General features: G+C 42.2%; 2 protein-coding genes and 1 pseudogene across 3 annotated transcripts; 1 reads left to right on the forward strand and 2 right to left on the reverse strand.

Annotated features, from left to right (window-relative positions):
* Positions 1-22077: 22077 nt before the first annotated feature.
* On the reverse strand, positions 22078-23726 carry LOC117064492 (annotated as a pseudogene).
* Positions 23727-37158: 13432 nt separating this feature from the next.
* On the forward strand, positions 37159-104425 carry IL31RA (interleukin 31 receptor A). The gene is made up of 15 exons (XM_033179593.1): positions 37159-37170; positions 44123-44200; positions 53467-53584; positions 56903-57084; positions 67686-67837; positions 75013-75178; positions 81082-81161; positions 84669-84885; positions 88418-88600; positions 89670-89771; positions 90575-90721; positions 92098-92238; positions 95057-95150; positions 96425-96506; positions 98215-104425. The coding sequence occupies exons 2-15, from the start codon at positions 44143-44145 to the stop codon at positions 98698-98700; spliced, it is 2208 nt and encodes a 735-aa protein (XP_033035484.1). The 5' UTR covers positions 37159-37170; positions 44123-44142; the 3' UTR covers positions 98701-104425.
* Positions 104426-118470: 14045 nt separating this feature from the next.
* On the reverse strand, positions 118471-178224 carry IL6ST (interleukin 6 signal transducer). Of its 2 annotated transcripts, XM_033179594.1 has the most exons (17): positions 177977-178224; positions 166751-166838; positions 159331-159409; positions 152118-152423; positions 150821-150941; positions 146790-146956; positions 146018-146172; positions 143130-143289; positions 139597-139679; positions 138410-138620; positions 137177-137359; positions 134643-134744; positions 134323-134469; positions 133849-133989; positions 129585-129681; positions 124433-124514; positions 118472-123613 (listed from the first exon to the last, which is right to left on the reverse strand). In XM_033179594.1, the coding sequence occupies exons 3-17, from the start codon at positions 159392-159394 to the stop codon at positions 122876-122878; spliced, it is 2757 nt and encodes a 918-aa protein (XP_033035485.1). In that variant the 5' UTR covers positions 159395-159409; positions 166751-166838; positions 177977-178224; the 3' UTR covers positions 118472-122875. The 2 variants fall into 2 exon arrangements, with proteins under 2 accessions (XP_033035486.1, XP_033035485.1); XM_033179595.1 differs by lacking the exons at positions 146018-146172; positions 146790-146956; positions 150821-150941; ... (2 more) ...; positions 166751-166838; positions 177977-178224 and adding an exon at positions 142352-142397 and having other exon boundaries at positions 118471-123613; positions 143130-143189.
* Positions 178225-285764: the final 107540 nt, after the last annotated feature.

A 285764-nucleotide genomic window follows, 5' to 3' on the forward strand; every position in this document is an offset into this window, starting at 1 on the left:
AATGGCGTGATTGTGGCTCACTGCAACCTCCGCCTCCCGGGTTCAATCAATTCTCCTGCCTCAGCCTCTCCTGAGTAGCTGGGATTACAGACACGCACCACTGTGCCCAGCTAATTTTTAGTAGAGACAGGTTTCACTATGCTGGCCAGCCTGGTCTCGAACTCCTGACCTCGTGATCTGCCCGCCTCAGCCTCTCAAAGTGCTGGGATTACAGGCATGAGCCACTGCGCCCAGCCCAAGGTTCTTAATAAATTGTTAAATGAATGAACCCAAATATTTAAGACCCAGTGAGGTGTAGGTACTGGGGCAACAAAAATGATTGGTATTGTTACCGTTCACCTAAACAATCCAAAGTGACATGTCCCTGATGTATATCTTGTTATAGGAATTTAGTTAATAAATGAGGCATCACATATGAAAAAGGAAGGCATATCAACAGATAGTGTGTTAGGATAACTGGGTAGATGCCTACCTCATGCCATATTCAAAATTAACTTCATGTGAATTATAAAATATTAAAACTAATAGTTAAATATTAACCCTTTAAAGGGTTGACTTTAAGCTAAGGAACAGAAATCAAAAAGGAAACAGATTTGTTCACTCAAGGAAGGATTAGTTGCCTACATAAAAAATAGTGAAAAGTAGACAAGGAAAAATACTACTGTGACCACAGTGGTTATCAATGTTCTGTATATGTGGATATACTAATAGAAGAATGCAAAGAACATAGAAACTCAAAAAGAGAAGTTCAGTTAATAAAAATACAGGACATATTTCACTTTTATTCTGTTATCTCACTTCTGGGAAAGGCTAAATGAATGAAGGTGTTTGGATTGTTATTTGTAATATCTGTGTGTCTTAATTTTCTAGTTTCATTTAGGAAGAGTATAGGCCAGTCTTGTCTCATTTTTTTCATTGCTTTTTTTTTTTTTTAACAGATTGCTCCTTCTGAACTGATTCCTTTTCAGCTTTTGCTTGATTTGTCAGATTACCATAGTAGTGTTACTGAATCAAATACAAAAAAGAAAAGGAAATGTATCATACATCTATCACCATTACAGATGAACTGTAAATGTCCCTAAGTTTAATTACTCTCCTCATTTGTAGGTATAGGTTTGAATCATCTCTTTAAAAGTTATCAAAGTAACATGCATAAATTAGAAAATAAAATGCCATAGAAGCATTTATAATAGAAAGCAATATTCTTGTGCCCCTCCCCTTCCAAATTGCCATTCCACATCCAACAGTCAACTATTAACCATTTCTGTTCACTGCCATCATATACAGGTTGAGTATCCCTTATCTGAAATGCTTGGGACCAGCAGTATTTCAGATGTCAGATTTTTTTTTGATTTTGGAATATTTGCATAATATATAATGAGAGATCTTGGAGATGGGCCCCAAGCCTAAAAATGAAATTCATTTGTTTCATTATACCTCATGTACAACTTGAAGATAATTTTTGATATTTTAAGTAATTTTGTGTATGAAACAAAGTTTGTGTACCTTGAGCCATCCCAAAACTAAGGTGTCACTATCTCTGTCACCCATGTGGACAATCTGTGGCATCACATTTGGTGCTCAAGGTTTCAGGTTTAGGAGCATTTGGGATTTTGAATTTTTGGATTAGGGATGCTCAACCTGTATTTTTATCTCACCAACTTCAGACATCTATTGACTTTGATACATAAAGATTTAACCCAAATCTCTGACTCGCCTTAGAAGTATACTTTGTGAGATGATTTTAAAGGCACCTTTTCCTTTCCTCTAATTATTTGTATGTCATAACATCTGTAAACTGCACATTCACATATCCCAAGTTAACATTTGCATTTTCTGTTACCATAAAGTCTCCCTTATATCCACAGATTCTAAAATTGAAAATCTAAAGCCAGAGTTTATATAAATACTGGATGGGCCAATTAACAGTCTTGATTGCCTCACCTTTACTATCTTCCTAATTTTATGACTTCTGTGTCTGCAGAGAGAATGGGAAGTGTCAGGGTCAAATGAAAACTGCTCAAAGCCATTCCACATACCAGTTTGCTTTGAATTTGGATCACACACTTTTTGAGCAATTTGTTTACCCTGTTTGTAGTGTTTTTTTGTTTTGCTGGGAGACAAATCATGCCTTTTTCCTATTACCTTCCCAGGTTCAATGTTAATTTTCTTAAAAGATTCCAAAAGATATCAGTCGTCTTCAATTTTATGATGAATGGGACTTTTAATTTTGTGTGGTACTCAGGGTGCTTTGAAAATTGTCTTTCTTTTTTTCTTGATCTCTAGGAGTGTTTTTTGTATTTGATATTTTTTTTCCCCCAAGTTAGAAATCTCTGTTCTCTGTTTTTGGAGTTTCTATTAGATTCTAGAACTGCTGAATTCTCTGTTGTATCTTTCCTGTTTTTTTTCATCTTTTGTATTCTAGTATATGTTTTTTACTTTCAACCCTTTTATTAGCAATTGTTTTTAATTCTCCAGAGCTCGCCCGGTCTATATATGTTTAAATGTTGCTTAATAATAATGAATTTCTGCTTCACTAGTACTTTTTAAATTCCTGGAATTTTACCTAAGAAATCATGTCTTATGTTGATTGTTTGTTTTTCTGCTGCTTGGTGTCAGAAATCTTAAGCCTTAATCATTTTATGTGTTGTATGTACACATGCTCCTCAATTTACAATGGAGTTACATCCCGATAAACCCACTGTAAGTCGAAGATATCAGTAAGCCAAAAATCCATTAAATACACCTAAACCTGCTGAACATCATAGCTTAGCCTGCCTTAAACGTGCTGACAACACTTACATTAGCCTAAAGTTGGGCAAATTCATCTATACAAAGTCTATTTCACAGATGTGTCGAATATCTCATTTATTGAATACTGTACTGAAAGTGAAAAACTCATTGTATGTGGGCACTCACCATTAACTTACCCAGCTGAAAGCACACTGGGCTGAAGAATGTTTGAAACATCTAAAATTGCTGGATGACAGGGATGCCATGGTGACAGCGCAATCAATTTCTCTTCTGGTGAGGCTCAAGAATAAGTACTTGGGCATCCACACAGAACGCAGTAGAGTTTGGGTGGTTTACCCTCGCAGTCTTGTGGCTGGCTAAAAGCTGTGTCTGGCTGCTGCTGCCCAGCATCACAGTCTCCATCTACCACATACCACTAGCCTGGGAAAACAGCAAAATTCACAGTATGCATATCGCTTGTACACCATCATAAAGTCAAAAAATCATGTAAGTTTAACCACTGTAAAGGTCCTTTTGGTATATTTAATGCAACTCAAGATCAGCTTTCATCAGATTCTGCAAGTTCTTCCATTTTTGTACTTTTCCCCTCAGCCCTTAGAATCTACTGCCCTTTTTCTAATTATTTCAAGGTGTACTCTCAAGAGAAGGCAGAGGTTGAGACGTCACTGATAAGGCTTTTTTTTTTTTTTTTGAGACGGAGTCTGGCTCTGTCGCCCAGGCTGGCGTGCGGTGGCCGGATCTCAGCTCACTGCAAGCTCCGCCTCCCAGGTTCACGCCATTCTCCTGCCTCCGCCTCCCAAGTAGCTGGGACTACAGGCGCCCGCCTCGTCGCCCGGCTAGTTTTTTGTATTCTTTAGTAGAGACGGGGTTTCACCGTATTAGCCAGGATGGTCTCAATCTCCTGACCTTGTGATCCGCCCGTCTCGGCCTCCCAAAGTGCTGGGATTACAGGCTTGAGCCACCGCGCCCGGCATTCTTTGCATTTTAATAGGAGTGAAAGACTGTGGCCTTAGCTAAAAGGAAGCTCAAAATGTGGAATCGCAAACACCAGCTACATATGTGAGAGTTTGGGAATAATGTTGATGTAGTGGGGAAGGAACGTCAGGGGGTACCTGATTTCACACAGGATGGATAACCTACTTACTCCACCAGTCCCCTGGATCTTGGGGGTGGAGTAGATATGTCTTTTCTGATTTCATTGTTTGCACTGAGAACATTTTCCCCTGTTTATTTAATAGAGACAGGGTCTTGGTGTGTTGGCCAGGCTGATCTCGAACTCCTGGCCTCCAAAAGTGCTGGATCACAGGTACATGCCACAGTGCCTGGCCTTGATAACATTTTTATTATATAGGACAGCAGCAGTGCTTAGTTTTCTCCTCGCACCTTCCCCATAGCTTCACACTTGTTTGTGCTGGTTTACGTAGTTCTCTCTCATTAGTGTCCTAACTTGGGAGCAGTCATTTTTTCATTTTGTTTGGTGTGGCCTTCATCAATTTTTTTTTTTAGTGTATTGAAAATAGGGTGGTATTTCGTTTTCTAAAGCATTTTCTGAAAACTTCGACTTGCCAGTATGTGCTTATGCTCACTGTTGGATTTAGATTCCCCGTTCCACACCGAAGCGCGAACCTAGTACCTCCAGCATGAAACAATCCAAAAGGGAGTCGCCTATGTCCTGGGGCCCTGGCCGGGAGAACGCCGCAGGGCGGGTGGGCTGGTGGCTGGCTGTGTGCGGAGAGCCGCGGCGAAGCTGCTTCCGCCCGCGCGTCCCGAGCTCACGGAGGCGGGCTCCCACGGGCGGCCCTGACCTGGGGGTCCTGACTGTCTCCCAGCCAGCGGCGGGAGGCTTCCCAGGGGCGGAGCAAGAGGTTGGCTGGGTAGGATGGGGGACTGAGCTGAGAGTCATGGAGCGGTTCCTGCACCGGGAGCCCGGGCTGGCCACACCCAGGTGAGTGGCACGGTGGGGCGCGGTGCAGCTGCGCTGGCCCCGCGGATTTTCCTCGGGCTTTCACTTTAGAATAGCAGTTCTGATATCTTTGGATCACATAAATTATAGAACCAGGTTTTACATAAAATTGCAGGGGCTTTAACCTTTGACCTCCTTGAAATCCATTAACAGACCCACTCAAAGGAGCCGAGAACTGCACATTGACCCCTGCTCTAGAGACAGATGGTGCCGTGAGGGATTCCATGTCAGAAGGGGACAGGGGAACAGGGGTTGGCGTGTGGAGACACTGACGCTGGACATTGAAGTGAGAAAATGAGATTTGTCCCAGTTCTTAGATCTTTACCTAAGTGATCCGTTAATTGTTTTGCTGTAATTTGGGGGATGTTTATCAAATCATCAAAGTAGGTCATCTGGAATATATTTTTTTTTTTGTCTCCATCAGAGTTTTCTGGATGTAGAGTCTCATATTTCTGTGGGATTCTTTTTTCAGAAACAAAAATCTTTTCCCTCTCCTTCTGAACATAGGAACTTACTATCCCACCATCTTGGATATTTTAACTTGGTTTTAATTTTAGTTTTGGGATGAGGTTTACCATGTGGGAGATTGAAGAATTCTCAACAGAAATCAAAGCACTTTAAAATATTTTTAAAAATTATGGATAGCAGGAGAAGCTTCTATATAGCAAGGTAAGGTTACTCCAACTATTTAATTAGTTGGAGTAGCTTTAACATTGGCTGTATTTGCCGACTTGTGTGGTACCTAGCGTATCAATGACCTGCTTTAGGCTTTGATTTGCTTATGTGTAAAAGGAAGACAGTAACTAGATTTTTTTTCCCCCACATCTCCATCTGATGAAGTCACACAGTCCATACAGTTACATGAAGTATTTTTAAGAGGCAGCCCTCTATCGGTATCGTATTAAGAGGTTCGGTATCATAGCTGAATGCTGGTGCACTTGGATTTTAATGCTCAGGTCTTATTCTGGTATTACATTAACTGCTTTGTCGATTTTAGAGAGTTGATTCTTGAGAAGTCAGTGATCACTTTGCCAACTCTAGTGGTTGAATCTCTATTATGATACAATTTGCCCTTGGGATATCATACAGCAAGAGTGATACTTGTTAATCGACCATCTTGGCATCTTATTATATACCTCCTCTAGCAATTGTTTCATCAGTCTTAGAGTGTTCCATCACTGGAGATTTATTCATGATAATCCACTGATGCCAATCAGCTAAGAATACTTCCCAGTGTGTTCATGCCAGTTAAATGTTGCAGTTACAAGTTCTGGCAATTTCATCTTAACATGTTTGTTCTTCAGCTGAGGTATTTTATTGGGCTAGTAGTCATCTGGGTAGGTGGAAAGCTTGGTTCCAATAATTATTTCAATTTTATAAACAGAATTACTGTTGCTATGATGCCACAAAGAAAACACTATCATTTGGAGTAGAATTTAGAAGGTATACGTGCCAAAATAAGTTCAGTTTATCATAGTGTGGATACTATAAATAAAATATATACTGAGAATAATGCTATCACTTACTTAAATAGTAACAAACCTGTAGTTTTCTCATCTGTGTATGTAATTCACTAGGAAAATGAACTCTACTCTGGTGAAATGACTCAAATTAACCAAAGTTTGAATCCCATTACTAATTGTGTGATCTTAGGAAAGTTAATTTTTTAAATTTGAAATAAAATTTACCTACAATAAAATGCCCAGATCTTAAGTGTACAGCTTGAATGTTTACCTATGTGTGCTCCTTGTAACCATCACTTAAATCAAGATGTGAAACATTTCTATCACCCTGGACAGTTTCCTCTTGCCCCTTTACAGTCAACTTCCTGGCCCAGAACACTATTTTGATTTTTATCACCATGAATTGGGTTTGCCTGTTTTTGAATGTCATTTACATGGAATCATAGAGTATCTGTCTTTTATATGTGGCTTCTTTTGTTCAATATAATAACCGTGAGATTCAGCCATGTTGTTTCGTGTAATAGTTTTCTTTTTATTGTGTCATTTGAATAGCTACAAATTATTTTTGTAGTCTCCTATTGACAGGCATTTGGATTGTTTCCAGATTTTGAACAAAGCTCCTACAAATATTTTACGACAAGTCTTTTGGTCAACACAAGGACTCATTTTTCTGGGCATATACTTAGGATTGGAATTGCTGGAACGTAGGGTATAACTTTTTGTTAGAAACAGCCAAAGAGTTTTCCAGAATGGTTGTACCATTTACTATAGCCACCAGCATTATAAGAGTGTTCTGTTTGCTCCACATCCTCACCATCACTAGGTGTTACTGCTGTTTTTAATTCTATCCATTTACTGTGGTTTTAATTTATATTTCCCTGATGATTAGTGATGTTGGGCATCTTTTCATATACTCATTGGCAGTTTCCTTCTTTCTTCACCTGTTTACATGTCTGTCCAGTCACATAAAAGGGGAGGAGAAAAGGTGGTGAAGTGGTGTTGTTTGTCTGGGGTAATGCCTGAGATTTGTTGTCTCACGTCAAGAAAATCAAAGATGCAGCCACACAAGGAGTGGATTTAGGAGCAGAAGTTTAATAAGCAAAAGAGAAAAGAGAATAGCTCTCTCTTTTGCAGAGAGAGAGGGGGATGCCAGAGTGGGTCTTCTGGTCCCATGGTGAAGTGAACAGGATTTTACAATCTGGCTTGAGGAGGCAGTGTCTGATTTACATAGGGCCCAAAGATTGGTTGAACCAGGTGTGACATTTATATAGTAATTGAAGAAGCTGGCCACCCCACTCTAATCTTTTATTATACAAACAGATTTTCTACCTGGCTGGTGCCATGTTGTCTGCTCCTTACTGTACATATGGCTGACAAAGAAAAGGGAAGATGGAGCCGCCATGTTGAACATGCCTAGCCTCTGGGTAGCCTTTTCCTATTGTCACAGCTGCCAGCTTTCACCCATGCAAACTTCCAGCTTGCTTCTCTTTGTCTGCAGCTCAATTTTACAGGCTGCTTTTTGTTAGAAAAGAAATGATTTGGGGGCTGCTTTTTATTAAAAGGGAAACCTGATCAAGGACTTCTTTACCCTCACTGTCTGCCTAAATAATTTTTTTAACTCCTATATCGTTGGGATCAAAGAATGGGGTACTGTCTTGCTGTTCAGTGGTGATACCAAAGAGTTGTGAAAATAGTTTATCCTTAGGCTAAATTACGGTCCTTTGGGTTGCTCATTATGTCTTTAGGGTGACACTTGCTGCTGTTACAACCCCAAAACTTCAGTGGCTTAACAAAATAGAAGTATGTTTCTTGCTCACCTGACTGTCCAAAAAGGGTATTCCTGGTAGATAGGTGTCGTTCCCAGTAGTTACTTAAGAATCCAGGTTCCTTCCATCCTGTGGCTCTGCAGTCTGGTATGGCTCCCAAGATCTTTATGCTTCTCTTGGTCAAGCCAAAGAAAGGGAAAGAGTTGGGGAGGAGAGAGACAAGGTGGACTTGTGGAACATTTTTATGGGTCAGGCAAAGAAATAAGCATATACATCTCAGATTCCACTGTTAAAAACTTAGTCACATGTAACTGTAAGAGAGACTGGGAAATGTAGCCTTATCTGCTCAGAAAGCTGGGAATCAGCTAGCAGTTTTTGCCAAAACTGATGAAATGGGTTGTTGTCCAGGATGGTCAATGGATTTCTGTAGTAAATTGAGTAAATAGTAAATTGAGACTTCTTGATCTTCACATTTCAAGGAATCTGTGTAAACTGCTAGAAGTTCTTAAATAAGACACCTTCCCATTCTCCGCTTTCTGCAGCATGAAGGAGAGTGACCATGGAAATAAAGATAATGATAACTGAAATCCATTCTGTGATGGTACAGAATGCTTGGCTGAAAGCTCTTCTCCATTCATGATGATTTTTAAAATCTAGTATCTGATATTTATAAAATAAATGCAATTTGGAATAATATATTTCATCTTTCATAAATAATCCAGAACTTAGGATTTTAAAACTTTAAAAAAGTGATTAAGTAGTTTTAGTGACTTATTAGAAAATGACTTCTAAAACAGTCCATGGGGAAAAGCAAAGCTGTTTCTTTCACACCTTTTTTTCCACTGGGCTACTAATATACTCCTATATTTGAGTTGCCAAGTCATTATACTGTTCTTTTGTATTAAAATCCTCTACCAATGAGAAATTACTGTAAACCATTTAAACCTTGGGTCAGCAATCTTTCTAGCTCTTAAGAGTTCAGTACACATCATTGCTAGAGGAAGGAGAGGAAGAAGAAGGTAAAAGGGGAACAGAAAGAAAATGATCATGAGTTGAGGTACAGTAGAGCTTCTCCAATTCTTATGTCTTGTAATAAAGTGGCCTTGTGTTGTCTAAGCTTTTCTTGGGCAAATTGTAAAATATGTGAGCCATATATGTAGTCGATATATCCCAAATACTGTCATTTCAACATGTAGTCAATTGAGGTATTTTACATTTATGTACTAAATCTTTGAAATCTAGTACATATTTTGCCTACACTTACATCTCAATTTGGATGCTAAGTTATCATTGGAGTGTATGAAATGTGTAGTTATAGAGTAGATTCACACACCCAAGTTGTCCAGACATACTTGAAAGTTTTCCAACAGCTGAATCAAGTCTCAGTTTTTAAATTTAAATTTAGATTAAGAAGCATTAAATAAAATTCAATTTCTTATTGCACTAGCCATGTTTCAAGTGCTTAATAGCCACATGGGGCTAGTGGCTACCACACTGACACTACAAATCTAGAGTCTAGATTGAGTTTAGACTGTAAGCTCTGGGAAGGCAGGGACTTCTACCTGGCATTGAGAAAGTGCTCAAAAAATGTTTGTGGATTGAAAATATTTACGTAGTTTTAAAATGTCTAAAATAGAATTGAAAGTGGTGCTTAATAAATAAGCTAATTTAATTGAATAGCTGGAGGGAAGCCAGACTTCCAAAGCTAAACTTTTATTTCAAAAACGTATTCCTAATAAGCATGCAAAGTACAGATACTTAGATCAGAATGGCTATACGTTTTTTTGGAGAATGCCTCTTTCTAGCCCCAGTGGCTGGCAATTCTGGTCAAATTGCATGTTAATTGCCACATAACGGTTAGCTAACCAATCGTGGAGGAAAATTTTAAGCTGTCGTTTCTGTAATCCATTGGTTTGCATTTGGGCATTATAAACTAAACATGAATGTAGTCAAAACAATTAAGGTTGAAATTTTGAAAATAATTATGTCCCATTCCATATTCCATGTCACTCTGCAGAGGAAACAATTTTATTGTCATAGGGCCATGCACATCTAATTTTGAAAATATAACCTGCAAAATATCCTAAGTGTGAAAAAATCACTCTATTCTTTGAGAATGGGATTCTTCTGCCCTAAAGGCCAGATGTCTTTTGTACTACCCAGATTTTACTAGTTCAATGCTTTACTCAAGTCGACCTTCTTTCACAAAGCTTTCCTTGATTACAATAGTTCACATTGATCCCTCCCTTCCCTGAATTTCTTTCTCATGGTAAGAACCAAATATTTTGTCATCCAAATACTATGTATCTACAATGCTGTGAATTGTTTCCCATTTGAGTATTGAATTTCATCACATCTAGCACATCCAACTCAGTGATTGATAAGTGGCAGTTGCCCAACCTTTGCTTGAGTACACAGAAAACAAGAACACCATGGAAATCCTGGGTAATAAACATAAGAACCTCTGACTGTTCCATGCTTTGTGCTCATATTGCTTTACTGCATTCTCTTGTCTTGAGTAGTGTCAGGAGCGTGGCTCAACTGGAGAGAGAGTGCTGAACTGCCAGGTGTTGTTGGAATACTGGATTAAAGGACAAGGCCGGGCGCGGTGGCTCAAGCCTGTAATCCCAGCACTTTGGGAGGCCAAGACGGGTGGATCACGAGGTCAGGAGATCGAGACCATCCTGGCTAACACGGTGAAACCCCGTCTCTACTAAAAAATACAAAAAACTAGCCGGGCGAGGTGGCGGGCGCCTATAGTCCCAGCTACTCGGGAGGCCGAGGCAGGAGAATGGCGTGAACCCGGGAGGCGGAGCTTGCAGTGAGCTGAGATCCGGCCACTGCACTCCAGCCTGGGCAGTCCAGCTTTTCATCAGTTATTGCAATAGTATGAACAAGAGTCTAAACCAGAGAAAGCACCTGCTGCATTCCATTCCTCTCACAGTCCCCATGGAATGGCCCACTAGTTGAAAGTCAAGTAGACCAGCACAGAGAGAGGAGTCATCTCACTGTCTGAGAGCTCCAAACAAAAGGCTTGGGCAGTTTTATAGGCCCAAGGCCTAGCAGGAGGCAGAGGGAAGGGTTAGGAGTGCAAAAGTACTAAGCACTGAGTCAGCGGGGAGCAAATGGTCTTTGAGTTTTCCCGATAAGGATACCTCTAAATGGAGGCAGCTGAGCCAGGAATGCAGCTACATGTAAGGTCATGGTGGGCCAGGGAACTGTAATGACTTCCAGAGACTGCAGTGCACTGGCAGTGCCACAAAGTCTGATGTGGAGAGAGCAACTTTCACCCGTGAGGCCTGTCAGATAAAGTGTTTGTAATTGCCTATGATCAGGCCTGAAAAATCACACAGGTTTTTTTTTTTTTTTTTTTTTGCCAGGAACTAGACTCCTCAAGTAGGAAATCACTTTTACTGTCAAGGCCCAAAACTACTCTCACCTATTCTAGGAGGCACATTTTCTCATATTTTAACACCTCTGAAAGCAGGATGCATTTTACAATTGATGTCCTACAATTGTAGTGTCAGGTAACAGTTTATGATCTAGTTCTATGAAAAGCTTCTTTTGACACTTGTGTAAAGTCAAGAAAGCACCAGCATCAAAAAGTCTTACAGAATACTGATAAGATACAGTATTCTTTTACATCATAAGCAGTGTTTACATCACATCTAGAGTTTAGCAGTTTATGCCTTTGGCATCTCCATTTTAGGCCTTCCTAACATGTTCCAGTGAGCTTCCCAAGACTATGTAAATTCTTTCTCTGCCAGCTGAGAAGAATACAGTTTCTTTTCTATTTTTCTTTGACCAAAGGCCCTTGTTCTGTAAAGGTCAACATAGTCTAAAAAAAAACCTATCAGATCATATATCCTTTTTTTCCCTTACTGATGCTTACCTTTTCCAGGGATTGTTGGAATCTTAAATCATGCCAAGCCTTTCTGGGAATGGCTTGAAAAATTTCGAGAAATAAGTGACATGACTAAAAATGAAATTTCACTCATTTGGCTAGCTGATGGGTCTAAAGTGGAAGGAGTTGGGAAGACACTTCACACATGCAATGGGTCATTTCACTTGACTTTGTTGGGACTGCTGTGAACTGTCATAAACTCTGCCAGGGCAGAACAAATGAATTAAACTGTGGAATGTTCTGTGGACTTCAGCATCCAATTGGAACCATTTTCCCCAAATCCAACTGTTAAACCTGTCTAGGATTAAGGACTGGGGATGAGAGTCTGATGACATTCCAGTGGTGAACATCTGCACTGTTATTTGTCTTTAATGCAATTTGGGAACCAAATTCAAATGGTAGATAGGACTAGAGAACCAAAGGATCCTCAGGGACCACGTAAAACATGTGGCAAGCAAAAGCCCTTTTATAGAAAAAAGAATTGGAGACAAAATTTTGGGATAGTGGTCCTGCCAACTCTGTCTGCCAATGACTGAACAAAAGGCTCAGGCACTGGACTCCCTGAAATGGACTCTACCTTCCTTCTTTTGTGTGACCCTGCTTTACCTTTTCCATGGATTTCTCCCTTCTAACACTCTCCTTAGCCTTGAGTTATTCTGATGTACCCCCTGCTCAAGAACAACTGGCTAGACATTAGATATAGACAGCGTGTTTAGATAGATGTATAGTAACACCTTCTGTTCATTTTCTGCCTTCCTGAAATTTTAGTTACCCATCGCTGCATAATAAATTACCCCAAAGCTAAGTGGCAGAAAACTACATGTATTATCTCACCCTTTCTGTGCATTAGGAGCCTGGGCATGACTTAGCTGGGTGCTCTGGTTCTGGATCTCTCACAGGATACAATCAAGGTGTCGGCTAGGATGCAACCATCTCAGGGCTTAACTGGGAAAGGATCTGCTTCCAAGCTCACTTGGGGTTGTTGGCAAGGTTCAGTTCCTTTGGGTTGTTGGACTAAAGGTCTCAGTTTCTTATGAGCTGTTGACCAAGGGCTGCCCTGAGTTCCTTACCATAAGTGCCTCTCCCTAGTGCAGTTTACAGCAAGATAGCTGACTTCAGCAGAGCAGGCAAGTGAGAGGGCTGGAGGAAGGGTGAGAAAGACAGAAGTTCCAGTCTCCTAACCTGATCTCAGAAGTGACATTCCATTACTTTTGCTGTACTCTGTTAGAAATGACTCACTCACTAGTTTCAAACTACACTCAAGAGAGCATTATATGAGAGTGCGAACTGGGAGAACATTTTAGAAGCTGTCTACCACAGAATGCAAATTATTGTGTGAGTGATGTACCATTTAGAACAAGGGTATAGGTGTGAATCCTATTCCACATGTCTTGAATGTAATAATGTCACAGTGTTAAAAATTCAACTTGAATCTGACAGTCCCCATCCTACTGGAATAGCTGGAAGTTTGATCGCAGTCATTAGTGGGGAACCCCTCACCTTGTCACACACATTCATGCTTGTGCTGAGGTTCCAGGGTCATGAGCACCACCAAAGCCTTGGGACTCCTCAGTTATCAATTACATGTCCACACTGCTTACTTCTAAGTTAGTTGTGGTGCTCTCAGCCTCCACAGGCAGTGCTTTTGGGGTCAGTAGCCTTGCTGCTGCTGTACCGTCCTGGGGCAGGGAGTCTTTGTCAAGGCTGAGAGCTCCTGTTCCCAAGACCTGGCCACCCTCAGTGTACCCTGTAGTCACCCTCTTTGGAGCATGACTACTGAGAGGAACACAGGCCACCAAACTATATGTGTACATGATCTGGCTTTTGTTGTTAGTGTGGAAGTGACATATATTCTCTTGCAGTTTTCTACATTCTAAGCCAAAGTCTGAATTCAACGTTCTATAACCTAGAATAAGCAAGACATTTTCCACAAATACAACTATAAGTAATCTTCAAGGTAAAGGCTATATTACAAAAGCAGAACACAAAACGTCCTCATTGTAGTTAATGTAGAGTCTTATAAAATTGTTTCTCACAAAACAGCAACAACAACAATACACACACACACACACATAATGATAACAAAATGAAGAGTACACATAATCTTCCAAGAAAGAAAGCTTCATCCCAACTTGGTTAATGGGATGTTTATATTCTTAGTGTCTTCAGGATACCTTCTGTGTGCATACATATCTTTTTTTTTTTTTTAGTTTATCCATATAGCAAGATGTAAGGGCCATCTGTGTCAACTGTCTTTTGATTTTTTCAAAATTCTTTGATAAATTGCAATGTAAGTCCTGTGCTCTCTGGCTTTAGCTCTGCTTGGCCAAGGCTGATTTGCATTCATGGACTATAATAAGCACACCAATAATAGTGCAGGCTGTGTTTGGATCCGGTGGTTCCGTACCACCTAGACCTTGATTTATTTTTTTTTTTATTTATTTTTTTATTTTATTTTTTTTTTTTTGTTGAGGCGGAGTCTCGCTCTGTCGCCCGGACTGGAGTGCAGTGGCCAGATCTCAGCTCACTGCAAGCTCCGCCTCCCGGGTTTACGCCATTCTCCTGCCTCAGCCTCCCGAGTAGCTGGGACTACAGGCGCCCGCCACCTCGCCCGGCTAGTTTTTGTATTTTTAGTAGAGACGGGGTTTCACCGTGTTAGCCAGGATGGTCTCGATCTCCTGACCTCGTGATCCGCCCGTCTCGGCCTCCCAAAGTGCTGGGATTACAGGCGACCTTGATTTATTTTTATCTGCTCCTTTGGACTCTTAGGATAAATACAGAGTGCATGTATGTTTCAAATCAGCTCTCATGTTCCACCTTATGACAGGCTTTACTTTGTAACAAATTAAGTCACTCTTCCCTTTTGCCTTACATATTCTGCAGACTTCCAAGGAATGAATGCCGGGCGCGGTGGCTCAAGCCTGTAATCCCAGCACTTTGGGAGGCCGAGACGGGCGGATCACAAGGTCAGGAGATCGAGACCATCCTGGCTAATATGGTGAAACCCCGTCTCTACTAAAAAGTACAAAAAAACTAGCCAGGCGAGGTGGCGGGCGCCTGTGGTCCCAGCTACTCGGGAGGCCGAGGCAGGAGAATGGCGTGAACCCGGGAGGCGGAGCTTGCAGTGAGCCGAGATCCGGCCACTACACTCCAGCCTGGGCGACAGAGCGAGACTCCGTCTCAAAAAAAAAAAAAAGAAAAGATTGCAGTTACCTGGGGCCGGGCGCGGTGGCTCACGCCTGTAATCCCAGCACTTTGGGAGGCGGAGGTGGGCGGATCACGAGGTCAGGAGATCGAGACCATTCTGGCTAACATGGTGAAACCCTGTCTCTACTAAAAATACAAAAAATTAGCCGAGCGTAGTGGCAGGCGCCTGTAGTCCCAGCTACTCAGAAGGCAGAGGCAGGAGAATGGCATGAACCCGGGAGGCAGAGCTTGCAGTGAGCCCAGATTGCGCCACTGCCCTCCAGCCTGGGTGACAGAGTGAGACTCTGTCTAAAAAGAAAAAAAAAAATATTGCAGTTACCAGTGTGGGATTGATATGGTTTGGTTTGGCTCTGTGTGTGTCCCCACCCAAATCTCATCTCGAATTGTAATCCCCACATATTGCAGGAGGGGCCTGGCGGGAGATGATTGGAACCCGGGGAGGGGGGGAGGGGGGGGCGGGCAGATTTCTCCCCTGCTGTTCTCGTGATAGTGAGTGAGTTCTCATGAGAGCTGATGGTTTTAAAGTGTGGCACTTCCCCTCCTCCCTCTAGCATGCTCTCTTCTGCTGCCATATAACATGTGCCTTGCTTCTCCTTCGCCTTCCACAATAATTATAAGTTTCCTGAGGCCTCCCCAGCCATGTGGAACTGTGAGTCAATTCTTTTCTTTGTAAATTACCCACTCTCAGGTTGTATCTTGTAGCAATGTGAAAACAGACCAATACAGAGATGTATCCCTTGTCCCAGCTTTGGGGCAGATCCGTGTCAGAGGCAGTGGTTAGTCTCAGGGACAAAACCCCTTTCTGGTAAGAGTTTTGATTTTTATAAACCTTGGCTTTCATTCTGTCATCCTTTCCTAAAAAGGTAGGTAGGTGGCTTCTGCGCTCTGTGATGTTCAGGGAAATGGATGCTTTGATTCTCATGTGGTGATATAGTTTGGATATTTGTCCCTGCCCAAATCTCATTTTGAAATTTAAACTCCAGTGTTGGAGGTGGAGGCAGGGCCTGGTAGGAGGTGTTTGGGTCATGGGGGTGGATCCCTCATGGCTTTGTGCTGTCTTCCTAATAGTGAGTTATCATGAGACCTGGTTGCTTAAGTGTGTGGCACTGCCCCCTCACTATCCGTCTCTCTTGCTCCTCCTTCACCATGTGATGTGCCTGCTTTCCCTTTGTCTTCTGCCATGATTGGGAGCCTCCTGAGGGCTACCCAGAAGCAGATGCTGCTATACTTCCTGTACAGCCTGCAGAACCGTAAGCCAATCAAACCTCTTTTCTTTACCCAGCCTCGGGCCTTTCTTTATAGTAATGCAAGAATGGACTAACACATGTGACAAAGCCTGACACTGCCCTGAGGCAGCCCTACTGGCAGAACTCTCATCACAGTTACCAAGCCTTTTCAAATACTTAGCTCAGTGCCCACTGAGGAGATTACCTGCAGCACATCAGTACCATTGTAAGCATGATTCATTCCATGTTCATTCAGTGAGGGAGTGTCACAAGAAGATGAATATCAAGAACTATTTGAAGAAAGAGGAAGAGAATGGTGAGTTCTTCTTCTAGGGTACCATTTGGAAAATGGCTATGCCCAGTGAATTATCCTTTGCAAATAGCATTTTGATGCTGTTGTTCCTTTCTTTGAGGTTCCTAATGGTTCCTAATTTTCATCTGATTTATGAGACCCAGTTATCCAGCACATGAGCTATGGAAGGGCCTTTCCAGCATAGCTCACAATAAGCTTACTGCTCTAGCTTGGCAAAAACACTCCTCTGCTCCTCAAACATTCCTTCTCCACTGTGCTCTGGGGTGTAGCACCTGTCAGTCCTTTACTCAGAATGCTTTCACTCTGTGGAGCCACATGTTTTTCCTCTTCTGAAATTCTGTTCGAGGCCCATCATTCTAGGAAGGCTTCCCTACTGGCTCACTTAGATTTGATGGTGAGTATGTATCACATTCTGCTAAGACTGTGAGCCTTTCATGAGAAGGGACTGTGTGGCACTAGTATGTTAATATGTGGGTGCCCAATAAATGGTAGCTGGCTGGTTATGCCAGGATCCCCTTGGTGCTTATGCTACATTCCACTCACCGCTGTGGGCTTAGCTTCCATCCTTTGTGCCAGGAAAGAAAGCCATGGGAGAGATAGGATGTGACCAGAGGTGAAAGCCTAGGAATCACAGAAAATATGTCTGACAGTAGAGACAAAGTAATGCAAACTGCAATGATGAATTTTAGTTATGGTTGCCATGTGTATTTGGGAAAGGAATTAGATGATTCTGATTAGCACCCCTCATTAAGAACCAGACCTGGCTGGGCGCGGTGGCTCATGCCTGTAATCCCAGCACTTTGGGAGGCTGAGGCGCGCGGATCACGAGGTCAGGAGATCAAGACTCATCCTGGCTAACACGGTAAAACCCCATCTCTACTAAAAATACAAAAAAATTAACTGGGCATGGTGGCGGGCACCTGTAGTCCCAGGTAGTCCCAGCTACTCGGGAGGCTGAGGCAGGAGAATGGCATGAACCTGGGAGGCAGAGCTTGCAGTGAGCTGAGATCGTACCACTGCACTCCAGCCTGGGCAACATAGCGAGACTCCATCTCAAAAAAAAAAAAAAGAAAGAAACAGACCTGTGGACAGGACTGGCTATATACGTATATACGTTGTGGAGCTTAGTGCAGAGTGAAAATATGGGGCTTGGGCTCAGAAAGTTAAGAATTTCAAGACAGCAATAGTGAGGCATTAAACCAAATTCAGGGACCTTCTCATTGTAAGGCCCCAAGTGACACAACTGTGCAGCTTTCGTGTCTTGTCTATAAAAGATTAACAAATAAGAGACAAAAGTTGAATGTGACTCACCGAAAATAAAGATTTATTTAAAATCAAAACCAAAAAAGCCTATTACATTCCCAATACAAATTACAGAGTCATGTTAGACTAAATCTTCTTGGTCTCATGGGATACACAGAGAACTGACTCTATCTTCAATAAGTCAGAGATTTTCAGCTAGAGAAAGTCACCTACTATGTGCTATCTCTGAGAGTGCGAGTGAGTCAGATTTTTATGTTGATAAGAAGAGTGGCCCAGGCGTGGTGGCTCACGCTTATAATCCCAGCACTTTGGGAGGCCGAGGCAGGGGGATCCAACGTGGAGAAAACCCATCTCTATGAAAAATACAAAATTAGCCGGGCATGGTGGCATGTGCCTGTATTCCCAGCTACTCGGGAGGCCGAGGCAGGGGAATCGCTTGACCATGAAGGCAGTGGTTGCAGTGGGCTGAGATCGCGCCATTGCACTCCAGCCTGGGCAACAAGAGTGAAACTCCGTCTCAAAAAAAAAAAAAAAAAAAAGTGAATTTTTTATGTTGAGAAACATGGCTCTAGAAGAGATACAAATTTGGATATGAAAGATTGTTGTGAGATTTGCAAGAGACAGTGATTGGTCTGTCTATACCTTCATTCAACAAATAGTCATGGCCTAATATATTGCCAAATGCCAAGCTGCATGGCCACCTTCCTCTTGTATTGTGGAAATTGCCTGTGCTTGCTTTACTTTGAGGCTTTTGGGATGTTTATCAATGCCTGTGAATGGGAAGGGGCAGGAGCAGGATTGGGCAGAGGGAGAACTCTGAATTTCTGCATTTCTTTTTTATTTGTTTGTTCTTCTTGTAGAGACAGGGTCTCACTCTTTTGCCCAGACTGGAGTGCAGTGGCACAATCATAGCCTCAAACCCCTGGTCTCAAGTGATCCTTCCTCCTCAGCCTACTGAGTAGCTGGGGCTACAGATACATGCCACCAGTACCAGCTAATTTTTGGTTTTGTTTTGTTTGAGACGGAGTCTCACTCTGTCACCCAGACTGGAGTGCAGTGGTGTGATCTTCGCTCACTGCTACCTCCACCTCCCAGGTTCGAGCAATTCTTGTGCCTGAGCCTCCTGAGTAGCTGGGATTACAGGTGTGTGCCACCATGCCCAGCTAATTTTTGTATTTTTAGTAGAGATGGGTTTTCACCACGTTAACCAAGCTGGTCTCGAACTCCTGACTTCAAGTGATCTGCCTGCCTCGGCCTCCCAAAGTTCTGGGATTACAGGTGTGAGCCACTGCACCTGGCCCTATTTTTTATTTATTTTTTTAATTTTTTTGGTAGAGATGGGGGGGTCTCACCATGCTGCCAGGGTGATCTGAAACTCTTGGCACTAAGCAATACTCTCAACTTAGCCTCCCAAAGTGCTGGGATTAAAGGCATGAGTCACCACGTCTGGCCAGAATCTGCATTTCTACACAAGTTTCCAGTTAATGCCATTGTGACTGATCACGGCCACAGTTTGAATAGCAAAGTTCTGTAGCAAACTGACTGGTTTTCAGCTGATAATACAACAATTAAGGAAGAAATGAACAACTGCTGACTGTATCTATGGATTCTTCATGGTTTCTTTTTTAATTATAATGATGTGGAAAAACTATTTGTGAGCTACAAATAGTTTTTATGTGATGAATTATGTGATGAAAATGCAAATAACACTTTCTCTTCATGGTCTTAAAGAAATGTTTTTGAAGATAAATGAGGTGAATGCTCGAAAGGCGGTAGAGTTTCCAGAAAGCATGGTACTGCTTTAGTGCTTGGCATGAATATGTAGTGGAGTCCACATGTGAGTATTTCCTTGGAAAGTTGTTACGTGATTCTATTATATTTCAGAAAATGAGACTTCAGAAACTGCATTTTAAAGTTTCTTTTTCACATCACTGTTCTTAGGGACATGAACTTGTATGCACAGAGGTTTGGGCATTTTATTGCAGCTTTCCCTGTTGAGTTAGTGTAACCATAACCATATTCTGTGATTAGCTTATTAAGCTCCCAAGCCCTGGGAATGGGATTGTTCCTTCTTGAAGGTATAGAGTTGGAGGTGAGCAATGCAAAAGGCATAACTATACAGTCTAGAGGTTTATTTTTTGAAAACAAACCAGAATTTAGTAATCTGAAAGAGTGTTATCCATCAGGGTGTCTGCTTATAAGACCACAAATGTATTTCAGGGATATTGCAGTTGCTCAACATTCAGTAATCCCATCTGCCCTTTTGGATATCCACGTCAACTGGCCTTTCTCAGCCAGGGCTCTGTGCAAGAATTAAGCCTGATTCCCTAAAGGTATCCATTGTATATAGTACATATTGTATGTGATAGGAATTAACTTCTCTTCTGTGCATTTACATTGGTAGTAATTATGTTCCATTCTTTGTAAAATAGAATAGTCACTCAAATTCTTTTCTGTGTTTTGTGGTTCAGATGAGGAACCTGGATGGAAAGGCTGCCAGTGATTCTTATCATTTTCATAGAGCTATAATTATTAATTGGCAGATTGCTGTGTAATTAGTTCCTGCTATAATTATTAATTACAATAATTTAATAATTATTAAATTGAAGGAAGAGGGAGGGAGTCAGAAGTTTAAAGAAATAGTAACATATTTGCAAACTCCATTTGAGGTGGGCCAGGAAAACAGTCTTTGACTTAACACCAAAAAGGAGCATAGTACAGCCAAAGATTTTCAGAGGCGGAGTAGGGGAGGAGAGAGGCAGAGGCAAGTCTGGAGTAAAGATCTCAAGCAGCGCTGTCCAGTCAAAATACAATGTGAGGCCGAGAGTGGTGACTCACGCCTGTAATCCCAGCACTTTGGGAGGCTGAGGCTGGTGGATCATGTGAGGTCAGGAGTTCAAGATCAGTCTGGCCAACATGGTGAAACCCTGTCTCTACTAAAAATACAAAAATTAGCCAGGGGTGGTGGTGCATACCTGTAATCCCAGCTACTCGGGAGGCTGAGGCAGGAAAATCGCTTGAACCTAGGAGGTGGAGTTTGCAGTGAGCCAAGATCACACCACTACACTCCAGCTAGGGTAACAGAGCAAGACTCCATATCAAAAAAAAAAAAAAAAAAAAAAATGTGAGCCTCATTAAAAAAAAAAAGATAAAATTAACTATAATAATATATATATATCATTTAACCCAAAGTGTTATTTTTAAATTATGATCAATATAATTATTTTTAATGAGAATTTTACATTCTTTTTTTGTATTCCTCTTCAAAACCTTGTATGTATTGGATTTCCAGCACGTCTCAGATTGGAATTGTCACACTTCAGTTGCTCAGTAGTCACCTATAGCTAGCGCTACTGCATTGGACAGCACACCTCTAGATGCCATATCACTTACAAAGATTATGTACTTTATAATTAAATAGTAAAGTTGTATTTTCCGAAATGTCATAAAATATAAATATGCTAAAAGTAAGAATAAGTCATTTGTAGATTTTCTTTTTTTTCCTCTCTCTCTCTTCCATCTTTCCTTGTCCCTCCATTCCTTCTGTCTAAGCCTTGGGGCACTCTAACATAGAGAGGTCAGGGAGAACAGGAGGCCTAGGTAAAGGGACCAAAAAAATACCAGTGAGGCAGGAGGAGAACCAGAAGAGTGTGGTGCTCCAGAAGCCACGGTATCCTGGAACCAGCTTATATCAGCTCATGAGGGCTGATTGGTAAATTTTCTGAAATGTAGTGAACAGCTTGAAGTATGTCATTAATAAAAATTATATAACTTAATTAAATAAATTTTACTTTTAAAAAGTAGTACTCAAAACTCATTTCTTCTTAATTTTTTTAAAAGAGGATTTATTTGACAAATTTTACTTAACACAATATACGTAAAAGGAAATCACAATACAATGAAATTAAATCAAGGCCTCAGAATTTCATACAAACATCAAGACCAAAATCCTAAAGTATTGGTATTGCGTCTCAAATTTTTCCCATTAATTAAAAAAAAAAAATCCTAAATTTATATGCCTTACAGGTTATTAAATAAAACTAGAATCAACAAAGATGCCAAAATGTTTCACTTTAATTGTAGACATACACACACACACACACAAAACCACTTCTTTCAGCATGCATCTACACAGTGTACAATGTAGCAAAGGGCAACAGTGAACATAATTCAACTCCTTTGACCTCAATACGCTTTCTGCTTAAGAACATCCTATAATATAACTAACTTGAGCAAAGCTGGAACTTGTTTAACAGTTATAGTTTACTCAACTTCACTGTTACATCCTAGATGAGTATTGTATTAAAAAATACTGAGCCTTAAGTCTTCGTAACAATACTGATTTCCACTTAAGAGAGTAAGCATAAATCATAAGCTTGTATTGCAGAAACTGTTAAACTGAAGTTTTGGGTTTTTCTTTAAAAAAAATTGAGCAAGAGTCAGTGATCATATTCCCCATCCACCACTCATAATGGACATGGTAGACATCCCTCCCATTCCATTCATGCCTATAGATGCACGGCTTCCATTACTGTAGTAGCTGCTGTTCATTGCTCCTTGGCTGCCTATGCAATGTCTGATTGAAAATCACATAAGTTTTCCTGTAAAACTTGGTCATATCCACTCATGCTGCTGTGGCCACCATAGCCACCTCCATAACCACCTCTCAGCTGCTGGCTGGCTGGGCCACCATAACTGGACTGGATTGACAAGCCCATGCCCCCCATCATTTGGCTACCCTAAGCACTACTGCTGGCTCCTGCTGTAGAATTCAAGAAGGGTTCTACATAGCTGTGTCGCATATTTGCTTTGTCTTTTGACAAAGCTGCCACAGCATATTCATGAGTTGCAAACTCAACATCTGCTTCACCAGTTACTGTGCCATCAGGACCAGTTTCAATGTGTACCCTCACAGGATTGAACAGTGAAAAAAAATTACAGATGTCATTCTCAGTAGCTCTGTAAGGTAATCCACACATGTGTACACTATGTCCTGTTGTGCTCTGGAAAGTAGAGCCACCATCCCCATATTTGTGATCAGACATTCCTGAAAAACAATAATTGAGGTCTCTTCCAAATCTATCTGACCCAAATCCATAGCCATAGCCATTATAATTGTCATAGGCTCCATATCCTTCACTATAGGCACCATGCCTCATCTTCTCAAAGCCAGCTCCTCTGCCAATGCTGTTAAACCCTCTGCCAGACCCAGGTCTGTCATGGGACCTGGCCTCTGCATGGCCATAAGCTTTTATGGTGGATTGTAGTGAGTTCTAACTTCAGCCCTGCTGCTCTTAAAGATTTCAATATACCTGTGCCCTATTATTTCCTTGTGTTTCTTTAGAGAGCCTTTTCAGTTATTTCCTGTGAAGCAGACTGCACGAAGGCCTCCCCCTACTCCTCCCCTGGAGTCCACCGGCAGTGTTAACCCATTTGGCACGATTTCCAACCCTGAGAAGAACTGAACAATTTCTTCCTTGCTACATTCAAAGGCAAGTCCTCTAAGCTGTACAAAGCCATCATTGGCCATGTCAGGACTATTTGGACCAGTATGCTTCAACACCCAATCCATTTCAACGTTGTTTGACTTGAATGCTTCAACAAAACTGTGTCCCATAGTTTCTCTGTCTTTTTTTCAGGGCCAATTTGACTTCGTCTTCTGATTCAAGTTCAACAAAAGCCTTGCCACCCAGCCTGCCTTCTCTGGTGTAGATGAAATGAATACCTTGAGCCTCATTTTGGATTTTGCAGTCAGAAAAAAAAAAAAAAAAAACGCTGCACTTCATCGGCTGAGCAAGACCAGGGCAGGCCATGGACCTTCACCATAAATCCCTCTCTACCTTCAGTGCGCAACATCATTGTCTCTTACATGGTCTAGTGTCAAAACAGACCAGACACTCGACTTTGGCAGGGCTAAAAAGAAATGGCCCACTTCTTAATTATTTTAGTAGACTTTGCTAATATCTATGCTCCTGAGATTATGGCTGTTGCATCTGTGTGGTGGAAATACTACATAATGGTGTGTACTACTGTTCATCTCTTTCCAACTCAGCAGTCACACTGGTAGACTGAAATTGGCCATAGTGGGAGTACTTACATCACAGAAATCAGCAAAGGCAACAAATCGGAGCTTTTGAAAATTTTTCTGGAGAACCTGTTGTTAAACATTTACCAGCACACTACTGCCTGGAAGCCAAGAGAAGATAGAGTGTCAAGGGGAGAGGAGTCAGTTGTGTCAAATGCTGCTAAGATGAAGTTAGTAACATAAGATTTGGGGATTGAACATTGGATTAAGCTCCATGGATTTCACAGGGACTAAAAAAGACAAAATCACCACCTTTGTGGAACTTACATTCTGATAATTGACTTGGAAATTTAATAGCAAATAGAACAGACAAAAAAAAAGTCCTGCCTTCATGGATTGGGGTATAGTAGGCATTTTGAAGGACCTGCTGTTCTTGGAATAGTAAATTTCATTCTCCCCACCTTCTAGGCTTTCTATGTTCTCTGTGTTTAGACTGCCCTTTGCTGTCTTATTCCGCTGGTGTACATCTGTCTACTCATTTCTTTAGGATTCAGCTCAAATGTAGATTCCTTTGGGCAGCTGTCTCTGAACTTTGCAGGCAAAATTAAATGCTTGCCCTGAACATTCCTGTGTTTTTCTTATGCCTGTATTTTTCTCACAGCTGTAGTGATGGCCCATTTCTACATCTTTCCTTGATGAGCCCACTGACTGATAATGGCTGGGATCTTCATCTTTGTATCTCAGGGCCTGCCACCATCCTTGGCACATAGTTGATGCTATGTCTCTCTACATCTTTAGAGACTGAAGGAATCAATTAATTATCTGGGATTAAGATATTGAGACCTGATCCAAGGCAGAGGGACCACAAGACCTACTCCATGGGGAGATGTAAATGGTTTTCAGTAGAACTGTGCTTGTTTCTGTCTCTGGACCATTTGATACTCTCTCTTTATCATTCTCTCTCCTGATTTGAAGATCTAATCTGGGGCTTGAAACAATCAATGTACTATATTATAAAATAAAACTTGCTTGTTTTTCTATTCAGAGACCTTTTATTGCTAAAATTTTCCACTTGTTACCTTTTCTTTCTCAATCAGTTTACACTTTGACTTTATTCATTTGTTTAGCAATTTCCATTTTATTTTCACCTCCTCATGGTTTCTTAAAACTAAGTTACTTCTTAGCATCATGGTTATATCAGGGATCATTTGGTTGCAAGGAACAAAAACATGTTCAATCTACTTTAATAAGCAGCATTTTACTGCATTGATATAATAGGCAATGTCATGGGCATCCATAGGCAGGGACTTGATACAATAGGGTCTCATATGTTCCACATGAGCACCTGTACTGAACTGTCAGTCATCACATGGACTCTCACCCTTGCTTCTCTCTCTCTTCTCTCTTCTCTTAGCCATCTTTCTTTTCTTGCATGTCTAAAACAGGGCTGCCAGAATCCATCACCTGATAGCTCCACTCAGCTGACTTTGTTTCACATTCCCAGGTGATAGGATCTGGTGAGTTAGCCAGGTCTGTGGACCACATGTAACCTGGGATCCTATCTCGATGAAAGGGTGTATTCTTCATTTCCTAGGGATGTTGTAGCAAATTACCACAAACTTGGTGGCTAAAAGCAACAGAAATTTATTCTCTCACAGTTCTGGAGAACAAAAGTTCAAAATCAAGATGTCAGCAGGGTTCTTTCTGGAGTCTCTGAGAGAGAATCTGTTCCATGTTTTTCTTCACAAAAAAATTTTTAAAAAGAGATGGTCTTGCTATGTTGCCCAAGTTGGTGTTGAACTCCTGGCCTCAAGCAATCCTCCCACATCAGCCTCCTAAAATGCTGGGATTACAGGCATGAGCCACTGCCCCGACCTTATTTCATACCTCTCCTTCTCCTAGCTTGTGGTGGCTCCAGCAGTCCTTGGTGCTTCTTGATTTGTAGACACAATATGCCAATCTCTACTTAGTCATGTGGCTTTTTTCTTGTGCCTCTCTGTGTCTGTCTCTTCTGTTTCTTACAAGGACACTGGTTATTAGATTAAGGGCCACACTAATCCAGAATGATCACATTTCGAGATCTTAATTACCTTAATTACATCAGCAAAGACTCAATTCCAAGTAAGGTCATATTAGGGTACCAGGTAGACATATCTTCTGTGGGCCACTATTGGACCCACTATGGGAGGTGTATGGGAGTATATGGGAGGTATAGTCAAAGGCTACCAGCATGGCTTTGAGGCCCCATTGCAGGTGCCAGTAAATGCCTAGTTGTTCCACACCTCTACCAGGAATACTTGTCACTATATCATTTTGAACATTTACTTTCAATTAATATAGTCTGCTGAAATGTCCCTTTCTCTAAGTAACTTTCAGGGACTCACATCACTTAGGGTGGAATTAATGACTTCCCTTTCCCATTTCCCATAGCATTTTATACACACCTCTGACAGCACTTGCCATTTTCATTTATAGCACTTTGTTTACATGTCCGTTTTCCCACTTAAGTTGTGGACTTTTCCTGGGTGGGGCCTGTTCCTTACTCAGTTTTGCTTCCACAGTGTCAAGCACAGGATCCAACTTTGAGTTATGTTTGTGGAATTGCCTTGAAAGTCTGGGCTTCATGGATTGAATCTCTCCCCTTCCAGCCTTAGTGTTACTTGATTCAATTGTGTTAATTGTCCATTCCAGCCAGTTTCGTCTGCAATTGTACCCTGTTGTGTTCTCTGTTACATGCTCAGCTCTGCCCCACCTTGCTGCTGCCACAACCTTTGTTAGCCCTCATCAGCATATTTCTGCAGCCCAGCTTCTTTAGGCCCTGCGTTCTCAAGTTGTCCCCACCACCTGTTCTGTTCAGGTTAATCTTCCCTTTAGCATGCATGTGCCCACACATGGAGATCCACTTTACATGTTTATCTTAGCCATGGTTGGTGCAGTTAGGATTCCCAAATTACATTATCAGTACCAAATTAGATTTGAAAAAGGAGAGGGAGCATTTATTTCTTCAGCAATCTTGTCACAGTGTTTCCTGTGGTCCCAGAAATCATGGTGGAAAGAAAATTGGGATTTCAGAAAACATTGCTTGATTCTGCAGGAAGTGAACAACGTTTTCTAATGATTTCCAGAAAGAGAAACATATCATATTTTTCTGGAGTGCTTTAGAAGGAAGTAGTGCAGTCAGTGGTGGGAAATATGTCCTCCACTCCCTGTTAAGTTCTCTGTGGCAGATCTTACATATTGCCGGTGAGTTCCTGCTCTTATTTAAAGAATGAAGATAATGATATTCTGCAGCTATGAGTTTTGAGTTCAACTATGTAGTTGCTGATTTTCTGCCTACTGGGTTTGTCCACTTCCAATACAGGGGTGTCAGTATCTTCAGCTATCATAGTGGATTCTTCTATTTCCCATTGTAGTTCTGTCAGTTTTTGCCTCATGTGTTTTGATGCTCTGTTGTTAGATGCATACAAATTAAGGACTGTTATGTCTTCTTGGAGAATTGGCCCCTTTACCATTATATAATGTCCCTCTTTATCCCTGATAACTTTTCTTGCTCTGGAGTCTGCTTTTTCTGAAATTAAGGCAGCTATTTCAACTTTCTTTTGATTAGTGTTAGCATGATATCTCTTTCTCTATCCATTTATATTTAATCTATATGTGTCTTTGTATTTAAAGTGGGTTTCTTTTATTTCCTTTTGTTTGTGTGTGTGAAATGCAATCTTTCTTCTGCAGCTTTCTTTATTGAAGTGTTTGGTATATATTGGTGCTAGCATGGCCATTGCTAATTCATGATTTTTTTTTTTTTTTTTTTACTTTATTTATTTGTAATTTCAACTTTTAGTTTAGAATCATGGGGTACATCTGCAAGTTTGTTACACGGTATATTGTGTAATGCTGAGGAGCCAGAGGGGGAAATAAACCACCTTTCCTATAAAGGCACAAATAAAATAATTACATCCAATGTCTCCTCAGAAATCATATAAGGAAGAAGAAAGTAGAATGAAATATTTAAAGTGTTAAGAGAAAAACAACCCCACCAACCTAGAATTGTTTATCCTATGAAATTATCCTTCAAAGTGAAGGAGGAATAAAAACTCAAACAAAAATTGAGATAATTTGTTGCCGGTAGACCTGCCTTGCAAGAAATGTTAAAAGTTCTTCCAAGAGAGATAAATAATATGAGTCAGAAACTCAGATCTACATAAGGAAAGGAAGAGATCACAGAAGAAATAAGTGAAGGTAAAAGAAACACTTCTATTTTTCTTATTGTGAGTTGACCTAACAGTTTGTTCAAAGTAATAATAATTATAACAATGTATCTGATTAATATTGTTTATGTGTAAGTGAAAAACAGTAGTTTTATTTTTCATTTTCTACAGTTTTAATGATATACCTAGGTGTAGTTTTTCTGGAATTTATCCCACTTGGTGTTCTCTGAGTTTGTTGGATCCTTGATTTGTTGTCTGATGTTAATTTGGGAAAATCTCTGTTTTTACTGCTTTAAATATTGTTTCTGTTCTTTTTTCTTTCTTCCCTTTCTGGTATTCCCATTATGAGTATGTTACACCTTTTGCAGTTGTCCTGCAATTCTTAGATACTGTTGTTTGTTTATTTTTAGTTTTTTTTCTCTTTGCTTTTCCACTTTGCAAGTTTCCATTGTCACATCCTCAAGCTCAGAAATTATTTCTTCAGCTATGTCTAGTCTACCTATGACCCTAATAAAGGCAGTCTTCATTTTTGTTATAGTGTTTTTAACCTCTAGCATCTCTTTTTTATGCTTACTTAGAATTTCCATTCTGTGCTTATGATATCCATCTGTTCTTGCAAATTGTTTACTTTTTCCACTCACCCTTAGCATATTAATCATAGTTATTTTATATTTATAGTCTGATAATTCCAACATCCCTACCATATCAGGGTCTGTTTGTGATGCTTGCTTTGTCTCTTTAAACTGTTTTTTTGCCTTTTAGTATGCCTTATAACATTTTGTTGAAAGGTGAACATGATATACTAGGTAAAAGGAACTGGGGTAAACAGACCTTTAGTGAGGTAATGGTAAGATGTGAAGGGAGAGGAAGTGTTTGATAGCCCTATGATTAGGTCTCAGTCTTTTAGTGAGCCTGTGCCTCTGGACTGTGAACTTCACAAATGATCCTCAGTTTTTCTTTTTTTCTCTACTGCCTTAGGTGGTACAGGATGGCAAGAGGGGGCTATAGTGTAGTATTTTCTTTCCCATTAGGTTAGCCTCTTGTAAAATAGTTTCTCTTGAGGGCAGGTGATATGGTTTGGCTGTGTCCCCACCCAAAATCTCATCTTGAATTATAATCCCTGTAATCCCCACGTGTCAAGGGCAGGGCCAGGTAGAGGTAATTGGAACACGGGGGCTATTTCCCTCATGCTGTTCTCATGATAATGAGTGAGTCACATGGGATCTGACGGTTTTTTAAGTGTCTGGCATTTCTCCTGCTTGCACCCATTCCCTCCTGTTGCCCTGTGAAGAAGGTGCCTACTTCTCCTTTGCCTTCTGCCATGATTGTAAGTTTCCTGAGACCTCCTGAGCCATGTGGAATTTATAAAGGAAACCTCTTTCCGTTATAAATTACCCAGTCTTGGGTATTTCTTCATAGCAGTGTGAGAACGGACTAATACAGCAGGCCTTGTTAAGAAGAACAAAATGTTCTAGTGTATTACAAAATGGTTACTCCCCTCTGTCCCTCTGCTACCAGCTATTTTTCTCTAATCTTTGCTATGAGAGCTTGGTGGTTCTCATACAAGCTCCTGGAGGTAAAACTCACAAAGTGTGAGGGCCTCTTTATGACTTGGGCTCCCTGAAGTTTTTGACTCTTATACTTGTCCACACTGAACCTTGAGTGATTTAACAATGATAGTTCAGGTTTTCCTACCCTGGTACTGGTTCCTGTGGAAATGGGTTTGTGTTTTGGTGAGCTGTGATTCTCTGTATATCCACCTGTCTGTCTCTCCAATTTTGGGGACAGTGGTTTGTCTAGTGACCTCACTTCTCTGATGGATCTAAGAAGAATTGTTGATTTTCAGTTTGTTTAACTTTTTACTTGTTGTTAGGACAGAGTTACGCTGTTTAAGCTCCTTACATGGGGAACCAGAACCTGGAAGTCCCAGCTGTAAATATTGAAGGCATAATGATTTCTTAACTTTTATATTCTGATTCCTATTGTTTGGTTCTCTGCCTCTCCAAGATAGGAATTGACCCCATAGTATTTCTGTACATTTTAACTGGGAACGTTAAGACCTGGATAAATTCTAATCTTGGCTCTGCTGCTAATGATTTACCTTGAGCAAATCAGAGACTGAGTTTTCTCATCTATAAAAGTGAAGGGTGCGGACTCATTTCTAAGTCTCCTTCTAGCTTTAAAATTCTGAGGTGGGCAGATCACAAGGTCAGGAGTTCGAGACCAGCCTGGCCAACATGTCTCTAGTAGAAACAACATCTCTACTAAAAATACAAAAATTAGCCAGGTGTGGCATCATGCACCTGTAATCCCAGATACTTGGGAGGCTGAAATAGGAGAATCGCTTGAACTCGGGCAGAATTCAGTGAGCCGAGATCGTGCCGCTGCACTCCACCCTTGGTGACAGAGCAAGACTCCATCTTGGAAAAAAAAATCTATATTTTATGATGTTACAAAATATTCTCTGATTTTGAACACTAGTACCAGTACTCGGGGTAACCTGTGTGCTCAAGCAGGTGACCTATTATACTTTCTGGAATTTAAAAATAAACTTTTTATTTTGGAATAAATTTAGATTTATAGAAAAGTTGTTGGCTGGACATGCTGGCTCACACCTGTAATCCCAGCACTTTGGGAGGCTGAGGCAGGTGGATCACGAGGTCAGGAGTTTGAGACCAGCCTGGCCAACATAGTGAAATCCCATCTCTACTAAAAATACAGAAATTAGCTGGGCATGGTGGTGTGCACCTGTAATCCCAGCTACTCGGGAGGCTGAGGCAGGAGAATCACTTGAACCTGGGAGGCAGAGGTTGTGGGGAGCGAGATCGCGCCACTGCATTCCAGCCTAAGCAACAGAAACAACAACAACGACAACAAAGAAAAATTGCAAAGATAGGGTTGGGCACAGTGGCTCACACCTGTAATCCCAGCACTTTTGGAGGCCAAAAGGTGGGTGGATTACTTGAAGACCAGCCTGGCCACCATGGTGAAACTCTGTCTCTACTAAAAATACAAAAATTAGCTGCGTATGGTGGTGCATGCCTGTAATCCCAGCTACTCTGGAGGCTGAGACAGGAGAATTGCTTGAACCCAGGAGGCGGAAGTTGCAGTGAGCCAAGATTGCACCACTACACTCCAGCCTGGGTGACAGAGTGAGACTCTGACCCCTCACCCCAAAAAAAAGGTTACAAAGATAATACAGAGAGTTCCTGAATACCCCTTACTGTTTTCCCCATGGCAACATTTTATATTATTATGGTACATTTGTCAAAACTAAAAAGCAGATCATGAATGGTACATTACTATTAGCCAAACTCTAGACTTATATTTGGATTTCACCAGTTTCCACTAATGTCCTTTTTCTGTTCCAGGATCCAATGCAAGCTGCCATATTACACTGAGTCGTCATATCTTCCCAGTCTCCTCTGGTCTGTGACAGTTTCTCAGTCTTTCCTTGGTTTTCATGCCCTTGACGGTTTTGAAGAGTGTTGACTAGATATCCTGTAAAATGTCCTCAAACTTGGGTTTTTCTGATGTTTTCTTCATTGCTAGACTGGGCTTGTGGGTTTTTGGAAATAAACCACAAAGATGAAATACCTTTCTTGTCACATCGTATCCCAGGTTTCTCCACTGTAAAATACTATTTTTGTCTTTCCCAGCTCTGTTCTTTGGAAGTGAGTCATTAAGTCTAGCATACCCTGAAGGTGGGAGAAGAAAGGGAGTTAAGCTTCATTCACTTCTTAAAGAGAGCAGCATCTACAGATCACTTAGAATTTGTCTGTAAGGAAAATTAGTCTCTTCTTCCACATTTATTTATTCAATCATTTGTTAATATTAATATGAAGTAATGTATATTTATTTTATACTTTGGATTATAATCCAGTATACGTTGTTTACTTTTTTGCTTAAATTGTTCTGGCTTTGACTGGAAGTTCTTTCAGATTGGTTCCTGTGTCCCTTTGACATGCTCTATCCTTTTGCTTTTTCAACATTTCCTTACTTTCTGGTACTACAAGATACTCCAGGCACATTTTGTATTTTCCTTTTTCAAGTCCTAAAATCAACCATTTCTCCAAAAAGCTCTGAGTTTTAAAACAAATTACAATTTATCTGTTTTGGTTTTTATAAGCATTGCCATGATGACCATCCTTGATGATATATCTCTGGAAAACTCCATGATTATGTCTTTTAGATAAATGTCTAAAAGTGGAATTCCTGGATCAAAGGCATCTAAAATGCTTTTACTATGTTTTCCACTAACAAGGCATGAGATGGGGGGCTGCCTCAGGGGCTGCACCTCAAAGCCCACTTCAAATGGGAAACACTATCCATCCATCAACCAATTTATCTGTCTTAGAACTCTCTATGACTTTCTTATTTTCAAAACAAACAAGGAATAAAGAAAGAACAAAATGAAACAAACAAAAGACCTCATCTAGACTCCCTCACCACACAACAAATCACCACATTGCTCCTCATGGGAGGAAATGGTTGAGGTGTCAGACGGAGAATGACATCTGTTTCCCTTCATGGGGAGAGCACTTGTTAATTCACCTATTAATTCACTTTTAAAATATAATTTTACATTTTATCAAAGTAATACGTGTACATAGTTTAAACATTCAAGTGGCACTCCAAGACTTAAAATGAGTAACAGCAATACAGTGCTACATCCCTTCCCATTGCCAAACTTTCTTCACAGAAAAAATCACTTTCAATTCTTTTAGCTTTTTTTTTTCTGGGGTTTATTTCCATATCTATAAAGAACATGCTTATACTGCAATTTAAAATGTTTTTCAATTTTAGACATTATCTATTGACTTCTTACTTACTATGGAAGATAAAGACTGAAGTCTCTTACCAATCCTATACACAAACACACATACATGTGCATCCTTTCCTAACCCCATCCTTTCAATATAGTTATAACTTTTGTTAAATCCATTAATGTTTTCGTTGTTGTGATTCTGTAGTTATTCATAGCTGAGCCACATATTGGACTTTAAATATATTTTCTTATATAACATTGTCTTTTTCCTGGAATTAATAATTATGCCATTGTTTGGTTTCCTTAATTTACTGAGCCTATTACTCATCCTTCTCCAAACTTTCCAAGAGCGCTGCAAAACTTTTCAAGTTTCAAGTTTCAACATCTGTCACATCCATTGGGTCCTCTCCATGTATTTTTTCATTGGAAATATCCCTCCTTGAGCCTGGCGCCTGCCCCTCACTTGGGCTAGATGCTCTCCAAGCCTGCTGCATTCTTGTCATCTTGGGATCTCCCTTGGCCACCATTCTTGGAGTTCTCTCTCTTACATTTGAAATTTCCTGTTTTCGGGAGCCCATTTTTCCTTTTTGTTTTGGCTTATGCTCTTGTTTTGGTAGTCACTTTTTTCACTAACATCTCAAAAACATGGGAGATAAACATGTTGGAAAATGCAAAGTTCCAAGAACTTTATTTTACCTTTCTTTCTGATGGATTATTTAGATGGGTAGAGCATCCTACGTGAGAAATAATTTTCCATTAGAGTTATAAAGGAATTGATCCATTGCTTTCTAGCTTCTGATTTTGTTATTAAGTCTAAAGCCATTCTCATCCTTGATCCTTTATATATGACTTACTTTTTTTCCTATCTGGAAACATTTTTTTCTGTTTATTCTTGATATTCTGAAACTTCACTGTTTTGTACTTCAGTGTAGATTTATTTTCATTTATTATGCTGTTTACAGTGGGCCCTTTCAATGTGGAAACAAATGCTCCTCAATTCTTGGGAATTTTATTGTATCACTTCTCTCATTATTTCTCCCCCTCCGTTCCTCTGTTCTGTGTTTCTGGACTACTAGTAGTCAGATGTTGGCTATTCTTCATCTCTTTGTCTTTTCTTCTATCTTCTGGAAGATTTCCTCAACTTTATTTTCTAGCCTTTAGACTTCAGCTCTCATATTTTGAATCTCCAAGAGTTCTTGTTCTCTAATTAGGCCTTTATCATAGTATCCTATTTATGTTTTGTGGATACAACATTTTTTCTTATTTTCTATGACGGTTTAAGTAATAGTTTCTTTAAAAAAAAATATTCTGCTTTCTGCATTGCCTTTCTTTCAGGTTTTTTCCCCCCATCTGCTGTTGGGATGGGAGAAATTTAATGAATTTGGCTTTGTGGGGTTAGGATTAGGTAGTCTGTTTCTTTATCAGATTTTCAACCAATCTTACGATTTTTGTTTCAGAGGTACAGTCAATTCTCATTATTCCTGGCAATTATGTTCAATAAAGTTGCCGCAAACACTGAATTTGAAAATACTGCCCGGCGTGGTGGTTCACGCCTGTAATCCCAGCACTTTGGGAGGCCGAGGTGGGTGGATCACCTGAGGTCGGGAGTTCAAGACCAGCCTGACCAACATGGAGAAACCCCATCTCTACTAAAAATACAAAATCAGCCGGGCGTTGTGGCGCATGCCTGTAATCCCAGCTACTAGGGAGGCTGGCCTGAGGCAGGAGAATCACTTGAACCCAGGAGGTGGAGGTTGCGGTGAGCCGAGATGGTGCCACTGCACTCCAGCCTAAGCAACAAGAGCAAAACTCCATCTTAGGAAAAAAAAGAAAGAAAGAAAGAAAGAAAGAAAATACTGAATTATTCTCTGTAGGGGAAATATAGAGTTAGGTGCCTGTGAGCCTCTGGTCACAACATTTTTGTCAACTAATCAATACATAACCTTGTTTTGTGTGTGTTTCTGTTTAAAGACACCTTATTTAATATACATTGTTGATTCATCAACATTGAACTCATGGCCAATAACAGTACTATGCCTCATGCCTGAATAGACCTTATTTAACACACGTATTTTCTCCATGAGGTACAGCCTTCTTGTGCTTAGGAACACCAGACAGCACTCCAGCACTCTGCTTGGGAGGCATTTGAAACAGCAAAGTCACTCGTAAAAGGCAAAAAATTACAAAAAAGAAAATAATAATAATAACCAGCATGGCACTAAATAGACCATGAGAAGACTTGTGCATGCAGTATGAAAATTGAGACAGGAAGGCAGAGCATCAGCTTGTTCCACCTCAGCTAGGAATGTGCATCAGACAACTCAAGTTTTTCACCACGGCATGTGTCTGTGAATGACTGCAAAACATTGTGAGTATTGATTTGGGAGTTACAAATAATTCCTAGCAAGTAAGTGAATTCACAAATAAGGAAGTTGTGAGTAATGAGGTAATGAGGGTTGATTGTACCTACTTAGTGTTTCCAATTCCTGAGCCGTATGAGATTCCATGGCATAATTATGTTTGCTTCTTGTTGGCAACCTTATTAGGCATTTTTAGGTTTCTGGTTTCTCATCTTTACCAGTTCAGTTATGGCTTGATTCATTTTTCATTTTCCAAAGATTTGTTGACATCTCTTATTTGCTGTTGTCTCTTCCCATTTGTTTTGTCTTGCGGTTCTATATCTTTGCTATATTTTTTGTGGAGTTTCCTGAGAGAGTGGAGACAAATGTATATGCTCAATTGGTCATGTCTTAACCAGAATTCTATTTAATACACAACACCTTTAGTGAGGTGTTATGCATGTAATAGGTGTTTACTAGGTATTGGTTGAATAAATTAAAGAAATGCTTGCTATTTTTATGCTAGCATTTAGCTTTTCTATAGAGTATGTTATAATAGAATTTTATTTTATTTTATTTATTTATTTTTTGAGATAGAGTTTCGCTCTTGTTGCCCAGGTTGAAGTGCAATGGCGTGATCTTGGCTCACTGCAACCTCTGCCTCCTGGGTTCAAGCGATTCTCCTGCCTCAGCCTCCCAAGTAGCTGGGATTACAGATGCCTTATACCACACCCAGCTAATTTTTTTGTATTTTTAGTAGAGATGGGGTTTTGTTATGTTGGCCAGGCTGGTGTCGAAGTCTTGACATCAGGTGATCCACCTGCCTCAGCCTCCTAAAGTGCTGGGATTACAGGTGTGAGCCACTACGCTTGGCCAGAATTTTAAATATCTCATAATTATAATCTGCTAAGTAAAAGACTAGCTCTCTTTCTCCCCCTTGTTCCTCCTGCTTAGTGGAACATTGCCTAAGGAAGATGCGGAATGGGTTAAGAATTAAAATGTGGGGCTGGAAACCATAGCTTGTTTTAAAGCTTAGTTTTCTTTCCTTTTGCATCATAATCTCTTCCCTAGTCTATTTATTTCTTTGTGGTTTTGTCAGTCTGTTACAAAAGGTTGCAAAATTGTGGTACTAGAAGGGATCCTAGAAATAATCTAATTTAAACCTTTGATTGCTAGGAAACTGAGAGTCAGGCTACCTTGGTTCAAGTCCTGGCTCCACCACCCATTTAGGACAAGTTGCTTATTGTTTTGACCTCAGTTTCCTTGCCTGTAAAGTGGGAATAAAAATACTCCTGATGTTATAGGATTGTTGTGAAGATTAAAAGAGATAATTAATGTGAAGTTGTTAGTACTATGACTGACACACAGTAAGAGCTCTACAAATTATTAATTATGATGATTATTACTAGTGGTTAAGCTTGAGCTCCTCTTTCTCAGTTCAGTGTGTTTTCCTTTAGACATAAATAAGAATTTGTAAGCCTCTTTTTTGAATCAGCTACCATTATTTTCTTTCCTTCATCTCCTTCATTGTCTAAAGACAGTTATATGATTGCGTATCTCTCATTTCAAGCTAAAGATGCTCTCAGCGTTTCAGCTATTACCACATTTGTAAGGACTTCCTGAAGAGAAAATTTAAAAGTTAGTTACTTCTTTTAGCTATTTCTGGTCCTTCAGATGATACTTTTTTTTTTTCTGTAAAGTTGAGTGTTTTTGTTTTTGCTTTTGTTTTTAGTTAACAATAATGCAATCCATTTCCCAGCATAAGTGGGTAAGTGCCACTCTGACTTGGGCTGGGCTTAAAAGCACAAGAAAAGCTCCCAGACAGAGTGGAAACACGCCCACATCTTAGTATGGATAAATTAAAGTCCAGATTGTTCTTCCTGTCCTGACTTGTGCTGTGGGAGTTGGAGTTGCCTTTGATGCAAATCCTCTGAGCCAGCAGAACATCTGCGGAACATCTCCTGATTTGTGAAGGTGAGTGCCAACGCATTTAGAGAGTGATCGTTTGAATCATCTTTTTCTACTCTGTAGAAGTCTTTTTCTGTTTTTTTCAGTGAAATTATGGGTTGGACCCATCACATGAACTTCTCCTTGAACTGGTTGTTGATAGTTAAGGGAATCTAATCTTTTGGCAGGTGATATTTTAAAATGCTGAGATCAGAATGGAGAATCATGAGTGTTGGAGGTGAAGGATTGGGGAAAATATCTGAAATAATGGATTTATCTTTCAGGAAACTCTAGGCTAGAGAAAATTAGACCTAGAGGATTCAGAGGAAAACCCTTGCGTGTACTGGTATTTCATGGCAGGAGAGCTGAGAGAGAGTAAATCACTAATAGCTACCACATGATTTTAGTGGAAAGAGTTCAGGTTTGGAATAAGACGTTCGTGAGTTTGAATCTCATTTGTGCTGCTTACAAACTATTATTTTGGGACCATTTACATGATATCTCTTGGCCTCAGATTCCATATCCGTAATCTAGAGATGAGCAATACAAATCCTACAGGGATTTTTAGAAGTACAGGATGTAATTTGTATAGTGTAATTAGTACTTTGCAGGCTCTCACTGTCCCATCATCCGTCTCAAAAAAAAAAAGAAAAAAAAAATAGTGCTTTTGCCAGTCTCACTGCTAGCTGTCTCAGAATGTTCTTTAAATGAAGGCAGCCTACAACCCAAATAGGTTTATAGACTTTGAACCTGGAGGTAGTCATCTGAGAGCTCATAATCTCATCTTGGGCAATGTATATATAATTAATATCCTCATCCAAAAAGTAAGGATGTCATTATTTTATTAGGCTGAAATTGCCAATATTTAACTGTTTTTGACTTAATAAAAATAGCAATTTCATTTGGTTTAACCTAAAACATAATATAGAAATAAAATTTAAAATATACAGGCCGGGCGCAGTGGCTCACACCTGTAATCCCAACACTTTAGGAGGCCAAGGCAGGTGGATCACCTGAGGTCAGAAGTTTGAGACCAGCCTGGCCAACATGGCAAAACTCTGTCTCTACTAAAAATACAAAAATTACCTGGGCGTGTTGGCGGATGCCTGTAGTCCCAGCTACTCGGGAGGCTGAGGCAGGAGAATTGCTTGAACCCGGGAGGCAGAGGTTTCAGTGAGCCAAGATCGCACCACTGCACTCCAGTCTGGGTGACAGAGTGAGACTCTGTCTCCAGAAAAAAAAAAAAAAAAAGAAAGAAATAAAATATAAAATATGCAACTATAAATAGAAAATATAAAAATATGTCTCATTTACCTGAAGGGTGACAAGAATATAAGGAGATAATATACATGAAAGTGCTTGTAAATCTAAGGCCATTATTATTGTGACTATTATCATTACTGCAAGCTCCAAATAAATATTTAAAAGAGACTAGAACAGGGTACCCTTCTACTTGATCAGTGAAAGTAAAACTATAAACCAAGTCCTGTGGGTCTTGAGGAATTCTGAGGCACCGAGGGAGGCTGGACAGCGCATTGCTTGGCTACCTCCCTCTCAGTGTTATGAGTCTACAGGTGCTTGAACTTATGGCCATAGTGCTGGCCCTACAAGTTACTCCCTCTTCTTTGCCATTTTTTATTTTTTTATTTGAGACAGAGTCTCCCTCTGCTGCCCAGGCTGGAGTGCAGTGGTATGATCATAGCTCATTGCAGCTTCAAACTCCTGGGCTCAAGTGATTGTCCCACCTCAAACTCCCGAGTAGCTTGGACTACAGGTGCACCATGACACTCAGATAATTTTTTTTAAAAATGTTTTTAGAGACAGAATCTTGCTATATTGCTCAGACTAGTCTTGAACTCCTGGTTTGCCATTCTTTAAAAACCCAGTTCTGGCCAGGCGCGGTGGCTCAAGCCTGTAATCCCAGCACTTTGGGAGGCCGAGACGGGCGGATCACGAGGCTGGGAGATCGAGACCATCCTGGCTAACATGGTGAAACCCCGTCTCTACTAAAAAAATACAAAAAACTAGCCGGGCGCGGTGGCAGGCGCCTGTAGTCCCAGCAACTCGGGAGGCTGAGACGGGAGAATGGCATAAACCCGGGAGGCGGAGCTTGCAGTGAGCTGAGATCCGGCCACTGCACTCCAGCCTGGGCGACAGAGCAAGACTCCGTCTCAAAAAAAAAAGAAAAAAAAAAACAAACACCCAGTTCTATACTGCAGGAGACAGTGTTTGGCACAAAATGTGAATCAACAAATAATAGTTGAGTGAATGTATGAATGAATGAACCAAAGGAAGGCAAGCCCTAGGAAAATCACGTAGTGGTACATTCTTGTACAAGTGAAATGAGATGAAGCTCAGCATCCAGGACACAGCCTTGAATGGGAACTGAATGGCCAAAGAGCACCCTGTGAGGTATCCATTTGATGAGGGATTGCGAGGGAGTAAAACAGCCACACTCTATTTCCTTTGCTTTGGTCCTGTGAGACAGGATGTGGGGAGGCAGGGATAATTTAACATGCTGAAATGTGTAGCGATTCCCAGCGGAGACAGTAGCTCCCGTCTTTGCTTTCTTTTCGTGGTGTTCCCAGCCACTGCTGGTAGCCAGTAATAAGTGGTTGGATTTGTTTGCAGTCATTCGTCTCCAAACAGTAGCTGCTACTAGGTTTATATCTTTTTTGTTGTTGTTTTGTATTGTTTGTTTGTTTGTTTTCAGATAGAGTCTTGGTCTGTAACCCAGGCTGGAATGCAGTGGCACAACCTTGGCTCACTGTAACCTCTGCCTCCTGAGTTCAAGCAATTCTCCTGCTGTAGCCTCCTGAGTAGCCTGGGATTGCAAGTGTGGGTTACCTTGCTCAGCTAATTTTTGTATTTTTCATTCAGATGGGGTTTTGCCATACTGGCCAGGCTGATCTCAAACTCCTGACCTCAAGTGATCTGCCTGCCTTGGCCTCCCAAAGTGCTGGGATTACAGGGGTGAACCACCACGCCTGGCCAACATCTTTAAACATTGGACACCACTAGTTACTTAAGTGGCATCACTGTATATTTTAAGAGTCCTTTAGTTCAGTATGGCATATTTGTAGTGTTGTTGGAAGATTTTAGAGCTCTGCTAAATGCTGTACTCAAATGAGGTCCCACAAATGTGAGACTGTTTCTAGGAAGTGACCCCTTTTTGAAGACCAGTTATTCAAAACTGCTGCATTTCAAAGTTAGGGCTGATGACCCAGGGATGCAGGAAATTGTTGATGGTTCTCCTCAAGAGCACAGCAGAATCTTTGAGAATTTCTTATGGTCCAGATTTGGGGAGGCTGATTCACCTCATTTAAGTCTTCAAGAGACTGATACATTGAAACCAATAAGAAATTGTCTTTCTAATGCCTGGAAGACTCATATTCTTTGTTCAGAGCCTCCTTCCGTTAAATTAGTAATCAGAGAGGGCATCAGAGAATCAGAGCAGTTAGAAAGAGGGATTCGGGGTTTTGAAGTATCTTTCATCAGGTTTGTGGTGAGGTCTTGTGGCTGCCCTGTCAGAGTCTTTTGCTCCAGTGACAGGAAATTTCATAATTTCCTTTCATAGATAGTACTGGATAAAAACTGCCAGCTTCTGTCTTTTTTAACCATCAGTGTTTTACATTCTAAGCTGACCTCTCCTTTCTGTCCTCAAAGTCTTCTGTTTAGGATACAATTAGTTGAGTAGATTCCTGCAACTTAATGACAATGAAGGTTTTCCAAATCCAACTCTTTGAGACTGCACACAGGTTTCTTTGGCTGGAGTCCTGAATGAACTCAAGCTTATCAACTGCACATCTACCCACCACAGATAACTAGAATCACCTTGAAATCTCAACTGGACTTATTTCTTTCTCTTTTTTTCTTTTTCTTTTTTTTTTTTTTTTGAGACGGAGTCTCGCTCTGCCACCGAGGCTGGAGTGCAGTGGCCGGATCTCGGCTCACTGCAAGCTCCGCCTCCCGGGTTTATGCCATTCTCCTGCCTCAGCCTCCCGAGTAGCTGGGACTACAGGCGCCGCCACTGCGCCCGGCTAGTTTTTTGTATTTTTTTAGTAGAGACGGGGTTTCACCATGTTAGCCAGGATGGTCTCGATCTCCTGACCTCGTGATCCGCCCATCTCGGCCTCCCAAAGTGCTGGGATTACAGGCTTGAGCCACCGCGCCCGGCCCCAACTGGACATATTTCTAAGCCCCTGGGAGGCATCTCACCTTTTTGCATTTTTTTTTTGAGACAGGGTCTCACTTTGTTGCCCAGGCTGGAGTACAGTGATGAGATCACAGTTCACTGCTGCCTCGACCTCCCAGGCTCAAGCCATCCTCCCATCTTAGCCTCCCAAATAACTGAGGCTACAGGCACATGCCACCATGCCCGGCTAATTTTATTGCTTGTTTTGTAGATATGGGGTTTCACCATGTTGCTCAGGCTGGTCTTGAACTCCTGACCTCAACTGATCCACCCACCTCAGCCTCCTAAAGTCCTGGAATTACAGGTTGTGAGCCACTGCACCCAGCATTTGTTCACTTTTTTTTTTTTTTTTTTTGAGATGGAGTCTCGCTCTGTCGCCCAGGCTGGAGTGCAGTGGCCGGATCTCAGCTCACTGCAAGCTCCGCCTCCTGGGTTTATGCCGTTCTCCTGCCTTAGCCTCCCGAGTAGCTGGGACTACAGGCGCCCGCCACCGTGCCCAGCTAGATTTTTGTATTTTTTAGTAGAGACGGGGTTTCACCATGTTAGCCAAGATGGTCTCGATCTCCTGACTTTGTGATCTGCCCGTCTCGGCCTCCTAAAGTGCTGGGATTACAGGCTTGAGCCACTGCGCCTGGTCTTTGTTCACATTTTTTACCATCAAGCAGTCCTTTTTGTGGTGGTTCTCTAGTGTGAGAGGAGAAAGTGGGAAAGGCTGTGGAGGACAAGCAAGCATTAGAATGAGAGATTTCATCCTAATGGCAAGGCTTGTTGACTTCCCACAGTCATTAGCTCATTTCTGTTTTTAGATGCTCTTTGCACTCATTGCACTATTGTAACTACAGCACTTACTATATGATATGTGAGACTACTGTCTAGGCTTCTGTCTCTGCAAGTGGACCAGTGGTTCTCAACCCATTTCTGTTCAAACCTACTGCAGAAATATGACATGAAAGTCCTCAGTAACAGCAGCTCACTCTGAAATTGGTAGTTTCCAAAAATATCATTGCCATCCTCTCCATCCTTTTCCCCCTTCCCTTTGTTAAAAATCACTGAACTCGAATATAAGCTTTTTGAGGTCAGAGATGTGCTCTTCCTTGATTCCAGGCGCCTAACACATGGCTGGGACAGTGCTGAAAGCATAGAAGAATGCCTGAGGTCACCAGTTTGTTTGTGAGAGGGCCAGGACCACAACTCAGGCAGTCTCAATTTCTAGAATGCTACACTCTTCAACTACTGTAACTTTTCCAGTTTTGTCTCTGGGATGATTTAGTACTGTTGATTTTTTTCTAAGGTTTTTTTTTAATTTCACAAATAATAGCTGAGTATTTTTATTGTAAAGGAGTCAAGCAATAATTACCATTAACTTAAAAATATTTTAATATTTTATCCAACATTTAATATTGATAGGATTTGAAATGCAAAACTACTTGCCAGAATAACAGTTTTAGTTTAGCATCCATCATTATTCATTGATTCACTTCTTAAGACTGCCAGCATCTTGGCTTTCATAGTCTTCCTTTTTAATGTGCCTTTAGGACTTGTAAATAATGTGAGCTAGAACTAAAGGCATGTCTTCTGCCTAACAGATGGAGAAAATTAAGACTACATCCTGAATAATTAGACACAAAAAAGAATGTTCTTAGTGTTATAGTTAAAGACACATTTTTTTCTTCATTGAAAAATTAAAATGTTTCCCTCTGAGTTATATACCCATTTAAATCAAAATGGCTATCTCTTGAGAGGAAAACTACCGCTACTGAGTGATACCAGCACTTGCTGCTGTGTGACCAGTCTTTTATTATTTCATCATGGTGTTTTTATTATTGTGGATCCAAGTTCTCACTCTGCTTTATTATCTTAGGCATTTCCAATTCGCTAAGGATTTCAGTTGGTTCATATGTAAGAAAACATTATCTCTCTAATTTTCTCCAGAAATCCTGGATGCACATTTTTCTAAGGTAACTTATTTTGTAAAGAACCTTTTTCTTTTTTTTTCTATAATGGTTTCGCAGATGAAAATCATTTATTTCTTCCTGAAATGAATTACTGGTTTTACATTTGCTTTATTCTTAAGACTATCCCACCATCTCATCTTAGATGAGAGGAAGGCTTCAAAGAGGAAGAAGAGAGGTTCCAGTCTTAAGAAGGTCCCTGTAGGTAAGAAAGTTGTCAGGTAAATTGCTGACCACCATTCTTGCGGTAGATGCTGTAGAACACATGATATAGTGGAGCGTGGGGCACAAAGGAGGGACTGACTGGCAACTCCGTGTGGGAATTCAGAGAGGGCGTCTTAGGGAAGGAGAGCCTTGAAATGAGTCTGGAAAGATGATTACTTTGTCAGAAATAAGGGGAAAGGAGCACCGTGGGCATGCACAGAGCATGGAGATGTGAGATAGCATGGTGCTTGAGGAAACTGTGAGTTGTTCCATTTGGCTGGAGGGCCTAGGCACTGAGGCAGGGGCCAGAGGATGGCCTCAGAGCTGCACAGACTCATTTTTTTCTGGAGCATATTCTTGGTAGTTGGCATAGTTTTCATAAGACATGGTGGAGTGGACTATGGACAAAGGAAAACATGTTGTAATCGCAAATCTTTAAAATATTGACTGGGGTTGATGGAGTAATTATGAAGGATCTAGGTGATGACAGTCAACAAAATAAAATAAAATAGGATCCTTCCTCCCTCCAAAATCCCCCGAATCTATTTGCCACTGGAAATAGACCTTTTGAAAAGAGATATGAAGCAAACCAACTCTTGACTGATGTCATTTTCTGTTCTCTCCCTAGCCTTCGTGGTTAACCTGGGGATGATGTGGACCTGGGCACTGTGGATGTTCCCTTTACTCTGCAAATTCAGCCTGTCAGGTAGGTTGGCCTGGGCCCTTTTACGGATCATGTGATTATTATTGCCTTCTTTGGACAAGAGTTGTTAACTTTAAAATGACGCTGGACTATGGACATCGTCCATAGAAAAAGGGGATAGAAAAGGGGACTTGTGAACACCCTGAATTTGTATGTGTGTCTGTGTGTGCACACAGGCATGGAGTTTCACATATACTCATGCATTTGCAAATGTGGCAAGATGGCTTACCGTATTTTCAAAGGGAGATATGACCCCTAAAGTGCTGACATCTACTGTTTTAGAATAGAGTAGTCTCCCCTTATCTGTGGGGGAATATGTTCCAAGATCCTCAGTGGATGCCTGAAACTGTGGGTAGTACCAAACCCTATATATACTATATTTTTTGCTTCACATACATACCTCTGATGAAGTTTAGGCATGTTTGGGCATGAAGAGATTAAAACACTAACTAATAATAAAATAGAGCCATTATAATAATTTAGTATAATAAAAGTTAGGTGAGGTCGGGCACAGTGGCTCACATCTGTAATCCCAGCAGTTTGGCAGGCTGAGGCGGGCGGATTATTTGAGGTCAGGGGTTCGAGAGCAGCCTGGCCAACATGGTAAAACCCCATCTCTACTAAAAATACAAAAATTAACCAAGTGTGGTGGCTCATGCTTGTAATCCCAGCTACTTGGGAGGCTGAGGTGGGAAGATCACTTGAACCTGGGAGGCGGAGGTTGCAGTGAGCCGAGATCATGCCACTGCACTCCAGCCTGGGCCAGAGCAAGACCCTGTCTCAAAAAAAAAGAAAAGTTATGTGAATGTGGTCTCCCTCTCTCTAAATATCTCATTGTACTGTACTCACCCATTTTCAGACGGCGTTGATCACTAGTAACTGAAACCACAGAAAGTAAACCCACAGTAAGAGGGAACTACTATGATAAGAAGTGCTTAGCTCCATAGTTTTTGTGTTGTTGCTATGGCTTCATATAACACACATATATAAATACAAAAATAATCAGTTTTCATACTATTTGCCATAAATTCCAAGGATATAAAGGGAAATAATGAAACAACATATTTCTGTAGTGTTCTAACTCAAGACTACAGACCTAATATCGATACAATAGCTTGTAGATCTAAGATCCATTAGTTTGATTATATCTTACGTTTAAAAAAAACATTCAGAGGGCCGGGCGCGGTGGCTCAAGCCTGTAATCCCAGCACTTTGGGAGGCCGAGACGGAGGCCGAGACGGGCGGATCACGAGGTCAGGAGATCGAGACCATCCTGGCTAACACGGTGAAACCCCCGTCTCTACTAAAAAATGCAAAAAAACTAGCTGGGCGAGGTGGTGGGTGCCTGTAGTCCCAGCTACTCGGGAGGCTGAGGCAGGAGAATGGCGTAAACCCGGGAGGCGGAGCTTGGCAGTGAGCAGAGATCCGGCCACTGCACTCCAGCCTGGGCGACAGAGCGAGACTCCGTCTCAAAAAAAAAAAAAAAAAAAAAAAAAAAACCATTCAGAGCAGACACTGGTCTGGTAGTAGGAAGGTGGGGAAGGCGTCATGTAGCATATTCATGTGCTTGGGCTGCCATAACAAAATACCTCAGACTGGGTGGCTTAAGCAACAGAAATTTATTTTCTCGCGGTTCTGGAGGCTGGAAGTCCAGTGTCAAGGCGGCAGCTGGGCTGGTTTGCAGGTGGCCATCCTTTTGCTGCCTCTTTACATGGTCATCCCTCTGTGCCCACACAACCCTGGTGTCTCTCCTCCTCCTAGGGATGCCAGTCAGATTGGATTAGGGCCCATTGTAATCATCCCATTTTAACTCAGTTACATCTTTAAGTGCTCTATCTCCAAATACAGTCACATTTTGAGGTACTGGGGGTTAGGGCTTCATTATATGATTTTGGAGAGACATAATTTAGCCCATAATATGTACTAATTGGAGTCACCAAGAGGGCAGTCACGACCCAGAGATAATGAGAATGCCGGCCGGGCGTGGTGGCTCAAGCCTGTAATCCCAGCACTTTGGGAGGCCGAGACGGGCGGATCATGAGGTCAGGAGATCGAGACCATCCTGGCTAACACGGTGAAACCCTGTCTCTACTAAAAAAAATACAAAAAACTAGCCGGGCGAGGTGGCGGGCGCCTGTAGTCCCAGCTACTCTGGAGGCTGAGGCAGGAGAATGGCGTGAACCCGGGAGGCGGAGCTTGCAGTGAGCTGAGATCCGGCCACTGCACTCCAGCCTGGGTGACAGGGCGAGACTCCGTCTCAAAAAAAAAAAAAAAAAATGAGAATGCCTTCAGATTTCTGTCCTGGCATGGCCTGCCTTAGCCCCCTGGGGTTACACCTGTGGCACTCAGGAGCTTGATAATCAGGGGACCCAAAGCCCCAGGCTGCAGACTGTGTTAGGAACTGGGCCACACAGCAGGAAATGAGCTGCTGATGAGCCAGAGTTACTGCCTGAGCTCTGCCTCCTGTCAAATCAGCAGCTGCATGAGATTCTCATGGGAGCACAAACCCTATTGTGAACTATGCATGGGAGGGATCTATTGATAGATTGCATGCTCCTTATGAGAATCTAATGCCTGATGATCTGAGGTGGAACAGTTTCATCCCGAAACCATCCGTCCCCCAGGTCCATGGAAAAATTATCTTCCACAAAACTGGTCCCTGGTGCCAAAATGTAGGGGACTGTTGTGATAGAAAATAGATGATACAGGCAGACAGGACTATTGCTTTCCCTCTCATCAGCAATTACTCCCAGTTATCCAATCTAAACTTCTAATTACAGACACTGTGGCTCCTATCAAGTCACCCTTTCCCTCAACTTGTCTTTTTCTGTCTTCTATCTCTGTTTTCCACTCTTCTTATGTTGCACATATACCAGCTCCTACAGAACTGGCTCCAGTATCCACCATTGTTTTCATCTAGAATATCCTTCCCTTGGTCCTGCTTAGCTTTGCTTTTCTTCTAGGTCAAGATATTTTTCAAAACACTGACTTTGCAACAGCACCAAAGTGATATGAGTATAGAGGGAAAGAGGGAGATGGAGAACATCTTTATAATTTTGGAAAACATTCTTCTTGTATACGGGAAATTCTCTGATAAGCAAAAACATTCTCCCAATTTTTCTTAGAGGAAAGTGATGAATGTTTTTCCCCTTGTTTCTAGAAATAGGGGGATATTGCTATGGTTTGTATTTTGAGGGTGTAGGGAAAGATAGATGGGAGTGACCAGCGTCTGAGATGGAGTCTCGCTCTGTCACCCTGGCTGGAGTGCAGTCGCACAATCTCAGCTCACTGCAATCTCTGCCTCCTGGGTTCAAGCGACTGTCCTGCTTCAGCCTTCTGAGTAGATAGGATTACAGGTGTGTGCCACCATGCCTGGCTAATTTTTGTACTTTTAGTAGAGACGGGGTTTCACCATGTTGGCCAGGCTGGTCTCCAACTCCTAACCTTATGATCTGCCCATGTTGGCCTCCCAAAGTGTTGGGATTACAGGCATGAGCCACTATGCCCAGCCTGAATGATTTCTTTCTATTCCAGGATCCAATTTAGGGTACTATATTGCACTAAATTGTCATTTCTCCTTGGTCTCTGCTGGTCTATGACAAATTCTTAGTCTTTCCGTACTATTCATGACCGTGGCAGTCTTAAGGAATACTGACAAGTATTTCCGAGTTTAGGGGGGAAAATACAACAGAGGTGAAGTGTTCTTCATTGTGCATCACAGTTTTACCCATGTTTGTGACAATCTTCTGATGGAGAATTGAATAAGACTTAAAATAGGCATACTGATTGCCAACAATGAGGTAGGCAGGACAACAGATGTGTAGGCTCTGCCAGCCAAGGCAGTTCTAGTACATAGAGCCAAGGTTGTTCAGCTATGTGGAATCACTCTAGATAACTGAAACTGGAAATGGTAAAGAAAAGCAGGAAAGTAGAAGTGAAGTCTAACATTGTTGATTTGGTTCAGTTTTTATTCCAGTTCCCCTCAACCCCCTAATCTGTGACAAAATGAATCTAAAATCCTCATATGCAGAATTAAAATGTCATGAGGACACAAAACTAGGGAAAACTACTGTTAAGTTCCTCCTGCAAGTCTGATAATACTGGAGACAGCAGGCTATTTAGATATTAGACAGGGAGAGTTGTTTATTCTGTAATAATAAACAAGCCTAAAATATTAGTATTTAAAACAGCAAACTACATGTCCATCACAGGTAAGTAGGGACCCAGGCTGGTGGGGCTCTGCTGTCCTCACACACACCATATCAGCATGCGTTTTCAAGGTGTGCAGTGACAGGAGGAGGAGAGAGAAGAGAGTCATGCACCAGCACTTGGACACTTCCTCTCACATGACAAAGGCCAAGGCAAATCCCATGGCCACCTTATGGAGGAGCACTGGAAATATTGGTGAGCATTCATTTTATCTACCACAAATCTCTTCCATAACACCAATGTCAAGAGAGCCTTTGTAAGACTATTGCTGTCTCTCACTATATGCCACCCAGTAAGGGAAAAACAAATGTAGTCTCATAAAAACAGCCTGGGTTGAGTGGAAAATCATTTTGGGAGCCACTTACTCTTCTCCTGATGGCTCCAAAAATCATTGACACCTGGTGACACTTTTAATGGTTCTGAAAAACAGATATTTGACTCTCTTTTTGGCTGATGGCTTCTAATATATGTTAACCAAAGCTTTTGAAGAAGCTTGGGAGAGGTATTTAAGGAAGAACAGGAAAGAGCAGGATTCACTTAGGTTTGACTGGGGTGTATTTAGATCCATGACGATCTATTCCTACACTGATATCTTCGTGGCTGGCTTTGGATTCAACCAACACAAGGGACAGCAAGAATGAAAAGGAAATAAAATAAAATATGACCACAGGAGGCCGTAATGAGAATAGTATAAGACTAAGACTCTTCTGAGGAAACGGGGAAAGGCTTCTTGTTTCCTTGTTCTCTGGCCGAGAATCAACTTTGAAATCCTCCTGAGAGTTAGTGTGACGAGTATGAGTGAAATGGGGGTGGGGCAGGCTACCTCTGTGTGAATATGTGTAAGAAACTTGGCCAGGGACTAAGGATAGACCCACACGTATACACACAGACAGACATACACCACACATACCGCACATATACATCACACACACCACACTACACACACCACACATACCACACATATACATCACACACACCACGCACACACCATAAACTTACTACACACAGTACACTACACACACTATAAACACATTACACGCATTACACACGCCACACATATGTCACACATACCACACAAACATGTCACACCACACACATCATAAACATACCACACACACCACACATATGTCACATATATCACACAAACATGTCACACTCACCACACACACATCATTTACATACCATATACACCACACACACACCAACACACACACTCCAGCAGACACACACTATACACACATTATAAACACATCACACACACTACACACATACCGCACGTACACCACACATACCCTGCACACACTACACACCACATACACATCCACACTATACACATACCACACACTACACACTCACACCATTCACACTTATACTATGCACACATACTACACATACCACACACACATCACACACATTATACACATCACATACACACCACACACTACACACCCCCCCATACACACACATGCATTGTGCACGCCCTGCCCTTATCTCTGAGCCATGGAGACAGGGAGTGAGTGGGACAGTGTGTGAGTTATTCCTCCTGGGTGTTGCGAGCTAACCCTTGGTTCACCTCTTGTAGGACTTTGCACTTCCTCCTGACAGTTGGGAGGCATGGGGTCTGTTAACATTCTGCTTGTTGACCCCAAAAATCCCCAGGGAGTGTTCCAAGCTGCATGGTCTTTTTGAGAAATGTGTTAATGGTGTAGCTTTCAATCTCTATGTAACATGCAGTATTATTTGATTCAGGTCCAGTTAACTTTGGTCCTTTTAAGCATTTGGATCTGGAGATCACTGGCTTTGTCATGGTTTTTAGCGTGCAAGTAGCAAAGATAGAAAGCCTTTAAACTGCTTGTTGGATGGGTGCTGTGGGTGCCGGGCTCATGTGCAGGACTAGGAGGAAGGCAGCTTCTCTGGAGAGAGCTAGAAATGTTGACACAACAGGAAGCCATTTAGTTCTCCCTCACCCTCATTTGTCATTCTCAGTGGCTCCTTTACCCATGTAAACAATGCTCAGTTCATAGACCAAATACATGAATGTATATACAAACACACACATTTACAGCCCTTTTAAAATCCCAAACCTAAACAAAACAATGAATGCCACCCATTCTGGAACCCTTTTACACCACCTTCTTGTTATAGGGTAATACCTCTGACAGAGTTGAAATATATATAATATTATTCACATATGCAGAGAAATGGAACATCTGTATTTTCTATGATCAAACAAATCAATTTCTAAAGTCCCCTTACCACTGGAAAGTCAGGCAAGGGTGAGAAAGAGGAGGGTGTGGGTAGCACTTAAATTTGTTAACATTGTGTCATTTCTTCTGGTTTAAGATGTCTTTGGCTAACTCAGTCTCTTTGGGGTTCCTGCCTTGCTCTCTGCTCCTCCTTAAGATGGTGTCTGAATATATGAGCAAGGCTTATGTGACTGCAGTCTTGGGTGCATGGGAAGAAGTCCTTGTGTTGCCCTCTGTCTTTCCTGAACTGTCTGGTGTGGTCTGATCCCCCTCTGCCATCTGCCATGGGACAGCTGGCTTTGGCTGTGCTTTGAGCCATAGCTTATGCTCCAGTTGTTTGCCCATGGTCCTGAAGTTCCTCTGTGGATGGAAGCTGCTTCATCCTCATCCCAGGCCTGGTCCAGTCTCACAGCTGTATCCTCGCCCCCCACTCTGAGGGCACAGGGAAATTTCTGGATCCCTGTGTGCTACATTCACCTGTATGGAGTTCACGTGAAGAGTTGCACCAGGCCACCCTCTGCCAGCACGTTGTTAGGACTTCCATGCCACCGTCGAGTTGGTGCATAGTGGAACATGAGGCTTCCCCTAGACTAGTGGTTCCTAGCCTTTTTGGCACCAGGGACCAGTTTCATGGAAAACAATTTTTCCATGGACGGGGGTGGGGTTGGGAGTCAGGGAATGGTTTTGGGATGAAACTTCTACCTCATATCATCAGGCATTCGTTAGATTCTCATAAGGAGCGAGCAACCTAGATCCCTCGCATGCATAGTTCACAGTAGGGTTCAGCTCCTGTAAGAATCTAATGCTGCTGCTGTTCTGAGGTGGGGGTGGGGGTCGGGGCGGGGAGCTTAGGTGGGTAATGCTCGCTCAACTGCTGTTCACCTCCTGCTGTGTGGCCCAGTTCCTAACAGGCCAAGGGCCCATACTTTGCCCAGCAGTTGAGGAATCCTACTAGACTACAGCCTGGCAATCTTCCCCAGGCTTGCTGTACCTGGTGAAATAGGCTACCAGCTAGATGACCTTGGTGCATGGAACCCATCCGCTTGTTTGTACCGCTCTATCAAGAACACTGACATCAGAATTCTTTCCTTTACCTTCCTTTCATTCCTTGCCCATCCCTGCCCCCGTATTTACTTGTTAGAAGTGATCAGCTTTTTCCTACTTCTTGTCTGGTAGAGACTTCCTTCCTAGGAAGCACTAGAGCTTCCTTTGATATGTAATTTAAGAAGTTGCCCTCCTCTCTCAAAAATGCCTGCTTCTTAAGACTATGATCTTGCCAAACGCTCAACAAAGAATTGAGTATAAGCCTCAGAGCTGAACATGGTCCTTAGTCTAAAATTGCTCTTAGTTCTTAGTTGTGCATGTGTGTTTGTGTGTATGTGTGTGTGTGTTTATGATCAACTCCCTGGTCATCTAGTGAAGTCTATGGGCTGATTCTCAAAATAATGTTTGTAAATGCACAAATAAAATAAATAGCATTACAAAGATACCAAAATATACTGAAATGAAATCATCAAAATATTAAAGAAACAAATTTGTGATCTGGTAATATGTGGTCTTCTTTATTAACACATTAAATAAGAAGACCTAATAATTGCCTTAATTTAGGTCTAATATTAATAATTACCTTAATTCAGAAATAGTGATAATTTTTTCAAATTGTATTAGTCCATTTTCACGCTGCTGATAAAGACATACCTGAAACTAGGAAGAAAAAGAGGTTTAATTAGACTTACAGTTCCACATGGCTGGGGAGGCCTCAGAATCATGGCAGGAGGCAAAAGGCACTTCTTATATGGCAGCAGCAAGAGAAAATGAGAAAGAAGTAAAAGCGTAAACCCCTGATAAACCCATCAGATCTCATGAGACTTATTCACTATAATGAGAATAGCACAGGAAAAACCAGCTTCCTTTATTCAATTACCTTCCCCTGGGTCCTCCCACAACACATGGGAATTCTAGGAGATACAATTCGAGTTGAGATTTGGGGACACAACCAAACCATATAAATATTTTAAGATACCTGCAGCAACCAAAATATGATATGAAAATATTTGTGATTTATAATGGTGACAAAGTCACAGGCAATGATGCTATTACTGTGGTTTGCTGATTACATTTATGATGGAAGGAAATTCTAAATTTCAACAGTAGGTTAGTGAAATTTAAAAATGTAAATTTTCCCCATTTAAGTTCATGGACCCTTGAATTCTACCCATGAACCCTTAAAGGTCTAGGTGCCTGTTCTAGATGGTAGTATCTGGTTTCCCTATGAAAGTGTGGATGCTATGGAGTGGGGAGCTCTCAGGAGCAAGATTTCTAAGATATGAAGATACAGTTGAAGGTATTTCATAAATTTCTCTACTGTACAGTCTTCTGGAAAAGAAAATTGTTGATACACATGGTTGAAGTGTGGCATGGACGTATTCTTCCTTATGCCCACATCATCTGTTACCCATGAGTTATCCAGAGTGATTCTACCATTTGATGCTTTACTGGGTATATCACAAATACTTTGTATGTATTTCTTGGTGTTTTAAAAATGCTTGCTTCTCCAATGTTACTTTTAAGTAAGAATATAAAAAAGGATTTCTTAAAAAAGTGGAAATCTAGCTCTTCAAAGGGAATAATTAAAGAGATGAAGTTAGATTCTTTCCATTGAAACTAATTGGAAGAACCCGTTATACCTAGCCACTAACCAAAAAAATCTAGCTTTTGATCAGCATATTTTTCATTAAAAATGTTCAATGCTGGCAATATTTATTGTATACTGAAATTTTTATGTCTGTGTGTGTGTGTTTTTAATTTATTTAGCTCTGCCAGCTAAGCCTGAGAACATTTCCTGTGTCTACTACTATAGGAAAAATTTAACCTGCACTTGGAGTCCAGGAAAGGAAACCAGTTATATCCAGTACACAGCTAAGAGAACTTAGTAAGTACAGAAGCTTGTGTTTTATCGGTTGGGGCATGGGGGAGGCAGAGGCTTCTGATTCATTCATGATTCACATCCCAGATGAAGCAAAAAGTTTCCTCAGTGACAGCTTCTGGGTGATCTCTGTGTGCATCCAGTGGCTTGTGGACAGGATCTGGAGCTGCAGAGGGAGGGGTGGCATAGCCAGTGGTGACCTCCTCCTGGATTCTGCATTGGCTAGATCAGTCACAGTGGAAAAATCTGTTTATTTACTACACCCAACTATACCCTGCCTCTTCCCGGAATGTGTTATAAAACTGTTCATTCTTTCTGGTTCCAGATATAGTAAGTAGGGTTGTAAACCCAGAACTAAGAGGCAATTGACCATGGTCTGCCACTAATTTGCTGTGTGACCTCTGTGAAACAGTGTTCCACAGGACAATGATTCCCCAATTTTTTTTTCTACTACCTCAAGCATCCCTCTTTATTCCAATTCTGTAGAATGAAAATTTTATAATTTTTAATTATAATTCTAGCCAAAAGTTAGATGTTTTAAGTAAATATTTGCAGGTTAAAAAATTTTTTTTTCTTTTTTTGAGACAATCTCACTCTGTCACCCAGGCTAGAGTGCGGTGGCGTGATCTCAGCTCACTGCAACCTCCATCTCCCAGGTTCAAGTGATTCTCCTGCCTCAGCCTCCCAAGTAGCTGGAATTACGGGTGCACACCACCATACCTGGCTAACATTTGTATTTTTAGTAGAGACGGGGTTTCACCACGTTGGCCAGGCTTGTCTCGAACTCCTGACTTCAAGTGATCTGCCCACCTCAGCCCCCAAAAGTGCTGGGATTACAGGCATGAGCCACCGTGCCTGTCCTTTTTAACAAAACTTTTTAACATAGCTCATTACTTCCTTCTTGTGAATAATGAATAAGGGGGCCCATGTTGGGAAGCATTGTAAGATGATCTTTAGTCTGTGATTCCAAATTCTTTGTTTTTAAGCAAAATCTCATGTTGCAAGGGAAGTCCACTTTATGTTTTCAGTGGAAAAAATGAAAAAAAAAACAAGCAGTATTCTCTGCAGCACTGATATAGCTATGAGCACCTATGTCAGAGAGATGCTTTAAAATAGGAGTCAGCAAACTTCTCCTGTAAAGGGCCAGATGGTAAATATAGTAATATTCAGAAGGAGATCGGTCTCTGTCAGAACTTTTCAACACTACTGCTATAGCACTCATACAGCTATAGGCAATATATAAACCAATAGGCATGGCTGCTTTCCTATAAAACTTTATCCATGGACACTGAAATATGAGTTTTATGTAATTTTCACATGCCCCAAAGTATTTTTCTTCGTTTTATTTATTTTTCAACCATTAACAACATGTAAATAGTCTTAAGCCTACAGGCTGTGCAAGAGCAAGAGATGGGCTATATTTGACCTACAGGCTGTCATTTGCTCATCCCTGTTTTAGAAAATAAGAATGATAGAGGCCTAATAACCCATGATCCAAATGACTTTTCTTCCAGATTTGTCAGTTCTAGTCCCAGTGTTGAATATCAATTGCTAGTAGAATGAGAATCTGGGCACCTTTATAGGTTTACTCCTATTTTTCTGTCTTGTAGAAACATTTCCCCTTTTCCTCCATCTTTCCCTTTGGGTTATCATTATTATCACCAGTTGGACATGGAGAAATAGAAAACGCCTGGGCGTCCCCAGGCCTATACACAGCTCCCCTTGATGGTCTCAGGCCAGCTAGGCTCTCCAGAACTCCTAGACTGCTTGCATTTTTGTGAGTTTATCACCAAGAGGATCTCTTCCAAGCAAAGTGGAAGGGTTTCCCTGTGGATGGCCTACCTGGGAGCACTTTTCAGTGGGTCATGGAATGAGCCAAAAACCTTCTGATGTCCAGAAACAATAGGAAATATTTTTTCCTGGGGAAAAAAGGAGGAGTTGGGGATGCCTTCATAGAGATAGTGATTTTTGAACTGAGGCCCAAAGGAGGTCTAGAGGTGTGAAAAAGGAGAGAAAGGTCATTTCTCAAAGGTCACAGCATGAATAAATGCAGAAACATTCAACTACAATAACAGTAGTAACAGCTCACATGTATTGACTCTGTGCTGGACATTTTAAAAGTACCTTATGTGTATTAGCTCATAACCCTATGCTATAGATATATTACTGTCTTCATTTTACAGATGAGAAAACTAAGGCACAGAGAGGTTAAATAACTTGCCCAAGTCACACAGTTAATAGGGGCAAAGCCATGATTCAAACCTGGTCTGATTCTAGCACCTGTGCTTATAACCATGACACATTGCCCTGGAGGCCATTTTTGTGCTGTAAAATAACCATCAACCACTCTTGAGGTCCTTTCTAGTTTCAAAATTCCATGATTCTATGTGACTATGTCTTCCTGTATGTATTCTATGTGTATATGTCTTCCTGCACACCAGCAAACACTGGTACCTTGCAAGGTGGGCCTTCTTTTCTGTTCTCAACCTGCTTTATCTCCTCCACAATCCCCAGAACCATGTGGACTATAGCTAGAACCACCCATCTGATTCCCACTAATATGTGTATTTGTTTTCATTAAGTTACAGCTTGATAGTATATATCTAATCTATCATCAATCTATCTGTTTTAAAGATTTTTCTGAAAACAATATATACTAATGTTCAAAAATTCAACCCGAAAAATTATAAAGAATGTAAAAAGTTATCCAGAATCCCACCGCCAAAGGTAACAACTTGAACATTTTGATGATCTCTCTAGATATCTCTACAAATAGTTATGTAAATATCTTTATGTTTATGTAACTGTGATCATTCTATACATGATATGCATCCTACTTTTTTTCACCAGCAGTAGATGCATCTTTCCATATCAATAAATATAGTATGTTAAAAACCATCATTTTAAACTCTATTTATGTATCTACTGTAATGTATTTAACAAATCCTTATATATATAAATATATTTTTACATACATATGTAAAAGAATAAATTTTTAAGGCTAGAATCTGGCTTTTTCAGGAACCTACTCATGATTTCTTGCCAATAGGACATACACTGCAACTGTAGCTTTTCATGACTTACAGGGATCCAAAGAGGTTTTCATGGCTCCTAAAGCATCTCAGGTGGCAGAAAGCAGGTAACCTTTACCTTTCCTTGGAGGTGAGGAAGGAAGTTGGAAAGAGGATAACCAAATATCCTGGACTATACAGTTCTCAAGAGAAACCCAGAGAAAAACTAACAAATACTGCTTAATACATTAAATATGGCTATATTTTCAAACCATTGTACTAAACTCATGTTGAATAACTTTTTCCTTCAAAGCACTTTTGGAAAAAAACATGATAATTGTACAACCAATAGTTCTACAAGTGAAAATCGTGCTTCGTGCTCTTTTTTCCTTCCAAGAATAACGATCCCAGATAATTATACCATTGAGGTGGAAGCTAAAAATGGAGATGGTGTAATTAAATCTGATATGACATATTGGAGATTAGAGGACATAGGTAAGTGTTATTTGATATTCTTATATACTCTTTATTAAATGTTTACCTCCTTCTTCTTTGTTAAAGAGGTATCTGTGAACTTAAAAGTAGGCTCATCGAGTTCAAGGATATAATACGTGTTGCGGGTATACAGAAAATTCATCTTCTAATTAAAGAAGAAAGGAAGTGGGGGAGGAGGGAGGGAGGAAAGGAAGGAAGGGAGGGAGAGATTCACCAAATGAGAAAAGAGGAATGAGAAACAAGAGCTATTTTGTGGGCCACTGGTTTCCTCTTGTAGTTTGTAATTGCATTCAAAGAAAGAAAAAGGTCTCTCCCCACCACCCCACCCTGCCAATGTCATTGCTCATAAAGGAAAAGAGCATAAAATTATTAGTTTTTTAAATGCCTCACTACTTCTGACTTTAAAAAAATATTTTCCAAAGACTCATTTTCACCACTTTTAAAATTATAACTGTATTGAGATATAATTCATGTCATGTAAATTTCACCTTTTTAAAGTGTATAGTTCAGTGGTTTTTATTGTATTCATAAAGTTGTACAAATGTCAACACTAATTCCAGAACATTTTTATTGCCCTCAAAAGAAAATTCATACCCATTAGCAGTCAGTCCCCAATCTTTTGTTTTCTCTTTCCTTCATTCCCTGGCAACCACGAATCTATTTTCTGCCTGTATGGATTTGCCTATACATTTTATAAAAATATAATGATAAAATATGTGGTCTTTTGTATCTAATTTCTTTCACTTAGCATAATGTTTTCAAGGTTCATCAATGTTGCAACATGTATTAGTGCTTTATTTCTTTTTATAGCTAAATAATATTCCACTGGATGGATATACCACATTTTGTTTACCTGTACATCAGTTTATGGACATTTGGCTTGTTGTTACCTTTTGATTATTATGAATAATGTTGCTATGAATATTTGTGTACAGTTTTTTGTGTGGACATGTTTCAATTATCTTAGATATATACCTAGTGAAATTGCTGAGTCACATGGTAACTCAGTGTTCAACTTTTGATAGAACTGCTAAACTTTATCAAAGTGGCTGTACCATTTAACATTCCCACTGGCAATTCATAAAGGTTATGATTTCTGCATACCCTCACCAACACTTGTTATTGTCCATCTTTTTATAATTATAGCCATCCTAGTAGGTGTGAAGTGATACCTTGTTATGGTTCTGATTTGTATTTATCCAGTGTCCAATGATGTTGAACATTTTTCATGTGTTTATTGGCCATTTGTATATATTCTCTGGAGAAATGTTTATTCAAATCCTTTGCCTACTTATAATTGAGTTGTCTTTATTGTTGAATTTTAATAATTCTTTATATATTCTTGGCACAAGTTCCTTATCAGATATGTGATTTGCAAATATTTCTTCCCTGTTTGTGGGTTTTCTTTTACTTTTTACATGGTTAAGGTAGAAAAATATTTATATGAAGTCAAAAATGTATATTTTTTTCTTTGATTATTTGTACTTTAGGTGTCATATCTAAGAAACCATTGCCTAACCTGAGATCAGAAAGATGTACTGCTGTAGTTTTTTTCTAAGAGTTTTGAAGTCTTAGTTCCTACATTTGAATTGTTGATCCATTTTGAGTTAATTTTTGTATATGGTGTTAAATAGGGGTCTAACATTATTCTTTTGCATGTGGATATCCAGTTATCCCAGAACCATTTGTTGAAAAGATGACTTCTGCCCCCACACACCCCCCACCATGTTGTTGAATTGTCTTGGCACCCTTGTAAAAATCAATTCATTCACCATAAATGTAAGGTATTTTTCAGGGTTCTCAATTTTATTCCATTGAACTATATTTTTGTCATTAGGCCGATAGCATACTGTCTTGATTACTGTAGCCTTATGATAAATTTTGAAATTGGGAAAGTGGGTCCTCCAACTGTGTTCTTTTTCAAGATTATTTTAGCTGTTGGGTCCCTTGCATTTCCATACAAATTTTAGTATTAGCCTGTCAATTTCTGCAGAGAAGGCAGCTGCAATTTCAATACGGATACTGTAATCTTCAGAATATACAATCTTCCAATCCATGAACATGGGATATCTTTCCATTTATTTAGGCTGCCTTCAGTTTCTTTCATTAATTTATTACAGTTTTCAGTGTAGAAGTCGTACACTTCTTTGGTTCACTTTATTCCAAAGTATTGTGTTCTTTTAAATGCTATTGTAAATGGAATTGCTTTCTTAATTTATTTTCAGATTGTTCATTGTTAGTGTATATAAATACAATTGATTTTTGTATATTGATTTGGTAATTGGATGTTGAACTTGTTTATTGGTTCTAAAAGGTTTTTCAGGTGGATTCCTTAGGATTGTCTGTATACAAGATAATGTCATCTGCAAACATAATTTTATTTTTTCCTTTGAGATCTGGATACATTTTATTTTTCTTGGCTAGTTGCTTTGTCTAGAACTTTTAGTATAGCATTGAATAAAAGTGTTGAAAGCAGACATCCTTTTCTTGTTCCTGATCTTAGGGGGAAAGCATCTAGTCTTTCATCATATAAGTTTGATGTTAGCTATGGGTTTTGTAGATACCCATTGCATTGAGAAAATTTCCATTCATAGTTTGTTGAGTGTTTCCTTATCGTGAATAGGTGTGGGATCTTGTCACATGCCTTTTCTTTATCTGGTGGGATGGTCATTTGGTTTTGTCTTTTATTAAAATGGTGTCTTACATTGAATGATTTTCATAAGTTAAACAAACCTTGTATTTCTGTAATAAGTACCACTTGGTTGTGGTGTATAATTCTTTTTATATGTTGCTGAATTTGGATTCCTAGTTTTTTGTTGAGGATTTTTGCTTCTATATTCAACATGGATATGGTGTGTAACTTTCTTGTGATATCTTTGTTTTTGGTATCAGGGTAATATTGGCCTCATAGAATAAGCTGGTAAGTATTTCCTCATCTTCTATTTTTTGGAAAAGTCTGTGAAAGACTAGTGTTAATTATTTTCAAATCTGTCATAGATTTCCTCAGTGAAGCCATTTATGCCTGGGCTTTCTTTGTGGGTAGTTTTTGACTTGGTTTCTTTATAAAACTTTTTTTAAGAACTCCCTTTGGAAGACACTCTACACTGTAAACATTGTTGTTAATTCACAGTGATGGGCCTGGAAAGGGACAAGATTATTTACTTTTTCTCAAAAACCTTCATTATTATTATTATTTTTACTTTCTTAAAATAAGTGTATTATTACTTAAGCAATTAGAATATTAAAAAACAAATTCAGTTACAAAGAAAACGCAAAACAAAACAAACTTTCTAGTCCCTCTTTCAACCAGATTTAGTATCTATTTAAATATTCTGTAATTGGTACTGCTTAAAACTTTGAGGAGGAATTTTGGCCTAAATTGATACAATACTGGAATTATAAAATTAACCTCTGAAGAAACTCTGTTTTTATAATATGTTTCTAGGACCTGGCAAAGTGTTGCTAAGTACTAAGATTTTTTTTTTTTTTTTGGAATCCTTTAAAAAAAATATAATATCAGAATAATAAGCATAATAATTTTATAATTTTTAGGTTAATACAAAAGTAATTGTGGTTTTTGCCATTACTTTCACTAGAACTTTTCTAATTTAAATTCAAGTGGATAGAACTATGACAGTGCTTTTAAGAGCAATTAAAAATATTTTGGGCCGGGTGTGGTGGCTCATGCCTGTAATCCCAGCACTTTAGGAGGCCAAGGTGGGCAAATCATGAGGTCAAGAGATTGAGACCATCCTGGCCAACATGGTGAAAGGCCATCTATACTAAAAATACAAAAATTAGCTGGGCGTGGTGGTGCGCACCTGTAGTCCCAGCTACTCAGGAGGCTGAGGTAGGAGAATCGCTTGAACTCAGGAGGCAGAGGTTGCAGTGAGCCAAGATCACGCCACTGCACTCCAGCCTGGTGACAGAGTGAGATTCCATCTTTATATATATCTATATCTATATCTATATATCTATATATATCTCTATATTTTGATTTCTAATTGAAATATGTCCCCCCTACCCCCAGTTTACAGTGGTAATTTGCTTAAACCTTTTTTCACAGATAATGCCAGGGTTACTTTGGTCCAGTCTCTGACACAAATTATTATAATTAGTGGTACCTAAATGAATAAACTTTTGCTATGTTTGATATGCATCAGTTTTTGACTTAAAATCTATTCTGTCTGATTTTAGTATGCCCACCCTGCTCTCTTTTGGTTACTATTTGCGTGGGACATCTTTTTTCATCCCTTCACTTTCAATCTATTTGTATTTTCATATCTAAAGTTAGTCTTTGTAGATAGCATATAGTTAGATCTTTTTTTTTACATTTAAAAAATTTATCTTATTTTTTATAGAAACTTGCTATGTTACCCAGGCTAGTCTTGAACCCCTGGCCTCAAGTGAACCCTCTGCTTTGGCCTCCCAAAATGTTGGGATTACCAACATGAGCCTTTGTGCCCAGACAGTTGGATTTTTAAAAAAAATTATTTGCTAATCTGTGTATTTGGGCTAGAGAGTTTAACCTATTTACATTTAAAGTAATTGTTGATAAGGAAGGACTTACTTTTGACATTTAAAAAGTTTTTTTTATATTTTATAGTTTTTTTATCCCTCATTTTTTTCATTATTGTTTTCTTTTGTGTTTAGTTGATTTTTTATGGTGACATGTTTTGACTTCCTTTTGAGGATTTTCTATAGATACTTTCTTTGAGAGTACCATGGGGACTACAAATAGCATCTAAAGTTATAACAATCTAATTTGAAATGATATTAACTTAACTTCAATTGTATATAGAACTCTACTGCTACACAGCTGCATCCCCCACCTCCACTTTATGTCATTGATGTCACAAATTATATCTGTATCCATTGTATACCATAAAGCTGTAATTGTTTTTTATGCATTAATCTTTTAAATTATTTGGAAAATTAAAAGAGGAATTATAAACCATAATTACAATAATGCTAGCTTTTATATTTGCTCACATATTTATACTAGAGATCTTTATATCTTCATCTGATTCCAAGTCAATGTCTAGTGTCCTTTCATTTCAACCTGAAAGACTCCTTTTAGCATTCCTTATAGGGCAGGCCTATTGGTAATGAACTCTCTCAACTTTTATTTATCTTGGAATGTCTTAATTTCTCCCTCATTTTTGAAGAACAGTTTTGCCAGGTATATAATTCTCATTTGACCATTCTTTTTCTCTTTCAGCACTTTAAATGTATTAGCCCACTGCCTTCTGGGCTCTAAGGTTTTTGCTGAGGAATCAGTTGATAATATTATTGAAGATCCAGTGCATGTAATGAGTTGTATCTCTCTTGCTGCTTCCAAGAGACTGACTTTCTCTTTCTGGGGTTTGGTTGTAATGTGTCTTAGTGTGGGTCTCTTTGGGTTTATCCTACTTAGTATTCACTGGGATTCTTGGATTTGTAGATTTGTGTATTTCATTGAATCTGGGGATTTTTAGCTAGTATTTCTTCAAATAATCTTTCCACCACTTCCTCTCTCTCTTCTCTTTCAGAAACTCCCAAAATGTGTTTATTGGTTGGCTTGATCCTGTTCCACAGGTCCCTTAGACTCTGTTTATTTTTCCCTATTCTTTTTTCTTTCTGTTCCTGAGACTCAATACTTTCAGTTGTTCTATCTTCACCTTTACTGATTGTTTCTTATGCCTGCTTAAATTTACTGCTGAATCCCTGTAGTGAATTTATATTTCAGGTATTGTGATTTTCAACTTCAGAGTTTTTGTTTGCTTCTTTTAAAAAAAAATTTCTATATCTTTGTTGATATTCTCATTTTGTTCATGTATCATTTTCCTGATTTCCTTTAGTTCTTTGTCCGTGTTTAACTTTAGCTCTTTGAACATATTTAAGATGTTCATTTTAGGGTCTTGGTCTAGAAATTCTGATTGCTGGGCTTTCTCAAGGACAGTTTCTGTGGATTTATTTTGTTTACTTAAACGGGCCATGTTTTCCTGTTTCTTTGTATGCCTTGCAATTTTTGTTGTTGTTGTTAAAAATTGGGCATTGGAAAAAACAGCTACCTCTCCAAGTCTTTGCAGACTGACTCTGTTCTGGGGCTGTTCTTCATAGATTTGTTGAGCTTACTCTGAACCTAGGGATTAGCCCAAGGTGAAAACTTAAAGTCTTCTCAGTTCTTTTCTGAGTATACGTCTTGCCTAGGTCTGGATGGTGCTTTCTCAGTTACACTATGTATACACACAGCTACTTTTTTTCTTTGTTTTTTGAGACAGGGTCTGGCTCTGTTGCCCAGGCTGGAGTTCAGTGATGTCATCATAGCTCATTGCAACCTCTCCTTCCTGGTCTCAAGCCATTCTCCCACCTCAGCCTCCCAAGTAACTGGGACTAAGGTACACACCACACCCAGCTAATTTTTATACTTTTTTATAGATTTCACCGTGTTGCCCAGGCCAGTTTCAAACTCCTGAGCTCAAGCGATCTGCTTGCCTCGGCCTTTCAAAGTGTTGGGATTACAGGTGTGAGATGCTGTGCCCGGCCATAGCTGCTTTTGAATGTCTTAATTTCCCAAAGAGTCTTACCCAGTTTCTTCTTATGATTTTATATAATTTATTGTGTGTCTCCTTACATAATCTCTTGCCCCAGGCTTCCATGAATCTGTAGTCTCCCTGTAGCTTTTATGAGCACTGCCTGGCTCTTTTCCTGCCTAAGATTAAAGTTAGGCAAAACAGAGACCAGTCGTTTAGTCTGCCTTACAACAGGCTGGAATGTAAATAAGTATTCTCTATTCTCTCCAGTTGGTAGAAGGGAAATAAGAGCAGAGATGCCACCTTCTCCAAACCAAGACCACTGATGTTTCAGGCAGAGGGTGGGGCAAGGGCAAGTAAGACAGCCACCAAACTATTTTCCTGCCACTTTGAAGGTGACTTTGTCTTGATTTGGTGTTTATTATGGTTATAAACCTTGGGTTGATTTCCAGAGCTCCTACAAGTTTAGTTCAGCCAGTTTCTGTCCTTTTTTTTTTTTTTTTGAGGCAGAGTCTTGCTCTATCTCCCAGGCTGGAGTGCAGTGGCACAATCTCGGCTCACTGCAACCTCTGCTTCCCAGGTTCAAGTGATTCTCCTGCCTCAGCCTCCCAGGCAGCTGGGACTACAGGCACGCACCACTTTACCCGGCTAATTTTTGTATTTTTAATAGAGACAGGGTTTCACCATGTTGGCCAGGATGGTCTTTTTCTCCTGACATTGTGATCCACCCGCCTTGGCCTCCCAAAGTGCTGGGATTACAGGCATGAGCCACCACTCCCGGCCCTCTCTTTTTTTTTTTTTTTTTAATCTTTTCATGGGAGAATAAGAACATAGAGCTACCTAGTCTGCCATTTTGCTGATGTCACTTGATATAAATCAGTTCTTAATGAGATATTCTGAGAGCCATTTTTATTCAGAGGAGTAACTAATACTTTCTATCTTCTTGGTGACAGAGTATTAGAGTTAAGTGGAACTACACTAGGTATTTGTGTTTATTCTGACTGGAGGTAGTTTAGTGTAATGAGTAAGGGCAGGAACTTTGGTGTGGATACAAATGAGTTTTAGATTGGCTTCTTATTAGAAAGTTATTTTCCCTTTTCCAATACCAGTTTTATCTTCTGTAGAATGGATATAATAAATGTTAGGTGGTTGAAAGGATTCAACAAAATGATTCACCTAAAAAAATACTTATCAAGTGCTCAATATGTATCAGTAATTTTATGGAAATATTTAATATGTTTATTGTATACAGCTCTACTTACTAGTGGCCACACGGATTGATGATCACCCTTTAGTCCAGGCATCAGTACAAATTATTTTTTGAGTAGCTACCAAGAGCTTTCTGAATATTTTTACCCAGTTAATGTTTTAAAGTCCATGTCTCTAAGTAGGGATTTTGCTTTCCAAAACTCTTCAAGAATTACAAAGACCCCATTCTCCATGATGTGATTATTTTACATTGCATAAAACAGCTCATATGCTCCATAAATATATACACCAACTATGTACTCACAAAAATTAAAAATTTTAAAAATTAAAAAAACAGTATTACAAAGACTAAAAAGATAATACTATTCAATTCTAGCTAACAAGAGTGTGGTGAATGGGTATTCATACAATGTTGATGGAAACTGAAATTAGTATAACCTTTCTGGTAAGCAAAATGACACTGTGTGACAGCAGCCCTAAAAACAGTCATGCCCTTTTACCCAGTCAGCCAATGCTAAGGGGTCTAAGGAAACCATCAGAGATGTAAAGGGAAATTCAACTATCATCCATTTACTCATTCGCTTAACAAATATTTGATACCTGCTAAATGTCAGGTGTTAATTCTAGACTCTGTGATCAAGTCCAGCCTTTGTCCTTAAGAAGTTTTAAATGAAAAATTAGAAACACTATTGTTAGTGGTGGAAGTTATCTGAGTGACCTGCAGCAAATCCAAATGAGTCTGCAGTAACCTCAGTTCTTGCCTCCTCAGAAGAAAGAATTCAACTGAGGGGCATAGGACAGAAGAAGAAACCGATGCATGTTTTACAGCAGGAGTAGAAGTTTATTAAAAAGCTTTAGAGGCCGGGTGTGGTGGCTCACACCTGTAATCCCAGCACTTTGGGAGGCCAAGACGGGCGGATCGTGAGGTCAAGAGATCGAGACCGTCCTGGCTGACATGGTAAAACCTTGTCCCTATTGAAAATACAAAAAAGTAGCCAGTCATGGTGGCAGGCGCCTGTAGTCCCAGCTACTTGGGAGACTGAGGGAAGAGAATGATGTGAACCTGGGAAGTGGAGCTTCTAGGGAGCCAAGATCGCGCCACTGCACTCCAGCCTGGGTGACAGAGCGAGACTCCATCTCAAAAAGAAAGAAAAAAAGAAAAAAAAGAAAAAAGTTTTAGAGCAGGAATGGAAAGAAGGTAAACAACACTTGGAAGAGGGCCAAGTGGGCGTTTTGGAGGTCAAGTGCCCCATCTGAACTTAGACTTAGGGTTTTCTACGCTGGCCTACTTCTGGCATCTTGTGTCCCATTTCCCTTGATTCTTCCCTTACGGTGTGATCTGCCCACTTGCACGTTGGCCAGCTAGCACTTAGGAAGTGAGCATGCGCAGTGTCGTACGCATGCTGGAGTCGTGCGCATGCTCACCTGAGGCATTCTTCCCTTTTCCAATGGAATGTCCCCAGAAGCTCATATACCAGTTAAACTCTGCCATTTTGCCTCTTAATGCCCATGCTTGAGCCCACTCGCCCAATTCCTGAGTTTTTGTTTCTTTGTTTTTTTGAGACGGAGTCTTGCTGTGTTGCCCAGGCTGGAGTGCTGTGGTGCAATCTCAGCTCACTGCAACCTCCACCTACTGGGTTCAAGTGATTTTCCTGCCTCAGCCTCCTGTAGCTGGGATTACAGGCACCTGCCACCACGCCTGGCTAATTTTTGTATTCTTAGTAGAGATGGGATTTCACTGTATTGGCCAGATTGATCTTGAACCCTGACCTCTTGATCCGCCTGCCTCAGCCTCCCACATTGCTGGGATTGTGAGCCACTGTGTCCAGCCCAATTCTTGAGATCTTATTTTGGAGCTGCCAATCACTAGTTATAGATGTTTTTATTTATTGGGAAACTGCCTTTCCCTGTTGCTGGCTGCAGCCAATTATTAGGTTTGCAAGGCAGCGTGACAACCGCCTGAGCATCACCTGATGGTCACCTGACTTTCCTGGTGGTGTGTAGGGGGTGCCCTCTCCTGTCCTGCTCATGCCTGATTAGCTACCTACTGTAATACTATGAATGTGCAATAATAGAACATAAGTCAAAAAATTATGTTAATCCATAAAGTAGAATATTATGAACCTTAAAAATCATGTTTTGAAGATTTATTAATAGAAGGTGATACATGCTGATTGCATATTTTAAAAAAACGAAAGCTTTATTTAGCATAATATCAATTTTGTTTAAAAGATAATGCAAATAATTATACAGAAAACAGCTGAAAGGAAATATACCAAAATGGTAATAAGGGTTATCTCTGGTTGATGGGATAACGGATGATTTTTAGTTTTTCTTTGTATTTTCTACACTTAAAAAAAGTTGTATAATGAGCATATGCTACTTTTATAACTAGAAAAATGCATATTTTCAAAGAGAGAAATTTGGGACTAGAGTGTTTGCAATGTGGGAGGAAAATGAGAGTTATTTGATAGTGTTTATAGTGGGTATTCCATCATCCTGGAGGTCAAGGAAGGAGAGGCCTAGGGGAGGTGAAAGTAAATAAGAGAGACAGCCTATTTTCTGGTTCTGTGGTCTCTTTTTACCTCCTTTCTGCTTGGCATAGCATATGACCCAATCAATAAGAGGCTGATTTGCTGAAAAATCACAGGAATGCATCCTTTTTTCACTGGGTGTTCCTTTTTCAGAGGTGTTGGGGTTGGGGGGGCTGACATTCCTTTTGTACTGCCTTGCAAATGCCATCTTCGTTCATATAGCAGACCACAATGCACTATCATTTCCTTTCTAAGGTTTTTTCTTTTTTCAATTTTGGATGGATGCTATTAGCAAATTCTTATCTTTTTGCAAATACAAGAGTTGTATGATTTTTATTTTCAGCGAAAACTGAACCACCTGAGATTTTCAGTGTGAAACCAGTTTTGGGCATCAAACGAATGATTCAGATTGAATGGATAAAGCCTGAGTTGGCGCCTGTTTCATCTGATTTAAAATATGCACTTCGATTCAGGACAGTCAATAGTACCAGCTGGGTAAGTTATGCCGTTATAATAATGTTCCTATTAGAGGCCCAGAGGAAAACAATCATTGACAACTATTCTTGACCTGGAATCATTATTTCACTTTTTACATTGAAAATAGAAGAGAGACACTAGGAAGTACTTCTCTTCCTAGTGTTCCATTTTTCCTTCTGGACCTTTTAGTTTGGAAGAGTGTTCTACAATAGGCATTTTTGCCTTCTGAGTGCAGGGACACAATAAAGAGTGAGAAATTTACTTTTGCATTATATCCAAGTTTGTGTCTGGCTGTGGGGCTACCAGAGAGTCTATGGTTTGGCCATTTTATTTTTTATTTTTCTGACCCTTTATAAAATCATGAGGTATAACATACATTTGGAAAGGTGAACAAAACATAAATATTGCATTTAACAAATTACTAAGTCAGTGCTCATATAGAAACCACTGCAGTCAAGAATAGAACATCTCCAGGATGCCAGAGCCCACTGCTTGCCCTTTGCTTATGACCTCCGTGAGAGCTAACTATTGCCCTGATTTTTGTGGTAATCTTCTTTGCTTTCATTTTTTACCATTTAAGCCTGCATCACTGAAGAACATAGTTTAAAAGACTATGCCCTCTTTCCTTGAGCCCTCCTCCTTCATCCTGAAGGAGCGCCCAGTAGAAATAGAGGAGCATATAAAGGGAATCCATACATTTTGTGTTTTCTAATGTTTGGCTTCTATCTCTCAATATTGTGCTTTTAAGACTTATTCATGCTATATAATATTGTAGTTTATTAATCTTCATTGCTGTGTAGTATCCCATGGTCTGAACATGATGGAATGGTGACTTTAATTTGCATTGACCTGAATTTTAATGAAGTTACACACCTTTTCATATGTTTATCGGCCCTTTGGATTCCTTCTTCTGGAAGTGCTGATTTAAGCCTTTTGCATGTTTTCTCTATTGGCTGGTCTGCCTGATTTTTCAACTGATTTGTAGGCATTCCTTATATATTCTGTTTATGAGTCTTATTTGTTACGTGTATGGCACACATCTTTCACTATGTGGCACGATGTTTCACTCTCTTAATGGTGACTTTTGAGGAACAGTCACTTAATTTTAATATGGTTAAATTTTATCTGTCTTTATCTTTATGCTTCATGCCTTTTGTGTCTTAGGAAATGTTTTCTTACCTCAAAGTCCGGAAAATATTCTGCAGTTTCCATCAGTGCAGCCTGAAATTGTATCACCTTTTTGTAATCATCTCATATTTATTGCCTTTTTATAAATTTTAGACAGGGTCGCACTCCGTTACCCAGGCTGGAGTGCAGTGGTGTGATCGCAGCTCATTGCAGCCTTGAACTCTTGGACTCAGATGATCCTCCTGCCTCAGCCTCTCGAGTAGCTGAAACTACAGGCATGTGCCACCATGCCTGGCTGATTTTTAATTTGTTTTTGTAGTGTTGCCCAAGTTGGTCTCGAGCTCTTGGTCTTAAGTGATCCTCCTCCCTCAGCCTCCCAAAGTACTGAGATTACAGGTGTGAGCCGTCATGAGCAACCACATTGTTGACTTCTAATCAACTATTGGCTAATTAAACCTTTAAGACTTTTTACCTCCTGAAGACTTGCTAGTAAAACATACCTCTACTATCTTATCGTTTGTTGATTTTTAACCTAAGTTCAGGTGTTTTATTTATTCTTATTGAATTTCTTCATGTTGGTCTTATCTATCATTCCAGCCTATTTAGAATCCTGTTTGGTCCAAAACTTATGGATTAACTTTTTAACTTTTCAGTATCTCCAGATTTGATAACACTTCCTTCTATGCCTTTATCTAATTATTAATAAAAATGGTGACTACATCAGAGCCCTGTGGTAAACCAGTAGAAACCATCCAGAGGATCAACCCCTCCTTTGGATATGGTCATTTATTTAGGGTTCTATGAATATACCTAATGACCACTATTGTCATTCAGGCTACTTTTTTTTATCTTGTCCAGGAGGCTATCATGCGACCCTTTCCCTTGTGGAAACCCACAGACACCCTGTTTACTGCAGCACCGTCTCCTTGTCTGGAACTCTTTCAGTAAAGCATTATTTGTCCTATTGATGCAGAATTTTTGCTCCTTAGATCAGCTAAATCTGCGTTCTTGTGTCACGGAGAAATATTAGGCACGCGGACACATTGAAGGGTGAGGAGAGAGGAATTTATTGGGCGAAAAGGAAACGAGAAAAAAACTCTCAGCAAAGCGAGATGGGCTCCTACTAACAGGCTACCATCTCACAGATTGAATACCAGGCCACCACACAGGAGCTGAAGCGTCCAGGCTCCTTCCCCCTGCACAAGGTGTGAACTTCCCGTGGCTCCACCCCATTCTCCCAGTGCACAGACGGATTCCCCAGTCCGTTGTGGGCATGCGCGGACAAGACCCTGGGCAGGTTTCCCCATCTGCACAAAAGCATCTGATGTAAACACTTGTGGGGCGGGTCGGAGATTCTCTGGGAACCCCCCCTTATCTGCCTTCTGCCTCTATCACTGTGTTCAGAGAGATGGTAGTGGCCACTTCTCCCCCCAGCTTCCTTTCTAAGCCAGCTCTGGAACCATTCTCTTTGAACCTGCCTAGTGGAACATTAGATTCAATAATCATAGTTTGGGGAACCCCTAAGCGGGGCAGTCCCTGGTACAGCACAAGCTCCTCTTCATACCACATGTCATGGTCTCCGTGAACCTGAGAAACTTCTGGGATAATCTACTGGCTGTAAACCCTTAATTCCTTCTATTTGATGAGCTCAGAGTCACTACAGCTGCTGGGATAGGATTCAACAAGAAAAATAAACCAGGACTAGAGTCCCTCTGGAAAATTACTATACCACATACAACACTAAGTGAGGGCAACAAGTATAAACTACCCAACCCTTGGCAGCCTGTACCCTGTCTCTTTGACAAACTCACCTACATCTGTACTCTTCTACATCTGCTTCCTTCCTTCCAGTCCCCAAGGTAAAATGTCTGCCTCCTGTTTTCCTGGAGGATGCAGGAAGGAAGGTGGAAGTCTGTATTACTCTTTCTCTCTCCTTAGATTTCTTTCTTTCTTTCTTTCTTTCTTTCTTTCTTTCTTTCTTTCTTTCTTTCTTTCTTTCTTTTTTTTTTTTTTTTTTGGAGATGGAGTTTCACTCTTGTTGCCCAGGCTGGAGTGAATGGTGGAATGGCACAATCTTGGCTCACTGCATCCTCCACCTCCGGGGTTCAAGTGATTCTCCTGCCTCAGCCTCCCGAGTAGCTGGAATTACAGGCTTGCGCCACCACACCTGGTTAATTTTTTGTATTTTGAATAGAGATGGGGTTTCACCATGTTGGTCAGGCTGGTCTCAAACTCCTGACCTCAGGTGATCCACCTGCCTCGGCCTCCCAAAGTGTTGGGATTATGGGTGTAAGCCACCATGCCTGGCCTTCTCCTTAGCTTTCAAATACATGCAGTTATCCTCAGTTGTAATCCCAGCTAAACCCAGCTCAGCTCTTCCCAACTTTCTATCAAAGATTTCCATTGTTGATGGAAAAGGGTCCAAATTGTTAACCCTGTGAGACCTGGCTTCTACCGACCCCTTCGCGCTCTCTCTCTTGCCTCTCTGGTCATTCTGAATTGCTTGTTTCCCTTGCATCATGTTCTCTCACTCTTTCTGTGCCTCTTCCTAGAACACCCTCTGCTTTTGCACCTCTTCTCCTACCCCAATTTCTTCACCTTTCAGAACTCAGGCCTGACATATTTCCTTCTGAGGACCTGGGACTGGTCCCTCCTCTGCATGCTTCTGTCATTGCACTTAACAACAATGCATTTCAACTTTCTCTTCCAGTTAGACTGTAAGTTCTTCAAATGCAGGAATCTTTGCTTTTGCCTCTTTTCCATTTGCCTGGTACATGCCTGTGCTCAATAAATATTTGTTTAAGTGTAGCCATGTAAAACTAATGCTAAAATTCCAACATGTCCATATAACAAGACCCATATTTGTATGATATGTGAGTAACAAAGAGCTTCCTTATACTCCAAATTATTGAATCCTTGCAAATATCCTGTAATTGAGGCCTTGCTATCCCCATTTTTGCAGATTAGGAAATTAAGATGTTGAAAACTTAAATGATCTATTCAAGATCACAGGGCTTGTCAGTTGCAAACCTAAGCTCAGGTTTTCTGTCTCCCAGGTTTGCCATCCATGTGACCATACCTCAGCACCCTCCAGATTCTTTTGTGGCCCTAGTTTAAAGGGTTTGCACCTTTATATAATAAAGCCATGTGAGTCTCTTAGAAAAGGATCTCAAAACTGTTTTAAGAATTTGATGTATGGACTGGGTGCAGTGGCTCACACCTGTAATCCCAGCACTTTGGGAGGCCGAGGCAGGTGGATAAATTGAGGTCAGGAGTTAGGGACCAGCCTGGCCAACATGGTGAAACCCTGTCTGTACAAAAAATACAAAAAAAATTAGCCAGATGTGGCTGGGCGCGGTGGCTCACGCCTGTAATCCCAACACTTTGGGAGGCCGAGGCCGGCGGATCACAAGATCAGGAGATCGAGACTATCCTGGCCAACACAGTGAAACCCTGTCTCTACTAAAAATACAAAAAATTAGCCGGGCATAGTGGCAGGCGCCTGTAGGCCCAGCTGCTCGGAAGGCTGAGGCAGGAGAATGGCAGGAACCCAGGAGGCGGAGCTTGCAGTGAGCCGAGATCACTGCACGCCAGCCTGGGTGACACAGCGAGACCCTGTCTCAAAAAAAAAAAAAAAAATTAGCTGGGCATGGTTGTGCGGACCTGTAGCCCTACTGGGGAGGCTGAGGCAGGAGAATCGCTTGAACCCAGGAGGCAGAGGTTGCAGTGAGCCAAGATTGTGCCACTGCACTCCAGCCTGGGCAAAAGAGTGAGAAACACACACACACACACACACACACAGAATTTGATTTAGGTTTTGTATCAGAACTTCTGACTCATCTATTAAGACAAACACTTTGGGTGAGTTAGGATTTGGCACAAAGCATAGATTGTTAACAATGAACCTGATGAAGCTAATTAGTATTTTGGTAGGGGTTCCATTGCCTGTGCAGAGTTGGGGAAGTTTTAGATCTAAGCCTGTATACAAAGGATCAGTTGATCCTGGACCCTGTCAGGGCCAGAGGATCTTGGCTGGACAAAATAACAAAGTAAAGGAGCCTTACAGGCACCTTGTTTAAAAGACTGAGCAGTGGTTTCATCTCCTCTGAGGCTCAGGCTGGGAGGAAGAGGCTTCTGTGGCTACATTAGGCAGAACTTTCTGAGCATGAACGTGATAAGAACCACCACACAGGCTGAGCATGTGCTAAGGATACAAAAAAGCAGGAGGAAAAATTGAAAGATTAAAAAGAATATTATGTATTTTTTAAAGTGTGGAAAGTAAAATAGAGCTTTATTAGACTTCCTTACACTTGCTGTATGGATTAGTATTTTTATTTTAAATCACATATGGAGGGCACCATGTGGTTGGGCCTTTCCTGGCAGTCGTAATCCTTTTCTAACTGGATCTCTAACTAACAACAGGTTGTCCCAAGTTATGCTCTCCACAACCCTAGTCTGCCGTCACAGCATCTCCAGGGCCTATTTGAAGAGGATGCTCAGGGAACCTGGGATTTAGCCCCCAAAGTGTCATTGCCTTTTCTTGTTCCACCCCCATCTCACCAGACTGGGAGTTCCAAAGACCATCTGCAGCTGGACAGAGTTCCAAAGTCCATCTGCAGTTGTCAGCTTTCTGCCATAGACACATATCCTCCTTCTGCCCAATTTCCTTAAAGCACAGGAGCTGCAATTAGGTACTAATTTTCACAGCTGGGACATAGATGTAAGTAGTATCAGGACTTCCTTCTCTTGCAGGATCCCATGGGACTATGCTGTGTGCATAGTAGTTAAATAGACATGTCTATTAGTGCAGTTTATTTTATTTATTTATTTATTTTGAGACGGAGTCTCTTTCTGTAGCCCAGGCTGGGGTGCGGTGGCTTGATCTCGGCTCACTCCAAGCTCCACCTCCCAGGTTCATACCATTCTTCTGCCTCAGCCTCCCGAGTAGCTGGGATTACAAGTGCCCACCACCACACCCGGCTATTTTTTTTTTTTTTTTTGTATTTTTAGTAGAGACGGGGTTTCACCATGTTAGCCAGGATGGTCTCAATCTCCTGACCTCGTGATCCGCCCACCTCAGCCTCCCAAAGTGCTGGGATTACAGGTGTGAGCCACTACACCCGGTCAGTGCAGTTTATTTTTTATTAATCAGCTCAAAATAAGCTATATACACCTTTAGGTTTTGGGTTTTATAACTTTAGGTTTATAAAGCTTATATTGAGCTACATGTTTATATTGAACTAAAGGTTTATGTTGCAGCAACAATGATTGTGCTCAGAAAAGGAATAGCTAAATGTTTAGTTTCTCTTGGAGAGCTGAGTCCCAGAAATTGTATAAAGCAACACCTTCACTTTACCAATGAGAAGCTGACATCTAGAGAAAAGAACTGATTTATTTACCTCTTCCCTCCCCAAGAGAGTATCAAAATTAATTTATACATTCAGGCTGTTGAGACTTTCAGCAGCTTGACTGGTCACCCAAAGACCAATGCTTTGAAGTGAAAGATTTGGGTAAAATGAAAAAGCCTAGGAGTGAAGAAATCTATGTTCTGGTCCTATTCTGCAGATCTTCTAACTTTCATTTAAATGGTTATTTAACTTTCCTGGGTCTCGAGCATGGCGTGAGGATTGCATTTGATGCAGCTAAGGTCTCTATTCCTGCAGTTCCATGAAGCAGTATCTCTAGGTGTTGGAGTCACCTCCTAGGCTCAGGTTGCCCTGGATCTTGAGGCTTGCATCTTCTAGAACAGCAAGCAGCAGAGCTCTGCTCATTCAGACAGGCCAGAGGTAGGAATCTCTGCCCCATAAGCTTAGATACAGGAAATGGGGAGGGAGGTTCACGGAGATGTTCATATCTATGTAGGTACCAATTGTTCCCAGGCACATATGAAAATCTGTTAATGAAAATGATGTATTTTAAAATTTGATTTAGAGTGTTACTAGTTCTAAAAATGTAAGAGTAAAGAGTAGTAGTTCTAAAAATGTAAAAGATGGGTAGTGAAGAGGAACATGGGAGGATAACATGTGTAGTCTCCATTTCAGTTTAGAACTGTCTCTGTCTTGTAGATGGAAGTCAACTTCGCTAAGAACCGTAAAGATACAAACCAAACCTACAACCTTATGGGGCTGCAGGCTTTTACAGAATATGTCGTAGCTCTGCGATGTGCGGTCAAGGAGTCAAAGTTCTGGAGTGACTGGAGCCAAGAAAAAATGGGAATGACTGAGGAAGAAGGCAAGCTACTCCCTGCGATTCCCTTCCTGTCTGCTCTGGCGTAGGGCTGCTTTGGGCTAGACTTGGTGGGGTTTGTCAAGTGTCCTGGTTGGGAATCATGGAATCTCATGACCCCAGGGGCCCCCTGTACCCTCCAAGAGTGAGCGTGCACAACTTTGTGCCCCAAAGGCAAAGGGTCACATTTTAATACTCATGAGATTCTTGTACTATACATGAAAGGGTATCATATCATTTGTTTTGTTTTGTTTTTGAGATGGAGTCTCACTCTGTCACCCAGGATGGAGTGCAGTGGTGTGATCTCGGCTCACTGCCACCACCACCTCCCGGGTTCAAGAAATTCTTGTGCCTCAGACTCCCAAGTAGCTGGGATTATAGGGGCCCACCACCACGACCCGCTAATTTTTGTATTTTTTGTAGAGATGGAGTATCACCATGTTGGCCAGGCTAGTCTTGAACTCCTGACCTCAGGTGATCCACCCAGCTTGGCCTCCCAAAGTGCTGGGATTACAGGCGTGAGCCACTGTGCCCCGCCAGTATCATATAATTTGAAGGTATCCTGTGATAAATTAAAGATATATATTGTGAACCCTGGAGCTACTACTCAAAATAAAGGTGTAACTAATTCAATTTTTTAAAAAATCACATCTTTAATGACAGTGAGGAAAGGAAAGAGGCGTGGATTGCAGGTTGATCAAGCGCTTACTAAGTGTCAGTATGGTCATTAAGAGCAACGCTTCCCATCAGTGGGCTTGGCTTAAATCCCAAGCCAGGTATCTTTGGGCAAGATACCTAATCTCTCAGTCCATTCTCAGAAGTTTCCTCACATTTGTTCCCCTTTTCTATATTGAAATATAATATGTAAGTTAAGTTTATAGTAGTACCTATTTTTTTAGCATTATTTTAAAGATTAAATGAAATAATGTGTTTAGCCCATAGTAGATATTCACTAACTGCTAGATTTCCTATTCTTATTATTTATCCTACTATTATTATTTTTCATCCTCCTAAAAGCACAATAAAATATGTAGAGTCATTCCCATTTTGGAAATGAGGAAACTGAGTTTCAGAGACGCTAATAAATGGCTCAGGGTCACTCAGCATGTGTTACTTTTCTCAAGAGTCTTGCCCAGAGTCTGACCCTCAGTGGGTGATCAATAAATGTGTGATGAATGTATCAGTTTTCTATTGCTGCTATAACAATACAAATTTAGTGGCTTAATGCAACACAAATGTATTCTTTCATAGCTCTGGAAGTCAGATGTCCAAAATCAGCTTCACTGGGCTAAAGTAAAGATGTCAGCAGGATTGTTTCCTTCTGAGACTCTGAGTGGAGAATCTGTTTCCTTGCCTTTTCCAGTTTCTAGTGACTGCCTGTATTCTTTGGCTTGTGGTCCTTCCTCCATCTATAAAACTTATCCCCCCATGATCACATCACCTTTCCCCGCTCTTGTGTGTCAAACCTCTCTGCCTCCCTCTTATAAGGACTTTTGTGATCACAGTTAGGACCCACCTGGCTAATCCAAGGTAATGTCCCCATCTCAAGATCCTTAACTTAATCACATCTGCAAAGTGCCTTTTACCATATAAGGAAACATTTACAGGTTCCAGGGATTTGGACGAGATGTTTTGGGGCCATTTTTCAGCCTAACACAGTAAATGAATGATTAATTGGATACATACCTAGTGATGGCCACACTTCTTCTTCTGAATTATGGACAAGCAATTTTAAAATGCCCACCCTTCTAACCTTCCTCTGAGGGTTTAACCTTATTTATTTATAAGGGATGTGAGTTTTAGAATATGAATTCCCCCATTGCCATGATTTCAGGCCTCATGATTTCAGGTGGTTTGGGGATACCCATATTGTAATAGAAAATGAGATTTCAGTCTCATACCCAAGTTGCAGACTAGTCTCAGATAACATCTGGGGTCAACTTCTGTGCTACCTCATCCACACAATAATGATTTATTCCTTTGGATCCTGGTTGAGTTTCCAGTATTAACACTAGTATTAACAGATGTCTGGTGCATTCACCCCTATGGTCAGATGTCTGGAACCAATTTGATGCCTTCTGAATGTTGTGTTCCCCACCAGAGATGTTCATGCAGTATCATTCAGCAAATAGTTCTCTTCCTTTGCCTCACTTTTCAGCAGGCAAGCTGATGATTAAGTGCTCCCTTGGGTGCCGTTGTGTTTTACCTAGCTCTTCCCCTGCCATGGCTGTCACTCTTCTTTCTAGTGACCTCCTGGTGCCATCGTGGCTTAGAGTCTCAAGCTCCTCACAGACCAGCCAGTCCCTTGTGTCAGTTTTCTCAGCTTGTTTTGCTGCCAAAAACAAGATTTACTATTTCATCTGATTTATTACTTCACCTAACTTGATTTAATTAGCAAACACCAGATGCTGGTGTTACCTATGCCTTTTGCTAATTAAACCAAATCAACACTTATTTATGCAAGTCACCACTAGAGAACTTTTGCTTTTGTCCTTCTTCCTTTTTTCAGGATCCCAGAAGAAACTGATTAAAATGCACCCCCCAACCCCCAGCAAATCCTCCTTTATTGTTTTCAAATTTATAAAGCACATGTTTTTCTATTTCAATGAAATGCCACTTGTTTAATGCATACCACTTCAAACCTTTCTAATTGTTAGAAAACATGTATTCTAAGTTGAATGTGAAGCACTGCCTATTTTCTTTTGGATTTCAATATATTGATTATTAAAGTTATTTACCTATATTTAGGCAATCTACTCACTACATGATACAGATATAATTTGATTCAAATCCTGGCTTTATTTCTTAAAAACTTGTGATATTGAATACCTGCTTAATTTCTCTATGCTTCAGAAATGACAGGACTGTGGGCATTAAATGAGAAAATTCACAGAAACTGACACTTGCTAAGAGTTAGCTTTTATTATTGTTGTTCTTCAGGAGGGGTACCTGTATATGTCTAACTGGTGGTCGCTGTGGGGATACCCATATTGTAATAGAAATAGTATAGCATCAGTTGTTGCTGTATTAATCCAGAGAATTGATGCCTTCGAATACATAGATATTTTGGTTGATTTGGAAAATTTTAATTTTGTTATTTTTTTTTCAGAGTCCTTACTTTTCCCCCTCTGATTAAACTGAAAATCCATTATCAATTTATGGTTAATGGAAAGCTGGCTATAATAACCATAGAAGACTTACATGCTAGTGAGGCAGTGGTTTCACTAACAGCTGCATCTGTGGGAAGTCTATACTGAGAAGACTGTTTCTCTTTGGACCATATTTGCAGGAAATAGTGACCTCAATGAAAGAAGAAAATATCCATTTAAACTCATTTATCATTACCATCTATGAAAACAAATGACTGCCTATGGGATTTTTTTTTTTTTTTTTTTTTGAGATAGCGTCTCACTGTGTCACCCAGTCTGAAATGTAGTGGTGAGATCTCAGCTCACTGCAGCCTCCACCTCCCAGGCTCAAGTGATCCTCCCACCTCAACTTCCCGAGTAGCTGGGACTGCAGGCATGTGCCACCATGCCCGGCTAGCCTATGGGCTAAATCCAAGAAGAATTTCACTCATATTTCTAGTCAAGTGCCTGGAATGATTATTTAATAAGCAGTTTAGTTTTGCCTGTATCTGTCCTTGAGATGAATATTTAGGACTGGGTAATAATGAACACCTTGTCTTTAGATTTTTTTTTTTCTTACTCTCAATATTACTGGCCCTGAGTCTGACTCTCCACGTGATTGGAACAGAGAGATTCTGCATGTGAGAGATGGAGTGAATGTCCCTCTAATCTTGTGCGTTTCCTTGGAAGGTCTAATGACTTTGTAGCCCTGTACAAAGGCTGTCTTCTGTGAGGAACTTGGCCACTGCTTACATCTCACTGAAACCAGCCTGTTGCTTCCTGTCTGAGAAACTTGAGTACTGGCTGTTCTGTCTTCTGATTCAATAAAAGCTTTTGAGAAATCAGAAAACTCTTGGCAGAACTTTTGAGACAACACGTCAGCGGGATTTAGATGAAGTAATATGTAAAGTCAACACATTTCAATCTCCTTATAAACAATTCTAATAGAATTGCATTTAATACATCTCATTGGGAGATCCTGGGTCTAACAGCTAGACTGTGTTAACTAGACTTTAGCTTCTGTAAGAGTAGTTGTAGAAATGTGACTCTCCCTTGAAGGCAAAACAAGTCATTAACTCAATTGTACTTGGTACATTTTCCTCATTATAAGATTGTCTTTAGTTGGAGTTCAGTAATTTTACTTTTTTTTTTTTTTTTTAATTTTTTGAGACATGGGTCCCTCTGTTGCCCAGGCTGGAGTACGATGGTACGATCTCGGCTCACTGCAATCTCCGCTTCCCGGGTTCAAGCGATTCTCCTGCCTCAGCCTCCCGAGTAGCTTGGATTACAGGCACATACCACCACACCCGGCTAATTTTTTATATTTTTTGGTAGAGACAGGGTTTCACCATTGGCCAGGCTGGTCTCAAACTCCTGACCTCAAGTGATCCACCTGCCTCGGCCTCCCAAAGTGGTGGGATTACAGGCATGAGCCACTGCACCCAGCCAGTAATTTTACTTTAAGATATCCAATCACCTACAATTTAAAAGATCCCTGAAGACAATCTCTTACTTCTAAAAAATAGTTTAGATCTTGGTCTGAGTGGTAGACTCATTCTTTGTGGACTTAATTACATTATCTGCAGCCATGTGACTTCCTCAAGAAAAAATTCAGAGTGCAACTACTGCAGCTTTGACTAGGGACATTTACTCTTTTCTCCAAATCGTGGGCCACTAGCCTTCTTGACATTTGTTTAGAACTCTCTGCTTTCCTCTCATGGCTAAGGTGGGTGGGTCACTCTTTAATCAGTAGCTCAGTATTTTGATATCTCAGGTGCATGTCAGGGCGTTCAACTATAAATTGCCAGTGAGCCATCTCTTGACAAAACTTGCTTGAGACAGGATATTTGAGATATACAGTCCAGAAATCAAGTGAAATGTAAATTCCTTGTTTTTTGTAAGTTTCATCCCTGTATGATTAGATCATCAGAAGCCTGTACACTTGGACTGTTGTCTCAGACTGTTGTTTACTGGAAAAAGGCATGTGTCAGGATTTATGCCCTAGCTATTTATGGAAAACAACTATGAAAAATGAGCATATATGATATTTCTGTGCTTTTGCTCTATTGGGATTGCAGATATTGGCTTTTACGTTACTCTGTGTCCTTTTTGAAAAGATCCACGTGATAAATTCCATTTATGATTTCAGTGTTCGTAGCCAGAAAATAGTTTCCCTTCATACGAATTTCTAGGTTTCCTTTTTATTGGGCCACAAGAAATAGGCACCTCAATGTGATTCTTTTTTATTTTGGAAAAACCAGCATTAAATTTAGAGCTCAAGGAGGGACCTAGTGAAGCTTATTTTCTTGTTCCTTTGTCATTTAATTTTTTCTTACATTTTATAACATCTTAAGTATGTAGTTTTATTTTTTTGGAAGCAGACTTGGTATAAACTATATATACATGTATCTCCTTGTGAGTTATCTGTGTCATTCCCAGCTTTAATATATACGTTATGTCTAGAGGACATGAGATAGTCACATTTCATCTAGATTTGGGTGACAAATTATGTTACAGTGGGGCCTATTATGCTTTTCCTTTATCTTACGTTAAGTCATCAGACTCAAGAGCAGTTTTATTTTTTATCTTTGGTTGATTCCAGTTCCTTGACCACAAAATGAAGACATCTTTGGTCATTGCAAGGCTGCCATCCCTCCACTCCTCACCTTATTCCTACTGGCTCCCTCGAGCAAATTCTTCCCAACTGCCCAGCTGACCTTCCCTGTCTCCTTTGCAACTCCCTTCTCTCTGGGTTGAGTACCTCATTCTTGTTCCTTACAGCTCCATGTGGCCTGGAACTGTGGAGAGTCCTGAAACCAACTGAGGTGGATGGAAGAAGGCCAGTGCGGTTGTTATGGAAGGTGACCTCCCTCTGGGTTATTTTTCTCTCTCTTTCTTCCCCTTTCCTCTCTTCCCTCCTGTCTCTCCCTTCCCTCCCTTCTTTCCCTTCCTTCCCTTCCTTCCCCCTTCCCTTCCCTCCTCTCCCCTCCCCTCCCTTTCCCTCCCTCCCCTTCCCTCCCTCCCCCTCTTGCCTTCCCCTTCCCCCTCCCCTTCCCTTCTTTCCCTTCTGTTCCCTTCCCTTCCTTTCTCTCTCTCTCTCTCTCTCTTTCCCTCCCTCCCCCCACTCCCCTGCCTTTCTTTCTTTCTTTTTGACAGAGTCTTGCTCAATCACCCAGGCTGGAGTACATAGTGAAATCATAACTCACTGTAGCCTTTAACTCCTGGGCTCAAGTTATCCTCCCACTTCACCTTCCCAAGTAGCTAGGTAGGTGTGCCAGTACACCCAGCTAATTTAAATATATATATACATACATATATATACACATACATATATATGTGTGTCTATATATAGTAGAGGCTGGGTCTTGCTATGTTGCCCAGGCTGGTCTCGAACTCCTGGGCTCGAAAGATCCTCCCACCTTAGCCTCCCAAAGCATTGGGATTATAAGCATGAGCCACCATGCCCAGCCTGTTTCTTTATCCTATTTAAAAGCCCTTGGTCTCTTACCCTTCCAAAAACTGTGATTCTTGAAATTTTACCTCCAGAATTTCCTTCCCTAGAGGGCTTTATGATACCCCAAATCTCACATTGGTTGGCCAGCTCAAAAAAGCCCTATAGGTCATCTTGCAGATGGCCCAAACATGACAGACCCTGGCCCCCGTCCTCTTTGGTCTGAAACATTAATGTTTGGGGAAGGTAGAAAGTGAAAGTGCAGGAGACACCATGGCCTTCTGGAAGACACTATCACTGACAAGCCTCTGCTGACTAGTCTCTGGAACCCCCCTTCCGACCCAACTGTTTAAGAAGAGCTCTGATCAGGGCCAGCTTGCTGGTGTGTCCTCTAGTCATTGGCAACATATATGGCACACGTGTGTTGAAACAGTGGGGCACAAAAACAGAAGAGGGACCACATGGTCCTTTCTAGGATGGAGGCCTGGGAGTGAGGAACAGAAGTCAGGTGGGGAATGCAGAGAAGAAGAAGAGGAAAGAGGACCTGAGAGAAGAAAGTGAGAGAAGGAGTAGAAAATGGGGGGACAAGGCAATAAACAGGAAAGGAAAAGGGCAGATGGAGAAAAAAAAGAGTGAAAAGGTGGGGAAGAAGAAGGAGGAGAGGAGGGAGATGCCAGAATTCCTTCGTGTGCCTCCAGAATTCCCAGGAAATGCTCACGATGTTAGCTCACATTTGCTGAAGTCCAGGCAAGTTCAAAATCCTGTTGAAAATGGAGCAAGTGTCCTGCTTTGCCAGATGACATTCCAATTACCTCAGGGTTGGAGGCTCCCGCACCATCGCCTACTCCCTCCACACTTGCAGGCTTTGGGACTCCCTGGGTTGCCAAGGCTCCACCGCCACTTGGGACAACAGCCAGAGATGCTGGGGAATCCTAGAGAATCAATCCCAGATGCTGTACTGTCTTTCTCAGCCATCAAGAATGAAAACAAGTGATTTTGGCAACACGTTTTTAGGGGAGGAAAGCCAACAACCGCACATGCCCACATGTGGTCTTAGCTACATAGCAGTGGCGAAGGGCCAAGTAGGGCAGCTTGTGAAGTAGAGAAGATGGGTTTCAGTGCCCGCCTCCTCCCCACCACTTGGTGGGTCTGGTCTTTTTTTTCCCCCCTCCCACCTTCAAGAGGAAAGAACTCGCTAAGAATTTGAGTTGCGGCCGGGCGCGGTGGCTCAAGCCTGTAATCCCAGCACTTTGGGAGGCCGAGACGGGCGGATCACGAGGTCAGAAGATCAAGACCATCCTGGCTAACATGGTGAAACCCCGTCTCTACTAAAAATACAAAAAAACTAGCCGGGCGACGTGGCGGGCGCCTGTAGTCCCAGCTACTCGGGAGGCTGAGGCAGGAGAATGGCGTGAACCCGGGAGGCGGAGCTTGCAGTGAGCTGAGATCCGGCCACTGCACTCCAGCCTGGGCGGCAGAGCGAGACTCCGTCTCAAAAAAAAAAAAAAAAAAAAAAAAAAAAAAAAAAAGAATTTGAGTTGGTTAAAAAAGAATGTACTAAAGTGCTCTAAAATTAAATAATAGTGATAGTTGCATGACTGAACATACTATTAATAAAAGCCATTGAACTCACATTGAAACAGTGAATTTTATGCAATGTGAATTGTATCTCAATTTTTATTATTATTTATAAAAGAATATGTTATTTAAAAAAGAATTGGGGCTATAATGTCACACACCTGTAATCCCAGCACTTTGAGAGGCCATGGCAAGAGGATCAAGTGATCAGGAGGATCAAGGTCAGGAGTTCGAGACCAGCTTGGACAACATGGCAAAATCCTGTTTCTACTAAAAGTACAAAAATTAGTCGGGCATGGTGGTGCATGCGTGTAATCCCAGCTACTTGGGAGGCTGAGGCAGGAGGATCGCTGGAATCCAAGAGGCGGAGGTTGCAGTGAGCCAAGATCAGGCCACTGCACTCCAGCCTGGGCAACAGAGCAAGACCCTGTCTCAAAATAAATAAATAAATAAAATAAAATAAAAAAGAAAATGGTTCGTCTTTAGAAATAAAAGGCTCCTGGTCATTAGGAAGATTCTAGCTGACCTTTTATGCCAAGGCAAGTGTGAAGGAAATTCATGAACTGGGAAGGCACTGGGACAAAGTGCCTGCTAAAGTCCCACTTGTAAGTCCTGGACTTACATTCAGGCATTCTGCTCCATCTATGTGTGTAATCAGTAACAGAAAGGGAAGCCCTATAAATTCTGGGAAATACTCACCATGCTGTCTTCTAGGCAAATACTGGTGAGTGGGCCCAAGTTCAAGGCAGAAAATAAGAGTTTAGCTTAAAGTCCTCAGGATTCCACCTTAAACTTCTCGCCAAGCGTTTGGGACTGGTAGGGCAGCCCTCTTAGCTAGGACGCCTGGCTGGGGTGCCTGGTCCAGGGAAGCTGGCTCGCTTCTCAGAGGGAGAGGCATGGAAATAAAAGACTAGGGCATAGGGTGCTCTCCAACCCTTGGATACTCCAGGCAAGAGATGACTCAGGGCCAGACCAGACTTGGGATGGGCTCAGAGGGAATGTGTCAGCTTTTTAGCCCTTACTCCTCTACACGAGTAGGATGGAGGGAAAGAAACAGGCAGAAGGAAATAAGGGTGGCTTGTTTACATTGTCTTGGGCATTCTTCTAGTTTAGCCTCATGGAATTAGTCGAAATTTAGTAAATCCCCTCTTCTGGCACTTGAAGGGTTAATATCACAGCCAAGGATGTGTTATTTATCCCTGGAGAGTAATTACCTCATTGTAGTTTAGTATCTAATAGTTAGCCTTACTCCCCACCCTCACCCCCACCGCTTCTCAGTATCTCAATGCCTTTCTTTTTCTTTGTTATTGGCAATAAATTTTGTTTTCTTTGGGTTCAGAAGGCAAGAGGAGCCCCAGTCCTAGAGAAAACACTTGGCTACAACATATGGTACTTTCCAGAAAATAACACTAACCTCACAGAGACAGTGAACACCACTAACCAGCAGCTTGAACTGCATCTGGGAGGCGAGAGCTATTGGGTGTCTATGATTTCTTATAATTCTCTTGGGAAGTCTCCAGCGACCACCCTGAGGATTCCAGCTATTCAGGAAAAGTGTAAGTAGAGCATCAGCTTCTTCCTTAGGTGCCTGGTCCCATCGACTGGCCAAGGAGCAGTCCCTGTGCTCTCAAGGGTGGCTGTTTCTCTTGAGTCAAAACGAAAATGGAGTGGGGCCTTTTATGTGGTGGTGAAGCAATGAGAATTTGCTGGTAATTAATGAACCACTTGAAGTCATGTTCCTTTGGACAAAGCCTGTGTTAAAAATCAGAAACCTTATAAATTACAGAATAGAAAGCCATCCGCCTAGAAGTTCTGTGTGCAGCTTTGATTTGTTCTGGTCTGGGTGAATGTAAGCTGGGTCGAGTCCTGTGAAACTGTCCTATTTGTCACATCTGTCCTCTGTGACCGAAGCTGCTCTTGAACTCTTCTCCCCACACATGGGGACTCACCACATCCCCATCGCTGGTTTAATGCTTGCTGTCCTGTTTTCTTCCTTTTCCCCAGCCATTTGTCACTGTGGAAAAATTCTGGTGTTTATACTTGCCAATACATTGTTCATTACACTTTTGGTTGAGTAGTTTTTGACATATTACTGCTCCCAGGCAAACTCATATTTATCCTGTTTTGGAATAAAAAAACTTTCATTCAAAGAATTGCAAACAATAGATTTCCTCTTTTCTCTCATTTTTCTCTTTCAAACTTAGTGCTATCCCTTATTCTATAAATTATTTATTTTACGACCTTTTTCTTCCTCAATAGGATGTAAGTGTCGTGAGGGCAGGGATTTTTTGTCGATTTTTCCTTTCTTTTTTTTTTGAGAAGGAGTCTTGCTTTGTCACCAGGCTGGAGTGCAGTGGCTGGATCTCAGCTCACTGCAAGCTCCGCCTCCCGGGTTTACGCCATTCTCCTGCCTCAGCCTCCCGAGTAGCTGGGACCACAGGCGCCCGCCACCTCGCCCAGCTAGTTTTTTTTTTTGTATTTTTTAGTAGAGACGGGGTTTCACCGTGTTAGCCAGGATGGTCTCGATCTCCTGACCTCGTGATCCGCCCGTCTCGGCCTCCCAAAGTGCTGGGATTACAGGCTTGAGCCACCGCGCCCGGCCTCCTTTCTTTTTTTTTTAACCTAATTCCCAACACTTAAAATAGCATAGAGCTATTTTAATCCTGGCTTCTTCAGGCCAGGATTTGTGGGCAAGTCATTTTTTTAAAAAACACGCCTCCAGGGAGATGAGAAAAGGAAGCTGCGGAAGCAGGCCAGGACGCGGCAGAGGCTGAGATGAAGGTGGGCTTTCAGGGCTGCCAAAACAAAGCACTGCAGACCGGGGGGCTTCAAACAACAGAACTTTATTGTCTCATGGTCCTGGAGGCCAGAAGTCCCAAATCAAGGTGGTGGCTGGCCATGCTCCCTAAAGTCTCTAGGAGAGAATCCTTTCTTACCCCTTCCAGCTTGTAGTGGCCCCAGGTATTCATCAGCTTGTGGTAGCTCCAGTAACTCCCATAAATCCAATCTCTGCTTCAGTCTTCACATGGCTAGCTTCTTGTGTGTCTCTGTTTCCATGCCCAGATTCCTCTTTTCTTATAAAGGGCCCACTGTCTTAACTAATTACATCTGCAGTGGCCTATTTCCAAATATGGTCACATTCTGTGGCACTGGGGATATACTTTGGGGGGATACAATTCAACCCATACAGGTACAATCTGAGATAAAAGCCCCAGGGAGGGGGGTTCCCACTGGATCTTGCAGGGGACTCTAGAGTGTAAATGACATCTCATAGTCATCCCAGTCAAGCAAAACACACGCACACAGTAAGAAGGAAGCTGAGTGGGTCTGGGTGGAGCACCAACACTGGCTGCTAGAAGAATCTAGTTACATCTCCAAGGCTCCAGCAGGGACTTTCAGCCAGGACTGGCTGGGGACGCTTCCAGGTGGTGAGCAGGGGAAGGCTGGAAGGAGAAACTCAGAGCCCTAGGGTTAGGTGGGGTCGATCTCCAGGCTCTGTGCTTCTCGCCCCGGCCTCTGCTCCTTCTGTGGCTTCACATTTCCTCCATGCCTCAGTTGTCCTTCTCAGAGTTACCTTTTCAGGTTGACAAATTACCTGGCCTTGCTGCTAGGACTAGCCCCTGGAGTGTCTCATAAGGCCCCTGTTTGGGAAAAGGATCCGTCTACTGTGGCTTACAAGAACAAGACTCCTAAATATACACACAGCCTGCTGGGGTTTGTTGCCAAGGAACAGCAGGATGCAGGACCCCCGGTCCCCACCCCAGATTCCTACATGTGGCCTAGGCTTCCAGCTTCAAAAGGCTTTTGGGTTTTTTTTTTTGCAGGACACTTTTGTGCCCACATCCAGGATCATCTCTGGCATTCACTGAAACACTCTTCCCAGCTGGGCACAGTGGCTCACGCCTGTAATCCCAGCACTTTGGGAGACTGACTGAGTTGGGCAGATCACTTGAGGTCAGGAGTTTGAGACCAGCCTGGCCAACATGGTGAAACCCCATCTCTACTAAAAATACAAAAATTAGCCGGGTGTGTTAGCATGCACCTATAGTCCCAGCTACTCGGGAGGCTGAGGCACAAGAATCACTTGAACCCAGGAGGTGGAGGTTGCAGTGAGCCAAGATCACACCACTGCACTCCAACCTGGGTGACAGGGCGAGACTCTGCCTCAAAAAAAAAAAAAAAAAAAGAAAAGCAAAGAAAAAAAGAAAGAAAGAAAAAGAAACACCCTTCCCATGGATTCCAGTTTTGCAGGCTGAGGAGTGCTACGCTGGTGAGGATTGGGTGAGGGGAGAGCATGCCCTGGAATTTCTGAGCCCCGCCCAGTTTGTACCTTCCACCTTCTGCCTCGCTGCACCTCCAATAGTTCTCTTCTCTTCTGTGTGTTCGAACATTTTCAATAAGATCTCTCTCTGATTCTGATTAAGTTCCAGATATTGGATTGGAAGCCACACACTCAACTTTTTTATTAAATAAATCCTTGTGACCTGTTTCCAGATTATTTTAGCCAGTCCCGCAGAAAATGTTGCCATTTATGTATTGATCCATACTAGGTAATTTGGACGGCAGTGTCTTTGTCTTTCTGGTACAAATGCAATACTTGCTGCCTTGAGGATAGGAATTCATATCCAGTTTGTGTAGAGCCAGACTATATAGTGAAAGCGTGAAGCCATCTCCCTGGTATGATTTTAGGGTCTCCATCTCCCAGCCTCCCAGCCACACAATTCCCAGAGGCTGAAATTCTACCTTTGGAGATTCTCTGTCTCAGGTTTCCTTTCCGTTTGACTTGCAGAGACACCTGTGGAAGGTAAGTCTTTTTAGCCATCAACTCTCTAGTGAGATCCTTTTTTGCAAACAGGTTAATTTGGGGTAGGTAAAGGAAGATTAAGAAGCCACACACTCCTCAAAGGTGTTGTGTAAGGAAAAAGGATGCAATAAGAGGAGGGAAAAGAGCCCCATCCGGGGAGGCTGCCACGGAGATCCTGAACTTTGGCCTTGTTTTACAGTTGAGGCAATGAGGATGCCAATGTGGTTGTTGCATTTGGGGAATGACTTGGGTAGCTATGAAGCAGTCCTTTTCTCTCCTTTCAGCATTTCGGTGCATTGAGGTCATGCAGGCCTGCCTTGCTGAGGACCAGCTAGTGGTGAAGTGGCAAAGCTCTGCCCTAGATGTGAACACTTGGATGATTGAATGGTTTCCGGACACGGACTCAGAGCACCCCACTCTTTCCTGGGAATCTGTGTCTCAGGCCACGAACTGGACAATCCAGCAAGGTAGCCAGGGCGGAACCCACAGGTTCCCTCAGTGCAGGGTTTAGTTTCATTTTCTTCCAGTTTTAAATCTTTAACTTTGACTTCAAAGCTGTTAGTGTGGTTAATAGTATTTGACAAGCTTGTGCAAGCTTAATGAAGTGACAGGCTTCTTGGTATTTCCAACGCGAGGCTGGCACAGAAAGCTGTGGGTGACAAGCAGACCAGGTATCTGACCGGTCTCCAGGTGGAAAACACCATCTTAACACCCACCATCAGAGAGCCCTTCCCGGACAGCTGGGTTATCCCATGGGTAACTCCAGAGTGTGGATCCCAGCTGGCCTACCTAGGATACTTCCTTCAGTTCTGGTTGCCTGTTTAAGAGTTAGGCCACCTTCCCAGGTGATTGTTACAGGAATAGCCTTCTTTTCGGGAAAGTCCCTGCCCTATGTAAGATACATGAGTGAGGCTTTACTCTTTATTTTTAATTTTGTTTGAGTTTTTATTTTCTAGAGACAGGGTCTTGCTTGGTTGCCAAGGATGGAGTGCAGTGGCACGATCATAGCTCACTGTAACCTCAAACTCCTGGGCTCAAGTGATCCTCCTGCCTCAGCCTCCCTAATGAGGCTTTACCCTTTTAATCCTGTCACTACAATCATTTCTTAATGCTTCAAACATCCAGATTAAGAATAATACACACGCAGGGATGCAGGCAAGTAGAGGAGATAGAATTCGAAGTGTTTGAGATCCACAGGGTGATGATATGTTGTTCTACGACTTAATTAGGCAGCGTGTTCAGCTATCCTGTGGATCTCTCTGCTGCAACAGTATTTGGTCAGAACAGACCTGGGGATTCCGTGCCTCCAAAAAAGGAAAAGCTAAAAAGTTAAATTTAAAAATAAGAATTAATTAGAAAACCTGAGAAAAGCAATAGATATTAGAGACCATTCAACCTAACCTGTTTATTTTCTAGAGGTGGAAACTGTAGAGAAATTGAATATCTTCTGTAAGTGTTTGGCCATAACTCAGTCTAGTATTCCTTCTACTCTGCCATGCTCTGCACTTACGCTTTTTTTTTCTTTCTTTTTTACAGATAAATTAAAACCTTTCTGGTGCTATAACATCTCTGTGTATCCAATGTTGCATGACAAAGTTGGCGAGCCATATTCCATCCAGGCTTATGCCAAAGAAGGCAGTATGTATGGACAAGGCCCTGTGGGGAAAAGGAAGCAGTGGGACCTGTCCAACATGTGAATAAGGCTGCAAGTGCCTGTAGCTCACTCCCAGCCATCTTAGGGCTCATTTGTGCTTCATCTTGTAGTGAGCTCTGTATGTTATGAACTTGCTGAATTCTGAAGCTAGGGTAGACATTAGAGATCATTGAGTCCAATCCCTTCATTTCACAAATGGAAAATTAAAGCTCAGAGAGGTGAAATAACTTGCCCAAAGTCACAAATAAACAGTGCAAATAGAGCTGCTACCAGCAATAACACTGAATTAAGACCACATCAGGGAGCCTACAGAGTTCATCCTAAGCTAGGGATGTTAAAAAATTATTTTTCATTGTGTAGCAATAGGCAAGGGCTTTACTGGTGAATTGCTCAAGCTTTTATCTTTTTGGAAGTTCATGTCTTCTAGATTCAACATTGGAAAATATCTTCTGCCACTCAGAGGTAGCCTATGGAGCCATATTCTTCAACTATTTGATAATAACTACACTTTACAGATATGAATGAAAAAGCTGGGTACCAAATTGGAGTGAGCCATCTATAAGAAAGGACTTTTTCAAGTGGTCTTGATGCCACTTCTCTTCTTGTTTAAGAGAGATGGCTCTAGAAAATAATTTTCCCAAACAAGCTGATTCATCAATTCCCTACTCAACCCTTGCCCCTCGCCTCCCGCACTGTGGTCTGGTCTGAGTACTGGCCAGAGCCTTTGTAGGGGAACGATCTCCTGGAGTGTGGTCAGTGATTATCATTTATCCCCCGTCCCTTCCAGTTCCATCAGAAGGTCCGGAGACCAAGGTGGAGAACATTGGTGTGAAGACGGTCACGATCACATGGAAAGAGATTCCCAAGAGTGAGAGAAAGGGTATCATCTGCAACTACACCATCTTTTACCAAGCTGAAGGCGGAAAGGGATTCTGTAAGCGCACCCGTAGCCAAGTGGGAAAAAACCCCAAGCCCCAGATAAATGCTATGGATAAATCTGTTGTAGGCATGGCTCCCCCATCTCATTGTGACCTGCAACCTGGCATGAGTCACTTAGCTTCTTTAAGTCTCTCTGAAAATGGGGCCAAGAGTACCCGCCTTTTGGGGTTTTGGGGGTTAAAAGAGAGTGAAGTGACAGTACCTGAGAGGAGAGTCCTGTGGGGATGGAAGGAGTTGATACAATTTGTCCTGGTTGGGCCCTGAATTGACCTCCCGAGAGCTCCCCGACCATCATTCCCAGGAATGGCGTGCCTGGCTTAAAAAGTGAGGAGGAACAGACCCTGTCACCATGACTTCTACTGCCCCTGCGAAATCATGCTTTTCTTCTTCAGTCCACTGTATCTCCTGACATCTTAAATACTGGGCAAGGCTTGGATTCTTGCTGAGGCTAAATAATTTTTTCTTATGGTAAAATACATGTAAAATATTTTTCCAGTTTAAACATTTGAAAGCGTACAATTTAGTGGCTACTGTGAATAGGGCTGCTATGAACAGATGTCTGCTATGAACATATGCTGCTATGTACAAATATCTGTTTGAGTTTGTGCTTTTCGTTCTTTTGGGCATATACCAGAAGCTGAATTGCTGGATCATACGGTAACTCTAGTTTAACTTATTGAGGAGCCACCAAACTGTTTTCCACAGTGACTACTCCACACTACACGTTTCTTACTGGCAATGTATGAGGGTTTTCATTTCCCTACATCCTTGTCAATACGTGTTATTTTTCATTTAAAAAAATTATTATGGCTGTCCTGGTAGGTATGTAGTGGTTATCTCGTTGACTTGCATTTGCCTGCTGGCTAATAATGTTGGGCATTTTGTCATGTAGTCTTTGCCTATTTGTATGTCTTTCTTTTTTTTTTTTTGAGATGGAGTTTTGCTCTTGTTGCACAGACTGGAGTGCAATGGCACGATCTTGACTCACCGCAACCTCCGCCTCCCAGGTTCAAGCAATTCTCCTGCCTCAGCCTCCCAAGTAGCTGGGATTGCAGGCATGCACCACCACATCCAGCTAATTTTGTATTTTTAGTGGAGACGGGGTTTCCCCATGTTGGTCAGGCTGGTGTCGAACTCCCGACCTCGGGTGATCTGCCCGCTCCGGCCTCCCAAAGTGCTGGGATCACAGGCGTGAGCCACTGTGCCCAGCCAGCCCATTTGTATATCTTCTTTGGAGAAGTGTCTTTTTAATCTTTTTTCTTATGTTTAAATTGGGTTGTCTTTTAAATTGGGCTCTTATTTTGGTGCTACTGGGACACAATTTTCAGTCTGGTTTGACTGTGGTGTTTGATCTCTGTATTTTTGCTTTAGCCAAGACAGTCAACTCCAGCATCTTGCAGTATGGCCTGGAGTCCCTGAAACGAAAGACCTCTTACACAGTTCAGGTCATGGCCAGCACCCGTGCTGGGGGAACCAACGGGACCATCATAAATTTCAAGACATTGTCATTCAGTGAGTATCTCCTTCAAGCCTTAAGTACCTCTCCCTCACGTTTACCTTATATCAGAGAGAAATGACATCTGCCAAAGGCTGGAGGAAGTCAAATGAAAGGGCAGTGCCTAGGTGAAAAGAGCCACCCTGCTCTCTGGCTCACCAACCTTCCTGGAAAGCATATAGGTGAGGGGATGGGAGGGAGAGAGCAAGCGAGTTGAGAGCTGAATTTGGAAATGCTGGTCATTTTGGTCATTCCTCTTGGGCAGCCACAAATCATCTGGAGGAGGAGGTATCAAATTAATGCCAACTTCAGTCTTAGCACCAAACCAGCTCCCGTCTCAAGGCTGTCTCCCCGTTCACAGTCACCAGTTTCTGCATGTCATAGGTTACAGTATGTATCAGTCTGTTTTCATGCTGCTGATAAAAACATACCGAGACTGGGTAATTAATAAAGAAAAAGAGGTTTAATGGACTCATGGTTCCACGTGGCTGGGGAAGCCTCACAATCATGGTGGAAGGCGAAATGTACATCTTACATGGTGGCAGACAAGAGAGAATAAGGACCAAGTGAAAGTGGTTTCCCCCTATAAAGCCATCAGATCTCATGAGATTTATTCAGTATCATGAGAACAGTATGGAGGAAATTGCCCCCATGATTCAGTTATCTCCCACTGGGTCCCTCCCACAACATGTGGGAATTGTGGGAGCTATAATTCAAGATGAGATTTGGGTGGGGACACAGCCAAACCGTTTCACTGTACAACAGGGCCTTCAAGGGAAAACCTTGGTTAACACAGGACCACTGACCCATAGGAAGGGGCTTAACCTCATCATTTGTGGAGGCTTTTTTTGAGCAAAAAGGCATATGATATATTTAACTTACCTGCTTTTACTTTAAAAAAATAGCAAGAAAAATTTACTAGAGACAACAAATAATGTAAAATAAAATGTAGCTTCATATGATGGCTGGTTAAGGGAGATATTTGAGAGGGAGGCAGATGGAATGAGGAGGGGCATGAAGCAGAAAATAGGAAGGAGAATGGGAGAAACAGAAATATGTTAATTTTCCTAAGTCCTTGAGTGACAGAGATTTGATTTTTAAGTACGTACTAAAACTGTCTTAAAGAATGAACAACTTTTTAGATCAAAAGTGAAGGGACACTGCCAAGTTTTTGCAATAACTGAGGCAAGCTAAAAATTGCTTGAAATATTCTCGAAAGCCTCTTATGCATCACATTCTTCAAGAACAAAATTGCTTTATGACTCTGGAAAATGTGAGTATGACATTTTTTTTTACAGAGAAAACATATTCTGTTTTGATAGACTAACATTGCCTTCTAGGAACTCTTTTTGATATGCTGTTTAAAATGTTTTAAAGCTATATTGAAGTTCTGCAACACTGGGCACAAATTTCCTCAGCTCGAGGAGTTTTCACCAAGGGTTAAATGAAAGCAAGATCCAGCCCTGGAACCTAGAAGTTTCCTACTCTGGTCTATAGATTATAAATCACCCTGCTTCCGTTTTTGATAATCTATAATCCATTTTCCACACAGCAGCCAGAGTTTCAAACCCTGAATTCTCTGCTTAAAAGCCCCCAGTGACTTTTATTATATTTTAAAGAAAATCCAAACTCCTTCCTATAACTTTCAAGGTCTTTCATCATCTGTCCCTTACTGACCTCATTTTTCCTACTGCTTTCTGCCTCGATTTATCTTCCTTACCTTGTTCCTGCTTCAAAGCTTTTGCATCCACTGTTTCTTCTGCCTGGAATGCTTTTCTCCATGGTTTTACATGGCTGGATCCTTCTCACTATTAAGATCAGCTTGAATTTTACTCCTTCCTTGGACACCTTAGCTAAAGTTGCTGTCTGGATGCAGTGGCTCATGCCTTAACTCCAGCACTTTGGGAGGCCAAGGCAGGAGGATCACTCAAGGCCAGGAGTTCAAGACCAGCCTGGCCAACACGGTGAAACCCAGTCTCTATCTAAAATACAAAAATTAGCCGGGCTTGATGGCAGGCGCCTGTAATCCAAGCTACCAGGGAGGCTGGGGCAGGAGAATCGATTGAACCCAGGAGGCGGAGGTTGCAGTGAGCCAAGATGTACCACTGCACTCCAGCCTGGGTGACACAGTGAGACTCCTTCTAAAAAAAAAAAAAAAAAAAAAAAAAAACTAAAAATTAGCTGGGCATGATTGATGGCTTGCACCTGCAAGTCCTAGGTACTTCGGAGGCTGAGGCAGGAGGTTGCTTGAGTCCAGGAGTTTGAGGCTACAGTGAGCTATGATCATGCCAGTGCACTCCAGCCTGGGCGACAGAGCAAGACCCATCTCAAAAAATATATATAGAAATTAAAAAGTAAGTGCTCAATAAATATTCCCTGAATGAATGCTGTTGGAATGAATGCTGCCAGGAGAAGACGCCTAGATGGGGAGCCACAAAATTCTGTGTTTTGTTTTTGTTTTTGTTTTTGAGATGAAGTTTAGCCCTGTCGCCCAGGCTAGAGTGCAGTGGCACAATCTCGGCTCACTGCAACCTCCACCTCCCAGGTTCAAGCGATTCTCCTGCCTCAGCCTCCTTAGTAGCTGGGATTACAGGTGCATGCCACCACACCCAGCTAATTTTTGTATCTTTAGTACAGACGAGGTTTCACCATGTTGACCAGGCTGGTCTCAAACTCCTGACCTGGGGGTTTTTTAGTGGAAAGAAATGGAATTTAATTGAAAGAAAACTAATAAGAAATTGTGTTGCTGAAGCTACTACAAGAAAAAGTTAATCATTGATTTTTGTAAAGGAGGTGAGGAACTCACTACTGACTTTTGTTCTTTCTTTTTCAAAGGTGTTTTTGAGATTATCCTTATAACTTCTCTGATTGGTGGAGGCCTTCTTATTCTCATTATCCTGACGGTGGCATATGGTCTCAAAAAACCCAAGTGAGTCTGCAGACAACAGTGGGTGCCTTAAAAATCAGGGACAAAAAGGGGTTGAAGTCATCATAGGTGTTTCATAGGAGAGGGCACTCTACCATTAAGGGGTGTTCATTCATTTATTAACTTGATGCATATTTATGGAGGTTATTAAAGGCCATGCTCAGTGGCTCATCAGAATTCTTACCAAGCAAAAGCACTTTCGTTTCCCAGAGCTCCATGCCCAGGTCTAGGCCTTTTTGAGGCCAGGAGAGTGCCAGCTGCCCCACAGACTCTGTCTGCTCCATTTGCCATCTGAGACTGGAGTTGGAGAGCAGGCCCTTTCTCTCAGTGTCTAGCGGGGCCCCTGGCTGCAGCAGGAGGCCTTCTTGCAAGCTTCTGTCTCAGGCAGAACAGGGAGCAGTGTCTCCATGGTGTTGGAGTGCTGGCCAGTCGTCTGCAGGTGCAAGCTTGTTGCTTGCTTGCAGTGCAGTGAGGGTCTGGGTGCAGGGGCCTTTGCCCTGCTTGCCCTGGCCACTGTGGGGAAGAAAGCACGTCTTCAGGGTCTTACACTTTCTCTCTGCAGTGAGCTTTATGGCACCCTAATGGTCCTTCCCTGGTTGAACTGGCTCTCCGAATTAGACAGCTGTGAGTCATCTCTGTCAAGCAGCTGCACTTAGTTAAGCTAATATCAACCTCAGTTACCAACTGTAGGTGGTAACCAAGCCACCAGCATAGATTCTTGTACATTATACACTTAGGTAATCATTTTGATCTTAGCATGCATCAGAATCAGGCCTCATCCCCAGAGTTTCTGATTCAGTGGTTCTAGGGTAAAGCCCCCAAATTTGCATTTCTAACAAGTTCCCAGGTGATGCTGATGCTGCTGCTTGGGACCACACTTCGAGAACCATTGCAGGAAAGTGTAGGTAGCTTATAAGATTTGTAAAACCTTATAAACTTGTCCTTCCCAGAGGATAAGCTTCAAAGGAATGACTCTGTGATGGTGCAATTTACAGCATTGGGACAGGTATGGAGATGCCCGGATGGGAGAGCGGGGAAGATAAGCTTTGTATGGGGAGTCTCCTTTGATCACATCCCACAGAGAACTTGCAATGTCACTCCCCAGCACACACCGCAAAACAACTCCACTTTCCCAGATTCTATCAGGCAGACATGCCCCCTTATTTAGGAGGGAAACTTACAATTCCCTTTAGCACAGCCTCACTCTTTTGACTCAGCCATATGGTGCTAATGCTTCTTGGATTCACCTCCCATCTTAAAATCTTCTCTCTCATTAGCAAATTGACTCACCTGTGTTGGCCCAGTGTTCCCAACCCTGCTGAAAGTAGTATAGCCACATGGCGTGGAGATGATTTCAAGGTAAACTCTTCTGTTTTTATTAAGGAAATTATCGTCGTGGGAGGTAGACAAGGTGGATGGAGATGGGGAAGAGTCCTAGGCTGAGCTTTTTTCGAGGTACACATCAAGAGAACTCGAGTTGAAAAGTCTCAGGGAATGGCAGGCAGGGCAGATGGAATCAGCCTTCCTGGAACGACTTTGACCTCATGCTTTGACAAGAGGAAAGGGCTTCACCAGGCTCATGAGGACCCAGTGTGTTCCCAGGTAGAACTGGTCCCATAAAGGATGCTGCAGAATAAAGACACTGGCCCTATCCTTCCTGACCCGATGGGCTAGAGAGAGAGGAGGCCTGGCTATAGGATTTGAAACCATTTACAAAGCAGCCAAGAGCACATTAATCTAAAGACTGCCTAAATATCACCAAGGAATGTTGATGGGCATGGCAGTCTGAGGCTACCTCATGTTGTTTTTCTCAGGTTGGGGACATCAGAGTCAGGCTTTGGCTTTATTTAACTGGCACTGGGGTTTTCTAGTGAGTATTCCTTAACTAGAAACCCTCCATTTTCATAAATTTTTAAGTGGAAAACTGTTAGGGAAATTTTAAGGTTTAATTTCTTGCTTACGTAGAAACAAGCCCAATCAAATATAACCTTTAAATCCTTACTACTGAAAGGCTGTTTCCAGTTTTTCCTTGATGCACAAATTTTAAATATTAGTTCTTGTTCCAACTCAGAAGTCTTTTTTGAGCATGGGCATTTTGTTATAATGGGCTGTCTTTCTATTTCTTCCTCTTATCAGTCCGGTATACTGGACTTATACCATTTGCTTTCCTGCTTATTTAATGTCATTTAGAGAGTAAATGGATTCATAGGCAGTGCTCTCTGATAACTAACGTGCTTTTTGAATAATCTGCAGGTTGGGCCTCTAGAGTCAGCACTTACTAATCACTCACTACATGCCAGGCACTGGGCTAGGCCCTAGGGATACAAATGACAGAGTCACTGTCCCTGCCATGAGGCCACCTCTGATATTCTGGAGAGGTTGAACAAGTCTGTCTCCATGATGTGGTTTTTCCATCCCTAAGAGTTCTAATTTTGGTGCTTCCATCTTAACTGGGGTTTTGTGAGCATGGGATTATGTGGAAAATAGCCTTGCACACTCTAGCAGAATAAATTGTTTGAATTGGCCGGGTGCGGCGGCTCATGTCTATAATCCCAGCACTTTGGGAGGCCAAGGCAGCAGATAGCTTGAGCTCAGGAGTTCAAGACCAGCCTGAGCAACACGACGAAACCCCATCTCTGCAAAAAATTAAAAAATTAGCCAGGTGTGGTGGTGTGCATCTGTAGCCCCAGCAACTCAGAAGGCTGATGGGGGAGAATTACCCAAGGCTGGGAAGTTGAGGCTGCAGTGAGTGGTGATCATGCTACTGCACTCCAGCCTGGGCAACAGGAGTGAGACCCTATCTCAAATAAAAAAAAATTATATACATATATATAAATATATTTAAAACATTGTTTGAATTCAGGGCACTGTTTCTCAGGAAATGTGCCACTCCTTCCAAGTTCTGTGGAAGGGCATATGGAGAGGGTTGGCCACCACTTCTGGGCCTGGGAGGAAGGTGGGGGCTGTTCCGGAGGTGGGCATTTGCTGTCCCAAGCCTAACAAGTTTTTGGCTATGTTATGTGTGACTTCTAAATGACTACTTGGGATGTCCCTTTTTCTTTTCTAGGATAAGCTAAACCTGAAGGAGTCTGATGACTCTGTGAACACAGAAGACAGGATCTTAAAACCATGTTCCACCCCCAGTGACAAGTTGGTTATTGACAAGTTGGTGGTGAACTTTGGGAATGTTCTGCAAGAAATGTTCACAGATGAAGCCAGAATGGGTCAGGAAGACAATTTAGGAGGGGAAAAGAATGAGTACGTGACCCACCCCTTCAGGCCTGACTGTCCCCTGGGGAAAAGTTTTGAGGAGCTCCCAGTTTCACCTGAGATTCCTCCCAGAAAATCCCAATACCTACGTTCGAGGATGCCAGAAGGGACCTGCCCGGAAGCCGAAGAGCGGCTTCTCATTTCTGGTCGAAGTCTAGAAAGTCTAGCACCAGACCATGTGTGGGAGGCAGCGGCCCCAAATCCGTATTTGAAAAATTCAGTGACAACCAGGGAATTTCTTGTGTCTCAAAAACGTCCAGAGCACACCAAAGGAGAAGTCTAAATGCGACCGAAGCATGAGACCCTCAGGGCCTCAGTGTGGATGGCCCTTGCCAGAGAAGATGTCAAGACTCAGCATGCAGCACTTGCTTGGCCCCGCCACATCCCGCCTGGGTTAAAGTCTCCCCTGCCCTTGAGCTGCCAGTTGAACTTGGTCGGCACAGGTGTGACCTTGTGCTAGGAAGAAGGGATGGTGATAAGCCCAAGTTTTGGAAAGGAACAGCAATCTCTTTTCTCTTGCTCAGATACCAAGCTCTCACAGAAGCTGTGCCTCCTGACAGATTGGCTTTGGAGGAAGGGCCCAGGTTCTGAGCCCAAAGGACCCCCAAGGTGGACATACCTGGCCTCCTAGGAATTGGGTCATGGTGCCAGCCTTTGCTGGGGCTACGCCTCAGAGTTCCAGAAGGCCTTTCCCTGCTGCCAGAGGACAGTTGTTTTGTTGGCTCTTGGGTGGTTTGGGCTCTGGGCTTCCCCTACGAGGTAGCCCTAAAGCCTTCCTCTCTCCCCACAGTTGGGGCTGGAGGTGGAGTGGACCTTCCTAAGGGGGTGCCTGAGGCTCCTCACATCCTCTTAGATCTCAAGTGTCTGTAGCAACACCACACCTGAGAATCCTCACCCCCAATTTACAGTGCATTGACTACTAAAAAATCAAGGAATGGGGAGGGCCCTGGGGAATGCACGCTGCCGGGCACAGCTCTGTCCAGTCTCCAGGGACCACTTCCCAGCTGCCGCTGCCCTTCTATTCAGCACCCAGCCTGGGAGCAGAAAGGCATCTGACATTGCAGTGGTTGTCAGTATGAGGGGACGCTGGCCCCTCATACTGGCTCAGAGCCCAGGAATGCTTACTGAACATATCCTTAAAAGGCCTCTTCCCAGAAGCAGCAGGGCAGGGCCTGGGAATATGCAATGCTTAGCAACTTTGCAACCCCAACAGGAGGACTTCTTCTCCTTTACTCTAGCTAAGCACAGAGCTTGTGACTATTAGTGGAGCCTTTCACGAAAGTGTGGATTGCTGGCTTCAGCACTGAGATGCTACTGGGCTCCTCCTGTAACTACAGTGACAGAGTCAGCTGTGACTCCCTTGACCTTTGTGGGAGGTCACTAGGAGCCTGGTGAGATCAGGGCAGGCGAGACAATGAGTGAGTGGTCCAAGGTGCAGTGAACCCATCACTTGCCAGACAGGAAGGCTGATGGTATTTTTTCTAGGCGAGTGTGAGGAATCAGTACTAGGATTGCAGGCGTCAACTTTGCAAGCCACCCACTCAGGTGTGCAAAACATCACTTTGCTTTCCTAAAACTAATTGCTAGCCTGAGACCTGAAACTTCAAAGTAACCTCAGCCCAGTGTGATGATTTTGGACTTGCCTTGGGTTTGTGACTCAGTCACATTTGGGGTTTTGCCCTCCCCTGTCCTGCCTGGGACTGGCTCTGAGTGCCGAGGATATTCAATGGTGCAGCATCTGTCGGGCAGTCGGTCACTCAGTGGAGTCCTCTGGGTCATGTATTTGTCCGGCTGCGGTTTTGACTCTGGCCTTGTGTATTTACTATGGTCCCTCCGGTCCCTGTTGGGTCACCTGCCATTCACCTTAGCCAATTGCTGCCTCATTGCTGTGGGTACAGGAAGGTGTGACTGCTCTCTCAAAGCTCCGTCCTCATTAACATCTCCAGCGGCTGCAGCCATCCCCCAACCACCCCACCCAGGACTCGGTACTCCTGGTTTACAGAACACTGACTTCTGGCACAGCAAGGAATGAGGGAGGCCCTAGGCAGAGCACTGGGGAACAGGACTCTAGGGCAATGCCCCGACCTTTTGTCCTGCACTCAGGTCCAGGTGTAGGAAGGGACCAAACAAAAGGGATGCATCCTATTCTCACGCTGCGCCTGATGCCTGCTCTCCCTGCTCTCCATCCCTTCTGCGGTGTGGGCTCTTCTGTGAGCCCACTGTCCCCAGGTGGGGAGCCTTTGGCAACCCCACCTCCGGATTCGTGAACGTATGGGGAGATTCTAGCCTTGCCTCCTGTCTTGGTCCGAGGATGGGGGAGGGCACAGGTACTCCCACAGCTGTTCTTTCAACCCTCCTGCCCACCCGTAGTTGGGGGAATTTTCTCAAATTCTGTGGGAGGTGGGTGAGAAGAGAGCCTGGAATTAGTTTTCACAAACTTGTCTGTCTCACACCTGGATGTAGATGAAGCTTTTGAACCTAAAATCTAAGAATTTGATAGGAGAGAAAATGGATCCCCAGTGGCTCCTGTGAGTGGATTCCAGAGATGAGTACGTTGCCCTCTGGCCTCTGCTCCTTCATCATCAAAGCCGGAAGCGTCTCCTGCTGGACAATTTGCAAATCCCCACCCAGGCTTTCCTGTTTCGTTTCTTCTTTCCTTTCTCTCCTCTTGCCCCTATCTTCTGCTTTGTTTTCCCCACTGCCAGAGCTTCTCATCTTTCAACACTTCCTATTTTTTTTCTTGTTTCTTTTCATTCCTTTCTCCCCTTCCATCAGCCTCCTGTGATCATTTTCCATGGTTTTATTACCTTTGAGGGGTGGGAAGATGGTGTCTCTGTTTCTCTCTAGATGGGAGGAGCGGTTTCTGTGAGTCCCCAAAATGCACTGGTGGGCCACACACTTAGCTCTCTTGAGCAGGTTCACAGGATGCGGGCCTCAGAGTTCAGAGTGCTGGTTTCTTCCTCTCCTGGATCGAGTCACCAGTTGTCCCAGCTCTGGGCACCCAGGACTGCCTCTGTGACTGGAGAAGGCCATCTGTGTTTTTCCCTGTTTACTGTCAGAGACATTGTGAGGACACAAACAGGAAGACTTGTGTTTTAGCAAGGGCATTAAAAATGGATAAAATTCCTGTTAACCAGTTTTCTGAGTCCCTGGGATCCACGCAGACAGCTAGGTTAGTGGCCTTTCTTTAACAGTAAGAGCAGAAAATTTTTAAAGAATGACAGAGAAGCCAATCTGTGGCTTAAATAAAAAGACCACAAGTTCCTTCTGGAGTCTTGGGAGGCAGCGGTGTGAAAACAGCATGCAAGGGTCTGGAGGAGGCAGGAGATGGGGAGAGATGAAAAAGGAGAGGCCCCCGGCATGGATCCCTCTGGCCACTCTGCTGATGCTCCGTGTGCCAGGAAAGCCTGTGCTGGCCAGTCCACCCCAGTCTCATTCTGTCCCCATTTCCCGCATGCCCCTAGTTACTCCTGCTGCAGCAGGCACCCTGCCGCCCAGGGCAGTGGCCCGCAGGCCAAATCCAGGCCCTGTTTTTGTAGGTTCATGAACTAAAAGCCACAATGACCTGTTTAGATGGTTGAAAACAGAAAGAATAACATTTTGTGACAAGAGGAGTCCATGAAATTCACATTTTAGTGTTGACAAAGTATAATGGGAACACAGCCATGCCCATCGTTGACTTATTCCCTGTGGCGGCTTGCCCCTACAAAGGCAGAGTTTAGTTTCAACAGAGTTTTTCCCACAAAGCCGAAAACATTTATCCTTTGCAGAAAAAATTTGTGGACAATTTTTTGTGGGGTACAGTGGACGCCTACCGTAACCCAGAGACGTGAAACTCAGACTGCCACTGTGTTTCAACTTTGAATTAGCTGCAGATGAAAAAGAAATCAGGATATGTCATTCTGAATTTCCGACCAAATAGGGACTGCCTTCTTTGAAGGGCCCACACACACTTACTGGTTTCCCACCAGCCCTCCTAAATTCCTGTCCCCTTCCCATAGCTAAGGTTGAGAGTTGGTGGCTTACACCAGTGGTTTTTCAACGGGAGTGATTTTGACCCCCAGCCTCCAAACCTCAGGCATTTGGTGATACCTGGAGATAGTTTTGATTGTCACTACTGGGAAGGTGCTACTGGCATCTAGTGGGTAGAGGCCGGCAATGCTGGAAATCATCTTACAATGCGCAGACCAGCCCTCACGACAAAGAATTATCTGGCAGAAATGTCAGCAGAGGCTGAGAAGTCCTGGCCTGAACTACCTTCTGCCTTCTAGATCCACACACAGCATTCGCATGGGTGAGACTCACCTCTAGGTGTCCCCTCTTTTTTCTAATTTAAAATTTGTTTTAAATTCAACTTTACAACAGTAATCCCAAGAGTTTTAAAGAGCAATTATTTGTCATGCTTAATTAACTCCCGACGTGATCTGTGTGCACCTGTACACATTTTCAGCTAATTGCAAATCATACTGAATACATTATGTTCTCCCTTTACTTTCAGTTATTTCATATATAAAAATTCATGCATGAGCAAAGCATTTTGAACGTCCACGAAGAACCCCATGGCATGCCGGCATGGTGTGGTTTGCTAAGGCATCCCTTGGCCGATAGGATTCGTTTAAAGTCCTCCTAGTATAGAGTGCAATGCAATACACATTTATCTTTTCTCACCTTTGTCCTGTCTCTTTGGGGCTGTTTTTTCAAAAGTGGAATTGCTGGGTCAGAATTTTATGGTTGTCACATTTTGCATGACTGTGTCGCATCAAAGGTTATACTGATTTACGGTATCACCAGACATGTCTGACGGATCCGTTGTCCTTTTCCACTGAGAATCAGCTGTCTACCACTCTGAACTTGATTTTGTCAATTTATCGGGAATAGTTAATGAAACTTTATAGTTATTTGTGTTCCTTTAATCCTTGTGAAGCTAAACTTTTCCCATTTTTGTTTTATTGTTGCCATGTCCCGGAGTTGACATTACAGAATGTTCTCTGCCTCCATGCTCCTGGGGGCATTGAGAGACCAGCTGAGTTGCTAGAAATAAGAGGGACTCAATAGGCCCTTAGCACAGAGGGTGGACTTTGCCACTTGGTTGACTTTTTAAATACTTGTTTTTGTAGGGCATTTGAAAAAGAAATTTCACACTGGTGTATTTTGTTAATTGTTTTTATGTAAATGTTGATTATTGACAAGCCTACCTGTAATCAAAATATGTAGTGTGGTCAGTGTCTTGCACTCTTATTAGGCATTAAGATGATTTCACAGCATCTTAATACTTAACACTGAAGAGTGGAGTATGACTGAGGATAACAGCAGTCCTCATTCCCTCTGGACACTGGAGTCAGTGAGGAGAGAGTTTGCTCTGAAGCACAAACAGCTACAGTCTATGCTCGAAGAGTCCCTCGGCCACACTAGCCCTTGACATAGAGCTCTATGCAGGGCTGTCCTGCCCAAGACGCTTGCTGTGTGCTGATGAGAAGGGCTGGGGAGAGGCGAGGGCCAGGGGAGGGGCAGAACTCCACAAGAGGGCAAAACCTGCTGTCAGCAACGCTCTTGTGGCTGTTCAGGGGAAGTGAGATACATGTACTATGCGTTTCATTTTTAGGAATAGAATTCTCTCTTCCTGCCCAACTTCAATATAAGTGTGGACTAAAATGCCAGAAAGGTGTCCTGTGGTCTGCACTTGAAAGTAGAAATAAAAATATGCAAACTAGAAAGGACATGCAGAGTTTTCCAACTGGGAAGACTGAGTCTGTGGCCCCAAGAGAACCATCTCTGAAGACTGGGTATGTGGTCTTTTCCACACATGGACCACCTACGGATGCAATCTGTGATGCATGTGCATGAGAAGTCTGTTATAAAGTAGAATATGAAAACATAGTTATGCTAATAGGAACAGCTTTTAAAATGCTTTTGTATTTGGGCCTTCCATACAAAAAAGCCATAATACCATTTTCATGTAATGCTATACTTCTATACTATTTTCATGTAATGCTACACTTCTATATTAAAGTTTTACCTACTCAGACAGGTGCAGTGGCTCACGCCTTTAATCCCAGCACTTTGGGAGGCCGAGGTGGGTGGATCAGGAGGTCAGGAGTTTGAGACTAGCCTGGGCAACATGGTAAAACCCTGTCTCTACAAAAAATACAAAAATTAGCCAGGCGTGGTGGTGGCGGGCGCCTGTAATCTCAGCTACTCGGGAGGCTGAGGCAGGAGAATCACTTGAACCCGGGAGGCAGAGATTGCAGTGAGCCAAGATCATGCCCACTGCACTCCAGCCTGGACAACAGAGCAAGACCCTGTCTTAAAGTTTTACCTACTCAGCTATGTAAACTGAGACTCCACAATGTAAATACGTGAGAGATCAGGGGAGCCTGGTGGCTATGGGAAAGGGCTCCAGGTGACCAGGACTCGGCAGCTCATTACACTCTTTGCTGCAGGAAATGACTCCTGCCTGCATTTCCTGTGGAGGATCCGGGGCCCACACCTGGGCTCTCGTTGTCTTCCTATTCCAGACTCCTTCCCACTCCTGGAGCTCCTCCAGGTCTCAGCTCTCTGCTCTGAGACTACACCACCTGTGGAGCTCCCTGACTTGTTCCTGTTCAGGCTTCCAGGAAACCTCAGAGTGGCAGGTGCCTGCTGTTTTCTCTGTCTCCTGCCCACCCCACCATGGCCTCTCCTGTACTTTCAATTTCTTTTTCTCTAGCCATTCCCTCCCTTCAGCTTCTAAACACACTTGGGTCACTTCCATTAAAGAAAGAAAGAGCCCCCTGGATCTTCCTCTCCCTCTGGCTTCCCACAGACTCTTGTCACAGTGCAGGCTGTGGTTTAAAGGGAACGGGGTCCACAGCCCGTCTGGCAGCTTCTCCAGGCAGCTGAACTTGTTTCTGTTTTTTTGGTAGTGAGACAATTGCACTGCTAGAACATTCTAGAGGTGTAGAAAGCAGGGAGTCACTCTGAACCCATTCTGGTTAGGAGGACTGCCCGATTAAAAAAAAAAATGTAGAAAGCAAGCCCTTGAGAGCAAACAATTTTGGAACAAGGAATTAGGACACCAGAACAGACTGGTAAGTATCCAAATATATGCCAGACATCCATCATGGTTCTAGGAGAAGCCCTGGGGCAGGGTGATATTCACATGCAGTGGCCCCTGTTCATCACTAAACTTACGAAGAACCATTTACTGGCATTTAGTGCCAGGTACTGTGCTCAGGGCATGGCACACAGTACCCAGTAAGCCTCACAACTGCATTGTGAGTAGGTAGCTCTGGCCAGTGGCAAATGAGAAGGCTGAGCTCAGAGAGGCTAAATGACTTGGCGGAGGTTCTCTGAGGCTGTACACGGGAAGTAGGGGGGTTGGAGCCCAGACCTTTGACTTTCCTTGTGCTTTTCTACTTCGGGTGAGTAAGATGACCAAGGGATTGGGGAGATCAAGAGGAGTGGAGACTCCAAGGGGTACAGGGCCTACAAGGATCTCTTTTTGGTGAGACATGTAGACCATTCCCCTCTCCCCTGGGTGCCTGAAGAGCTCTTGATACTGGTTTTAGAGCTAGTGAGGTCTAAGAGAAATGCTGATGGCAGGTGGGGGGGGGGTTGGGATGGGGCACCATGTCCATATTCACAGCCCCGGTGACAAGAAGACAGAAGCCCTTAGGGACCCTGAGCTTCAGAAGGGTTTACAATGGCTCCAGAAGCAAGAAGTTCCATGAGAGTGTAGAATCTGTAAGCACCCCGAGGACCTGGGCAGGGCAAAAGCAGGTCTGCTGAAAGAGTGGATGTCCCATGACTATTGGAACAAGGTACCACGTGGGTGCCTCCTCCCAATCCTTGGGGCAAAGCGAGACTCGTCTCAAAAATAAAAATGAGTTATTGGCTTATAAGTGTGGACTCACTTTCAAAGAGTCCACAGACTTAGGTAAGGATTTGTGTCCTCTTGCCGCTCTAACACATTTCCATAAGCTCAATGCCTTAAACAATAGGAATTGATGATTTCACAGTTGTGCAGGTTGGAAGTCGCACTGGGCTACAGTCCAGGTGTTGGCAGGGCTGTGTTCCTCTCTGGAGGCCATAGGGAAGAGTCTTCCTTGCCTCCTCCAGCTCCTAGGCGATGCCTTTATTCCTTGGCTTGCGACTCCTTCCTCCGTCTGCGGAGCCAGCAGTGTTGTGTCTCTCAGTTCTGCAGTCACACTTGCTCTGCTTGCAGGGCCTGGGCCACACAGCATGAAGGCCCCAACTAAAGCCTCCCTCTCTGTGTGGGGACTTTCTCCTGAGATGCCAGGTTTGTCCTCTTAGGAGTTCCTGGCCCATAGAAGACTGTGGCCACATAGTCTTACGTGAGATCAGAACCCAATGGGAGCTTGATGGGAACTGAGCCCAGAAACCCATCAAAATCTCATCTTATTGTTGTCAAAGCTATAGAGCCAAAGGATCTAGGGCCTAGAAAACCTGGCCCTAGATCCATGGCCCAGGGGGCTCACTAACTGCCCCTAGAATTAGACATCCCAGGTCCCTGGCCCAGCTGGATTCCCACAGGCCTTGCTCTGCAGGGACAGGATCCTGAGAGAACAGGAGGGGCAGGCTCTGGGGGTAGAACCAGGGGCTGCCTTGGCTGACTGGGCCAGTGGAGGCCTTGGCCCATCAGAACCTCAAGAGCCGGCCCCTGGAAGGGTGAATAAGGGAAAGTCCAATAATAGTAAGGTCCAAATGAACTTTCATCTGAATTCAGAATTCTTAAGGATTAGCAAGTGCTGCAGTTTGTGCAGTGCTCAGGGGTCCATGAAGGTGTACCCCAGTTAGTGAAAAGCCTAGGGTGCTGGTTTAGTCAAAACCACGACTGCATATGTGCACCTCACACATCTCCCAGGGGCTTGATTTCAAATGTTCCTTCACAGGAAACAAGCCACAGGACACAAAACACTTCCCGTTGGCCTTTTGAAAGAATAATATGTATTTACTTAGAAACAAAATGGCAGTTTTCCCTATGAGTCAGCAAATGCTAAGGATCTGGATGTCAAATACCTCCCAAGTGTTTTATCAGCCAGACTTTGTTGTCCTTCAGGAAAAACTATGAGTTCCAGGAAAAATGACAGGCATGCAGGATGCCGATTTCCCTTCTGATGGTAAGAGAGCAGCCTCCTAAACTGACGATTTCATGACATCTCAGGGGCTGGTTCCAGAGAACACCTTACTTTAACCAAAGGGAGAATGCGCTGTCCAAAGGCATCTTCTCTTGAACCCAAAGCAATGTTTTCCCATCATATATCAGAATTGTCACTCTTTTCTAGATCCTTATCCCCTCAGTACCCCTTCCCCACCAAAAATATAAAACAAGAAATTTTTTTAAAAGTCTTTTTTTTCTTAGAATCATGGTCTGACTTTGTTGCCCAGGTCAGAGTGCAGTGGTGGGATCATGGCTCACTGTAGCCTCCATCTACTGGGCTCGAGGAATCCTCCCACTTCAGCCTCCCACATAGCTGGGATTATGCCACTACACCCAGCTGATTGTTTTGGTTTTTTTGTAGAGATGGGGTTTTGCTTTGTTACTCAGACCAGACTGGTCTTGAACTCCTGGCCTCAAGCAATCCTGCTGCCTCAGCCTCCCAAAGTGCTGAAATTACAGGCATGAGCCACTGCGCCCGGCACAAAATCTTCCAAAAAAGAAAACAAAATGAAAACCCCAGGAGTCCTGAATATCATCCTTCAAATCCTCCTGACCTCCTTGTTTGGGAGAGCCCTGAGTGAAGGAGCTCAGGGCGGTACCCCTGAGGCCTGCACTCCAGCCTGGGTGACTGAGCATGGGTGACCCGTCACTGTGCTGCTGACAGCAGAGTGGACTTGCAGGGCTTCCAGATGGGCACCTTCCCTGTGAGAGCATCTTAATGCCTTAGGCTGAGTCCCTTGTCAGAGTCAGGGCTTAGCTAACTTAACAGGTGAGAAGCTAACTTAACTCACGGCATGTTTACAAGTGTGATAACATTTATAAATTCTAAAATAACAAAGCTAATTGTCTTAGTCTCTTCTCACACTTCTAATAAAGACATACTCGAGACTGGGTAATTAATAAAGGAAAGAGGTTTACTGGACTCACAGTTCCACGCGGCTGGGGAAGCTTTGCAATCATGGTGGAAGGCAAAAGGCATGTCTTACATGGCAGCAGGCAGGAAGAGAAGGATAACCAAGTGAAGGGGGAAAGCCTGTATAAAACCATCAGATCAACCAGAGGCCGTGGCTCCCGCCTGTAATCCCAGCACTTTGGGAGGCTGAGGTGGCAGATCACCTGAGATCAGGAGTTCGAGACCAGCCTGACCAACACGGAGAAACCCTGTCTCTGCTAAAAATACAAAATGAGCCGGGCATGGTGGTGCATGCCTGTAATCCCAGCTACTTAGGAGACTGAGGCAGGAGAATCACTTCAACCTGGGAGGCGGAGGTTGCAGTGAGCTGAGATCGTGCCATTGCACTCCAGCCTGGGTAAAGAGTGAAACTCCATCACAAAAAACACAAAACAAAACAAAACAAAAAAAAACACCACCATCAGATCTGGTGAGACTTACTCATTACCACGAGAACAGTACGGGGAAGCTGCCCCCATGATTCAGTTATCTCCCACCTGGTCTCTCCCACAACACGTGGGAATTATGAGAGTACAATTCAAGACGAGGTTTGGGTGGGGACACAGCCAAACCATATCCCTGGCCTGGGAGGCTGCCTCTCTGTTGCCAGCTGGATAGAATATCTCTGGCTGAGTGTTGCAATGCAAATGCCCTGCTAGCATCTAATTGGAGACCATTGCGGAGGCCACTCAGGGAACTGCTACTTACTTGGAAGCAGGGTGGTCCCAGGTGGAGGGCATGGGGTTGGGGTCAACTTGGCCTGTGGGTGGAGCGGCAGGAAGGCACCTGCAGGCTGACAGGACCCAGCCATGGTTTCCCCTCGTCCATATTTCTTGATAGAGCTGGTCCCAGACTGGGTGGTAAGTGTGACGCATTGACAGGTAATCCTGATGGGCCCTTCTGGGGTTTGCTAAAATGAGGTCTGGTGAGTGAATCTGATGCTTTGGGTGGTTCTGTGTCCAACCATCACCTGGACCCTCCTGTGAACACCTTCCCACTGTCACCGCAGGTATTGGGCCACGCCCAAAGTGTCCCAATTCTGAATGCTGTATTTGTACAGGGATGAGGTTAGGAATGGAATCTCAAGTTAAGTCCCCCAAAAGCAAATCCTGAGACAAACATCCAGGTGTAACTAATTCATCCAGGGCACATTCCCAAGAGAAACTGGTGAGCGAGTGAGGGAGGCTTGAGAGGAGGGGAAGACGCCAGGGCAGGGTGGGATTTCAGGCAGAGCTCTGCAGGGCAGCGCCAGTCTCATTCCCAGACGATGCTGGAGGTAAGTGACTCAGTCCTCGGCGTGTGTCCTCCCCAGGCAAGGGGCCTGGGCTGTCACACTCCTAAGCTCCTCAGTCATTAGTAACAGCCATCCTCACAGGGTATGAAACCTCCAGGCACCTTTGACTGTGTGCTTGGAGGCCAGGAGTCAGGCTCAGGTAGCCTGAGGGAAGCTGTGGAAAGATAGCTGCCGGTGCCCGCAGTGGGAAGCAAAGCCCAGGGAAGCTGGTGGAGATGGGGGCGGATCCTGTTGCCAGATTTGGCAATACAAAATGCAGAGCACGTATTTACATAACACGCACCAGGTACTATCCTATGTGTTTTTCAAAGACTATCTTGTTTAATCCCAGCCTGGCCAGCTCTGGAGTGGGTGCTCCCCTATTTTTTTTTTTTTTTTTTGAGACAGAGTTTTGCTCTTGTTGCCCAGGCAGGAGTGCAATGGCACAATCTCGGCTCACCGCAACCTCCACCTCCCGGGTTCAAGTGATTCTCCTGCTTCAGCCTCCTGAGTAGCTGGGATTACAGGCGTGCACCACCACGCCTAACTCATTTTGTATTTTTAGTAGGGACAGTGTTTCTCCGTGTTGGTCAGGCTGGTCTCGAACTCCCAATCTCAGGTGATCCACCACCTCAGCCTCCCAAAGTGCTGGGAGTACAGGCATGAGCCACTGCGCCCAGCCCAGTGCTCCCCTATTTTGAAGGTAGAATGTAGTTGTTTGAAGCAGGAGCACTGGGGTCAGACCAAATTTTAAGCCCCAGCTTTGCTCCCTGCTCCTCTGTTGCCTTCCACGAGTTCCTTAGCCTCTCTAAGCCTCAGTTGCTTTATCTGTAAAATGGGTGAAATAGTATCACCACAACAATTGGGGCAGTGAAATGAAGCAATGATTCTACCACTTCTTTCTACCACTGTCTGCTGCACATGGTGCTTGGCACGTAGTGAGCGTGGGGAGAGTAACAGCGGTGCTTGTTGTCATCACCACAGATGAGGTAACTGAGGTGAGAAAAGCCCATGCTGTTTCTAAAGGGTGGCTTTGCATTGGTTTTCATTTCCATGTGGGGCCAGGGGAGGGGCGGACTCTGGGGAGGTATGAACCCAGCTGTGAGTGTCTAGGGCAAGAGTACCCTATTTTCCAGTCCCCTCTCAGGGTCACCTTCCTGATACTCTCCACAAACAAGAAGGGGTCTGCCCAGGCCGGAGGACCCCAGAACCTCACAGCAGGCCTGAGGGAGGCTAGGCGGTGGTGCTGGAATAAAGGAGGAGGCATGGAGGAGAAGCTGGGCAGGGGATTGTCTAGAATTGTCCAAAAAGAGGAAATGAGCTATTTCTCAGCTATTTGCCTTTAGTGCTTATCTGGAGACGCCATTGTTAGGGTCCCAGGCCAGTCCCACAATCTAGAAACCCTCCCTGCCCACCTCTGGTAGACACAGCCAGAGTCGTGGCATGGACACCGCATGAGCCTCTGCAAGCAGCACACAGGCCTCCTCAGGAGGGGAGGCGCCACTGTTTTCTGGAGCCTCAGGCCTCCCTCACCCTCTGCAGGATGCTTCTCCTTGGACATGGTGTCCCCGGGCTTGGGAGCAGCTACCCTTCCTTCGCCTCCCTGGCTCGTTGCCCCTCTCTTTCCCTGGAGCCTTCAGCTAACCAGTCGCCTCGTCTGGCAGCGCTGCTCCTGAGCTGGCTTAGATTTCCTATTTTCCTCCTGGCCTCAGCCCCCTTCAGACTTCACGCCAGTGAGAAAAGTGCTCCTGAGTAGTGTCCTGTCCCAGGCTTACCCTCTCTAGTCCATTCCTCAAGTAGGTGCCACAATAATCTCAAAGACAAGAAATGTGAGAACTGGAATAGTCCCCATCTCACGGGATGAATGACAGAAAGCCCAGCTCCCCAGCTGACGACATCGTCACAAAGCAGGGCCTGGACTGGAGCGAGTCTAGGGCTCACAAGAGAAGGAGGTGCTCACTCTCAGGGTCGGCCAAGGGCACTGAGTGCCTCCCATGACTGTGTGCCCTGGGTACCTCTCTTGTCTCACCCACTGTGTTTCTTACTCTTCTCTGCTACGGGAGGCCCTTTGACATCACCAGATTGTGACCTTTCGTTTCTCATGGAATCAGGAGAAAATCTGACACCTGCAGAATTATCTGCACAAAGAAAGCCTCCTGGTTTGGAAATGGGACTGGCTTACGTTCACCCATGACTCTATTGGAGAAGACAGAAACCTGTTTGATGTTGCCTTAAATGTAGTAAAAAGGTTGTGGTTGGACTGGCACAGTGGCTCATAACTGTAATCCCAGCACTTTGGGAGGCCAAGGCAGGAGCGTCATTTGAGGCCAGGATGTTGAGGCTAGCCTGGGCAACATAGCAAGACCCTGTCTCTACAAAGTTTTTTTAAAAAATGAGCCAGGTCTGGTGGCCCACGTCTGCAGTGCCAGTTGCCCGTGGGGCTGAGGCAGGAGGATTGCTTCAGCCCACGAATTCGAGGTTGCAGTTACATAAGAGTGTATCACTGCACTCCAGCCTGGGCCATAGCTTGAGTCTGTGTCTCAAAGAAAAGGTGGTGATTAGACGTCTCTTTTGAACCTGCCTCAATTAAGGTCAGAGGTCTATGATTAGGTGCCAGCTTGGGCATTCATTTCTGTCCTGGGAGCAGGGCTGTAAGATGACCTCCCCACGAGCACTTGAGCATGGGTTGTAGATAAACCCATCTGTGTCCCTGCTGGAGCTGATGGAGATACGAGGACTGAGGGATCCTCCTTACTTAAAGTCACATCTTTGGCAAAGGGCTGGAAGAGGGCAGGGAATATCCGGATGTTGCTCAGAGGCCAACCAAAATTCTTGTGGCCAGGCCTGAAATATAAGTCTCATTGTAACAACAGGAATTATAGTTTAGTCTGACCCAGAGAACTGAGGCAACATTAATTGAAAATAGTTTGTGCACACTGCTGGCTTTCCTGGTCACCAGCTCATGCCTGCATGACAAAATTCTACAGAAGAGGGCATCCCGGACGAGCACAGCTTTTTGCCTGAACATAAAATGTTTTCTGAAAAATCTTTCTCCCAAAAAGAAGGAGTCCTTTAGTAAAGTGCTTACAAAGTTTCTCACATCACAGTTTCTCTCTTCTTGTTTATTTATTTATTATTTTTTTGAGACAGATTCTTGCTCTGTCACCAAGGTTGGAGTGCAGTGGCATGATCTCGGCTCACTGCAACCTCCACCTCCTGGGTTCAAGTGATTCTCCTGCCTCAGGCTCCCGAGTAGCTGGGATTACAGGCACGCACCACCAAGCCCTCAAGCAGTCCCCTAATTCAATCAGCCGAGCTAATTATTGTACTTTTAGTAGAGACGGGGTGTCACCAGGTTGGCCAGGCTGGTCTCAAATTCCTGACCTCAAGTCATCCACCTGCTGCGGCCTCCGAAAATGCTGGGATTACAGGCGTGAGCCTCTGTACCTGGCCTCTCTTCATTATTTAAACACAAAAGTTCTGTTTGTGAAAGACCCATTCACCAAAATGACATCATCCAATGTTAATTTTTAATTTCGAGAGGCTCATGGAGATCACCAGAAGGAACTGGCATAAAAGGAGACGAAGTCAGAGAACAGGGATTTAGTCATTATTCCTGGGATATGATCTCAATATTAACTAGGTTAGATTTCAGTATAAAGTTTTTTAAAGACCATTTTAAAAAGCAAAATGGTAAGAGTTTACATTATTGGGATGGGGGGAAAGTCTCTTAAGATAAAAGTGGATACTTAAGGCTTGAATACTGTTTTCCATGACAGCATCGTCTGCTGTCTCTCACACAACTAGATGGAAATGTTAGGAAAGAGCTCCCAAAACCTGTGCCGATGATTCACAAAGGGGATCTGGTAATGATGAGGAAGGACCTCAGTGTCCAACTGCAGGTGAAGAGTTGCATGGAACTATCATGAGGTACGAGTGAAAAAAATCAATTTTATATTTCTGCATTATTCCACATCATCTTACTTAAAATATGGATCATAGGCAGACATCTATTTAATCAACATCTGTAAGGCTTACACAGTTAAGTTGTCCAAAAACTTTTCTTAGGATCTTCTCATTGAGGACTGGGGGGATTGTTTTGTATTTGGGGCTGCCTGGTGTTTGGCCAGGGGTTAGTCATAGTCTGCTTTGTGTGGCCCGAGCCTACTTGCACTTTCTGATGTGTTCTTAAGGCGGAGCCTGATCCTGGTTCACTCCATCTTCCTCGCTAGACAGTAACTTCCCAAAGGGCAGTGCTGTCCGTTTATAACCCACAAACCCAGCCTTTTCTCCTGTGCTGTTGGAAAGTTTACTGGCCCCTCTTCTCTGGACCTCATTTTCCTTGTCCAGGATGAGGAGTTTGGACAAAATGATTAGTAAGGATCCATCCAACTTTAATTTCCTCTAAATTTTTGCTTTTGGATTGAGTACGCATTTTGCTTCAAATGAAAACTCTTGCCGAGGCATGGTGGCTCACAGCTATAATCATGGCACTTTGGAAGGTCAAGGATGGAAGACGGCTTAAAGCCAGGCATTTGAGACCAGCCTGGGCAACACAGTGAGCCCCTGTGTCTACAAAAAAAAAAAAAAAAAAAAAAAATTAGCCAGGCATGGCAGTGCTGCTTGTAGTCTGAGCTACTTGCAGGCTGAGGTAGGAGGACCGCTTGAGCCTGGGCAGCAGAGCAAGACTCTCTCTCTTGGTGGGGGTGGGGGAAGCTCTTGCCTATAGCCAGGGTGGGATGGGAATCAGGAAATGATCCCAGGTTGGAGGTGCAAAGGAGGCAGATTCCTGACTGCCCATGGCACTGTGCAACTCTGGATTAGATGAAACCTGAGACATATTTTAAACATTTTTTTAAATTAAAAATAACCTGTTTATTCACCCACTTACCTCTTCATATAAGCAAGCTCTGCCAAACACCAGCACTATGCTGGGCCAGGAGAGGACTGAGCTGGGGCCCTCTCTCCAGAGGCCCAGCAGTAGGTGTCAGGGTATAGAAGGCCCTTAATTCAGGGGGAAGGAGAGAGGAGAATGGAAGATTTCCCTGAAGAAGGTATCTATTTAAGTTGATTTTTGGTGAACCGGTAAGAATTTCCCAGCTTAACAGGGACTGGAGACTGGAGAACATTCTATGAGAGGAAATCATGTGCATGGGCTAGAAGAAACTCAGTATGTTCTGGAAACTATAAAGTGTGGAGCTAGGGGGTTGGAAAGGTCTAGCGAGGCCCCAAAAGGACAGAAAGCAAGCATGGGGAATGAGGTTAGCACAGCAGGGCAGCAGCAGGCAGCCCCCCTGGGAGTGGCAGGAGATGGAGTGGAGTGGCTGGCGGCATTGGGAAGGTGAGGCAGGCTGGGACAGGTGCTTGTGCTAGGCAGCAGGCCCGGGGAAGTCTGCCGACAGAACCACCTGGGCCTGAACCGTGGACTGAGCACCCAGGAAAGGCCCCTGCCAGAGATCCTCCTGTCGCTATTGCCATGGGCTAGATTCCACCATTAGAGGAGTCTTTCTTTGGCCAAAAGAATGAGACTCTAGGGGTCATGTGAGGGTGCATTCTCAGGAAAGTGGGACACATTGACATCTTTGGCAGGTGTTGCTCTATAGGGTCAGAGCAAATGTATGTGCTAGTAGGGGTGGGGAGCTGGCCGAGGAGTAAACCTTGAGGGCATAAGGAGAAACACTGCTCTGGGCTCCCTTAGGACACCTCAAGGTAGGCAGTTGCAGGGGGCTGCTTGAGGGCATGAAGTGCCTCATATTCACAAACAAGAGTGGTGGGGAGGGAGACGACAAGGGGAAGAGAACCTCAGAGGAGTTTGAAGGGCCTGGGAAGCAGGTGTGCATTCTCCACAAGTTAGCCAGGGCATGACATCATCAAGGATTTTGCTTAAGTGGTTGGGTACAATTGGCGTACACATCAAAGAATGCGGACTTTGGATCAGGTTGGAGTTGGAACTCCACTGTTTGTCAACCACATGACCCTGGGCAAGTTATTCAACCTCTTGGAGCCTGCGTTTGTAAATGGTGCAGGTATTTACCTCATAAGTTTCTAGGATTTCGTAACCCACAGTAAACACTTCATAGATGGCATGTATTTGCTCACCTTTGGACACCCTGCTCCGGCATGTGGCCCCCAGCAGGTGATCAGAAAGGTCTTCTGGTTCATTTGAAGAGGAGCGGTCCTGCACCCCCAGCAACAATGTCTAGTCTCGATTCTGACCATGGCAGTTAAGAGTTTCTTGGGGGTCCTTTCCTAGGCACTGATGCTGGCTGGGTAGCCCTGGTGTTCGTATGTCTAGATTGAACAACTGGCAAAATCCACACTGACTTTGACCTGAAGAGTGGCTGACTTTTCATACTCGGAATGCTTATGCAGAATTATGGTTTCTACTGCCAGAATCGCAGTGCCTTTTTATTTAAATATTCCCCTTCATGCCATGCATTTAAAAGCATTATCCGTCTCATAGAAGCTTATAGAGCCTATTTCCTAGAATTTTCTTTTTTTTTTTTGAGACGGAGTCTCGCTCTGCCGCCCAGGCTGGAGTGCAGTGGCCGGATCTCAGCTCACGGCAAGGTCCACCTCCCGGGTTCCCGCCATTCTCCTGCCTCAGCCTCCTGAGTAGCTGGGACTACAGGCGCCCGCCACCTCGCCCGGCTAGTTTTTTTGTATTTTTTAGTAGAGACGGGGTTTCACCGTGTTCGCCAGGATGGTCTCGATCTCCTGACCTCGTGATCCGCCCGTCTCGGCCTCCCAAAGTGCTGGGATTACAGGCGTGAGCCACCGCGCCCGGCCTTTCCTAGAATTTTCTATGAATTCATTTAAAAGCTATCATCAGTCAACAGGCTACTTCTGGCTACAGGCAAGACTGCAAGGAAAACCCTTTCCTACAGGGACAGGCCCCAGATGTATACTTAATAGTTGTGTCTTGGACCTGTTACTAAGTGAAGAGTGTTCTAGGAAAGTAGGCCTGGACTGAGGTATTAGATTTCTAGTCAACAGGCCAGTCTCATTCTGTTCAAACCAGCACTCTGGGGGAGAAACCACTTGTGGGCACTGAATTACTCTGGCTAGCCTGTCTTAGGACCATCCACAGCCAGGGCTAATGAGACAGCTGAAGAGAGAGAAATACTTTACCTGAGGGTTTTTTTTTTTTTTTTTTGGCTTTTATTTTTGTGTGTGTGGATTACCACCATGTATCTCACCATGTTATCCCAGAAATACTCCAATTTCATACAGAAAGCACAGATGTTTAAATAAGAAGCCATTTAAGTGAGGGGATAACTCTCACTAAAAAAACTCAAAAATAAGAAATGACAAGTCTAGATAAACTTTTTTGACATGTAAAATGACGTAACCATAGTCACAGGGAATACAAGAATCAGGTTTGAATGTCCACAGGTTTCTAAAACTAAGCTCTGGCTTCATATCTGTCGAAAATCTTTAGCGGTTGGGGAAAATGGCTGTATTTAAAAATAAATGAATTTTGAGTTGAAAGGTAGATTTTCCTCCCTCGATGGAGACAGAACTTTTAAGCTATGGAGAACCCAAGCAGCCTTTCCATGATCTAAGTTGTCCAAGAGCCAACCCCAATCAGCAGCAACAGGACTCCAGCTGTTCACCCTGATTCCGAGTTGGCTGAGCTTCATGCTGCTTTCACACATTCTTTTTTCTACCTCAGTTCCTCTTTGCTCGTATTCTGTTCACTCCATTAACTTGCCCAAGCACTGGACTTAAGTATGGTAATGCCTATACATAGTTGTAATATGTTTCATATTTTGAAAGTGTAGAAGTATTAATTTAAAAAGAAAAAACTTAAATGGAAAGTTAAGCAATCCTAAACAAGGAAACTGTTTCACTGCCTTTGGGCTAGGGAAAGAGGATGCTCTCAAGGAATTACATATCTTTTCCAAAGCAGGATGGACTGTATCCATCATACAAATTAGGATAAGATGAGCCACCACACCTTAAAGAAATCAGGCTTGAGCCTACACAAGCCATAACCAAATAGAAGATTTTAAACAAAGGAGCACATAGCCCAAAGCTGACATGTTATTTCTATAAACTGGTATATATGTGAAGGACTTAGTGTTGGCTGGCTTGTGGGTTTTTGATTCACTGTATTTTCTTAGATAAAAGCACAATGTGAAGGCACATTAATAGTTGAGATTTTCTTTTCCTTCCAAGTGGACTTACTGACTGATTCGTTTCATATAATAGTTAGTAACCTCAAGAAGTAGCAGGAGGATGCCATGTATCAATCTCCTTCAAGTCTCACTGCAGCAAGGATGGAGACTCCAGCAGTGTGGGGTAGGCACAGACGGCCACAAGATGGCGCAGCACCTCCATATTTGGGCTCTTGACAACCAAGTGTTTTTTTTTTTTTTTTTAAAGTCCACTAGGAGGTAGGATGCTGCGATTTCAGACCTCAGTTATTAAACAGTAAATCTGGAAAACCAGTGGATAAATCTGCCATCTCCATTCTATGTTATTAAGGTCAAGATAGTGTACTGGTTTTCTTTTAAATCACATTCCATTATGTCAAACATTTAAAATGTCACAAAACCCACATGAAGCACCTTATATACGCTAAGATGGTTATTTACCTAACACCATTAATGATAAATGTTGTTACAAATATGCATAGTCAGATGATAGTAACCACATACAGAAAAAAAATTTGAACAAGAATTTATTTCTTAAAATTTACTTAAGGGATTAGAGCTGATATATAATAGAACATTTAATATAACATTTGGAGTTATGGCAACATAAAAATAGCTGTGGTTACAATTAGCACATGCAATTCACTGCAAAGGTAAAAATACATGCTATACTCTAGACAAGCCTTCCAAATGCAGTTAAGAGTAGACAGGATAAAACAGCAAGTGAACATGAAAGGACTGCACTTAGAATAAAGTGGGACATAGCTAGGATATTAAAGAGACATATCTAATGCTAATCACTGCATTGTCCTACTAGCAAATTGCACATTTATTTTTAGAGTATATTCAATACACATATACATTGAGACTAGAGAATTTTCAAATATCTACATTTGAAATCCCTTTGTTTCTAACACATCACATTATGGTATTAATGTAACAGCACTTAAAACCTGTAGTTATCATTCAAAACTTGTGTTTAAGAGATAAAAGAATATCATTCAGACAAAGCTCGTGTTCAAGAGATAAAAAAAAATCTATCACTATCGGTCTTAAATGCATCTTATCACGATCCATCAACTTTAATGAAATGGGTAATGAAGTTAAACTAATCAGTTTGTTCAAACTATTGACTGAGAAAAAGCCCTTAAAAATTTAGGAACAAATGAATAACAGAAGAGCTCACCCTGAGCTGCCACCTTTTAATTTTTAATATAATGTATATGAGTATCATGCTAACGTACATACTAGTATCATGTATGATCGAAAAATAGGTTAATGCAAACAATAATATGCTTGGCTTTGTAAAGTTTTGTTTTGACTTACATCTATCTGAATTCTGTTTATTGAGTCTGAAAAGGAACTGCTGCCAAGGACCAGTCCAAAGATTAGGCTGTAAGCCTGCTAGTTCATACCTTCTTTGGAATCGATGACAATGCCCAATTTTAGGCTAACCCTAAAACATGTGCCATTTTATGACTCCATATTCTTTTAATTTACAGAAAAGTACAAACTTTTTAGGAAGTAATCTTACCACAGCAATATAATCTAACAATGTCTATAATAGAAAGCTATCCCAGTAAATTTTTTTTGAACAATTGAACTTTTATCTTATGTAGCTTATAACTTTGATATTTTATTCATCTCAACAAAATAAAACTTTATTGAAACAAAAGAGTATGGTTTAGGAATATGCTCTTAACAACTGAGCAAAATTAGAATGATGTGGACTATAACAGAATGAAGGAAGATCTCTCTGCTTGATGTACTTGGTCAATGTTAGTAAACAGAAACATTTTAGGGAATTCTATGATTATTCTACTTCTACATTTACATGTCATGGTTTTAACTAGTTAAATGGGTAGAAAAAAGACATCTTTAATAATTGATTTCTATTTCTCAAACTAGATGCTCTACTTTAAATATGAGCTTTGATAAATGTTTTGTAACATTTTTAAGTTGTAACATTTGTAATTATACTCCACTAACTTCACAGTAAGAGCTAGGGACACTGGATGACTTCATGTGGTAAAATCCCTTATCAAGGAACAAGGCTGAAATTAAATGAACAATTAGGTAGAGAAGAGAGATGAACACAGAACATGTGAATGAAATTCGCTTTTTTTCCTTGCTGCTGTTCCCGAGTGCTGACTGATCCATTATAAAAAAGGATAGGATTAAAATTTTAGGTCTTAATGATACAAAGTGTGAAGTTTTATAGTTTTCTAATAATTATTCAGTATTATCCCTTTCAGAGATGAGGGTAGGATACCACAGACATCAGTAACTGACAAGTTATAATATCAACACATGTAACATTTGGGTCCTTTTTCTATAACCCTGAAGGGAGCAACTGCAGTTGCAGAAGCAGTGAGTGAACTAGTTTTGTCCAGACAAGGTTCTCTGATGTGCTAGTATTACTTTAAACACCACTTTTAGACTCTAAAGATTTAAAGTGATAAAGTCACTAACCTTATTAGACTAGTTTTTACATAAATAACCAGATTTGTTTCTTTGCCTACCTAAAGTACAATTTACATGCATCAACACACAGATCACTCTAAGACATGCTTGGGAAAGTAATTTTGAATGTAAAACAAGTTTTATAATTTATTTTCTCCTTAGGGCAGAAGATGTACATTACATATTAGTGCTCAAATGTATGTTCATTTCCAGAATGCATTTTTGGACAGTAATCATATACTCATTTAATATGTATAAAGTGTTCTTGGGGATGGGGGTATTCACTCACTATACCATGTTTTATACAGGCTTCAACATGTACATTTGTTTGTATCATGGCCTTCAATGATCCTCCATTCTCATTCCCATAGATCAAGAATTCACATTGTATAACTGACCCTGAAATGTACAAACCTCACACTAAAACATTCTTCATGACACTATTTGTTATGAGAAAAGTTGCAGCTTAACATTACAGTCATGTGACTTATTTTGAGAAAATGGAAAATGTAATAGGTATAATAAATTTCCTGACACATATAGCAAGACAAATCCAGCCCAGCCTTTGATGACCAACTTAAACGCTGGCAATGTCATTATCTTGTGTAAATTTGGGTCTATCCCTACCTTTACTTCTCTGTGCCTGATTTTCCCATCTACTTTGAATTAGTGATTATATTAATCTAATTTTGCCTCAAGTGGGAAACTGAATATATCAGAATAAAGCATTTTTCTTCATAAAGATGATCATATAATATGTGAAAGAACTTTGAAAGGATCAGGTGTTATATAAATGCAAGAATATAAAAGATAAACAGGAAGTCTAATGTGAATAATATTCTGAGAGTAAAAAGTGTGATTATATTTCAATTGTAAATGTATACCAAGTTTTCTTAGCTTTCTATTCTCCAATAACCTCTAGAAACTTCCAGCATGCCTGGTTTCTGTAACTTAAATATGGCATTAAAAACCTGTTTCCTTTGAATTCACTTGATAGCAGTAGTCAATCACTAATAATGCTTGCTAATTTCCTCTTACTTTCTTAAGAAAGCCCCTATATTTAGCCTCTGTCTCCATATTACCAAGTGGTGGTTAGGGGACAGCTTAAGTACTCTAGTGGCTTTAGCACTAAACTTGAGGCCTGGGTCACTTCTCCCTTGAAGAAAAAGGGTTTTAAAAATTCCTAAATCACAATGTAGAACTAAGTTCCACCCTACCTCAGAATTGCAGATATGAAAATACCATCTCTTTATTGTCTCTACAATAAGGATATTTGCTAAGATCAAGATGTACATTTTTTGGGGTTCCGTTTTGTTTTGGTAAATATTGCCCAAGTCATCTTAGTTTGCTTCAAATATTCACTAAAAATAAAAAATTTTAAATCTCTACCTACTTAAAAATTTTTAAAAGTACTCTAAACAAATTTAAGCTGAAGATATATACTCTGTATAAAGTGCTTCATCTACTCAATTCTCTGAAGTCTTAAGGTCAATGATATGTGTGTATATATGTGTGTGTGTGTGTATATATATATAAACATTAGCAATTTAAGCCTTTAAAAATGCCAATTTTTTAGATGCTTTATGGTTTTTTCCCCCCTTTACTACCACTTTCTTTTTTCCCGTTTATTACTACAATTTAAGCCTTTAAAAATGGCAATTTTTCCGATGCTTGAGATAGTTTGGGGGATCCCCAGCTCTTATCATGGCACTCTGTTGAGTTTGTGAAATAGATCTTCAAAGAGGTTGTCAATAATATGCAAATTTTTGAAAACTAGTGAGATTACTAATTATTGATGAATAAAAAATGAGTACTTTTAATCTGCCAAGTTAAAGCTCTAGAATTCCTTTTCTCCAGTAATAACTGGCAGCATCACTACCAATGGAAGGGACCTAAGGAATATTGTGTACATTGATATACACGAGGCTGCTCATTTTTTTGTCAGATTACAAAAGCTGGGCTCATATAGTTATGGCCTATGGATCTCTCTTTATTTTAGCGGAAGTAGATGGTCTACACACCTTGCTCCTCTAATCTTTTGTATTAACTGTCCCTAAGCCACTTTGATGACTAATCAAAATCAGTATGGCTGTGCTCACTAAGCATATCACTGCTTATTATTTAAATGCCTTCTGTTTTTTATGTAGCAAAACAAAAAGTTTTATAAATTTCAGATAAGCTTTCTATTTTTCTTCAGTGCAAACATCCTTAAACAGCACAAAATCATTCAGCTAGTCTGAGGATGAAGTCAGTTTATGTAGTGCTTAAAGAAGAATCCCAGGTATTCTGGAATGGAAATAGCTCGTGTGAAATTTCAGTTCATTTTTGTCCTTAAGGGCAAATGATCATCTTCAGAGAGTGAAGACTTTTTGAAATCTGAATTCACAGATAAAATACTTTTAGCTTTACTTTATAGGTACTGCTGAAGTTGCAGCAGGAACTACTAGTCCTTCACTGAGGCATGTAGCCGCCTTGCCGTACAGTCTGTGGTAAGTAACTTTTAGGCATTCCTTCATCAATCGCAGCCTCCATCCCGATTGTTTCAAATCTTTCTACTTGTCCCTCAGTACCTGGACCAAAAGCATCTGCTGCAGAAACTTCCTGAAACATTTTCATTTCCCCAGATCCACAGGATTGTGAAATATGATCTGAAATCTGTTGTTTAATTCTAACAAAATCTTCCTCATTGACTGATGAAACTTGCTTTGACCTTTCAAAATGTGAAATATCGGGACTGGATTCATGCTGACTGCAGTTCTGTTTGAAGTACTGTTGCCTGGGCAAAATGTCATCACTGCCATCTACATGATCTACTAACTGTAGATCTTCTGGCCGCTCCTCTGAATCTAACAAGGGCTGGGTAGACTCGGATCTTGAGAAGACTTGCACGGATGGAACTTGGTGTCTGTAGCCACTGTGCACCACAGTAGAATACTGGACAGTGCTCGAAGTATTTTGTGAAGATTCATTTTCATCACTGCTAGAAATGCTTGGCCTAGAAGATGACATGCATGAAGAACCCCCAATACCACTGCTGTGTCCTTCAGTATTAATTTTTTCCTTTTTGAACAGGTCCAATGATTTCAGATCTTCTGGAAAAGGTTTTTTGTCATTTGCTTCTATTTCCACAACACTTACATCAGTGAAATTGCCATCTGAATACATTTGATCTTTTGAATTAAAGTTGTGCTAAGGAAGAGAGAAAATTGTATATGGCAAGTATTAAAGTCACCGAGTTAATGCAACTCTGAAACTTCCCAGTAACTCTCAGTGGTACAGAAATAACCTGCATTATGTCACTAAGTCACTGCCAACTACCCAAAATGCAGATACTGTAAAATGAGTCTAAGTAGTCTAAATCAATATTGTTGGTGTTACATTTTGATAAGCTAATGGTCTATAAATAGTATTTAATATTTCATGCCTAGACTAGGCAGCCTACGATTAACCGGACAGAAAACTAGAAAACATTAAGGAAAATCAAATCTGAATGACGGAGATTTTGTAGAATATAAAAATACATAATACATTTTACTCTGTTAATATAAAATTTAAGGACTACTGGAGGATAATAAATACAAACGAGTTCCCCTTTGGGGCATATTTAAAATTCAGAGTTTAGAGTAGGTTCCCAGAGATCATTTCTTCAGTGCTAAAATGATAGTCTGTTGAACTTGGTCTTAATACTCAATCCAAAATGCTTGCCTTGAGGTAGTTACCATCACATAGCAGTTTCAGCACCTCAAGTTTTCAGTTTGCAAGTTCAACCAAACATCTGTAATGTTTACTAAACAATTTAAAATATCAGAACAAATACGCTATGATGGTGATAAACCCCTAAAATGTGTCATACATATTAAATTCTGATTAAAATTTTCATTTATGTACCATTTTATTTTCATTTACTTTTTGATTCAGCTTGAATATCTTTTGGTACATCTGTAGATACTCAATATACCTACTAACATGTCTGTATATTATAAGCAACTCAGAAGCATTTTCTCTTACCCTTGGAGGAGTGTGAGGTGACCACTGGGCAATATGACTCTTTGAAGGATCTGGAACATTAGGCCAGATGTGTTTTTTAATTCTGAAGAGAAAAGAAAAATGGCCTATGTAAAACCACACATAATAAACAATGAACAGTCCCTATTTCTAAACATGTTTATCAAAGACTTACAAACCAAACCAATCACCTAAATGAACAAAAAATACCTACTCTACCCCACACAAAATTTTTCTTATAATCAATAGAAAAATATTGTTGAAAATACATAAGGATTATAATGTATTCATAATGAATTAACAAGGCTAAATATAATCAGTGTTCAATTTTTTTTTTAACTCTCAAAATTCTGCAATTAAAACCACTTAAAATCTTTATCCAGGCCACACGTTGTGGTATTCCAATTAAAAGAATTCAGATAACAAATTAATGTTCACACTGATACCAAATTATTTTTAATAAGAAAAGGCTAACAATATTTAAAATTCATTTAGGATATCCATATAATCAAAAACCTACTGAAATATGTCTTCCTTACAGTTAATACAGTTCCTAGCTCAAAGTTAGAGGTTCATAAGTGCACAGGAAATGAGTCATCTTGAGAATAAGTTCAAATATAAAAATCAAATTTAAAAAAGTGACTACTGAGAATGGTGCTTCAAAGAGTGAGAGCATACCAGACTGACTCTCCTGTAGGAAATACCTATAACATTTGGAAGTAATATAAAAAGCAGTAAAGCTGACAACCTAGACAAAGCCATGAATGAATCCTCGAAAGACACAAATTACTAAACCACATTGAAGAAAAAGAAAGCTATGACATATTTATAAAGAAATTGAATTTTTAATTAGAAACCTTCCCATAAAACTCTGGGCAAAAGGAAACAATATTAACATTATACAAACTCTTCCAGAAAATAGAGGAGGTAACATGTTTCCATTCATTTTATGAGGCTAGTATTATCCTGATTTTAAAACCAGACAAGGCACAAAGACAGACTAACTTCACTCAAGAACACAGACACGAAGAGTATTAAACTGAATACAGCAAAATCCAAGGAATGCAAGGATGATACATGAAAATCAATAAAATTCACCATATTCATGGAAGGAAGGAAAAAAACCGTATCATCTCAACAGATTCAGAAAAAGCACTTGACCAAATTGTGACACCCATTCATGATAAAAATTGCTAGCAAAGCAAAACAGAAATAAGAACTTACCCCTGGAAGTAGTAGTAAAGGGGGAAAAAACCCCACAAAGCAGCCGGGCATGGTGGCTCACACCTGTAATTCCAGCACTTTGGGAGGCTGAGGCGGGTGGATTACCTGAGGTCAGGAGTTTGAGATCAGCCTGGCCAACATGGTGACACCCCGTCTCTACTAAAATAAAAATATAAAAAAAATTAGCCAGGCATGGTGGTGCATGCCATGTAATCCCAGCTACTCACAGGCTGAGGCAGGAGAATCGCTTGAACTCAGAAGGTGGAGGTTGCAGTGAGCCAAGATTGCACCACTGCACCCCAGCCTGGGCAACAACAGTAGCAGTCAGTCTCAAAAAAAAAAAAAAAAAACCCACAAAGCAAAAACTTCAACCTACAGCTAACAACATCACATGTGATGGTGAAAGACTAAATACTTTCACCTCTAAAATTAGGAACGATGCAATGCTCTTACATGGTCTAGATATATGTACTAGAGGTCTTAGCCAGTGCATTAAGACAAAGAACTAAAAGCATAAAGATTAGAACAACTGTAATTACTCCCAAGAAGCACAAATGTGTATGCAGAAAATCCTAAAGAATCCAAAAAGCTACTAGTAAATTAATTTATTAAAGTCTCAATATATATGATGAATATATTTTAAAAAATCAATTGCATTTCTATATACTAAGAATTAGAAAATATTTTTAAATATTCCATTTATAATAACAAAAAATACTTTTGTCATGAATTCAAAAAAAGTTACGTAAGGCCTGTCTACTGAAAACTACAAAACACTGCAAAAGTAAATTAAACAAAACCCAAATACATAAAGAAATAAACCAGGTTCACAGATTGAAAGACTCAATAGCGTTAAGATTGCAGTTCTCTCCTATAGATTCAATAAAATCTGATCTATAGATTCAACAAAATCCCAATCAAAACTATAGTTTTAAAAAAAGTTGACAAGCTGAATTAAAATGTATATGAAAAAGCAAAGAATCTAGCCAAAATAACTTCTTTAAAAAAAGAACATACTGGAAGAACTCTACCTATTTTCAAAATTTACTATAGAGCTATACTAATCAAGACAATGTGGTACTGGCATAAGAACGGACATATATACATTTATGAAACAGAACTGAGAGTATGGAAATAGATACAGACTTATAAGGACAATTGCTTTTGGCAAAGGCACCAAAGCAATTCAATGGGGAAGAGACAGTCTTTTCAAAATAAATGACAATGGAATTAGATATCCGTAGGAACAAAATGAACCTTGACCCTGACCTCCCACCATGCACAAAAATAACCTGAAATGGATCATAGACTAAGAGATGAAACTACTGAACTTGTGGAAGAAAACATGAGAAAATATTTTGATACTGGGTTTGGCAGAGACTTCTCAAACAGGACACAAAACTCAGGAACCACAGAAAAAAACTGATAAAACGAACTTCATCAAAATAAAACATTTATGCTTTTTTTTTTTTTTTTTTTTTCCAGATGGAGTCTCGCTCTGTCACCCAGGTTGGAGTGCAGTGACGTGATCTTGGCTCACTGCAACCTATGCCTCCTGGGTTTAAGCAATTCTCCTGCCTCAGCCTCCCGAGTAGCTGGGACTACTGGCGCGTGCCACCATGCCCGGCTAAGGTTTTGTATTTTTAGCAGAGATGGGGTTTCACTGAGTTGGCCAGGATGGCCTTGATCTGACCTTGAGCCGCCAGCCTTGGCCTCCCAACGTGCTGGGATTACAGGTGTAAAACTTCTGCTTTTCTAAAGCCACAGCTAAGACAAAAAGGCGGCCAGGTGTGGTGGCTCATGCCTGTAATCCCAGCACTTTGGGAGGCCAAGGCAGGCGGATCACAAGGTCAGGAGATCGAGACCATTCTGGCTAACATGGTGAAACCCCGTCTCTACTAAAAATACAAAAAATTAGCCAGGCGTGGTGGCCGGCGCCTGCAGTCCCAGCTACCAGGGAGGCTGAGGAAGGAGAATGGCGGAGCTTGCGGTGAGCTGAGATCACGCCACTGCACTCCAGTCTGGGTGACAGGGCGAGACTCTGTCTCAAAAAAAAAAAAAAAAAGACAAAAAAGCAAAGCACAGACTGGACAAAGTCTGCAAAACGTGTTTAACAATGCTGTAATCAGAACATATAAAGCGCTCTTATAGCTCAATTGTAAACAAAATCACCAAATTTGAAAATGGGTAAAATAGCTGGGCGCGGTGGCTCAAGCCTGTAGTCCCAGCACTTTGGGAGGCCGAGACGGGAGGATCACGAGGTCAGGAGATCGAGACCATCCTGGCTAACACGGTGAAACCCCGTCTCTACTAAAAAAAATACAAAAAACTAGCCGGGCGAGGTGGCGGGCGCCTGTAGTCCCAGCTACTCGGGAGGCTGAGGCAGGAGAGTGGCGTGAACCCGGGAGGCAGAGCTTGCAGTGAGCTGAGATCCGGCCACTGCACTCCAGCCTTGGCGACAGAGCGAGACTCCGTCTCAAAAAAAAAAAAAAAAGAAAGAAAGAAAGAAAATGGGTAAAATATTTCAATAGACACATCACAAAAGAAAATATGTAAGTGACACATGAAAAGATCCATTACTAGTCATCAGAAAAATTAAAATTAAAATGATATAGTATTACACACTCACTAAAATGAAAGAAGTGTGACAGCACTGTGTTGGTGATAATATGGAACACTGTTGGCGGCAATCCAAGATGGTATTGCCACTGTGAAAAAGTTTGGCAGTTTCTTATAAAGTTGAACATATACTTACCATATGACCCAGCACTCTCACTCCTATTTATTTGTTCAAGATAAAGGAAAACACGCTCACGCAGTTTTGTATGTGAATATTCATAGCAACATTATTCATAATAGCTAAAAATTAGAAACAACCTAAACTTCCATAACAGATGAGTCTAAAAGTTTTGATGTATCCATACTACAGAATACTAGTCAGCAATAAAAAGGAAAAAGGTAGGCTAGGTGCGGTAACTCAAGCCTGTAATTCCAGCACTTTGGGAAGCTGAGGTGGGTGAATCACTTGAGGTCAGGAGTTCGAGACTAGCCTGGCCAACATGGTGAAACTCCATCTCAACTGTAAACATAAAAATTAGCTGGGCATAGGGGCAAATGCCTAGAATCCCAGTTACTCAAGGGCTGAGGCAGGAGAATCACTTGAACTCAGGAGGCGGAGGCTGCAGTGAGCCAAGATCATGCCATTGTACTCCAGCATGGGCAACAGAGTGAGACTCCATCTCAAAAAAAAAAAAAAAGAGAGAGAAGTATATGCAACAACATGGATGAATCTCAAAAATATTACGTGAAAGACATACACAAAAGACTACATGCTATTGATTCTATTTATATAAAATTCTTGGCCATGGCTCACGCCTGTAATCCCAGCACTTTGGGAGGCAGATATGGGTGGATCACTTGAAGTTAGGCGTTCGAGACCAGCCTGGCCAACATGGTGATACCCCATCTTTACTAAAAATACAAAAAATTAGCCGGGTGTGGTGGTGGGCGCTTGTAATCCCAGCTACTTGGGAGGCTGAGGCCGGAGTCTGAACCAGGGAGGCAGAGGTTGCAGTGAGCTGAGATTGTACCGTTGTACTCTATCTATCCTGGGCAACAAGAGTGAAACTCTGTCTCAAAATAGATAAATAAATAAAAATTCTAGAAAAGGCAAAACTACAGTTACAGAAAAGCAGATCAATTGACCGCCTGGGGTTGGGTTGAGGAGAGGACAGATTACAAAGGAGAACAAGGAAGCTTTATAAAAGTGATGAAAATGTTCTATATTGTGATTGTGGTGGTAGTTATACATCTGTATGTAACTACAAAAATTCATCAAACTGTACACTTAAAATGGATAAATTTTATTGCATGTAAATTACAGCTCAATAGAGCTGGGAGAAAATGCAAAAATATGAATAAGGGTACTTACAGGTCTCGCTTATTAAAGCAGAACAGCACTCCCAGAAGAGTTGTCAATAGGAACGCTAAGCAAACAGGCACGACTATGGCTTCAATTTCTCCTTGAGCTTTAAAAAAAAAAAAGAGGTGTGATGGGAAATAATTGTTGACACATGCACTAAGGAGATATAATACAACTTCCCAACCAGACTTGCTGTTGGAAAGATAAAACACAATCCTAATTATTTTTCAAGGTCTCTTCATACTTGATGTTTTTTACCCTCTTCTCTCTTTGGTAAATCACATCCCAACCATTTATGTCTTACACAGTAACCTGGCCGCATAGCATAAAATGTATGTTGGTTGGGGGATAAAAATGATCAGTGTATTGGGTAATCTACTGGGTAAGTTAGAGCTTTCAAACATAACCATTTGTAACATCTATGATCTGCATTCAGTAGAATCTTAGTAAAAGTTTCTCTCTCAATTCTAATACTGTATAACAGAGAAATTATGTCAGAACAAATATAAATACTGGGTAAAATGGAAAAGCTATAAAAACATAATTGAACTACACATTTAACCTTCTAAAAAATAAAAATGCACTCTCAGAATTTTTAAGAGTTATTTACCATTTTTCAAAAAGATGACATATCTGATACAGGGCTAAGAATTTTAGGAGCTGCTCAATGGGCATGAGGAGTGGCATAAGTAGGAATAAACTAAAAAGTAAACATACCACACAAATCCTCACCTGCATTTAAAAGAGGACTTATTCATCAAATTAATCACTAATTGGGATAATATTGGAGACTTTTTAAATGACTTTCCTGATGGTTGTTTCTGATTAATTTTGAATTTTAATTAGTCTTTTACAGGAAAAATGTATGAAAGTAATATTGCAGTCATATACTACTCAATTTTATCCTTCCACCACACATATCCCTTTATTAGTAACTACTATCCTATGAAGCTCAGTAGAAATCAAGAAATCAGATAAATGCTTGAGAATAAACTATGGGTTGGCAAATACTAACTCTTAAATGCTAAAGATTATATATATGGGTGTATGTATATATATTTATGTGTGTATATATATTGATACGTGTATGTATGTTTGTGTATATATATATAAAATGCCAAATCTAATTTAGGCAGAAACTTTTCTTTATTAAACATCTGCTTTTATGTTTTCAAGCCTGTGCCTTTGCTCATGCTGCTAAGATGCCACCTTCTTCCTATTTGTCCACATATTAACTCGAGACTCAAGTATTTTCTTCTCCATAAAACCTTCTTTGAAGGTAAAATTATCCATTACTGGTATATTTACATTCCTACTCTATTTACTGTCTACATAGTCCACAGGTTCTCCTTTTTCTGATTTACTTATGCAAAATTTCTTCAACTAAGCTATAAGTTCCTCATTGGCAAGACTCATGCCATGTGAAGAAGCAAGCCATAATGGATCCATAAGACTATACATAGAGAATTGAAAAAAGTAGGTTATAAAGTAATACTAAGTATAATTTAATTTTTGGAAAAAATATATACAGAGAAGGGACTAAAGGATATACAAATATGTTATTTTGGGGTAAGGGACTAGGACTAATTTTTCTTTCTCTCTACATTTTACTGTACAGTCTAAATTCCCTATAATGAACACTGTTAAAATAAAAAAAGGCCGAACATGGTGGTTCATGCCTGTAATCTGGCACTCTGGGAGGCTAAGGCAGGAGGACTGAGGTCAGGAGTTCAAAGCTAGCCTGGGCAATATAATGAGATTTCATCTCTACCAAAAAAATTTTTTAAACTAGCCAGGTGTGGTGGTGCCTACCAGCAGTCTTAGCTACTTGGGAGGCTGAGGCAGGAGGATCGCTTGAATGCAGGAATTTGAGGTTACAGTGAGCTATGACTGTACCACTGTACTCCAGCCTGGGAGACAGAGCAAGACTCTGTCTCAAAAACAAACAAAATATATATATATGGGTTTTTATGTGTGTGTGTATACACATATACATATATACAGAGCTCTGTAGAGATGGCTGGTCTCCACAGAAATACGTAAAATATACATTTTTAAGTTTATTTTTTAATTTTTCTCAAGATTATGGTATAAAGTTTTATTTTAAATAACATATCTATTAACATGCTACCATATGGGACCAACCTTATCCCAGAAACTATATTCATTACTGGCCCTAACAGCAAAGCTCAGGATCTTCTTTTATCATTTATTTTATGTAGTCACTCATTCATTTATTCTCTCATTCAGCAAGCATTCAACCAACAAAGCACATGGAACTTACTACTTACTCAGTAGGTTTGCACTTGGGGGTGGGGGTTACAATTATGGTAAAATAACGTAATTTTCTATAATGATTCAAAATATAGTGGGAACAAGAAAGAATGTTGGTTAAGTTTGCTTTAGGGAAGATACAGAACAGCCAGATGATGAGGTGAAGACCTCACTGAGGGCAACGCACTAAGAAAAGTTAGCACAAGGAGCTTGCAGTTGAAGTAAATGATGATGAAAGAGTACACACAATCAATAGGACTTGACACTCTGCTTATGTGAGAGAAAAATACATTTATTGTAATCACATCTAAATTTCTGGCTTTGGCTAGGAGTTGGATAGTTGTGGCATAGAACGAGGGAGGGGAAATGTATTTGGGAAGGAAAGAGAGGATGGCTAAAGACATGGACAGAGTTTGAATAGGCAAGTAAGAAAACAGGGTCACGTGCGGTGGCTCACGCCTGTAATCCCAGCACTTTGGGAGGCCAAGGCAGGTGGATCACCTGAGGTCAGGAGGTCGAGACCATCCTAGCCAACATGGTGAAAACCCATCTCTACAAAAATACAAAAAATTAGCCAGGCGTGGTGGTTACTAACCCCAGGTACTTGGGAGGCTGAGGCAGGAGAATCACTTGAACCTGGGAGGTGGAGGTTGAAGTGAGCTGGGATTGCGCCATTGCACTGCAGCCTAGGCGACAAGAGCAAAACTCTGTCTCGAAAAACAAAAACAGAAAATAGGGTCAAGAACAGAGCTCTGAGGAAAACAAACCATTTAAAAGTTAAAAGTAGATGCCAGCCACAGTAGCTCACGCCTGTAATCCCAGCACTTTGGGAGGCCGAGGCAGGCACAACACAAGGTCAGGAGATTGAGACCATCCTGGCTAACACGGTGAAACCCCATCTCTACTAAAATAATACAAAAAATTAGCCAGGCGTGGTGGCACGTGCCTGTAGTCCCAGCTACTTGGGAGGCTGAGGTAGAAGAATCACTTGAACCTGGGAGGTGGAGGTTGCAGTGAGCCAAGAGTGCACCACTGCACTCCAGCCTGGGTGACAGAGCGAGACTCTGTCTCAAAAAAAAAAGAAGAGCAAAAAAGGAGAATGAGAAGAAAACAACAGAGAAAAAGGAGACTCAGGAGACTGCACTAGTAGAAAAAGTATGGTTAGAAAACCCAAGGGAGGAGGGAGTTTCAAGGATGGAAGGCCAACAGAGTCAAATGCTGAAAAGAATAGAAAGGCTGGAGGCAGTGGCTTATGTCTGTAATCCCAGCACTTTAGGAGGCCAAGGCAGAAGGATCACTTGAGCCCAGGAGTTCGAGACCAGCCATCTCTATAAAAAAAACTAGCTGGATGTGGTGGCGCTGGTCCCAGCTACTTGAGAAACTGAGGTAGGACGATCACTTGAGCCCAGGAAGTCAAGGCTGCAGTGTGCCATGTTCATGCCACTGCACTCCACTGTAGCTTGGGCGACCGAATAAGACCCTGCCTCCAAAAAAAAATAGAAAAAAGATGAAAACTAAAAAGCATGCAGTAGATATGATGATCAAGAGGTCTTCTGAGTGACACCAGAGAGGTTTCAGTGCAGGGGTGGGGCTGGACCCCTAATTTCAGTATGTTAAAGACTGAGTGGGAGGTATGGAAGTAAAGGTTATAAAGTGGACTAGTCCTTCAAGTAATCTGTCTATAAAAGAAAGAAATGAGGATAGAGAAGGAAAGAACACACCAAAACCAGTGAAAAAAATGAACCGCGTTCCACTTGGAAAGATACATGAATTCTTTTGGGATTTTCAGTATAGTTGAATACAGTCAGAAGAAGTTAATAAAATACCAAAAAGGTGAGGAATTAACACTTTCTATAAAGAAACAACCAACCAAAGCCACATAATATAAAAATCATGATGACTCCAAAGACATACTTTTTAACACAATTTTAGCACATAAACTAAGTTCATTTCTAATCTAAGTTTGAGAAAGAAAAAACCAAACTTCATTATTTCTTACCAAACTTTGGGGTAGTAAAAGTGAATTCTGGACCATCCTTCCCACCTTCATCTGTGTATGCTGCCATTCGTACCATGTACAATGTGTCACTAGTCAAAGAGGACAATGTATATTCTGTGTGGGAAGAATCCACATTCACAGCTGGAAGAAATAAAGAACTGTGCTTCATTCAACTATTCAATGCTTTTGCTTATCTGGCCTATATTCCGTATTGTGAAATTATTAAAAAAGAAGCGAAGCATTTTTGTCAGAAAACAACGTTTATAATGTTCTGACATAATTTTATGTTCTAAAGCACAATGGAGTACCTTTTAAATAAATCCATGAAAACAACCATAAGGCAAATTCTCAGGTGTCTCCTGAGGCCAATATACTACAATAAGATGTATAACATAAGAAGAACAGGCTTAAATTAGTACTTAAAAGCTTAAGGAAAAAATAACTGATTCTTTATAACTGATACAGTTTTATTACCAGTTTCATTTCCAATGATGGTTCTATAAAATATAGTATAATTTCTGATAAATCCATTCTGAACATCAACAGGAAGTTGGTCCCACTCTAAGACAGCTTCGTTTTTCCCTACTTTTTTTGTCCGAACAGTAGGTCCTTTGGAAGGTGCTGTAAGAAAGTAAACACATTTGCTAACTGAAAATCATTTAGAATCTAGTAAAATTTCCTTGTCATTAAATTATTTGAACATATGAGATACATCTTTATTCAAAAGTGATAAAATGTGTTTGTTAATACAAAGCCCTAAACTTTTTTTTTCAAAGAAGTGAGTTTGGACTTACGAGCTTGTTTAAGGTATGCCTTTATGGATTCAGGGCTTCCTGGTCCGTCAGCATATACTGGAGTAACTGTTATCAAATAGCACTTGCTCTCTGCTAAGTTCCCTAAAGCAAGAACAGCAGATTAAGCATGTTTTTCCATAATGAAAAAGTCAAGTTAAAACCACAATTTATTTTACATTGTAATTTCATGACCACTTAATTTTCTTTTACAACTGCAGTTTTCTAAGTACGCATTGCCTTTTGTGTACTGGATTCAAGCTTAATCAGGTAAAACTGTCTGTAAAAGTATTGCCAATGCAGTGAATAAAAAAATATATTGTTAAGAATAATGATGGTATTTATATCTATAATTTGTAAAACAATGATCTCAGATTACTCTGGATCTTATAGAGTCTGACAATTTTTGTATGGCTTACCTACAAGAGAACAGCCTAAGGAGCAAGATGACTAAACTAGTAAGACCTAGGGGAAAGCACTAATGGCCCTAGTTTATCGGGTGAGTTGGGAAAAGGGGTATCTTAAAAAACTTCCTCGGCTGGGCACCGTGGATCACTTGAGGTCAGGAGTTTGAGACCAGCCAACATAGTGAAACCCCGCCTTTACTGAAAATACAAAAATTAGCTGGACATGGTGGTGGGCGCCTGTAGTCCCAGCTGCTCGGGAGGCTGTGGCAGGAGAATCACTTGAACCCAGGAGACGGAGGTTGCAATGAGCCAAGATCGTGCCACTGCACTCCAGGCTGGGTGGCAGAGTGACTCTGTCTCAAAAAAAAAAAACAAAACAAAAACAAACTTCCTTTATTTTTATCTTTTTTAGCATGCACCACTAAAATTTTTCTTTTTTATACAGTATATTATCTGTACATATTAGAAAATGTTTTACTGAAATTTATACCTTCAAAAAGAATGTATATTCCTTAACTATTACTCATGAAGTTACTTGCTCCTTTATCTTCTTAAACAGAGTGATTTTACCTTTTCTTGATGACTCAGTATTACCAAAAAATGAACAATTTCTATATTCTACTCTAACGTGATATTTTTAGAGTTATTGAGCAATATACGACTACCTACCCAAACTTAATGTCTCCACAGCGTATGCTAGCTTCTATTTTTTTTGAGATGGAGTTTCATTCTTGTTGTTCAGGCTGGAGTGCAATGGCACGATCCTGGCTCACTGCAATCTCTGCCTCCCGGGTTCAAGGGATTCTCCTGCCTCAGCCTCCCAAATAACTGGGATTACAGGCATATGCCACCATGCCCAGCTGATTTTGTTTTAGTAGAGACAGGGTTTATCCACGTTGGTCAGGCTGGTCTCGAACTCCTGACCTCAGGTGATCTGCCCGCCTCAGCCTCCCAAAGTGCTGGGATTACAGGTGTGAGCCTCCGCATCGGCTGCTTCTTTAAAAAGTTTCCATTGGCTCTGAGCAGTGGCTCATGCCTGTAATACCAGCACTTTGGGAGGTTCATGTGAGAGAAATGCTTGAGGCCAGATGTTGGAGATCAGCCTTTGCAACACAGTGAGATTCCCTCTCTACAAAAAAATAAAATAATTAGCTGAGTGTGGTGGCATGTGCCTGTAGTCCCAGATACTCCAGAGGATGAGGCAGAAGGATCACTTCAGCCTGGGAGTTGAAGGCTGCAGTGAGCCATGATCATGCCACCATACTCCAGCCTAGGCAACAGAGTGAGACCCTGTATTTATTATTTTTTAAAACGTTTCTATAGTTATTTCCAGCCTGTTTCCTCCCTAAGTTCTACCATGTTTTTAATTTGATAAAGTCAGTAAACTAGAAAACCAAGCTTATTAAAACTGTATACTAATAATAGGTAAGTCCAAACAGCCTGTGTTATGACTAAAGTTCAAAAACTTTATGGCAGGAATCTCTCTGCTTAGGGCTTTTCTCTAACTAACCATATTATTCACAGCTGAATTCTAATTATTAATTATCCTTCTTTATCAACAAAAGAACATAAACTGAATATTTTCTCTTCAACGTTGTATCACTTTATAACCACTTAAGCACCACCGTAACACACAGACTGGAGCGCTATGATTCATTACTTCTGTCCTTTGTTACTACTTCCAATTGAAAGACATAAGGAAATCTGAGTTCTAGTTCTGCTTCCCCTATCTGATGGCTCTAAGACATTAAACAAGTCATCCAGATGCTCTAGGAAACTATTTTCTCATCTGAAGAATGAGGGTGTTCGGTACAGAGAACATACAACTAATGAACAGCAAAGTTTGGACTCTTATATTTCTCTATACTCTGTAGTTTTAGGAGTTTCCCCTTGACAATAAAATCATATTGGGGTACAAAAAGAAGAAAGTATTCACCCCACTCTGTTCATAAAGAGACTGTAATTCACAGAGGTTAAGTATGACTTGCTGAAAGTCACACATGTAGTAAGTAGTGAGGCTATGATAAACTGAAAGTCTTTTCAATGGACCACAACACTATAAGCAAAAGAAAAAGCTGCCTAAAGAGTTAGAAAAAGGATATCAACTTAAATGTTTCTAGCCAGGTATACCTCTTAAATGGGTGCGATGCACAGTACCATCTTCCTGTTGCCAGTCTGCGATACAGGGCGCTTTATCTGATAACACACACCACTCAAGTATATATTTCTTTACAGATTCCCTTGGAGTAGTCCATTCTACCCAAAGCATGTTATCTTTGGGGAATGCTTTAAGATCCATTACAGGGTGAGTAGCTTTAAAACAAAGTTTGAATATTTAAATAATAAGTATTCACAAATTTGAAATTTCCATATTTTACAGTCATTTCCAAAACATGTGATTTATCAATTTTTGTAGCATATAACATATATTTCCTTGCATAAAAGCACTTTATTATAACTTACAGGTAAAGTAGTCAATTAATTTTTAAACTTAAATTTTGCTTCCCCGCTGGGCATTGTGGCTCATTCCTGTAATTCTAATACTTTGGGAGGCCGAAGCGGGCAGATCACTTGATGTCAGGAGTTCGAAACCAGCCTGGCCAACATGGTGAAACCCCGTCTCTACTAAAAATACAAAATTAGCCAGGCATTGTGGAGCGTGCCTTTAATTCCAGCTACTTGGGAGGCTGGTGCACAAGAATCACTTGAAGCCAGGAGGCAGAGGCCGAGATTGTGCCATTGCACTCCAGCCTAGGCAAAAGGGCAAGACTCTGTCTCAAAAAGAAAAAAAAATTTTGCTTTCCCTAAATTCTTCAAATGTTTTGTAAGTTTTTAATTGCAATTTTTCTTCTTTGAAAGCTACAAATAAAGCTACAGATAAACATATTTCAGTCGTATGTATACAAAGTTCTCAAAATCTTGAAATAATATTTTAAAAACCAGGTAAGTAACCAGAATATGCTTAAATGAATGAAGTAGCTTACTGTGAAGTTTAAGTGAGCATGTAGTGATGGAAATGTTTTTTCCATCCTGATGAAATTTGTCTGCTGACTGGTTCCTAAAAATGCAATCATTGGCTGGGTGTGGTGGCTTATGCCTGTAATCCCAGCACTTTGGGAGGCCAGGGGAGATCGCTTGAGCTCAGGAGTTTGACACCAGCCTGAGCAACCCGGCAAAACCCGGTCTCTAAAAAAAGAATATAATCATTATTTATAAAATTTTAAAAATTAAAAAATAAAACAGTGATTATCCCTGATACTGAGGAGACAGTCTTAGATAACTTGTGTTTTTTATGGGACCCCTGTCCATACCTAACCACCACTTTTCCATCCAAGAGTCAGGCTCCATCTCATAGATACAAACCTTGAAAGTCACAGGCAGGGATAGTTACAACAGCTCCATCTGATTTGCCAACAAGATTTCTTGCTGTCAGGGTTGCTACATAACGATCATTTGTGAGATTTACTGTCAGTTTTGTGTCATTAACTGTGTAATTTTGTAAATGTGATTTCCATCTTGTGAGAGTCACTTCATAATCCAAGATTTTTCCATTGGCTTCAAAAGGAGGCAATGTCTGTAATAAAACAGTTTATTTTTAAAAACAATTTCCTAAATCTTGAATAAAAATCAGTTTTTCTTCATATTCACAAATCATGCCATTATGTCAAATCTCTAAATATTTAACTGCAAAGGATTCACAATCTCATTTTAAATTTGGTTCTAAAATAAAACTAGTACATACTAAATGAAAAGTGAAAGCATGACCTCAACTAAAAGAGGGTAAGTAGCATCATTCTGTTAGCTTTTGGTTCTTTATGGAATTCTGCACTGTGGCTACGTAGGCCTAAATTATTTATTTTATGCTTGAGTATTTTTCTACCTTCTTTTTTAGTGTGATCTACTCATGCACTTATCAGCATACATTTTAATTATCACAAACTTTTATTATTTTCTGAGGTACTCCGGAAAATTCCAAAGTACAAAACAACATCCTTCTTCTTATAGAACTTACACTTTCACAGAACTGTAATTAAATACCTGTAAGGTATTATTTGTAGTTCTTGAACCTGACTTCTACATAATATATATAAAGTATTACCTTTCTATTTAGTAAAAATAGTAATCAAATGCTTTGCTATTAAGATGAATAAAAATTTATTTAAAAGACCTCCACTCATAATACCATACAAAATACATTTATAAGGGCCGGGTGTGGTGGCTCACCACCTGTAATCCCAGCACTTTGGGAGGCCCACGCAGGCAGAACATGAGGTCAAGAAATCAAGACCATCCTGGCCACCATGGTGAAACCCCATCTCTGCTAAAAACACGAAAATTAGCTGGGTGTGGTGGCGCGCCCCTGTAGTCCCAGCTACTTGGGAGGCTGAGGCAGGAGAATCACTTGAACCCGGGAGGCGGAGGTTGAAGTAAGCCAAGATCACGCCACTACACTCCCGCCTGGCAACAGAGTGAGACTCTGTCTCAAAAAGAAAAAAGAAAAAAAAAAAAGATTTACAAGAGATAAAGGACTATAAATGTGATTTTTTTACCTTCCACATGAGTTGTACAGTTCTATAGCCTTGAGCATGGGATGGATCTATTTTATACCAGAAACTTGGTGCTTTAGATGGTCCTAAAGAAAAGACATAAACTTCTTAAAATAAAAAGGTTTTAACAGTAAAATAAGATTCTGCAAATTATTTTTACTTTGTTCTTAGTACTCTTGCCCTTCAACTGCATGGTGTCTCTAACTCTTTATACCAGCATTTTCCCATCCCAGCATAACACACTTGGCTCTTCCTTCAGTCAGGGTGATAGCCCAATGATTCCAGTTATACTAGAACTCTTTTCTAACCTCAAAATTGTAAAGGTAAAAATGTATCCTGAGCAACAACTAAATAGGCATCACTCTTTCTTATAACTTCATGCTCTTTATTCTGTTTGTATACTGCACTGTATTCTTGTGTATTTATCTGCTTGAATCTCCTGTACCAGCAGCCTTTTCCCAGCCTTCCTGGGTCTGCCTGTCCTCACTTCTGTTTTGTCATCTGTAATTGCCTCTTCATGATCAACATATCATTGCTTAGATTTTATTCAACTCCTCTCTTATTCTATTAAATACCAGGTCTTCTGATTATAAAAATTTTGAAAAATTAGTTTATATGATTCTTAAAGAAAAAATGAACTTTTTGAAACAAAGTTTTTAACAGTGAAAAATAAAAATGAAATAAATATAAGTTGATACTACTTATTGCTGAAAATCAAACTGGAAAATCTATTTAAACACATTGCTTACCCCTAAATATTCATAGGAATAATAAAACAAATTAAGATAAATGTACTAAAATAAGTTTATTACTTTATGTAAGGATGATTGAGAGTGATGGGATGTAATAAAAACAAATGCACAGTATTGTTATGATAATCACTAACCATCTGAAAAAGCACTCCATAAAACAGTGTTTTTTTCCAGAGACAGTGTCTGACTCTGTTGCCCAGGCTGGAGTGTAGTGGATGACTGTAGTGCACTATAACCTTCAGCTCCTAGGCTCAGGTGATCCTCCTACCTCAGCATCCCAAGTAGCTGGGGTGTGGCCACCATACCCAGCCAAAACATAAATTGTTAAATACCAGTAATTAAATTTGTTTTTTTTTTTTTTTTAAGATTTTTTTTTTTTTTTTTTTTTTTGAGACGGAGTCTCGCTCTGTCGCCAAGGCTGGAGTGCAGTGGCCGGATCTCAGCTCACTGCAAGCTCCCCCTCCTGGGTTTACGCCATTCTCCTGCCTCAGCCTCCCGAGTAGCTGGGACTACAGGCGCCTGCCACCTCGCCTGGCTAGTTTTTTGTATTTTTTAGTAGAGACGGGGTTTCACCGTGTTAGCCAGGATGGTCTCGATCTCCTGACCTCGTGATTCGCCCGTCTTGGCCTCCCAAAGTGCTGGGATTACAGGCTTGAGCCACCGCGCCCGGCCATTAAATTTGGTTTTAAAAATACCTGCAGTATTTATTTTTTAAAACTTTTATAGTAGCCATTAAATGTAGTGTAGTATATAATTTTCAGCAATAAGTAATATCAACTGACGTTTCATTTTTACTTATCATTGTTAAGCTTTTTATTGCAAAAAGTTTGTCTTTAAAAAAATCAATGGTGTTAACTGGTTTCTCAAAATTTTTATAAATATAATAGCAAGATATGGTAGTCAGTAGAATAAGAAAGGAGTTGAATAAAATCTAAGCAGTGAGGCTGGGTATAGCGGCTCGTGCTTGCAATCTCAGCACTTTGGGAGGCCGAGGCATGTGGTTCACTTCAGCTCAGTAGTTAAAGACCAGCCTGGGCACCAAGGCAAAACCTTGTCTCCACAAAAAAATACAAAAATTTGCTGGGCATGGTGGCCCGTGCCTGTTGTCCCAGCTACGTTGGGGGCTAAGGCAGGAGGATCGCTTGAGCCTTGGAGGTTGAGGCTGCAGTGAGCTGTGTTCATGCCACTGCACTCCAGCCTGGGCAACAGAGTAAGGCACTATTTCCAAAAAACAACAAAAAAATCTAAGTACTGACATGTTAATCATGAAGAGGCAATTACAGACAACAAAACAGAAAGGATAGGACGGGCAGACCAGGAAGGTTGGGAAAAAGGCTGCTGGTACAGAAGTTCAAATACATAAATTCACATGAGTACAGTGCAGCACCCAAACAGAATAAAGAACATGAAATTATTTAAAAAAAAAAAAATGAGCTGGAAACATTTCCTAACATAAAGAGAACCCAGATATTTCATTCACTCATTGATCTGACGAAGATTATGTACACTTGTCCATTAAAAATGCACACAGGCACTAACCACAATATTATAAGTATTTCATGAACTCCTCCCCTTGTATCTCATTTTAAGGATTCCTGGTCAAGACAAAGCAATCTGGCTGAGGACTCCCAAAGCAGCAATAGCAAAATTGCTTTCTTTCTCAGCATTTATGAGTTAGAGAAAATTCTTAGGGGAGAAGGGTACTTTTCTGCCTTTGACATTCTCAAGTCACATGACCTAAACCTCTAGAAGAGCTGGAAGTAAAGGGATATAGGTGGTAGGGGATTTTTTCAGCCACAGCTACTGCCACTGATAACTAAGAGATGAGTCTGTGATAGGAAGGTCTCAAAATGAAAAATGTATGCCACAGGATTATTTCTTGAACTTAGTAACATCAGCTGCTTTGCAGTGAAGATCTTACTTTAGACTGTACCCTCTTTTTGTGCCTTTTTTATTCTATACCATATATATTACCTATAGGAGAAAAAAGGAAAATAAAAACTAACCAACCAAAATTCCAAGATCAACCGCTTCCCAGGGCCTTATCAAATGCTATTAGAAAAAAAATGAATAAAAGGTATAATACAAATATCTTTTTGATAGTGAGGATCTAAGGTATAGTTTGCTAGACTGTGTGATTTTAATGATTCAGGATGTGATTCTCTAGTTAGGAGTATCTCTGGAGAAGTCTCCTTGAGTAAAATGTTCTAGACTTATCAACAGTTAAGCCAACGGTTTTCTGATTATCTAAGTCACCATTCCATGATGACTTTTTTTTTTTGAGACGGAGTCTCGTTCTGTCGTCACCCAGGCTGAAGTGCAGTGGCGCGATCTTGGCTCACTGCAACCTCCGCCTCCCAGGTTCAAGCGATTCTCCTGCCTCAGCCTCCCGAGTAGCTGGGACTATAGGCGCCCGCCACCATGCATGGCTAATTTTTGTATTTTTAATAGAGAAGGGTTTCACCATATTGGCCAGGCTGGTCTCGAACTCCTGACCTTATGATCCGCCCACCCCAGCCTCCCAAAGTATAGGGATTACAGGCATGAGCCAATTAAATTACCTGGCCTCCATGATAATTTAATTAGGTATCAAATAGACTTATACTATCAATGATCCATATTAAATTTTACATCTTAATGTCCTTAAAAATGAAAACATAAAATACTGCAGTTTGAATAAAATGATCACAAACCAAGAAGCAATGAGGCTATATTATTAAAACCAGAACCAATTCACAGATGGAATTCCAATAGCTTTACTTCTTCATATACTTATTTACTTACTATCTTCATAGGTGATCCCATTTGCTTCTTCACTCCAGTCACTCCAGTATCCCTTACCATCTTCCTTCATACAGCGAATCCTAAACACATATTCTGTAAAAGGTTTAAGGTCTTGGACAGTGAATGAAGATCGGGTGGATGCTGTATCTTCAGGGGGAATCTGAAAAAAAGCAAATCAACCAACAGAAAACCTCAATTAGTAAGGTCTTCTAAGTTGTGTTAAAATTTAGAAACTTTTTTTTTCTGCGGCACAGCCTTGCTCTGTTGCCCAGGTTGGAGTGCAGTGGTGCAATATTGGCTCGCCACAACCTCTACCTCCCAGGTTCACGCGATTCTCCTACCTCTGCCTCTGAGTAGCTGGGACTGCAGGTGCCCACCACCACTCCCAGCTAAGTTTTGTATTTTTTAGTATCAATGAGGTTTCACCATGTTGGCCAGGCTGGTCTGGAATTCCTGACCTCAAGCAATCCACCTGCCTTGGCCTCCCAAAGTGCTGGGATTATAGACGTGAGTCACTGCGCCCAGCCTAGAAACTATTTTTATTTATTTATTTTTGAGACAGAGTCTCCCTCTGTGGCCCAGGCAGGAGTGCAATGGCGTGATCTCGGCTCACTGCAACCTCCGCCTCCCAGGTTCAAGTGCTTCTACTGCCTCAGCCTCCTGAAGCTATTTTATTGAAACAAGACTAATACATTAAACTCAACCTCTGGAGAGAAAGAAGTGTAAGTTAAAAAGCAGTCCAAATCAGTAAAGTTATTAGGTTTGAGGAGTATGGAAACATCTATTATCTTTCCTTTTTTCCCTTTATTTCTTCCATAGGGCCTATAGCTTAGGATTTCTGCAGGAAACAGATGGCACACTCCATTTAGAATAATTCAAGGAGGGCTTCATAAAGGGACTACGTACAGAGTATATGGATCCTTAGAGAGTGCAGTTAGTACTGTGGGGCTTAGAGCTGTTTCTACCTCTAGGCCCAAAGGGATGAGGAGAAGTACCAGAACCTGAAAGAAGGTCAGCTAGAGAGGGCTGTCTTGACAGGCAGTGACCTTCAGTTGAAAGACAGCCAGCCGGGTGCAGTGGCTCACACCTGTAATCCCAGCACTTTGGGAGACTGAGGTGGGTGGATCACCTGAGGTCAGGAGTTCGAGAACAACCTGGCCAACATGGTGATACCCCATCTCTACTAAAGATACAAAAATTAGCTGGACATGGAGGTTACAGTGAACCAGGATCACGCCATTGCACTCTAGCCTGGGTGACAAGAGTGAAATTCCATCTCAAAAAAAAAAAAAAGAAAGAAAGAAAAAAAGACAGCCAGTTCCCAGGAAGAAGCGGGGAAAATCAACATGCCAATTTCACTGTTCTTCTATCTGTCTTCTCTCCTGCCTAGTCCCTTCCTTCCATTAACCAGTCATAAGGAAGCTACAAAGAATGGGAACCCACAGATGAAATCTATACAGGTCAGCATGACACAACAAAGAGAAGGGTACAGTATAGATGTGGATGGGCAAAAGGAAGATATCCAGCCCAAACAAGAAAAACAAAAGTTTTCCTGGCTTTTAAACTTGGCTTTCAGATAAAAAGAGGAGATTAAATATAGATAAATAACTGGTCACATCACTCTAATAATTTGATATTGGATACAAAATAAATGTCAGTCTTTTTTGTAGCACTGAATTAAGATTCTGTGCTTAATATCACATTTTGAAGAACTTCAGGTATGCATATTCTCTGTACAACATGAAGCATTAATCCAATTTTGTTTTATTGCTTTTTCTGATTGTATTCTCAGCCCTTTAGATAAGTGGGGTAAGGAGACAAGTAGTAAAGTCATCAGCCCAATTCCCTTACAAGTTCACTGTGACCAGAGCAACAAAAGCAAAGACATACTGTTTGTGATAAATGGAATCAAAACAGAGAAGAGTATGGATAGCTGAATGCTATGGTGATAGCCTTTTTAAAAGCTCCAAGTATTTCTTTCGCCGGCATCATCATCTTTGGGTATACTATCCTTTTCAGTCCTACAAGTTCCCTACCAATCCCTTCCTCTACCTCAGTGGTTAACAAACTTTCTATAAAAAGGTAGATAAAATATTTACTAATATTTTAGGCTTGCAGGCCAGATAGTCTCTTTTTAACTACTCAACAATTCCATTGTAGAATAAAAATAGAGACAGTATGTAAAGAAATGAGTGTGGCTGTGTTCCAATAAAACTTTATTTACAAAAACAAGTCACAGGCTGATTTTGGTGAACTACGGCACACCAATCCCTACACTAGCTACCTTATCCTTATAATCTCTTTATTTTTGCTCCTCCACTTAATTTGCTTATTACTTGTATTCTTTGTATCTCACATCAAAAATGCCATTTCTAGGCTGGTAGTGGTAGCTCACATCTGTAATCCCAGCACTTTGGGAAGCCAAGGTAGGATAAACGCTTAAGGCTAGCAGTTTGAGACCATCCTGGGCAACATGGTGAGACTCCATCTCCACAAAAAAATAATATTTTTAAAAAGCCAGGTATGGTGGTGCACACCTGTAGTCAGACTAAGGCAGGAGGATCACTTAAGCTTAAGTTTGAAATTGCAGTGAGCCAGCGGCCTGGGCAAATGGACACCTTATCTCTAAAAGAAAAAAAAAAAAAAGCCATTTCCTATCACCCTATATCATTTTCATGTTTTACTTAAAGGTTACTGTATTTAGCAAAGCTGTATTTTCTATCTGGATACCTTCCTGATTCCCCTTGTTTGAAATAAAGACCCAGAAGAGGTGTCAAGGAAAATATTTCACATAACCAGAAACTTAAAGACATTTAGAAAATGATTGAACCTTTTTAAGATTAGAGGGCTGAAAGGACTATTTGAACAAACAGTAACTTTCAATTTACCTGGCTCCAAGTTGAGGCATCTTTGGTCCTATATTGAATGTTATATTTTAGTCTTATAACACTCTTAATACTTGGGTTGGTCCATGTCAATTTTAAGATACTAGACAGTTCCTCTGAGTTGATCACTGATAAATTATGTGGCGGATTGGGCTTCACTGAAAAATAAAATAAATCCTAAGGTTTACTATGCTTTACAATTTCATATAGAAACTCAATATACTCTTTATATTGTCCTTCCTTTATTTTACAATATTCATTTATCCTTACCAAATGAACTAAATTCTCTGAAAATTATGCTATGCTATATACCTCATAATGGAAACAAAAAAGACTTCCAAGGAATCTTTAGTTTTCCTTGTTAGTTTATTACATTTGTTAATCTCTTCAGGTTCATATGTCAAAAGACAAATACTTATGATATCAAATTTTTAAAAAAGAGAATAAAACTGGAACATACATACTGTAATTACAATGGTGTAAGATGTTTGAGAACAGAAAATATTCAAAGTGAAAACAGCTGTTAAGTATGGTTGGATTATGGATATTTTTCTTTTTCCCAATTCTATTTGATATTATTGATAAAATTACTTCATAAAAATCACTAAGATAAATAAATGCTTGTTTCTACATTAATCAAAATCTAAAATCTACATTAAAATCTAAAATTTAAAATCTAAAAACTACATTAAAATCTAAAAAAATCTAAATATAAAAACTAATTTATAAACTACTACAGTGTCAAATAAACTCTCAAATTCAAGCTTATAACTACCTTTATATACAGGATCAAAATTGATATGATCTGACGTAACCTTCCCAAGGGCATTCTCTGCTTCTACCCAGACTTCAATGTTGACAAAATACACAGTAGAATAATCAACAGTGCATGAGGTGGGGGTGTCACGTTTTGCTTTGCAATCAGCAAACTTGTGTGTTGCCCTAAATACAAAAAATTGAAGAATCAGTCATTAAAAACACATCTGAAAAAATCAGAGTGAAAAAAATTACTTGCAAAGAATTTGATGAAAGACTTAGATTGTTGTAGCAAACTTTGCAATAAATTGTTGATCACTAACAAAATTTCTTAAAAATTAACCTTTCTTTAAAATTGACTTTGATCTATATCTTAAGACATAAAATTATTTTCAAATTTGTAGTCTAAAAATATTGTGCTTTAAAATTTTATGCTCCATCCCCACTGATTCCTCTCCAAAAATTATCTATTTCCTTGTGATCCCAGTGCTGTTTTTTCTTTTTCCTAAAACAGAACCTTTACTGTACCAGAAATTTCTTTAAGCACAATATGCTAGGTGACAGGAGGTTAGGGGTAAGAATTTCTATCACCCCTGAGCCTTTAGTCTGAGAGCTAAAATCTCTTAGCCTCTTTCTAGTCAAACTTAGGCAACTACTTTCTGATTTCTATCACTATGGAAAGTTCCAAGAAATATTACTATATTTATTTTTAATTATATAAATTATTCCTCAATTAAAAATATTTATATATAACACTGTTTTTAAAAATAGAAGGATAAACCAAACCCCAAACTGAACCAAAACAAAACGGTCAGCCTCTAAGGAGAAGGAGGAAATAAGGCAGAGGATTCAGGAATAGAATATAGACTTTTCTGAACATGTCTTAATACTATTAATAGATTTGACTTTTTGGATTGTTTTATATAATTATTAAGAAAAATTCCTAAAAATCAAAAGCCAAAAGAAACATAAGAACTTGTGTACTGAGGATGTAGTATAACCACACAGAAAGGAACTATTCAAGTAACATTAAAACACAGTAATTTGACTACTACACATCCTTCATAGAGAAAAACAGTCTTAAAATCATTCTTAGTAATCATTTTGTTGGTGCTAATACTGGTGTTATTATTCTACAGCTGCTGTATTAACCATAGGATAAAACAAATTAATAATTATGTTAGTGTTGTTGTGAACTATGTTTTTCAGTTCATAAGAAAGAAGATGTAGATGTCAGGTGAATGTAATTATGTAAAAACCTATAGTCCTAATTTTAAACTGAAAATATTAGTATGAATTCGTATTTTTAAAAGCTGTATTGTATCTCAAACCACAAAGCATGTCCCAACTCTTTTGACTGAAAAAATCTAAACACTATGACAAACCAGTAGTGATGAATTCCTGTAGCACCCAGATTGTAGTCTATAAATATTATTTCACACTAAATGAAACCAGAGAGTTTTGGGAAAAGGTTGATTCCAGGTCTGGGTGAGGAAATACATAAGATGAGCCTGTAAAAAAGCATGTTGTATCAGAGAGCTATTAAAGGCTAAGAAAGTTGTGTTAAGTGGTGGTGGGTGCCTATAAATCCAGCCACTCAGGAGGCAGTGAGCCAAGATCACGCCACTTCACTACAGCCTGGTCAAAACAGCAAAACTCTTGTCTCAGAAAAAAAAAAAAAAAAGATGAATGAGCCAATTTGAATCAAGTGCCACTGATCAAAGATGGGACAATCCATAATGAATTAAAACACAACAAGTATGTTTAAATATAAATTCATAATGAGAAAGAAAACCCTCATTATCTACCTTTGGAGGATACTAGGTAATCAACTAATTATAAAACTGGTAATTAAGGAAAAATATTAAACCTATCTTGCTTCTCTTATCTGAACTGTACTTGAGGGTAAACCACAGCTGATAAAGGCAAGTTTTTCTTTACGTATTTCAGCTAAAACAAACAAAACACAGAATACCACAGTTTTGTAATTTACATACAAATTATAATCAGGATGACTGCTCAAAGCTGTAAGGGAAATACTAGTGGGAAAACAATATGGTTAAATTTTGGAAACATTCTGTTGAGTTATAAAACTTTTCACAGAAGAGTATATACTACATAATCTCATTTATATGAAACATTCTGTAGCAGGAAAAAATAATCTATGGTAAAGAATATCAGACAGGTAGTTGCTCATGGGGTGGGGCAGTTGCTGAGACTGGCTGGGAAGGAGCAGGAGGGAACTTTCTGGGTGTGTTAGTAATGTTCTATGTCTTGATACTGATTTGAGTTACACAGGTGTCTGTACTTGTTAAAACTCACTGAATGATACACTAAGATCTGTGTTTTCACTATATGTAAACTTTATCTGAAAACTATACTGAACTCTAGTTCATGTAAATACTGAAGTGATTAAGAATGAGGTATATTAATGACTGTAACTCACTATGAAATACTGAAGTGATTAAGGGTGAGGTATGTTAATGACTGCAACTCACTATGAAATACATAAAAAAGATCGATTGAGAGACAGAAGGATGCATAGATAAACAGGTGATAAAGCAAATACAGTAAAATGTTAATTGTAGAATCTAGGTGATGGGTATGCAAGAGTGTTCACTGTAAAATTCTTTCAGTTTTTCTGTTTGGAAAAAACAAATGGGAAACTTAGTAAAATAAAGGAATAAGGCTGACAACACCCAAAACCACTGCTCAATCTTAATATCAGAAAAAAGAAAAACAGTGAAACATTATCTGGTCGTTCCTGATAGAAGTACACATCACTCCTACAAAATATTTTTTTTGGGGGGGGAAAAAATCAAACCCAAATCTGATGAAATTTGTATATCTAACAGCAATTTTTTGAAAAGAAAAAGACAGAGGGGTCAGGCGTGGTGGCCACGTCTGTAATCCGAACACTTTGGGAGGCGGAGGCGGGCAGATCACGAGGTCAGAAGTTCGAGACCAGCCTGAACAACATGGTGAAACCTGTTTCCATTAAAAACACACACACACACACACACACAAATTAGCTGGGCATAGTGGCACACGCCTGTAATCCCAGCTACTCAGGAGGCTGAGGCAGGAGAATTGCTTGAACCTGGGAAGCTGAGGTTGCACTGAGTGGAGATCATGCCACTATACTCCAGCCTGGGTGACCAGCAAGACTCCATTTCAAAAAAAAAAAAAAAAGACAAGGGAATATGTTAAACAACGTACAGTGTATAACAGTTTAACAACTGAATTGTAAGGAAAAAGAATAGAACCTATAGTTCAAGAGACACATGACATAAATTCACATATACACATATTTATGAAACAATGGGGGAAATCAACACTAACTGAAAATGTAATATTTTATATCTGAGTGTAACAATGGTATGTTGTTATGCTTCTTTTAGAGATGTGTACTGAAGTATTTTCAGATGAAATGATATGATGTCTGTGATTCTCTCTTCAAGACAATATGGGCAAAGAGTACCTTTGAAATAAGACTGGTCATGAGCTGACCAGTGTTGAAGCTGAATGATGGGTACGTATGGGTATTTATTATACTATTCTTTCTACTTTATTTATTTATTTGTATATTTAGAGATGGAGTCTCACTCTGTTACCCAAGCTGGACTGTAGCGGCATGATCTCGGCTCAGTGCAACCTCCACCTCCTGGATTCAAGTGATTCTCCTGCCTCAACCTCTGAGTCACTGGGATTACAGGCACCTGCCACCATGCCTGGCTAATTTTTGTATTTTTGGTAGAGATGGGGTTTTGCCCTGTTGGCCAGGCTGGTCTTGAACTCCTGACCTCAAGTGATCTGCCTGCCTCAGCCTCCCAAAGTGCTGGGATTACAGGTGTGAGCCACCACGTCTTGGGGATTACAGATGTGAGCCACTGCGCCTGGCCTCTTCTTTTGTATTTATTTGAAATGTTACAAAATAAAAAATTAAATGTTTTAAAATAGCATTTAATGTTATTACTTGGTAAAATAAAAATTCCAGCAAAAATGACTAACTTAATAAATCTAACATGAAACAAATTTAAAATAACATACCATTCAGATTTTAAAGTGAAGTTTGTCTCCAAGTGTGTTTCCCTTCCACAACTCCACTCACACTTCATTTTCTTTCCCTCATTCACAATGCAGCTCAAATTTTTAGGTTTTTCTGGAGGCACTAAAAGGGATTAATTAGCATCTTTCAGAAAGCTTTGTATCCACAAATATTATGCAATTTATATACTACCCAAGGCATTTGCGATCTAGATTAGATGAAAAACTCAAACCCAAGCAAAAAGTATGGCACAATGAAAAGTAGATGAAAATTTCTTTTCTATCCCAACTCTTACACTTCTTTTTAGGTAGTAATACATATACATCCATCCTAACTGTCATCAACTGGTTTGCTTCACATTAATTTTCGACGTAAAATCAACTTTCATTTATAACTGGAAAAAACATCAACTGATTTCTCCATTAAGTGTATTTTTAAAAGTAATATTTACATATGTTTGTAAGAGGCAATTAAGTAGAAGTCAAAATGATTCATTTGTGTTTCTCTTCTTATTGCTTTCCCAAACTCTGGAAGAAAAGCAAATGCCAAAACAGTAAAGTCTGGGTGATCCACAAATTAGATAACCCACTTTTGGATCATAGTAAGTTAATTTTGTTTACTTTGTTACTCCAAGGCCAGGCACAGTGGCTCACGCCTGTAACCTCAGCATTTTGGGAGTCTGAGGCAGGTGGATCACCTCAGGTCAGGAGTTTGAGACCAGCCTGGCCAACATGGCGAAACCCCATCTCTACTAAAAATATGAAAAATTAGCCAGGCGTGGTGGCTTATGCCTGTAGTCCCAGCTACTTGGGAGGCTGAGGCAGGAGGATTGCTTGAACCTGGGAGGTGGAGGTTGCAGTGAGCTGAGATCACACCACTGCACTCCAGCCTGGGTGACAGAGCGAGACTCTGTCACCAAAAAAAAAAAAAAAAGAAAAAAAGAAAAAAAAAGGATTTACTCCAGTATTTGTTCACTTTCTTCAGGTAGCTGCTTTACATGTGCGTTTTCTCAGCAATTAAGGGATACTGAAAATTACTATCATTATGTCAATTCAACAATACTTTCTTGTGGTGGGGGGGGTCTCATGTCAAGTATTTCTCTAGTTAACTGAAACCGCTTGACTTTCAGGAAAGACAGGAGACTTGTAGTTCCTACTTCTAAGCTTATTTTTAAAAAACCAAACATGTCCAAGTCACTAAGTCCACAATTACTACATTTTATAAAGATGAAAGGACAACATTAAAGATGCAGTTCAATAGTCATGACAAAGTCTGAAATAAGACAAAAACAAAACTTACAGCCTGAAATTATTGTGATTCCATAAACATTCTGTTCAAGCTGTCCGAATGTAAGGATGTTGCAAGTGAGCTGAATATTTAATGAAGATATATCTGTAAAGGTGACACTGGATGCTGTTCTGTTTATGATAGTATATTGCTCCTTAGGAATAGTAAAATGGTTTGTTTTCCAGACAATGTAGTTAGCATTTACATGAAAATAATCCATACATTTTTCCTTTAGCACACAAACTGCAGTGAAATTAGAATGAAGTTGTACAACTGGAGATTCAGGACTGATATAACCACATGGATCTAGAAGTTCACCTAAAAGGGAACAATAGAAAATATATAAACGGACTGAATTTTTCTGGTACAAAAAGATATCCAGCTGGTAGCACTCAATGTAGAGTCCCTCAACCTTCACTAAAATATCCCTAAAGACACAGAAAAAGACAATGTACAACTGAAAATTAATGTGATTAGAAATTAATGCCTGAGTTTGTAAAGAAATATACAAATTATAAGGATAATGGAGCTGAATTAAGAAAAACCCATTCATGCTTTATAGTCCATGGTATAAACTATTTCTTTAAGAAACACAGACTGCCTGCAGCATGATTCATACTTGCCCCACAACCTATCCTGTCCCTCCATTTAGACCCCAGGTCTAAACTAAACTCTCCAGAAAACAGGCAGTGGTAGTCTCCTCCACAGTCCTGAATGCTATTGTGGAGTACAGTTGGGGTCACAGACAGACAGTATACATTGCCCACACATCAAAACTCAGATAACAAAGGAAACAGCAAGGGACCAATACAAAACAGGAAGAATAGAACAAGATGGCCAAATAGTTTAGTTTTAAGAATAAATGCATGGGCCCGGGTGTGGTGGTTTACGTCTATAATCTCAGCACTTTTGGGAGGCCGAGGCAAGAGGATCGCTTGAGTTCAGGAGTTTGAAACCAGCCTGGGCAACATAGGGAGACGACATCTGTACTAAAAATTAAAAAAATTAGCCTAGTATGGTGGTGCACACCTATAGCCCCAGCTATTCGGGAGGATGAAGTGGGATGATGGTGTGAGCCCAAGGGGTCAAGGTTGTAGTGAGCCACTGCACTCCACCCTGGACAACGGAGTGAAAATAAATGCATGGGATAAGATCCCCTATTTAAAAACAAAGAATCAGCTTGACTAACATGGCAAAATGCCATCTCTACTAAAAATACAAAAATTAGCCGAGTGTCGGGGTGGGCACCTGTAATCCCAGCTGCTTGGGAGGCTGAGGCATGAGAATCACCTGAACCTGGGAAGTGGAGGTTGCAGTGAGCTGACATCACGCCACTGCACTCCAGCCTGGGAGACAGAGTGAGACTCAGTCTCAAAAAACAAAACAAAACAAAACACAAAGAATCAGATCAGGTTAAAAAAAAAAATTAAACACAACTATACACTTCACCTATCACCTACTCCACATTGATGACATCTCAATCCCTATCTGTAAGCACTAAACCCCCATGCCCATTAGACATATAACTTCAACAGCCCATTAGACATATATCTATCTGCGATATCCCATAGCTATTTTTAAATGAGCATGTCCAAAACTATATGTATCATAATCTTTTCAAACTTACTATTTTTTATTCTTATTTCTCTGCCTCTGCTAACACTACCACTCCCATCTAGACATCTAGGCCAGATACTATGTAGTCATCTTCCAACATCTCTCATCAGCCTCCTCTAACCTCCAACTTAACAATATTGCACTTTGTTGGTTCTGTATGCTTAATAAGCATCCAACCTCTTCTTTCCAATGCTACTTTGACTGCTGAAGCACAGGGCACTATATTATATCAGTCTGACCTCCTTCCAGTTTATCTTACATACTACTGTCATGGTTACTATTCTAAAATAATTATGACATTTTTCTACTTTAAATTATTTAGTGCCTACCTATTATCAAGACAAAAGTCCCAACTATTTGACATGGTTTCATTCTTTTTCTCTAGCTTCAATGTCCACAATTTTAAGGTAGCTTTCCTCAATGAATCCTATTTGCTGTAGGGTTCCTGGGTAGTTACCCATGAAGTTTTTTTGAGGTTAAAAATTACTAGCCTGGGCAACACAGCAAAACCCCACCTCTACAAAAAAAAATACAAGTATTAGCCAGGCATGGTGCACATGCCTGTAGTCCCAGCTACTTGGGGGTGAGGGTCAGGTGCTGAGGCAGGAGGACTGCTTGAGCCCAGGAGGTCAAGGCTGCAGTGAGCCCAGGAAAAATTAAAAACCGTTTTTGCAGTCAAAATTGTATCCCCAAATGGAATCCCAGGACCTCTCATAAAGCTTGTAAAATGCAGAGCTGGAATGTGTATTTCTTTGTTTCAAACTTATAATGTGGCCTGTTTATATCATCTTGCTGTTATTTATACATGTCTACTGTAAATCTTAGTGCATATATTACTCTCAATTTCCAATAGTATGGTCCTTCATCTAGTGGAGAATCTCTACTAAGTTACTCTGTGATACTGGGTCAGAACTTACAACTCCCTAGACATCACTTTATTCTTTGGCAAAATCACTTGTTAAACTTTCTTTAAAGTAATTATAGGGACGTTAAATATGAAATATACTCGAGTACTAAAAACATAAGATATCTCAATATGATTAATTTTTACACATAGAATAAGAGAAATATTAAAAATGGGCAAATGGGTTGGGCACAGTGACTCACACCTGTAATCCCAGCACTTTGGGAGGCCGAGGCAGGTGGATCATGAGGTCAGGAGATCAAGGCCATTGCGGCTAACACGGTGAAACCCCGTCTCTACTGAAAATACAAAAAATTAGCCAGGCGTGGTGGTGGGCACCTGTAGTCCCAGCTACTCGGAAGGCTGAGGCAGGAGAATGGCATGAACCCAGGAGGCGGAGCTTGCAGTGAGCCAAGATCACACCACTGCACTCCAGCCTGAGTGACAGAGTGAGACTCCACCTCAAAAAAAGGGGGGGGGGGGGGCAAATGTTCCGTTTTTCAAAGTGAGACACAGCTTCACTAAAACCATCCCATGCCAAATTAATCCCATTTCATAGGGCTAACAGTCTGAGATTAAATTGTAAAAAGAAAGTATTTCAATTAAGAAAGGTATCTGATAAAGTTATTTTGAATGTTTATAGGGCAAGATGAAAAAATGTGAATTAGAATACACTATAACTGAGTCGGACACAGTGGCTCACATCTGTAATCCCAGCACTTTGGGAGGCCGAGGTGGACGGATCACCTGAGGTCAGGAGTTCTAGACCAGCCTGATCAACATGGTGAAACCCTGTCTCTACTAAAAATACAAAAATTACCCGGGTGTGGTGACCCGCACCTGTAATCCTAGCTACTCAGGGGGCTGAGGCAGGAGAATTGCTTGAACCTGAGGGGCGGAGGTTGCAGTGAGCTGAGATTGCGCCACTGTACTCCAGCCTGGGTGACAAATCGAGATTCCATTTCAAAAAAAAAGAAAAAAGAAAAAAAGAAAAACAAAGGAAAAAGAATATACTGTAACTGATATTACAATGAATATTAAGATATTACTATTTTGCTACTTTTATAGGTTCATACTCATATTTATATTTGATTACCCATATATAAAAATATTGACTAAGAAAAAAGTCAATCAGAGGGTGGTCTTAAGTAGAATATGCTGAAGTGCATGCCCTCAATTCTTGGAGAAGACTGTATTTTAAGAATGGCCACACCTACATATTTATCCCATCCCACATATTCTTCTTACGATGTCACGCACACTCTTTTCATGAAGAGGTGGGGACTGCATTTCCCCAACCACAACAGATCTGTATGGGTGCCTTGTGTCCACTCTAGCCAATGGAGTGTGCTATGAGACTTCAGAGGCTAGATCATTAAAAGAATACAGACTTTAATTAGCTTTCTTTCTCTCTCCTGGGATATCTGCCCTTAGAACCCAGTCACACATTGTAAGAAAGCCAAGGCCATAAAAAGAGGCCACGTATGGTGTTTTGGACAATAGCCCCAGCCTGCAGATACCATCAACAACAGACGTATAAGCGAAGGAGTCTGCAGATGACTACAGCTCCCAGTTTGAATACTGCAGCTGAGGCCCCAGACATTGTACAACAAAGACGAATAAGTCTGATTGTGCCTGCCTATCTATAGTCCTATCCTATACAAACCATGAGAGATATTATTATCATTTTAAGCCTTGAAGATTTGGAGTATTTGTGAGGGACCAACAGGTAACTAATGCAGTCCTGTTATTTTCAACATTTTAATCCACAACTTGGGAAAAGATAGACACACGTGCTTTTCAAATTAGCAGAGGACAGGACTACAAACAACTGCTAACACTTCAGATGAAAATGCTGGGATTCAAAACTATGTTGAAAGAGTAGAGTAACAGGCTAAAACTGATAAAATGAAATTAGCAATCGAGGAAATATACCCTATTTAGGTAATAAGAAACATACATAGGGTGAGGGAGAACTAGTTTAAGAGTAACTCATGTAAAAACCACCTGAGAATTTTCACTGATCACTAGCTTAACATGAAACAAGGGTATATCTCAGCTACCACACAGTTACATAACTTTATAAAAATGATGTTCACATCAAAGTAAGTATGAAAGCCACTGGTTTTGGTATATTACATTTATTTTTTTCCATAAAGAACCTTTTATTCAAAGACAACAATAACCTTTATAATAAATATGCAGTAACTATCATTTTTATAATGCTTATTGTAGGCCAAACACTGTCCACGTTTCCTCTATATTAACTTATTTTTGGTTGCTTTTGAGACAGGGTCTCACTCTGCCACCCAGACTGGAGTGCAGTGGCACAATCTCCACACACTGCAACCTCTGCCTCCTGGGTTCAAGTGACTCTCCCACCTCAGCCTCCCAAGTAGCTGAGACTTTCAGGCATATGCTACCAAGCCCGGATTTTTTTTTTTTTTTTTAGACAGGGTTTCACTGCCACCCAGACTGGAGTGCAGTGGTGATCTTGACTCGCGGCAACCTCCACCTCCCAGGCTCAGGTGATTCTCCTGCTTCAGCCTCCTGAGCAGCTGGGATTACAGGTGTGTGCCACTACTACCTGGCTAATTTTTGTATTTTTAGTAGATACGGGGTTTCACCGTGTTGGCAAGGCTAGTCTCGAACTCCTAACCTCAAATGATCCACCCAACTCGGCCTCCCAAAGTGCTTGGATTACTGGCATGAGCTACCATGCCTGGCCTCTATATTAACTTCTTGAACCCTCACTAATAATCCTAGGAGGTAGTGACCATTATTATCACCATTTCATAGATCAGGAAATTGAGGCACAGAAAATAACTGACCAAGGTCCTATAGCTAGTAAGGGGGAGAGCTGGAATAGTATTATTTATATACACACACACACACACATACACGTACAGATAAGTATTTTTTACGAGACAGGGTCTTGCTCTGTTACCCAGGATAGAGTGCAATGGCATGATCATGGCTCACTGTGACCTCGAGGTCCAGGGCTCATGATTCTCCTGGCTCGGCCTCCTGAGTAGTTGGGACAAGAGGCGTGACATGGTTTGAATCAGTGCCTCCACCCAAATCTCATGTCGTATCATAATCCCCAGTGTTGGAGGTAGGGCCTGGTGGAGAGGCGATTAAATCATAGGGGTGGATTTCTCACTTGGTACTTCCTCGAGATTGTGGATGAGGAATGAGTTCTTGTGAGCTGTGGTCATTTAAAAGTGTGTAGCACCTTCCCTTTCTCTCTCTCTTCCTCCTGTTCTCGCCATGTGAGATGCCTCACTACCCCTTTGCCTTCTGCCATGATTGGATACTTCCCAAAGCCTCCCAGAAGCAGATGCCACCATGCTTCCTGTACAGTCTGCAGAACTGTGAGTCAATTAAACCTTTTCTTTATAAATTACCCAGTCTCGGGTCTTTTCTTTTCTTTTTTTTTTTTGAGGCGGAGTCTCGCTCTGTCGCCCGGACTGGAGTGCAGTGGCCGGATCTCAGCTCACTGCAAGCTCCGCCTCCCGGGTTCATGCCATTCTCCTGCCTCAGCCTCCCGAGTAGCTGGGACTACAGGCGCCCGCCACTTCGCCCGGCTAGTTTTTGTATTTTTAGTAGAGATGGGGTTTCACCGTGTTAGCCAGGATGGTCTCGATCTCCTGACCTCGTGATCCGCCCGTCTCGGCCTCCCAAAGTGCTGGGATTACAGGCTTGAGCCACCGCGCCCGGCCCTTTTTTTTTTTTTTTTTTTGAGGCGGAGTCTTGCTCTGTCGCCCAGGCTGGAGTGCAGTGGCCCGATCTCAGCTCACTGCAAGCTCCGCCTCCTGGGTTCCCACCATTCTCCTGCCTCAGCCTCCCAAGTAGCTGGGACTACAGGCGCCCGCCACCTCGCCCGGCTAGATTTTTGTATTTTTAGTAGAGACGGGGTTTCACTGTGTTCGCCAGGATGGTCTCGATCTCCAGACCTTGTGATCCGCCCGTCTCGGCCTCCCAAAGTGCTGGGATTACAGGCTTGAGCCACCGCCCCCGGCCAGGTCTTTCTTTATAGCAGTTTGAGAATGGACTAACACTTAGCTAATTTAAAAAAAAAAAAAGAGATGGGGCCTTGCTTTGTTGACCAAGCTGGTCTTGAATTCCTGGACTCAAGTTATTTTCCTGCCTAGGCCTCCCAAAGTTCTGGGATTACAGGTGTGCGCCACCATGCCCAGCCAGTATTCTATTTTAAATGTAATACAGGCAACTAAGTGAAGAATCAGGAAGGTAATCAGCATGCACAGGGTTAAAAGCCAGATCCTATAGAATGACTGGATATCTGGGTAACTGTAGTTTGGGGACGAGGACTTAGAGACACAGGAAAGCAGCCCTTCAATACTTAAAGAGCATGCAGTATGAATGATGTAAAACTTAACAAGATTTAACAAATTTTCTCCTATTTACTGAAAAACAGAACAACCCACACACTTTTTTCCTTCTCCATTTTAAAGTTATTATTATACAGCATTTAAGATTACTGAATGACTGTTAACTCAAATTATACAAAAACAGATTATCGAGAATATTTTTATTAAAATCAATTTAAGATATTATTCTCTTGATTATCCTAGAAATAATATATGAACATAATAATTAAACATAAGCTTAATTATCTAATAATATAAAAATATATATACCTAATTTGTGAAGTTATAAGATAGGGTATTTCATGAACCTTACCTATTGATTCAGTGGTGAGAAAAATAAACAAGGCTGGCACTAGCCAAGTCTGCAACGTCAACATCTTGTGCGGCTATTTCTGCAACAGACACATGTAATATTACTTTTAATATTTTTTCTCTTATATACACATAATTTAAGATACAATCTCGTTTCCACGCTATAGCTATGTTTCTAAAAGGTGGTAACATTCTTATGAGAATGTAGAGAACTTAAGTTTTCACATTATTTTTCTTTATTTCCACTGAAGTTATGGCTACGGAAAACACTGCTAGAAAACATAATCTATACTTTAAGGTTAATTAAAAGAGATATCTTGTTTCTTATGTGAAGTCCTGTATTAATAAATAACTGTGAGGTTAAGAACTTCGGAGTGACAAATTTCTACACGGCAAAACTCACCATAATATGTCTCCTTAAAAGATACCTGACAAATGGAAAAAGCAGTCTGTAATTCATAGCACGGTTAAAAATTTTCCCTGATATATAAAGAATGCCTACAAATTACTAAAAAATTCTATCACCTAATAGAACAACAGGCAAAAAGATTTGAATAGTTTATAGAAAAGGAAATACAAGTAAATCAAGCATACGAAAAGATACTTTCAACCTCACTCAAAACGAGAGATTAAAAATTATAACTATTCAGATAGGCATGCAAAATGATACAGACACTCTGGTAAACAATTTGGTAGTTTGTTACCAAGTTAAAAGCACACCATAAGACTTGGTATTTCCACTCCAAAGAGTGTACTCCCCAAAATAAAAACATATGCCCACACCAAGACTTATACTCAAATGTTCACGGCAGCTTTATTCTTTTTTTTTTTTTTTGAGACGGAGTCTCGCTCTGTCACCCGGACTGGAGTGCAGTGGCCAGATCTCAGCTCACTGCAAGCTCCGCCTCCCGGGTTCACGCCATTCTCCTGCCTCAGCCTCCTGAGTAGCTGGGACTACAGGCGCCTGCCACCTCGCCGGGCTAGTTTTTGTATTTTTAGTAGAGATGGGGTTTCACCGTGTTAGCCAGGATGGTCTTAATCTCCTGACCTCGTGATCCGCCCGTCTCGGCCTCCCAAAGTGCTGGGATTACAGGCTTGAGCCACCGCGCCCGGCCGCTTTTTTTGTATTTTTTAGTAGAGACAGGGTTTCACCGTGTTAGCCAGGATGGTCTCGAACTCCTGACCTCGTGATCCGCCCGTCTCGGCCTCCCAAAGTGCTGGGATTACAGGCTTGAGCCACCGCGCCCAGCCATGCAGCTTTATTCTTAAGTCCCAAACTGGAAACAATCCAAATGTCTACCAAATGCTGAATGTATAAACATACATCCAAACAGTGGTAGAGGCATAGAATACTAATCAGCAAACAAACAAACAAAAAAGAGTATGAACTAGTCATAGACACAGTAGTATAAATGAATCTCAAAAGCATTACACTGAATAAACAAAGCCAGACACAACAGGCTATTATTGTATAACTCTATTTACAGGAAATTCTTTCTTTTTTTTTTATAAGAGATGGGGGGTCTCACTATGTTGCCCAGGCTGTCTCAAACTCCTGGGCTCGAGTGATCCTCCTGCCTCAGCCTCCCAAAGTGCTAGGATTACAGGCATGAGCCATTGTGCCATTGTGCCTCGGAAATTCTTGATACGGCAAAACTAAGGTGACAGAAAGCAGATCCAGGGTTGCCTAGGGCTGAGGTAGAGGCAGGACATGTAAAGGGGCATAAAGGAAATCTGGAGTGATAAAAATAGTCTATGACTTGATTGTGGTGGTAACTATAAGACTCTATACATTTGGCAGGGAGCAGGTGCTCACGCCTGTAACTCCAGCACTTTGGGAGGCTGAGGTGGGCAGATCACTTGAGGTCAGCAGTTCAAGACCAGCCTGGCCAACATGGTGAAACCCCATCTCTATTAAAAATACAAAAATTAGCTGGGCATGGTAGCGGGTGTCTGTGATGCCAGCTACTCGGGAGGCTGAGGCAGAAGAATCGTTTGAACCCGTGAAGCAGAGGTTGCAGTAAGCCTAGACCACGCCACTGGACTCGAGTGTGGGCAACAGAGCAAGACCCCTGTCTCTCTCTCTCTCTCTCTCTCTCTCACACATACATGCATACACACACACACACACACACAAATGAGCCAGGTGTGGTGGTGTATGCCTGTAGTCCCAGCTACTCATGAGGCTTGAGGTAGAAGAATTGCTTGAACCTGGGAGGCAGAGGCTGCAGTGAGCTGAGATCGCACCACTGCACTCCAGCCTGGGCAACAAAGAGAGACTCTTTTTGTTTTTTGTTTTTTTTTTTTTGAGATGGAGTCTCGCTCTGTCACCCAGGCTGGAGTACAGTGGCGCGATGAGAGACTCTATTTTTTAAAAAAAGACTACATTTGTCAAAATTCACTGAATCCTGTGTCAACTATTTCAAAGGCACTGAGATTTTACCTTACTTTCAAGCTAACAAATCAGCCTAACACAGTGTCATGGATACTGGCAAAAGGCATGACATTTTTGAGTCAGAGACAAAGGACTGTATTACTCATAACAGTAGTCAGTATCAGCATTTTCTTGTGCCAGCTGCTTGAGTCCCAACTGCCACAGGGCACTGTGAAGTCAGATGACACCTGAACAGACTATTTCACAGGAAAGAAAGACAGACCTTAAGTAACCCCAGAGTTGAAAAATGTGCAGGAAGCATATCTGCCGTTTACTCTAGAGGGAGACATTATCTCTATCTTTTAAGACTGTAAGTAAACCTGTCCTTTGCTTCATGGCTCTGAGAGTCTGTCTTCCAACATTCTTTAAAAGGTAAGTTGGCCGGGCACAGTGGCTCACGCCTATAATCTTAGCGCTTTAGGAGGCTGAGGCAGGTGGATCACGAGGTCAGGAGTTCAAGACCAGCCTGACCAACATGGTGAAACCCCGTGTCTACTAAAAATACAAAAATTAGCCAGGCGTGGTGGCGGCCGCCTGTAATTCCAGCTACTCAGGAGGCTGAGGCAGAGAACTGCTTGAACCCGGGAGGCGGAGGTTACAGTGAGGTGAGGTCACGCCACTGAACTCCAGCCTAGGCGACAGAGCAAGACTCCGTCTCAAAACAAAGTTCAGAAAAAAGGCAGCCATCAGGGGTTTTGCTGATAAGAAATGCAGAAATGTTAGACTCATGGGTTTCCTATCAAGTTGTAACTAAAAAATGGTGAATGTTATTGTTTATAAATTAGATCTTAAAAACAAATAAAATCCGCCCAGATACGGTATAGCCAAAAGAAATGAGTGCTTAATACCTCCAAAGACATGTACAAGAATGTTTACAGAAGTTTTATTCAAAATAGATGAAAAATAAAATCAACCAAACATCTATTTAAACACTAGGATGAATTATGGTATATTCAAGTAACTGAATCACAGCAATGAAAAAGAGTAACAGATACATGCATCATGGACGAATCGCACTTATAATACAGAATGAAAGAAATCAGACAGGCTGGACGCAGTGGCCCACACCTATGTTATCAGAACTTTGGGAGGCTGGGGGGAAGGACTGCTTGAGGCAAGGAATTTGAGGCCAGTCTGAACAAAATAGTGAGACCCTGACTCTACAAAAAAATTTAAAAAGAGAAAAAAGGCAAGAAAGTATGTGCTGCATGATTTATTTTATAGAAGTTCAAAAAGAGGCAAAAGTCTACCATGTTTGGTGACATAGGTCAGAGCAGTTGTTTTTTGTGAGGAAGTGTATAAAAGGGGACATTCTGGGTGCCGAGCATGTTCTTTATCTTGATCTGGACGGTGATAAACTCACTGAGCTGTACACTTACGAGTTCTATTTTACAGTATGTAAAAAAAGGTAAATAAACCAAAAATCATCCCAATACCATTCTTACATATTATTGTTGGTAAAAATATAAAAACCCAAAAGGTATCAACAGGGTGTTGTGAAACTAAGCAATAAAACTATTGTCACACACTACAGGTTATAGCGTAAATTGGCATAGGCTTCCCAATACATTGTGCACTTTAAGAACTGTCAGTTTTGTTGTTTGTAAATTAGACTTCACTTAAAAACAAAGAAAAAAGCTCTACCCAAACAAGGCAGAGAGCCAGTTTGGCAGTATCAATCAAAATTAAAACACACACATTTGAATCTAATGATTCTACTTTATCCTATAGATATGAACAAAACAACACAGGTACAAAGTTATTCACTGCATTGTTTTTAATAGTAAAAGGTTGAAAAAACCTAATTATGATGGGACACTAAATTATGGTATACCAAAACCAAGCAAATGTAAATACTTGTAGCCATTTAAAAATAAAAAAGAGGATGCTCTATATGTACAGAAACATAAAGTTATCTAAAATACACTGTTACATTGTTAAGGTACAGAACAATGCATATGCTGTTATTTGCAGGCAAAATAACATATAAGAAAACAAAACACACATTCTTTTTTTATATATGCATACACTATCTCTAGGAGGATAAAAGTTCAAATACTGGCTGTGACAGGGTATTTGAGAGATCAGGGTGGGAGGGAGACTTTCCACCATATACTCTGCAGCCTTCGAATGTTGACCATGTGAATCTTTAGTACTTATGTAAAAAATGAATTTAAATTAAAAATACTTAATGTTGGCTAGGTGCAGTGGCTCGCGCCTGTAATCCCAGCCTTTGGGGAGGCCGAGATGGGTGGATCATCTGAGGTCAGCAGTTCTAGACCAGCCTGGCCTACATGGTGAACCCCGTCTCTACTGAAAATACAAAAATTAGTTGGGCGGGCGCCTGTAATCCTAGCTACTTGGGAGGCTGAGGCAGGAGAATCACTTGAACCCGGGAGGCAGAGATTGCAGCGAACGGAGATGGCGCCACTGCTCTCCAGCCTGGGCAAGAGAGTGAAACTGTCTCAAAAAATAAACAAAATAAATAAATACTTAATGTTGAAACTATTGGGTACTATGCTCACTAACTGGGTGACAGTTCAATCATACTCCAAACCTCAGCATCACACAATATACTCATGTAAGCTGCATATGTACTCTCTGAACCTAAAAGGAAAGCTCAAATTATTAAAGACAAAACACTTAATGTGTAATTTTTTTCTTCTCAATAAAACTATTAACTCTTCTTGAGAAATGGCTTCCTAGTTCTACACTTGGAACACAATATTGTTTTATTAAATATACATACTAACTTGATTTTATGCACTCCCTAATCATGTAACAGCTTGCCAGCATGCCCAGCTAATTTTTAAAAAATTTTCTGTAAAGACGGGGGTCTTACTATGATATTGCCCAGGCAGGTCCCAAACTCCTGGCCTAAAGCGATCCTCCTTCTTTGGCCACCTGAAGTGTTGGGATTACAGGTGTGAGCCACTGTGCTAAATCAAATGTACTATATTCTTGCAACAAAGCTGCTCCAGAACAAGAGGTCCATGAAAGAATTTATGATTACTTCAAAGCAATTAGATTTGTTTCAGTAGTACCATGGAACACAAGTAAAGGGAACTAGGCAAAGGTAGATTTCACATTTCACATTTAGAAAGTAATCTTTCCTAATTTTTAAAAGATTGTCATGGAGAGGTGATGAAGAAACATCTATTATGGGACTTGATTTCATAGTCCAAACCTAAGAGATGAAGACACAGTAACACTATATAAAATATTTTATGCAATACAGTTAACTTCACTTGGGGCTTATTTAAAAATTGAAAGAATTGGCCGGGCGCGGTGGCTCAAGCCTGTAATCCCAGCACTTTGGAAGGCCGATACGGGTGGATCACGAGGTCAGGAGATCGAGACCATCCTGGATAACATGGTGAAACCCCGTCTCTACTAAAAAATACAAAAAACTAGCCGGGCAAGGTGGCGGGCGCCTGTAGTCCCAGCTACTCGGGAGGCTGAGGCAGGAGAATGGCATAAACCCGGGAGGCGGAGCTTGCAGTGAGCTGAGATCCGGCCACTGCACTCCAGCCCGGGCAACAGAGCGAGACTCTGTCTCAAAAAACAAAAACAAACAAAAAAAAAATTGAAAGAATTATGGCCAGGTGCCATGGCTCATGCCTGTAATCCCAGCACTTTGGGAGGCCAAGGTAGGCGGATCACAAGGTCAGGAGTTCAAGACCAGCCTAACCAATATAGTGAAACCCTGTCTGTAATAAAAATACAAAAATTAGCCAGGCACAGTAGCGCGTGTCTGTAGTCCCAGCTACTCAGGAGCTCAGGAGGCTGAGGCAGGAGAATCACTTGAACCTGGGAGGCGGAGGTCGCAGTGAGCCAAGATCACGCCACTGCACTCCAGCCTGGGCGACAGAGTGAGACTCCATCTCAAAAAAAAAAAAAAAAAAAAAAAAAAGACAGAATTCACAGTACTTTGCTTATTTTTTCCCTCCTTTCCTTCTGTTGACACCAATACTTAATTTAAAATTCTATTAATAGCACTATTGCCTCACCTCTTGCAGAGTTTTCTAGGCATATATTATAACCATACATTGTATACACTAGCCTTCCTTGAAATCTGCAGGTTACTTGAGAAGCTTCTATGAAGCCAAAAGCTAACTAGTAACCATAAATACAGGAAAGATTATTTCTGAAAACCAAATGCTGTAATCATTCCTCAACTATGGTGATATAACATGGTAGTGTGCAGAAAGGAGCTAGATGATGTATAACAAGTATTGCTACTTTTAATGTTAGAGAAACAAAGTTTATAAATGATTTACTTAAAATAGAACAAATTCAAGATTATCCCTATAGTTGTTCATTCTCATTTCATTTCCATATATTTTCTCAAGTGGGAGAAAAAGCAGTAGAGTTACAATTGATAAATATTTAATGGTTATGCTCTTTACAAATTATTTTTGTCACCTATGGATTGTAATTTTTTTTTTTTGTTATTTTCTAACTTAACCTAAGGATGAAATAAAAAGCATGAACATACTTAGATTTACATTGCAGGTGAAAATTACATTGCATGTCAATATAAACTTTATTACTATGGTAACATTACTATTACAATTGTAGAATAGTATATTAACTAAAAATGCCAAATAGAAGGCCAAATAATGCTTGTTGAATGAATAAGTTGAGTGGGGATCAAGATGAAGAAAATTTCTAAATATCTTTCATGGTACAGTGTTACTGTGAATAAATTGCCAGAAATTGGTAACACCTACACTAAATTAACTAATTACTAGTTTTTAAATTATCCAATTATCCACATTATGTTCTCTTCCATTAGTATCAATTATGAATTCATAACAATTAACACTAGGATACTATTTTACATTACACAAAATGTTTTCAAATAAATTATTTTACTTTAGTCTCCTAATATCCTAAAGAATTAGGTGAGTAGGGCAGGGATTATTTATTGGAACTTTACAAAACAAAAAATCAAAAATTCAGACAAGACCAATCAATTACTTACCCAAATCACAAAATCAGTAAGTGAAGGAGTAGGGATTTGAAGCTAAGTCTTCTGCTTCTAAATGTCATGCTTTTTCCACTGGGTTTCACTGTAAAGAGAGGAGAGTCTTGTTCAGAAGGCTGGCTTTGATAATTTTATTACATAGTATGTATACTTTTAAAACCCCCGTCTGCTCTTAGGCTTTCGGGTTTGCAGTAAGTATGCCATTTTAGATATGTTCTGAGCTTCAGAATAAAATAAACCCATAAACAGTTGTATAAGAGTATTCAAGCCGGGCGCGGTGGCTCAAGCCTGTAATCCCAGCACTTTGGGAGGCCGAGACGGGCGGATCACGAGGTCAGGAGATCGAGACCATCCTGGATAACATGGTGAAACCCCGTCTCTACTAAAAATACAAAAACTAGCCGGGCGAGGTGGCGGGCGCCTGTAGTCCCAGCTACTCGGGAGGCTGAGGCAGGAGAATGGCGTGAACCCGGGAGGCGGAGCTTGCAGTGAGCTGAGATCCGGCCACTGCACTTCAGCCTGGGCGACAGAGCGAGACTCCACCTCAAAAAAAAAAAAAAAAAAAAGAGTATTCAAATATCCTAGTGCTTTTTTTTTTTTTTTTTTTTTTTTTGAGACAGTGTCTCACTCCCATCACCCAGGCTCCAGTGTAGTAGCACAATCACAGCTGACTGCAGCTTCAGCTTCCCGGGCTCAGGTAATTCTCCCACCTCAGCCTCCCAAGTAGCTGGGACTATAGGTGGCACCATCATGCTTAGCTAATTTTTTAATTTTTAGTAGAGACAGTGTTTTGCCATGTTGCCCAGGCTGAGCTCAAGCGGATCTGACCATCTTGGCCTCCTAAAGTGTTGGGATTACAGATATAAGCCACCACGCCCAGCCCTAGTGCTATGATTTGATATACACTTGCAAACATTATTGGCTCACCCACACCTAATGCAAACTTCCCTGATGTCTATGTAATGTCATGGAAACATGAAAGGAACATTCATGACAGAAGAAGTTCTTTAACAATCACATCTTTTTTCTTCTACTAGCACTAAATTAAGCCTGCTAACAACTATTCTATGTAACCAGAGATAAAAATTCATTTTAAGATTTGTTCACTTAAATTCTAGCTTAAGTACTAGTGCTCCTCTTTGAAGTAACTTGAAACTTAGGCAAGGAGTTGAATCTTCCATTATTGTTTCATACACATTAAGCCTTTGATATAACTTAATAACACATAAGGAATTAAATTTATAAAAATATTTTTTAAATGTCTAACGAAAAGAAATTGAAAAAATGCCATGTGAAAGTGCACTATAATCCCACCAAGAGATAACCACTATGAACATTTTGGTGGATATTCTTGCAAAATTTTCTGTACATGTATTATATAACTTTATATTGTATAAATATACACTTTCCTATTTTACAAAGATGAAATCATATTAAGTGAGAAATGTTTTATAACGTTTTTCACTTAACACTATATAGTGGACATCTTCCTAAGTAAATATTAATATATATGGAATAATTCCTTGTAGCCTTTGCTCAGATTCACCTCCTCATAGAGATCTTTCCTAACCACCCTGTGTTGCCTACACTCCTTTCCTGTTTGTTTGTTTGTTTTTTCCTACAACACTTAACACCTTCTAAAACAGGCTAGCAAACATTTTCTGTAAAGGGCCAGATAATAAATATTTCAGGCTTCGCGGGCTTTAAGTTCTCTCTTGCAATTAGTTAACTCCATTATTAAAGTGTAAAAGCAGCCATACACAATATGTAAATATTAAGTGGGCATAGCTATATTCCCATGCAACTTTATTTACAAAAATGGTCACAGCTGGATTTGGCTTATGGGCTATAGTTTGCCAACCCCTGTTCTAAATACAATACAATTAACTTAATTTTCTTGTTGTTTGTTATGGGCTGAATTGTTCCCTCAAAAAGATATGTTGAAGTCTTAGCCCCAGTACCACAAAATGTTACTCCATGGGCAGATTTACTTGGATGTTACACTGGAGTATAACAGGCCTTTAGTACAATATGACTGGTGTCCTTAAAGAGACAGAGCCAGGAAGAATACCATGTGAATGCAGAGGCAGACATCGGAGTTACGCAGTTGTAAGCTAAGGAATGTCAAGGACTGATGGCTACCACCAGAAGCTAGGAGAGGCAAAGGAAGATTCACAGAAACATGAAAGAGTTTCTGTGTTACATTAAGTCCTTCTAGCCCCCAAAACCTTGAGAGAATAAATTTGTTACTTTGAGTTACCCAATCTGTGGTACAGGTTGAACATTCCAAATCTGAAAACTGAAATGCTCTAATTCCAAAACGTTTTGTGCTCTGGCATTTTGGATTTCAGATTTTAGGATTTGGGATGCTCAACTGTAAGTATATAATGCAAATATAACACAATCTGAAAAAAAAATCCAAAATTCAATATACTTCTGTTACTAAGTATTTCAGATAAGGGATACTGTAACAAAGGGATGCTCTATCACAGTAGATCCTAGGAAACTAACACATAGTCTATGTACCCAAAATAAAAGGTAAGTGAAGAGTGGAATGGCTAGGCTCTATGGCAGGTGTGTGCTTGTCTGTATCTTCTTTGGTGATGTATCTGTTCAAACATATTGATCAACTGGGTTTCCCGTTTTCTTATTAAGTTTTGAAAGTTCTAAGAAGATACTCTGGCCTTTATTAGAAAATGGATTTTTGCATTATTTTCTTGTATGCTTGCCTTTTCATTCTTTTAACAGTGTCTTTTGAAGAACAGGAGGTTTAATTTTAATAAAGTTCAATTCATCAATTTGTGTTTTCGATGTATCTAAGAAGTCTTTGCTTAATCTAAAATCACAAAGGGCCTGGCGCGGTAGCTCACACTTGTAATCCCAGCGCTTTGGGAAGCCGAGGTGGGTAGATCACCTGAGTTCAGAAGTTCGAGACCAGCCTGGGCATATGGTGAAACCCTGTCTCTACTAAAATATTTAAAAAATTAGCCAGGCATGGTGGTACACATCGGTAGTCCCAGCTACACAGGAAGCTGAGGCAGGAGAATTGCTTGAACCCAGGAGGCAGGGGAGGCTGCAGTGAGCAGAGATAGCACGACTACACTCCAGCCTGGGTGACAAAGTAAGACTCCTTCTCAAAAAAAATAAAATATGAAAAATAAAAATAAAATCAAAAATGTTTTTTCCTATGTTTTATAGAGTCATTTAGGTCTTAATTATTTTAAGTTAATATTTATGTGTGGTGTCAAGCTGAAATTTGAGTTATTTTATATATATGGATAATTATTTCAAAACTATTTGTTGAAAAAACTATCCTTTCTCAAGTGAATTGCCTTTGCGCCTTTGTTAAAAATCAGCTGTTCACATAGGTGTAGGTCTATTTGGGTACTCTCAATTCCAGGGTGGGCAAGCTTTTCATGAGCTAGGGGGTAAATATTCTAGGTTTGTGAGCCATAAGGTCTCCACTGGAGCTACCAATCTACTGTTATGACACAAAAGCAACCATAGAAAATACATAAACAAACAGGGGTGGCTGTGTTCCAACAGTACTTTATGAAAACAGAAGGTAGGTTGACTCCTACTCCATTTGTTCCACTGATCAATTTGCTTATTTAAATGCTACCACCATACTGTCGTGATGACTGTAGCCTTATAAATCTTGAAATCAATATTCTGTGTGCACTTAAAAAGCACTGCTGTTGCTGGTAGAGTGTTACATAAATGGCCATCACACGAATTTGGTTGATAGTGTTCAAATCTTAGATATCCTTACTGATTTTCTGACTATCATTGTTCAAAAAGGGATATTGAAATCCCTGAATATAACTGTGCATTTATTTCTCCTTGCAGTTTTTACCCTGTGTGTTTTGAAACTAAGTTATTTGGTAGATCCTCTTGATAAATTGACCCCTTTATCATTAGGCAATACCCTTCTTTACCACTAGCAATATTCTCTGAAATCTACTTTAATATTACTATAGCCAATTCTGTTTTATTTTGATTAGTGTTATCATGACATATCCTCTCCCATTCTTTTTTGTTTAATCTGTATGTTTCTTCATATATAAGTGGCATATGTAGGGGGTAGGCTGCATGTGATTGTAGCCAATCTGATAATCTCTGCTTTTCAATTGGATGTTTAGACCATTTACATTTAATATAATTTGTAATATGATTAGGTTTAAAGCTATCAGCTTCACATTTGTTTTCTACTTGATTGTTCTTTGTTCCTGTTTACTTTTCTGCACTTATTTTTGTTAATTATTTTTTATTCTCTTTTCCTTGTTAGCATTATAATAAGCTATAATTCTTTGTTTTCTTATTGGTTGCTTTAGGTTTATAGTGTACACCTTTAACTTCTCACAATCTATCTTCAAGTAATATTATGTCACCTCATGCATAGTATACAATAGTATACTTCCATTTCTCCCCCCAGACCTTTGTGTTATTTTAGCATACATTTTACTTTTGCATATATTAAAACTTCACATTGGTAGCTCCCACCTGTAATACCATCACTCTGGGAGGCCAAGGCAGGAGGATCACTTGAGCCCAGAAGTTTAAGACCAGCTTGGGCAATATAGTAAGACTCCCGCCTCTACACAAAATAAAAAGTTAGACAGTTGTGGTGGTGCATGCCTATTGTCCCAGCTACTTAGGAGGCTGAGGTGAGAGGACTGCTTGAGTCTTGGAGGTCGAGGCTGTAGTGAACTGTGGTTACACTACTGCATTCCAGCCTGGGTGACACAGTGAGACTGTCACATATTTACTCATGTGGTTACCATTTCTAGAGCTTTTAATTCCTTTTTATAGATCCATATTTTCATCTGGTATCACTTTCCTTGGCCTGAAAAACTGCCTTTAACATTTTTTTGTAGTGTGGGTAGAGAAAAGCCTAAATAGATTTGAAAACAAAACCAAAGTGTGAATGCTAAGAAGTATTTAGCCTAAAATAACAAGCACAGTTCAAAGTGACAGAAGATACTACTAATTACTATATTAACAGATCAAAGGAAAATGACAGGGTCATTCCAACAGATGTTTGAAAAGCATCTGATAACACTCAACATTCAACAACTGTTCATTTAAAACTTAAAAATAACAACAAAGTGTCAGAAAACTAAGACTGAAAGAGACCATCCTTACCTTGGTGAAGGATAACAAAGAAGACACAGGAACTGTAGTACCAGATTGCTTTGTGTTCAAATTTCAGGCCCTATATTTTAACATCTTAGGCAAGTTTTTAAAGAGCCTTCACTTTTATTTCCTTTATCTGTAAAAATGGGGTACCACCACCTACCCATCTCAGAATGTTATGATTAAATAACTCAATATACATAAAGTGCTTAGAATCATTTGGCTCTTTGTAACTACTCAATAAAAGGTTAACAGCTGTTATTATTAGTGCAGCTTTGACTGTTGCTGCCACAGGTACTACTATAAGAAACCTATAAGGCCAGGCGTGGTGGCTCATGCCTGTAATCCCAGCCCTTTGGGAGGCTGAGGTGAGTGGATCACAAGGTCAGACCAGCCTGGCCAATATGGTGAAACCCTGTTTCTACTAAAAATACAAAAATGAGCTGGTCATGGTGGTGGGCATCTATAGTCCCAGCTACTTGGGAGGCTGAGGCAGAAGAATTGCTTGAACCCGGGAGGCAGAGGTTGCAGTAAGCTGAGATTGCACCATCGCATTCCAGCCTGGGTGACAGAGTGAGACTCTGCCTCCAAAAAAAAAAAAGGAAGAAAGAAACCTATAATAAGCATCTATAGGTTTACAGATAAAAATCAGAAGCATTCCTATTAATGTCAGGATTCAGACAAGATGCTTGAAGTCATCACTTATTCACCACTGCTCCAAAGGGCTTAAGCAAAAATATAATAAGATCTAAAAACGGAAAATAAATTGTGAATGATATGATCATCTATCAAGAGTGAGAATCACATGACAAACTATTAGGACTATTGAGAATTTAATACAGTAGTCAAACAAAACATCATCAAAAAATAGCTCTCCAGCTGGCGCGGTGGCTCATGCCTATAATCCCAGCACTGTGGGAGGCCGAGGCAGGCAGATCACCTGAGGTTGGGAGTTCCAGATCAGCCTGACCAACATGGAGAAACTCCATCTCTCCTAAAAATAAAAATTAGCCGGGAGTGGTGGTACATGCCTGTAATCCCAGCTACTCAGGAGGCTGAGGCAGAAGAATCACTTGAACCCAGGAGGCGGAAGTTGCAGTGAGCCGAGATGTCGCCATTTTACTCCAGCCCAGGCAACAAGAGCAAAACTACGTCTCCAAAAAAAAAAAAGCTCTCCTACATACCAGTAATAACTAATTAGAAAATGTAACAGAAGGCTGTGTGCAGTGGCTCACGCCTGTAATCCCAGCACTTTGCGAGGCCGAAGTAGGTAGATTTCTTGAGCCCAGGAGTTCAAGACCAGCCTAAGCAACATGGCAAAACCCTATCTCTATAAAAAATTAGCTGGGCATGGTGACGCATGCCTGTAATCCCAGCTACTCAAGAAGTTGAAGTGGGAGTATCACTTGAGCCTGGGCTATAGAGGGTGCAGTAAACTAAGAAGCCAAGATTGTGCCATTGTACTCCAGCCCAGGTAACAGTGCGAGACTCTGTCTTAAAAAAAAAAAAGTCTCGCAAAAAAAAGAAAAAGACAGTCTAAAGGTAAACATAGCACTGATTGGCAAATGAATAGACAATTAAATCAATGGTACAAAACAACAGTTGTGAAAGGCTTCAGAAACACTTGTGATATACATAGTCAAAATGGCTACAGTCTCTTCTTCTTCTTCTTTTTTTTTTTTTTACCTGTGGCTATCTGGTATATCTTAGTAAGATTTAATAAGAAATTAGTTAGTTGATTGATTGTGAATAAGAGCTACATCGGTTTCTATGTAACCAAATAATGTAGTTGAATTCTTTCCTTTATCCTCTTTCTTGGCTCCTTTACTGAATTCTCTGCTAGCTTTTATCTCCGGGCTATGAAGGCAGCAAAAGATAAAGTATTGGGCATCAACTTTTCTTTTTAAATACCAACTTCTTTGAAGACATATGACTTCAACTACTACCTTCAAACAAAATAATTTCAAGAATTCCGGCTTGGATCTTTAATTCCAGTTACATTTCATCTTCTTATTCTGTCTCCGAGTCTTATCAATTTAAGAGGTCTAAAACCAATACACACAGATATATGCTCATGAACACATATACACATAAATGCCCACACTTTTTTTTAACACTTTAAGTTCTAGGGTATATGTGCACAACGTGCAGGGTTGTTACATATGTATACATGTGCCATGTCGGTGTGCTGCACCTGTTAACTCGTCACTTATATTAGGTATATCTCCTAATGCTATCCCTCCCTCATCCCCCCAGCTCACGACAGGCTGGTGTGTGACGTTGCCCACCCTGTGTCCAAGTGTTCTCACTGCTCAATTCCCACCTATGAGTGAGAACACGTGGTGTTTGGTTTTCTGTCCTTGCGATAGTTTGCTCAGAATGATGGTTTCCAGCTTCATCCATGTCCCTACAAAGCACATGAACTCATCCTTTTTTATGGCTGCATAGTATTCCATGGTGTATATGTGCCAATTTTCTTAATCCAGTCTATCACTGATGGACATTTGGGTTGGTTCCAAGTCTTTGCTATTGTGAATAGTGCCACAATAAACATACGTGTGCATGTGTCTTTATAGCAGCATGATTTATAATCCTTTGGGTATATGCCCAGTAATGGGATGAATGCCTACACACTTTAAAAAATCACAAGGACTTACCGTTTTTCCCTATCTACAAACAACTTATCCTCTTCAATGGCCTAAGTCAGTGGAGTCCATCATTTCTCTCATCTATCCAGTACATTTTAGCTTTTCTCAGTTACAAATCTTACCCCGTCTTCTTTCCCATAATATCTTTCCCACCCATCTCTTCTTTTTACCCTCTACCACAAACTAACCTAATTTGGACATTGATCAACTCAATAATTTCAACTGTGTTCCTGCTTCCGGTTGCTTTCCCCCCTCCCAAGCATTCTGAACATTGTTGGTGGATCACTCTCTCTAAAACACAACTTTAAACCTGTCATTCTTTTCCTCAACAGCTTTTTAAAGGGTGAATAATAATGCCAAATATTTTAACTATTTAAGAACCTAAAATTTTGGCTTTGGTGTGCCTATCCAATCTATCTTTTCCAATATTCAAGTTTCTCTATTCTAACAACAACAACAACAAAAAATCCTTTCCTCTGACTTCTCCCTCGAGCTACCTTCCTACTATACTTCTAGAGAGAACTGCTTGCAGTTGCAAGCAATCTGGCTTTTACTCCAATCATGCTGAAATTATTCTTGTAGTTTCCAAATTGCAAAGCAAATATTTAAGCTCCTCATTTTGCTTGACCACACCACGCCATTTATAATTCGGTCTTATCTTTCATCACTCCCTACTAACCATCCCTGTAGACTCAGCAAACCACTAGACTTCCTCTAACATACCTTGTTCTTTCAGTTTGTGCTTCTACATGTATTATTCCTTGCCTCTATAATGCCTTTCCTGACTCTGCTCTGCACTACAAACTGCTTATGAAATATCATCTCTTCTATGGAATTTCCCCCCACTTCATAAACATCTTTGCTCTCAGTGTACTCTCACATCATTCCCTAATAGGATTCAGAACGCTGCACAGTAGTTGTTTCACATATCTTGATATCCTCAGAATCTAACACAGTTTGAGGCACCTAGTGGACAATTAAGGGTGGGTTTTTAAAGACTTTCTGGTATGATCTTATTATTCTATCTACTCACTGTTACTCAAGTATACTGTATGAAGGGGCAGGATGTATCATGGTTAAGAGGTCAGATTCTGAAGCCAGGTTGTCTATGTATGACCTTTAGATCTACCACTTAGCTGGGCAAATTAATTAACCTTCTTGTGCCTGGGTTTCCCTAGGTATAAAAAGAGGATTATCATCCTACTATTATTAGACTTACTTCATAATATTGTGAAGATTAAATGCCTTAATATGGGCAAAGTGCTCAAAACAGTGACTGGCACAACATAAGCACTACCTATATATTGCCTGTTTTAATTAATAGACCTTAGTTATTGCTGATCCTTTCCACAAATTAGTCCTATATTATGTCCTCCATGCGCTATTATGAATGGCTCTCTTCATTTTTCCCTTTATCCAAATCTTACCCAGGTTTCAAGGCCAACTTCTGGTAAATCCTTTGCTCATTCCAATCCTTAAATGTTCATTCCAATCCTTAAACCATCATTCCCTAATTTTAACATCTACAGGATTTTCTGCATCACTCTGCATTTAATTAAAACTGCTTTGATTCCTTGTAGTTTTTCTCCTATGTCAATCAAAATTGTTAGAAACTCTTTGAAGGTCCTGATTACATCTCCTGCACCTTTGTGAGTTCCTATAGCAGGTAGTAATTGCTTAGTATTTGCTGTGTAAAATAATACAGCACAATAGGAACCTCAACTCTGATCGTTCTGCCTTAGCAATCAAAGAAAGGGAGACGGCTGTGAGAACATTCCATGCTTCTCCAGGAGCCAAGCTGCAAATATATTAGGGCCAGAGAATTCTGACTCCCATTAAAATGAGCAGCTCTGAAAGGAGGGGGGGGGAACCCTCCCTGCCACTGTAGAGGATTTATGGGTAGCCCTTAAGTTCCCAACCCAAATTATGCACTGGGTGTTTTATGAGAAATGTGTCAACATGACAACATGATTCAGAGCACAGGATTTGGAGTCACACAGATCTAGGTTTCAGAGGGACTCCTGTTTCCTTCTCTATAAAGGGGACATTTTAACACCTACTTCACAGGTATTTAACTTTCATCCTAACACTGAACTGAAGTGCAAAGCCTTGGAAACAAATTTAAATAAACTGAAAATACTGCAATTCACAAATAAAAGTGAGAACAACATTTTTAGTTACATAAGAATATATTATATTAGGTGGTGGCAGTATTTATAATAATCTAAATCGCCTGTGAGAAAATTAAACTGGTATTGTCAATAATACATACTTAAGATGAGAAAAAAAATCCCACTACAAAGTTTGTCCTTTTTGACATTTTCTCCTTCCTGTAATTTTTTCTTTCACTCAAGATAAAAAATGTTCAAGATTATCCCCAAAGATAAATAGTTGGGCAAGCTGGTTCTATAAATGCATTTCAGTTCATAGTTCAAAAATACTTCCAAGTAGGAATTAACATGAATTTAAGAAATTAACATAATGAATTTAAGAAATTAACATAAGACAGCTAAACTGATGATCTGAGTTCATAATTTCAAATTAAGATTTGTTCCAACTTGAAGCTGGCAGTCATACAGTTTAAACGGTTTGTTAACAGCACTGACAAAAGCAAATACCACAATCTTTCAGAAAATTCACCCTGAAATTCTAATAACTAGTTATTTTAAGGCAGTATAATTGTTGAAATACTTCACTAAATGCGTTTCCTTCTGAAGGCAAAAAAAAAAAAAAAAGTGACAAGTCTTATTTTTAACCTGTATTTTTTTTTTTTTTTCAGTTTCGGATTATGAAATAAAATGCTGTTCATCCACTGAAAGACAGACCTTTGCTTCCTGGACTATCTTCAAGCTTAGGTCGGAGGAGGTAAAATTTTTAAAACAGATGTGTTCTCCTCGGGATACAGTGGGATGTGGAATTCGTTAGGACTGATTATTAATAGAAGAGATCAAAAGAAGGAAAGAAACGTTAATAATGTTTATAAGCATTGTGAACTTTCAACAATGTTGAAACGTTACGATTCCAAGATGAAAAAACGACTTTGGGGAAGGGAAATCCACCTCGAGAATAAAGACAAGTGCGGAGCGAATAGAATTTCAGGGGAGATGGAAAGGAGATTGGGGAAAACGTGGGATCTGGTAACAAAAAGGGGGGTTTGTTCTTGAAGGGCGTTCTGCGGGGCGGGTGTAAGAGGGGTGCGTGCGCGTGGGTGAGGTTTGTACTCAGCGATGAGATACTCGAGGTGACAAAGTTGTGGAAGTAGAATTCAGAGGTGCGGGAGCAGGGAGGGGAAGGAATGTGGGGATTTCCAGGCTGGGCTGACAAGTTCCGGGCGCTGCTCTCAGGAGGAAGGGAGGTCTCCTCGAGCGCCAAATAGCCCGTCCGCAAACACCAACCCTCTCCCTCCCGCTACGCGGCCCAGCACCCGGCCCCTCCTCACCTCAGGCCGCGCCGCCTCGACCCTCCGCGTCTCCACAGCGCACGAACCCCTTGGCGCCAGGCTCGGCCAGACCCGTTGGCCTGGCAGGCGCGGCCCCCGGTTCAGCTGGACGGGGGCGGCCCAGCGCGGCTCCGCGGGCCTTTTGGCTGCTCGCCCCGGCTCCGGAACCCTCGCGGATCCTTCTCCGCAGAGGTAGCGCACCGCCCCAGTCCCGCGGCGGGGCGGGGCGCTCCCCAATCCCGCCCAGCTGCGTCCCCGGCCGGCCCCCTTTGCGCCTCGCCCCTAACGGGGACCTAGGCGCTGATTGGCCCCTGAGAGACCCTTTGCGCCCAGGCATTGGTCCAGCGGCCGCCCGTCGACGGGGGGGCGGGACTCCGAGGGGTAGCTATTCCCGTAACGCGGCTCCCCGCGTCCCGGATTCCGGTGGCTGCGCCCGCGTCGCCTCTCCCAGACTAGATCGAAGAGTTCCCCCCACCTCCCCTCTGTGGGCGGAAAGAGCGGAATGTTCCATTTTTCTGTGGAATAACGGGGTCATGAACTGAAGCCCGGGTGCTGCCCGCTGCCCCCGCCCTCTCTTCTCGCCAGGGCGCCTGCGGCCTCTCTTTGCGGCCTTCCCCGAGGGACTCAGAGCGGCGAGGGACCGCCTGGCTCCCTTGGGGACGGGGGAGGCGTGGGAGCCTTTTGGGGAAAGTAAAGAGCTCGTTGGCCGTGACTCCGCACGAGACTGCGGCAGGTTGTGGCGGCGGCTTCGCTCCAAGACTTATGTAAACGAACCTTGCCACAGTACTTTTTTAAATTAGTAAATGAGTTTGGGTGCGATTGATCAGTGAGCCCCAGAGCTGCTGGCCCACCAAGCGACTGGTGTTTGCGGTTTATGCCTCCCTGTTTATGGTAAAAAATAGCGGGTAAAAACCTATTCATCCCTCCTCCCCTCCCCGCCTCCGCCGCCCTCTTTCCCTCAGAAAATGGACCTAAAGGCTCATGATGTTTGTTTCTCCCCAAAAGAAGAGGAGAATCTCGAGTTAAAAGATAAGGCGTGTGCATGCGTGCGTATGGGGTGTGTGCGTAGGTGTCTGTAAAAGTAAAGAAACACCCAAAGGTAGAGGCTTTTGTGGAAGAATGAGAGGATACAGGAAGAAAATAATGGTTTAATGAACTTAAATTATATCTATAAATTAACAATTATAAAGTTCTTCATTATATTGAGGATTCAGATAGAGTAAAAAGTAGATCGAATTATAATCTCTTAGTTGTTGATCAGGTAATTTATAAAAGGGAAAAGTGGGCCTGCTAACAGAGTCGCAGGCAAACTAGATGGTGCTGCAGCTGATGTGTTCAGCCCTTGCTGCTCCCTGTCATCCTATATCTAACCTATAGATTGTGATCAGATTGTATTCTGGCTTTGCCATTTAGAGGGGTGTTTATTTTAAAACAAACTTTTATAAAAATTTGTTAAATTGAAAATTTTGTATAGACCCAGGAAACTTGATTTTTTTGTTGTTATTGTTCAGTCTCATTCTGTCACCCAGGCTGGAGTGCAGTGGCTGGATCATGGCTCAGAGCACGTTCAAATTCCTGGGCTCCAGCGATCCTCCCACCTCAACCTCCCAAGTAGCTCAGACTACAGGTGCCTCTACAATACCTGGCCAATTTTTTAAATTTTTGGAGAGACAAGATTTTGGTATGCCGCCCCAGCTGGTCTTGAACTCCTGGCAACAAACGATCCCCTGGCCTTGGTGGCCTCCCAAAGTGTAGAGATAACAGGTGTGGTGCAAAGATGAATTTAGGGGAAAATGTATAGTGGTTAAATGTACCCTCTAGTTCTAGATTGCCTAGGTTTAAATGCTGATGCTGCTATTTCCCATCTCTGTGACCTTGGGCAAGTCTTTTTAAGTTTCTTCATCTGCAAAATGAGAATAACAATACCAACCTAATGGGATTGTTGCAAGGATTAAATGAGTTAAAATACATAAAGTGTTTAGCACATAATAGGTGCTCTGTAGGTATCAGCTATAATCATCATTGAATGTCTACTCGGTCAACGCTTCTGAAATCTTTTGGTATCACAACATATATTAAAAATGATATTTCGCAGGACAGGAAAGGGCAGGTACACAGAAGTGGATTGATATGTTACAACACACCAGCCTGCCTTAGCACCATTAGGAAAACAAATGATTGAGTTAGTGCTTTTATGGGTGTCTTTTTATTGGCTCAGCTCAGGTCCTCCTCCCAAGAAACTCATATTTTATGGGAGTGGTTAAAGTCTGAGGCCAAAAGGATGAATCAATATTGGAGAAATATTTTTCAGAACAACAGGACAGGCGACCTCTGTTGTGCTGGAATTACATGACTTTGCAGACACCTCTGTAGAGTATTGGCCTTGAAATTACCAATTTCAGATTAAGGATTTGTTATTAGAAAGCCTTGTCAAAATGCAAATTACAGTAAGTAGGGGAAAGTGGTGTATTAATGGAGAACGCTCCATTTGTGTCCTGTGACCATTTGGGATTTTAGATATGTCAAGAGCAGGCTGGGTGCAGTGGCTCACACCTGTAATCCCAGCACTTTGGGAGGCTGAGGCAGGCGGATCACTTGAGGCCAGCCAGGAATTTGAGACCAGCCTGGCCAGCATGGTGAAACCCCGACTCTATTAAAAATAAAAAAATTAACCAGGCATGGTGGTGGCCAGTTACTTGGGAGGCTGAGGCACAAGAATCACTTGAACCCAGGAGGCAGAAGTTGCAGTGAGCTGAGATCGTGCCACTGCACTCCAGCCTGGGTGACAGAGCAAGAATCCGTTTCAAAAAAAAAAAAAAAAAAAAGCAGAGATTGGGGAACCTGTACAGTGAGAAAGTAACATGAAGGCACCGAAATTACAATTACTTGGGAGTAAGTGAGCAAAGCTTAGGAAGTTGTGCCATGGAACAAAGGTGATAAATGTCAAAGACAAACTTTCCCTGCATTTCTATTTCCCTAAATCTGGCCCTGGCTAGGAGATCCCTTTACTTGCTTGTGTGTGCCCAGTTATGTTTCTGAAACTCTGTTTCAGCCCTGGAATTATCCTCATGTTCTGCATCAACTTAATGATTCAGCATCCATGTTCATGACTCATTAGCACTCTGACCTCACAATTTCTCATGCTTTTCTTTTCCAATCATCTTCAAATTCACTCTGTATCAGCAACCCACAGATGGAGCCACACCTTCAACCTAGTCATCAATGAAATTACTTCCCCTCCAAAGTGTTGGATTGTGAATTTCCCTCTCTACCTACAGCCACCTACGCCCATCTACCTCTATTTTGTGTTCACTCCCATTGAATCTATAATTTGTCAATGTGACAGCATGACAGCCAGTCTTTCTTCTCATAGTTTATCAGCTGTTTCCTATCTTCTTTTATCATACTTATCAGTAAGAACTTTTTTTTTTTTTTTAAAGACAGAGATTTGCTGTTGTTGCCCAGGCTGGAGTGCAATGGTGCAATCTTGGCTCACCGCAACCTCGGCCTCCCGGGTTCAAGAGATTCTCCTGCCTCAGCCTCCCGAATAGCTGGGATTACAGGTGCTCACCACCATGCCCGGCTAATTTTTGTACTTTTAGTAGAGACGGGGTTTCACCAAATTTGCCAGGCTGATCTCAACTCCTTAAAGTGCTGGGATTACAGGCGTGAGCCACCGCCCCCCAAGAACCCTTTTATCAACCATTTTAACTGCACTCTATTATCTTCAGTTCCCTTGACCTTCAGCTATGTTTACCTTATCAGGCTATTTCCTAACTATTTCCTTTTTCCTTGAGCTATCAGCCCCACCCTAACATTTATTCTTAGTACAGAACTTTGTTTTACTCCCTTAAAATCAAGACCATCATTTGTGAGCATGCTTAACTTTTCTCCAACTTAGGAAGCAAATATATATTTATCCTCTTTCTCTTTTCCCCAGTCAGAGGAAAAAAGGCTCCTTTACTTTTAAAAGGTTAATTCCTCCTCCTCTGTTCTTGGTACTACTACTAACTTTAGTCCCCTAGTTTTATGTTTTTGATTATTAACACTAAATGTCTTTGAAATGTTAAAAAATTAAATATTAACTCAGTGGTGAATTGAGGACAGCTTCTCTGCATGTGTTAAAACCTTTGTAACCTGATAGCACCTAATTCACCAAAATTAAAAATAATTAAATGGGCTGGGCGCGGTGGCTCAAGCCTGTAATCCCAGCACTTTGGGAGGTTGAGGCGGGCGGATCACAAAGTCAGGAGATTGAGACTATCCTGGCTAACACGGTGAAACCCTGTCTGTACTAAAAAATACAAAAAATTAGCTGGGTGTGTTGGCGGGCGCCTGTACTCCCAGCTACTTGGTAGGCTGAGGCAGGAGAATGGTGTGAACCCGGGAGGCAGAGCTTGCAGTGAGCCGCGATTGCGCCACTGCACTCCAGCCTGGGCGACAGAGCGAGACTCCATCTAAAAAAAAAAAAAGGAACTAAGCACTGCTCTGTAAAGGTTAAACACAGAGGAAGGGATCTAGCTCAGAGATCTCCATACTCCACTTCTAGGGAAAACCCTGGTCAAATAGCCATGGGCTGGTCAATGGTCTTGAGTTACTCTTTCAGAGGGAAGCTTGGCTTCAGAGAAGGAAAGGCCAGGGCAAGACATGTGAGCAGCAGTTAGGTGCATCCTATTTCCAGACACACATAGGATAAGGAAGTCAGGTATTGGGACTGTAGCTTTGGAATGGACTATACGTGCTTCAGAATATTATCATGGGGAGTTTGAGAAGCAAGGGCTTTCCTTTGTTGATTCTCCTTTCACCAATCTTCCTGGAAAGAATATTCTGCAGTTACAAAATAGGTTCCTTGGCTGCAAGTCTAATACTTGTGCTAAAACCAAATAGATAAAAAAGTATCAACATTAATTTAAAAAAATATATTTTGTAAGCTTGTATAGCTAAGAATTCCCAGCCCCTACATAGGATCTGAAGAAAGATCTAGTACTAATTGTATTAAATAATGGTTTAGGCAAATGTGTATCTGTCTCCTTAAGAGAGGAAGACAGTCCCTACTGAAAAGTAAAAATGAAATGGATATACTTCCTGAGAGGGCTGGAATTTTCTAAAAATTGTCCCCTCTGATTTTTCACAGTATTTAGGGAATGGCCATGTTCCGTAATTAACAAATAAATAAATGAAATTTTATGTCAGGGTCAAATGAAACTGGAAACAAAGCTTATCTGGTGATATGTCAAATTATGAGAGTCATTATTTGGATGTAAGGATATATGACAGAATTTAGGGGAAATGCTATGACCTCCTGCTTCTTGGTATTCCTTGTGTGATTTCCTCCTCTTGAGTGTGAAGGGATGTATGTCATTGGGTTATATAAGATAGTGCCCATATTGCTGGTGTCTCTCACTCTCTTGTGGCTCTGAAAAATCAAGCTGCCTGCCATGTTTGAGCTTCGCTATGGAAAGACCCACATGTTAAGGAACTGAGGGCAGCCTCTGCCAACAGCTAGCTTTGAAACTGAATCTCTCGATTGGGCACAGTGGCTCATACCTTTATTCCCTGGACTTTTGGAGGCCAAGGTGGGTGGATCACAAGGTCAGGAGTTCAAGACCAGCCTGGCCAAGATGGTGAAACCCCATCTCTACTAAAAATACAAAAATTAGCTGGGTGTGGTGGCAGGCGCCTGTAATCCCAGCTACTCAGGAGGCTGAGGCAGAGAATTTCTTGAACCCAAGAGGCAGAGGTTGCAGTGAGCTGAGATTGCACCTGCACTCCAGCCTGGGCAGCAGAGCGAGACTCCATCTCAAAAAAAAAAAAAAAAAAAAAGAAAGAAACCAAATCTCTCAGTCCTACAGCCTCAAGGAACTGAACTTTACCAACAAAAGCAGATCCTTCCCCAGTCAAGCCTCAGATGAGACAGCATCTGTCAGGCCTCTGAGCCCAAGCCAAGCCATCGCATCCCCTGTGACTTGCACATATATGCCCGGATGGCCTGAAGTAACTGAAGAATCACAAAAGAAATGAAAATGCCCTGCCCTGCCTTAACTGATGACATTCCACCACAAAAGAAGTGAAAATGGCCCGTCCTTGCCTTAAGTGATGACATTACCTTGTGAAAGTCCTTTTCCTGGCTCATCCTGGCTCAAAAAGCTCCCCCACTGAGCACCTTGTAACCCCCACTCCTGCCCGCCAGAGAACAACCCCCCTTTGACTGTAATTTTCCTTTACCTACCCAAATCCTATAAAACGGCCCCACCCTTATCTCCCTTCGCTGACTCTCTTTTCGGACTCAGTCTGCCTGCAGCCAGGTGAAATAAACAGCCATGTTGCTCACACAAAATCTGTTTGGTGGTCTCTTCACACGGACGCGCATGACATTTTGGTGCTGTGACTCGGATCGGGGACCTCCCTTGGGAGATCAATCCCCTGTCCTCCTGCTCTTTGCTCCGTGAGAAAGATCCACCTTCGACCTCTGGTCCTCAGACCAACCAGCCCAAGGAAGATCTCACCAATTTTAAATCGGGTAAGTGGCCCCTTTTTTACTGTCTTCTCCAACCTCTTTCGCTATCCCTCAACCTCTCCTTTCAATCTTGGCGCCAGCCTTCAATCTCTGCCTTCTCTTTTTTTTTTTTTTTTGAGACGGAGTCTCGCTCTGTCGCCCAGGCTGGAGTGCAGTGGCCGGATCTCAGCTCACTGCAAGCTCCGCCTCCCGGGTTCACGCCATTCTCCTGCCTCAGCCTCCCGAGTAGCTGGGACTACAGGCGCCCGCCACCGCGCCTGGCTAGTTTTTTGTATTTTTTTAGTAGAGACGGGGTTTCACCGTATTAGCCAGGATGGTCTCGATCTCCTGACCTCGTGATCCGCCCGTCTCGGCCTCCCAAAGTGCTGGGATTACAGGCTTGAGCCACCGCGCCCGGCCTCTCCCTTCTCTTAATTTCAATTCCTTTCATTTTCTGGTAGAGACAAAGGAGACATGTTTTATCCATGGACCCAAAACGCCAGCGCTGGTCACGGACTGGGGAAGGCAGCCTTCCCTTGGTGTTTAATCATTGCAGGGATGCCTCTCTGATTACTCACCCACGTTTCAGAGGTGTCTGACCACACTGCAGGGACGCCTGCCTTGGTCCTTCACCCTTAGCGGCAAGCCCCACTTTTCTCAGGGAGGGGCAAGCACCCCGACCCCTTCTCTCCCTGTCTCTACCCCTTCTCTGCTTTTCTGGGGGAGGGGCAAGCACCCCGACCCCTTCTCTCCCTGTTTCTACCCTTTCTCTGCTTTTCTGGGGGAAGGGCAAGAACCCCGACCTCATTTTTGCGCCCCAACCTCTTATTTTTGTGCCCCGACCTTATTTTTGCACCCCAACCTCTCATTTTTGCGCACCAATCCCTTCCACGCCCCGACCCCTTTCCCGCTTTTCTGGAGGGCAAGCACCCCCAAACTCCTTCTCTCTGTGTCTCTACTCTCTCTTTTGTCTGGGCTTGCCTCCTTCCCTATGGGCAACCTTTCACCCTCCAATCCTCCTTCTTCTCCCTTAGCCTGTGTTCTCAAGAACTTAAAACCTCTTCAACTCACACCTAACCTAAAACCTAAACACCTTATTTTCTTCTACAATGTTGCTTAACTCCAATACAAACTCGACAGTAGTTCCAAATAGCCAGAAAACGGCACTTTAGATTTTTTCCATCCTACAAGATCTAAATAATTCTTGTCATTAAATGGGCAAACGGTCTGAGGGTGCCTGACGTCCAGGCATTCTTTTACACATCGGTCCCTCCCTAGTCTCTGTTCCCAATGTAACTCGTCCCAAATCTTCCTTCTTTCCCTCCCGCCTGTCCCCTCAGTCCCAACCCCAGGCGTCACTGAGTCTTTCTAACCTTTCTACAGACCCATCTGACCTCTCCCCTCCTCAACAGGCTGAGCTAGGTCCCAATTTTTCCTCAGTCTCTGCTCCCCCACCCTATAATCCTTTTATCACCTCCCCTCCTCACACCCCATCTGGCTTACAATTTCATTCTGTGACTAGCCCTGCCCCACCTGTTCAGCAATTTCCTCTTTAAAAAGTGGCTAGAGCTAAAGGCATAGTCAAGATTAATGTTCCTTTTTCTTTATCCGACCCCTCCTAAATCAGTTAGTGTTTAGGCTCTTTTTCATCAAATATAAAAAAATTAAATTCTGGCCCTCAAACCCCACAACAGGACTTAATGAACCTCACCTTCAAGGTGTACAATAATAGAGTAGAGGCAGCCAAGTAGCAACTTATTTCTGAGTTGCAATTCCTTGCCTCGACTGTGAGACAAAACCCAGCCACATCTCCAGCACACAACTCCAAATGCCTGAACTGCAGCTGCCAGAGGTTCCCCCAGAACCTCCTCCTGGAGGAGCTTGCTACAAGTGCCGGAAATCTGGCCACTGGGCCAAGGAATGTCCGCAGCCCGGGTTTCTCCTAAGCCGTGTCCCATCTGTGCGAGAACCCACTGGAAATCAGACTGTCTAACTCACCCGGCAGCCACTGCCAGAGACCCTGTAGCTCTGGCCCAAGACTCTGACTGACTCCTTCCCACACCTTCTCAGCTTAGCAGCTTAAGACTGATGCTGCCCCATAGCTTCAGAAGCCTCCTGGACCATCACAGACGCTTTGGGCAACTCTTACAGTGGAGGGTAAGTCTGTCCCCTTCTTAATCAATACAGAGGCTACCCACTCCACATTACCTTCTTTTCAAGGGCCTGTTTCCCTTGCCTCCATAACTGTTGTGGGTATTGACGGCCAGGCTTCTAAACCTCTTAAAACTCCCCAAATCTGGTGCCAACTTGGACAACATTCTTTTATGCACTCCTTTTTAGTTATCCGCACCTACCCAGTTCCCTTATTAGGCCAAGACATTTTAACTAAATTATCTGCTTCCCTGACTATTCCTAGGCTACAGCCACACCTCATTGCTGCCTTTCCCCCCAGTTCAAAGCCTCCTTCACATCCTCCCCTCCTATGCCCCCACCTTAACCCCCAAGTATAAGATACCCCTACTCCCTCCTTGGTGACTGATCATTCACCCCTTACCATCTCATTAAACCCAATCACCCTTACCCCACTCAACGCCAATATCCCATCCCACAGCACGCTTTAAAAGGATTAAAGCCTGATATCACTCGCCTGCTACAGCATGGCCTTTTAAGGCCTGTATACTCCCCTTACAATTCCCCCATTTTACCTGTCCTAAAACCAGACAAGGCTTACAGGTTAGTTCAAGATCTCTGCACCTTATCAACCAAATTGTCTTGCCTCTGGATCTCAAACATACTTTCTTTACTATTCCTCTACACCCTTCATCCCAGCCTCTCTTCACTTTCACTTGGACTGACCCTGACACCCACCAGGCTCAGCAAATTACCTAGACTGTACTGCTGCAAGCCTCATGGACAGCCCCCATTACTTCAGTCAAGCCCGAATTTCTTCCTCATTTGTTACCTATCTCGGCATAATTCTCATAAATACACACTTACTCTCTCCCTGCTGATCATGTTCGGCTGGCTTAATCTCCCAAACCCCAATCCCTTCTACAAAACAACAACTTTCCTTCCTAGGCATGGTTAGTGCAGTCAGAATTCTTATACAAGAGCCGGGACCGTGTCCTGTAGCCTTTCTGTCCAAATGACCTTACTGTTTTAGCCTAGCCCTCATGTCTGTGTGCAGCGACTGCCACTGCTTTAATACTGTTAGAGGCCGGGCGCGGTGGCTCAAGCCTGTAATCCCAGCACTTTGGGAGGCTGAGACGGGCGGATCACGAGGTCAGGAGATCGAGACCATCCTGGCTAACACGGTGAAACCCTGTCTCTACTAAAAAATACAAAAAAAAAAAAAAAAAAAACTAGCCGGGCGAGGTGGCGGGCGCCTGTAGTCCCAGCTACTCGGGAGGCTGAGGCAGGAGAATGGCATAAACCCGGGAGGCGGAGCTTGCAGTGAGCTGAGATCCGGCCACTGCACTCCAGCCTAGGGGACAGAGTGAGACTCCGCCTCAAAAAAAAAAAAAAAAAAATACTGTTAGAGGCCCTAAAAATCACAAACTATGCTCAACTTTCTATAGTTCTCATAACTTCCAAAATCTATTTTCTTCCCCCAACCATCGCTCAAGACAATGCTTACACTGATAAGTTAGCTAAAAAAGCAGCTAGCATTCCAACTTCCATCCCTCAAGGCAGTTTTCCTCCTTCACATCGGCCACTCCCACCTACTCCCCGGCTGAAACTTCCACCTATCAATCTCTTCCCACACAAGGCAAATAGTTCTTAGACCAAGGAAATTATCTCCTTCCAGCCTCACCGGCCCGTTCTATTCTGTCGTCATTTCATAACCTCTTCCATGTAGGTTACAAGCCGCTAGCCCACCTCTTAGAACCTCTCATTTCCTTTCCATCATGGAAATCTATCCTCAAGGAGATCACTTCTCAGTGTTCCATCTGCTGTTCTACTACCCCTCAGGGATTGTGCAGGCCCCCTCCCTTTCTTACATATCAAGCTCGGGGATTTGCCTCTGCCCGGGACTGGCAAATTGACTTTACTCACATGCCCTGAATCAGAAAACTAAAATATCTCTTAGTCTGGGGAGATACTTTCACTGGATGGATAGAGGCCTTTCCCACAGGGTCTGAGAAGGCCACCGTGGTCATTTCTTCCCATCTGTCAGATGTAATTCCTCAGTTTGGCCTTCACAACTCTATATAGTCTGATAACGGACCAGCCTTTACTAGTCAAATCACCCAAGCAGTTTCTCAGGCTCTTGGTATTCAGTGAAACCTTTATATCCTTTACTGTCCTCAATCTTCAGGCAAGGTAGAATGGAATTCAGGCCTGTCCTCGGACTGCTAGGTCCCAGTCTCATTCCAGACACCAGACCAACTTGGACTGCACCCCAAAAAACTTGTCATCCCCACTATCTTCTGTCTAGTCATAATCCTGTTCACCGTTCTCAGCTACTCATAAATGCCCTGCTTGTGTTTACACTGCTGGTTTATACTGTTTCTCCAAGCCATCACAGCTGATATCTCCTAGTGCTCTCCCAAACTGCCACTCTAAATTCCCTCTTAAAGTAAATAAATAATCTTTGCTGGCAAGGCTATGCTGAGCCTCCTTAGGCACTCTCTAATTAGATGTCCTAGGTCCTCCCAATTCTTAGTCCTTTAATACCTGTTTTTTCTCCTTCTCTTATACAGACCTTGTGTCTTCCATTTAGTTTTTCAATCCATACAAAACCACATCCAGCCCATCACCAATCATTCTATGCAACAAATGCTCCTTCTAACAACCCCACAATATCACCTCTTATCACAAGATCTGCCTTCAGCTTAAACTCTCCCACTCTAGGTTCCTACGCTGCCCCTAATCCCGCTTGAAGCAGCCCTGAGAAACATCGCCCATTCTCTCTCCACACCACCCCCCAAAAATTTTCACCACCCCAACACTTCAACACTATTTTGTTTTATTTTTCTTATTAATATAAGAAGCCAGGAATGTCAGGCCTCTGAGCCCAAGCCAAGCCATCGCATCCCCTGTGACTGGCACATATATGCCCAGATGGCCTGAAGTAACTGAAGAATCACAAAAGAAGTGAAAATGCCCTGCCCTGCCTTAACTGATGACATTCCACCACAAAAGACGTGAAAATGGCCGGTCCTTGCCTTAAGTGATGACATTAACTTGTGAAAGTCCTTTTCCTGGCTCATCCTGGCTCAAAAATCTCCCCCACTGAGCACCTTGTGACCCCCACTCCTGCCCACCTTTGACTGTAATTTTCCTTTACCTACCCAAATCCTATAAAACAGCCCCACCCTTATCTCCCTTCGCTGACTCTCTTTTCGGACTCAGTCTGCCTGCAGCCAGGTGAAATAAACAGCCATGTTGCTCACACAAAGCCTGTTTGGTGGTCTCTTCACACGGATGTGCATGACAGCGTCCTCAGCCAACAACTTGTTTGCAGCCTTGTGAGAACTGAAGCAGCTAAATTGTGCCTAGACTCCTGACCACGGAAACTGAGATAATAAATGTGTGTTGTTTTAATCTGCCAAGTATGTGATAATTTGTTATGTAGTGGAGAACTAATACAACAGGGAAAAGTTAAAAGCTATTCACATAAATATTTATAATGGATATTATTTCTACACATTTAAATCAAGCTTTTCTTAAGTTCATAAGAAGATATGAATCTGGAGAAGGAAATTATATCAAGCAGAAGGCTGCTCTGGTGTTGTGAAGATGGGATCCAACCATTCGAATGTATTCAATTTATTTATTCAATAAGAATTGAGCATCAACTATGTTCCAGGCACTGAGATATTAATCTAAGGAAGACATATGTGTCGTCCTCATTGAGGACCTCAAAAGTCTAATACATAAACTAACAATCATACAAAAATCATAGCCATGTTACAGTGCTATGAGGAAGATGTTAAGAGAATATTCTGGAAGTACTCATACATGAATACTTCAGAAACTGGGCATTGTAAAAACAACAACAACAAAAGAAACTGGGCATTGTAAGAACTCAGTTGCCTCTATCTACTTTCAATTCTACATCCTTGTACCTTGTAGTGGATTTAAAATGGCCACAAATTCTTCAATACTCTTCTGTAGAGAGATTTGAGGGCTATTTCCCTTCATCTTGAATTTAGGCAGGCTTTTTCAGGGTCCAGCTTTTAAGAGGAGCTTTCACCTTGGTCTATAGAAGTCCTGAGTCACTGTGTACAAAGTCCATCTACCTTATTAGACCATCTAGAGAGAGCTGAGACTACAGGGAGATGGGGAGTGAACCGGCTGATCCCAGTCTTCCTAGTGACCCTGCCCAGGAACTTGGCGTGTGAGTAAAGCCATCTTGGAACTTCCATACCAGACCAGCCACCAGATGATTAATACTAACTGATCCCAGTCACTGCCACATAGAGCAGAAGAACTGCCTAACTGAATTATTTCCAAACTGCTGACTCAAAAATTTGTATAATATAATAAAATGTTTAAGTCACGGTTTTGTTAAGAGTAATAAGCAACCAGAATAAAATTCTGATCTTTATCATGTACCATGCTGAAAATCTGACCATCTCACTCTCCTTAAAACTCCGTCAGTGCCTTCCCATTACCCAAATCCTTCTTGTATGTCATAGAAGTCCCTCATTACATGACCTCTACCTACTTCTCCAGTCTTACCTCCTAACATAGCCTCCAACTCCAGGTTCTCATATTACCTATTCACTAATGGTTCCTGGGCCAACATCCAACATACTGTTCCCTGCTTCCATGCCAAGAAGAGACAGCTTATTCAGCTTCTTTGGCCGGTCATTGCCTTCTTCATTTGCTTTGCGTAACTTGCTCACCGTGTAAAAATATTCATCTAAGTAGTTATTTCCTCCCAGAAGTCTGCTCTAGGCCATGAGAAACTCACAGCCAAAAATGCAAATGATTCCAGATGATCGTTCACTGTAGAAAAGGAATTGAGGGGCTGAGCGTGGTGGCTCATGCCTGTAATCTCAGCACTTTGGGAGGCTAAGGCATTAGGATCACAAGGTCAGGAGATCTAGACCATCCTGGCCAACATGGTGAAGGCCAGTCTCTACTGAAAATACAAAAAATTTGCTAGTCGTGGTGGTGGCACATGCCTGTAGTCCCAGCTACTCAGGAGGCTGAGGCTGGAGAATCGCTTGAACCTGGGAGGCAGAGGTTGCAGTCAGCTGAGATTGCGCCACCGCGCTCCAGCCTGGCAACAGAATGAGACTCCATCTCAAAAAAAAAAAAAAAAAAGAAAAAAGAAAGAAAAGGAATTGAGGAAGAGATTTCTAGACCACAGAGCAAAAAGGGAATGGGGGAAACCAGATAAAATGGCAGACTGAAAAAATTTTTTGCTCTTTAGGTTAGTCTCTCCTAACATATACAATGTCAAGGATGCTGTATTAGTCATTTGAACAAAATGCTATGTTAATTCAGAAAAGGGACAATTTTCCCTGGAGAGACTGGAGATGCTTTCTACAGGAAGTGTGACATTGAAGCAGGTTCATGAAAGATGAGTAGGAACTCACTAAGGGAGATAATGGAGGGAAGCAGTTCTTGGCAGAGGGAACAGCGAGAGGAAGCAGTGGGAATGTGAAAGGGCAAGGTATTACCAAGAGGTCTGGTAAGAGGAGAGCAGGGAGTGCAGGTTGAGAAAATGAGACAAGAAAGTGGAGACCTTCCTTGAAAGCCATGCTACACAGGGGATTTGCACTTTATTTTATAGGGAGATTATATTAGAGTTTTTAAAGCAGGATACTGTTGCGAACAGATTTGTGATTCATAAAGCAAATTCTCTTAATACTGTGGAGGATTAATTGGGGGAATGAGAAACTGGAAGAGAGCTTGAACTAGAGCAGCTCCTTATCTTGGAAGAGAAGGAAGAGGGTGTTCTGAATAATGCTAGGGAGATAGAATGGCAAGACTTGACAGTGGGATATGGTAAGAAATGTATGGACAGATCTGTGATCAAAGCCTGGGTTAATCATTGCTAATGAGCTGTATATTCCTTATTTTATTTTATTTATTTATTTATTTTTTTGAGACGGAGTCTTGCTCTGTCGCCTGGGCTAGAGTGCAGTGGCCGGATCTCAGCTCACTGCAAGCTCCGCCTCCTGGGTTTACGCCATTCTCCTGCCTCAGCCTCCCGAGTAGCTGGGACTACAGGCGCCCGCCACCTCGCCCGGCTAGTTTTTTGTATTTTTTAGTAGAGACGGGGTTTGACCGTGTTAGCCAGGATGGTCTTGATCTCCTGACCTCGTGATCCGCCCGTCCCGGCCTCCCAAAGTGCTGGGATTACAGGCTTGAGCCACCGCGCCTGGCCAAACTGTATATTCCTAAGTAATTTCTTCCCCCTCCCCTCTCTTCTCCTCCCCTCTTTTGTCCTCCCCTCCCCTGTCCTCTCCTCTCCTTTTTTTTTTTTTTTTTTTTTTTGAGACAGGGTCTGGCTTTAATGCCCAGGCTGGAGTGCAGTGATGTGATCATAGCTCACTGCAGCCTCAAATTTCTGGGCTCAAGCGACTTTTCCACCTCAGCCTCCTGAGGAGCTGGGACTAGAGGCACGCACCACCACATGTGGCTAATTTTTTTGATTTTTTGCAGATACAAGGTCTCACTTTATTGCCCAGACTGGTCTCAAACTCCTGGGCTGTCACTCTAGTTGTGTCCTTTGTGGTTCTTGGATGTCATCACCCCCATATTAGGCACCTGCAGGGATGTCCTTGTCCGCATCTGGGCTCTGGATGTACATTCCATGCTACTTTCCACTTTTGTGTCTCATGGTCATGACTGTAAGTCCCCTTGGACCCTTTGTTAGCTAAATTGTGTGTCTTTCTTGAGGGCCCTTTAGCTTTTCTGTGCCACTCTGGGGGCTGCAAAAGATTCAGAGGACTGCCTCAGACTTTCCCTACATAGGGCACTATATGTGGCCATCTTTACCTTACTTCTGTGACAACACTGTGGTCTAGCAAACATCTGCTAGACTGCTGCCTCCCAGGATTCCACATGTTAATAGATTCTCAACATTGTCATGTGCCTCCACCATGTCTCCCCAACTTGGAGCTAACCCCAAGTAAGGGGCATGGTGGAGGACCTTTTCTTAGATCTTCACTACCTAAAGTTATTTTGCTTAACACTCGTTTCTCTACTTTTGCCCTCCCCAATTTGGAAAGTCTTTTTTTTTTTTTTTTTTTTTTTTTTTGAGACGGAGTCTCGCTCTGTCGCCCAGGCTGGAGTGCTGTGGCCGGATCTCGGCTCACTGCAAGCTCCGCCTCCCGGGTTCACGCCATTCTCCTGCCTCAGCCTCCCGAGCAGCTGGGACTACAGGCGCCCACCACCTCGCCCGGCTAGTTTTTTGTATTTTTTTTTTTTTTTAGTAGAGACGGGGTTTCACCGTGTTAGCCAGGATGGTCTCGATCTCCTGACCTCGTGATCCACCCGACTCGGCCTCCCAAAGTGCTGGATTACAGGCTTGAGCCACCGCGCCCGGCCCAATTTGGAAAGTCTTTAGCCTAGGAGTGGGGGTGGGGTAGGGGGGTTGATATTAGTGGGAGGGGCAATTAAGATGGGTCAGCAAGTATCTCCGCAAATCTTTCTGCCTTACTACTAAGGCTTTTGAGTTTGAGAGTCCAAGGGTTTGGCATCTTCATTCTCTGCTAGTCAGTGGGTTTTTGTTGTTTGTTTTTCTAAAGCAATCAGGGAGAGTTGTTAAGTGAAGAGCGTAGAGAGGAAAAAAAAAAATCTGGAACAAATACTTTACTTAAATATCTCGATATAATAAAATAAAGTTTTTGTCTCTTCCAAATATATGCACCCTCTTCTCACATCTGCCAAGACAGTCATAGGTAAGAAACCTCAAATTAGAATAAAGAGTATCTGCTTCCTTAATCTGATTTGTGTGTGCAGATAATGAGAAGAGACGGAGGATGAACCAGATTCTGAAAACTTGCTTTCAGGTACCAGCGGCCAGAGCATAAAACTAAATATTTTCCCAGGATTGACTGATTTGGGAACTCAGCCTCAGGGGTCACATAGAAAATTTCCCAGAGACAGTCGTGGAAGCCCATACTCTATTGTGTAAGAAAAGAGAAAAACTTAAAAAACTGCCAGGTGCTGAATTTCTCCTTGTGTCCAGTTCTGGTTCTGCCTTGTGGAGCTGTAGGAGAGGATCACCAATGCCCAGACATGCCACTACACCTTCCCCTCTTTTGCCCACCTTCTTACCTCTTAACATCATTCTCATGAATTTTTTTTCATATACTCCCTACCCTTTTCTAAGTTTATAAAGACAGAAAAAGAAATGAAGAATGAATCATCTGTCTTGTGTGTTAGATGTCATGGTAGGAGATAGAAAGGAAACTGAATATGTCTTTAAACCCCTGGAGCATCTAGCTACAGATGGACTAAATGGTCCAACCCAAATGCAGAAAACCAGTGTAAACCACTTAGACTGTGATTCTGATTTCAGTAAAAAGTGATTTTTTTTTCCAAGTAGGAATATGTTAAGCTGTTTTCTCTAATCAGAAACAAATTTTCAATGCCTGGATAACAAGTATTATCCTAAATGCTACCCTTTTTTGTATGCCAGCTATGTGACAGGAACTCACTATACCATACACTTTATATCCCAATTGATTTTTGCAACAAACAGGGCAGGAAATAGCAGTTGTTCACTGTACTCACACTCTAATGACCTAGAAGTGTTAATGTATATATATATGTGAATTATATATCTTCCTCATATATTATAATATATAATTTAATTATATAATTATGATGTAGATAATTATATATTCCTCATATATTTTATTATATATTTATATATAAATATTAAATTATATATATAAAGAAACATGTTCTCTCTGTCATGCAGTGGCTCTATCATAGCTCACTGTAGCCTCAAACTTTTAGGCTCAAGTGATCCTCCTGCCTCAGCCACCTAAGTAGCTGGGACTACAGATGTGTGCCATTACACTCAGCTAATTAAAAAGAATTTTTGTAGAGATGAAGTCTCCCTATGTTGCCCAAGCTGGTGTGAACTCCTGGCCTCAAGCAATCCTCTTGCCTTGGCCTTCTAAGTTGCTGGAACTACAAGCATGAGCCGCTACACACAGCTATTTTGGTATATTTCTAATATCTTTTAGATGCATATAATTTTTGCTTTGTTTTGTCAGTTACCACCATGGCCTACACAATTTCCTGTGTTTTTAAAAGCTAATTTTACTGACTACACTCATGACGTTTTTAATAGCTCATTGAAATTTTCCAATACATTTCACAGATATATTGGGAGTAGACATAGCAGAGGGTATGGTAGCCTCAGATTAGCCTGGGTGTAATCTTGGAAGGAGGCAACTGCCTGGCTGCTCCCTCTACTTTTGCCTTTCCTGTAGCCAAGCCTCAGGAGAGGCTTTTTTGTATGGCTTCGGTTTGGTTTGTGAGGGAAGAAGATGAAGATAAAGTCAACTCAAACTTCATGGCAGCCTTGTGCCGACTTTGCCCTATCACTGCCATTCTCCGGCAGAAACACTTTGGACACGGACACATGCTCCCTCGTGAAGAAACTTTCTAGTTTGGGTAAAAAGACCAAAAAGTGGGAAAAAAATTATTAGAAATATGGAGATCGTGGGTGGAAGGAGCTACCATGGCATGACCCTGAAAGCCCTCAGCATACTCTGGCATGGATCTCTGAGGAAATACAGGATGGCCTCTGTGTGAGGTGTTTTTTGTGCTGGTTGGAATTTTCACTGGTAAGAACGCCAGTACCTTTAAGCTTTGGCCAGAAGGTTTCAGATCTTGAATGGGCCCATACTCATTTGTGCTTTTTCTAAGTAGAATAGTCAGGCTGAACCTGTGGATCAACAGTCGACATTATGCCAACCAAAATATTTCTCTTTTTGGAAGCAACTAATGAGTTTCAATAATTCATCTTGAGTCTTTTTCACATAAGGAAATAGCACACATCTTAAAATTACCTTGGAGGAAATTATATGATAGCCTTTGTAAAACTAACATTCCAGAAGGGAGGGGACTTTACCAATGCAGGGGATTATTAATAGCTATTTTGTGCCTTCAGATGCCATGATGCTTTATGTGTTAGTGAATTTCACAGGATCACATATGTGCAAGGGAGCTAGGCTCAGATTAAGGGGGTGTGTGGCTGCTGGCTCTGATTTTTGTTCTGCTGGGCCTTGGTGGAAGCAACCAGTTAGGCAAATAGAGCCAGGCACACTATCCTTAATGTATTAGACAATTGGTAATTCTTTGTTGTTTATGATGATGGGTTTGAGAGGAATCTCTGGACACGGAGATAGAAAACCAGGTGTCTCTACCATTTATTAGTTCTATAACTATAGACAGATTACTTGTCTCACCTGAACCTCCATTTCCTTATCTGTAAAATGGAAATAAAATCTCTTCTCTTCAATAAAATTGCTATGAAATCTAAATAAGATAGTATATGTAAAAGTGCTAAACATGGAAAAATGCTTTACAATTTTTAAGGTATATTATTATTGTTGTTATGATTATTATTGCTAGTAAGTTTAATCATGGAAGACTTATAGACTGAATGGTAAACTAGGATAACTTAGTGGGGATCCGTGGTTTAGGGTCTCAAAATAACAATGAAAACCTAAATGTCAGACCTTTTTTTTTTTTTCCCCGAGAGAGAGAGTTTTGCTCTTGTTGCCCAGGCTGGAGTGCAGTGGTGCAATCTCAGCTCACCACAACCTCCGCCTCCCGGGTTCAAGCGATTCTCCTGCCTCAGCCTCCTGAATAGCTGGGATTAAAGGCGCCCGCCACCATGCCTGGCTAATTTTGTATTTTAGTAGAGACAGGGTTTCTCCATGTTGGTCAGGTTGGTCTTGAACTCCCAACTTCAGGTAATCCGCCCGCCTTGGCCTCCCAAAGTGCTGGGATTACAGGCATGGGCCACTGTGCCCGGCCCAGACCTTTGTTTTACACACACACACACATAGACACATACACACACACTGCAGTTTGTTTCGTTGAAGACGTTGAGACTTGGTTTCAATTAGTTTCTGGTTCAAACAATTAGTTAAGGGCAGGATCAAGATGATAAACCACTGTTTTGGCCGGGCACAGTGGCTCATGCCTGTAATCCCAGCACTTTGGGAGGCTGAAGTGGGTGGATTACTTGAGGTCAGCCTGGCCAGCATGGTGAAACCCCATCTTTACTAAAAACACAAAAATTAGCCGGATGTGGTGGCGGGCGCCTATAATCCCAGCTACTCGGGAGGCTGAGGCAGGAGAATCACTTGAGCCCGGAAGGCGGAGGTTGCAGTGAGCCAAGATCATGCCACTGTACTCCAGCCTGAGTGACAGAATGAGACTGTCTCAAAAAGAAAAAAAACAGCAAAAAAGATGATAAACCACTATTTCAAGTAAATGTGAAATAGGACTGAGTGTTGAAGCAGCCTAGGTCTGACATTAAATCGTATGGTGACCTATCACATGGAGACATAGAGGCTTGCAGGCAAATAACTGAAGTTCTTTTTTTTTTTTTTGGAGACGGAGTCTCGCTCTGTCACCCGGGCTGGAGTGCAGTGGCTGGATCTCAGCTCACCGCAAGCTCCGCCTCCCGGGTTTATGCCATTCTCCTGCCTCAGCCTCCCGAGTAGCTGGGACTACAGGCACCTGCCACCTCGCCCAGCTAGTTTTTTGTATTTTTTAGTAGAGACGGGGTTTCACCATGTTAGCCAGGACGGTCTCGATCTCCTGACCTCGTGATCCGCCCGTCTCGGCCTCCCAAAGTGCTGGGATTACAGGCTTGAGCCACCGCGCCCGGCCCTGAAGTTCTTGATAACTAAGCTTGTTGGAGGACACAGAGAGATTGTTCAGGCTAAGAATCACCAATGGATTTTTGTCATTACGTGGTATTATTAATCTGTCAAGGAATTGTTTAGAAAACATTGCCATCATATAATTCTTGTTAATTGCTTAGGATAATAAATAATACCTGCCATTTATTATTAATCACCCGTTACATGCCAGGCATTCTACTTAAGTCATGTCACTTAATCCCTTTGGCCATCTGGAAAGTGGCACTACTGTCCCATTTTACAGATGAAATCAAAACTCAGTGACACTAGGGAACTTACTCAAGGTCACACAGCTGGTAAATGTCAGAGCCAGGATTCTAATTCATGTTTGTATGACACTGAAGCCCAGGCCCTTTCTATCACTTACAGTTAATGAGTGTGGATGACCCAGAGACTAAGATTGTTTCCTTCATGGCCACATCTTTAATTTCTGCCAATCTGAAAACAAAACTTCGGCACAAGGATTAGTGTCCTTAACTGGAGCTGCTTGCCCAACACAGTCCACACTGTTAAGATTCTCTACTGCAAACAGGGCTTTCGATCCTTCCCTTTTACAGTGAATTCACACTCAGTTTGACCCCAGCTCTCCAAAGCTTTCTATTTGATCTCGTTTTCTTTTTTCAATTTTCATAAGCATGTCAGATTCCTTTCTTGAATGTGAAGGGGAGGAAAAGAATCATTATATAGGCTAGGCGTGGTGGCTCATGCCTATATAATCCCAACACTTTGGGAGGCCGAGGTGGTCGGATCACCTGAGGTCAGGAGTTCAAGACCAGCCTGGACAATATGGTGAAATCCAGTCTCTACTAAAAACACAAAAAATTAGCTGGGCCTGGTGGCGGGCACCTATAATCTCAGCTACTTGGGAGGCTGAGGCAGGAGAATTGCTTGAGCCTGAGAGGCGTAGGTTGCAGTGAGCCGTGATCACGCTGTTGCACTCCAGCCTAAGCAACCAGAGCGAAACTCCGTGTCAAAAAAAAAAAAAATTTCATTATATAGAGTCAAGTATGGATACCTTTGGTTTGAATAAACATGAGAGGTAGAGATTAGGGCAAACACTCAGGTTAAATAGGATATGGCTACTGCTTAGAGTTAAAGCATGATAATAAATACTTTTTAGACAACTAACTGAAAGACAGGTCTGTCCTCTCATTTTCCTGAGAAGCATATACATACTTGAAGATTAAGCAATGGGTCCTGGAGAGGGAGGTAAGAAGTTTTTCACATTTCTACAACTTTGCGGAAATAATCTTACGTGTAGAACATATACATCATGCTTTTTTCTTTGGAAAACCTCATTCCACATGGAGGGCATTTGGGCTGTGATGGGATGGGCAGATGAGTAAGTTGGAGTCAGAACATCTCTATTTGAGCTCTGTCACTTCCTGACTATGCAGCCTTTGGCAAATCACATAATCGCTCTGAATTTCACTTTCCTAATCAGTAAAATGTGACTAACAACAGCTATCCCTGGCTACTGCAGAAGGATAGTATGAGGGCCAAATGGGAGAAGAGATGGGAAAGGGCTTTCTAAACTCTAAAGTGCTGGGCAGATGTTGAGAGTTAATGTCAACTCTTGGAGAACATCCTAGCTTTGTGTATTACTATGCGTAAGAAGGTGTCAGGCTGCGGAGGTGGTAGGTGTTGTGCTAAGGAGGATACTGGCAGTTTTTATATTCAGATGCTAAATCACAGCTGTTGGGCAGGCAGAAAGCCAGGGCAAAGTCTGCTCTCTCTAGCTGCACCTGAAACCCCAGTTTCCTTTACACTATTCACTAATTGCCCTGCCTATGAGCAGGGAAGTGTAAGGCCCTTTCCCTCTCCCACAATCACAAGCAGGAGAGAAGAAGCCAGCACTGAGCCACAGAGAGGCTGAGTCACTAATAAAAACTACAAATTATCAAATGCTTACTATGTGCCAGGCATGATTGTAAGCATTTTACCTATATGATCTTACTTATTTCTCATATCAGAAAATAAGGCTGGTCTGATTATTATCCCCATTTTACAGATGAGGAAAGTGAGTGTCAGAGAAGTCAAATGACTTGCCTAGGATTATAATTAGACAGAAGTCTCTACCAAGAGTCAAATCCAGGAGGTCTGATTGTAAAACCCACATCCTCAAACACTAAGCTATACTGCAGCCTCTGGTTGTAACCTCACATACTCAGCTTCCTGCCACCAAACAACTCCATTGGTGGTATCCAGTTTCCAAAGACAGCAAATACAGAAAAGGAGTTTGGGTGCTGATGTTGGCCTGGCAACTCCATTTCCTACTCACCACACAGACCTCCCTTGGTACAATAATGTCCTAACTTGGGGAGTGACCAGGCATTTACCTGATAACCTGTATCTTCTCAATGAGGAAAGAAAAAGAGAGCAGAAAATGTTTGCGCCTGGAGTGTCTGGCTAATAGTTGTCGTAAAGTTGTTTAAGTCTAGTTAGGCCACAGCAGAATTAGAGTTACAATTAAGGCAGGGCATGGTAAGGTGATCACAGCCAAAGGTCCCACTGTGACCTGGGAATGCGGTGGTTGCTAGCAGTGGCAGCAACTTGTACTTCACCCAATCCTTCATCTCCATAGATCAACAGAATCGCCATCTATAGCAAACATTAAACTTAGCATCTGTGGAGTGCCATGCTCAATATCAGGTGCCAGGAACATACACATGATAAGGCACTTCGACATGAGAAAAAGCAGTAGAAGGAAGTATATAATAATAGCAGATTGGTGCTTCAGAAAGTACGTGAAATTGAATTCTGAAGAGGAGGTGATATGGTTTGGCTGTGTCTCCACCCAAATCTTATCTTGATTTGTAGCTCCCATAATTGCCATGTGCTATAGGAAGGATCTGGTAGGAGATAATTGAATCACAGGGGCAGGTCTTTCCCACGCTGTTCTCATGATAGTGAATAAGTCTCACACCATCTAATGGTGTTATAAAGGGGAATTCCCCTACACAACCTCTCTTGCCTGCTGCCATGTAAGATGTGACTTTGCTCCTCCTTTGCCTTCCACCATGATTGTGAGGCCTCCCCAGCCATGTAGAACTGTGAGTGAATTAAACCTCTTTCCTTTATAAATTACCCAGTCTCAGGTATGTTTTTATTAGCAGCGTAAGAACAGACTAACACAGGAGGTGGTGACAATTTGGGGTGGAGTAGTCAGGGTAACTTTTATGAAGGAGGGAGTGAATAAGACTTTGAAGGATGGGTGGGACTTGACTAAATGAGAAGGGATGGGATTGAAAGGAGAAATGTCAGAAGAGATGACATTGTGGGCGAAGGTCTAGTGCAAAGATAGGCTCAAAACAAGTGAGAATGAGCACTAGTGTGTTAGAATGCTTTCAGCTATTTGAAATAGAAATGGCTTAAACCAATTAATTTTTTCACATAGTCCAGAGGTAAAATAGGCTTCTGAATTGCTTGATTCAGCAGTCAAAGTGTGCCATGAAAGAACCGAGTCCTTTTCAGGTCTCTGCTCTGCAGTTGGCAGAGTCATCTTCAACAGCCAGTCAATATGCTCCCTTGGTTCACTTCTAACAAGAGAGAGATTGATTTATCTTTCCCAGAAATCACAAACTAGCCCCTCTCTGTATGTCATTGGGCTCAGGCTGGTTTGGGACCTGCTTATTCCTAAATCAATAATTGATAAAGGAAATTAAATATTTTAATTGGCTTAGACTGGTGGACTAAAACTTTAGCCTCCATTGGAATCACCTGGAGGGCTTGTAAAAACATATTGCTGCCTGCCCTACTCCGGAGTTTTTGACTCAGTGGGCCTGGGGTTGGAATTTGCATTTATGATGCATTACCATGTGATGCTGGTGCTGCAGGTCTGGGGCCACAAGTTCACTTTTTTTTTTTTTTTTGAGACGGAGTCTCACTCTGTCACCCAGGCTGGAGTGCAGTGGCACAATCTCGGCTCACTGCAACCTCTGCCTCCCGGGTTCACGCCATTCTCCTGCCTCAGCCTCCCGAGTAGCTGGGACGACAGGCGTCTGCTACTACACCTGGCTAATTTTTTATATTTTTAGTAGAGACGGGGTTTCACCATGTTAGCCAAAATGGTCTTGATCTCTTGACATCGTGATCCGCCTGCCTCGGCCTCCCAATGTGCTGGGATTACAGGTGTGAGCCACTGCACCTGGCCGTTTTTTGTTTGTTTGTTTGTTTGTTTTTTTGAGACGGAGTCTTGCTCTGTTACCCAGGCTGGAGTGCAGTGGCGTGATCTTGGCTCACTGCAACCTCCGCCTCCCGGGTTCAAACGATTCTCCTGCCTCAGCCTCTTGAGTAGCTGGGATTACAGGTGTGTGCCACAACGCCTGGCTAATTTTTTTTATTTTCAGTAGAGATGGGGTTTCACCATGTTGGCCAGGCTGGTCTCGAGCTCTTGACCTTGTGATCTGTGTGCCTTGGCCATCCAAAGTGCTGTAATTACAGGCATGAGCCATTGCTTCCAGCCCACAACTTTCAAGACTACTATTGTAGGATAATTAATTGAGGTGGAATAGATGTTGGGGTATCAATCCATGGTCTCCTATAAATGTCCTAGTTTGCCTGGCTGAGGCTGAGCTGGTGTAATTATGTCCCCCTTTGATGTCAAAAGTGTCTTGGTTTTTTTGTTTTTCTTTTTTTTTTTTTTTTTGAGATGGAGTCTCACTTTCTTGCCAGGCTGGAGTGCAGTAGCACCATATCGGCTCACAGCAACCTCTGCCTCCTGGGTTCAAGCGATTCTCCTGCCTCAGCTTTCCGAGTAGCTGGGACTACAGGTATGTGCTACCATGCCCAGCTAATTTTTGTATTTTTAGTAGAGATGGGGTTTCATCATGTTGGCCAGGATTGTCTCGATCTCTTGACCTCGTGATCCGCCTGCCTTGGCCTCCCAACGTGCTGGAATTAGAGGTGTGAGCCACCGCGCCCAGTTGGTTATTCTCATATATAAATTGCATGATCATCTTACCACACAGGGCTTTTAGTTCAAGTCAAGGTCCTTTCTCTACAAGTGAACACAGGAGAGTGAACCAGTATTTGTCAATAAAATGTGTGATTCCAATTGGGAGATCTCTTCTTTGTTCTGTGTCCAAGGATCTAAAAGAGAGAGAGAGAGAGAAAAAAAAAGCCATCAGTATCAATCATATTTCACATTAAGGATCCTGACTGATGTGTTTTAAGGGCATTGCTTTTAATTTATATGGAAACTATTCTTTACTTATCAAAAATATAGCTTTTGCTTTCCTTTTTGCTTAACATTCTTAATAGCATGATTTGATTTATAAAAAAATAAGGCATTGATTGCAACTAATTCATTTTATGTCTTAAGTTCATTGACATAGTTTTACAAAAATGTGAAACATCGTGTATTAAGCTAAACTACCATATTTTTAAAATATTGGTCATGGCTGGGGGTAGTGGCTCACACCTGCAATGTCAGTACTTTGGGAAGCCAGGGTGAGAGGATTGCTTGAGGCTAGGAGTTCAAGGCCAGCCTGAACAACATAGCAAGACCCTGCCTCTACCAAAAAAAAAAAAAAAAAAAAATTAGCAGGCGCCTGTATTCCCAGCTATCTGGGAGACTGAGGCAGGAAGATCACTTAAGCCCAGGAGTTTGAGGCTGCAGTGAGCTTTGATTGTGCTACTGCACTCCAGCCTGGGTGACAGAGTAAGACCTTGGCAGCAAAAAAACCAAAAACAAGCAAACAAAAAAACACACTTTGGTTATAATGGAGGTCACAGTTAAACGGAGTTCAGAAACAGTGTTTGTTGCCAAGTATTTCTGGTTCATCCAGAACCAAGAATTTTTTATGGAAAATTAACTATATCTGGTAATCTTACTAGAGGCCATGTAATTTCTGAAAGCAAATACTGAACGAATATTTTTGTTTTTCTTTCTTAATCTAGTTTCTTTTTCTTGGCTTTTTCTACCTAAAGGTTACCAAAGACTAAGTTTGAAATTATCTTACATATTAGATACCTCCAATCTTGTCATGGAATTAGATTTAATCTCTTTAAGGTCTTTCTTCAGAAATTGATTGCAAGCAGTTTGGGATGCCACTTAAGAATTTGCTTAAACCACTTCCTCCCAACCCCACAAAAAAATCACAAACCCAAGCACAATCCAGATGAGAATCACAAACATCTCATTGCTCTTTGCAGCAGCATGAATTGTGAAATTTTAGTTAATCCAAGAATTTTTAAACATGGTTGTTTTAAACCTTCTACTAGATTTTCTTCTTATGCCAAAATAACCACATATGGTTCCAATCTTTCAGGATAAGGACAATTTGGGGTGATTCTAATAGAATAGCAACATTTAAAAAGTTCAGATATGGTAGAATTGTTTTGTTTTGTTTATACGGTAGAGATAAATTCATGAGTTAGAGAGATCTAGCAGTCTTCTGTTCTAAACTTACATTCATTGTAGGAACCTCCTCAACATCCCTGAGAGAGATGGTTCTTTAAACTGAATTATTAATTCCAGTAACAGAGAGGCTGCAGCCTGACAGGGAGGGATGGTATCGGTTTTATTGTTAAACCGCTTTAGCTAGTTTTCTTACAGTGAGTTACACAGTGTCTCCCAGTACAGTTTGTGTTAGAGGACTGTAGACTATGCTATAGACTGTACTGTACCCTCCTCAAATTGATTTGTTGAAGCCCTAACTCCCAATGTGACTGTATTTGGCGATAGGCATTTTAGGAGGTAATTAAGGTTAAATGAGTTCATAAGAATGGGATCTTGGCCAGGCATGGTGACTCACGCCTGTAATCTCAGCACTTTGGGAGGCTAAGGTGGGTGAATCATGAGGTCAGGAGTTCAAGATCAGCCTGACCAACATGGTGAAATCCTGTCTCTACTAAAAACACAAAAATTAGCCAGTCGTGGTGTCACACACCTGTAATCCCAGCTACTCAGGAGGCTGAGGCAGAAGAATTGCTTGAACCCAGGAAGTGGAGGTTGCAGTGAGCTGAGATTGTGCCACTGCACTCCAGCCTGGGTGACAAAGTGAGACTCCATCTCAAAAAAAAAAAAAAAAAAGAAAAATAACGGGATCTCTCCATGGAAAGGCCATGGGAGGACACAGTGAGAAAGTGTGGCTATCTGCAAACCATGAAGAGAGAGCTCTCATCAGAAACCAAAGTGTCTGGAACCTTGATAGTTGGACTTCCCAGCCTCTAGAACTGTGAGAAATAAACCTCAACTGTTTAAGCTACCACTGTGGTATTTTGTTATGGCAATATGAGTAGACTGAGATAGGCTATATGTACTGCCTTTTCTTATTTATTTATTTATTTTTTGAGATGGAGTCTCGCTCTGTCACCCAGGCTGGAGTGCAGTGGAGCCATCTCGGCTCACTGCAAGCTCCGCCTCCCAGGTTCATGCCATTCTCCTGCCTCAGCTTCCCAAGTAGCTGAGACTACAGGTACCCTCCACCATGCCTGGCTAATTTTTTGGATTTTTAGTAGAGACAGGGTTTCACTGTGTTAGCCAGGATGGTCTCTACCTCCTGACCTTGTGATCTGCCCTCCTTGGCCTCCCAAAGTGCTGGGATTACAGGTGTGAGCCACCACACCCAACCTGTACTGCCTTTTCTATACCACGTTTCTCAGCTATCAAGCCCATTCTAACACATTTATTCTTTAAAATTAAACTTCACAGGCCAGGTGCAGTGACTGACACCTGTAATCCCACCACTTTGGGAGGCCAAGGTGGTTGGATCACCTGAGGTTGGGAGTTCAAGACCAGCCTGGCCAACATGGTGAAACCCCGTTGCTACTAAAAATACAAAAATTAGCTGGGCATGGTGGCGGGCGCCTGTAATCCCAGCTACTTGGGAGGCTGAAGCAGGAGAATCACTTGAACCTGAGAGGCAGAGGTTGCAGTGAGCTGAGACCACGCCATTGCATTCCAGTCTGGGCAACACGAGTGAAACTCTGTCTCAAAAAAAAAAAAAAAAAAATTATACTTCACAGTGAGTTCGATTTTTCTTTATTTGATACGATTTCCAGATTGTTGTTCCAACTTGCTGCCCACTTTGAGATCACATAAGTTTGTGTCTACCTCATCAAAATGATGGTGTCTAGAACGGAACATAATATTTGAAGTGAACTCTGATCAATGCAGAATATATTAAAATATTACTTTCCATGAGCTGAATTCCATATCTTCTTGTGGGCCACATATAATATAGTGTTGGTTTTGCTTTTTCAGGAAACACGTTATATGCAGGTTAAACTTATTGTCACATAAAATATGCATATTTTTAAGATGAGCTTTTTTTCTGGGCTTTATAATCCAGTAGGCTCTTGGATTACCACGTATGAAACATACAAAAAAGTGCAAACGTTTAGAAAGAACCGATATTATTTCACCATGCAGATGTGAACTCCAAAAAAAGAAAGAAGAAACAATAAAAACCAAAAAAAAAAAAAAAAACCAAAAACAAAAGAGATGTTAACTCCAAGAGCTAGTTGGTTTAATGGTAAAATGAATTCTGTATTTGAAACCTGGCCTAGAACACATAACTTCCTACTCAAAAGTTGATGCTGTGTAAAAAACGTTAGATGAGTGTTACTCTAAGCCTGAGTCTCCTTATCTCATTGTAGCATACCTCTCCTAACATACAGGAAAACACACACACACAAACACATGCCACCAGTTACCATCTACTCTCACGACTATTTTGCCAAATAAAAACGTTTTTAACACCCCAAAAAAGGAAGAACAGGCCGGGCGCGGTGGCTCAAGCCTGTAATCCCAGCACTTTGGGAGGCCGAGACAGGCGGATCACGAGGTCAGGAGATCGAGACCATCCTGGCTAACACGGTGAAACCCCGTCTCTACTAAAATATACAAAAAACTAGCCGGGCGAGGTGGCAGGCGCCTGTAGTCCCAGCTACTTGGGAGGCTGAGGCAGGAGAATGGCGTGAACCCGGGAGGCGCAGCTTGCAGTGAGCTGAGATCCGGCCACTGCACTCCAGCCTGGGCGACAGAGCGAGACTCAAAAAAAAAAAAACAACGAGGAAGAACAACAGAATTTCAGGATGACAATTGGCAAATATACATGCACATTTCCTTTAAGGCCTGGTGAAAACTGTCACTTACTAAAGGACCTTTTGGAAACTACTGAACTAGATCAGTTCTAAGGTCTTGTCCAGACCCTCAAGTTGGGTGTGGGGCTTCTGAACACTGGATAGCAGTGAGATGATACATTTGAGGGTGTAAAGTTATTCATTAATCCATTCATGTGTTAAATCAACAAATATTTATTGAATACCCACTATGTGCCATATATTTAAAAGCTGGGATATATCAATGAACAAAACAGACAAAAATGCCTGTCCTTGTGCTACTTACATACTGGAGGAAAGAGACAGAAAACAAGTAATAAACATAAAACAGAAGGCAATTATAGGCCAGGAACAGTGGCTCATGCCTGTAATCCCAGCACTTTGGGAGGTCGAGGCAGGCGGATCATGAGATTAAGAGATTGAGACCATCCTGGGCAATATGGTGAAACCCCATCTCTACTAAAAATATAAAAATTAGCTTGGCATGGTGGCATGCGCCTGTAGTCCTAACTACTTGGGAGGCTGAGGCAGGAGAATCGCTTGAACCTGGGAGGCGGAGGTTGCAGTGAGCCGAGATTGCACCACTGCACTCCAGCCTGGTGACAGAGCAAGACTCAAGTCTCAAAAAAAAAAAAAACCACCAACGATAAAAGGCAGTTATATACAGTGTACTACTTTGGAAGACGCTGACTGCTACGGAAAACGAGAGAAAGCAGAGCAGGAAGGGTAGGCAGGGAGTTTGGGGACATTTTTCTGGTCACAGCACAGCAAAAGAGCACTGGATCTCATTAACATGATAGTCATTGGCTTCTACTTATTGCCTCAAAGCTAGCCATGAGTAAATTGATTAATTTAGAAATTTATTACTTATTTCACGTATTTAATATCTCTAATGCAGGGTTGTTGTAGATCATAGTAATTAATTCAGCTTGGGAAATTGTCACTGAGTTATTTATTTAGAATAACAGCTTGTGATTTTATTTATTAGGGGTATATCTGATTTTGAAAATGCCTTAATTCAATCTATTGATTAATCATTTATCATTTAGTCAATAAATATTTATGGACTGCTTGTTATGCAGAAGGCTGAATTATATGTGCATGTATTAAAGTTATAACTATAGAATTATTAACTCTAGAATTCCTGAGTGTTTATAAAGGTGGAATTAGGTGCTGTGAAGTACTACAAAGTTAAAAATGGCAGTATTTTTAACCCAGAGAATATAGCTGTATTTGTTTGTTACTTGCTTTACGATTATCTAAGAACATGTTAGCTGATCTCACAATACTTCTCTGGTAGATAGGGTAGCATATTTTCCTCATTGTATATGTAGGGAGACTTGAGATTCCAGGAAGTTAGATGCCTTATCCTTAGTCACTCAGGGAAGGTAGTGTCAATATTGCAACGAAGACCTAGGGTTTCAGGGGTTGTTGTTTAGCAACATCTGATCTTGAGCCAGTTGGGATAAGAGGATACACACCTTTGGTTCCTGATCTCTCTGGGAGATGAGGGTCCTTTAATATGCTGACCCAGAGCTCCCCTTCCACAGCACCCACCTCTTTCTGGGTTCTACATCTCTGATGCCAAAAGGCCTCAGATTTCGAAAATTCTCTGGTGCTTCAGGTCTTCTGTCTCAACCAATGGGGTTCGGGCCTCCCTCTGGTCTAGGTGTCAGCAAGTACAGAAGGAAGGGGAGGGGTAAGAAAGGGGGCAGAGGAAAAGGCCAAATGAGGGAAACTACCATGTTCATTTCAGCTCTTTCATCTTCCTGCAGCTCGCAGCTTACTACATATTCTTCTTCTGTCCAATTACAGAAAAAAGAGAAAGGATCATCATAAAGGGATTCTAGAAATGTGACCCTGACCATTTAGCTTTTGGGAATGACATGTCCAGCCTTAACTTTTGGACATTTTTAGCTGGTGATTTTCAACCTGGTTACAAAATGAGCAGAAGGAATATTACCCTCTAAAGGAGATTTTTTTTTTTTTTGAGTCGAAGTCTCACTCTGTCACCCACGCTGGAGTGCAGTGGTGCGATCTTGGCTCACTGCAACATCTGCCCCCTGGGTTCAAGCAATTTGAAGGAGATGTATTAAAAATACCTGAAGGGGGCCAGACATGGTGGCTCACGCCTGTAATCCCAGCACTTTGGAAGGCCAAGACGAGCGAGTCACTTTAGATCAGGAGTTCAAGACCAGTCTGGCCAACATGGCGAAACCCCATCTCTACTAAAAATGCAAAACTTAACCAGGTGTAGTGGCACATGCCTGTAATTCCAGCTACTTGGGAGCCTGAGGCAAGAGAATCGCTTGAACCCAGAGGCGGAGGTTGTAGTGAGATGAGATCATGCCACTGCACTCCGGCCTGGGTGACAGAGTGACACAAGAGTCCATCTCAAAAAAATTTAAAAAATTAAAACAAAATAAAAATAACTGAAGGGAGGTTGTCAAAATATTAATCTCCCCCCTCTCCCAGGATCTCATTCTAGCAAAAGTTCTCAGCCTTGGCTACACATTAAAATCACCTGGAGAATATTCACAAAATGCCCAGGTACAGAGCCCACCTCTAAGAGACTTCCTGAGTTCATTGTTCTGGTATATAATCCTGCTGATATTGTATTAAAGCTCCAGGTACTTTTAAGGTGCAGCCAGGATCACTGCCCTGGTGATCCTGAATTATTGACAGGAGTGTGTCCTAATCCCGGTGTGCTGCCCCCAGGTGTGTTGCAGTGTGGAGAAAAAAACTCGAGAACCATTCATCCAGTGTTCCTCAAAGGGTGGCCTGCAGAACAGCAGCATCAGCATCGCCTGGGAACTTACTAGAAATGCAAATTATTGGGCCTAACTCCAGACCTACTAACTCAGAAGGTCTCTCTGAGTCACTCTCCGAGTGTGACCTAGCAATCTAGGGTTTCAGGAGCCCTCAGGTGATTCTGATGCATGTTGAATTTGAGAACCACTGTCCTAATCTAACCTATAGTATTCTGAACTGATAATCTGAATATAATTGAGTTAGATACTTTCTTTTCTGATGAAAAGAACATTGTATCTATAAGCAAGTGCAGGGAGCTTGTTTAGCTAAAGAAATTAAAGTGCTACAATAGGAATGTCAGACATTAACTAGAAAGGAATCTGGGAATAGGGGCAGAGGTTGTATATGATTTTCCTTCTGAGGTACAGGATCCTTCCCAGAAAAATCACACCGTGTGGTCAGCCATCTTCTCTCCTTGAGCTAAAGCTCTTTTTGTGTTGACTATGAGTTTATATTTTAACCTACTCCAGGCAAACTCTTCCCCATAATCAAATAAAGTTTTCAAAGACAGTGAAGATTAGCAAACAAAGCCTTGCATTAGACAGAAGGGCTGGGAAACACTAAAAGCAAACTTGAGCCAAAATAATCTCCCTGGTAATCCAGCAGGTCCACCACAAGGATAACAAAATAACTCCAGTGACGTCATGGCATGATGTCTGATGACTCTGGGTCACCAGAGTAGGGCAGAAGAGTGAGTTTTTCTGATCTACTGATCCATTTGGTCCTTCAGTGACTCCTTTGGCTCTGATAGAATCTTTTTTTTTTTTTTTTTTTCTGAGAGAGGGTCTGGCTCTGTCACCCAGACTGGAATGCAGTGGCGCAATCTCGGCTCACTGCAACCTCTGCCTCCTGGGCTCAAGTGAGCTTCCTGAGTAGCTGGGACAACAAGCATGTGCCACTATGATCAGATAATTTTTGGGGTTTTTTTTGGTAGAGATGGGGCTTTGCCATATTCCTTAGGCTGGTTTTGAACTCCTAGGCTCAAGTGATCTGCCGGTTTTGAACTCCCAATGTGTTAAGATTACAGGTATGAGCCACTGTGCCTGGCTCATAGAATTTTTTTTTTTTTTTTTAGATGGAGCCTCACTCTGTCACCCAGGCTGGAACGCAGTGGCGCGATCTGGTCCCACTGCAAGCTCCGCCTCCCGGGTTCACGCCTTCTCCCACCTCAGCCTCACAAGTAGCTGGGACTGCAGGTGCCTGCCACCATGCCCAGCTTTTTTTTTTTTTTTTTTTGTATTTTTAGTAGAAACAGGGTTTCACCGTGCTAGCCAGGATGATCTCCATCTCTTGACCTCGTGATCTGCCCGCCTTGGCCTCCCAAAGTGTTGGGATTACAGGCGTGAGCCACCGCGCCCAATCAATTCATAGAATCTTTAGAGAAGAATCTTTGTAGGTGGGATAATACGTGCTTCTGGACATCCTGTGAATCATCATATTTCCAGCTTTCAAGCATATTAATGAGGATTTGAACAATGTCTTAAAGCAGGAGTACCGTTCTGTTATGAAAGAAGCTTCCTAGTTGACAAACTTTTCATATAGCGTCAAACTTCATTCTAATGGCAATAATTATTTTATTATAAGAAACTAGGGGGCCAGGCGTGGTGGCTCATGCCTGTAATCCCAGCACTTTGGGAGGTCGAGGCAGGCAGATCACGAGGTCAGGAGATCGAGACCATCCTGGCTAACACGGTGAAACCCCGTCTCTACTAAAAATACAAAAAATTAGCCTGGCATGGTGGGGGGCACCTGTAGTGGTGGCGGGCGCCTGTTGTCCCAGCTACTTGGGAGGCTGAGGCAGGAGAATGGCGTGAACCCGGGAGGCAGAGCTTGCAGTGAGCCAAGATCATGCTACAGCACTCCAGCCTGGGTGACAGAGAGGGACTCTGTCTCAAAAAAAATAATAAATATAAAAGAAAAAAAAGAAACTGGGATCATGTTAATTTGCCTGAAACAAATCCAAGGAGTTAGATTGCTTCAGAGCTCACGTGACAGAAATAGCTCATACGTTCTCTAGGAGTAAATCACTCTTACTAGGCCTGAAGATATGCTTCAAGTCAGAATGTAATAGTAATGATTCACTCTGGGATTTCATTTCAAGCCACAGGAACTAAAAATGCAAGTACAGTTCCCAAGGTGAAACACAACCTGTAATCTTAATCCATTTAACTTCCTCAAATTGCTGTATTACTCAAAACAGCTGATTTCTTCATGGAGCATAGATGAATTTCCTCTGTGGTAAATGTCACCGTCTGACCCAGTGATATGTCTAGGCCCTCCTCACCACCTGTGAGCTCTCCTTCAAGGAAAGGCCATTGAGCAACCCCAATTGGTCTAGTTAAGAGCATCTGCTTTGGAATCAGATTACCTGTGTTGGAATCTACCAGTATGGCTTGGCAGGAGCATATTTTTGGATGTATCTCTTAACCTTCCTAAACTACAATTCCTTCAACTGGAAAATGGAGAAACAATAATACTGACATCATAGTATTAGCAGTTGCACAGCATCTGGTATAAAGGTGGTCAGGTATAAAAGTGATCAATAAATATTAGCTCTTATTTAAGGAGGCAATAGTATAATGGTTAAGAGGAGGATTTCAAGGCCAAATTGTCTAGTTTGAATCCCAATTCTGCCACTTACTTTGTAAAAGTTACCTAATCACTTGGGGCCAAGGTTGAGGACAGGTGCCTGGGAAACACTGGGAAGTGCTCCAGAGAATAAATGAGAGGCTCCAGTTTTTATTTTTATTTATTTATTTATTTATTGAGATGGAGTTTCACTCTTTTGCCCAGGCTGGAGTGCAATGGTGCGATCTCAGCTCACTGCAACCTCCACCTCCCAGGTTCAAATGATTCTCCTGCCTCAGCCTCCCGAGTAGCTGGGATGACTGCGCCCGCCACCACGCCCAGCTAATTTTTGTATTTTTAGTAGAGATGGGGTTTCACCATTGGCCAGGCTGGTCTCGAACTCCTGACCTCAGGTGATCCGCCCACCTTGGTCTCCCAAAGTGCTGGGATTACAGGCGTGAGCCACCGCGCCTGGCAGAGGCTCCAGTTTTTATTTTTATTTATTTATTTATTTATTGAGATGGAGTTTCACTCTTTTGCCCAGGCTGGAGTGCAATGGTGCGATCTCAGCTCACTGCAACCTCCACCTCCCAGGTTCAAATGATTCTCCTGCCTCAGCCTCCCGAGTAGCTGGGATGACTGCGCCCGCCACCACGCCCAGCTAATTTTTGTATTTTTAGTAGAGATGGGGTTTCACCATTGGCCAGGCTGGTCTCGAACTCCTGACCTCAGGTGATCCGCCCACCTTGGTCTCCCAAAGTGCTGGGATTACAGGCGTGAGCCACCGCGCCTGGCAGAGGCTCCAGTTTTTAAAGAAAAAGGACAACTCAGGAAAAGGGATTGAATGCAAAAGTTGTTCATCAGGAATTCTCATTAGTTTACAGAAATAGCACTGATTAGTGATTGACTAGACATTGCTGAACTGTAGGCTATGAGTTATGGTGTCCAGTGTGTGGCATTTTTTGGCTCCTTTGTGTCAGTCTAGAGCTCATATAGCAAGTGGCTTCAAGAAGTGATTCTTTAGCTTAAGGGAAGAGTGATACTCCTGTCACATTTCAAATGCCTCTCTGGGAGTGATAATTTAAAGGGGCTTGCATGCTTCAGATGCAAATTTCTTTTTTCTTTCTCATAGGACACTAGGAAAGAGTACAAATGAGGCCCACCTATCGTATTTTAAGTACTTAGAAGTTGTACATCAAGCTAAATAACTGTTAAATAAAATGTTTTCTGTTCTCCCATCTTGACAAATATACCTTCATAGCAAACTAGGTTCAGGTTCAAATGTAGAATTTTTAGAGTTCCACACCAGAGGTTGGTGGAACAGAGGGAGCCAGCCCCTGGACACTGAGTCCTGGCCTCCAGCTACTTCTCTTGCCCAGCTTCTTCCTGCACTTCCCTGGAGATTTCCAGATAGCACACTGTTACCACAGGTATGTGTATGGGACTGGGGCTGGGGAGCCCTGGATACTAGGGCTGGGTGCCTAGTGCCTGGAAGTTGGTGTGGGCCCTTTGGGCAAAAAAAACTCCAGAGTCAGCTGGGTGCGGTGGCTCACACTGGTAATCCCAGCACTTTGGGAGGCAAAGGCGGCCGGATCACAAGGTCAAGAGTTCGAGACCATCCTGGACAACATGGTAAAACCCCATCTCTACTAAAAATATAAAAATTAGCTGGGTGTAGTGGCACGCACCTGTAGTCCCAGCTACTCGGGAGGCTGAGGCAGGAGAATTACTTGAACCGGGAGGCAGAGGTTGCAGTGAGCTGAGATTATGCCACTGCACTCTGCACTCCAGGCTGGTGACAGAACAAGACTCCGTGTAAAAAAAAAAAAATTCCAGAGTTCAGGAATGCATTCTGAAGAGGAGCATTATGGACTAAGTGTTTGTGTCCCCCCAATTTCCTGTGTTGAAGCCCTAATCCCCAGTGTGGCTGTATTTGGAAATGGGGCCTCTAAGAAAGTAATTAAGATTAAATGAGATTATAAGGGTGAGGTTCTGATCTGATAGGTTTAGTGTCCTTATAAGAAGAGACATCAGAGAACAGTCTCTGTGCACAGGCACTGAAGAAAGGCATGTGAGGACAGTGAGAAGGGGTCACCTGCAAGCCAGGAGGAGGGTCATCACCAGAAACAGACTATGCTGGCACCCTGCTCTTGGACTTCCCAGCCTCCAGAACTGTGAGGAATACACTTCCGTTGTTTTAGCCACCCAGGCTGTGGTACTTTGTTATGGCAGCCTGAGCTGACAGTGAGTGTGGGGCTGGCTCCTGGGGGATACACCCCTGCAGACCTCTTGGTCCATGAGGAAGAAAGGCAACAAGAGAAAAGCTAGAGTCTCCTCCAAAGAGCAGGCCTTGATATAGGGACCCCCTTTAGCTGTAAGGACAGAACTGCTCTTCAAAGGTGCTCAGGGAGAAGTGGAGAAATGTTGAATTTCATGTATACTTGGCCGAGGCAGAGAGACTCAATGTGGAAATTTAGGCCAAGAACTAAGTGGACCTGACAGTTATGGTCACAGGCTGTTTGGCTAGAAATTATCTTAGAGGTCATCTAGCCCTCATACAGTTAAGAGAACTGAGCTCCAGGGACTTTCCAAAGGTTGAACAGAAACTTGTTGAGATCATGGCTCTGTAAAATCTCAGGCACACACCTTTGTATATGTTAGGTTATAAAAGTTTCCCAATTTGTGGATTAACTTTCAGAGGCCTGCTGAATTTGCTAGGAGGAGAACTTTGAAGAATGCATTAAGAATTTTTGCCTCACTGCAGGCCAGAGCAACTTGTATTTGCCTAACCTGGAGCTAATGAAACAAAGCATCTGGTTAAAAAATTATACATAGGGCCAGGTGCAGTGGCTCATGCCACCTCGGGAGGCTGAGGCAAGTGGATCACGAGGTCAGGAGTTCGAGACCAGCCTGGCCAACATGGTGAAATCCCAACTCTACTAAAAATACGAAAAATTAGCCGGGCGTTTTACAGGTGGCAGGCGCCTGTAATCCTAGCTACTTGGGAGACTGAGGCAGGAGAATTGCTTGAACCCAGGAGATGGAGGTTGCAGTGAGCCAAGACTGTGCCATTGCACTCCAGTATGGGCAACAGAGCGAGACTCTGTCTCAAAAAAAAAAAATTATACATAGCCACTGGTATAATTATTTGTATTTCTTTTAACACTTATTAACTAAAGAAAAAGTGCATAATAATATTTTGGGGAGTGATGCTTTGGATATCCACAGGCTATTATTCAACCCAATCAGACAACATATGACTAACAGAACAAATATGACCTTATGAGGTTCAAATGCAATATCTGTTTATGTTAAAAATCTATTCAAGTTACATTAAGGAAGCAGATTTTGAAACTGCGAAGAGGTGGCCAAACTGTAGTTCAGATCCCTTTACATTCCTGAGGGCCAGAGGGTCAGGAGCCGGGCGGTCAGGACTTCAAAGGACTGCAGTCTAAAGAAACAGAATTAGCATCCAGCACACATATAGTTCTTTTAAAAAAAAGTTTCATGACAACGAAAGTCCTTAGCAGGGAGAAATGTCTAATTATAACATATTTTCATTTATCTAGGATATTTTCATTTTCAAATAACTCCTACACATTTGAATGCATTTGAATTGATTGGCCATGTACTTTTACTTTTCCTCCTTGAGAAGTGACAATATTAAGATTTAGAGAAATTAGGCCGGGCGCGGTGGCTCAAGCCTGTAATCCCAGCACTTTGGGAGGCCGAGACGGGCGGATCACGAGGTCAGGAGATCGAGACCATCCTGGCTAATACGGTGAAACCCCGTTTCTACTAAAAATACAAAAAAAACTAGCCGGGCGACGAGGCGGGCGCCTGTAGTCCCAGCTACTCGGGAGGCTGAGACAGGAGAATGGCGTGAACCCGGGAGGCGGAGCTTGCAGTGAGCTGAGAGCCGGCCACTGCACTCCAGCCTGGGCGGCAGAGCAAGACTCCGTCTCAAAAAAAAAAAAAAAAGATTTAGAGAAATTAAATGATTGGTGCAAGTCATAAACTAAGAGTTGAATCCATGTCTTCTGACTTTAGTATGCCATAAAAATAATATCCAGAGGCCGGCGCAGTGGCTCACGCCTGTAATCTCAGCATCTTGGGAGGCCAAGGCGGGTGGATCACCACCTGAGGTTGGGAGTTCGAGTCCAGCCTGACCAACATGGAGAAACCCTGTCTCTACTAAAAATATAAAATTAGCCAGGTGTAGTGGTGCATGCCTGTAATCCCAGCTACTTGGGAGACTGAGGCAGCAGAATCGCTTGAACGTGGGAGGTGGAGGTTGCAGGGAGCCAAGATCGAACCATTGCACTCCAGCCTGCGCAACAAGAGCAAAACTCCGCCTCAAGAAAAAAAAAAAAAAAAAAAAGTCGAGTATACAAGGAGCTCAAACAACTCGGCAGCGCACACACACACACAACAAATAATCCCATTAAAAAGTGGGCAAAGGACATGAATAGACATTTCTCAAAAGAAGACAACAGTTGGTTAACACATGAAAAAATGGTCAACACCGGCCCTGCGCGGTTACTCACACCCCTAATTCCAGCACTTTGGGAGGCCGAAGCAGGCGGATCACGAGGTCAATAGATGGAGACCATCCTGGCTAACACAGTGAAACCCCGTCTCTACTAAAAATACAAAAAATTAGCCGGGCGCGGTGGCGGGCACCTGTAGTCCCTGCTACTTTTGAGGCTGAGGCAGGAGAATGGCGTGAACCCGGGAGGCGGAGCTTGCAGTGAGCCGAGATCGCGCCACTGCACTCCAGCCTGGGCGACGGAGTGAGACTCCATCTCAAAAAAAAAAAAGAAAAAAGAAAAAATGCTCAGCACCACTTACTAATTATCAGGAAAATGCAAATCAAAACCACACTGAGATATTGTCTTCCCCCAGTTAGAATGGGCATTATTAAAAAGACAAAAAAAACAAAAACAAAACACAGATGTTGGCAAGGATGGGGAGAAAAGAAAACTCATCTCCACTGCTGGTGAGAATGTAAAGTAGTACAACCACTATGGAAAACAATGCAGAGATTTCTCAAAAGAACTAAAAGTAGAACTACCATAGCATCCAGCAATGCCACTACCAGATATTTATTAGAAGGAAAAGACATCAGTATATTAAAAGATACCTGTACTTCTTTATCAAAGCACTATTCATAACAAAGATATAGCATCAACCTAAGTGTCCATCAGTAAATGAATGGATAAAGAAAATATAGTATATATATATATATATATATATACAATGGAATATTATTTGGCCATAAAAAGAATGAAATAATGTCATTTGCAGCAACATGGGTGGAACTGGAAGTCATTATGTGAAGTGAAATAAACCTGGCACAGGAAGATAAATACTGCATTTTCTCACTCATATATGGGAGCTAAAAAAGTTGATCTCATGGAGGTAGAGTAGAATGATAGGTACCAGAGGCTGGGAAGAGTGTGTGGGTGGGTGGTGAGGATTAAGAGAGGTTGGTTAATGGTGAAAACATACAGTTAGATAGAAGGGATAAGTTCTAATGTTCAAGAGCCGAGTAGTGTAGCTAGAGTTAGCAACCATGTATTGCATATTTCAAAATAGCTAGAAGAGAGGACTTGAAATGTTCCCAACATATAGAAATGATAAAGACTCAAAGTGATGAATACCCTAAATATCCTGATCTGATCATTGCACATTCTATGCATGTAACAAAATATCACATGTACCCCATAATTATGTATCAAAAAATGATCAGAGTATAAACATACCTTACTCAGACTTTGCCTATGCTTATCCAATGAAATTATTTTTAAGACAGAAAGCAGGCTAGGCATGGTGGCTCACGCCTGTAATCCCAACACTTTGGGAGGCTGAGGAGGGTGGATCACCTGAGGTCAGGAGTTCAAGATCAGCCTGGTCAAGATGGTGAAACCCCATCTCTACTAAAAATACAAAAAAATTAGCTGGGCATGGTGGTGGGCACCTGTAATCCCAGCTACCTGGGAGGCTGAGGCAAGAGAATTGCTTGAACCCAGGAGGTGGAGGTTGCAGTGAGCCAAGATCACGCCATTGCACTCCAGCCTGGGTGACAGAGTGAAACTCTGTCTTAAAAAAAAAGACAGAAAGCAGATATATTTTATCTTTTCCCAGTAGAGTTCCAAGTTTGTGGATGTTTTCTGCTTACAGCTTGGACAGTCCAGGTAGTTTCCAGACCTCTCTCTTCTATTTCCAGAACAGAGCTGTGGCCGTTTTCTTTCACAGTAGCTCTGCCTTGGACAGAAATGATTAAGGGCCACTGCCACTGCTCTTAGGTTTGAGTAGATAAGATTTGGGGGGTATCTCTAACTGGTGTTCCGTTTATCTCCCCAAAGGAGTAAAAGTGGCTCAAAATAATGTTCCAAATAATTCTCTCAAAACAATATAAGGTTCATTGGCTTTTTCTCATTATAAAAATATTTTTTGTTTTGTTTTGTTTTTGTTTTTTGAGATGGAGTCTCACTCTGTGGCCAGGCTGGAGTGCAGTGGTGCCATCTCAGCTCACTGCAACCTCTACCTCCCAGGTTCAAGCAATTCTCCTGCCTCAGCCTCCTGAGTAGCTGAGACTACAGGTGGGCACCACCACACCTAGTTAATTTCTGTATTTTTAGTAGAGACAGGGGTTCACCATGTTGGCCAGGCCGGTCTTGAACTCCTGATCTCAAGTGATCCGCTCAACCTTGGCCTCCCAAAGTGCTGGGATTACAGGCATGAGCCACTCTGCACACCCTTGTTTTGTTTTTGAGACAGGGTCTTGCTCTCTTGGCCAAGCTGGAGTACAGTGGCGCTATCATAGCTCACTCCAGCCTTGACTTCCCAGGGTAAAGTGATCCTCCTGCTTCAGCCTCCCAAGTAGCTGGGACTACAGGCATGCATCACCACACCTGGCTAATTTTAAAATTTTTAGTAGAGAGGGGGTTTCGCTATGTTGTTTGGGCTGATCTTGAGCTACTGAGCTAAAGTCATCCTCCCACCTTGGCCTCCCAAAGTGTTGGGATTACAGGCATGAGGCACCATGCTGTCCAATAAATACTCTTAACAAGAGTCTCTATTTCTATCTCTAATATCCTTAGGATTAATTCTTAGAAGTGGAGTTATTATGAAAGAGTCTTAATACTTCAAGTCAAATTGCTTTTTGAAGAGGCATTATCATTAATTCCAGCAGCAGCAGCAGTGTAGAATATTGCCTGTTTCACTACATGATCCTGGATAGACTCTTGCCTATTAGTGTAGCACTGGGATCTGGCTTCTGAATCAGCCTGTCTAGAATTGAATCCCAACTCGACCACTTGCTAGCTGTGTGGATTGGGAAAAGTTGCTTAGCTGCTCTATACCTTGGTTTATCTTTGTTTAAATAAGCATAGTAATACTGCCTACTTCATAGAGTTATTATGAAGTTTAAAATAATATATTACGGCCGGGCGCGGTGGCTCAAGCCTGTAATCCCAGCACTTTGGGAGGCCGAGACGGGCGGATCACGAAGTCAGGAGATCGAGACCATCCTGGCTAACATGGTGAAACCCCGTCTCTACTAAAAAAAAAAAATACAAAAAACTAGCCGGGCGAGGTGGCAGGCGCCTGTAGTCCCAGCCACTCGGGAGGCTGAGGCAGGAGAATGGTGTAAACCCAGGAGGCGGAGCTTGCAGTGAGCTGAGGTCCGGCCACTGCACTCCAGCCTGGGCGACAGAGCGAGACTCCGTCTCAAAAAAAAAAAAAAAAAAAAAAAAAAATAATATATTACAGGTACTCAATAAAGGCTAGTCTATTACATTAATAAAATTCTCTTCCAATTTGACATGTGAAAAAACTGTACTTCATTGTTGCCTTAAATTGCATTCTTTGATTACAACTGATTATAAACTTTAAAAATGTTTATTGGCTAATTTGTGTGTGTGCATGTGTGTGAATTGACTATTCATTTCCATTGACTCCTCCTAATTGTGGTTGGTGTTTTCTTTTTATAGATTTGTTGGAGCTCTTTATATATATTGACATTAATCTCATGCATGTCATATACACAAATAGTTTTCATAGTATTTAATTTGCTTCTAATCTTTATGATTTCGGGGGTTATGTAAATGCTTAAATTTCTATGTGGTGAAAAGTGAAATCAAATATGATAATGTTTTCTTTGTTTGTTTTTTTTTTTTTTTGAGGCGGAGTCTGGCTCTGTCACCCAGGCTGGAGTGCTGCAATGCGATCTCAGCTCACTGCAAGCTCCACCACCCGAGTTCACGCCATTCTCCTGCCTCAGCCTCCCGAGTAGCTGGGACTACAGGCACCCGCCACCATGCCCTGCTAATTTTTGTTTGTATTTTTAGTAGAGACAGGATTTCACTGTATTAGCCAGGATGGTCTCGATCTCCTGTCCTTGTGATCTGCCTGCCTCAACCTCCCAAAGTGCTGGGATTACAGGTGTGAGCCACAGTGCCCAGCTCTTTGACTTTTTTTATTGCTTTTTTATTTAGAAATCCAGCTCTCTTCCCAGGTTAGTTTTTTTGTTTTTGTTTTTGTTTTGTTTTGTGTATGTGTGTGTGTGTGTGTAGAGACTAAGTCTCGCTATGATGCCCAGGCTGGTCTTGAACCCTTGGCCTCAATCCTCCTACTTCAGCCTAGCAAAGTGCTGGGATTACATGCAAGAGCCGCCATGCCCAGCCCCATGTTGGTTTATAATACATAATTTATTATTCATAAATTGAATTTTTATATAGTCTAAAGTTTGTTTTGAACTTCCCTAAAAGATTCCATTTTTGATCAATACTACTTTAATTATTCTAGGTTTAGAATAATTAATTAAATAATAAATAAATAAAACTATAAATAGTAAATATTAACTGTTAAATTATAGATTATATATTTATATTTTCTTAATATATAATTTATTAATAATTATACTTATAAATTAAATTATAAATAGTTCATTACACTATAGTTAATACCTGATAGCCTTTTTTTCAAATATTTCTTAAAAATTCTTGAATGCTTGTTCTTTCAGTTTATTTTTGTATTTTTTTTTGAGACGGAGTCTTACTCTGTCGCCCAGGCTGGAATGTGAGTGCAGTGGCACCATCTCGGCTCACCGCAACCTCTGCCTCCCGGGTTGAAGCAATTCTCCTGCCTCAGACTCCCGAGTAGCTGAGACTCCAGGCACGCACCACCACGTCTGGCTAATTTTTTGTATTTTTAGTAGAGACAAGAGTTTCACCTGGTTAACCAGGATAGTCTCAATCTCCTGACCTTGTGATCTGCCTGCCTTGGCCTCCCAAAGTGCTGGGTTTACAGGCGTGAGCCACCGCGTCTGGCCTCTTTCAGTTTATTAAGCATTGACAGATGTTAACATCTTGACAAGATGTTAAATTTTAACATCATGTTAAGTTCCCACACGTGATTTTTTTTTTTTTTTTTTTTTGAGACAGTGTCTTGCTCTGTCACCCAGGCTGTAGTGCAGTGGCACAATCTTGGCTCACTGCAGCCTCTGCTTCCCTGACACAAGGGATACTCCCACCCTAGCCTTCTGAGTAGCTGGGACCACAGGTGTAAGCCACCACACTTGGTTAATTTTAAAATTTTTTGTAGAGATGAGGTCTTGCTATGTTGCCTAGGCTGGTCACAAACTGGCCTCATGTAATCCTCCTGCCTCACCCTCCTGCAATGCTGGGATTACAGGAATGAGCCACCACACCTGGCTGACAAATCTTTTAAATTAGATTTTTTTTTTTTATACAGAGTTTTGCTCTTGTTGCCCAGGCTGGAGGGCAATGGCCCAATCTCAGCTCACTGCAACCTCCACCTCCCAGGTTCCAGCGATTCTCCTGCCTCAGCCTCCTGAGTAGCTGGGATTACAGGCATGAGCCACCATGGCCGGCTAATTTTGTAGTATTTTTTTCAGTAGAGATGGGGTTTCTCTATGCTGGTCAGGCTGGTCTTGAACTCCCAACCTTAGGTGATCCACCCAACTTGGCCTCCCAAAGTGCTGGGATTACAGGCGTGAGCCACCGCGCCCGACCTTAAATTAGATTTGACTTAAACCTACATATTAATTTTGTTTTAGGAACATGGAGTATTTCTTCATTTACTACAATTTTGTTTTGTAAAGTTTTGCAAGTTTGCTGTTGTTTTTGTGGTTGTTTTCACACAGGCATACTCATTTCTTGCTAGGATTATTTCTATAGTTTGAAATATTTTTGTATTGTATTTGGGCTTATTATTCCTATTAGGTTGTTTAACTTACTGATGATACCAAAATGGAACATTTATAGGTTTCTGGATATTTTGTATTTGATGACACTGAAGAACTTTCTTAGGAATTCTGAAAGGCTTGTAGTTGAGCCATGCTGGGTTTTCTAAGTGCATAATCCAATAATCTGGAAATAACATTAATCAACATTAATCTTTCCCAAATCATTATGTCTCTTATTTCTGTTTCATGAATATTTTCAGTTGCTGAAAATGTGTGAAAAGTGCACTGTCGAAAGCAATCTCTCTTTCCTGCTCTGTTCACTCCTACAACAAATACAGTGAACTGAGGATGAGGTGGGGGGAGGGGAAGAAGGAGAAGAGCAGGGCTGGTGCTTCTCTGGAAAGGGCAGAAGATGCCTTTGGGCTGTAGGCAGAAGTTTGTGCAGATCTAAGTGCTGGCCAGGGGCTTCCCAAGGCAGCTGTGGTGGTCTGAGTTCCTGATTTGTTGTATCAGTGATCTACCACCTTCCTTCCCCTTGTTTTCTTGCCTTCTGCCTCAGCCTTGCTCCTTTCTCCCCATCCTCCCTCCTCAGCTCTGCTCCTCTCTGTCTCCTTCTTCAGTAGGGATATGGTAGTGGCCACAGCCTCTGCACTGAGGAGAGAACTTGTCAACATGCTTTTTGCTCCAGGAGGAGCTCATTCATCTGTGGCCAAGATCAGACCTTGGCTCGGTGGCATGGGCTGCTTAGTGCACCTACCCTGATGTAATTCCTCCCTCTCTCCGTCTTCCCTGCTCCCACCTTCCTTTGAACCATCATCAACTCTCACCTTGACTCCTGCAATAGTTTTCTAAATGGCTCTCCTCCAATTCATTCTTTTCACAGTGAAATATTTTAAAAAGATAAATCAGAATGCACTCCCTTATTGAAGACCTTTCAGTGACTTCCCATAGCACTTAGAATAAACATAAACTCCTTCATGTGGCCCTGTGTGATTTGTCTCTTCCAATCTCTCATAGCATCTTGTACCACCTCTCCTCTTGTTCTCTGGAACACCACTCTGTTTTCTTTTCTGTCCCTGGAACACACCTAGAGCCTTTGGACTTGCTACTCCCCCTGCCTGGGACATCTTCTCCTAGCCCTTGGTGTGTGTTTGCCTCCTCATTATTCAGGCCTCATATGCAATATCCATATTCCCACCCTCTCTGCTCTCAGAGCACCCTGTTTGTGTTCTTCATGGCATTTACCATAATCTGTAATGATCTTGTTTATCTGTTCACTTATTTGTGTCTTTGCCACCTGGAATGTAAACTCTATGACAGCAGATAATTTTATCTTGTTTACTTCTGGTTTCCTGAAATCGAGAACTGTGGCACATAGAAAACACTAGAAAAATACCATTTTTGCATGGGTTCCCTCTATAAAATAGTCTGTTATCAGGGGTTGCATGCATTTTGGGAAGTGAATCATGCAAGAGGAATGAGGTTAGGGAAGTAAAACAGTGAAGGAGGGGAGGCCAATACTAATGTCTGTTGTAAGCGGTCACTGCAGTGGATCACTCAAGACTGGACTGTGATGAAGGGCATCTTCTGTGAAGCCATGTTTCTAAGAACTGTGCATTCCAGGGACAGTAGAAGGCGTATCTACCCACCAGATTCTGTTTCAGCTTTGGGTCAAGGGCTTATGTTTCCATGGATGTATGTAGGACCAGCGACATGATTTGCAAGGCCTAGTGCAAAATAAAATTACAGGTCATTGTTCAAAAAGTATTCATAATTTCAAGATAGAGATAGTAGGGCTCTAAACCAAGAATGAGGCCAATCTGAGCATAGGGTCCTGTGCCACCACACAGGCCTCATGCCCTTGCCCTCATGCCCTGGGTCAGGCAGGTTCCTGCAGCATCCCACTGATGTCAGAGTGTCAGAGAAGCCCCAGAGCATGAGAGCTGGTGTGATGAGGCATGGCTGAAGTCAGGTGCTGTCACATTACACCTGTAGGAAGCAGGTTGAACAGCAGTGGTTGGAGCAAAAGGTGGACTGAGAGGATGTCAGGCCGTGTCACTTGAGATATCAAGATATCCAAAACAATAAATGAGTTTAGGGTTGCTACGGCTCACTGTCATTTGCCTAAAATTCCAGAAGACTTAAATGGTAATTTTGAGAGTAATCATTCTTGTAGTTTTGATGATGCTAATGGATGGAACTCTTGTGCTTTCCCATTGAGTATGATCACGATATTGATTTAAATGACTATATTTCCTATGTGAGAAGCCCTATTCCTCATTATTATTATTATTATTATTATTATTTTTAATTGAGACAGGATCTCACTCTGTCACCCAGGCTGGAGTGCAGTGGCACAATCTTGACTTACTGCAGCCTGCGCCTCCTGGGCTTAAGCAATCCTCCCACCTCAGCCTTCCAAGTAGCTGGGACCACAGGTGCACACCACTATTCCCGGCTAACTTTTTTTTTTTTGTATTTTTGGTAGAGACAGGGCCTCACCATGTTGCCCAGGCTGGTCTTGAGCTCCCGAGCTCAAGCGATCAGCCTGCCCTGGCCTCCCAAAGTGCTGGGATTATAGGAGTGAGCTATTGTGCCCAGTTCACAATTTTCTAAGGCACCCTAGAGAGAAACTCTGTCCAATAGCATGTTCTGTGGTGATAAAAAAGCTCTTGTCTACACGGTTTAATATGGTAGCCAGTAGGCACATATGGCTATTGAGCACTTGACCTGTGAGGAACTGTTGGTTAAATTTTGTTTAATTTGGCCGGGCGCGGTGGCTCAAGCCTGTAATCCCAGCACTTTGGGAGGCCGAGGCGGGCGGATCACAAGGTCAGGAGATCGAGACCATCCTGGCTAACACGGTGAAACCCCGTCTCTACTAAAAAAAAAATACAAAAAACTAGCCGGGCGAGGTGGCGGGCGCCTGTAGTCCCAGCTACTCAGGAGGCTGAGGCAGGAGAATGGCGTGAACCGGGAGGCGGAGCTTGCAGTGAGCTGAGATCTGGCCAGTGCACTCCAGCTTGGGTGACAGAGCGAGACTCCGTCTCAAAAAAAAAAAAAAAAAAAATGTTGTTTAATTGTAATTCATTTGGGCCGGGCACGGTGGCTCACACCTGTAATCCCAGCACTTTAGGAAGCCAAGGTGGGTGAATCACGAGGTCAGAAGTTCGAGACCAGCCTGGCCAACATGGGGAAACCCCGTCTCTACTAAAAATACAAAAATTAGCTGGGCGTGGTGGCCGGCACCTGTAATCTCAGCTACTTGGGAGGCTGAGGCAGGAGAATCTCTTGAACCTGGGAGGCAGAGATTGCAGTGAGCCGAGATCGTGCCACTGCACTCCAACCTGGGTGACAGAGCAAGACTCTGTCTCAACAACAACAAAAAATTAATTCATTTAAATTTAAAGTACCATGTGGCTAGTGGTTACTGTATTGCAGAATGCAGCTATTGATAGTAAATGACACTTGTACATTCCACCATGGTAAAATTCAAGTCTTCTTTTTTTTTTTTGTTTTTTTTTTTTTTTTTTTTTTTTGAGACAGAGTCTGCTCTGCCGCCCAGGCTGGAGTGCAGTGGCCGGATCTCAGCTCACTGCAAGCTCCGCCTCCCAGGTTCACGCCATTTCTCTGCCTCAGCCTCCCGAGTAACTGGGACTACAGGCGCCCGCACCTCGCCGGCTAATTTTTTGTATTTTTTAGTCGAGACGGGGTTTCACCGTGTTAGCCAGGATGGTCTCGATCTCCTGACCTCGTGATCCGCCGTCTCGGCCTCCCAAAGTGCTGGGATTACAGGCTTGAGCCACCGCGCACGGCCAAAATTCAAGTCTTTACTTCTGTTCAGTCTCTCTGTGAGCTCCACTAACTCAATCATTTATTTCAAGCCTGCTTTATTTTAAGGCAATAGATTCTAGATCCAGGAAAAGAAGTTCTATTTCCCTATTTTGTGTCCAAGACAGACATAGCTGATTGACCATGGCATTTTTATTTTCTCTGAGTTCAGAAGTAGCTTTGTCATCTTTCTCACAGTGAGGCTCTGGAAAGCCACTGCTCATTGAGATGGGGTAACAATAAACTCATATTTATTGAGGGCTAACTGCATGCCAAGTACTTTAAGTTACTTTAGAAGTAAATCCCAGTCCCTCCAACCACACAGATCTGCATTGTCTTCTTTGTGTTGGGAACCAAGATACTCTTCCAACTGGGTTGAATGTCAACCTGCTCAGCCACCTCCACAGGACAGACCAATCATTCAAAGGACAAAGGAGTTTATTTCTCCCCTCACAATATTTGACAAAACTTAGAACATTGATCTTTCCATCTTCATTCCACTACAATAATTGTATGTTCATAATGGAGGCTGGACATGGGGAAAGCAAAGTAAAAGAACATTTACTACATGTCAATGTCAGCACTGTGTAGGATGCTTTAGGCATTTTTGTCATTTAGCAGCTATAGGAACAACATGGACAGGATATATAAAGCATCTTTAGTTTGTCTTTTCTGCTCTGCCTCACAAGAAGTGAGTAATTTTGTCAAAGGGAGTTTAATTCAGTTAACTTATTAATTCATTTACTAAGTCAGTGATATTAATTAAGTGTCCAGTAAGTGCAAAAAGCAATGCTAGGTTCTGGGAAGCCACACAGACATCAAGGTCCTGGCCTCAAGACATTCAGCTTTGTGGACTATAAACACAGTATAATGAGCCATGGCGATACAGGGAAGAGAGAGTTTGAGGAGACAAGGACGTCTGCAAAGAGAAGGTGGCCTTTGAACTGAGTGTTGAAGAAAAAAAAAAATTCACCAAGTAAGAAAGGAGATTCTAGACTGAGATAAAATTATGTGTAATAGCATAAACACAACAAAACTGTGTGGAATATTTCAGAAATGGCAAGTGTTTTAGTGTAATTTACCAATACTAGAAATTCTGCTCTTGGAGTGATGTGTATCTACTTATAATGGTACATTGTAACTTACTTTGCCATTGCATGATAAACTCAAAGCATGTATAAGTTAAGCTGTCAAGGAAATATCAACATATTACTGAAGTAAAATCAGAGGGAAAGTGATCTGCTGCTAACTAGTTATCTGACTTCAGGCAAGTAAGCTTGGTTACTTTAGGTTTTAGTTGCCTTATTTATAAAATGAAGAGGTTGATGTATTATTTATCCTCTCCACTATTCTAAGAAGCAACAGTAATACCAAGGGCTTATTCTCAGAATGAAGGAAAGAAGAAAATCAGCAGGTATTTACTGAATCTGCCCCTAGTAAGTTGACAAACAAAGGAAAGGAGGTAAGTATATATTCGTTGTCAATTTGCACAAAACAATTAAAAACTGCTAAGAAGGTATTAAGGTGTTAGTTTGAACTTCTGAATTCTAATGGCTGGGGGAGGGTGGGACATGGTAAGGAAAAGTGTAAACATGAATCTAAGAGGCTCGTTTTGAGGAAGGACTGCCAGATTTGTACAAAGCAATCAGAAAATGATACTACTATGCTCTTTCAATATCTTGTTCTTAAAAAACAAAAGTGATCATTCCTAGAACTCTGATATAAAAGGTTCCAGTAGGCAGGTCAGCGGAGGTTCAGCCAGGAAGGCTGTTTATTTACTTAACATTGCCATTGCCTGGACTGAAGGGAGATAATCACTTTTAGTTTCAAACTCGATCTAGTCTATAACACATGGAAAGGGATTTCGTGTGTTTTCTAGGAAGAAACAGATGTTACCCATAAAAAACAAAACAAAAACCCCAAAAATCTATATTTCTATTGCAAAATTCGAGTATGAGAATTCATGTCATATTCATACATGATAAACGCCATACATTCTTTGTATAAAGAAAGGTAATAATGCATTTTCAAATAATTAGTTAAAATAATTTTGGTTGGTCAAAACTGTATTAGAAGGTGAATTCTCTGAGGCCAACTGGTGACTATCTGAGGCTCCCACATTTACAGATTTTATGTTATTTCAACAAATATCCATGGAGTGTGGGAGAGGCACTGTGCTAGGTGCCAGATATACACTGGAGGATGAAACAGACACAACCCTCACGAAGCTTAGAGTCTGGTGGGGACAACATACCTACAAAATAAACACTATAATAGGTATTTCATTCATGCCTTAAACGAAAACAACAAAGGTTGGGGGTGGGGGAAAACTAATTCAGGGCAGGGCAGCCAGGAAAGCAGAGACCCTGGCTACTCTCCTCATTGCTGGTTAAACAGACTCATTCAGCTGTCCGCCAGGAATTTCTCAGTGTAACTTTCAGCGTAAGAGTAAAACAATTCATTTTCAAGAGACAGAGTATCACTTGGTCTCCCAGGCTGGAGTGTAGTGGCATGATCATAGCTTACTGTAACCTCAAACTCCTGGGCTCAAGTGATCCTCCCACCTCAGCCTCCCAAGAAGCTAGAACTCCAGGCACATGCCACCACACCCGGCTAGTTTTTTTTTTTTTGGAGAGACAGGGTCTTGCTGGTCTTGAACTCCTGGCCTCAAGTGACCCTCCCACCTTGGCCTCCCAAAGTGCTGGGATTACAGGAGTGAGCCACTTCACCTGGCCATAAAACAATTCTTTAAGCTTCTAAGGGATTCAAGTATCATTTCAGGGTTCTGTGGTCACAAGAGTTTTAAAATCTCCATCCTTGACATATGAGTCAAAAACTATTCTCACTCATGGCACCCTGAACCACATAAAAATAACAATGTAAACCATACATCATTTGGGGGTTGCTGGTTCCCTCAGATTTAGATAAGGTTTCCTGAAACCTCCCTCATCCCATGCTCAGTAGAAGTCAAGGCCCATTCCAATACTTCTGCAAATTCCATAGGAGTGGCTCTGACTCTGAACTCTTTGCTTTTGCAAATGGGTTTAGATCATGGAACATGTTGCTTTACTATAAATGTGGTTTGTGTTTCAGCCACGTTAACCTAGATGTGAAACACAGTCTCCTTTTGATTGCCACAGAGCCCTTTTTTTTTTCCCCCTTGAGGCAGAGTCTTGCTCTGTCGCCAGGCTGGAATGCAGTGGTGCGATCTCAGCTCACTGCAACCTCCGCCTCCCAGGTTCAAGCGATTCTCCTGCCTCAGCTTCCCGATTAGCTGGGACTACAGGCATGCGCCACCACGCCCACCTAATTTTTTTGTATTTTAATAGAGGTGGGGTTTCACCATATTGGCCAGGATGGTCTCCGTCTCTTGATTTTGTGATCCACCCGCCTTGGCTTCCCAAAGTGCTGGGATTACAGGCATGAGCTACCGCACCCGGCCAGAGCTCTTATAAGACATTTGTATGTATAGCAGAATTTTTTTTTTTTTTTTTTTTTTGAGAGAGAGTCTCGCTCTCTCACCCAGGCTGGAGTGCAGTGGCGCGATCTCGGCTCACTGCAAGCTCTGCCTCCCGGGTTCACCCTATCCTCCTGCCTCAGCCTCCCGAGTAGCTGGAACTATGGGCGCCTGCCACCACGCCCAGCTAATTTTTTGTATTTTTAGTAGAGACGGGGTTTCACCATGTTAGCCAGGATGGTCTCAATCTTCTGAGCTCGTGATCCACCGGCCTCGGCCTCCCTAAGTGCTGGGATTAGAGAGGTGTGAGCCAGCGTGCCTGGCATAGTTTTTTTTGAAAAAGATTTCAGAGGGGATTAAGTGAAGAAGAGGTTTGTATTAATCAGGATAAGTCAGCTGCTGTAACAAACAAGCCCTATTGCAGTAACTTAGCAATAACAACAAAAGGATTCTTTCTTCCTGATATCACTGTTCGAGGGGGTTGAAGAGGGCCTGATCCATACAGTCCTTCACAGACTGGAGCTCTTCTCTAGTGGCTTCAGAATCTTGTAGGGTATTAGAGTCCCCCACTTGATCCTCTGCAATCAGCCTGCAGGAGAGGGAAAGGCATGTGAAAGAACTGCCAGATTTGAAGAGAAGTGTTTGAAGAGACAAGGAAGGCTGCAACGAGATACTTTGGGAGTTACACTGGCCATGTCTGGAGGTGGCACACACCACTTCTGCCCACTTTCCATTGACTTGTAGTCACATGGCTATACCTAACTACAGTGGAGGCTGAGAAATTTAGTTTAGTTTTGAGGCCAGGATGAAAACAGTTTTTGTAATATGTCTTTGCCACAGGATTTATTCTGTAGCAGCACAAACAACTTCAAATTTAACATTTAATCTCCTAGTTTTTAGGAAGTCCTTGACCTTCTCACTTCTATGGATTTTTTTTTTTTTTTTAAACAAGGTCTCGTTCTGCCACCAGGCTGGAGTGCAGTGATATGATCCCAGCTCACCACAACCTCCGCCTCCTGGGTTCAAGTGATTCTCCTGCCTCAACCTCCTGAGTAGCTGAGAGTACAGGTGCGTGCCAACATGCCCAGCTAATGTTTGTATTTTTAGTAGCAACAGGGTTTCATCAAGTTGGCCAGGATGGTCTCGATCTCTTGACTTTGTCATCCACCCACCTTGCCTCCCAAAGTTCTGGGATTACAGGCATGAATCACCACACCTGGTCTACTTCTACGGATTTTTAATGTAATTTTCAGACTCATGCCAACTCCTCTTCCCCTCTCCACTTTATTCCTTCCTTCCTTCCCTTTCTCTCTTCTCATACACTAATATTTTTGTTATTTTTTTTCTGGCAGAGTGTATTCAATGACCCCTCATTGCCTTGTCTCCAACAGTCTACTGATATAACCGGGCAGCTTAACTTCAACATGCACCTTAAAACCTTTTTTTCCTTTCTCTTGGGTTTCAAGATATAACCTTGACATAAACTGCAGAAGCCCTTTCCCTTAGCCTTAAGATATCCATGTCCCTCCCCTTCTCACCATATATACTCCCTTCACATTTACCTAACTGTATGCTAGTATCTAATTATGTGCCTTCTTAGAAGTTCCAGGGGCTAATTTTGAGACCGGCAGACCAAACCTAAAGACCCAGCTGCAAAATTTGAGAGATTATTTCTAGGCAACTAGTCAACAACCCAACCATTGTTGAGATGATGCCAGCCTGCTCTTCAGGTAGACTGGGACCCAAGATAGCCACCAGAACAAGACATGCAGACATTGTACTCAGCACAATTCTTGCCTGCCTTCCATATCAAGTTTTCCCTTTTTTTTTTTTTTTTTTTGACATGGAGTCTCGCTCTGTTGTCCAGGCTGGAGTGCAATAGTGCGATCTTGGCTCACTGCAACCTCCGCTTCCTGGGTTCAAGTGACTCTCCTGCTTCAGCCTCTCAAGTAGCTGGGATTACAGGCAACCGCCACCATGCCCAACTAATTTTTTGTATTTTTAGTAGAGATGGGGTTTCACCATGTTGGTCAGGCTGGTCTCAAATTTGTGACCCCAGGTGATCCACCCGCCTAAGCCTCCCACAGTGCTGGGATTACAGGCGTGAGCCACTGCACCCAACAAAGTTTTCCCTTTTTAAGCCCTTGCCTTTCCCCCCAAAATCAAAGTGATTACTTTGGAGGGCATCAGGCTACTTCCCCATTACTAGATTTGGTTAATGAAGTCACTTTCTTTCTAACATACCTCACTCATGTTAACTGTACTCTGCAAATGATGAGCGACCAAACCTGCATTGAGTTACACTGAGACTCTTACCATCCATCTAAATGTCTTATTTATACAGGTAGGAGGTGGGAAATACTGGGTAGAAGAGGGTAGGGTGCATGGTGAGGGTTTCACCCTCAAGCCTGGACCCATGGCCCTAAGTGAGCACACTCATTCCTGTTTTCCCATCTGAATGTTGCCTTTTCCAAAACCACCCTGGCCTGCCATGCCCCCAACCCTGTACCCATAAAAACCCCAGGCTCCACTGTCAGAGGAGCAGAATGGTGCAGCAGAGAAAGAGAGAAGTGTCTGAATGTTGAGAGGAAAAGAGGCAGCTGGACACCAGAGACTGGGTTGGAGGGGAGTTTGACTGGGGATGGTCAGAGAGGAGTTCCTCTGGGGACAGCCAAACTCCAAGGGAAGATTATCTTCCCACTTCATCCCCTTTCCAGCATCCTATCCCACTGAGAGCCACTTCCATCACTCAGTAAAATTCTCCACATACACCACCTTTCAGTCCTGATTCTTTCTGGATACTGGACAAGAATTTGGGACGCACTGAGTGCAAGCATCCAAAACGGCCGTCACACTGACTCTTCACTGAGATGTTTAACCCTTAAGCCCTCTGTGGATGGCAAAAGCTAAAAAAGCATTGTTTATAATACATGCCTTCTGGGGCTCCAGAGGTCCTGGGCAACACCTAGATGCTGCTGTTGTCTGGTATGGGGCTTGTTCCTGCCAGTACCCAAAGACACTCACCCCAGCTCCTGCACCGGCTCACCTGTGTCTCCCTCTCTCACAAAGGAGTTGAGCACAGAGGTAAACAAGCCACACCCCTGTAGAAAGGCCCGAGAAGGGGTCAAGGGAACTCTCCCATCTCATCATCAGAGAACAAAGGCAGTTCTTCACTAGAGAATTCATTTATAGGACATCACATTTGAAACCCTCTGAGGCCTATATGACATATGGCATATGTCTGTATTTCTCAAACTGATGTAAAATATATTCTTCGGACTGTGGGGCTTTATGCCTGGAAATTCCTGAAGCCACAAGCTAAAAACAACCTGTTTTTTAGCTCAGAACACTTTCCCCCAGGGCCGTGTCTGTGCTCTTTGCCTCCTTTTGGGGGAATTGTTCCTTTGCACCCTACTGTTCTAATACACAACCTGAATCTTCTAAATATGATGGTTGTGTTTGCATATGTATATTACATTAATTCTTTTAATTAACTAAAACTGGAATATGGGCCCACAAATCCACTGCCTGTATAAAGAAATAAAAACAAGAAGTGGAGAGGAAAGGTTTTCTTGTGGTTGTAAGCTTTTCTTTTTTTCTTTTTGAGGCGAAGTCTAGCTCTGTCACCCAGGTTGGAGTGCAGTGGCTCAAGCTTGGCTCACTGCAACCTCCGCCTCCTGGGTTCAAGCGATTGCCTCAGCCTCCTGAGTAGCTGGGACTACAGGTGCCCGACGCCACGCCTGGCTAATTTTTTGTATTTTTAGTAGAGATGGGGTTTCACCGCGTTGACCAGGCTGGTCTTGAACTCCTGACCTTGTGATCCGCCTGCCTCAGCCTCCCAAAGTGCTGGGATTAAAGGCGTGAGCCACTGCACCTGGCCTACAAAGATTTTTTTTTTTTTTTTGGGATAGTCTCGCTCTGTTGCCCAGGCTGGAGTGCAGTGGTACGATCTCAGCTCACTGCAAGCTCCTCCACATCCCGGGTTCACATCATCCTCCTGCCTCATCCTCCTGAGTAGCTGGGACTACAGGCGCCTGCCACCATGCCTAGCTAATTTTTTGTGTTTTTAGTAGAGACAGGGTTTCACCGTGTTAGCCAGGATGGTCTCGATCTCCTGACCTTGTGATCCGCCCGCCTCGGGCTCCCAAAGTGCTGGGATTACAGGTGTGAGCCACCGCGCCCGGCCGGTCTTAAGCTTTTCAATCACCCTTTCCCTTGTCCTTCCTGGTTATATGAAACAATAGGTGCCCTTTTCTTTCTAAGCTATTTAAGGTCATATTTAAGTTCAAAATATGGTCTGTCACAACCAAAAGAATTCTGATTCATATAATAAACATAGCAACTTTCCTGAAGAGTCATTTTTTACTATCAAATTTTTGCAAATCTTCCAATGTCATTTTTATTTTAAACCATAGATATACAGTTTTTATTCAATATCCATGATGGAGATTGGTTCCAGTACCCCTATGTATACTAAAATCCATGATGCTTAAGTCCCTAATATAAAGTGGTGTTGTATCTGCATGCAATGTATGCAGATCCTCTTGTATTCATACAATGCAAATGCTATGCAAACAATTTTTATGCTATATTGTTTAGAAATAATAAGAAAAAAGTATGTACATGTTCAGTACAGATGCAGCCATCTTTTTTTTTTTTTTTGAGGCAGAGTCTCACTCTGTTGTCCAGGCTGGAGTGCAGTGGTGCCATCTCGGCTCACTGCAACCTCCGCATCCCAAATTGAAGCAATTCTCTGCCTCAGCCTCCCAAGTGGCTGGGATTACAGGCACCCACCACCATGCCTGGCTAATTTTTGTATTTTTAGTAGAGACAGGGTTTCACCATATTGGCCAGGCTGGTCTCAAACTCCTGACCTCATGATCCACCTGCCTCAGCCTCCCAAAGTGTTGAGATTACAGGGGTGAGCCACCTGGCAGCCATCCATTTTTCCCCCCTGAACATTTTCCATTGGCAGTTGGTTGAATTCATGGATGCAGAACCCATGGATATGGAGTGCCAATTGTATGTTATTAAACAGAATGTCAGACTATGCTCTAGGTCTCCAGGGCTGTGCATTCCTACCTAGAGGCACTTAGGTGAGAAAGTTGGGGGACTGCTGTCACTGTTTTAAGCTTAAGACAGGGTCAGATTACTTTTTTCCTTCTTATGTATTCCTTGAGGGGAGGAACTTTTGCTGGGAACCTGTGAAATGATGAGGTTTTTATGCACTTTCTAGTTGGATGCATTTTTGAGATGTGGGGTAACAGAAGCAGGAGCCTGCAAGAGAGCAGCAACATCTGAAAAGTCTGCTGAGCCATCTGGCTTCAGGAGAATTTGCTTAGCTTGCTTCCTGGAAGTTGTGATAAAATTTATAAATAATTTATAACACAAGGACTTCAAGAGAGGCATATTGGAAAACTCAGTGCTATCTCAAACTGTCTGGAGCAAATTATAAGCCTCAGCTACCTCCCCCACTACAAAAAAAATTGCAAGTTTTGAATGGAAAGGAAACACTTGTAGCTCCATTTCCTCCCAGGCACAAGCAGCTCTAAAAAAAGAAGCAATGTGAACAGAAAGTCTCAGACAGAGTTGCAGCTATTGTTTGCAAAGTAAGGAGGAAGCAAAGCAATAGTATTAACAGAAATAGTTTGAAAATAGAGCAAGCAGGGAGAATTGCAAATTAGAAAGTATACATAACAGGATAGAAACATCAGATAGGATCTACCTCAAGGCATGGAGAGATCTTTGTTTTGTTTGTTCCACAGTTGAAATTATCTTTATCTTCCAATCTAAACATTGCCTACTTTTTGTTTCTTTTCTTCTTATTTTATGTGGGAGTTTCTATTTGAATTTTAGTCGTGTTGTTTTGAGTGGATGATCAGCCACAGCAGGATATGCCTTTTTTTTAAGTGAGATTAAACACAAAGTTAGACGGTAATCAGTAGGCTGGTTATATACATAAATATCTGCACATTATTTTAATGTTTTCCATAGTTGTAAATTTTCACAAAGAGATCCATGATTCTATGAGGAGTCTATTATAAAATATGCTATCTACTCACTTTGAATCTTGTCTAAGTAACCCTCTTTTCTTTTCTGTAAAATAGGTGTTGAACTTTATGAAAAGAACCAAAATGATCTTCACTGGAGTTGGTTAGGATCATTAGCTTTATCACATAAAAGCGTCTGGATTTTTTTGTTTATTTGTTTTTTATTTGGGGTTTGTCTTAGTCTGTTTTCTGTTGCTCATACCGGAATACATGAAGCTGGGTAGTTGATTTAAAAAAAGGAATTTATTTTTTACAATTATAAGAAATGAAGTTATTTCTTACAAGACTGGCAAGAAAGTCAAGCCTGAGGCTGACAAGTCCAAGGTCAAGAGGCTGAATCTGGTGAGGGCCTTCTTGCTGGTGGGGACTCTGCAGTCTTGAGGTGGTACAGGGGCTGAGCGTGCTAGCTCATCTTCTTCCTCTTCTTGTAAAGCCATCAGTCCCCTCTCATGAAAATTTGTTGATCCATTAGCCCATTAATCCATTAATCCCTCTTGACCCAATCACCTTTTAAAGGCCCCACCTCTCAATACTGACACATTGGGGATTAAAATACAACACGAGGCCAGGCGCGGTGGCTCACGCCTGTAATCCCAGCACTTTGGAAGGCCAAGTCGGGCGGATCATGAGGTCAGGAGATTGAGACCATCCTGGCTAACCTGGTGAAACCCCATCTCTACTAAAAATACAAAAAATTAGCTGGGTGTGGTGGCACATATCTGTAGTCCCAGCTACTTGGGAGGCTGAGGCATGAAAATCACTTGAACCCGAGAGGCAGAGGTGGTGGAGAGCTGAGATTGCACAATTCCACTCCAGCCTGGGCAACAAGAGTGAAACTCCGTCTCAAAAAAAAAAAAAAAAAATTACAACACGAGCTTTGGAGGGGATAAATATTCAAAGTATAGCAGGGTTAATCTTAAAAATCAGTTGCTAAACATTATGTTTTGTTAAACATGTTTCAGTTGTTCAACATGTTTTGTGCTAAATTCATAGGTTGTATTTTGATCCCATCAGTGGAAATGACTTTCATATCAATGGATCAAGATTAATTTGATGAAGAGATCAAGTATAACTCATTTTCAAGAAAATTCTAAAGTCACTACATATGGTGTGGTGATTTCAGCTTGGCAAACACTAGAACAGAACCATTATGTAGCCAATGCTTTGTGGCCTGTCATATACTCAAATACATACCATTATGTGTTGTGTCAGCATGCCAGATTACTTTTGTACCTCTAGTCTGTGGAAAATATTCAAATACTATGACAATGACCAAAGAAATAGTAATGATAAGTCAATGAGTCCCAAGTGTCCAAAGTGTAACTTGAATGGATTAAAGAATAACTAGGTTGCCTAACATCACCGTGATATGGACAGGAGGCAGGGAAATACTAGGTAGAAAAGGATGGGGTCCCTGGCAAGGGCTCTACTCTCAAGCCTGGACCCACAGCCCTAAATGAGAGCATGCATTCCTGTTTTCTCGCCCAAATGTTACCTTTTCAAAACCACCCCGGCCCACCACACCCCCCATCCTGTACCCATAAAAACCCCAAGGGTCACTGGTAGAGGAGCAGAGTGGAGTGGCAGAGAAGGAGAGAAGAGAAGAAGCAGCTGGACATTGGAGGAAAGCAGTTTACTTCAGAGGGATGGCTTGATGGGTGGGACTTTGGGGAAGAGGTCGGCTGAGGATGGCCAAACTCCAGGGGAAGATTATCTTCCCACTCCATCCCCCTTCCAACTCCCCTTCTCTCTGAGAGCCACTTCCACTGCTCAGTAAAATCCTCCTTGTACACTACCCTTCAATCCATTTATGTGACCTGATTCTTCCTGGATGCCAGACAAGAACTTAGGTAGTAAGAGGGCAGGGTGTAAAAGGCTGTCACTTTGACTCTCCACTAAGCTGGTTAATGCTTAAGCCGTTCACAGACGGCAAAGCTAAAGGAACACACTGTAACACCCTCTGGGGCTCCAGGGGTCACGGGCAATCCCTAGATGCTGCTGCAGGCTGGTAGGGTTTTCGTTCCTGCCAGTGCCCAAAGACACTCACTGTGGCTCCTGCACCCACCCATCTGTGTGCTCTGCCTCCAGCAAGGAGTTTGAGTGCTGCAGGCTGAGTAAGCAAGCCACCTCTTCGCAAGTCCTGTGAAAGAGTCAAGGGAATGACTGGAAAGAGTCCTGGAAACCACTAATCTGTTCTCCTTCCCTATGGTTTTGCATTTTCCAGCGTGTCATATACATGGAATACAGTATGGAAAATGGATTGTATCCCTTTGTATAATACAATGGAGAGTCATCCTTGTTGTAGCATGTTTGCTTTTTTTAATTGCTGAGTACTATTCCATTGTACGGATATATCACCATTTGTCTATGTGTTTGTTACTCAACTGGGAGACATTTGGGTTTTTACCAGGTTTGGGTGATTGTGAATAAAAATATTATAACTATTCATGTATATAGTTCATTGTAGGAACATGTTTTCACTTATCTTAGGTAACTACCTAAAAGTGAGATACCTGAGAAGTTTTGAAAACTATTCCCCTTCCCATGGATTTGCAATTTCTTCAGTACGGGGCCTTGGAATATATACTTTTAAAATGCTCCTCTCGTGTAATTTTTGTTTTTTGGAGACAAGAGTCTTGCTCTGTTGCCCAGGCTGGAGTGTAGTGGTGCAATCTTGGCTCACTGCAACCTCTGCCCCCCTGGTTCAAACGATTTTTATGCCTCAGCCTCCTGAGTAGCTGGGATTACAGGTATGTACCACTGTGGCCAGCTAATTTTTGTATTTTTAGTAGAGACGGGGTTTTGCCATGTTGGCAGACTGGTCTTGAACTCCTGGCCTCAAGGGATTTGCCTGCCTTAGCCTCCCAAAGTGCTGGGATTATAGGCATGAGCCACAGCCCAAGTGTGATTTTTTAATGGGTAAGGAATGTCCTTGTGAGTGGTGAAACTTCTTGGAAATAGGTAGAGGTAATGATTGCACAACATTGTGTATGTACTAAATGCCACTGAATTGTATGCTTTAAAATGGTTAATGGTTAATTTTATGTCATATACATTTTATCTCAATTTTTAAAAAACCTAAAAAAATGTGCTCCTGGATCATTCTGATATTTGGAAGATCTGGCCTTGGAAGGTTGTACCTGACTGGGCTTTATGTTAAAAGATATTTATTTATTTATTATTTATTTATTTATTTATTTTGAGATGGAGTTTCACTCTTGTTGCCCAGGCTGGAGTGCAATGGTGTAATCTCAGCTCACTGCAACCTTCGCCTCCTGGGTTCAAGAGATTCTCCTGTCTCAGCCTCCCAAGTAGCTGGGATTACAGGCGCCCGCCACTGCACCCAGCTAATTTTAAAAGATCTCTATACTGATCTCAGCCTCTGGGTCTTGGTCCAGTCTTCTCCTTGTGAATCTGTAACAAACTGAATTCTCTTTAGAAAGTTTGAGGAATCTTAAAAAATTGTTGGTGGTTAGCAGGCAAGCCTGTAGCTTTTGTGCTATCTTGGAGATTGCTCCTGGCTCGCATGGACCCAGAGTTCTGAGGTCATCATCTCTGCTCTGGTCTAACCAGACCTCTGAGGGCTCAGCATGGGTCTGGATCCAATTTCTCTCTGAGTGGAGTAGCATGGGTGAGATCCTTCTTACTAGAGGATTAGCAAGGATAGACTAGTCCTAGAGTCTGTTGAGACAGTCTACAGAATAATTTTGAGTGCTTGGGATGGGTTGGCTATCAATTTACATCTCTCTGGGTTTTTACTATTTACCAATAGATATACGACTGGTTATTGCAGCATCAAAATAGATCACATCTCATTCATTGGCACAAGTTACACCATAGAAGACCTTATATTCATAATCCTGACTGTGTTAGACTATGGCCAGGCTTACAGATATGAGAAAAACTAGCCAGACATCCTTATGAGACAGAGTTGTGATACAGAAAGAGCATAGGATGATGATAGTCAAGACCTTGGTTCTGGAATTTTCTTTGTCTTTAAAGACTAAAGCAGAGGCACACAGTCAGAGAGTGCTCCCTGTTCTCTGATGGACATCCATTCTCCATTCCAGTCTTTCTTAAGCCTCTGTTGCTATAGACACCCCTATGTCCTTATACTTCCTGTTTTTGTCTTTTCTGTATCACTTGAACTTTGAGTCATTTGTCAAACCAGAGGATCCTTATACTCGTACACTTTCTTCTTCTGGGATTTGTGTATGTCTAGCCACTTTGAGGATGAGGGAATAAGCCAAAGGGAGAAGGTGGTTGGGAGTTGGAGTTCAGAGTTGAGCCTTGTCCCTGTGGAATTTCCTAAGCTGGCACCACAGTGGGGTGTGGGGAGTGCTTCTGAAAGACAGGCATCATCCCAAGCCCCGTGCATCTCAGGTAGGACTGAGTCTTAGACTATGAGGGAGACGTAGTTTGGGCTCCTTATTACTGGCTCCAGAGGACCTAGTATCTAAGGGGAGTCTTTTCTCTCCCCTTTTCTTGCCCTCTGGAATGGAAGCCTCTTCAGATGGATTCATCTCATTGTTGCAGAATTTTAGACGTTTGTCTTTTCCATTTGCTTGGTCATCTTGCTTTTTCCCATTAGGTTTCATGACTTGAATCATGAAAGGGCAGAAAAGCAGAGAGTACTCTACTTAAAATAAAACAGAAATGGAGGGAGGGTCCTGGAGAAGAAGAAGCATCATTGTGTATGATGCTGGGGGGAGGAAAGAAAAGATGAGGGAACCGGGGGTGGGACCACAGAGAGCTTATAGTTCTGACCTGAACTTGTGAAGAAGAGATCATTGATTCGAACGTTCTGCCATCTGCCTAGATTGCATTCGAACATGAGTAAGAAGATAAAGTTATAGCCCACCACATATAACTCACCTTTCCTACCCTTCCTCCATTTCTCAGACTGACTCAGTTACTGGAAGCATTTACTGAGGACTTGGCTATGGGAAATGAGAGACCACCAGGTAAACTCGCAGGGAAGATGATTTGTTTGCTGTCTCTTTATTTCTCTTTCTGAACCTCTCCCCCAAGAACCTGGAGTCTAAAGATTTCCAGAGTAGAGAGCTCTGGCTATTTACTCTAGTAGGACTTTATGTACTGGACCAATTCTGACCACTTCTCTTTTCTCAACATTAGCTTTTCTGTCTCCTATCCTCCCTCTAGAGCTGGTGTGAAACTGGACCTAAGGTGTGGTGAATGGCAGGGTCTTGACATGTTTACCCTTTCTCAATTTCCAGGTGATAGTTTATTTTCTCCTCATTATTGCTGGAAGAAATGAGCTAGGCAAGGTGTGAGGAAACATAGTAGGGCTGTTGACAGAGATATCTTTTGATAGGGGGAACATTTAAATGCACATTTTGAAGGACATTGACTTGAATATATTGACCTGTCTATATAACTGATCAAAATTCTAGAGTGTTGCCAGGTGTGGTAGCCTGTGCCTATAATCCTAGTACTTTGGGAGGCCAAAGTAGGAGGATGGCTTGTGGCTAGGAGTTTGAGACCAGTCTGGGAAATATAGTGAGACCTTGTCTCTAAAAAATATAAAAAATACGCTGGGTACAGTGGCTCATGCCTATAATCCCAGCTCTTTTGGAGGCTGAGGTGGGTGGATCACAAGGTCAGGAGATCGATACCATCCTGGTCAACACGGTGAAACTCATCTCTACTAAAATACAAAAAATTAGCCGGGTGTGGTGGCAGGTGCCTGTAGTCCCAGCTACTCAGGAGGCTGAGGCAGGAGAATCACTTGAACCCGGGAGGCAGAGGTTGCAGTGAGCTGAGATCGTGCCATTGCACTCCAGCCTGGTGACAGAGTGAGACTCTGTCTCAAATAAATAAATAAATAAATAAATATTGTGTGTGGTTGTGCACCTGTAGTCCCAGCTACTTAGGAGGCTGAAGTGGTAGGATCATTTGAGCCCAGGTGTTTGAGGCTGTGGTAAGCCATGATTGCACCACTCTACTCCAGGCTGGGCCACAGAGTGAGACCCTGAGTCTTAAAAAAAATTTGCCAGGCACAGTGGCTCACACCTATAATCCCAGCACTATTGGAGGCCAAGGCCGATGGATCATGAGGTCAGGAGATCAAGACCATCCTGGCTAACACGGTGAAACCCCGTCTCTACTAAAAATACAAAAAAACTAGCCGGGCATGGTGGAGGGCACCTGTAATCCCAGCTACTTGGGAGGCTGAGGCAGGAGAATGTCATGAACGTGGGAGGTGGAGCTTGCAGTGAGCAGAGATCGTGCCACTGCACTCCAGCCTGGGTGAGAGAGCGAGACTCTGTCTCAAAAAAAAAAAAAAAAAAATTCCAGAGTGTTATATGGAAGCATAGTTTTAACATTGCCCGTCCATTCATCTATCCATCCAGTAAACGTTATGGAACTCTCCTATAAATTACGGACTCAAGGCAATTATTGTCTGGAATTTAACGAGAGAGAGAGAGAAAGGGAGAATTTGATAAACTTGGCTGGCATACACATTGATGATCCTTAAGGAAAACAATAAAACTGCCTCACAGGCTGTGAGGGAAAGCACACACTGTAATGACATCTTGGCAAATCATAGCACAGTGCACATTTCCCACAAGGCTGTGGTTCCCTGTGTCCTCACCCCCTTTGATTGTAGTAGTGGCTAGCAGGCCATGTTCCATCATTAGTGGGAATAGTGGTGTAATTGTGGACAGAAGTTCATGTTGAGTTCTATTTATAGCTTCTGGTGACTCATTAATATGTTACCTTAGCAAAGGATAGCTCCAGAGCCAGCCTTTTATTACTATATTAGTCAAAAACATTATCACTGGGGTATTCTGATAAAATGAAAACCAAACTGTAAAACACTTCTAACAATTTGCATGTCAGCCTTTTAATTGGTGTCATATTAGCACCCTTGCATGCAGTATTGCAAGCTACAATTGTCAAAGGTACCCGTGTCTACAAGTGCTTACTAACATGTAGATTTTGTGTTAAGGGAAAGAAAAAAGAATCCACTTGTAGTCTTCTGAAGAGTTAAACTCGCAGTTGATCTGGAAAATGTGTTAACCAACTTTCAAAAGTATTTCCGCTCCCGGAAGTCTTTGAGCCCTCTGTGACTATGCCCTTTGTGACATTTTCACACATGTGACCTTCACACTCACCACTTTGATTCCAACAGCGAGGTCGTGGTCAGGGGTAAGATTGAGCTGGGGAGAGATAATAAGGTAAGACTTTGAAGCTGCTGTGCTTTTATCAATTCAGTCTGAAAAACAATCTCTGTGGTTAAGCACGTTAAATCCCCTGTGCTTTCATAGCAGCTTGGCTAAAAGTTATTACTATGAAGGCTGGAGGGAGAGTGGGAGATAACTTCTCCCAGAGAGCTCTCACTGAAATAGGTTCAAAGGAGTTACTCATCTTCTATTCCCTTTTGCGGAACCTCATAATCAGATAGCACTTACTCTGTGCTTTGGTAAAAATATAGCATACAGGCTGGGCGCAGTGGCTCACATCTGTAATCCCAGCACTTTGGGAGGCCGAGGTGGGCAGATCAACTGAGGTCAGGAGTTCGAGACAAGCCTGACCAACATGGAGAAACCCTGTCTCTACTAAAAATACAAAAGTAGCCGGGCGTGGTGGCACATGCCTGTAATCCCAGCTACTCTGGAGGCTGAGGCAGGAGAATCGCTTAAACCTGGGAGGTGGAGGTTGCTGTGAGCCAAGATCACGCCACTGCACTCCAGCCTGGGCAACAAGAGCAAAACTCCGTCTAAAAAAACAAAATGTAGCGTGCAATGAAACTACCAATATCAAGTGCTAGCAAGGATTTGGAGCAATTGATATTTGTAAGAACTTTCTTATATTGCTGATGGGAATGCAAAATGGTACAGCCACTCTGGAAAACAATTTGGTAGTGTGAAAGGAAATTAAATCTTGGGACCCCAAACTCATTAAGCCAAAGGGAAAAGTCAAGCTGGGAACTGGGTCACACAAACCTGCTTCCCCATTTTTGGTTCCTAAATAAGATGGCTAAAAGATGAAAAGCTACAAGCCTTCCCTACATTTTGCCTACAAGGAAATTCCTTGTGAGCTGCAAGATCTTCTAAGGTGTTTCTGTTAAAATTTCACCATGGCAATGTAAATTGATAGCTTATCTTTTGGCCCACCAGACGCAAATGCATATCTGATTATTCCCCTGCCCCATTTTCGTCTATGTTATCGTATGTAAAACGCAGATTCCTGGCCAGGCGTGGTGGCTGACACCTGTAATCTCAGCACTTTGGGAGGCGGAGGCTGACGGATCATGAGGTCAGAAGTTTGAGACCAACGTGGCCAACATAGTGAAATCCTGTCTCCACTAAAAATACAAAAACTTAGCCAGGTGTGGTGGCAGGCACCTGTAATCCCAGCTACTTGGGAGGCTGAGGCAGGAGAATCGCTTGAACCTGGCAGGTGGATGTTGCAGTGACTCGAGATCGTGCCATTTCACTCCAGCCCGGGAGACAGTGTGAGACATCATCTCAAAAAAAAAAAAAAAAAAAAAAAAAGCAGATTCCCTGCTTTTTTCCTCTGTCCCATTTGTCTATGTCATCTTATGTAAAAACTGCAGATTCACTGAGCCAGACAAAGGCATGAATGGCTATTTTTCTCTACCCTGCTCTTACATGAAAATTGTGTACACCTCAATATCCTGCCCTTTCCCCTTTAAATTTGGAGGCCTCAAAAATCATCTTCAGAGAAAGGCATAGATCTGTCTCCCAGGTGTGCAGCCTTAACTTTGGCAAATAAACCTCCTAAAATGATTGAGACTTGTCTCATCATTTTTCTTGATTGACAGTTTCTTATGCAGTTAAGCATACACAAAGCATGTAACATAACAATCTCACTCCTAGGTATTTACTCAAGAGAAGTGAGCAGGGAGCAGTATGAGGTAGATACAGAGCATTCAGGCAGAGAGGACCACCTGCAGGAGCGTGACAACTCTGAGGAGCTGAGGAGACAAGGCATTGTCATGGATGGAAGCTTGTGGGGAGGCAACTAGATGAGGCTGCAGGCTGGGCTTTGTGGGCTGTGGTAGGGATTTTGGTTTCTATTCTGAGAATGATGAGAAACCATCAAAATGATTTAGGCAAGAGGGTGACATAATCAGATGTACCTTTTTACAAGATCAACCTGGCTGCAGTGTGGAGAGTGGATTGGAGGGAGGCAAGTATGCCCAGGGAGGTCATTGAGTTGTCTGGGAGAATTCCTGATGGGGCTTGGGATAGGGCTGTAACCATGGAGATGTTCTCTTTTAATGCCCCAAATACCCCCACGAAGGTTTGCACTGATGTCTTTTATATAATAATATTTCTAGTAGAAACAAGAATAATGAATCATTTCTTTTCAAATACGGATTATAAAACACTCCAGATATAAAAAAGAATTTATGTGACATTAAGGGAAATTAAATAACATTAAAAAAATCAGGACTTTCTTTCCTTTCTTCCTTTTTCCCTTCCCTTTTCCTTTCTTCCCTCCCCTCCGCTTCCCTTCCCTTGGGGTCTTGCTCTGTTGCCCAGGCTAAAGTGCAGTTGCACAATGTTGGCTCACTGCAACCTCCGCCTCCCAGGTTCAAGTGATCCTCCTGCCTCAGCCTCCAGAGTAGCTGGGATTACAGACAAGAGGCATGCCACCACACCTGGATGATTATATTTTTAGTAGAGATGGGGTTTCACCACGTTGGTCAGGCTAGTCTTGAACTCCTGACCTCAAGTGATCCACCAGCCTTGGCTTCCCAAAGTGCTGAGATTACAGGTGTGAGCCACCATGTCCGTCCCGTTATCAGGACTTTCTAACAGTTAGAGCTTGTAAGCATTGGAAGAGGCTGACTTGGGAGGTGACGGGAGGCCAAGCTGTTGACAATTTGTGTAAGGGTGTTGAAGAAGGATTCCCAGGAGACGAGAGAGGTTGGGTAGTTGACTACGAAGGTGCCAATCCTAAAATCGTCCGCCACAATGTAACAAAGAGCATAAATATTTGTTACAAGCAAAGCTCTTAAGGGGCATTTGAAAACCTGGGGTGTTGGTTTCTTAAAATCAAATGTGGAATTGTAGCTCCTTTTTTTGGTTAGTCCTTTGATCTTTGGAACATATAAGATGGAACCATGTGCATACGTATATTCACTTACATAGCAATAAATGTGGTGGAGGTATTTTAATTTCTTGAGCCCCAGAGGTAGTAGGTTAAGAGCAGGGTGAGAGATTGGATAGAGTTTTTGAATACTAAGGAGACAGTTACAACAATTCCTTTTACTATTCCACAGAAGGAGCTTGCAGACAACGACTTGTGGGCCAAATGGCACTTGTTTTGTATGACCCATGAACTAACAATGTTTACATTTTGTTTGATTAAACTTTTAAATTTGAGGTAATTCTAAATTCACTTGAACTTATAGAAGATGCATTTCAGAAAAAAACAGGTAAAATATACTTCATCAAAATTAAAAATTTTTGTGCATCAAAGGACACTATCAACAGAGTGAAAAGACAATTCACAGAATGGGAGAAAATATTTGCAAATATTAATCCGATAAGGAGTTAATATCCAGAATATATAAAGAACACTTATAAATCAACGACAAAAGCCAAACAACCATATTAAAATATGGATAAAGGACTTGAATAGACAATTCTCCAAAGAAGGTACACTAATGGCCAATAAACAAATGAAGAGATGATAAAGATAAATAATCATTAGAGAAATGCAAATCAAAACCACTTCACATCCATTAGGCTGGCTGTCACCAAAAATAACAAATGTTGATGAGGGTGTGAAGAAATAGGAACCCCTGTGTCCTGCTGGAGGGTATGTAAAATGGTGTGGCTGCTCTGGAAAACAGTATCACATTTCCTTCAAAAATTAAACATAGAATTACCATACGATCCAGCAATTCCACTTCAAAAGAATTGAAAGAAGGGACTTGAGCCAGGCACGGTGGCTCACACCTGTGATCCCAGCACTTTGGGGGGCCAAGGCGGGCAGATCACCTGAGGTCAGCAGTTCGAGACCAGTCTGGCCAACATGATGAAACCCCCATCTCTACTAAAAATACAAAAATTAGCTGGGCGTGGTGGCAGGCACCTGTAATCCCAGCTACTCAGGAGCAGGAGAATCCCTTGAATGTGGGAGGAGGAGGTTGCAGTGAGCCAAGATCGCGCCACTGCACTCCAGTCTGGGTGACAAAGCAAGACTCCATCTCAAAAAAAACCAAAAACCAAAAACCAAACAAACAAAAAAAAACAAGAAAGCAGGGACTTGAGCAGATATTTATACAGCGATGTTTGTGACAGCATTATTCACAATAGCCAAAAAGTGGAAACAACTCAAATGTCCATCAATGAATGAATGGAAAAACAAAATGTGGTATATACCCACAATGGAATGTTATTCAGCCTTAAAGACAATGAAATTCTGATACATATTACAGCATGGATGAATCTTGAATACATTATGCTAAGTGAAATAAACCTGACACAAAAGGACAAATATTATGTGATTCTACTTATATAAAGTGCCTAGAGCAGTCAAATTCACAGAGACTGAAAAGGGGCTGTGGGAGGGAATAATGAGGAGATATTATTTAATGGATACAGAGTTTCATTTTGAGGTGATGTAAAAGTTCTGAAGATGAATAGTGGTGATGGTTGCATAATAATGAGAATGTATTTACTGCCAGTGGATTATAAATTTTTAAAAATGTTAAAATGATAAATTTTATGTTATGTATATTTTACTACAATAAAAAAGAAGTAATATAGAGAGATCCCATGTGCTGTTTACTCAGTTTTCCCCAATGGTAACATCTTATAAGATTACACAATATAATACACAACCTGCCAGGCGTGGTGGCTCACACCTGTAATCCCAGCACTTTGGGAGGCCGAGGTGGGCGGAACACCTGAGGTCAGGAGTTTGAGACCAGCCTGCCTAACATGGAGAAACCCCATCTCTACTGAAAATACAAAAATTAGCCAGGCGTCATGGCACTCGCCTGTAATCCAGGAAATTGACAGTTAAATAAACCCAAACCTTATTCAGACTGCCTCAATTTGACATATATTCATTTGTGGTTTTTTATTTTAAAACTATTGAAAATGATAAAAAGTAATATTTTGTGACACATAAAATTGATATGAAATTCAAATTTCAGTATTTATAAATAAAATTTGATTGGAGCATAACCACATTCCTTCATATAAATATTTTCTTTTTTTTTTTGAGATGGAATCTCACTCTGTCACCCAGGCTGGAGTGCAGTGGCACAATCTCAGCTCCTTGCAACCTCTGCCTCCTGGATTCAAGTGATTCTCCTGCCTCAGCCTCCTGAGTAGCTGGGATTATAGGCACATGCCACCACACCCGGCTAATTTTCATATTTTTAGTAGAGACGGGGTTTCATCATGTTGACTGGCTGGTCTTGAACTCCTAACCTCAAGTGATTCACCCACCTCGGCCTCCCAAAGTGCTGGGACTGCAGGCATGAGCCACCAGGCCCAGCCCATTTATGCATTTTCTATGGTTACTTTTGTGGTGTAGCGACAGAGTTAGGTAGTTGGGACAGAAACCTATAAAAGTTGACATATTTATTATCTGTCCTTTATAGAAACAGTTTGTTGACCTCTGTTCTAGAGTATAATCAGCTGCCAAAAAGAAAAAAAAGGTTGTGAGTATAAAATTACTTAAGGGAAATGACTGGATAATGTATATACATTTAGGCAAATGAATCATAATAAAAATGGTAAATTGTCAAGAGTGGTATTTATGAAACTTAGGTTGGTGCTACTTGACCTTGTTGGGAGCTTTGTTCCCAAGATGCGTATGCTTAGCTCTTCTCACCAGGGCGAGTATTGAGTATTGTGCTTTTTGGTTCCCATGCCTTTGTACCAATAGATATGCTTTGATGCAAGTACCAGAAAACATGACTCAACGTAGTTTAAATTTAGAAATTTGTAATACCCCTCATTATAATTTTAGAAGAAAGGGGATTCTGGAGCTGATTAATTTAACTGCTCAAAGATGAGATCGGGGCACAGGTTCTCTCCACTCTTCCACTCTGCCATTTGCAGCTTGTTCCTAGGTTCACACCCCATGTCCTCAATGTGGCTGTGGTAGTTTATCATGACCTAAGACTGGAAGAGGGGAAGAGGCCTGTCCTTTTCTTCGTGTTCCATTGTAACATGATGTGATGAAAATTATTCCAGAAGTTCCCTACAGACCTCCTTTCTAAGTTACTTCTCATACCTCTTCTAGCCTTGGTAAGGGGAATAGAATGCCATGATAAGGCCTAGACTAATCAGAATTCATCCCTAGATAGAAAAGGGGGCCGGGCCCAATGGCTCTTGCCTGAAATCCCAGTACTTTGGGAGGCTGAGGCAGGTAGATCACCTGAGATCAGGAGTTCAAGACCAGCCTGGCCAATGTGGTGAAACCCCGTCTCTACTGAAAATACAAAAATTAACCGGGCATGCTGGCACGTGCCTGTAATCCCAGCTATTTGGTAGGCTGAGGCAGGAAAATTGCTTGAGCCTGGAAGTGGGGGTTGCAGTGAACCGAGATTGTGCCACTGCACTCCAGTCTGGGCGACAGAGTGAGATTCCGTTTCAAAAAAAAAAAAAGGTAAAGGGCCCAATATGTCTGAAACACACAAAGTTATCTAATCCCCCCAAAAAACGGATTTTGCTAGCAAAGAAAAATGTGGGGGGATGGGTGTGGTGGCTCACACTTGTAATGCACTTTGGGAGGCTGAGGTCAGGAGTTTGAGACCAGCCTGGCCAATATGGTGAAACCTCGTCTCTATGAAAAATACACAAATTTTTTGGACATGGTGGCTCGTGCCTGTAGTCCCAGCTACTCAGGAGGCTGAGGCAGGAGAATCGCTTGAACCCAGGATGTGGAGGTTGGAGTGAGCTGAGATCCTGTGCTGCACTCCAGCCTGGGTGACAGAGCAAGACTCCGTCTCCAGAAAAAAAAAAAACAGTGAGAGAATGAATGTAACAAATGGTTTCTGCCATAGCCGTAACTTGATGTCTGCAACCTCAGTTGCAGTGTTCACCATTTTCACTAAGCACAAGTGTGTAAAAATTATGTGCATATATTATATTATTTTATTTTTGAGATGGAGTCTCACTCTGTTGCCCAGGCTGGAGTGTAGTAGTGCCATCTTGGCTCACTGCAAGCTCCGCCTCCTGAGTTAAAACAATTCTCCTGCCTCAGCCTCCCGAGTAGCTGCAATTACAGGCACATGCCACCACACCTGGCTAATTTTTTGTATTTTTAGTAGAGACGAGGTTTCACCGTGTTAGCCAGGATGGTCTCAGTCTCCTGACCTCGTGATCTACCCACCTCAGCCTCCCAAAGTCCTGGAATTACAGGCGTGAGCCGCCTCTCCCGGCCTGTGATGTGCATACATAGATGAGGAAATCTTAATGACTAGACTTCCTTTACTTTTTCCTCCTCCTTCTCTTCCTCTAAAAACTGGAAGCCAACATGATGTGTCTTCTAGGGGCATGAGAGATGGAGAAAGAAAGCCTCAGCTTCCATGAGACTTTGTTTGGTGCTATGATCTGAATGTGCTTCTGTCAAATTGCTATGCTGAAATCCTAACTCCCAAGAAAATGGTACTAGGAGATGATTGGAAGGTGATTAGATCATGAAGGCTCTGCCCTCATGGGATTAGTGCCCTCATAAAAGGGGCCCCAGAGAGCTAACTGCCTTACCCTTTCCCCATGTGAGGACAGAATGAGAAGGTGCCCTCATCCAAACACTGAATCTGCTGGTGCCTTGAGTTTGGACTCCACAGCCTTCAGAACTGTGATAAATAAATTTCTGTTTTGTTTTTTTTTAATTTTTTTTTTGAGACGGAGTCTCGCTCTGTCGCCCAGGCTGGAGTGCAGTGGCCGGATCTCAGCTCACTGCAAGCTCCGTCTCCTGGGTTTACGCCATTCTCCTGCCTCAGCCTCCCAAGTAGCTGGGACTACAGGCGCCCGCCACCTCACCCGGCTAGTTTTTTGTATTTTTTTAGTAGAGACGGGGTTTCACCATGTTATCCAGGATGGTCTCGATCTCCTGACCTCGTGATCCGCCCGCCTCGGCCTCCCAAAGTGCTGGGATTACAGGCTTGAGCCACCGCGCCCGGCCAAATTTCTGTTTTCTTGTAAATGACTCCATCTATAGTATTTTGTTACAGCAGCTTGAAAGGACAAAGACATTCAGTTTAGATCATGAATACAGACCCATTTGTACCAAAAATTAACACAGCAACAACTCTTTACTGAACACCTATGATGGGCCGGCTTTTGGGGACATAGCAGTTAATAAAATAGAAAACCCCCCCGCCCCTATGGAGCTTACATTCTACTGGGCAGATTCAGTATACTACTCTCTAATGTGCCAGTTCACTATCTCCTTCCAACTGGGTCTTAAAGGTTTTTGTTTTTTGGTTTTTTTCTGAGACTGAGTCTCGCTCTATTGCTCAGGCTAGAGTGCAGTGGTGCCATCTCAGCTCACTGCAACCTCCGCCTCCCAGGTTCAAGCAATTCTCATGCGTCAGCCTCCCAAGTAGCTGGGATTACAAGCACCCACCACCATGCCCAGCTAATTTTTGTATTTGTAGCAGAGACAGGGTTTCACCATGCTGGTCAGGCTGGTTTCAAACTCCTGACCTCCAGTGATCCGCTCACCTCAGCCTCCCAAAGTGCTGGGATTACAGGTGTGAGCCACCGTGCCTGGCCTTAAAATATTTTTTTGAATATTGACTTTTCTTTCTTAGGTGATGTAACTCAGTAGTAGTCATCTCAATTTGTGGGTGGAAATAAAACACTTAGATCATTCTGGTTTATGCGGAATCTTAAATTTACCCACAGCCAACCTGCCCCCTCTTTTGGAAAACAGGAGAAAAAAAATCCGAGAAAGGGATCTCTGATTGAAATAAAGAAAGAGGATCAGCAGTATCAATGAGAAGGTTTCTAGGAGAGTGCAGCTGGAGGGGGTGCAGGATGCTCTGAAAGGCGTTTGGGGGCTGAACACTTATGTGATAGGGGCACAGGGCAAAAGGACATCAGAACGAGAAATTTAGGGGTCATGGTGAGACTATTCTCACTCTGACTTGAATCTGAAATCTTGACTAATGAGAAGTTTGAGATGGGGGCCTAGTGAGGTCGGACCCTCCAGAGGAAGACTGGCTTGACCTGGGTTAACCCAGAGACTCCTTCCTCTGCTAGACCGCTGCTTTCCCCACCCTCAAGTCTGTCCTTGACTGCTCCTCCAGGAGCTCTTCTGTGCCCACAAACAAAGCTCAAGTCTTGAAGCACATCCGGGGGTTTGCGCTTCCCCCTCCCACGGTCAGATCTCTTTCCTGTCTGAATGACTTGAGATGCCATTGCTAGGGCCAGAGTGCCTTCACACTCTTCCAGACTTGAGAACCTTCCCTGAGGCCGGGCGCGGTGGCTCAAGCCTGTAATCCCAGCACTTTGGGAGGCCGAGACGGGCGGATCACGAGGTCAGGAGATCGAGACCATCCTGGCCAACACGGTGAAACCCCGTCTCTACTAAAAAATACAAAAAACTAGCCGGGCGAGGTGGCGGGCGCCTGTAGTCCCAGCTGCTCGGGAGGCTGAGGCAGGAGAATGGCGTGAACCCGGGAGGCGGAGCTTGCAGTGAGCTGAGATCCGGCCACTGCACTCCAGCCTGGGCCACAGAGCGAGACTCCGTCTCAAAAAAAAAAAAAAAAAAAAAAGAGAACCTTCCCTGAAAGTTCATGTGTATCCACCTGAACCTGGATACACGGGATTGATATCCTGAGTGCAACTGGGATCCTGTAGATGCCCTTAGAGCATAAGGGTGTTATTAGGAATGAGGGCGGGGAGAGATTTGTGGGGAGTAGATTCTGAGTGTGGCAAAGATAGGTTAGAAGCAGTTATCATCATTAATATTCTCTGAGGTTAGTGACAAAATGCTGGCACACTTGACACTCGCAGTGAGCAGGCAGAAGTATGAGTGTGAACAAGGGAAGTGGGAAGGAACAGGAGGATAACACCAGGTCCCAGTCACATTCTTTCTTTTTCTTTTTTTTTTTTTTTTGAGATGAAGTCTCTCTTTGTCACCCAGGCTGGAGTGCAGTGGCACAATCTTAGCTCACTGCAATCTCCGCCTCCTGGGTTCAAGTGATTCTCCTGCTTCAGACTCCTGAGTAGCTAGGTTTACAGGCGCACGCCACCATGCCTGGCTAATTTTTGTATTTTTGGTAGAGACGTTATTTCACCATATTGTCCAGGCTGGTCTTGAACTCCTGACCTCAGGCAGTCACCTTCTTTCAAAATCTTATTATGATTATTTTTTGGTGTATGCAAAGATTTTTTGGTACAAACCCAGATACCCATGATAAAACTATAACCAGAAAGTCTTTATGAATGGTTTATTAAATCATATCCCTACTCTCTCGGGAAAGGATGTATAAAATATAACAATATATCATGAATAATAATTAGAAATAAAGGAATAAAATGGAGTCATGAACGTGACTACAAAAACACACCATAATTACTGGGCATGACCTGGCTGCAGATTTAACTCTGGGCTTACTAGCAAACAATTCAAAGTCAGAACTGTGGCTGGTTATACAATTCACATAGTTGATAAGATTAAAAGGCCAGTGGCCCAAAAGAAGTACAATTATTCCTGGAATGAAGACTAGAAAAATTCTTTGGAGAGCCCCCGCCCGGAAAAGACAGGGTGAAATGCTGAATAACATGCTCAACTGTATCCTTAGAGGAGATTCAGTGACAAGCTCTTTCTATCAGCATCTCTTGGTCTGGCAAATTCCTGGGACAGGGTGGGTAGAGGTGGTGGTTTATTTGAAGTATCAGTCTGTGTCCATAACTCTGAAGAACACAAACATGCTGCCAGTTTAGGACATGTCAATGTTTTAGCAAGGAAAAAATGTAACAGTCTATTTTCTAGTAGAAGGAGAAAGCCCTGCCTTCCAAGCCTTGATATCACTGACTCCCCTGCCAAAACACACACACACACACACACACACACACACACACACCCCTCTAAATGTTCAATCCGTAGCTTGGCTGAATGAAGGAAATGTTTTAATGTAATATGGGAGCCACCAATTAAGGAAATGAGGACCTGAGACTAGGCAATACATTGAAATTAAAAGTTATTCATTCTTAAATAATGGTGGAGCCAGATTTTATGTGAGGCCTGAAGCTTATACAATTTTAGGCACTCTCTTTAAGGAAAAGAATATACAGTTATGAACATAAAAGATGGTACGAAAATAAATATATGGAAAAAGGAAATAAATCACAACAAATGACTGGAGCCACAGAGATCTACGTCCTTTTCTTCTGAGATTAGGTACTTTACCAGAAATGCTTACAGAGAAACACTTCCTGATTGTAACCTGCTATTACTTTCCCACCAGTAATGAATCCCCAGCACTAGCGGGGGGAGGGGACTGTGCAAGTGAGGCCCCCCAGCCAAGCTTAAGTTTCGTTAATTCATGGCTATATAGAAAATCGTCTTAATTCCCATCACTGAGTCCATCATCATTTCCTAGAAGACTAAGCTTCTTCCTTCTCCTTGATACTGCACACTTTGAACTGTTGTTGACAAGACCCCAAATAAATCAATGCCTTTATTTCTTTGAAAATGACTTCATATCCATCTGGAAGAAATAATAGTTCACAGTCTCATTCTTTTTAAAGTGATCGTGTGTCCCCATTCAGCACGCAGGGCTCTAAATTTGGGTATCCTTGGCTATCATGTGACAGAATTTCCCTAGAAGTGTTTTGGGACTAAACGGGAGGAATGTGAGATTTGCTCTGTTTTGTAAGGCAAACAGCAGGAAGTTGGGAAAGTCTGATAAATCTGAGTGCATTTTCTGTACCATCTTGTCCTCTATTCAAATCAATTTTACTTTGTCTTCTTGGATGAGGAGCCATAATCAGGTTTCCATTGACAAGCTGTGAAAATGTTGACTTCAGTTTTATAACTGAGTTGAAAGCGGAAAAGCCAGATGAAAAAACAATCTCCAACCTGAAAAGTAAAAAGCAAATGTACTTCTAGAAAAATATTGCATGTGACTTGGAGAAAAATTAGAATGGGATCTGCCTATTTTAAAATGAAACCTCAAGCATGTGGTTTAGGCTTAGGGTATTTCCTCTTTTTTTCTTGTAATTTTACTCTGAGATTGAAGCAGTGTTGGCATATTTGCCACACAATAGGTTTCCTGTAGTAGGAGGAAAGAGTCATAGGTTGAGTTTATATGAAAAAAGGCAAGGCTCGCTGATGATTGTTTAACACAGAATGTAAAGTGATCAGATTTTTAAAAAGTAAAATATCAGTTGAACACAGGAAGATTCCCAAATATGCTATGGTGCCTTGTAGTAACTGAGTCCTTGCAGCTGTTTCCTGGCAGTGATTCCCTCCAGGTCCCCAAAAGGTTGTATGTGCTGGGGAACCAGGTAAATGTGAATACCCAGTAGGGACAGGGCTCTGATACAGGGCTGGAAGGCAGCGCCTGGAATCCTCAGGGCTGATTTAACCTTCTGATCCATGGGTCTCTGGGGAAACATTTTAGAATTGACATCTTTGCTTGGGAGACTACAGAGCTGCCGGTAAGAACATAGCAAGCTTATCCACAAATGTGTTTTTATAGGAAATTTTGTGTGGGAAAGGAATGGGGAGGAATATACAAGAAGAAAAGAAAAGAAGGAAGGGAAAGCAAACCTAAGTTCAGGTCCAACTAGGGAGAAGAAACACTTGCTAATTGTGTTGAGGCATACAACTACAATGAACTCTCAGTAACTTTAGTCTCAAAGAGATCTGATCTGAATTAAAATGTAAACTAGACAATAAGTTTTACAGTAAATATACATTTATTAGTTTAAGGCATAGTCCTTAATAGTTAAATAGCTGAGAAAACAAGTAGAAATCCTCCTGGGATTGCTCGAATACCTAAAGGAAAAAAATTGTAATGAGGTCAATTAATTGTTCTTATCTACAAAGATGCTGCTAAAATTACTTTAAGTGTGAAAACTTTGTTTCCTTAAGAAGCTAAACATGATTTCAGCATTTGCTTTGCAAATCTTATTTTTAAAAATATTGCTTTGGCAGATTTTGGCTTTCTACTGAAGTTATAAATTATTCTGTACTCTTTTAGCAGGGTGAGAAAGAATGTGGTCTTATTCCATGTGGGATAGATTAGTAAACTGTAGCCATGTGTGTACTAGGCTCTGTACTGGTCTCTTTTTTTTGCGGTTTTTTTTTTTTTTTTTTGAGATGGAGTCTCCCTCTGTCGCCCAGGCTGGAGTGCAGTGGTGCGATCTCGGCTCACTGCAACCTCCGCCTCCCAGGTTTAAGCAATTCTCCTGGCTCAGCCTCTCGAGTAGCTGGGATTACAGTGCGCCTGCCACCATACCTGGCTAATTTGTTTGTATTTTTAGTAGAGACAGGGTTTCACCGTGTTGGCCAGGCTGGTCTCGAACTCCTGACCTCAAGCAATCCACCTGCCTCGGCTTCCCAAAGTGCTTGGGATTATAGGCATGAGCCACCGCGCCCGGCCTGGATTTCTATTTGTGTTTATTTTTTTGCATGTTTTTTGAGATTAAATTTTTCTTTTGAATTGGTGAAACATTTAACAGAAATGGAAGAAATCCAGTAAAACATTGAAAGAAATTAAAGGGCATAAAGTGAGATGTACATAAAGTAAGTCTCCTTTCCATTCTTGTTCCCTAACCTTTTTCCCCAGAGTCCCCTAAGCTCACCAGTTACTTATGTGTGCCTTCTAAGATATTGTGCTGAACATTTAAGATATAATAGCTCATTTAATCTCATGCAGTAATTTACTACATATTGTCATCTTCATTTAATAGATGAGGAAACTGAAGCACAGAGCATACTTGCCCCAGATCACAAGGAAAAAAGAGAACCAGGATCAAAGCCCACGCCAGTGCATCACTGCTTTACATCCTCCACATTATCTTCACTCCAGATGGCCGCAAAGCCTGGTGTCTACTTTCTTGTCCCCATCCCTCTGCTTGTTTAAATTTTACTCATGTTTTAAGGCTTTGTTTAGAAGAATGACAGCATTTACTGAGTGCTCAGTATGTGCCAGGCACTTATATACACTATCTTATTTAACCTTCATAATAGCCTTAGGAGGTAAGTAACTGTTATTATCCCCATTTAAGAGGAGTGAAGCTGAGACTTAGAAAGCCACATAGCTAGTAAGTGGCAGCGTAACACTGCTGTGCTGGTCTGATCTGAGGCCCTAGCCTCCCACCTCCGGCCCGTTCACTCACAAAGTTCTCCCCAACTTGCAGTGATTTCACTTCTAGGAATAGCCTTAGCACTTCTTGTCACAAACCACGGTGGTATTTGCTTACAAATTGTTCTGTACTGTTCTTTGGCAGTTTAACTTCCTAAATTCTTCTCTTTCAACCTTGCTGTCCACTTCTAGAAAGCAAAGACTCTATTTGTAATGCTCAGTCATAATGCAGTTGTACAAATCCTACTGAGACCTTACAAACTAGAACAAGAAAATGGACTAATGAAAATGGAACTTTTTTTTTTTTTTTTTTTTTTTTTTTGAGATGGAGTCTCCCTCTGTCACCCAGCCTGGAGTGTAGTGGTGTGATCTCGGCTCACTGCAACCTCTGCCTCCCGGGTTCACACCATTCTCCTGCCTCAGCCTCTTGAGTAGCTGGGACTATAGGTGCCCGCCACCACGCCCGGCTAATTTTTTGTATTTTTTTTTTTTTTAGTAGAGATGGGGTTTCACCGTGTTAGCCAGGATGGTCTCGATCTCCTGACCTCGTGATCCACCTGCCTTGGCCTCCCAAAGTGCTGGAATTACAGGCGTGAGCCACTGTGCCTGGCCCTAAAATGGAACTCTTTAAACTTCAGTCTGGAATTACACCACTGGCATATTGAGCTTTTGAAAAATCAAATATATGTGCACTAGAATAAGTGAGAGAGGAAAAAAGCAACTTGGTGAAGTGGTACTGTCTGCCATTGCTCTCCCTGGCTCATGCCCCAAGGTATGCACCAGGAGACTGGCACCTGCCTTTGCTGGATGGGCTCTCCATTCCATGGATTCAGAGTGCCTAAGTACCTGTCTCTGAGTGTGACTCTATTGCTTCAAGATGAATTTCTCTCTCTCTCCCTCTCTCTGTCTCTCTTTCTTTCTTGTCTCACTTTGTTGCTCAGTCTGGAGTGCAGAGTACAATCATGGCTTACTGCAGCCTCAACCTCCTGGGCTCAACTGATCCTTCCACTTCAGCCTCCTGAGCTGCTGGGACCACAGAGGCATGCCACCATGCCCGGCTAATTTTTTTATGTTTTGTAGAGATGGAGATCTTGCTATGTTGCTCAGACTGGTCTGGAATTCCTGGTTTCATGTGATCTTCCTGAGTCGGCCTCCCAAAGTGCCAAGATTACAGACGTGAGCCACCACGCCCTGCTTCTTTGTAAAAAATACAACATTGGCTGGCCAAGGTGGCTCATGCCTGTAATGCCAAAACTTTGGGAAGCCGAGGTGGGAGGATCACTTGAGCCTAGGAGTGCTAGACCAGCCTGGGCAATATAGTGAGACCCTGTTTCTACAAAAAAATTTTTAAAAATTAGCTGGGCATGGTAGTGCATGCTGGTTGTCCCAGCTTCCTTAGGAGGCTGAGGGACGAGGATGGCTTGAGTCCAGGAGTTTGAGGCTGTAGTGAGTTATGATCATGCCACTGCATTCCAGCCTGGGAGACAGAGTGAGACTCTGTCTCTAAAACAACAACAACAACAACGACACAGGGCAAGCAGGACATGGAACTAGGTTCATATGCTGGAAGAAACTCTGACTCTGTATCTTACTTTTAGGGAAATTAAAGGGATCTTAAAATTGAGCATACACATTTTCTACCTTTGAGACCTAACCCAATCTAAGGTGGCTGCATTGTACCTGAAGTTGAAGGATTGTCCCTAGCCAGAAAAACTTCAGATCCCTTTGGTTCACATTCCAACACTGGGAAAATAAACTTGAAAAGTATTTTTCTTAGCAAAGAAAGATCTGGGCATGAAATGAAGTTCATTTTGTTTTGTTTTTTTTCTTGATCATCAGTCTCTAGTGCCAATGTCTCAGTTGCAGACTAGCTGTAATTACATGTGTGGCCTCTCCTTAGGAGAAACAGCAACACACTCTCTGATGGATCAATTTGGCATAAACTGTGAAGTAAAAGGGATTCCATGCTGGGTGGAAGGTTGGACTAGAAGTTCTCCAAGTTTCCTTTCAAACCTCTCTGTGGTAGTATTCCAACTGTTCTAAGGCCATTGTAAAAGGTCTTCTAAGTGATTTATGGCCTCTTTTTTCCTTTAACCAAGCACATTAGATGATCTCCAGATGTCTCTGCTATTCCTTTTGGAAGCGGTAGGGTCCTGGATCATTAGCTATGCTGTGGGGACCGCTGCCTGGGAACTGTGAGGACATATTTAACCTGCTGATCTTGAATGTCTCCAGTTCCTCACTGGTCTTGCCTGTCTCTTGTTAGGTCAAGGCACTCATAGGGAGTGGATTAGTTGCATTTAAGGAGAATTAAGTGTTGTTTGAAAAAATATCTGGACCCTGGGGCCCCAAGCAGGGGTAGAGATTTACTGTGGAGCTCTTTCCTGAAAGCAGAACAGGGATCTGGAACTCAAGGCCAGGGCCTTTGGTTTAGGAAAGCGGGGCACCAGGATGGGTGATAAGATTGGCTGGGGATAAGATTGGCCTGCCTTAAACTTTGGGCCTGCCAGGCAGTCTCTGTGTCACTGTTAAGGCCATCTTCACCTTGTGGTGACCCAGTTTTGGCTTTTCTGAGAAAAGGCTTTGTTGAGGCTGGGCTTTGTTGAGGCTGGGCACGGTGGCTCACGCCTGTAATCCCAGCACTTTGGGAGGCTGAGGCGGGCGGATCACAAAGTCAGGAGATCGAGACCATCCTGGCTAACACTGTGAAATCCCATCTCTATTAAAAATACAAAAAATTAGTTGGACGAGGTGGTGGGCGCCTGTAGTACCAGCTACTCGGGAGACTGAGGCAGGAGAATGGCATGAAGCCAGGAGGCAGAATTTGCAGTGAGCCGAGATCACGCCACTGCCACTCCAGCCTGGGCAACAGAGGGAGACTCCATCTCAAAAAACAAAAAACAAAAAAAAAAGAAAGAAAAGATTTTGTTGGCCAGTGACCCCTACACAGAGACCCTCAGAAAACTTGTTCTCCACTTCTCAGATTTTACAAAACTCCAGGGGTATATTAAGCTAGGTTGCCACCTCCTCTGATGACTCTCTTTCCCGTATCCCCTTTTCCACATGTTCTGCCTGCCTTTCACACTAAACTGTTATCTCCTGAAGAAAAAAAACTGGATTTTGCCGGGGAGGTGGCTCATGCTTGTAATACCAGCATTTGGGATGCTGAGGGACTATTGCTTGAGGCAAGGAATTCAAAACCAGGCTGGGCAATAAAATGAGACCCTATCTCTACAAAAAAAGTTAAAAAATCAGTGGGGCATGCTGGTGTGCACCTTTAGTCCCAGCTACTCAGGAGGCTGAAGTGAGAGGATTGCTTGAGCCCAGGAGGTTGAGGCTGCAGTGAGCCATGATCATGCCACTGCAATCCAGACTTTATCCAGATTTCCCTTGATTGCAACACTTGCCATATTTACTTCGTCTGTTCTTTTTACCCAAATATTTAAAAGCAAATTTCAGATATAATGATATTTTATCCCTACATACTCATATCTCTAAAATTAATTAATGTAATAGTTCCTGGCTGGGTGCAGTGGCTCATACCTGTAATCCCAGCACTTTGGGAGACCAAGGCAGGCGGATCACTTGAGTTCAGGAGTTCGAGACCATCCTGGGAAACAGTGAAACCCTGTCTCTAAAAATACAAAAATTAGCCTGGCATTGTGGCGCATGCCTGTAGTCCCAGCTACTCTGGTGGCTGAGGCGGGAGAATCGCTTGAACCTGGGAGGCAGAGGTTGTAGTGAGCCATGATTGTGCCACTGCACTCCAACTTGAGCAACAGAGCGAGACCCTGTTTAAAAAAAAAAAAAGAATTCCTAAATATCGACTGCCCTCAGAAGGTCTTTTATAACTGGTTTATTCAAACCAGAATCTTCTCACGGGCCACACACTGCATTTAATTGTTTTGACTCTAGTTTCTCTTCCCCTTTTCCTCCATGCTATGTTATTGACTTGTGGAAGAAACCAGGCCAGTACTTTTGAAAGTCCCATTTTCATGGTGCTATTTAAACTTCACCAGACTCCCAAGATAGAGCTGACTTAAGGTAGCCACCACTGTGGGAGTCTTCTCCACTCTAGGAACCCTCCATTTCCTTCCTTCCTTCCTTCCTTCCTTCTTCCTTCCTTCCTTCCTTCCTCCCTCCCTCCCTCCCTCCCTCCCTCTCTCCCTCCCTCTCTCTCTCCCTCCCTTTCTTTCTTTCTTTTTTTGACAGAGTTTTGCTCTTGTTGCCCAGGCTGGAGTGCAATGGCACGATCTGGGTTCACCACAACCTTCGCCTCCTGGGTTCAAGCTATTCTCCTGCCTCAGTCTCCTGAGTGCTTAGGAACCCTCCATTTCCTCCATTTGCTCCATCATCCAGGAGCAAATCCCCAGGGCACTGAAATCCAAGGCTAAAGGCTCACCTATCCGGTGCTCTCTCATCTTTTGCTTGGAGGTCCATTTCCTGGCCTTGTGGTCTGCTGGTGTGAGCCTTCCAGTAAAGCAGGGCCTGGACAGCTCTCCCTACAGCTGCCAGCAGCAACCTCAGGAAGTCCCAGGGTCCTTCACTTAAGTTGCTGACAAAGTCTTTGAACTTGGGGCTCTGGGGCTTCATTATGGGTAGCAGCAAACGGCAGCCACCATTTTTCAAAATGAAGTTAAAATCCTCTCCTTCTAACTCAATACATCTATTAAATTCATCCCAGAAAAATAACCTGTTTTCCAAGTGACATAAGATTCAGCAGCACCACCCCTACCCTATTGCCCCTGGGACTGATGATCTCCAGGCAGATGCTTCGCACTAGCGGCTGCTCCTGCCAGTTAAAAAAAAAAAAAAAAAAAGAGGTTTCCATTGATTTACTTGAGAAATGTAAGAGTCTGGGGCCGTAGTCCCTGCCACAAGATCAATAGAGAATTGTCTTGCCTGAGGTGCCACAGGAAATCAGCCAGGAAAAGCAGGGATCTACTTTTCATTTCATAGGTAAGGGAGGGGGTGGGAGGCTGGGGCAGGGAGAGAATGGAGGAGGGGAAGGTTCAGATAGCTGTGTGTTTAGATCAGAGGACTTGGGCTAAGGTCAGCAAGAAAACATGAACATTCCAAGCACAAAGAGGAGTGGAGTTACGCCATCGGGGTGTGAGCTGGAAACCCTAAAAGCACAGTTTCCTCCAGCTTGACACGAATGTCTAGCTGTTTACTTTGGCTCACTGGATTTCTCTTTTTTTGAGACAGAGTCTCGCTCTGTCTTCCAGACTAGAGTGTAGCAGCTCCATCTCTACTTACTGCAACCTCTGCCTCCCGGGTTCATGCGATTATCTTGCCTCAACCTCCCTAGTAGCTGGGATTACAGGTGTGCACCGCCATGCGCAGCTAATTTTTGTAATTTTAGTAGAGATGGGATTTCACCATGTTGGCCAGGCTGGTCTTGAATTCCTGGCCTCAAGTGATCCACCCATCTCACCCTCCCAAGTGCTGGGGTTACAGGCATGAACCACTGCACTTGGCCTGGATTTCTAATTGTATTTATTTATTTATTTATTTATTTATTTTTGAGATGGAGTCTTGCTCTGCCAGCCAGGCTGGAGTGCGGTGGCACAATCTCAGCTCACTGTAAGCTCCGCCTCCCGGGTTCATGCCATTCTCCTGTCTCAGCCTCCCCAGTAGCTGGGACTACAGTCACCCGCCACCACGCCTGGCTAATTTTTTGTATTTTTAGTAGAGACGGGGTTTCACTGTGTTAGCCAGGATGATCTCGATCTCCTGACCTCGTGATCCGCCAGCCTTGGCTTCCCAAAGTGCTAGGATTATAGGCGTGAGCCACCGCGCCTGGTCTATTCGTGTCTATTTATTTATTTTTACAAGGAAAAACTCTCCAACAGCTACGTTTCTATGGGTGGAGTAGATCACATTTTATTCTTCCTGAACGTGGTAAAATGCTTCATAGGCAATTAAGGGTGGAGAAGAGAGAACTTTATACTTTTAACTAAATCCTCAATTTATGGATCAGTTAAGCCTTTTCATTTTCTGGCTCTTCTTCTTAATTCTGTTTCTCGTTTTTCCTTTCTCTCGCTGCAAGGCTCCCCTTTTTGTCCCCCACACTCCACTTTATTTTCCTACTTTTATTTCAGTGGCTGGCAAAAGCAGAGCGTTATTTGATTTTGAAAGAGTCACTGCGGAAGCTTAGGCAATCTTTTTCTCTAGAATGTTGAGTAAGGTGGGTCTGAGCCTGTCCTTTTTGCAGCAACTTAGGGAGGGTGTGTGTCCCGATGTGTGTGAGTGTAGGAGGGGGTGAGGGAACCCAAGGCACCCTCTCTTTGCGAGACACAAAATCCTGATCCCCAGAGTGGGGGCAGAAGGCCAGGAGTGGGAGAAGTTTCTCTGTTTACTCCTTAAGATCTGGTGGTTAGGGGCTGGGTGCGGTGGCTTGTGCCTGTAATCCCAGCACTTTGGGAGGCGGAGGCGGGTGGATCACCTGAGGTCAGGAGTTTGAGACCAGCCTAACATGGTGACACCCTGTCTCTACTAAAATTACAAAATTAGATGGGCATGGTAGCAGGCGCCTATAATCCCAGCTTCTCAGGAGGCTGAGGCAGGAGAATCACTTGAACCCGGGAGGTGGAGGTTGCATTGAGCTGAGACTTGGCCATTGCACTCCAGCCTGGGCAACAAGTGTGAAACTCCACCTCAAAAAAAAAAAAAAAAAAGATCTAGCGATTGGGGCATTTTGGCAAATAGCTTGGCCACCACTTTATTATATGGTTAGTTTGGAAAGCAGATCACTGAGAATGGCAATGAAAGACAGAACTTACACTTTTTTTTTTTAAGTGAGAAGAGCAAGGCAACCTGTTAGCATCTTCAAGTTCTGGATAACCTGCAGTGTGGGCTTCAGGAAATTGACTGTGGGAATCTGAGAGTAGACTGCACTGGCCCTCTCTAGACTTCGACCTTTAGGTTCTCTTCCCCTTTTCCTTTGCCTCTGCTTCTCTGAGGTCACCACCTACTTCAGTAATACTGTCACAGGGCCACCAGATGTCCTTGAGCTTCAGAAAACCCTCCTCTCACTGTCCTTCCCCAACGTTTCAATGAATGACGCCTCACTGAGCATACGGCAATCAAACCCATGATCCAGGTGGCACTCGGAATTCAGCAGTAGCAGTGGTGGTTCCCACACTGCTCACTGGACCTTGGCTAAGACACCACCTGGGACCACAGTTGATGGCTGGGTGTTAAGACCTACCTATTGAAGGAAGAAAAGAGAACAATTTAATGACAAGTTTTGTTTTTACTCCTAAGTGAAACCACAATCAGGGATAATTTGTGATCGTAAAGTTGGCACATATACTTTTTTTTTAATCAGGAGAATTTTTCTTTTACTTTATAAGAGAAAATTAAAAGCCACCAGACAAAAACTCACCCAAATTCTTGCCACAAACTTACCTGCAGAGGAATCCATCATTTCCTTCTTCCCCTCCATCATAGTGAAAGAGACATCTCATTGACAAAGCCAATTCTGAGGCTCTACATCTCTCTTGCAGTCTCATTGACTTTGCTGCATTGCAAGTTCCTTTTCTCTCCGGATGCTTCACTTGCTGCTGATTCATTGCCATCAGCATTTAAACAAGTGTCTTCTATCCTTAAAATCGTACCCTCCCTAGCTTCCCCACCCCTTTAATTCACTTCTTTATCTGACTTGTTTTGGTTACAGTTGAGTTTATTGAAACAGGTATCCATACTCACCACCACTTCCTTACTCTCCACCCTGAAACTCTCCATGAAATCTGGCTGCTGCGCCAACGTTCCCCTGACACTGGTCCAGCCAAGATTACTAACAACCTTGTTGTTCAATTTTAAGGCTGTTTTCCCAGCATTATCTGACTTGAGCTCTAAGTAGGTGATACTGGTGACCATGGCCTTCTTGAAAGTGTCTTCTAGCTGGGTAAGTGGCTCATGCCTGCAGTCCCAACACTTTGGGAGGTTGAGGTGGGTGGATTGCTTGAGCTCAAGAGTTCAAGACCAGCTTGGGCAACATGGTGAAACCCCATCTCTACTAAAAAACAAATTGAAAAAAATTAGCCGGACATGGTGGCATGTGCCTGTAGTCCCAGCTACTCAAAGGCTGAGGTGGGAGGATCACCTGAGCCGGGAGGCCGAGGCTGCAGTGAGCCGTGATTGTGCCACTGCACTCCAGCCTGGGTGACAGAGTAAGGCCCTGTCTCAAAAAAAAAAAAAAGAAAATAAAAGAAAAGAAACTGTCTTCCTTGGTTTGGTGACATCTATCTTTTCACCACAACTTCTTAGAATCCTTTGTGGGCTATTTTTCGGTTAATGTGTTCATTGTAGAATCTTTGGGAAATTAAAAAACAATAGTCTACTTGTTATCTCCACATTGGAAGTCTTTTTTATTTTGTTTGAGATAGGGTCTCACCCTGTCACTCAGACTGGAACGCAGTGGCATGATCACGGCTCACTGCAGTCTCAACCTCCCAGGTCCAGGTGATCTTCCCACCTCAACTTCCTGAGTAGCTGGGACTGCAGACATGTGCCACCATGCCAGGCAAATTTTTTCTTTCTTTCTTTCTTTTTTTGTAGAGACAGTGTTTCCCCATGTTGCCCAGGCTGGTCTTGAACTTCTAAGCTGAAGCGATCTGCCTACCTTGGCCTCCCAAAGTGCTGGGATTACAGGCAGGAGCTGCCATGCCGGCCCCCACATGGAGGTCTGAGCAGCATTTTAGAATGCGGACATCCTAAATAGAGTTCATCATTTCCATTCTCCCCAACTATAGTCTCTTTCTCAGTGAATGGCTCCATCCTTTCTCCCATTGGTTGTTCAAGCCAGAGTCCTGATGTTATCCTGGACTCTTCCCTCTCCCATATTTCTCATGCCCAGTCAATCATCAACACCCATCAATTTTATCTCTTGAGTATCTCCAAATCCATTTATAGTTGACCCTTGAACAACACAGGTGTGAACTGCAGGGAATCACTTTTAGACGTATTTTTTTTTTTCAACCAAATGCAGAATGAAAATACATTATTTGCAGGATGTGAAACCCACTCACATAGAGGGCATATATGCAGATTCTGCAGGACTTGAGTATTCATAGATTTTGGTATGGAATTGGGGAGTCCTGGAACCAATTCCCTGTGTATATGGAAGGTATGGAAGGACAACTGTACTTTCTATTTTTTTTTTTTTTTTTGATGCTCTGTTGCCTAGGCTGGAGTGCAGTGGCACTATCTCGGCTCACTGCAACCTCCGCCTCCCAGGTTCAAGCAATTATCCTGTCTCAGCCTCCTGAGGAGCTGGGACTATTGGCACGTGCCACCATGCCCAGCTAATTTTTGTATTTTTAGTAGAGATGGGGTATCACCATGTTGGCCAGGCTGGTCTCGAACTGCTGACCTCTGGTAATCCGCCCGCCTTGGCCTCTCAAAGTGTTGGGATTACAAGCGTGAGTCACCAAGTCTATTCTTTTTTTTTTTTGGAGACGGAGTCTAAATCTGTTGCCCAGGAGGGAGTGTGGAGTGCAGGGGCGATCTCGGCTCATTGCAACCTCCGCCTCCCAGGTTCAAGCCATTCACCTCCCTCAGCCTCTCGAGTAGCTGGGACTATGGGCGCATGCCACCATGCCTGGCTAATTTTTTTTTTTGTATTTTTAGTAGAGACAGGATTTCCCTGTGTTGCCTAGGCTGGTTTCCAACTCCTGAGCTCAGGCAATCCGCCCGCCTCGGCCTCCCAAAGGGCTAGCATTACAGGCGTGAGCCACCGCGTGCCTCCACCGCATCTATTCTTACTGCTTCCTAGTTAGTTTGAGTTCCTCTCTTTCTCACCGAGTCAATTTAACAACCTCCTAACTAGTCTTCCTGACTCCATTTTTTGCCCCATTCCTTTCCATTCTTCTTACTACAGCCAGCCTCCTCTGAAACAGTCACATCTGAGCGCATCCCCCTGCCACCCCTCTATTACATAAACGCTTTGATAGAGGGTAATCCTCAGGACAAACTCTACATTTCTCAATGTGACCTTCAAGGATCTACATTTTGTGTTCTTTGCTTGCCTCTTTGGTCTTTTTTCCATCACAACCATCCCCACCCCTTTCAGCCATACTGAACTAATTTTACTAGCCCCTTCTCATCTCCCAGATTTTTTTTTGTTGTTGTTGTTGAGACCGAGTCTCGCTCAGTTGCCCAGGCTGGAGTGCAGTGGCCTGATCCCGGCTCACTGCAAGCTCTGCCTGCCAGGTTCACGCCATTCTCCTGCCTCAGCTCCCCACAAGCCCCCGCCACCGTAGCTGGGACCACAGGCGCCCGCCACCACGCCCAGCTAATTTTGTTTTTGTATTTTTAGTAGAGACAGGGTTTCACCGTGTTAGCCTGGGTGGTCTTGATCTCCTGACCTCGTGATTCGCCTGCCTTGACCTCCCGAAGTGCTGGACTTACAGGCGTGAGCCACTGCGCCCAGACTCATCTCCCAGTTTTTTATGTGTAGTTGTTGAAATGTTTCTTTTCTCCTTCCTGGCTAACTGAAGCTCATTTGTTGTATTTCAGGTTAGAGATATGAACCTCTCTTAAAGCCTTTCCTGAGTTTTAGGTGCTCCCAGGGCCTCCAACAAAAGTGTTAAGCTTTATTGTCAATGTCTGTCTGCTAATGATTGTGAGCCCCCAAGGAAAGGAATATGTCTGGTTGATGGGATCATTTCCCACACCTTGCACAGTGTGCAACACAAATAGAAAAATAGTTACTGAATATATGATTGTGATTCCAACCACTGCTTGTGGGGAAAAAGCAGTTCAATGACATGGTCTGTTCTGAAACATTAAATTTTTTATCCTCACGTTCATCTTTTTTTTTTTTTTTTGAGACCGAGTCTTGCTCTGTTGCTCAGGCTGGAGTGCAGTAGTGCAGTCTTGGCTCACTGCAACCTCTGCCTACCGGGTTCAAGCGATTCTCTTGTCTCAGCCTCCTGAGTAGCTGGGACTACTGCAGGCACGGGCCACTATGCCTGGCTAAGTTTTGCGTTTTTAGGCGAGACCGGGTTTCACCATGTTGGCCAAGTTGGTCTCGAACTTCTGACCTCAAGTGATCCGCCCGCCTTGGCCTCCAAAAGTGCTGGGATTTTAGATGTGAGCCTGTGCTCTGGGCCCCCTCATGTTCTTTTCATCATAAAGAATAATATTCATAGAGCACTTTTACTGGGGGCTATGCTATTTTCCAGGGATAGGGACAGAAGCCAAACAAACCACTTCCTTGTTTCTTCAATAGAAATGATATTGAAATAAGGTCACTTTCATTTGTTTCCTCCTTTTATTCCACTGGTGATTAAAAGCAAAATCACTTTTCCAGGGATTGGTACATAAAAGCCCCAAGGACTAATCACTGATATTGAGCAACACTGACCTCAGGGTGATGGGTTTCCTGGTTATCCTTGATATATGTTGACAATATGCATCTAGCCATTCACTAGATGCCTGGAAATGTTAATGCAAAATTAGCATCACTTAACAATGGTACTTGTTTAGGGATTTTTTTTTTTTTTTTTAAGAAATAAAAGGCATTTATTTTTTTAAAATTTTATTTTTTAATTTTTTATTTTTTTATTATACTTTAAGTTCTAGGGTACATGTGCATAACGTTTATATCATGTATAACTCCCCAATGCAATCCCTCCCTCCTCCCCCCTCCCCATGATAGGCCCCAGTGTGTGATGTTCCCCTTCCCGAGTCCAAGTGATCTCATTGTTCAGTTCCCACCTATGAGTGAGAACTAGGGATTGTTTTTAAAGTTTTTGAGCTGGTCCACTTGTTTCCTATCTCTAGTAATTAAATGAATAATAAACGAATAAGCTGTCTTTTGGTTTGCTTGTGGGAATGCAATTGCTAGTTAGTGTGTACTGGGTAAAAGGAGGTCATTGTGGGGCACGGTGAAGTCATTATTTATGAGTTAGTGGAATTTTCAATGGTTTCCTGGAGCAAGTAGATGTTTATATGTCTGATATTTTGAGCATATCTGGCAGAGGCTGTAAATAATATTGTATCTTACACATCTGACTTTTGTGGTTGACATCTAGGGGTCCCTTTTCCACGCTTACCATAGAACAGTATGCAGAGACCTAACAGGAACGACCAGGCTCCCTGGATTAAACTACTCCATGTCCATCTTCATAGAGAGGCAATTGTACCATGCAAAGCTTCTTACTTAAACCACCATTCAGACCAAGGAGAAAGGTGTCAATAAGGTCAGTGCTATAGTCAGGATCTGAACTGAAAGCTGAATAAACAAAATTAATATCCTGAGCCAAATCAAAATATTATTTTTATTTTGTTTTATTTTACTAGATCTTAGTTATTTTTTATTCTTAAACTAAAAAAAAAGGCATTCAGTGGAATAATGTAAACTCAAAATTGGGTCGTCAAACTTTTTTTTCCCTAGAAATGTTTGAATTGGAATAAAATTGAAATATTCAAATGTTTCTTAAATAGAGCTTGAAGAGTTGTTTTATGTGAAATCTTGGTTATAACTGAAGACAAATGACTCTTTGGAAATTTAAATTTCTCCGGGGTTCAGCTGCTTTCCTGTTTGTGAGTATCATCAAGAATGAAAGAGTCGGGCCGGGCGCGGTGGCTCACGACTGTAATCCTAGCACTTTGAGAGGCCGAGGCGGGCGGATCACGAGGTCAGGAGATGGAGATCATCCTGGCCAACATGGTGAAACCTTGTCTCTACTAAAAATACAAAAAAACCAAAATTAGCAGGGCGTGGCGGCGGGCGCCTGTAGTCGCAGCTACTCGGGAGGCTGAGGCAGGAGAATGGGGTGAACGCAGAAGGTGGAGCTTGCAGTGAGTCAAGATGGCACCACTGCACTCCAGCCTGGGCAATAGAGCGAGACCCCGAGAGTAGGTGTGAAAAGTCCCTTCCTTCTAAACTGAGATGCTGGAGTTCCCAGCCAGGCAGGACATGCTAGGAAGTATGAACCAATTAGCCCATTATCCCCTCTAGGCTTCAAATGAACTGGTTGTGAGGTTGGGAAGTTGAAAAGCTGATGGAGAGAATGACCTGGGGAAAGTTGGGCTGCTGGGGCCTTTCCCCCTCATTCTCCAGGGAAGTTTCAAGTCCTCCCCCGCCCCCACTTCCTGCCCACCACCAACCTCAGCCTGAGAAAGGTTTCTAAGAGATGGCCATCAGGAGACACTTACCAGGGAGTAAAGAAGGTGTCTCAGGAGCAAGCTGCAACAGTGCGTATTTCCTGAACACCAAATAGGAGCCAATATCATCTTAAAATGAGTCTTGCCCAGGAAAACTTCCAGAACAGAGAAGGGGCCTCAAAAGAAGCACGAATAGTCAGAATCTAGGGACTAGTGGGACATGCAAGCTGCCAGTCAGAGATGAAGAGATGAATTGTTCCCAGCATGGGTGATTGAGTGAGATTTTTTTTTTTTTTTTTTTTCTTTTGAGATGAATCTCTTACTCTGTCACTCAGGCTGGAGTGGAATGGTACGATCTCAGTTCACTGCAGCCTCTGCTTCCTGAGTTCAAATGATTCATCTGCCTCAATCTCCCAAGTAGCTGGGATTCCAGGTGCACACCACCACGCCCGGCTAATTTTTGTAATTTTAGTAGAAATAGGGCTTCACTATGTTGGCCAGGCTGGTCTCGAACTCCTGACCTTAGGTGATCCACTCGCCTCAGCCTCCCAAAGTGTTGGGATTATAGGCATGAGCCACCGCACCTGGCCAAGTGAGATGATCTTTTTTTTTTTGAGACAAAGTCTTGCTTCTTCACCCAGGCTGGAGTGCAATGGTGTGATCCTGGCTCACTGCAACTTCTGCCTCCCAGGTCTAAGCAATTCTCTTGCCTCAGCCTCCCCAGTAGCTGGGATTACAGGCATGTGCCACCACGCCCGGCTAATTTTTGTATTTTTAGTAGAGACAGGGTTTTACCATGTTGGCCAGGCTGGTCTCAAACTCCTGACCTCAGGTGATCCGCCTGCCTTGGACTCCCAAGTTGCTGGGATTACAGACATGAGCCACCACGCCCACCCCAGATGCTCTTAAGAAGCCCCATTGGAGGCCAGGCACGGTGGCTCACGCCTATAATCCCAGCATTTTGAGAGACTGAGGCGGGTGGATCATTTGAGGTCATGAGTTTGAGACCAGCCTGGCCAACATGGTGAAACCCTATCTCTACTAAAAATATAAAAAAAATTAGCCGGGTGTGGTGGCCACACTGTAATCCCAGCTACTAGGGAGCCTGAGGCAGGAGAATTGCTGGAACCTGGGAGGCAGAGTTTGCGGTGAACCAAGATCGCACCACTGCACTCCAGCCTGGGCGACAGAGTGAGAATCAATCTCAAAAAAAAAAAAAAAAAAGAAAGAAAGAAAAGTCCCATTGGAGAAAGAGGCAGCATTGCTGCGCCTGGCACCTGCAGGGCACTGAGACCAGAGCGCAACTCTACCTGTCTTGCGAGACTACACCCTTCTCCCTCTTCCCCTTGCTCCTTGGGTCTGACCCTGAGGGTCTGAAACATTTGCTAGTGAGTTGGAGAGGAGGTGGATAGGGGAGAGAAGAAGTCAATGGTACCTAGACCTCCACTGCAGGGCTCTAAGCCTGAAGCAAACCTGAGCTAGAATTTGAAATAAGAGAATAAGATAATAGAATAAGGTTGGAGTTTTATATTAAACTGTTCTCAACTTTTAAAAATACAGACTGTTCTCGGGCCTGGAAAAGCTACGGGACCTGCCTGAGATTGTATCTATAGCCTGGAAAAATGATCTATGGAGTAAGTTTACTATGGTGTGATGGGCAAGATTAAAATTGTTTTCATGTTCATATTCTGCTGAGACTAACTTCTTCAAAAAATGGGTTCCATATATGTTTTGGAATTTTTTTGTTTAAAAAAAGTGTGATGATACTTTATGGCCTCCTTTTACATGTATGTGTCGTCTACATACATATCATATATACATAATCATAGACTTTCACAGCTGGAGGGATATTTAGAGGTGTTCTAGTCCAACATATTCATTTTATAAACAAGGAAAATGAACTCTCATAAGATCTCTTTCAGTTCCAAAGTTTGAGGATTTTATGGTATTGACAACTACTCATAGAAGAAGTTGAAAGAAAGCATACTTTTCTCTTAGGAATAGACATTAGAGACATTAGAGTATCTTAAAACAGAGTCAAGAGCCAGGTGTGGTGGCAAGCACCTGTAATTCCAGCTACTCTGGAAACTGAGGCAGGAGGATCACTTGAGCCTAGGAGTTCGAGGCTGCAGTGAGGCACCCCAGCCTTGGGACAGAGAGAGACACTGTCTCTTAAAAAACAAAACAAAAAAGCAGTCAAGAATCAAGAACCCTCTGGCTCAAGGAAGGCACTCAGGATACTAGGTGGCTCATTGCTTCTGCAGCACATACAAGAACGATTGCTTTTTTAAAAAAATTAGACTGGGGTACCTGCCAGCCTAAATAACTGCAGTGCTTGACCAAGAGCCAAGCCTAGGAGGCCAAAGACAGAGTTCAAAGATTGCTCTTGTTTTAGACAAGACGATTTCTATTCACCTTCAGAGAATATTTAGGTCCTACCCTGTCCAGGGATTTAGGCTTGCAGGCTTCTCAGATGCCAGTCTTTTCATGGAGCCGTGGCTCTGCATACCTTGGTTTTTCTCCCATCCCTGTGGCAGAGGAGAATCCAGGAGGATCTTTCAAGCACCTTTAGGGAGGAACACAGAGAAGGCAAGAGCCACACCCCATTCATCTTCTCCTTTTCTTCTGAGTTCTCCATTTAATAGCATCAAATTGCCTCTCCCCTACTGCTCATAAACCATTTCCATGTGTATTATTATAATGATCGGCAGGATGTGGGAGAGTGAGACATTCCCAGTACAGCCTGGCAAGCATTCTGAGGTTGATAGAGCACCAAAGATCCTCATAGATCCCCTTTCCACACCCTTTCTCCTCCTATGTTCCCAGTGGTCACAGCTCCCAGGAACAGCAGTGACTCAGTGGTTCAAACATCAAAGTAAAGAGGCAATTGTCTGGAGCTCAAAGTGGATATTTAGGCAAACACTGAGAGCAGTGAGGAGTGTGTGGAACTTGGCCTGGAGAAATTGCCTGGGTGATATGCACGGATAGAACCCAAAGTTCAGCCTCTCACTAACCTCTCTGCAACTGAGAGACTGAAGGAGAAGATGGCTGCAACACAAGAGATCTCTGCTTCAGTCTTGGGGATCCCCCCTGACAGTTTCAGGTTGACTCCACTAGGAGACACACTGTCGACCAGCTCTGGGCCAACATGCCTCCTCAGCCTCCAAGAGTGTAGATTCCTCCCTCACTAGCCCAAGTTGCTTGTCTCTAAGAATTCCAAAGAGGTGTGTCAGCTCTACAACAAAGCCAATAACCACTGTTATTTTGCTGAGATTCTCCTTTACACTTACAGATGACAAGGAGCTTTTCTAGAAAAAAAGAGGTTGTGATAAAAACTTTCTTCCCTTAGAATGTGAGGGGATGCAATGACTGAATCAATTGAACAATGCCCATCCATTTATTCTCATGGCGTTCTAATTATCTCCCATCATAATTCCAGTCCTAACTTCTTGCTCTAAAGCAGACTGATAAAAATCACCTTTTCACAGAATCATTATTGGCCTCAGCCATTGTATTAATCAGAAGTAATAACTACTGTAATAGCTTTTATTTCATTTTATTTTTTGAGATGGAGTCTTGCTCTTGTCTCCCAGGCTGAAATGCAGTGGTGTGATCTTGGCTCACTGCAACCTCCGCCTCCTGGGTTCAAATGACTCTCCTGGCTCAGTCTCCTAAGTAGCTGGGATTACAGGTGTTCACCGCTATGCCTAGCTAATCTTTGTATGTTTTTGGGTAGAGACAGGGTTTCACCATGTTGGCCAGGCTGGTCTCGAACTCCTAACCTCAGGTGATCTGCCCATCTCCACCTCTCAAAGTGCTGGGATTTCAGGTGTGAACCACTGCACCTGGCCTGTAATAGCTTTTAAATCTTACTGCTTTAATACTAGATAGGTTATTTCTTGAAAAAGTTAAAGTCCAATTGGGTGCTTGGCAATTGGACTCAGATGGCTTATGCCTAGTGCTTCCACCTCAGAGTCCTCTACTGGGTCCTCTGTATCTGGTCCCCCAACAAAGAGCTTGTGAACTATGCTGTCAGAGGTTTTAGGGAAGCCAGGCACATCGTAGCAACTCACATTCAGATTCAGCCCATGCTAGATTGCTTTGAGCTCAGGAGTTGGAGACCAGCCTGGGCAACACGGCAAAACCTCATTTCTACAAAAACTACAAAAATTAGGCAGGCATTGGTGGCTCATGCCTGTAGTCCCAGCTACTTGGGAGACTGAAATGGGAGAATCGCTTAAGCCCGGGAAATGGAGATTGCAGTGAGCCCAAATCATGCCACTGCAACAGCCTGGGCAACAGAGTGAGACTCTGTCTCAAACAAAACAAAACAGAACAAAATAAAACAAAACCAAAATGAAAAACAAGCCAAAAAAGAATCAACCCATGCCTCAACTCACTGCAAGGGGCTGGGAAGTGTAGTTCTGCTATGTGTTGCTGAGGAAGAAGAGGAGCCCATGGTTTTGGTGAGCGCTGTCTTGGTGACAGCCCACCTCTCTGGGGAAAGCAGTATATACAGGGATGAGGAGGCCAGGGTCTAGAGTTGGACTGCTTGGTCTGGAATCCTGGCCCAGACGCTTCCTCGTCATGTGGCCTTCTCCTTTGTAAACTGGTCACAATAATGTTACTTACCCGAAGCGTTGCTGTGAGGGTTAAACAAGATGACTCCTGTAAGTCCTGAACTTAGAGCAGTGGCTGCACATAGTAAACACTTGAGAAACACTAGCTGTTTGCAATGAATGTGAAGCCTTTAAACCAAGCCCGGCAGCACAGAACCTCAGCTATTATTGTTCCTCCTTTCCCTTATTTATGACTTCAACTAAAACCTTCTTTTTTTTTTTTGAGACAGGGTCTCACTCTGTTGCTTAGGCTGGAGTGCAGTGGTGCCATCAAGGCTCACTGCAGCCCCTACCTCCTGGTCTCAAGTGATCCTCCCACCTCAGCCTCCTAAGTAGCTGGGACCACAGGTGCACACCACCACACCAGAGGGTTTTTTGTATTTTTGTAGAGACAGGGATTCACCATGTTACCCAGGTAGGTTTCAAAGTCCTGGGCTCGATTGATCTGCCCATCCCAGCCTCAAAGTGCTGGGATTACAGGCGTGAACCACCGTGCCTGGCCTAAAAACCTTGTTTTCTGATGTTCGAGGTCCCCATCTGCTTCTCCTTTTCTTTTCTGTTCTCTTCTTTGCTGCACGTTTAAATGTCTGGTTCTATTCCTGATTTTGTTTCTCTCTCCTCCATCATACAACCTCAGGCTGTGAAAATCTTCTTGGCTTATGCCCCACCCTGTGGCCTCCAGTTCTCGCTCCTCTATCAAATACCTCCTGCTAATTTCTTGTTAATAAAACTTGTTTTACTGTACATTTAAAGAATCTCTCTAAATGAAGTGGAGTGTTCCCCTCTGATTTTCTATTTTTTCCCTTACATTGTATCAATTCTCACAGGGAATAAAACCCAGGAAAACCAGAGCTATTAGCAGCAGCAATCCCAGTAGTTGGGAACCAGGTTTTATGGAGTCTCTGGGACACTGATGGGATAAAGTCAGAAAATAGAACCTGAGATAATTAATAGTTTCTGTAACTGTTTTTTCTGTGCAATCTGGAGAATTTTGGTTGGTACATCCTCATAGATAGAGAGCTTTATGAGAGCAGGCATTTTGTTATTCATAACTGTAGCTCCCTGGAACAGTACACATAATAGGTGTTCACAACTGGCTTGCTTAAAAAAAAAAAATCAGTGTTCACTTGAAGAAAGGAGAGTTAGCAGCAGAAGAGAAATGAGGAGAAGAGAACAGATTTATTAAAGCCTACTCAACTAGTTTCTTCTGATATTCTCCACCACTACCTTTTATGGTATTTTTAATTAAAGGATTAAAGTCATCATTAACAAATTTTTTTTTTTTTTGAGACAGGGTCTCACTCTGTTGCTTAGGCTGGAGTGCAGTGGTGCCATCAAGGCTCACTGCAGCCCCTACCTCCTGGTCTCAAGTGATCCTCCCACCTCAGCCTCCTAAGTAGCTGGGACCACAGGTGCGCACCACCACACCAGAGGGTTTTTTGTATTTTTGTAGAGACAGGGATTCACCATGTTACCCAGGTAGGTTTCAAAGTCCTGGGCTCGATTGATCTGCCCATCCCAGCCTCAAAGTGCTGGGATTACAGGCGTGAACCACCGTGCCTGGCCTAAAAACCTTGTTTTCTGATGTTCGAGGTCCCCATCTGCTTCTCCTTTTCTTTTCTGTTCTCTTCTTTGCTGCACGTTTAAATGTCTGGTTCTATTCCTGATTTTGTTTCTCTCTCCTCCATCATACAACCTCAGGCTGTGAAAATCTTCTTGGCTTATGCCCCACCCTGTGGCCTCCAGTTCTCGCTCCTCTATCAAATACCTCCTGCTAATTTCTTGTTAATAAAACCTTGTTTTACTGTACATTTAAAGAATCTCTCTAAATGAAGTGGAGTGTTCCCCTCTGATTTTCTATTTTTTCCCTTACATTGTATCAATTCTCACAGGGAATAAAACCCAGGAAAACCAGAGCTATTAGCAGCAGCAATCCCAGTAGTTGGGAACCAGGTTTTATGGAGTCTCTGGGACACTGATGGGATAAAGTCAGAAAATAGAACCTGAGATAATTAATAGTTTCTGTAACTGTTTTTTCTGTGCAATCTGGAGAATTTTGGTTGGTACATCCTCATAGATAGAGAGCTTTATGAGAGCAGGCATTTTGTTATTCATAACTGTAGCTCCCTGGAACAGTACACATAATAGGTGTTCACAACTGGCTTGCTTAAAAAAAAAAAAATCAGTGTTCACTTGAAGAAAGGAGAGTTAGCAGCAGAAGAGAAATGAGGAGAAGAGAACAGATTTATTAAAGCCTACTCAACTAGTTTCTTCTGATATTCTCCACCACTACCTTTTATGGTATTTTTAATTAAAGGATTAAAGTCATCATTAACAAATTTTTTTTTTTTTTGCATTAGAAAAGACAGTATAGCGAGACTCTCTCTATTAAAAAAAAAAAAAAAAGAATTAGTGGAGCTTGGTGGCGAGCGCCTGTAGTCCTGGGGGCCGAGGTGGGAAGATCAGTTGAGCTGAGGATGTCAAGGCTGCGGTGAGCTATTATTGTGCCCCTGCACTCCAGCCTGGGTGACAGAGAGACAACTTGTCTCCACAAAAATTAAAAAGAAAACAAAGAAAAACAAAAGAAAGTACATTAGTTCAAGATGAAATCTTGCTATGACAAAAAAGAAAAGAAAGGACACTAGCAATATTGGAAGAGCTAGCATATTTCATGCCTTCAGGATCTCAATGGTCATTCTGATTCACCAGATTATTCATTTTTCTCTTGAAAACTGTTGAGGCCAGGCTCAGTGGCTCACGCCTGTAATCCCAGCACTTTGGGAGGCTGAGGCAGGCAGATTACCTGAAGTCAGAATTTCGAGACCAGCCTGGCCAACATGGTGAAACCTCATGTCTACTAAAAATACAAAATTAGCTGGGCATAGTGGCACACACCTATAATCCCAGTTACTTGGGACGCTGAGGCAGAAGAATCACTTGAACTCCAGAGGCAGAGGTTGCAGTGAGCCGAGATCACACCATTACACCCCAGCCTGGGCAACAGAGCGAGAGACTCAGTCTCAAAAAAAAAAAAAATTGTTGAGAAGACAAGTTCTCCAGATCAAGTTTAATTGAAAAAAGGCAATTACTCATATGTTCATGTTAGTTAAATTCTGAAGTAACAAACAAAAAATCAGAACAAAGTATTACATTGTATTCGTTCTGATTTTAAAATAGTTTGTAAAGTTATCTTTTAAATGTTGAAAATGGCTGGGCTTGGTGGCTCACACCTGTAATCCCAGTACTTTGGGAGTCCAAGGCAGGTGGATCACTTGAGCTCAGTTCAAGATCAACCTGGACAACATGACAAAACCCTGTCTGTAGAAAAAATACAAAAGCTAGCTGGGTGTAGTGGCGCACACCTGTAGTCCCAGAGACTGAAGTGGGAGGATCACCTTAGCCTGGGAAGCAGAGGCTGCAGGGAGTGGAGATTGTGCTACTGCACTCCAACCAGGACAATGGAGTGAGACCTTGTCTCAAAAAAAAAAAAAAAAAAAAAAAAAAAAGAAAAAAAAAGAAAAAAGAAAAGAAAAAAATGAAAAAGAACAAATTAAATGTTGAAGATGAAACACAATTGAGAAACTACTTGCTGTTCTGTGCTTTTTTGAGAATCAGCATTGCAATGCAAACACAGTATGAGAGCAATTATCTTTACCTCATTCTCAATGTCTTTGTATGTGCACAACCAGTTGGCTGGTTTTCCTGGCCTCTGTCTTTCCTTCTCCCTGTTCCAGAGTTCATGAGCACACCCACAGGCTGGGTAAGTCATTAAAAAAAAATTGGGAACATAAAAATCAGTTTGTTTTGCTTTTTGTAAACAGTTGTGTTAAAAGATTTGAGTGAAGGGAGAAAGAGTAGTGGATAGGTCGGGCACAGTGGCCCACGCCTGTAATCCCAGCACTTTGGGAGGCTGAGGTGGGAGAATCAGAAGGTCAGGAGATTGAGACCATCCTGGCTAACATGGTGAAACTCCATCTCTAGTAAAAATACAAAAAAAAAGAAAAAAAAAAGGAAAATAAATTAGCTGGGTGTGGTGGCACACATCTATAGTCCTAGCTACTCAGGAGACTGAGACAGAAGAATCACTTGAACTCGGGAGGCGGAGGTTGCAGTGAGCCGAGATCATGGCACTGCACTGCAGCCTGGGTGACAGAGCGAGACTCTGTCTCAAAAAAAAGGAAAGAAAAAAGAGAAAAAGGAGTAGTGGATAATCCATTAAAACTGTATGCCTCTGTACTTTCTGCTGGGGTAATTACCTTAAACGAAGATTGCTGGGTCCTGATCCTCCCACCCCTCCACCCGGAGAAGGTCATTTGTGCTCCTGGGTTGGGCTGAGAATGGCCCTGACTGGGTGGGGGACTAGCTGGTGGAAGAATTGGCTTTCAAAATCCCCCATTGTCTTCCCCACTTCCTACAGTTTCACAAGTCAGATCTTTCCTGAATAGACCTACTGATGAAGAAGTGAGGCCAAATTAACATGAAGTATCATTATGACAAAGAAATAGACAGTGATACTAACACTTATGAGACTGGGGCAGCTTTGCCAGATATATTAAGGTTTCTTTTTTGCCTAACCAACAAGGTTACTGATTTGTAAGAACCAGTCGAGGTTGGGTGCAGTGACTCACGCCTGTCATTCCAGCTCTTTGGGAGGCCAAGATGGGAGGATTGCTTGAGTTCAGGAATTCAAGACAAGCTTGGACAACATCGCTGGAGTGTGGTGGCCAGATCTCAGCTCACTGCAAGCTCCGCCTCCCGGGTTTATGCCATTCTCCTGCCTCAGCCTCCCAAGTAGCTGGGACTACAGGCGCCCGCTAGTTTTTTGTATTTTTTTAGTAGAGACAGGGTTTCACCAGGTTAGCCAGGATGATCTCAATCTCTTGACCTCGTCATCCGCCTGTCTCGGCCTCCCAAAGTGCTGGGATTGCAGGCTTGAGCCACCGCACCCAGCCTATTTCCTGAGTTTTTATAGGGTGCAGGGAGTGATAACAAGAGCAGGCATGAAGCCAAGTCAGTGGTGCCTGCATTAAGACCAGGCTACCTACCTTGAATAGAAAGACTGGCTAAACTGAGTTGTGAGCTGTTAATAGGCTCGCAAGGTAACAGGGAGAGGCAGTGATCGTCCAAGCTCATGATGAGCTCTGAGGGGAAATCCCATTTCTGGGTGCAGCTGAATCATGCATACACGTATTACAGCAGTCCCCAACCTTCCTGGCACCAGGGACCGGTTTCGTGGAAGACAATTTTTCCACGGACAGGGTGTGGGGTGGGGGCGATGGTTTCAGGATGATTCAAGTGCATTACATTTATTGTGTACTTTATTTCTATTGTTATTACATACTCCTCATAATTTAGAATCAGTGGGAGCCCTGAGCTGTTTTCCTGCGACTAGACAGTCCCACCTCAGGGTGATGGGAAACTGGCGGATCATCGGGCATTAGAGTCTCATAAGGAGTGCACAACCTAGATCCTTCGCATGTGCAGCTCACAATAGGGTTCGTGCTCCAGTGAGAATCTAATGCTGCCACTGATCTGACAGGAGGAGGAGCTCAGGCAGTAACGTGAGTGATGGGGAGCAGCTGTAAATACAGATGAAGCTTCGCTCCCTCACCTACCACTCACCTCCTGCTGTGTGGCCCGCTTCCTAACAGGCCATGGACTGGCACTCGTCTGTGGCCTGTGGGTTGGGGACCCCTGTCCTAGGAGATCTGTGAGCAATGTCTGAAGTGTTAGTCAGGAGAAACGGAGCTCCTCTTTCTGAGGCGGAGGCCAGGCCTTGGTTTGCCTACTGCAGAGGATAATTTTCTGGGCCCTAAGATGTGGCTTTGCTTCCTCATAACCTGTTTTTTTTTTATTATCAGGGTCTAAGTTGTCAGTAAGTGTCATCGGCTTCTCTTAAAAGCCTTTTGGAAGAACTTTCATGTCACACGAATAGAAGCAATGGAGATAATTTCCTTCCTTCACCTTCATTCACTGTTATGTCTTTGGCCCAGGTTCACTTTCAGCACACTGGAGACAATGCTCATGGTCATCTGTATCTGGGTTCAGTTCTTGGATTCACTGCTCATACGGGGTCATTTGCAGTCTCCTCCATCCTCCTCCCACCTTCCAATCTTACAGCTGGCCCTAGTCTACAAAAATTTCAGTTCCCTATCTTTCATGTCAGCCAGTTAGATTGTACCTCATCCTTTGAGGGGAACTGGCAATCTTTCTTTTGCTCTCATTTTCCCCAGTTTGTAGACCACTAGCAATGGCAAGGTGGTTTACCATTCACCATTAATAAACATTTTACTAGGGGTTTAATAATCAACATGTTATTTCCTGTTTTTCACACATCAATGTGAAAACTACCTTTGTCTCTCTAGTGACAATTGTGCTGGTGTGACATCTGAATGGAAACTGTTCAGCTTTCAATAACTCATTCAGCTGTCCAAAAAAACCAGGGTTAGACTGGAACAGGGGTCTGAATATGAAGGCATTTACTTTGAAAGACTATAGTTTCTGTTGGAACATACAGTTTATTGACAGTCTTCATCCATTAGTATTTACATTTCTTTGTCAATGTCTAGGAAATACGTGATTCTAACAGAATTCTCTGATTTCAAAATATCATTTTTTCCCTCAAAGACCATCAGAGAGTCTCACTACTATATGTGAGAGGGGATATCATGTCTCCTTATTAATTTAGTTTTTGACTTGGGCATTATATTTTATGCTAACGTAAAATATGTTCCTTCTTAGTCACCCCATTTAAACCTATGGTGGATTCCAAAAGGCTGTTTTCAAAAGATTACCTTTAAAATGCCAGGATGTGCATGCTGGCCGGGCGCGGTGGCTCAGGCCTGTAATCCCAGCACTTTGGGAGGCCGAGACGAGTGGATCACGAGGTCAGGAGATCGAGACCATCCTGGCGAACACGGTGAAACCCCGTCTCTACTAAAAGATACAAAAAACTAGCCGGGCGAGGTGGCAGGCGCCTGTAGTCCCAGCTACTCAGGAGGCTGAGGCAGGAGAATGGCGTAAACCCAGGAGGCGGAGCTTGCAGTGAGCTGAGATCCGGCCACTGCACTCCAGCCTGGGCGACAGAGCGAGACTCCGTCTCAAAAATAAAATAAAATAAAATAAAATGCCAGGATGTGCATGCTTAGAGACATGCATTTGTAAATTTCAAAAAAAAAAAAAAAAGTAGAGGCAAAAGTAAAATTAAGTGTAATTAAGTAAAATTAAATCTTTCTGGAAGGCATTACAGATGGTCCTTGACTTATGATCATTCAACTTATGATTTTTTGACTTTACTTCGAGTACCCATACAATCTTTCTGTTTTTCACTTTCAGTATAGTATTTAATAAATTACATGAGATAGTCAACACTGTTATAATGTAGGCTTTGTGTTAGATAATTTTGTTCTGCTGTAGGCTATTACGAGTGTTCTGAGCACATTAAAGGTAAGCTAGGATAAGCTATGATGTTTGGTAGGTTAAGCGTGTTAAATGCACTTTTTGGGCTGGGTGTGGTGGCTCATGCCTGTAATCCCAGCACTTTGGGAGGCCGAGACGGGAGGATTGCTTGAACCCAGGAGTTTTGAGACCAGGCAGGGCAACATGGCAAAACCTCATCTCTACTAAAAATATAAAAAAGTAGCTAGGTGTAGTGGTGCACATATGTAGTCCCAGCTACTTGGGAGGCTGAGGTTGGGGAATCACCTGAGCCTAGGAAGTTGAGGCTGTAATCAGCCATGATCCCACCACTGCACTCCAGCCTGGGTGACAGAGTGAGACCTGGCTCAAAAAAAAAAAAAGACATTCAACAATGCTATTTTAAACTTACAATGGGTTTATTGGGACATAACTCCATCATAAGTTGAGGAGCATGTGCATATTTCTCATCATGGTGGGGTTTTCTAAAATGAGATCGAGTGCCAAGTTGTGCTCTGGTTGAGCTGTAAAGAATAATAAGCTGGAGCCACAGCAATCTATTTATATTGGCTTAATTCCGGCAAGATAAGAACACTGGAATTCAGTGTTTACAGGAAGAAATAGCACCTATGTTAAAGCAGGTGATTACCAAAGAGAACTAAGAAAAATGAAAAAAAAATTAACAACCCTAACTTCCAACAATTCTAACCGGTTTAGCACAAAGTACTGAGTTGGTGGGCACTTTGCACAAATTGCCTGTATAGATGTACAAACCCAATAAGCAAATTCAGAAAGAAAGCTTTGCCCAGAGTATATCACACTATGAAATTTGAATGAATTTTTTGGAACAGAAAAATGATGGTTTGGGGATTATATATGTGAACTATGGGACTAGAGAGACCTCACTTTTTTTTTTTTTTTGAGACGGGGTCTTGCTTTGTCGCCAGGCTGGAGTGCAGTGGTGCCATCTCCTGGGCTCAAGAGATTCTCCTGCCTCAGCCTCCCAAGTACCTGGGACTATAGGCGTGCGCCACCACGCCCAGCTAATTTTTGTATTTTTAGTAGAGACGGGGCTTCACCATGTTGGCCAGGATGGTACTGATCTCTTGACCTCGTGATTCACCCACCTTGGCCTCCCAAAGTGCTGGGATTACAGGTGTGAGCCACCGTGCATGGCCAGCATACACTTCTTTACTTCTGTTGAAGTTAGGCATGTCCACACAATTTGACTTGGCAAATGAAATGTGAGAGTAAATAACGCGATTCACCTCTCATTTCCTCTGGTTTGGTCACCAAAGAAGAACATATTGAAATGGAATCTACATCAGCAGCCAACTCTGCTGGCTGGTATGAGACATGTATTGTGAATAAGAAACAAATCGTGTCAGCCAGTGACATCTGGGGGTTTTTTGTTGTTAAAGTGGAAGCTAGCTTACCCTGACTGATGCAGGCAGTGTAGGGCTAGGTAATCTACTTGTGGATGGACATGTATTCAGAAGTAGCCTGTGACACAGCTGAACAACTTAACAGTCTGATGCCAAACAACTTAACAGGTTGATGCTTAAAGAATGACTCTTCAAAGATGAGAGCAGCCCCCAAACAAAACAAAACAACACAAAGGGAAAATTCTTCAGAGGCTATGTCGGGAAGTCCTTCTGTTTGTAATAGGATTTTCTTTCCCTTTAGCTACTGCCCAGCAAGGAAGGCTGATCCATACACTTTCTCCTTTACAATCTCTGATTCATGCAACTATCATTGTCAAAAAGAGATTGTGGACTAGGCTGGGTGCAGTGGCTTATGCCTGTAATCCCAGCACTTTGGGAGGCCGAGGTGGGTGGATCATCAGAGGTCAAGAGTTTGAGACCAGCCTGGCTAACATGGCAAAACCTGTCTCTATTAAAAACACAAAAAAATTAGCTGGACGTGGTGGTGTGTGCCTGTAATCCCAGCTACTTGGGAGGCTGAGACAGGAAAATCTTGAACACAGCAGGCAGAGGTTGCAGTGAGCTGAGATTACGCCACTGCACTACAGCCTGGGTGACAGAGGGAGACTCCATCTCAAAAAAGAAAAAAAAAGAGATTGTGGACTAATGACATCATTTTTTTTTTTTTTTTTTGAGGTGGAGTCTTCCTCTGTCACCTAGGCTGGAGTGCAGTGGCACGATCTCGGCTTACTGCAAGCTCCACCTCCCAGGTTCACGCCATTCTCCTGCTTCAGCCTCCTCAGCAGCTGGGACTACAGGCGTCTGCCACCATGCCCGGCTGATTTTTTTGTGTTTTTAGTAGAGACGGGGTTTCACCTTGTTAGCCAGGATGGTCACAATCGCCTGACCTCGTGATCTGCCCACCTCAGCCTCCCAAAGTGCTGGGATTACAGGTGTGAGCCACCACGCCCGGCCTAATGACATCTTTTATGATGGCTTTCTACATCGCCTTTCCTTGCCAACTCCCTCTTTTCCTCTCTACTTCCTTCCTTCCTGAGAAAAAATGAAATGACCAAGTGCCTACTTTGTGCCAGGCATTGTATACATTTCTAGAAGTGCAAAGCCAAAGGATTGTGATTTGGTCCCAGAGGAGCTTCTCTCTAGTTAATGGAATAGTCTAACCTCTTTAAACGCATACTACTAATATAAAGTGGTGAATGTTGTACAGGTACTTGAGATATTTACAAGATAACATCCAGGCTCCCAAATAACATGCAGTGGCCGTCATCTTATGTGGCTAAGCCTTGAACTTTATACAGACCTCTAGCATGAATCAATCCAAACAACACATAATTATCTTAGTAAGATCTGCAGTTAGTAGTATTCATTCAAAACTTTGCTAAGTCTTAAGTTTGCAAAAGTCTTTAGTAGGCAAGAGACCACTGTTTTAAAACAGAAAAATAGTTACATACGTAGAGTATTTGAGGAGTGTGTGAGAACTGCCTATTCAACTCTGTTGGGCCAGGATGTAGACCTTTCCAAATCACATGACCTT

Source organism: Trachypithecus francoisi, unplaced genomic scaffold, assembly GCF_009764315.1.
Source record: "Trachypithecus francoisi isolate TF-2019V2 unplaced genomic scaffold, Tfra_2.0 Lachesis_group2, whole genome shotgun sequence".
Classification (NCBI taxonomy): domain Eukaryota; kingdom Metazoa; phylum Chordata; class Mammalia; order Primates; family Cercopithecidae; genus Trachypithecus; species Trachypithecus francoisi.

What these genes read in the sequence shown, in the direction of transcription:
- IL31RA (XM_033179593.1), top strand. Translation starts at nt 44,143, where the DNA reads ATGATGTGGACCTGGGCACTGTGGATGTTCCCTTTACTCTGCAAATTC. An exon ending in TCCAGCTATTCAGGAAAAGT is followed by an intron (nt 84,886 to 88,417) that starts GTAAGTAGAGCA and finishes CTCTCCTTTCAG; the next exon opens with CATTTCGGTGCATTGAGGTC. An exon ending in TTTCAAGACATTGTCATTCA is followed by an intron (nt 92,239 to 95,056) that starts GTGAGTATCTCC and finishes TCTTTTTCAAAG; the next exon opens with GTGTTTTTGAGATTATCCTT.
- IL6ST (XM_033179594.1), bottom strand. Translation starts at nt 159,394, where the DNA reads ATGTTGACGTTGCAGACTTGGCTAGTGCCAGCCTTGTTTATTTTTCTC. An exon ending in TTCACTTTAAAATCTGAATG is followed by an intron (nt 146,957 to 150,820) that starts GTATGTTATTTT and finishes TTTTGTATTTAG; the next exon opens with GGCAACACACAAGTTTGCTG. An exon ending in TTTTACTACCCCAAAGTTTG is followed by an intron (nt 129,682 to 133,848) that starts GTAAGAAATAAT and finishes TTTTTTTTAAAG; the next exon opens with CTCAAGGAGAAATTGAAGCC.